The 252,305-nt window shown below is 39.0% G+C and overlaps 1 protein-coding gene and 1 long non-coding RNA gene across 2 annotated transcripts; both read left to right on the top strand.

Annotated features, from left to right (window-relative positions):
- Positions 1 to 9,201: 9,201 nt before the first annotated feature.
- Mctp1 (multiple C2 and transmembrane domain containing 1) lies at positions 9,202 to 246,732 on the top strand (the record flags this gene model as incomplete). Its single annotated transcript, XM_028891575.1, has 19 exons — positions 9,202 to 9,209; positions 20,000 to 20,111; positions 30,913 to 30,951; positions 39,680 to 39,739; positions 50,731 to 50,901; positions 53,856 to 53,986; positions 68,437 to 68,623; positions 73,189 to 73,282; positions 88,374 to 88,476; positions 90,201 to 90,303; positions 90,661 to 90,762; positions 91,143 to 91,217; positions 93,081 to 93,200; positions 156,159 to 156,278; positions 177,259 to 177,312; positions 238,566 to 238,675; positions 241,370 to 241,479; positions 243,735 to 243,832; positions 244,776 to 246,732. Coding segments are annotated over 19 exons (1,869 nt in total), but the record flags the coding sequence as incomplete, so codon positions are not given.
- Positions 43,218 to 47,399, top strand: LOC114708343. The gene is made up of 2 exons (XR_003736782.1): positions 43,218 to 47,156; positions 47,284 to 47,399. It is a non-coding gene; the product is annotated as an uncharacterized LOC114708343 (long non-coding RNA).
- Positions 246,733 to 252,305: the final 5,573 nt, after the last annotated feature.

The following is a 252,305-nucleotide window of genomic DNA, read 5'->3' as shown; positions in this document are numbered from 1 at the left end:
CCTGGTGTGAAGTCAGGAAAGGGATGTATGGGCCAGATGGTGAAAAATCATTGATGCTGTTCTGACTGGTGCCTCCAATGCTATGGAGACCTGGGTAGGGATTGGTCCCTGTAATTTATAGGATTGGAAGCTTCTTGGTCTGCACTCAGATATAGTTTATCCTTCTCAGATTTCTGATAGTACTGGTGGCTAGGCTAGCTCTAACTTTGTCAGCATGGTAGCATCAACCAGATCCTTCTGCAAGGCCATAGCTAGCTTGTTAGCTCACTTTTAGGTCAGATTACTCTCCTGTTCTATGGCTCAGAGCTTAACATTTAGAAGCCCTGATGAGCTGGTAGAGCAATGACTACTTACCGTTCAACCGCAAGCTCAACATTTTAGATGTCATCTAAATATATCTAAATGTCAACCTTAAAAGTGTTTCTCATCAGGTCAAAAAAAAAATCTCTGTCCAATTTATACCTGGCTTTCTGGATAGAAGAAAAATGCACAAGCTTTTAACCCAAATCTGTAGTTCTTGTTGGGACTCAAAGGTATGAGTCTACTTCTTCTGTTTTACAAGATACCCATTACCTGCTTTGTCTACAATATGGATTTCAGTACAGATTGGTAATACTAATATATCTAAAACTTTTATGTAATTTTGTAAGTAGGCCTCAAAGGATCAAAAGAGTAATAAAAACCTAGACCCACTTCACAGAGGTCGAAAGAACTCCAGATAAGTATTCCCTAAAGATGGTATTTTTTCAGCTCTCCTGGTCTTGGGACTACTGATTTTCCCATTACTAAGGGTATGGACCTAAGGGTTCCAAATAAGTTCATAAATTTTAACTTCTGTTCCTAGTTTAAATTTTTCTCAACAGATTTCCACTTGGCTGGCAGTCATCTCCAAGTTTCAGTCGCTGACTCCACTGCTCCAGACAACTGTGAGCTCCGGACTCGCTAAAGGCTAATGTGGACCAGCCCAGCTAACATGATTCTTCCCTGTCCCTATGGGATGAGGCAGCTACATGCTTCTGACAAATGCCCCCTTGCCCAGTTTTTGACTAGCTTTTCAGCCTTTTGGGGGCCATGACAACGGCGCCCCAATGCCAGCTTGAAGCAGTTCCAGAAGAGAATACGTCGTCCCATGTTCCCTGTTCAGAAAAGGTTGAAATGCTGGGTCAAAAGGAAACTTCCTAGCATAGAGACAAGATGGCTAACTATACATGACCATTATTAAAGAGGGATACTTACGAGCTAACTGCCCAAAACCCATGATTGGGTTCCATTAGGCACATGAGAAGGGGGAAATGTGAGACCAAAATGAGACATCTTAAAAATAAGACCAAGGGTAGACAGGCCCGGCGGCGGAGACAAGCAGACGCAGGTAGACCTGCGGCGGCGGCCCGCAGAGGTAGACGGGCCCAGCAGCAGCCCGCCGAGGTAGACGTGCCCAGCGGCGGCAGCCAACAGGGATATTCAGACCCGGCGGCAGCCGGCAGAGACATTCAGTCCCAGCGGCGGCCCACAGAGGTAGACGTGCCCAGCGGCGGCAGCCAACAGGGACATTCAGGCCCGGCGGCAGCCGACAGAGACATACAGACCCAGCGGCAGCCGACAGGGACATACAGGCTCAGCGGCGGACTGCAGAGGTAGACAGGCCCAGGGATGGAGACAAGCAGACGCAGCTTGGAACAGGGACGCCCCTAACCCCAACATCTGGGGAAGAAGCTATCTCCGTGGGTTCAGAACCAGAACAAATCTGAACACTCCTTCTGAGGATAACCCAGGGCACAGCTGCTGATCGTGTGAAACCCAACAATTTGGAGGTGTTGGTGAGACTACCCTGCTCAGCTGAAACCCATCTGGGAGAGGATTCAGATGCCTACAGTTTAAAGTCTGAAGAAACAAGATCAGCTGAGGAGTTGACAAATGAACAAAATGTGACCTGGGAACACAGAAGAAGGCGCTACCCAGACACCAAACCAGATCACCAGAATCATAAGTATATAATTCACCGATCGAAATCAGCTGCCCCTGAAGAAATAGCCCAATAGCACCAATTTAACCAAGAACCACTACTAAACCAAGACTAAAAATTAGAACAAGAGAGGCACTCTCAGACACAGACACCACCTGCACCGCACAGAGGAAGAGATGAGTAGACGCCAGCGCAAAAATACAGGCAACAACATAAAGACCTATATGGCAACATCAGAACCTAGTGATTCTACACCTGCAAAACCTAAACATACCATGACAGAAGAAACAGAAGAAATCAACCCTAAAAATGACTTTAAGAAGATGATAGAGGCCCTTAAAGAAGAAATAAAACATTCCCTCAATGAGGAAATAAAAACTTTCCTTAAAAAGGAAATGAAAAAACTCCCTTAAAGAGGAAATAAAAACTTCCCTTAAAGAGGAAATAAAAACTTCCCTTAAAGAGGAAATAAAAACTTCCCTTAAAGAGGAAATGAAAAACTCCATTAAAGAGGAAATAAAAAACTCCCTTAAAGAAATGGAAGAAAAAACGAACAAAAAAATGGGAAGAAATCAAATCAAGCCAAGAAAAAGCAATTAAACAGATGAAAGAAACATTCCAAGATCTGAAAAATGAATTTGAGACAATAAAGAAAACACATGCTGAGGGAATGCTGGAAATAGAAATCCTGACTAAACGAACAGGAACTACAGAAACAAGCATAACCAACCGATTGCAAGAGATGGAACAGAGAATCTCTGACGCTGAAGACACGATAGAGAAAATAGATTCGTCAGTCAAAGAAAACAAAGACAAAAAAGTCATAACACAAAACGTCCAGGAAATTTGGGACACCATGAAAAGACCAAACCTAAGAATAATAGGGATAGAAGAAGGAGAAGAATACCAACTCAAAGGCACAGAAAATATATTCAACAAAATCATAGAAGAAAACTTTCCTAACCTAAAGAAAGAAATTCCTATGAAGATACAAGAAGCTTACAGAACACCGAATAGGCTGGATCCAAAAAAAAGTCCCCTCGCCACATAATAATCAAAACACTAAACACACAGAATAAAGAAAAAATATTAAGAGCTGCAAAGGAAAAGGACCAAGTAACATATAAAGGCAAACCCATCAGAATAACACCAGATTACTCAATAGAGACTATGAAAGCTAGAAGATCATGGACAAACTCATGCAGACACTAAGAGACCACGGATGCCAACCCAGACTCTTATACCCAGCAAAACTCTCAATCACCATAGGCAGAGTAAACAAAATATTCCAGGATAAAACCAGATTTAATCAATACCTGTCCACAAACCCAGTCCTACAGAAAGCACTAGTAGGGAAAATTCAACCCAAAGAAGTTAAACACATCCATGAAAAATCAAACAATAGATAATCCTACACCAACATACACCACAGAAGGACAACACAACACAACCAAAAAAATAACAGGAATTAACAATCACTGGTCATTAATATCCATCAATATCAATGGTCTCAACTCACCTATAAAAAGACACAGGCTAACAGAATGGATAAGAAAACAGGACCCATACATATGCTGCATACAAGAAACACACCTTAACTTCAAAGACAGACACTACCTCAGAGTAAAGGGCTGGGAAAAGGCTTTCCAAGCAAATGGTCCTAAGAATCAAGCTGGTATAGCTATCCTAATATCTAATAAAATAGACTTCAAACTAAAATCAATCAAAAGAGACCAGGATGGACATTACATATTCATCACGGGAAAAATCCACCAAGATGAAGTCTCGATTCTAAACATTTATGCTCCAAATACAAAAGCACCCACATTCATAAAAGAAACACTACTAAAGTTTAAAACGCACATCAAACCCCACACATTAGTAGTGGGAGATTTTAACACACCACTCTCACCAAAAGATAGATCTACCAGACTGAAACTTAACAAAGAAATAAAGGACCTAACATATGTTATGACTCAAATGGACCTAATAGATATCTACAGAATATTCCATCCTAACACAAAAGAATATACCTTCTTCTCAGCACCCCATGGAACCTTCTAAAAATTGACCACATGCTTGGACACAAAACAAATCTCAACAGATACAAAAAAATTGGAATAACCTCCTGTATCTTATCAGACCACCATGCCTTAAAGTTATACCTCAATAACAACAAAAATTATAGAAAACCCACAAGCTCATGGAAACTGAATAATGCCCACATCAATGAAACATCAATGGGTCAAGGAAGAAATAAAGAAAGAAATTAAAGATTTCCTAGAATTCAATGAAAATGAAAGTACAACATACCCAAACTTATGGGACACTATGAAAGCAGTGCTAAGAGGAAAATTCATAGCTCTAAATGCACACATAAAAAAGATGGAGCAATCCCATACCAATGAATTAACAGTACAACTGAAAGCTCTAGAACAAAAAGAAACAAACTCACCCAAGAGAAATAGATGCCAGGAAATAATCAAATTGAGGGCTGAAATCAACGAAATAGAAAACAAGAGAACAATACAAAAAATCAATGAAACAAAGAGTTGGTTCTTTGAAAAAATCAACAAGATAGACAAACCACTAGCCAAATTAACCAAAAGCAAAGAGAGAACACCCAAATTCACAAAATCAGAAATGAAAAGGGAGACATAACAACAGACAATGAGGAAATCCAGAGAATCATCAGATCATACTTCAAAAACCTGTACTCCACAAAAATGGAAAACCAGGAAGAAATGGACAATTTTCTGGATAAATACCACATACAAAATTAAATCAAGACCAGATAAACCATTTAAATAGACCAATAACCCTAAAGAAATAGAAACAGTCATCAAAAGTCTCCCAACCAAAAAAAGCCCAGGACCAGATGGTTTCAGTGCAGAATTCTACCAGACTTTCAAAGAAGAACTAATACCAATCCTCTTCCATGTGTTCCACACTATAGAAACAGAAGGAACACTACCAAACTCTTTTTATGAGGCTACAATTACCCTGATACCCAAACCACACAAAGATGCAACAAAGAAAAAGAACTATAGACCAATCTCCCTCATGAACATTGATGCAAAAATACTCAACAAAATATTGGCAAACCGAATCCAAGAATACATCAAAACAATCATCCATCACGACCAAGTAGGATTCATCCCAGGGATGCAAGGATGGTTCAACATACGGAAATCACTCAATGTAATACACCATATAAACAAACTGAAAGAAAAAAACCACATGATCATCTCCCTAGATGCTGAAAAAGCCTTTGACAAAATCCAACACCCCTTCATGATAAAGGTCTTAGAAAGATTAGGAATACAAGGAACATTTCTAAACATAATAAAGCAATTTATAGCAAGCCAACAGCAAACATCAAATTAAATGGAGAGAAACTCAAAGCGATACCACTAAATTCAGGAACAAGACAAGGCTGTCCACTCTCCCCATATTTATTCAATATAGTACTAGAAGTTCTAGCTAGAGCAATAAGACAACAAAAGGAGATCAAAGGGATACAAATTGGCAAGGAAGAAGTCAAACTTTCACTATTTGCAGATGATATGATAGTATACATAAGTGACCCCAAAAACTCTACCAGGGAACTTCTACAGCTCATAAACTCCTTCAGTAAAGTGGCAGGATATAAGATCAACTCAAAAAAATCAGTAGCCCTCCTATACACAAATGATAAAAGGGCTGAGAAAGAAGTCAGAGAAACATCACCCTTTACAATAGCCACAAATAATATAAAATACCTTGGGATAACACTAACTAAACAAGTGAAGGACCTTTTTGATAAGAACTTTAAATCTCTAAAGAAAGAAATTGAAGAAGATATCAGAAAATGGAAGGATCTCCCATGCTCATGGATAGGTAGGATTAACATAGTAAAAATGGCAATCTTACCAAAAGCAATCTACAGATTCAATGCAATCCCCATCAAAATCCCAACACAATTCTTCACAGACTTGGAAAGAAAAATACTCAACTTTATATGGAAAAACAAAAGACCCAGGATAGCTAAAAGAATCCTATACGATAAAGCAACCCTTGGAGGCATCACCATCCCGGACCTCAAACTCTACTATAGAGCTATAGTAATAAAAACAGCTTGGTACTGGTATAAAAACCGACATACGGACCAATGGAATCGAATTGAAAACCCTGACATTAATCCATGCACATATGAACACCTGGTTTTTGACAAAGGAGCCAAAACTATACAATGGAACAAAGAAAGTATCTTCAACAAATGGTGCTGGCATAACTGGATGTCAATATGTAAAAGATTACAAATAGATCCATATCTGTCACCATGCACAAAACTCAAGTCCAAGTGGATCAAAGACCTAAACATAAATCCAGTTACACTAAACTTAATAGAAAAGAAAATAGGAAGCACTCTTGAACGCATTGGCACCAGAGACCATTTCTTAAATAAAACACCAACAGCACAGACCCTGAGCACAACCATTAATAAATGGACCTGTCGAAACTGAGAAGCTTTTGCAGGGCAAAAGACACAGTCAATAAGACAAAAAGACAGCCAACAGATTGGGAAAAGATCTTCACCAACCCCACATCTGACAGAGGATTGATCTCCACAATATATAAAGAACTCAAGAAACTAGACATCAAAACACTGAACAGTCCAATTAAAAAATGGGCTAAAGAGCTAAACAGAGAATTCACAAAACAAGAACTACAAATGGCTGAAAGACATTTAAAGAAATGCTCAACATCCTTAATCATCAGAGAAATGCAAATCAAAACGACTCTGAGATGCCACCTTACACCTGTTAGAATGGATACGATCAAAAACACAATGACAACCAATGTTGGAGAGGATGTGGAGCAAAGGAACACTCCTCCACTGTTGGTGGGAATGTAAACTTGTACAACCACTGTGGAAATCAGTATGGCGGTTTCTCAGAAAATTAGGAATCGAACTACCTCAAGACCCAGCCATCCCACTCTTGGGCATCTACCCAAGGAATGCTGATTTATACCATAAAGATACATGCTCAGCTATGTTCATAGCAGCACTATTTGTAATAGCCAGAACCTGGAAACAACCTAGATGCCCATCAACGGAAGAATGGATGAAAAAAATGTGGTACATATACACAATGGAGTACTACTCAGCAGAGAAAAACAATGAAAGCATGAAATTTGCAGGCAAATGGATGGAACTAGAAAAAATCATCCTGAGTGAGGTAACCCAAACCCAGAAAGACAGTTATGGTATGTACTCACTCATTGGTGGATTCCAGATATAAAATAAAGAACAATCAGACCACAACCCATAGAACCATAGAGGCTATATATATAGCATGGAGGTCCCTAGGACGACTGTGGCATATAATAAATTTCAGTTTTACTCAATTATTGAAAAAAAAAATAGCCAAATGAATGGAAACACATGAACTATGAACCAAAGGCTGAGGGGCTCCCAGCTGGATCAGGCCCTCTGAATAGGTGAGACAGTTGACTGGCTTGATCAGTTTGGGAGGCATCTAGGCAGTCGGACCAAGTCCTGTGCTCATTGCATGAGTTGGCTGTCTGAAACCTGGAACTTATGCAGGGACACTTGGCTCAGTCTGGGAGGAAGGGACTGGACCTGCCTGGACTGAGTCTACCAAGTCGATCACAGTCCTTGGGGGAGGACTTGTCCTGGAGGAGGTGGGAATGGAGGGTGGGCTGGGGGTAAGGGGAGGGCGTGGGAGGGGGGAGAATAGAGGAACCCATGGCTGATATGTAGAACTGAATGATATTATAAAATAAAAAATATATATCACACAAAAAAAAAATAAGACCAAAATGCTTTTACCCTAAAATTAAGGCCTAAGATTTCTCCTTTTGGGAATAGGCCATTAGTTACAGAAACCAGTCAGTTCAGATTCCAGTGTTGTGCCCAGATCGTCACCCCCAGAGAGACCACCAAAGACGAGCATGCCGGAATGCAAAAGCAAGGTTTAATTCTGGATATCCAAAAGCAATACAAGCCTAGGCAGGGACTTCGTCCAATACATCCAATGCAGTGGAGGCTGGAGGAAGCACCCACCTGTCTGCAAGCTCAGTTTTTAAAGGGAAAAGTCACAAGGTTACATCATTTAGGGGTGCTAGTACAGGTACAATTCTGATTGGCTCGCTTCTAGGGATTCCAGAAATCACAATTCAGTTTTCCTTCTAAGGAAGTAGTTGCCCACCACCATTTTTCATTGGCTGCCCCCAGATGGGGCATCTGGTGATTACACAGTCACTATGGAAACTAGGGTTGGGACATTCTATGGTCAAGCAGTTGCCTAGGGGGCCAGGGAGAGGACATTCCATAGTCTGGCAGCCATTACCTCCTGACTACCTTGTGACTCTGTACTTTTACACTTCCTGGTTTCTGGAATCTGAACTGACTGGTCTCAGTAACTTCTGGCCTGTTCTCAAAAGGAGAAATCTTAGGCCTTAATTTTAGGGTGAAAGCATTTTGGTCTTATTTCTAAGATGGCTCATTTTGGTCTCACACCAGAAACCAGGAAGTGTAGAAGTTCAGAGTCACAAGATAGTCACGAGGTAATGCCTGCCGGACTACGGAATGTCCTCTCCCTGGTTTCCAGGGTAACTGACCATAAAAATGACCCCACCTGAGGGCAGCCAATGAGAAATGGTGGCAGGTAACCACTCCCTTAGAAGTAATATTAAGCCATGATTTCTAGAAAGCCCCTAGAAGCGAGCCAATCAGAATTGTATCTGTACTAGCACCCCTAAATGATGTAACCTTGTGATTTTTCCCTTTAAAAACTGAGCTTGCAGACAGGCGGGCACTTCCTCCAGCCTCCACTGCTTTGGATGTATTGGACGAAGTCCCTGCCTAGGCTTCTATATCCAGAATTAAACCTTGCTTTTGCATTCCAGTATGCTCATCTTTGGTGGTCTCTCTGGGGGGTCATGATCTGGACACAACACTCCCTTCTCTCTCACCATGCTGTTCTGTCCTAGTCTACAGAAAAATGCCTGCTCTTTCTTTCCCTGGACACACTCCTCTTTACAAATGTTGTTCAAACTCCCACTTTGATATGTAAAAACCTCTTTGGTTCTCAGTCAGTTGCTCTGGAGAACTGCTAGACCTCGGGGGCAGGGAGATGGTCTGAGCTTCATTTGCATAAGAAGCAAAGCTATGTGGCTCCTGTGGGCTTGTCTCCTAGGCTCAGTGTGGGGCAGAGTTAGTAACTTAGAAGTTAAACAGGTCTGGGAAGCTCAACTGTTTACCAATTGATCTGGGCATGCAAGAATTTCATAGCAGAAGACAGCTGAAATATTAAAGGCTGGCTATCACCAACTATTCATAATAAATGGCTTGCCTCTATATAGACCCTTGGCTGGTCAAGATTCAGCTTTAATACACAGCTGAATCTCTATGATATATTCTTGCCGCCCACAAGAGATGTTCTGTTGTCACCATCTGAGAGTCTTCCAACACATCACCCTTTCCTACTTACCCACAGGCTTCCAACATCTTCCCTGACTTTCTCATTCAATAGCAACTAATTTCTTAAAAAGTATTACTGGTTAACTTCCCTGTCCCTAGCACCACGCTAAGAGAGATGATGATGCATTCCTTAATCTCACATGGTTTGGTTGGGATTGGGCATAAAGACTATAATTATTACTTAAGAAGCAAGTTGCTACATACTTCACCTTAAAAACAGTAAATCTCTCACCACTTAAAGCATGACAGAACTGACTTTAGCATCACAGTTTACCATCACCAGACCACTAGATATAGTGGACCAAGTATTAGAAACAGGTTGATTATATTTGCTTAGTTTCATTATCAGTGCTTGAGTAGCTGCAAAGTTGTATTGTCATTACTAACATTACTCAATGCAGAGCCCCTGACAATGGCATGGAGTTTTCAAAATGCATTTTGTCTTAGGAACTGACTAGAACATAGAAGGAAAAAGTAGGCTTCCAAATGAAATCTTTGATAGCTGTAAATGGAATTCCTTTCTTGAATGATTATGTTACATCAGGTGACAGGAAAGAAGTGTAATGGGCCAGACCCATGTTTCCTTTTTGTATGAGTACGGATGAATAGATGAATATACATGGGAGAGCCTCTTTGTATGCTATAGTAAGCTAACTTTGAGCATATGAGCAGCTTATTGGTCTTCGAAAGACTAACTGATTGATGATTCACTGATTGCTTTTGCAATGGCTGGAACAAAAGAGCAGCTGTTGATGCCTTATTACAGTTAATAGATCCTAACATTGGCTTCACCTGAGTGAGGATAGAGCTTAGGTGACTGATGGTTCTCCCCCTTTTGAGGAAGTGTTCCGAGCGGTGGTGTCTGTGGTCTGTTATCATGAGCACTGACACAAACTAAAGAACTCTGCTGTTCTTTTCAAAGGCCACAATTACATTTTCTGTAAACCTCTGCATTAAGTACATGCAAATTATAAGACTTAAAGCATAAATTTCTTTTCTTCCCTATTAAAAATAAATCACTAGGGAATAATAATTTTCAATGAAGAATTATGGAATTAAAGAAACTTAAAGAGATTATAAGCAAACATTTCAAGTATACTTTGGTATGTTGCTTGTTTTGTGTAATTAGTTAGCCATCATCACCATAGGGCCATGTACACATCAGATTACCACATTGTGACTTCACAAGCTTTAGTAAGCCATTTTAGCTTGTGTACAATTCAAGGATATCAAAAGATGGATATTAGTAATAGTCATATAAATGAATGCTGCTATAAATGTATTGGGGTATCACCTTAGAAGAAAATAATAATGATCAAGTTTTATTCTTCTACATGTAGCTATCCAGTTTGACCAGCCAAACAAAAACCCTGTATAGAAGGGGAGGCAGATGAGAAAATCTAACAGTAGATGAGAAACTTGGTACTTGATAACTTCTGGGAAAGGAAAATTTGTTAATGTTATGAAATGGCTCTTGAGAGGTCTTGGCAGGTTTGGACCAAGGTGCCCCATAGTGGGTGAGACATGCCATGTAGGCATGGCAGAAGACAGCTTGGCATGGTGGAAAGTAACTCACACGGCAGACGTGACAACCATGTGGAAAGTTTATTTTGGGGGGAGGGGCGAGGGAATGGAGAGAAGGAGAAAGGATATTATATATGTATGTATGTGTGTGTATATATATATAACATATATATATGTATGTATATGTATATGAGGGGGTGGGTGGGGAGAGTGAAAGGGAGGAGTTTTTTTCTTAAATGGGATAATGTCAGGATGGTGGGTGGGTCCCCAAGGGGCAGGTCAGAATACAAACATTCCTCCATTTTGATTATTATAAAAAGGTGAGTTACAGATAGCAAGTGGGGGTGGGTGGAAATGAGGGCACCAAATTCTCGAGACTGCTTCCTGTTGACAAGGGGCAAAGTGGGGAGTTATGAGCGGTGGGAGGTGTGAGTGAAGAAGCATTCAGTTAGCTGTCATCATCGAGCTCTCAAGCATGGAGAGCTCAGGCATCTGTTCCTTGGGGGAGCTGAGAAGACAGGTTGCAGCAGTGATGTTCCAGGAGCTTTGGGGAATGGTACACCAAATCAGGAGTACAGGAGCCATCGCATCTGCTGTTTCTCTGGAGGAGGAAATGCTTCTATTCATCCTGTAATAATTGTCAGCGAATTGGGAGATAACAGAGTCTTTATGAGTAGGCAAGTGGGTGAAGTTAACCTGTCAGTATTCACCTGGTTGGCATCCTTACTGGTGGTGCAGGGCCTGGCGTTTCTGGAGGACCCTCTGTGGGTTGGCCTTGGCATGAGTCTGGCAGGAGGAGTGAATCTGCAAAATATGCTCGAAAATGGGCTCTGGAGACTGATAGTTTTCATCAGACCAGATTTCTTGATACAGTAGCAGAACTTTTCCCAGGAACCTGCAGGTATCTGTAAGACAGCTGGAACAGATTAACAGTTTTATGTCATAGCTAAAGGCTGTGGCTTTGGGTTTAAAGGTATAAACATTTCCTGGCTTCAGCCCAATGAAACATGTCTTTAAATCTCTAACCAGAGGAAATTTACTGAATGGAAGTGGTTGAATGAGTGAAGGAGGAGGGAGACTTCCCTAAACATCATCAGATCTGAGAAGGATATGTAAGTGAACAGAAGTGAGACAGCTTTCCTATCTTCATATAAACAAACCTTAAAGCTGTTTCTTTTATCTAATTCTCCAGGAGATACTGAGAGCAGTCAGTAGTAAAAAGTTACATTGAAATCTGTTCTGTGAGTTTATCTGATCTGGTAACAAGGTAAATTGTGTCTAGACCTAGTAGTAGCCCTAGGAAAGGGAGACCTGTCAATTTTATATAGAGAACTGAGAAGGCAGCTGCAGCAAAGCCTGGTCGTCAAATGGAATCAGAGATCTTAGAAGGATAAATTATATCTGAGTGCAGGCCAAGCAGCTTTCAAATCTATTAAAAATGACAGGGACCAGCCCACACCCAGCTAGCTATACCCAAGTCTCCACATCATTGGAGGCAGAAGCATCAGAACAATACCAATTTTAAGCTGCTAGGCCCATAGGGTGGGAATTTCTCCCATGGAAGAGGGACATGAGGAAAACTGATCTTACATTGTCTAGGCAAAAGGGGTGAGATCAATTCTCCGATGTCCTGCTGTTTGTCCACAGTCTGCCCCAGGTCCTGGTGGCAGGTGTCACATTGGGGCATCTTGCCCAGAGGTCAGTGTTACCATAATCCAGGTGGAGACAGCGTGGTGCCTTACAATCTTCTTCAAAGACCTTGGGTCACTGCTAAGATCTGGGAGTCTCTGTCTGATATAATAAGCTTTTTAATTAACATTTTAAATGCCATATTCTGTAGTTCTCTGAGCATTTGAGGACTGTATGTCCATTAGGCCCGACTGACTATCAACAAGTATTCCCTAAGTCTCCAATATATTGGCAGCTTTTGTAAGACTAGGACTTGCTGTCTCCTGAAAAGGCAAAGAAGAGTAACAGGGAAAGATCCCAGGGCCAAATGGGAACAAGAAAAGAGGGGCTTGTGAGTCAGGGTGTGGCCCAACTCTGAGAAAAGGGCCCCCTTGGGAGACCAGAAACTCCATCATAGGATATATATCTTGTTTACTAGATACCCTATTTATCAAACATATGATATCATTTTTTAAAATTTTCTAGAAGAAATAGATGTAAATCTCTAAGTTAGCTTTTGTTAATCTAAATATATCTTTATAAATTTAAATTTCTATTATCATATAGAGTGTACTATAAACCAGTGTTGAATCAAATATAGCTTTACATCTCTATCATCATACAAACAGGTAAATAGGTAAATCTAAGTAAGTCATAAGGAAGGGAGAAGGAAGAAAGTGGGAAATTTTTTCTTGGTTCCCCAACTGTCTCACCCAAGAAATACTGAGGCCAGTCTCACACCCAGGGGGATGGCCAGAGGCAGGGAGCTCCCCTAGAGACCCGAGTGGAGGTACTGAATGAAAGGCAAACCCTCCTGTGAATGAGAAAGCAGACTTGTTACAGGCAAGAGGGAGCAGATCTGTCATGGGTGGAGGAGGCAAATAAGTGGTATCTTTTGGCAGGCCCTGCCAAGGTATGCCACCAACCAAACATGGCACACACAGCAGAATTAGTGGAAGAGGTTTGAGAAGAGAGTGAAAAACCACATCAGAGTGGGGGCAGGCCCTGATCACTCACAGAAGTCTTCCCCCCAAAAAAATCACTGTTCCCATGGACAGCCCCAGGGCTAGAGGGAGTGCAGAACAAGGACCGAGCCATCAAAGGCGGCTGTAGTCACACTCAGGGGAGGTCAGGCTTAGCCTGGCCAGAGGAGCCCCAACACCTAGTACTAGGAGTTTGTTTTGTTTTGTTTCTGTTTTTTGTTTTTTGAGACAGTACTAGGATTTTTGAGGATGCCACCTAGAACAAAAACTGAGCTGAGAGAGAGAGAGAGAGAGAGAGAGAGAGAGAGAGAGAGAGAGAGAGAGAAGAGAGAGAGAGAGAGAGAGAGAGAGAGAGGAAGAGAGAGAAAGAGAAGAGAGAGAGAAGAGAGAGAGAGAGAGAAGAGAGAGAGAGAGAGAGAGAGAGAGAGAGAGAGAGAAGAGAGAGAGAGAGAGAGAAGAGAGAGAGAGAGAGAGAGAGAGAGAGAGAGAGAGAGAGAGAGAGAGAGAGATCTCATCCATAGGAGAAGGTCAGGAATCCTATTGCAAAAGCCAGGCGGGCCTAAAGGAGCTGCAGGCAGATCCGGAGGGGGTGGACAACCCAATTGAAACTTACAGGATTGCTGCTGGAGAGTGGGGTGGTGAGTGGTCAGGTGAGCTGGAGCCTGTTTTGGGTAGACTGGGCCCAGGATCTTGGCATTGAGGGGGTATCAGGAGGGCCTATCTGAGTCACAGAACCAATGTTAATGCTGGGCTTTGGCGGGTTTGGACCAAGGTGCCCTGTAGTGGGTGAGACATGCCAAGTGAGCATGTGAGATTGCACCATAGTGTGGTGGAAAGTTAGTCACACAGCAGACCCAGCATCCACGTGGAGAGCTTTCATTATGAATAGGAGAGAGGGAGAGAGAGAAAGAGAGAGAGAAGTGCATGCTACCTTTGGCGAGGGGGGGGGAAGAGGAAGGGGAGGAGAGGATTTTTCCTCTTAAGGGGGCTCTAACGTAGGATGATATCAGGACACTGGGCGGGTCTCCAAGAAGTGGGTCAGAATACTAACAAAATCATTTTTCTTTAATGATAAAATATACCTAAATACATGGTTAATTTCATATGTCACAGGTGGTTTCCATCAGCTGTATGAGCATTTATTGGTTAGTAACTTGATATCAATTAATGTATTAAATAATATATTCCTTATTCATTTGGATCTTAATGTTTATTTTACTGTAGATATTTTCCTGTTTAGGAGTATTATTCAAACTAAATGACATAAATATTTTATTTTATTTTGGTTTTTCAAGACAGGGTTTCTCTATGTAACAGTTCTGGCTGTCCTGGAACTAGCTCTGTACACCAGGCTGGCCTCCAACTCACAGAGATCCGCCTGCCTCTGCCTCCTGAATGCTGAGATTAAAGCCATGCATCACCATGCTGGGCTTGACATAAATATTTCTGAAATGAAAGAAAATAATAAGAATCTCATAAAGCAGCTATAAATGTTCTGAAATCTCTTTAAAGTGATTCTAAAAACATGGGTTTTTTTAAATTTTTTGAGATTATAATTTAAACATTTCTCCCTTCCTTTTCCTTCCGCTAAGCCCTTACATACCTCTTCCACTTTCCTTCATATCCATGACTTCTATTTTATTAATTGTTAGTGTGTGCACGTATATACTAGTATGTATACATATATGTTCCATGTGTGCAGTCTGTATAATGCTACCTGAATGCATGTTTTCAGTGCTGACTATTTGACACTGGACAACCAATTGGTGTGTTCTTTCTTGGAGCAGGCCACATCTGCTGCTTCCAGCTTTCCTTGTTTGCACCTATAGTTCTTTGTGTAGGGTTGAGGCCTTGTAGGCTTTCTCTGTCCAGCTTGGCATGTTACTGGTGTCATCCTTGTTCAGAGCACATTTGGGTAATCATGTTGGTGAGAAGTTACAGGTATAGCTTCTGATATTGCTAAGAGACTCAATCTCACAACCAGCTCTCTGATAATCAGGCTGTTAAAATTTTTCCATTTCCTTCCACAATGTTTCTTGAGCCTTAGGTGTAGGAGTATTTTGTGCATGTATCCATTGAGACTGGGCTCTAGACTGTATTTTTATTGGTTGTGGTTCTGCAGATGGAGATCTGTTCCAAAGGGAGTTTTTCTTAATGAGGGTGGAGACTACAATTATCTGTGGGTATAAGAGCAAGTGTTTAAAGATTATTGGGGATTACGCTGGTTTAGTAAATTAGGGGTTGTAGATGCCTTCTGATAACAAGGACTCACTAGCACTGAGTGGTTAGCTAGGTGTTCAGTACCAGGCATAGTCTTCCTGTTGTTGAATGAATCTTAGTTCCAGTCAGAGAGTGGTTGGTCCACCAAGGTATGCCTGCCACTGCAGCACACTTGGGCACATCGTAGCTGCTGATGTGGCTCATGGGTAGATGTAGGTGGGACTGTTGGTTTTCACCACTTCATGGTGTCTTCAGCAGTAAGGACTCAGCCTTCCACCTCTTGGGGGAAACCAAGGGCAAAGCTACAGGCTGTATGTTTGTGTAGTCTCTTGTGCAGCCCTGGCCAACAACTCAAAAGAGGGCTCTGGTGTCTGGTGTTGTGCTTTGTTAGGTGGCATTTGGTTCTTGGAGGAATCACCATCAGTCCAAGTGAGAAAAATTGATTAAAACAATAAATACAAGAAAGTATACATATTATAGAATTTTTTGAGAATAGTTAGCAGTATAATTCCTGGTGGCTTTTTCAGAATCCTTCTTGTATTTTTACCCACTACCCTCTTTTTTTCTGTCTTTACTTCCCTAAAGAGTCCTCACTTTTCCCATTTTCCCTTTCAGAACATTTGTATCATGTCATTCCCTTTATCCACTTCCTACCTTCTTCTGTATTTACCTCCCTCCCTCTTCCCTAAGGAGCTTCTCCCTTCCCATTTTCCTGATCAGATCAATTGTACTCTGCTTTTTCTCTCCCTATTGATCCCCAGCCACACACCTATCCTGGCAATGATTCTGTTTTAATTTCATAGTTTCTGTAGTTACTATAGGCTGTGTACTCACATTAGAAGATTTGGAGATGAGGCCTCCAAAGAAGTGTACTCACATTAGAAGATTTGGAGATGAGGCCTCCAATACAAAAAAAACCCATACCCTCTTTCTGGGTATGGGTTACCTCACTCAATGTGATCTTTTCCAGTTTTCCCCATTTACCTGTGACATTCATGATTTCATATTTGTTTACAGCTGAATAGCATTTAATAGTGTTTTATACTGCATTTTCATTATCCATTTGTTGATTGTAGGGCATTTAGGTTGTTTCCATTTTCTGGCTATAGTGAATTGAACAATGAATATGGCTGAGCAAGAGTCTTTATAGTAGAATGTCAAGTGCTTTGGACATATGCCAAGGAGTCGTATAGCTGGGTTGTGTGGTAGATTTATTTCTTAGCTTTTTGAGAACTGTCACCACTGATTTTCATAGTGGCTGCATCAACTTACAGCCTCATCAACAATGAATGTGCCTCCCTTTCCCCAAATCCCAGTAGCATTTTTTATTGGTTGTTCCATTGATTTTTGCCATTCTGAGTGGGATAAAATGAAATTTCAAAGTTGTTTGGATGTGCATTTCCCTAATTGCTGGGGATGATGAACATTTGGGAGATATTTCTTAGCCATTTATTTACTTCTTCTTTTGAAAATTCTATTCAGGTCCCAGATCTATTTTTCTAATGTGTCATTTTTGACTCTTGGCTTTTGAGTTCTTTGTATATGCTGAATATTAGTCTGCTATCAGATGTATAACTGGCAAAGGCTCTCCCATTTTTGTGAGCTTTCTATTCATTTGATATATTGATGTTTTTAACCATGAAGAAATTTTTTAGTTTCATGAGGTTCCACTTGTCACTTGTTGACCCTAATTCTTGGCACACGGAGTTTTATTCACAAAGTCTTTACCTACACCTACATCATGTAGGGTTCTGTCCATGCATTCTTCTAGCCATTTCAGTGTTTCAGGCTCCACGTTTAGGTCTTTGGTGCATTTGGAGTTAGTTATTGTGCAAGGTGATAGATATAGATCTAGTTTCATTCTTCTGCACGTGGACATCCAATTTCCCAGCACCATTTCTTGAAGAAACTTTCTTTTCTCCAGTGTATGCATTTGGCATCTTTGTCATTATGAAGTGACTAAATTTATATGTGCTCATGTTTAGGTCTTCAATTTTGTTCCATTGATCTACATATCTATTTGGGTGGCAGTACCATATCTTATTTATATTATGGCTCTGTAATGTATCTTAAGATCTGGAATTGCGATCACTCCAGCATTAAGGAAAAAATTTAATTAATTTTATATGTATTCCCTATATGAAAAGGGACCCAATCAAATTGTAACCACAAATGTATATATTGCATACTTACACTACAATGCCAAATACACATTTGTTTAGAAAGATAAGTTGATATTGGGATATAGCTTAGGCAGTAAAATGCTTGTACTAGCTTAAATACATGAGTTTTGACCTCTATAATCCATGAAACAAGTTTGGCACAGTGATACACAACTATAATCCCAGCACTGGAAAGCCAGAAACAGGTAGATTCCTGGAGCCCATTGGCAGGCCAGCCTAAACAAATTGGTGAAAAGTCTCACTGGTGGTCCAATTAGAGACCTTGGCTCAAAAATTTAAGGTGGAAGTGATTGAGGACAATACCTAACATCAACCCCTGGCCTCTACTACATTCACAATTGTATTCCAGCACCAGCTCTACCATGCTGATACACACGCGAACAACCACATATATGTACATACCTGTACATATATACATAAATAAACAATAAAGACCACTTCTTGCTATCAAATTATAATGATTACTGATAGCTAAATTAATGTTGAAAACAATTTGCAGACAGATTGCATATGATTCAATTAAACCTCTGACATCACAAAATAGTTCACATTTTCACATATCACACCTTAACTTAATGTATTAAACATCATGTGGTAAAATTCCTGGTATCATAATGTTAACATTAAAAATTGTCTGTTCTTTAATCCTGGGTGTGTGAGAAAATCATTTGGCAGGGCACTTTAGAAATATATAGACTTCTAATACCCTCCCCTTACTCAGTTCTAACCCCTATCCCTCATCCACAGATTCTTCAGAGGTGAATTTCAAGAATAAACTCACATACACCCACACAAAACAGAACAGTGAAAACTGATAGGCATATAGGACTGAATTTTTTACTTGGGACATTTTTAACCTAAATGTCTATTCACCATACCAGAACTAAACTGTACAAAAATTAAAGTTCTGTGGACACAGGGATCCCCTTGGTTTTGTTCTCTAGCTTTTACCAGAAACCAGAACACTGTGAGATATTCAATGTGTACTCACTGCTCTCTTTGTGAATGCAACAAACAACTGGATGAATGAGAAAGATGTTTTATTGCCAAGCATCCTATAATTCTTTTGTTTGGTGTTCCATGTTCTACAGAAACTGGTTTATGGTAGTTCATGAGCCCTGTCTGTTCAATATTAATTAAAATAGTAAACAAGATGTTACCTATGCAGTCTCAGTTAAATGTCTATTTTCTTTCTTTCTTATATTTTTGGTTGTGAGCCTAACCTTTAACGGCTGAGCTATCCCTCCAGCCCTATTTTCTTTATTTCTTAAAAGTGATTGTGTATAATACTAAATTATTCATCCTGTCTTCCTCGGGAATGCTTACCCAAATCCAAATCTAAGTATAAATTCTCCGTTGTCCAACTATAAGTAATATTTCTATGTTATTTTGAATTGAGAAATTGTTTTGGGTATAAGTTTGCACATCTCCAAACTACAAGCATTATTTTAAATATCTGCTGTTCTTTTAAATAATTATATGTTGCCTTAAAATATATGTATAAAATATGTGAATCAAGTTATATTTTATAAGCTTCCTCTCCTCACACCTTTCTGTTTATTTTAAATAATTACCCCTGCTTAAATAAAAAGCTACACAAGTAAAAGTTGTGGCTGACAAATGACCTCCATCCAGTTGCTGGGCTTAAATGTATAGAAAAGAACTGGACTTCTCCCTGTGAGCTTATAGATCATAGAAAGGGGGTTCATAGATTTTTGAATAGTTTGCTGCTTTCATCAACCTTCTAGAACCTCAGAAAGTGAAGAAATTTACCCAATGAATTCAAACACCTCCACGGACATGCAGCTTCTTGGATGATTTAATACAATGGTGGTATTTTGATAACAACAAAAAATGTACTAAGAAATCAAAAGAGTAAAAAACATTTAAAATAATGAATTATTAATTAAGATACTTTTAGGGTTATGTACTCAGTGACTGTTACCAATCTAAATATTTTATATCACAGGAGCACAGATGTGACCTTGACTCTGAAAGATCCCCATTATCCCGACCATGACCTTGGAATCATTTTGATGTCAGTCACCCTGACCCCCAAGGAAGGCGACCCCAGGGATGTGGTAAGTCTTCTGGAGCTCTTCTTGTCCCCACTTTTTCACATGCTGAGAGCCTCCTCAGGCCATAGAGGGAGCAGCAGATGCAGTAGAACTCTGGCCTGTTCTTGGTCACTGTAAGTATCCTGGGTAGCACTCACCCATACTCATTTTGTCTTTTCAACTCAAATTTCCTGTGCCATATTCCAGATCAGAACCTCTTGTTGTAAATGAGTAGATTTACACCGTCTCATAATTTTATTAATTGATTTCAGACATGTTATATTGTAGGTAAATATCAGTATTATTTCAGGGAATATATTGATTAGTGAATCGAATATTTGGAATTCCACATGGAGAGATCCAAGACTCTACTATTTTGACTATATTGCCAAATGTGTCATGACAAGGACAATGAGGTGAAATTATAACAGAGTTTCTGCTTTCTGGTGGTTGTTTACTGGTTAAGTGTGTACTCTTCGTGTTCTTGATGGACTTCCATAACGACACTTCCTGTATCTCAGCACTGCCTATTTGTACTTCCTTGCATACCATGCTGCTATGAGAAATGAACAAGGGCTACAGAGGAAGCGGTGACTCCCACACTACTGAAGTAACCTGGAAAAGTATCAGGTGTGATCCACACCATCAGTGTGCTTGCTGGCGCCCCTCTGTGATCCACACCACCGGTGTGCTTGCTGGTGCCCCTCTGTGATCCACACCACCGGTGTGCTTGCTGGCGCCCCTCTGTGATCCACACCATCGGTGTGCTTGCTGGCGCCCCTCTGTGATCCACACCATCGGTGTGCTTGCTGGTGTAGTCCTGCCATGATCTGCCAGAGATATTTGTTAGGCTCAATATTCATATATGCCTAGGAACTACTATAGCTCTGATGCAATTTTGTACTAGCTATAATTGTTAGAGGTTCCCAAAAAACTCTTTCAGCAATACCTATATTCTTGTTTTAAAATTATGTGCCATTCAAGTTGGTATATGTAGCTAGAGTTTTCCTGCCTTGCCCACAGTCAGGACAAATCTTTGTCACTCTCTAGTCCCACAGCCACTCAGACCCAACCAAGTAAACACAGAGACTTATATTGCTTACAAACTGTATGGCCATGGCAGGCTTCTTGCTAACTGTTCTTATAGCTTAAATTAATCCATTTCTATAAATCTATACCTTGCCACATGGCTCGTGGCTTACTGGCGTCTTCACATGCTGTTTGTCATGGTGGCGGCTGGCAGTGACTCTTTCTGCCTTACTGTTCTTTCTTTTCTCCTCTCTGTTAGTCCCGCCTATACTTCCTGCCTAGCCACTGGCCAATCAGTGTTTTATTTATTGACCAATCAGAGCAATTTGACATACAGACCATCCCACAACAGTTATATATTATCTATTAAAAAATATTGTTGACATTTTAATCAAGATTGTGGCTAAATTTGAAGATTTTTAAAACTCACCAAAGAAAACTCACCCCTTTAGGAAGAATTTCTTTCTATCCATAAAAAATAAACAATAGGCATATAAGGTCATATGTTTTATTTTAAAACTTCATTTAATGGGGAAATCCACTTTTAACAAATCTTGCTATATAGCACCTGCTGTGAGAACATGGCATGGTGTGACTGAATATACATGTGTGCCAATGGAGGCTGCTGAGGAAGAACATGGCCTAGTGTGGCTGACTACACATATCCCTGCTGTGAGAACGTGGTGTGAATGAGTACACATAGCCCTGCTGTGAGAACATGGTGTGAATGAGTATACACATTGCTGCTGTGAGAACGTGGTGTGAATGAGTACACATATCCCTGCTGTGAGAATGTGGTATGAATGAGTACATATAGCCCTGCTGTGAGAATGTGGTGTGAATGAGTACACATAGCCCTGCTGTGAGAACATGGTGTGAATGAGTACACATAGCCCTGCTGTGAGAACATGGTGTGAATGAGTACACATAGCCCTGCTGTGAGAACGTGGTGTGAATGAGTACACATAGCCCTGCTGTGAGAACATGGTGTGAATGAGTACACATAGCCCTGCTGTGAGAACATGGTGTGAATGAGTACATATAGCCCTGCTGTGAGAACGTGGTGTGAATGAGTACACATAGCCCTGCTGTGAGAACATGTGTGAATGAGTACACATAGCCTGCTGTGAAACATGGTGTAAATGAGTACACATAGCCCTGCTGTGAGAACATGGTGTGAATGAGTACACATAGCCTGCTGTGAGACGTGGTGTGAATGAGTACACATAGCCCTGCTGTGAGAACGTGGTGTGAATGAGTACACATAGCCCTGCTGTGAGAACATGGTGTGAATGAGTACACATAGCCCTGCTGTGAGAACGTGGTGTGAATGAGTACACATAGCCCTGCTGTGAGAACATGGCATAGCTGAGTGAGTACTCATGTGTGCATACAGAGGGACAGCTGAGGAAAAGCTTGCTCAAGGAATACCGTCATTTATAGAGAAAGATCATCAGTTAAAAGTCACCAGTAACACAAACCAGGAAATAAATTTTAGATGCCTAGTTCATAATTGGGAGTATATTCTAAATGTTCATTTTATACTTTATTTAAGTAATTCAGACGACCACCAGAAACCTACTGAAAGGCAGCTCCTATGCTGGCCTTTAGGACACATTAGAACTTGTGTTTAGCGATTTACTAAGAGAAAAAAGGTGACAGCTAGTGTTATGAAAGAAAGGCACATTTCTGAAAAACAAAAACAGGAAATTTGTTCTGATCAGTGTGGGCCTAGGATTCTCTAAGGAAGTCATGTGGAGACTGAGGTAGGAAATATCTATAGGAATTAAAAAGAAACAAAACTCAAGAAGAGAAGTGCTTGAGGTGGAGGAAGGAGCACATACAAAGACACTGTGGCTAGAGAAGCACACTACATCTCAAGAACCAAAGAGACAGTGGAGCTTACCGGAGACAGAAGGAAAGAGTGTGGCAGCCATGCTCCCGGTCCAGAGTAGGAGAGAGGTGCCTAGACTGTGAAGGGTCTGTTGTCCATGGGAAGATTTGTGACCTTTATCCAAATAGCAATGAAAAATTATGGCAAGGTCTGCAAAAGGGAAATGACCTGATTGCATTTGCCTGTAAAAAAATCTTGTCTCTGTTCATACATTATAGAAAATGCATTAAGGGAGGAAGATGGAGGTGTGGAGACTGATTAGGAAGCCATTGCACAAAGCCTAAGTGAAGGAAGATAAGGTTCTAAATAGAGCCCTAGGAGGGGATTGGCAGGTTTGCCTGTAAGAGGTTAAAAACAAGTTAAGGAAATTTGGTGATAGAATATGCCCGTGTTGGTTCTTTGCTATTTTAATTCAGGGCAGCACTTCATAAATGAAGATAACTAGTGTGCAGAGTCCCATGTATCCCCAGACATGTGAAGTATTACTAGAGATTTAGAGGGTGTGGCTGTTGTTCTGGTCATTTGGGTGATAGATAATTAGGAGAATTTGTCCTTCAAAAGAACCATTTTAAATATCTTAGCATCAACCTGAGGGTTCAAGAGATTGAATTACCAAAATATCAACAAAGAAGTTACTGAGTTACTCTGACAAAATCAAATGTGAGCATTGACAAAGATTCTTCTCACATTATTTATTTTCAATGGTCCTTGAAAAACCCTACCCTGCCTTGGTGACTGCCCAAACTTACATCACAGACATCATGTATTTCTAGTTAGAAAAAATTATAGCAACTAAGAGCTGACCATCAGTGACACATGAACATGAAGGAAATCAATGAGTAATAGAAAAGTTATTCATCAAAATCCCATTTAATTTATCTTTGTTTCCTCCCTCTTCATTGTTTATCTCTAGCCACATTCACCTTTGACATGGAGATTTTCTCCTAAAACTATTATGCTCTTTCCATAACTCAAATTACTTTGACTATTTGTGTTTGAGGAATTTCTTTGATGCCTTCATTCACTGCTTTACTCCATGCCTTCTGCTTTCAGAGTCTTTGTTTGTGCTGGATTATTCTGCTGCCCACTTGGGAAATGGTGCATTCTTCCATCCTGTTACTAATTCCCCTGGTGCCTCTTCTTTTCAGAGAAACAAATGTCTCAGGCAGAACTAAGCCAGGGCTGCAGAGCAGCACCAAGATCAACCTCTGGCTGGGGCACCCAGGAGGGAGAGAGGAGTGAGCCCAGGCTAGCCTTGCTGTCCTCATGGTTGTGATGAACAGTCAGGCATGTGCTTGGAAGTGGGGGAGCAAGATAGGGGTGGACAAAAGCTAAAATAGAGAGAAGAGGAAAGTCTGCTGGGGTCTGGTGTTCCAGGTATTCTAAAAGCCTTTATTATGTGGAAATGTGAGTTTCTAAGTGTATGCCTATAAATATATAATATTTCTGAGATTTTGTTTTTTATTTGGCCCAAAGAATTGTTCTACTGATGCCTTTGCAAGCTCTGTATATCCAGTTATATTTACCAACAGTACTTTCTAAGTTTTAAATTTCTGAACAAAACCATGAGTAACCATCTATTTTCTAAATTTTTATTTTAATTAACATTTTTCATTTATTTTACATACTGACCACTTTCCCCTCCCTCTTCTCCTCCTCTTCCATCCCCTGACTCCCATCTACCCCCCTTCCCTTCTACTACTCCTCATTTTCCATTCAGAAAGGGGCAGGCCTCCCATGGGAGTCAATAAAGCATGGCACATCAAGTTGAGGTAGGACCAAGCTCCTCCCCCTGCATTAAGGCTAAGTGAGGTAATCCAGCACGGGGAACAGGTTCCCAAAGCCAGCTAAATGCCAGGTCCTGATCTCACTGCTAGGAGCCTTACAAACACACCAAGCTACACAACTGTCACAAACATGCAGAGGGCCTAGGTCAGTCCCACTGGAGGCTCCCTAACTGTTGGTCCAGAGCCCTTGAGCTCCCAGGAGCTCAGATCAGCTGTTTCTGTGGGTTCCCCTGTCATGACCTCGACCCCTGTGGCTTGTACAATCCCTCCTCCCTTTCTTCAGGTGGACTCCCAGAGCTTGGCCAAGTGCTTGGCTGTGGATCTCTGCATCTGCTTCCTTCAGTTACTGAATAAAGGCTCTCTGATGACAATTACGGTAGTCACCAATCTGATTACAGATACCCAGTTCAGACACCCTCTCCACTATTGCTAGGAGTCTTAGCTGGGGTCATCTTATGGATTCCTGGGAATTTCCTTGGCACCAGGTTTCTCCCTAACCCTGAAATGCCCCACTCTATCAAGATGTCTTTCTTTACTCTCCCCTCCATCCTGCCCCCAACCTGCCTCCCACATTTAGCCTGTCCAACCTGCTCCCTCAAGTTCCCATCTCCCCATCCGCCCACCCCATTTACCCAGGAGATCTCTTCTATTTCTCCTTCCCAGGGAAATCGATGCATCCCTCTTTGGGCCCTCCTTATTATCTAGCCTCTCTGAGGCTGTGAATTGTAGGTTAGTTATCCTGTACTTGACTCCTAATATCCACTTGTGAGTCAGTATATAACGTGTTTGTCTTTCTGGGACTGGGTTACCTCACTCAATGATTTTTTTCTAGTTCCATCCATTAGCCTGCAAATTTCATGAGGTCATTGTTGTTTACAGCTAAGTAAGACTCCATTGTGTAAATGTACCATATTTTCTTTATCCATTCTTTGGTTGAAGAGCATCTAGGTTGTTTCCAGGTTCTGGCTATTACAAATAAGTAAGCATCTATTTTTTAAAAAATCACAGTGGAATAGTTAGTAGTCAACTCCAAAGAGGATGAAGTCCAGTCTTTTCCAGTAATGTAGATGGAACTGGACAATAATGAAGATAAGGAACACATACTAATCCCACTCATGTTTAGAAGCAACAAAGTTTGTTTCATAGAACTGGAGAGCAGAACGGCGATTCCAACGAGACTGGGACCAGTTTGTGGGAGAGAAGGATGGGAAAGATTAGCCAATGAGAAAGTGACAGTTTGATCCAAGTGCCTCTGATGTCCTGGGGCACAGTGGGGGTGACTTTAGCAACCAATAATGTACTGCCTATTTTAGAGGGCTAAGAAAGGATTTTAAATATTTCTACCAAATGATAAATGCTTGTAGAGATAGATATGCTGATTTGAACAACAATGTGTACATGTTGTATAAATATCCCAGAGTTTATAAATATGTGTAGTTTGTATATGAATTTAAAAAATATTATTGCCTATCTACCAAAGTTCTTTAAGTCGTTTATCTTTTTAACTGTTGAAGTAGCTATTTTGACAATAAGGAAACTCTCAACAGCTTTGCAAAAAGCAGCATATGTTTTTTCACTTGTAGCATCTAGTCACATAAACTCCTTGTTTACTTCTCAAGTCCAATGTGTCATTGTGTCATCTGTTTGGCCAAAATTTCACCTCACCTCCATCTTATATGCGTTCCTCCTGAGAAGTGGTGTATGTAAAGGCACATTATTGCATATGTATTATATATAACAGCACATCTGTAAGTAAAATGTTTTTGTAATGGCATCTCTTAAAATCTAGTCTAGGATCCTATACCTAGTGGTTGTTTAATGTCTTAGAGATGTGTCTGTGATAATTTGAAGGGATGCTTCAAAGAACAGGGGGAGGTATTTTCATGTTATTTTTATTCTAACTTTAATAGTCAAATTATTGTGGTTGCTACAAATTCATTATGTCATGATTAGATAATGATCTAACTTTCTTTGGTAAATTCTTAAATTTAGTGTTTTAATGCTTAACTGTATTGTTCTTCTTGTATTAACAAAGTGTATTCTGGGACACATTTGACATTTCTTGTTTAAGAACAATCAGAGATCTAATATATTTTCAATTTCAATTTCTTTCCTATACTTTGAATATAGAACACACTACTTCAGTGAAATTGGCATGCTGAACTTATCCAAATTACACAGGAAGGGCTCTCACTCAGGAAGAAAGTCAAACTCAAATCCTATAACTACCAGTGGTGGACACTTCAGTCTTTGTCACAGTGGATGATGTGTGTAGCAGGTGAATGGAGGATGATTGTTCTCCTCCACACACCAACAACACAAGAAGAAGGTTTCTGTTCTCTGCACTTAATAGCTCAGAAATAATTTATTTTAAGCTTTTGGGACAAAGACTTTAGTTCAACAACCAGACTTTTTTTTATCTCTATGGTTATAAAGCTTTGCTAAATATTTTACATGTACTAAAACAAAGGATGAGATGTGTTTCAAAAGCCTTAACAAATATGTCCTAACAATCAAGTAGGAAATAGAAAATGTACAGTAAGGAAGAACTGGAAATGCAGGGGACTTAGTATCATCGAGCCCTAAGACTTCTAAACCAGCTGTTTTCTGAGTTCAGTACACACCATTAAATGCTGACAGTGCACTCTGTGAATAATGCAGCTAACATGATTCCTTCTTGTGTGAATTGCCACTTCTGGAAATCAGTCAAACCAAAGAATAAGTTGAGTAACCATCAACCCACGTAGTAAAACTTTGACAACACATAACATATAATTACATCCATTTAAGATGTGTGGAAAGACCACAAGCAAGTGTATTTCATCATTGCCAATATAAAAATCTGCACTGAGTACATGACTGAGTGTATTTTTAAAATTTCCAGATGTGAACAGGTATGTGTACATCTATTTTTGAGTCCCCAGCATTATGTGTACAAAAAGCCAAAGCCTTCATGGGCAGCATGCAGCTGGCTGCATGGCACACCTATCATTGACTGCATGTCCTGTTTTGAACCTAAAAACATATGTCATACATACATGTGTGTCCTATATGTGGTATTTTCGTTTGACAGTGTGTTTGAGTTCTTTCTGGCTCTTTTTCTAGCAGAGTTCAATCCACAGCTTTCTTCATTGGAGACTTTGTGACATAAAAGTGAGTTAATTTGTGTTACACACTCTCTTAGATAACGTAGACTTACGCATTGTTTGGCTTAGGTTGAAAATTAGAAAATCCCTAGAAACATATTAATTGATACTAGGTGGCCTTTGATGAGTTAAACAAACAATTTTTATACCTTAGTTTAACTTTGATGTCATAACTTTTATACAATGTTTAAAGACATAGCTCCTTATGAAGTGTTGAATGTATATGTTTTATGTGTATACTATCTGTTCTGTATGTTTTTTGTATGCATATTAGCAAATAATATACTAAAAATCATAACAAAAGGAAGTTAAAATGAGATTTTAAATCTTTTTAAAGTAGTTGCTTTTACAAACCTATCATTGGCCATATTTTTATGTCACTTACTCCTTATTTTGACTTCAAGGGAGACTGAGTTGCTAATGAAGAACCTAATGTACAGTAGTAACAGACACCGACTCCTTGAAAATCTAAATCATATGTTTCTCTGCCAAACTCACAATCATGGAGCAAAATTTAAATCTTATATTTCCAGAATTTATTTTGTCTTTTATCTTTAACATTCCCCAAATAACCTTTCTTCTTTAATAGATCTCATAGTTAGTAAAGATAGCAATATTAATTATCTATTGAATTTTTAAAACTTTTCTACTGAATTGCTATAATTGAGCCTTCTTTAACCCAAGTACCTAAAAAAGGAAAAAGAACTTTTGTGGGGGCGTTTAGCCAATTGATAAGCTAGCAGTTTTTGGCTAACAAGGCAGAATTTTTGTTATGAAATTTGAGACCATTTTGACAGTCACTTGATCCACAGCAGAACTTTTGACACTGACTCAAGAGAAGGAACTGGCCCTGAAGCTGCCAAATTATGGCTGTTTCCTTATATCCGATTCCCAGTTTGAAAAATACAACCAAAATTTGAGAGACATGAAAAAGCCAGAGCTATATTTTGTTTTGTTTTCTGTGTCAGAAGTTAATCACGTACACTGCTTCCTTTCCTCTCTCAGAAGCACGTGTCCCTAAATGTTGTCAAGTGTTGCCACGACAGTCCACCCTTCCTCATCGTTTCACCCTGCTTTCATAGCCTAATACTTCTTATGGAATCAATCTTATAGGATCCTTAGATGCTTAATGATGTTGATAAATGACCACTAGTTAAAGTATTTTAATCTTTACTTCTTTAGTTGTTTTGACTCAAAATGCTGTCTCTAGAAACTGCCATGATCAAATGCATTGAGACAAAGTCAAACATTTATTGTTGGACTCTTGATTGGGGAGCTCTTATGGATATGGCTAACCACTGAAGAATCTGGTTGCACATGACCTTTGGTGATATGGAGGAGGTGATCATGTTATTATTGTTGATGATGATCAGGTTGTAATGGCAATCACTCACCTAACATCAATCGTCTATTAGGTGTGCACCCTGTCTGTGTCTCCAAACTAGTGGTTGGATGTGTTGCTTCAAAATGAATTGGACCTTAGTAGTTAGAAAATATAAACTATTTTTTGTAGTATTTGATAACAATGCTTTGCTGTTTCCTGGTTCTGCTTGAAAACCAGGGGGGTGGATTTTTATAACATTTGAAAATCTGTTACTCTTTCATGTTTGGGTCAATAGAGAAAACAAAAGTAATGTAGTACTGTCTTTGGGAATGTTACCATTCTCCTATTTCCTACTCTGAAGTTGCTCCGTTATTCCATTCTCCCCTTTTAGGTCAAAGAATGGCGTAGTCTTTTTTTTTTTTTTTTTTTTTTTGGTTTGGTTTTTCGAGACAGGGTTTCTCTATGTAGCTTTGCGCCTTTCCTGGAACTCACTTGGTAGCCAGGCTGGCCTCGAACTCACAGAGATCCACCTGCCTCTGCCTCCCAAGTGCTAGGATTAAAGGCATGCGCCACCACCGCCCGGCAAGAATGGCGTAGTTTTATGTGAAAGTTCTTTCTGTCCTGTATTTTCATGAGGCATGAGTGCTTTCTAGAATGGATCTTCTTCATAGTGAGTTCTGATAAAAGAGATGGAGCTCTTGACATTGATCTAGTTCCCCAACACAGCTATGGCAAGCTTTCTAGAAGCCACAGTCTTCCCTCCAAACACTCTCCACTTTCCTCTTCACCTGCCTTAAAGGCAACCATAGGACATGGTATGGCAAAGAGGAAGGTTTACATCTAGATGCTTAAGGGAAATGTTTAATAGTAAATAGGAGAATTATTTAAATTTAGGGGGAGCTTTATGTTTTACTTATGCAAATACAAAAGACCAGTAACCTTAAGCACTGATACCAAATCTCCAGAAACTTAATTAAAACATGTAGCCAAGCCAACCTCTCACTGTGACATAAACAGAATATCATAAAGGAAACATTTTAGTTAAAAAAAAATAAGCAGCCTTTTCTGAGTTGGAAACATTGTAGACAATGATGCAGTTAAAAAAATAACTAAATGTAGAAATGTTTCTACAATGTGGCCAAAGCAACATGCTTTAGATGTAGGTTGAAGAAAAAATGCTATATATCTAATTAAGTCAAGTGACCCTCAACTCTCACCTCCAAAAGGGACAATTATAAATCATGAAACTCAATTTGTATTTTTAATTTAGAATTAACTAATCCCAATTCTATATTTAAAATACACTGTCTTACCTCTTCATACAAAGAATAATGCAAGTGATCTCTCAGCAGAAAAAGGCATCGTGAAAGTTAAAGGTTATCTCTCTCCCTGTCTTCCTCCCTCTCTCCCTCCCTCCCTCTCTCTCCCCTCCCCCCACCTTCCCCCACCCTGCATATGTGTGTGAGTGTGTGTGTGTGTGTGTGTGTGTGTGTGTGTGTGTTGTTGTTGTTGTTGTTGTTGTTGTTGTTGCTGGAAACATTTTGCTATTTAAAGGACTAATAAGTGTTACATATCCCCTAAAAAACAATGGCTGTCCTGCTCTGTACTGGGTGAAAGATAATGAAGTGCTTTATTTCATTTACAGACAATGCTAATGAGGAAGAGTTGGAAAAGATCCAGTAAGGTAATTCTTAGCATGTGATCTTCAGCTTTCCTTGTTGAGAAGACTCTTAGCCGCTTTACCAAATTCCTCTCATCTTCTGAGCTGTACCACAAAGTTTCATCACTGCCAGTTGCTCTTTCCCCCCATAATCTTTAAGCCCATCCTAGGACGCTTTCTAAGTAGAACCTCACTGTTGCAGAGCACTCAGACCGCTGTCTCGCTGCTCTCCAGTCACTCCTCAGCCTCATTCTCAGCATCCGGTCTCCACTATGTGCACAACAGGGTCTACAAAATCACTCTGCTCCAGGACGAAGTGATGATACCCGGGCGGGGAAAACTCCAGACAGAAGTAGCCATGAAACTTCCTGGGTTTGTTCACAGAAAATTGCGTATTGGGCCTTCTAACCTCGAAAGTCCCTGTGTCATTACAACCTGAGGACAGTTCCCCCTTGTCTCACTTCCAGAGTGAGAGGAGTGGTGACTTCAGAAATGCACGGAGCTTTCTGTATGTACCCATGTAAGACACATAGTATCTTTGGTGATATTAGTATCCTCGATGATGGCACCAATCCTGAGCATAAATAACTATCATGAAACTGAACTTTTACTTGACTGTACTTTGAAACAAATTAAACAGATTTCCTTGGTGAAAATGACATTTATTCAAATTTCTACTTAAAAGGTCAATATTGCTTTTAATAGTTCTGATTTTTTTAGACCCTGGAACACTGGCAGTTTTTCTTTTTCCATTCTGATCAAATCATGCTGTTATTTAAGTTTTTTCAATTTCATCATTTTCCTTTCCTTTTACTGGGAATTAAGAAAATATGCATACTAAGTATTGTTTTATGGCTGCTGTGATGTCTTACTTCTCATATTCAGTGAGTTACCCCCCAGTTCTTTCATACTGACAACCAAGACATAACTCACCGAAAGAACGGCTCTCAAAAAGCACATACTGGAGAAGGCGCATGTCCACTGTGGTTTCACTAAACACAATCAGTGACTTTTAAAAGAAAAGATTGAATTGTTTATCTTTGTAACTGTGCTTTAATATTATGTTAAGTGTGTTGATTTTAAAATGTACATAAGACTTTCCCCATCCTGTGACTCTATGATATTTTTGTGTAAAAACCTACTAAGCCGTGGATAGTCAGCAGTATTCATCTTCCAAATGAGTTTAACTAGAACTGGATATTACATTGTATTTGGCATTAATTAATATGAGTAATCTATTTCATTGAAATACAAAAGAGGGAATAGAAGTATCTTTTTTGACTGTGTATATCGAGAGGCACTTAATCCCTGAAATACCAGCATTTCAGGGACTGAGGGGAGAGAATTAAAGGCCAGACCTGGCTGCAGAAAAAGAATCATTTTAGCATATATTCAAATAGATCAATAGATGGTAGATAGATTTTTATAAGCCTTTTAATTTGTTTAAATTAATCTTAATGATAAAGTAAAAATAAATCCACATAATTTCTTTGAATCTATAAAAAATTTAAAGGAATAACAAATATATTATTTCCATAATGTTTACATATATAATTCTTGGTGTTTTATAATTAACTATCAATTTAAACACTGAAAGTTTGCCAGTATAGATGCAAAATGCCTGTATCTAATTTAGCCCTCACTTGAATAATTGACAGATTATATTTAGTACAGGTATTAATATTAGACTAAGGGATTTTTCAATTTGGTACATTTTCATAGTGATTCTAAATGCTGAGTGAGTTAAAAATCAGTTCACTCATTTTGTTTTTTCTATGAGAGCATAATGAGCACTTGTTAATTCGTTCAGATTTTTACTATGCCTTAAAACACTGTCCATATTCACCAGATAGTGTTATAAATATACAGTGTTATATTAAAAAATCCATGGAAAATTTCACATTTCTAATTATTACCTACTTTGTAGGTCTTTACACCCTCCCCTGAGTTGGCGCTGTTTCTGAATCTTTCCTCCAGGCAGTGGCATCTAAGAAGTAAGGGAGAGGCTAGCAGGCTGCGTGTGCGTGTGTGCGGGGTGTGTTCCTGTTTCACTGAAATGTTCTTCCCTTCTAACTGCTGCACTCTTCACCCTTGAAATCTATGTCTTAATAAGGAGAATCTAGAGAGAAGATGCTTGAATCACACTTAAATACAATCACTTGTATTTTTAGTAGTCATTTTTATACTATACAATTGTGCTCACCGTTGGATTTTCCTATAGACACAAATTTTCTTCTCTGAAGTCGCAGCATACAGGAATGAAATCTCCTGTCATTGTCAGGGCAGGACTTGAATATGAAACTTGTCTTTGAGCACCAAGCGTGAAAAGATCCGAGAATCAAAACCTTCCTAATAAAGACTTACAGATAGTCAAACATTGTTTTCCAAGACTGTCTGTGGCTGGGGCTTTCCTTCCTTGTCTTGATCTCTTTAAGAAGTAATCTAACTACACAGGAGAGTCACTACATTGATGGTCCTTTTGTAACATGGACATCTCCCTTGTACATAAGGTGAAATAGCTCATAGAATTTCCTGTCGTCCAAATACCTGTTTCTCACTTCACTATCTTCACTTTATGTGATAAGGTTTTTTATTCATATTTTATTTAGGCTATTCGCTACACTTCTGCCAATAGATTCTCTCATCGAATTAGTTGTGGTACTCACATGCTCTGAAACAGTATATACTATTGAAACAATCAAACCGTGCACCAGAAGACAGGGGCATCATGAATGTTACTCAAGACAAGCTCTTTATTATTAGAAATCCAACTGTTATCACTTTATAAGAAGTAGGAAACATGTATCAGTGAAGAGCAAGATATAGAAATATGGGCTAGATTTCAACTGCATAAGATCAATAAACAGCAAATTCCACAATGTCTCCTCTTCTAGGTGTAGGAGCATCCAGGAACAATCATTATGGTTACCAACTAACTACACTTTCCGTCATGTACACTTGAAATTCTCTTTCACACTTATCTGTAATAAAAGAATGTTATTGTGGAAGAAAAGAAAATCAACACCTACCCAAACTCAGACAACTAGGTAGTTATCTAGGTCAAAGAGTTACACTTATGTGATAAAATACATTTTGGCAGAGAAATTGTGATGTTTTGAGAAACCTATCATTGATAATTCATTTGAGGTTAAATTATTCATCAAGAAAATTCCATGAGCTCAAAAGAGAAGATTTATATATATTTTGTAAATAAATTTTGTGGGATCAAAACAAAAATGGAAATGAAATAATGAAATAATTGTCTCTGTTGGCTGGCTCGGAGTTTATAAAGTGCTGCATATGCCTGTGCTTGACCCAGAGGAGAGTTTATTTCTGGTTAGGATGAGTAATAATTAACAAGTTACTGTTGAGCATGTTGGTGGATGAGGCAGAATCATGATTTCAAATCAACCTGTAGTACATAGTGAGAGCTTATTTTAAATAAAAAAAAAATGTATGTTTTCAATAAATTACCTCAATTATCTTAAAAATACTGTTTTAGGGGGCCTCACCTTTAGCTGAAGTGCTACTGGCAGTTGACAACTTCTGAGTGACAGCCATTTTTCTTTGTGGGTGTGGCTTCTGATAGGTTGCCCATACTTGAGCGGATGGCCACGCCCATGCATCTAGGCCAATGTTAATTGGAGTCTGTGAGATAGTAATTTAAAAAAAAAAGAAGAGGAGGACACGAAGTTGGGAGGGAGATGTGTTTGGGGAGTCTCTAGGGGCAGCGGGAGGTAGGTAGATAGTGAAGGGGTGATAAGGATTAAAATATGTTATATGCATGTGTAAAATTTAAAAAGAGCAAATCAAAATATTTTGAAAAAGAAAATAACATTGTAACCATACAGAGATACGATACACTTGTCAAAATCCTAACTATACCAATTTTTAATTGTTTTCTTTAAAATTCTGTCCTTCAAATAATACAATGTAGATTATTGTAGTGGTATCTCATTACTAGACCTTCTGTTATTTGACAATCTACATCACTTTTAGCAACAGATCTTCTTATAAAGATTTTTATAATAATCACTTAGCATGATTTTAATGAAATGTGAAAAACTTTACCCATTGGTTGAATGAAGCAATTTTAATAAGACTTCTGGCAAAAATATCATTAATTTAAACTGGGGACATTGAGCTCTGTGAGACTGCAGGGCATAGTTAAACTGGCACCTTGCAGGACACATTAAAAATGCATCATGACTTGTAAATGCTTTAAGTAAGGGGACAGAAACAGATGAACACGTTTTTAAGTATCACACACAGTCAGGCATGATGAAAAGGATATTAGTTAACAGTTATGGGGTCTTTCTACTAAGACGTCACTTGCTGATGAACAGGTGACTATAAAGAAAAGAAAAAGGTTGTAAAAAATGAAAGTTTTTGTAGGAGATTTTCTCAGCTGTGAGTGATCACAGTGCTTTTACTTTAGTATAACACTTATAATTATATGCACATGTCTTTGAACATGGGAAATGTTTACGTGTTTTTAAGGAAACAAACTTTTATTTATAATTCCTTACTTTGGCTGTATTTTTGTTACCAATCCTTTAAAAATGCTATAAAATAATATCTTATATTATATCAGAATTAATTGTTCTGGGATTCTAAAATGCCAACAAAACAATGGTGAACAGCAATGAGGTGTCCAAATACAGCAGGTATTTGGACCACAGTTATTACATTTGTAATAAGTTTATTTATTTTATAAATATTATATATTAGCATGATATTTGATTATCCCACAAAGTACAAGAAGGCATAGCTAGATCTTACATTGAAATGATTTTTCCTAGATGTTTTGACAATATTTCCCTGTAGACATAAAATTATATTTTATATATTTTAATTCCTAATGACAGAGATTTGCTATAACCGTGACATTACATTTATTTGACTGCTTTTGATGAACTTATAAATGTTGTTGCTCTTTCTAGAGTAAATATAGATGATCTGGTTTAAATTCAAGGGATAAAATGGACCCCTAAGCACAAGATGGAACCCACCAAGCTTGTGCCCCACATCTAAGATATTCATTGCATGATTGACAATTGACCTTTGCTTCTGAGACGTGTTAACAAATACCAACCAATTTCCCCATGATCCTTCTTGAGCTGATTAGAAGGGGGACTAATGTATCAGACTCCAGTTTAATAGAGCAGAAGGCAGACACAGAGGTGTGTACGGCATCATGATGGTAGGTAGGTAGACGGTGGATGGATGAATAGACAGACAGACAGACAGATAGATGATAGATAAATAGATGATAGATAATTTATTCATTTGAATTACTTTAAATACTCAAATGAAAATAATGCATAATTTTGCAAAGACTTTACTACCAAAATCCTAGTTGACATGATTATTCAAAAGTCAATATTCTTAGTCATTGTTTTTTGACAGGATGGAGGCATCCCGTGACCTTGACCTTCATGAACAATAATTATCTGACCAGGAAATTTTATGTAACTGTTTTGCATAAGAACTTACAAATATTTCCAATCTCTTAAATGTCCAAAATAGCACCAATGAAAAGAAATTTGTCATGTACATATAAAAACAGGTTCATATAATCTAGATTGCTGACTTGATTCTGACACATGAGTTTTAGGGTCACAGGTTCATCTTTTATCTTGTGACTATTTTTACTCTTGAAGAATTCCCACATTATAATAACGTGAATTATGTTTCAGGATCTATATACTGATCTAGTTGTAAAATATCACTTTAAAGATTGATAGTTAATCCTCATCCCAACTGATTACAAAATCTTAAAAGATTTTTTGATTTATTTTATGTACAATTTAAAAATTATTATCATATTCAATTTTTAGGTAAAACTGCACTTTTTTGAAGAAAAAATTATCTTTTAGATTTTTGCTTTTAAAACTATGATTAAATTTTAGACTTACAGTTTGATTTTTCATCTTTGAGAAGAAATTTATTTATAGTGCAAAAATACTGTGAAGGAAAACTAGTCCTAAATAGCACAGAAGAATGGCTCTTGGAAGTGTGATAGATTGAAAAACACAAGAGTCAGTTCAGGCATTCGTTATTTAGGGCAATTTTGCCGATTGTCTTTTATCAAGCTGATGTCTGTGTTTGTGTTCAATTTTCTTTAACAGTTGATTTATAATTTAAGCACCCTCATACTGCTGCTTTTCCTCACTGTGAAGTCTCTTTTCTTGTTGCACACGAAAGTGTTACTTAATATGTACATGATGATTGGACTCAAGGCTTCTCCCGAATCACAATTGGTTTGTGTTTTCCAGATTAACATCAGTACTATTGTTCAGGACTCATCATAATGCCAGCACTGTGTTGTTGTTGCTGGTGCTATTGTTATTGTGGTGGTTATTATACTTATCACTGTAGTTATTGTTTATTGTTGCATTTATTGCCTTAATTGTTGTTGTTATTGGTGTTACTTTTGTTGTTAATGGTGTTGTGATGATTATTTTCTTTGCTATTAATGTTGCTATTGTTATTATTTTTTCTTACTGTTTTTGTTGTTACCAATAATAACTACGCCTGGCTTGTTCTATTGCAAATTTCATATTAATTCAGAGCAATAAATGGCACTAGAAGCCACATGAAAATTAAACTGTTTCACTTGAAATAAAGGCCTTAATTTACACAACAATGTGGGTTGTAAAATGAACTAAAAATTGTAGCTGATAAGTGATAAAAATAATTAAACATGGCATAAAAAGTACAACCTAGGGACTAGGGTAGATCTAAATGTATCTAATAGTTATGTTTTTCAATCTTAAATCTTTATAATTAAAAACTCCCAACCCCCAATTCATGAATAGCTTTTTTCTTTGTAGACTAAGCCAACAATAGGGTAAATACCCTCTGCTTTTACCTGAGGAAGACTAGAAAGTAATATTAGTACAGCTTCAGAGTCAGTCAACATAAGATTACCTAAAGCTTTAAATGAGCTAATATTACCTTTAAATGTTTGCTTTATGCTGGATTTAGAAGTAAAACTTAAAACTTTCATCTGCATTTAATTAACACATTATGCCTTACGATTTAAACTCACTTGGATGTAAGGTTTTTGATACTGCCTCAACTCATAGAGTGAAACCTCTTATACAGCTAGAATCTCATACTTAATTGTTCAAATGTGATATTGGAATGTGATGTTTATACTTTTGTCTCATGTGCTACTAAACGTGTGGATCAGTTACTTAACTATTTATAAATCAAAGTGAAGAAAAATGATAATTAAAAAGAAAGCATGAAACTTCTCTAAAATCCAGAAGATTCTTTAATTTAAATAATACAATAGTGAACCAGAGAGATGCCTCAATGTGTAAAGGTTACAGTCCCACAGGTCTTATGACCTGTAATCAATTCCCAGGTCCCACAAGATAATGGAAAAGTACTGAGTACACACACACACACACACACACACACACACACACACACACACACACATGCACACCATTAATAAAAACATGAATAAATTGAAATTGATTTGTAATTTAAAATTTAGAATAATCTTTTAAAAATATGGTATCAAGAAAGACAACAGTTAAAATGTAAGTGTAATTTTAAAAGGATTTTTTTGCTGCTTAGATTCTTCTCTGATAGTGTGTGACTTGAAAACTATAAAATGTAAAATAAACAAATCATAACCCTTTGTTACTGATCAAATGATATTTTAGAGGAAAAACCTTTTCTTGATGATTTATGCCATAAGTATTGCTACCTGACCAAACTCTAAGCAAGGAACTTGGGAAATCATAATATGTTGCATTAAGAAATGTATTTGGTTAAATTACATCGTCATCTGTGAAGCATTTCTGTCTAATTTTAAATTATGCAAATTGAAAAATACTCCAGAACATTAAATATTATTTTCTACTTTATTTTTTCATGTTTGGTAAAAACATATGATTTTAATCAAATACTACTTGGTTGGTTAACAAAATTTATTGAGTACTTACTATGCCTTGGACATGATGGACATGATACTGGACCATTATAATCCTAGTTGTTATCACAAAATAATAGAAAAGACGGCATAGTAAGATTGCGTCCTTTTCATGATAGTGTCAAAACTGAACTGTCCCCAAGCTCTTATCAGCATCCCATAACTTCATTGTAACTGATACGAAAGGACAGACTAGAACACTGTACAGTCCAAAAAAAGTAATTTAAACTTAAAATGTAGTTGATTAGGGCTGAGGATGTAGTTTAGAACTCAAGTTAGTGAAGACATTTGCTTTGTATTTATTGTACATATTGTATCATACCAGCAAATTTAAGAAATCTTGTAAAGAATTTAACTAGGTACATGTTTTATTAATAAGATTTCTACTTCTGTATTTTTAAACAATCTCATAGTCTATGATTAGCACAACTGTTTTACTAAAAGAAACAATGTTGTCTACTTTATTTTAAAATTGTGTGATGTGCTTTAGTACTCATATGCTCTGTCATGAAACATCAGACTCAGAGGTACATTCATGAGCATTAAGAACAAAAAGGTAAGTGAACTCTTAAAAATATAGAAAACACCCTCACTCTTTGTCCTCGGGGATGTAAGGGATGAAGACGACAAAGACAATCATCTACTCAAGAGGAGAAACTCTACTTTCTCTAAATCCAAAGGGTCTGGATGGGATGTATAGTTTTCAACTTTCAGTTTGCTTTGATTTTGTTTTGATTTTGATAGTAATTAAGTACTCTCAAAAACATCTCAAAATTTAGCTAAATATTTGTTTGGTTATAGGAACTCTCAGAAAATGAAGTGTTTGGATCTCACTTCTCTGTGCAGTCTTTCTTTTGGAGGGTAATGTTGAAATACTTTAATATTAATATTCTTGAGTTTCTGTCTCTGGATAGTTATTGTGAATTAAGAAGTTTGGCATAAGAACCAGGCTCACAGATAGATATATTCCTTTTCCTTCTTCATTGACTTAATTCTAAGCCATACCAAAAATTTTTTTGTGTCTTCACTTAAAAAATACTCAGAATTTTATACTTTTGAAAGCATGTCTTTGAAGCTGTTCTTTGCAGGGACAAGTTTATTCAAGTTTGAAGCACTACAGTTCCAGAGACCTTTTGGGGGGAAGGTGGTTCTCTAAAGGAAGTGCACAGAAACTCTTTGTCTCGCTCTGGAAGATGGGCTTGTTAGTGCTCCATTTTTGTTCATGAAATGTTTACTCATATCAAAGTGATCATAAGCAATACATCTAGGAGATATACAGGAAATAGGTATTGCTATTCTTCGAAAAACATGGGCTAGTAAACACTAACTCTGTTTTTTATTTAAATGAAAATGATATGTGATACCCACAGAATTTGTTTTAAGTGTCATTAGAATTTAATTTAATCATTACTAACTTCATCATGAGATCTGTCATCTGTTTTTCCCCCTCTTAGGTAACTGCATTATGCACAGCACTTATTTACTAATTTATTACTAGTACCCTCTGATGCATAACATAATGATGTCCCTGAATTCCCTGAAGCATCAACATAAACTTCCGGAGGTTCTTCTCCCTGACCTAAGAACATCTTTGAGCCCTCACTGAGGTCTATGTCTAATCTCGGGAGATACTTGGTCTCCCTCTCCTGTCATTCCCCAAATCTCTGGGTTGCATTTTCTCCATCTTCTGAAACAGCCACCATCCACTGTGTCTTCTTTTCTTCATACTCAATTCTACTTTCATTAGTTATGCCTTTCCCATTTATGTGGGCCATTAAAAAACCACAAAACAAATTCCATTCTCACTCTTTATATTAACTCTCCAAGATTCTTGTAACTGAGACAGGAAACTGTAGCTTATAAGCAGAATGTATGGTCTCACTGTTCTGGAAGCAAAGATCCAAATCAGTGTTTGAGTAGGGCCAGCCTTCTTTGGGGGCTGTTTCCCCAGCTCTCTGTAGTTTCTCACTGTGCTACATTATTACAGGGGCCACGTGACATTCTCCCTGTGTGTATGGCACTGTGTCTAAATTTCTCATTCATCAAAACAAAAGGAAAAAGAAAAAAAAAAACATTCAGGCCATGTTTTTGTAGCAGCAGACACTGCAGGGAAATTGTTACATTTTTAAGTCTCTGCTATTTTCCTTTCTTGCTTTTAAAGCACTTATATTTTAAAAGTATGTTTTCCCTTTAGAATTTTGAGATCTGTTGCAGTGTCTCTTCAGCACATTGTCGGGTTCCATGGTGAAGTCAGGCACTGGCCAGTGAGCCAGTATAAGCCACAGCTGCTTAACCTGCCTGCTTCGACACACACATCTTTGTTGTAGCCTTTTATTGTCACGAGCCTGTTGAATGGCTATCGTGTGCTGTTTCCTTTCTACTGTCTTTACAGAAGCTTCACTAAAGTTACTCTGTACATCTGCCAAAATAATCATTGCTCCTCTTACGTGTGTTGTCCATGAATACAGAGGCTGGCCTCTTCTGAATCCTTAAACAGAAGAGGACTTTTCGCTTATTTGAAAGCAGAATTTGGGACGCTCACTCTGTGTTGAATTTGTTCTCTGTGCTGCAAACATTTAAAAATTTTAAGTCAAGAGCTACTGCTAGGACCACCTCTGTAATTACTGCCTTTTCCACGCTCCCTTCTCGGGGCTCTTTCAACTTCCTTCTGCTTTGTTCTCAAATTGGTGTTCCACTTAGCGGTGCTTCCTGCTTGGCTCTCTTCCTCCTTCTCTCAGTATTCCTCAATAACCTTTCTCCATTTCTTGAAGCTTCTGATTTTAGAACAAATGTGTAGGTTTAAATTATAGCTTTTGGTGCCCAAGATACAGTGGTGAGATCTCTTCTGGGCACACAACACTAAATGATGACAGATTACTTGAACAAAAGGCAAACTCTTTAAGGGACGTGTATTCCACCAATGAGGACACCTAGGCCCAGAGCAGTGATGTCTTCTCTCTGAAGAACCCTGAGGATGTGACCTGGAGTAACATTCTTCTCTCTCTGAATGCATAGAAAGCAATACTCGGAAGAATAAGCAGCAGCAGGGCTTCCGTTTGGGTCTCTCCTTCATTAAAGAGGTGCTTGCTTGACAACCATTCACAAACCCAATAATCAATGATCAAATCTAGTTAGGATGAGAACTATCTCACATATTCACATCAAAAGTCACCCTGATAACTGGCCCCATAGCTCTCTGCCCATGAAATATCGATATTTTCATGAACATTTTAGAGACACATTTGCAAAGACATTTTCGCTGGACATGTTCAAATATGCAAGAAGACTCTAAACAGCTCATCTAAAATCTTAACATGGAGTGTGCAGTATGAAAATGCTATAATAAAACTTATTTTTTTTGCAAGGTAACTATTAAAGTTAATAAAAGACATCTCCGGGGCATAGCCAGATAAGCAGAGTCCTCCCTTAGAAGGAAAACTTCTCTTTGTAACAGATGGAGACCATCAACGAAAACCACAACCAATAGGAATGCAGAGTTGTGGAGCCTAGTTCAAAACGGTACCTATCACACACAACTCCAACACCTAAGGCTCAGGGATCGGAGCAGAAGAAGGGGTGGGGAGATTGTAAGGACCAGAGGTTGGGGAGTTTTCTGTGAGGTTGTGTCCTAGAAATGTCAGAAGCCACACCCATGAAGTCTCAGCAGTATAGCTGCCTAAACAGGACCTGAACAAGAATGGAACCAATAGACAACCAAAATGGACAGGGGAAGCTCATGAGGCTTCAACCCTAGACAAAGAACTACAGGCAACTAAGGAATGCTGAGAGCAGGAGAGTCTTCCTCAGAGAAGCCCTTCCAAGTGGTTACCCAGCACCAAATGGTCAGCCTTGAAAACATACACAGAAGTTAAAATTATAGAGACTGAGAGGTTATAATTATATATTTAGGAAATTTTATATGCATGAAATCACACACACACACACACACACACACACACACACATACACATCAATAAGAAAAAGAGGCCATGAATCTGAGAGAGAATGGGGGCACATGGGAGGTTATGAGGGAAGGGGAAGGAAGGGGAAAATAGTCTAGTTATATCATAATCTCAAAAAGTAAAACTTATCTTTAAAAAGTTAATGGTATAGGGGCTGAAGGGAAGGCTCTGCAGTTAAAAGCATGTCTCCTTGTGTAGAGAATCCATTAGTTCCCAGCACCCAAGTCCCACAGCTCACAGGCACCATTAGCAACAGCTCTCGAAGACCAAACCCTCTTCACTCCTTCACAGAGACTGTTCTCACATGCTCACACGCGCACACACACGCACGCACGCACGCACGCACGCACGCACACGCACACGCGCACACACACACACACACACACACGCATGCATACACATAATTTAAAATGACTTTTAAGAGAGATTAGTAAAAGAAAGAAAAATGAGTGTACATGTGTTTTCTGAGGAAATAAACTTATCATTTGTGTTTTAAGGATCAATATGTGTCTTTCAGAGGTGACAAGTTATATCGAGTCAATCTAAATCCCAGAGAGAGCTTGCTCAGCTGGAATATCAGTCTTTCTTATATCTTACTTTTCTTGAAAGCAAAATAATGGAAATAAAAGACAAAAGTGACATAGAGGTATTCTAATTACCCAAAAGCATAATATTTAGAATTCATCAGGACAATGTATCTCAGGGCAGAGCGTTACACAGTGGAAATAGCAATTACCATGTTTCTCCTGAAAACAATAAAAATTACAGAAATTCAAATTAGATGACTCTAATTAAGTCAGATTTTTATTATACACAGTTAGCTTCCGACAAAATAAGGGTCATTTCAAACATCTTTCACATGTTTAGCATGCTTCTATTTCCTCATTTCTTTCACGTGGTTTGAATGCTTCCATTTCTTCCCAGTGATTCCACCGAGCAGACATCAAGATTCTGATCAGAGTTAACCAAAGAAACTGTCTTACTAAAGCACTATAGTGGATTAAATATTTTTTAATGGAAAGAACAGGGATATGCCAAGACAGACATAAAAATGGAGGAGAGATGTATGACAGACAAAGACGAGTGTGTAGAAAACCAGAAGAGTGCAGAATGACCTCAGTGCGTGCCTTACGGTCAGGTCAAGCAGAAGTGTGTCAGGTGCAAGGCTGCAGCAGAGGGGAGGAGCCATTGACTGTGTAGAACGAGAGTGACCATACACTCCAGCGCTTACATCATGAGCAACTCAAGTATATATTATACCCACCCCTAGAAAAGGTCACAGATCATTTCCATTTTAGATATGAAAATTAGGCGCTTGAAATATTTATAAATTCTCATTTAAGATTTTTAAAGAAAAGTCTTGTAAGTCAAAACAAGGACTATTATTTTTCTTTCTTGCATTATTGGTAAATATGCATAGATGTTTTAATATGGAGATACCATTAAAATATATATGATGGTTTTCAATTGGGATGTATATTGAACATCACAATAAGGGTTTGAGATCTATTTGGCTACAAATTTAGAGCGGATAGTTAAAACACCTTAAACATAATTAACTTCCTGGCAGCATACGTTGTATCAAGAAGCAATGAAAGAAATATTAAGGATAAAATCCAGGAGTTTCTCTGAGGTTCTCAGTGAATCATCAAGAAAAGGGCCTGGAGTTTTATTATCAGGAAGACACTCGGCACCAGGCTACACAAAGCACGATCATGCTTTGCGAGGGAGGATGACTGCAGAACAAACCTGCTTGTTGGGCCTGATCACCCAGCTGCAATTCACTGGAATAAACTCTGGGAAGGAAAGGCTAGTGCATGCCCGTGTCTTGATTGAGTTGATACTTGTTCCACTTCTGACTTCTATAGCACAAACAGTCATCTCAGACTGGTGTTATCTTTTCTTTGTTGTGGCCTGTGAACCACTTGATTAAAGAAAGCAGTGTCTCACCTCTGTGCTGGAAACACAGAAAGGAGCTGACTCTGCACACAAACCATGCCTTTCTTTTCAGTCTTGCAGGGTCTGGGTCTCATTTGGAAGGATTAGGATTTACACAAATAACGCAATCAGGGTGACAAAACCCAAGGTTCTTTGTCCATATCAGAGAGTAGATCGGACTGTTTCCTCAGTCATATGCTTCATCTATAGAGATTGGTTTTGCTTTGAGTTTTTTAGTCTGGATATAGACGGAGGGGATCTATCCTGATACTATTTAGAATTGTAAGGAATGTAATTAGTAACTCTTATTCACTATGGTGAGAATATAGATGCATCTGCAGTCTATATGTCAGAGTACATTCCTGGTGGATATTAGAGGACAATATACAAACAGCGTGCATCTGCTTTACTGAATCACATTCACTTAAGTCGGTGCCAGCTGACTTCCTTCCTTCAATCCTCTAGTTAGCCATTCTCAATAATCTATAACCAGAGTATGTTCCATCTACATGAAAACCTAGAACAATAAATCTCTTTGTGTCATAAACATTTTAGACTCCATATTTAAAGAAGGGGTATGGATAACAGATAAGCAATTCCAAATTAAAATCTCAGTCTTGGCAAGATGCTTGTGGTGAAAAACAGGGTGTGAGACTCCAGTTTGAGTAGCTGTTTGCCAAGCTTGCCTTCCGATGTGGCCTAACCCAGGCTCCAGACCGTCCTAGTTCAGTCCCCCTCAGGGTGATGTGCCTAAGACTGAGGCTCTCCTCTCATACCCTGTTGCTCAGAAACAAGTGTCTAACTCTTAAATATAACCCCTCTGCCCCACCCTGGTAATTTCCCTCCAGAGTTCCTCGTTCAGCTGTCCTGCCTCGCCTCCCACTGCCTGCCAGTGTCACGAGGGGAGGGATCTCTGCTACTTTTTTGGTTCCTTTGGTTGCTCTCGTGAATGGCAAAGGTACAAAAATAAGTGGAACAAATCTCTGTTAATTTAGATATTTTTTAAAATTTCATAAGATTCACTGCTGATATAAAAGAGGAACACAATCAATTATTGTTGTCCTTGTAACATTTATTTTTCTTGAGCCTGTCTCTGTTTTCACGCTGGAAAAAAAAAATGTCTCCAAAAATTTATGGCATCAAATTTGTGGGAAAAAATTCTTTCTGATTTTTATTAACATCTATTAATGAACAGAGCAGAGCTTCTGGGTCCTTATTGCCAAGATTTACAAAGGGATTCCACCAATTATTTCACTGGCTTGCTCTGTCTTAAATGAACTGTTTATTCTGACTCTGATGTCAATTCTGAAAACTACTTCCTAGCCAAATGTTTTAGACACATGAACGGATTTCATATTCTTGGATTTTCCCCCAAAAATAATAAAAGTATACTAACATTCTCTTTAAAGTGCCCTAATTAGTCCTAAAATCTTACTAAAGCTATATATTATTGACTAATTGTGTCAGACTTCATGGTGTTAGATGATATGTTGATGTTCTATATTAGTTCTAAAATTGGATGAATGTTTCTGATGTGAGTGGTCCTCAAATACTGATAGGAGAATCACACAGTGTGCATGTGATAAAGACCCAGTTCTTCAAACCCCAGACTGAACCATATCCAATTAGGATCAGGCCCAAGATTTAACAAGTACTTATCTGAGAGCAATATTTTAAATAGCCAACTACTAGGTGTAGCCTGTGGAGGGAAACCATGGATCTCTTCATTACTCCTTCCTGTTAGTTGCCCAATAAGTAGTTTTTGTTAATGATTATTAGCACTTCAATAAATGTGAATTGTTTAGACTCATTCTATGAGAAAATATTAATAAAGGGTGGTAACAAATAATTTTCATAATTGTTCAGTAGGCATTTACTGCACACTAAATTGTACAAATAGAATAAGATGCTTTCTTGAGCAGTATATTTAAAAGCACTACTAAATACTTCAAAAAGTATAAATAATATCCATGCTAGAGTGAATAGTGAATAATATTTAGATTAGATAAATTAATAATAGAACACAGGTGAGGGCCAGTGTGCATATGAACGATGTAATGCTTAAAATAGTGTCTCTCATATTTGAGGAACATCAGAATCACCTAGTGGGGTGATTAAGCCAAAGCTGAGCCCAACCCTCAGGGTGCCTGATGCCACTGCCAATGAAAGGACCAAAGACCTTAAATTTCTAATAAGTTCCCAGGTACACTGATGCCCTGTTCAGAGGACCACACATTTATAGATGTGCTGTATAGAGGCTGCAAACTACTGATGCAGAGCAAGTGACCAGAGGTACCATGGGCCATCAGGGTTAGTAGAGAGCAAGTGACCAGAGGTACCGTGGGCCATCAGTGTTAGTAGGGAGCAAGTGACCAGAGGTACCGTGGGCCATCAGTGTTAGTAGGGAGCAAGTGACCAGAGGTACGTGGGCATCAGTGTTAGTAGGGAGCAAGTGACCAGAGGTACCGTGGGACATCAGTGTTAGTAGGGAGCAAGTGACCAGAGGTACCGTGGGACATCAGTAGATTTCAGGATGCTATTAGCTGTGGAGTTCTGCTCATCATCACCCCTTTGATAAGATCCCCAGAACCCTAGTCTTTAAAAACAGATAGGAAGGATGACTACTCATGGAAAGGGAGGCGGCTATGGTTTATGGAACATAGTTTTATACATGTTCCTTCTACATGTACACTGAAGGGTATTCTTCACCTACACAGTACCATAGACAACTGTTTTGAAAACCAAGAAAAATAAATCCAAGGAAGGGGCCAACATGCCAAAATTACACAGAAATTTCTCGAAAGATGTAATTATAGTCTTCTCTTAGTATGTGATGGTTGAGTGAGGAAACCATTTTTAACTACTCACTACGAATACAAAGAAAGTCCAGAAATCAAACTGACATAGTGTTTAGAGCCCACACTTTAAATCTTTCTAGATTGTTTACAATAACTAATACAGCACAAGTGCCAAAAAACTAGCTATCACACCACATTGTGTAGAGACTGACGACAAGAAAAGTTCTGTAAATGTTCGGTACAAAAGTGTTTTTGAATACTTTCAGTCAGTCATTAATTACATGTATGGATTGAACAGTTGTGAAGGACCAATTGTGCTTGGTGCCTTTATTTTGCTAGTTTTGACTGTCTAACTTTATATTTCCTCCTTTACCTTGTACTGTTATTAACTTTCCATATTTCATGGCCAAAACTAAATCTGTATCTGTTTAATGACTATGCTGTTGATTCAAATTATGAACTTACCCAATTAAATCTGTGGTGAATTACTGAGTTTCTTGTGAGAAATGTGCCATTTAGAACAACAGTTATTGAAGACAAAAAAAAAATCCCTTAAAAATCTCTGGTCAGTTCATCTTCAGAACCTTTGCGTTCTTGTTAGCCCATTACAGAGGCCCTCTGAATTCCCACCGTGGTCAACCGTGTTTGCTGTTGGTTCCTCCTCATCTTCTGTTTCCTGTGATGCTTAGGAACTTGGCTTCTAGGTTCTAAGAAAGCATTTCTTTGTAAAGAAGGCATTTGGTAGATCCTCCATGGAGAGGATGCTCTTCCCTTCTCATTTATTTATGTTCTCCTGTGAAAAAAAGAGAGAAAGTTATAACAGGAAGAATAACAACAGGCGTATGTTTCAGGTGTCCTGCTGGGGAAGAAGCCATCTCAGCTGGTCATGTGCGGCCCAGATGGTGCCCCACATCGGCACTGTTAGCTGGTCATGTGCGGCCCAGATGGTGCCCCATACCACTTTTGCTGTGACCAGGACTTCACTTGCTTCTAGAGAGTAGGTAGAAGAAAGCACACTTCAGAACACTGTCTGTCAGGAATATACATGCACTCATGGGATAAAGCACATGATCTGATTTCCTGAATTCACCATGGAGGAAATCCTCCACTGGAAAGTTACCTCTTTATCAACAATCAATTTAACTGAGTTTTGTGTTTTTATGTTTAATCATTATTATCTTTAAGCACGTAAGACAGTGTCTCACCTAACACTTATTTTGGGAAGGCATTAAAATTAAAACCCAGAAATCCAGGGTTCTAGTCACACATCCACCATTTAGTAGCTCAACACTCTGTTCCTCAATTGCACGTCAGTAAACAGGGACTCAGGCCTTGCTTTTCTACATAGAGTTTCAGTTGAAGCCAAATGCTACAGTGTACATATGCACACTTTTAAATTGTGAAGCTCCGTATGAATTGACAGCCATTAGTTCCTGTTCTTTAATAACAAAATTGCCTTTTTACTGTTGTAACATGTATTTGCCTCCTTTGCCAATCATACTTCTTAACAAAGCTTCCATAGCCAAAGTCTAGAACTCTCTCTAAGTGCTGCTGCTAGGGGAAATCTCAACATCAGCTGTTCAGTCAATCAATCAATCAGTAGAATCTGATGACGGGGTAGTTCAGTGGTAGAGTGCTTGCCTACATGCAAGGGGTTCGATCCCCAACACTACCAAAAATAATCAACCGACATGACAATACAACCCTGAAACAATCCTTAGTCATTGTTTGGTACAATGAATTCTAAACAATTATTTTGAGAAATGCTTTGTTCACACAAAATCCAGTGTAGAAACCCAGTGTGTGGTACAGATGGAGACAAAGCACCTCATGAAGGAGGCAGGGTTTTGTGGAACTTGCATCCACCTTCCAAGACTTCTCTTGTCCTTCGGGGCTCATTGGAACACTGCTCTTGAGGCCCACAGGTGAGGGGTCTGTTCATGTTAATAAGACAGCATCAATGTCCAAAATTTGCTGCTGAGCAAGTGCTGTTTGCAAACGAAGATTTCTGTTGAAATGTTGCCAACAGTAGGACTGTTGTCCTTTGAAGCAAGTGGTTTCTGTTTTCCTGATCAAAGCACCTTGAAAACTTAACTTTCGACGAGCACATGTACAATTGGCCACGGCATTACGATGGTGTAGAGAAGCTCTGGGGGTCAAAATGGGAGGGCGAGTGGACAAGACAGTCTGTAAGTTCATGAGGCTGAGGTAGAAGGGATTCAGTGTCAAATACGGCTAATGTATAATTTACAGGTGGAGAACTGAATCTCTTCATGAAACAACTGTAAATGCGTCAAACACACTTATCAACAGAAACAGTAATTCTCTAGCCATTCTTGACACTGAATCCAGATGGAGCATGTGTTGCTCTTTCTGTCATTTGCTTTAAGTGTCATTCAGTTTTTCAAATGATGTGGCTATTTTAGCAGATTCACTAATTTAAAATAAATTTTCATTTTGTTCACTGGACTGAATATTGTGATTTATAATTGAGCATATTAGAAATTATTTTAAAAAAAAGTATTCATACACCAGAATGAGGGAAAAATCTAGAAGCATACCAATCAATGTAAGTCACATTTTAACTTAAAAATAATTGTAAATATTCATGACACAAGTTTCAGAAAAAGGCAAGGTTTCTGAGTGAGCATATTGTTTAGTTTTGTATCTGCTGGTCCCAAAAGTAGTTCTCTAGAAAGTCACTGACTCCCCTAAGAAAGTAAGACAGGTTAACATTTTCTGAGTCTAACTTGCAACTAATCTCTCAGCTAAAGCCATCTGCAAAATCCATTAACATAGAAAAATGACTCTTAAAACTTAAAAAAAAATTAAATAGGGCAGTATAGCTGTGGTCTCTGATATTTATTTTAGACATATTTTGATGCAGGCATATCTATATCTCTTAACTTTAGGAACCAAGAAGCTGTAATGCTTTGAGTATTCCTCAAATATAACAAATACATCCTGAGATGATAATTTCATAATCTGTTAATAATTTTATAATTAATACATAATACTCCATAAATTATATTTTCTTCAAACAATAGTTGACTAACTTTTGTCCTTTGAGAAACTATACCAGGAAAAAGAGCAAGGTCACCTGAGAGCTTGCAGCTTAAAGCACAGCGAGCTAACTTATTTTTCTTTGCCAAAGTTTCAGACCCAAAGCTTACGTCTGTCAGACCAGCACAGGAAATCGCACCTGTGGAGAGGAATCGTCAGCATCACCCTGATTGAGGGCCGAGACCTCAAAGCAATGGATTCCAATGGCTTGAGTGATCCCTATGTGAAGTTCCGGCTAGGTCATCAGAAGTACAAGAGCAAGGTAGGTCTCTGTCGTCCGCGCTGTCACTGCTGGGAGGGCACGGACTGGCTGGTAGCCGGGCTTCAGGACAGGTGAGCAGTGCATGCCTTTGAAATGAGAACTCTGGAATATCATGTCGGAAGTGGAGCTGCTGGTCTGTGCCCGAGTGGCCTTGAGTGAGGAGGCACTCTGCTGTTCAGTCTCAGTGCTTCACCTATTACACAGGAACCAGCTCTCTGCACATTTGCGAAATCTAAGAGAAAAAGGCAACACTATCCCAGAACGAGTAGAGCATGTCTCCACACAGAAGTGCTGAGGGCATGGACCACACCAGCACTGCTGGCATTAGTGATACAGACATTATTTTGCATTCAGTGAAAGTCTTTCAAATTACTCTGTGTCATGTTATCCAATCCTACTTTGATCAATACAACACCAAAGGCATTTTAAAATTGTTTTTCCATTTTTGTTTAATCATATAACTTTTTAGTTTTATATTCTACTTCAATAAAATGTACAATTACATTCACATCTGTTCTTCCTCCCCTCCCAGTTCTGCCAATCATTTTCTTCTTCAAATTGATTCCCCAACTTGTTCCTCTCTTCCCTCCTTCCTCCTCCTTCCCCCCCCCCCCCCCCCCCCCCCCCCCCCCCCCCCCCCCCCCCCCCCCCCCCCCCCCCCCCCCCCCCCCCCCCCCCCCCCCCCCCCCCCCCCCCCCCCCCCCCCCCCCCCCCCCCCCCCCCCCCCCCCCTCCCTCCTTCCCTCCCTCCTTCTCTCTCTCCTTCCTTCCCCTCCCTCCCTCCCTCCTTCCTTCCTCTCTCTCCCTCCCTCCTCCTCCCTCTCCTCTCCCTCCTCCCTCTCCCTCTTCTCTCCCTCCCTCTCTCTTCTCTCCCTCCCTCTCTCCCTCCTTCCCTCTCTTTCTCCCTCCCTCCCTCCCTCCTTCCTTTTTTACTTGCTTTTCTCCTTTCTTTTCTTTTTATCAGGCCTCAGGCAGGCAGTATCAACTGCTGTGTGTCCATGATTGCCATGCCATATGTAGGACTCTTAGAACGTATTTGGGGAAACAAAGGGTCAAACCCTTGCTGTTGCTGTGAGTCATGTGCAATGGTACAGGTTACTTAATTTCTTTGTGTGTCAATTTCCCCTTCTGCAGAAATAGAACTAAACTAATGCCTACCTAAGCAGGTTATTGGAGAGAGTAAATGAAGGTATGGTAGATACACAAAGGGTTAAAAATACTTCTCTGATCATAAGTACCCAGAAATGATGAAAGCAGAGGGAAGAAGATTAGTGGCAGGATAATATTTTTAGAGCAACAATCTTATTCTTAGTGGTAATACATTAAGTAACATCAGTAACATGCTATTTATGAAACTAATTATAATGACAAAGACTCACTGACCATAGCTACATCTTGTTATGTCCAATTATAACTGCTTTCAGTTTTTAACAGCTAGCATTCATAGACAGCTTGGGCTGAGTACTCCCATCCACCCTGAATTACATAAAGGTCACACTCCATTTTTGTGAAAATTCCTGCCTTTAATGTACTTGTTTTCATAGATTTTTGGGTCAACACCCTGCCTGGTTCCCTTCTAGCCCAGAAAGTCTTCATCAGTACTTAAGGTAACTCAAAATATCACGAAACTGGTTCATTAACAGGCAGTGCATGTTGCTATCAGGCTGTTTGGTAATCTTATGGAGGCCCACATTGAAGATTTAGGCATCATTTTAGCTGGAAGAAAGTTATATGGGAAAGACAGTCCTAATATCCAACACTAAAAAGTTAGTCTGTTGATGACATGATAGAAAAGATGGACTGTATTCCCAAAGGCCAGAGGAGTTCATCTAAGCTGAAGAGGACATTGGAATTATCATAGCACCCATCTAGTACCATGCATATTTTCTACCAGGAGCTTAAGAACAAATTTTAAAACAGCTACTATTTCAAAAACTAGATATCTATGACCACTTCTGTCTTCTCTCAGTTAACACAATTTGCATGTTCTATTGGGCTTAATTTTATAGTTCTGCTCTTTAGATGTGAAATATGAAGCCCACTATGGACAGGTGTCTCTTTTGATCTTTCTGTCCATGATCTATGGCAGATTAATTTCAGATTGTGAACTTTAAAGTTGTCATTCATTTGCATTACCTGTGCACATCATATATATCATTGCTTTCGAACTCTTTGCATCTAAGGGCCCGTCTGTCCTACATTAAAAAGAGAAAAGGTCTACATACTACCTTATAACACGAATGGCAAGAGAAACAAATATGAGTGTGGCCTAGCCAAACGCTACACAGAATTTTATAGCACATCAGTATTGGTAACTGTGTTTATTGATTTACTGGGTATCTTCTCTGAATATTCAAAAGCACAAGATTGCAGTCTAGACATCTTTGTTGTTCATACAACACAAAGGACACACCTGTGTGCAGTCTCCCTGTACGGGGAGTGGAAGAGCACAGTGTTGCTAAATACGAACGGCAAAGTGAGCGAAACCATCCCAAATCTCCTTGTTTATCCTCCCGCTTCCACACAACTCGTCATCGGTTTCTCATGTGCTTTAAACACCAATGTGCACAGAGCGGAACTCTGGGAATTGTCATCTTCCTTTATTACAGGGTAACTGACTCTGTTCTTTCTTCAATCAGTAACTGTGATGGAAAAATGTTAGTGTCTGAATGAGTTGTTTCACTGACAGGCTGCCTTTTCTATGTATTTCATATTTCTAATCTGTTGTGTAAGATAGTCAAGGGTTTACTTCTGATTTTCTGATTTCTCTAGACACATCCGTAAGTCTACACAGCAGCAGAGATCCTGGAGGTTTAGTGACTAGTATTATGCATATACCACGGACGCCCTGGAATCTTGACTGAACTACTGCTCTTAGCAAGATTTTCTGCATAATGTCTCAAGTTGATTTTTAAGCGGTACTATTGGTAATGCAATAACTTTTTGCCTTTGCAGATTATGCCCAAAACTTTGAATCCTCAGTGGAGGGAGCAGTTTGATTTTCATCTCTATGAAGAAAGAGGGGGTATCATCGACATCACTGCCTGGGACAAAGATGCTGGGAAAAGGGATGATTTTATTGGAAGGTTTGTGCAAATCGGTATTGTATTTGCCTGAGAGATGGCAGGTTTTTTTTTTTCTGAAAGAATATATTCTTTAAATCTAGTTGTCAACAGTTTTGAAAGAAGGAAACATTCCATTACAATGCCACTTAGCACTGAAAACAGATTCAAAGAATGGCCAGTAGGTGGCAGCTTTGCCTAGTTGATAGACAGGCTATTCCAATGTACTATCCAGAATTTTCTCCAGATGTCAGAGTTATTGTGCACAGAAGTTATGGGAGTTGAAAAAGAGGAATTTAATCTGATATGGGACGCTTAGAGAACAAAGAACACGTTCAAGGATGGAAAGTGATCTCCAATAATGTTTGTTTTCACAATGCATATTGTAACCATAAAATGCATTATTTCCTACAACTCCCTACAAGCTTCCTCATAATCTCTTAGGAGTTCATAAATCTGGAAAGAGTTCCAGAATTTTAGAAAAGGAAGAACATAAGTGAGGCAGATCCATGTTAATCTGATAACACAGCAAAATGTGTTCAAAGGCTCGAAGGACTTTTCTCTACAAAGTTAAGGCTATTTGGGTCTACTACTTGAATGATCGGAATTGTGTTTTGATTAAAAAGCCTATTTTTATATTTTTGACAGTTACATATGTGCATTGTATCAAAATGTGTGAAAACTTGCCAACACAGAAAAAAATCACAGTGTATAGAAGAGTTTGTTATTTAAAAAAAAAAAAATCTTTCTTCGATGTAGTTCACAGGAATTCCAAGTCATTGAATTTACAATCCAAAGAGAATTCATACATTCCCAGAGTAAAAGGAATTTTAGTCTAAAAGTAAAAACAGGAATCCAAACCGACATTCAAGGCTCTTCATTTTTATTTAAATGATTCTGACACATCTATTTAAGCAATAGCTTTCACCATATGCATGTAATATGGGAGATAAAGCTAAGTTTCAGTTAACCAATAATATCTGGCTTTGTAAATGAAGTTGGGGGAACACCACTGTTATCTAGGAATTGCATTATACTTTAATTTTTTTGAAAACAGGGGTCTCTGTTGGACTTTGCCCCTCAGAAAAAATACTATTGTCAGAGTTCTCTGGAAGTCATTTTGTTTTTTGGTATCTACCAGTAACTTAAGTCACAGCATGCATCTGCCAGTCTGAGAAGCAGTCCACCATGGCTGTGTATTCGACTACATCTCCCTCCTTAGGCTGTGATCTCTCTCAGGGAGTTAGACTCTAGCTCTTCTGAGGACACTTACTTATTATTCATAGTTTAAGCAACAGTTCCTGTCTGGGTAATCAGATAACCCAAGTGGAGCCTGCTCCTTCCTTACTTTAAATTCAAACTATCTGGAATGAAGGGGCTATGCTCTAAAACCTGCCGGCCTCTGCTCTGGCTACTGTCAACGGAAAGGGTCAACATGACTTGTCCATTTTCTGTTTTACTGCATAATGACAAATATCATTTAAGCATTGCTTCCTGAGGGAAACGATTTCCAACTTTGGATATTGTAAAATGTCACCGCCCATTTTGTACAGGCTTTTCCCTCTTCCCCAACAGAAAACATGTTGGGCAGAGGAGGGCACATCTGCCTTACTCCACCTGGCTTCTGGGCTTGTTATGGTTTGTTCAATGTTTATTTTCAACATTGGGCTACATATTCTTTTGAATGTATGTTTTGCGAATGTAAACTCAATAGTAAGGCTAGTCTGTTCATGATAAAAGCAAGGCTGACTATCAGTTAAAGAAACATGTTCAAATCTGGAATGATGAAGCATGAATATTTTAGCAGTGAAGAAATGCCTTCCTCTATCCTCACTCAAACTCATGAAGTCAGGCTTCTGCCTCAGCTGTTTCCATCAGGCCACGGCAAATCCCAAGTCATGTGACCCGCTGGCCACCTTGCCTCACTCAGCAGCACAGAGGGAACTGGCTGATGGCTTCCTTACTTTGAAACAAGGTTTTCACTTGGCTTCCAAGATGCCATCGTCCCTCCTATCCTGTGGTCTCCTGTGAACGTTTCCTCCCTCACGCTCTCACAGAACAGTTCTAGAGCCAACGCTTCGGACCTGAAACCTTCCCTCCTTCTCTGCCAGCACCTCCCCCCCCCCCCCCCCGTGAGTTTACCCTTCCTGTACCACTCAGGACTGCCAACTGCCAGTGTTCTGGTCATTCTGATAACCCCCCTTTCAACCTCCATCCCCATATCCAACTTACTACTTTACTACTGGAATAATTAACATGCTTCTTCTATTTAGACACTCCAGAGTTAAACTTCAGCCTCCTGATCCCCAAAAGCTGGGTTTTCCCAGGTCTTTTGCTAACACTGAAAGTACCAGAGCCTCCTTCTTATTCTTTCTTTTTTCTCACTTTCATCAAATACACCAGCAGCCCACTCTTTCATCAAGGCTGCAGCCTAGATGACATGAAGATCTTCCATGAGACTTGCCTCTTAAAGAATCTACATACAGCAATAGCATCAGCAATGGGAGGAGCCTTCAATGCATGGACCTTTGGAGGCTCCACATCACCTCTATGGCTGTAACACCAGCCTGGCTAACCACCTGCTTCCCTGCAGACCATGGCCACAGCCAGTTCCTTCCACCTTTCTCTTCTTCTGACAGTCTATTCCCAATACAGTCACCAACACCATTTTTTTTTAATTTAATAAAGTTTTTTCCCCCAAATGTGCAGTCATTTAAGCCTGTTCCAGCCTCTTTCTCAGCAGCTGGGGGACTCCACCCTTAGCATTTCCAATGTAAATCACTTGAACCCTGTGGTCTTTACTAAGGGGCTGCTGAAGGGCTGCCTTGGCTAACTGAACCTTCAGGATCTTGGAATCTGTAACTGAGACCACAGTCAGAAGCTCCCTGGAAGTCTGTCAAGGGAATAATAGCTCGATGAGCCAGGGCACGGTTGCTGGGTTGGCCTCTGCATCCTGACCACTTTTTTTTCCTTTTTCTTTTTCTTTTTTTTTTTTTTTTTTTTTTTTTTTTTTTTTTTTTTTTTTTGCTCCTGGACATCTGGGTCTTTTTCTTTCTCACCTGGCTTTTTGATATCTTTACTTTACCCTAGTTGTTCTTAGCTGTTTTTTCAAGGCTCAGAGAGTGGCAGGGACCCGACAACTTCACTAAGACACAGGTTGTAAAGATCATTTAAAACTTTTCATTTAATCTTTTAATCATTTAATCTTTATGTGATAGGTGTCTATGTTTGTGCATGTGCCACGGCACACGTGAAGGTCAAAGGCCAGCACTGTGGAGTCTGTTCTCTCCTTCCTTCTTTGCATGCACTCCGGGGATCGAACTAAGTCCCCAGGGACACAGCAAGCACCTTTATTTATCGAACCATCTCTGCAGTCCCAAGAGAAAAAAGCAAAGACATAAATAAAATAATTTAACTCCTCCACTCAAAACCCTCCACTTGTTTCCCATTAATGGTCTGGTAGAAGCAAAGTCCTTGCTGGAGACTACTGTGCTCTGCATGGCCCCAAACCTCTGTGCTGAAACGCTGTTGTGTTTCCTCCTCTGCCTTCTGCACAGAAGCTGTTCCCCGTCACACTGGACCCTGCACCATCTGTGGCTCCTTTCTTTAAATCGTTTGCCTGCCTTGATTTTGTTCTTTTGTCGGCCTGCCTGGTAAAACGCTGTTTCCTTAGCATTCCCTTCCTCCCACCCCGCTGATATTTTACAGACACAGCCACCATTGGTCCTCCTTACTGTGTTTGATTATCCACTTCACTGTCCTAGAACACAAATTCCATGACTGCAGGGACATTTGAATGTCTGTTTACTGTAGCATCCTCAGAAAGTATGTGACACACACACACACACACACACACACACACACACACACACATATATATATATGCTCAATAAATATTCTTTAATTTGAAAGCAAACATTTGAAGCTTGATTTAATACTGGTAATTATGATTATTCATTTTTTTAAATAAAGAAGGATCTGATACCAGATGCTTATATATTATCAATATGACCATGATCTGGTGGAAGGCACAAACTTCAAATATAATTATGGAAAAATGTATGGATATTATACAAAGGAGAAAAACTAGTGAGTTAGAGTATAAAGGTGTCTCCATAATGCCTATGCTTAAAATGCTAAACTAATATATTTAGGAGAAAAATTATTCTATATATTATTAAGATTATTTTACCACAACATTTTAATTGACATATAAAAGTGTACCTATTTTTAGGGTGTCATGTATATAAAGATATATCTTGTGTTATGTTGAAATCAAGGCAAGCATATATAAATCCTTAGGAGCTTACTGCTGGTGGGAACATTTACAATCCTTTCATGTAGATTATGCACGTAGACAGAATATTGTTACCTAAAGCCACACTCTTGGAACACAGTACACCAGAACTGCATCTCATCCTGACCAGTCAGTATTTCCTGATCCTCTATCACTCTGTTCTTCCAAGACTTTTGATCCTCTAATCTACTTTTAACTTTTGTGAAATCTGCCTTTTTAGACTCCATGTCAGTTAGATCAGGGCACTAATTATTTTTCTGTGCATGGATTATTTCACTAGGTGAAATGATCTCCTGTTCTGTCTGTGTAGCCATAAATAAGTACATTCCATGCTTCTTTATATTTTGGAAAGTCCTAGTATCAAAAACAGAATTTCATTATTTAATCAACAAATAATATTCTCCTGTGAATATGAATTACATATCTTTTACCCATCAGTTGATGGATAGTAATGTTGTGTCCACTTCATGGATACTGTGAGCATTTCTGCATTAAAAAGAAAAGTAAAGAGTCTGAAGTATTTTTGTATTTTTTTCCTCAATTGTTTCATGGTTTTAGATCTGCTATTAAAGTCTTTCATCTATTTTGAATTGGTTTGTACACCTGAGGAGAGATCATGGTCTGGTTTCTGCATGTGGATATCCAGTTTTCTTAAGACCATTCCTTGAAGAGTCTGCCTATGCTCTGCTCCATGTTTCTAGTGCATTTGTTGAACGTCCTTAGTTGTGGATATTTCGCTTTACCTCTAGGCTCTGAACTCCACTCCTTTTGTCTAAATGTCTTCATTAGCTCTGCGATATATTTTGAAGTTGGGTAGTATAATGAGTTCAGCTGTTTGTTTGCTTGAGAATGCAGGCTCTTTGTGAAATGTTGTTCATACCCTGATAGAAACTACATTGTGTCTGGAAGTCATTTTGTGTAGAATGGACATTTTTAAAAATTAATTTATTTATTAAAAATTTCATTTATTTTACCAACCATAGTTTTCCTTCCCTCTTCTCCTCCCATTCCTCCCCCCGCCCCGACCTCCCACTCCCACATCCACTCACCCCCCATCCTCACTCAGAGAGGGTCAAGTCTCCCATGGGAGTCAACAAAGCATGACATCAAATTGAAGCAGCACCAAGCTCTCCCCCTGTAGCATGGACATTTCAACAAAATGGATTATTCGGTTTATGAACCTACCTTTCCGTGCTTTTGTTCTAAATTGGTTCATTCTCAAATATTTTTACTTTTATAGCTATTGTAAATTTAGTTTGTTTTCTTTATAATTTTTCAATTAATTTGCTATTGGTAGATTGCAATATTACTGATATTTTTCTATTGATTTTGGATCCTACAATTTTGAGAAAAGTTATCTGTAATCTTTAATTGGCTCTAACAGTTTTCAGTGGGTCTTTGGGTCTTTGGGATATTGCATAAGTAAGATCATATCACATGTAAATAGCAACAGTTTGCCTCCATTTCTTCCTTTTGCCTGATTGTTTTGCTGGGACATTCAGTACTATGGTTGAATTAAAAACTTGAAAGTTAGAATGTACAGATTCTATAGAGATATCTCCTAGCATAATCCCACTCAGTATGACACTAACTATATGCTATTACCATAACATATGTTATATAACTCTATGGTTTCATTGTGCTGTGGTATGCTTCTTCTAGTACTGTGTTCAGAGTTTTCATCATCATGATATAGGGGAGTTTATACATTCTATTGTTTTATTTTACATAAAATATATCCACCAAGAACAGAGATCAGCCATGACATACAGATCAACATAGGAGGGCATAGAAGGAAAGCATGTACTGTGCCGATTCTGCTGATACAAAAAACAAAGGCAAAGTTGGTTAAGAGGCTGCTTTTGGCTACACAAGTGGGGTGACTGATCTACGGCACAAACCCAAGTTTCCTGACCTGAAAGTTCCTCCTCTGCCTACCACAGTCTGCATTCAGCATGGCTTCTGGACACCTTTGCCTCCTCAATAAAATAATCGGTCACTAAACCAATTTAGATGAAAGGTGGAATAATGTTAATCTACATGTCATTATTTAACTTTCTGGTCTTCTGCATTTTGGCAGACAAGAAAGACTGCCGCCTTTACGATAGTCAGCTAATAAATCCTCATGATGGTTACACTTTTATGCAGAGCAGTAATCTGAACAAATTGGTTGCTGACAGCTGAGGTAAATTGCCAAGAATGAGGGTTGTGAGAAGCAAGTTGCTTTTATGAATGTACAGAATAAGTAAATCCTATAGCATGCAAGTTTATTCAGTTGGAGTTATCCGTAATCCAATATGGCAAGATTTATGGTATAACTTATTAGGGTGCAAAGTGTCTTTATCTTTAAAGTGGTATTGATTTGGGGATATATGTATTTTAGGTTGGTGAATTGCTAGTGATGTTATTCATTGTATGTTATCAGGACCTTGGTGTTGGTACTGCCTAGTACATCAAAGTGTTGCCAATGTAGGCCTGAGTAGAGAGTTTAAGAAAAGTTTTATTAAATGATATATGATAAGAAAACTTACTATAAATTGGCTAGCTCTAGGCAAAGAACATGTTCCCCATTCTATATCACAAAACAACCCTATGACTCTGGAAAGGGTGAAAATGGAATAGGAGGTGAGCTCACGTGTTCAGGCTTAGCGTGGTGGAGGTGAACACTTGGGTTCAGGGTTAGCGTGGAGGTGAACATGCTTGTTCAGGGTTATCGTGGAGGTGAACACATGGATTCAGGTGTAGTGCGGAGGTGAGCACACATGTCCAGATGTAGTGCGGAGGTGAGTACTGTGTCCAGGTTTAGCGTAGGGAAGGAGGAAACCAGTCTTTGGCTTTGACTTTCCACTAAATTCATATTCTTTCAAAGTCTAAGATCAGTGTGTTTGCGTAGTCAACTCTATGACTCTGATTTGGGGCATTTGTTTGCAACACCAAAACTATAATGACTCTTGGTTCCTATATAAATGAGGAAGTAAAATCACATGCATTGTTAACTGCAAAGCACAGAGATTTGAAAAATAATGAGTTTTTTATTAAGTCATTTCATTTTTACTGATTTCCTAACTGAAGATTTGTGGAATGGGATATTTCTTAAGGATGATAAACATAATTTAAATTAATTTTAATCTTTTGTTCATAAGTTATTATTTCCTCCCAAAAGTTTTAAATTTGTGCTTATTTCAATATTTCATAACTAATGGGCAAAGTTTCCATTATAATTTCTGAGTACTACTACATGTAGTTTCAGTAGTTTACCTTCAAGGCCATGAACAGGGAATTTTACAAGTTTATGGATGTATGCTCTGATAGAAAAATCTTCCCCACACAACTGAACCATGGTAATTTTGGACAACAGGTATTCAGCTTTGTTTCTTCTCATTTAATATTTGAGGTGGAGATAAGCTTCTGAACAATCGTGAACTTGGAAACAAGTCAGTGGCTCCATGCTGAGTTCTCTTCATTGCAAATATTCCAAAGTATGAGCCATACTGATTCATAATATAAGAATCGGTAGTATTTTACAGACTATGGATTAGAGTAATATAAAGCAGTTCTCATACATTAAAACATTTTTAAAGCTTCAAATAACTTACTGAATACTTGATTTTTTAAAAAGTCTGTAAAACTGTTGTTTTTCAAATACCTTCCCCCAAAAGAAACCCTAGAGATTGGTCCTCTTCTTTGGAAGGTTTATTTTTAAATATCTTGCGAATTATGATGGCTTCAAAGTATCTTTAGATAGTACTTCAGGATATAAACTATACTTTGAAATTCAATGTTAAAGAAAATTGATATAAACTTGTGTTGCAAATGTTCTGCTTGATAATTTGGACTGTTTGGGCTGAATTCTCGGGAGGTCTGGTTATCCCCAGTGATTTGTGACTCCTGGTGTCTGACACACACCGTGGGTAGGACTAGAGGTGTCAACACTCCAGACTTTTAGCATAGATGTTCTCTTGTGCATGCTCACTTAGCATTGCCTTCAACCCACAGTTATTTAATAGAGATATTTTTAACTTAATTGTGCATTTTGTGAGACTTAGCTTAGTTAAACTAGATTTATATAATTATATAATTCTTGAATCCACAGGCTCAGACCTGTATAAGTTGGAGTTCAGAGCACACTAGTGCCACTGTCCATTAGTGGTGCTTCCATGTCTTCCCCATTATACATTTGGTGTAGGTCGATGTGTATACCCACCATGGGGGTGGGAAATGACTTCAAATAGTTCCATCTCCCACTTGTGCCCTGGAGACTCATTCCGACATACCAAGGGTGCTAACCACAAGGTTGTTTTACCTGGGAAGAGACATTGACCATCATCAATTCAAGAGTAGCAGAGGCAAGGCATGGGGAAGAAAAAGTGAGATGAACCCTGTTTTCTCCTCCAGTTCTCAGGGAAAAGGTCATTGAAGATGTATAATCCTTCTTTCATCAGGTTAAAGAATCCAAATATGCATAATGTATGGTATATATTCGAGTTCTGATACAGAAGTTAGGAAATATGATTCAAGCTCTTTGATCTCTGAACTCAGATTTTTTCATCTTTTGGAATGCATCAAAATGTCTCTGAAATCCCCTTCAGTGTTAATTCTGTTTTGACTGTTATATTAATTGATTGACTGATTAATTGGTGAGTTGGGTTTGGGTATAGATAGTTCAAAGTTCAAATGAAAGTGAAGGTGATAGTGTAACTAGACAGCACTTGTAACTTTCAATCTACCTTTTATTTTTGTGCTCTTACAGCTCTAGCTAAGAGAGGGCATTTTGCTCTTGAATTTCTGTTTGATAAGCAAGTAAGGCTGAGAGGAAGTGATGATGCTCACCTTTAGCCCCAGCATTCACTCGGAAGGCAAAGGCAGGAAGGTGTCTGTGAGTTTGAGCCAGCCTGGTCTATATAACAAGTTCCAAGGCAACCAGAACTACATATAGAGACCATGTCTCAAAATAAAATAAATCTCAAGCACAAAGAGCTTAAGTGATTTGCTTAACATCATAATACAAATGAGGTTTTCAGGTCAGCATTCTGAATCCCTGAGCATGTACTCTGACATCAAATAACCTTGTTCACATCAACACCAAGTTGGTGTGCACTTAGTGTTCTAGAAATAAAGATAGGAGAACCTAGATTTTAAACAGGTGACTCCTAGAAATCTGAGAGGATCTGATACATGAGTGAGTGAGTGAGTGAGTGAGTGAGTGAGTGAGTGAGTGAGTGAGATAAGTGTCATAAATAGGTCAAACAAAATGAAAGAGAGAGAGAGAGAGAAAAAGAGAAGAAGGGAAGGAAGGAGGGAAGGAGGGAGGGAGGGGAGGAGGGAGGGAAGGAAGGAGGGAACGAGGGAGGGAACGAGGGAGGGAAGAAATCAGATCACTTTCTAGGTAGATGAGACAGAAGTTCAGAATGAGCATTAGGCATTAATTTTTGCCTTACCATGATGATGCCCTGTTGCCACACGTCACTCTTTGGCCTCTCTGAAGTAACATTTCTTTGTAAAGAGTTTAATATTCTCAAAGCACTAAATAGAGTCTACATGCTATAGAGGACAAGATGTTACCCCTCTCCTACAGATGCTTCAGGACATGAAGAACGACAACTGAAAGGTTTTTCAATAGGGTTATTAAAAGTTAGCCAAGCAAAGGTAGGTAGACTGTTATCTCATCCAGACCTCCAGAACCTGGTGAAAAATATGGGTAGACTGGAGTGGCACAATGTGGCATGGACAAGTCACACACAGGCTGATAACAGCTTCCTGAGGGCACTGTCAGATTGCTGGGGATATTTCTTAGGAAAGGGAAGCAGGAATAGGGATATAGTCAAGTTTTTAGCATCCAAAATTGGGAGTGTGTGTAAACTGTATCAGCACATTTCACCTTAGCCTGGGTTCTCTAGAAACAAACTCTGAGTCAACAGTTTGGTGCTGCTGATTTACTGGGAGGTGTGTTCCCAGAAAGTAAGGTATGAGATGATGAAGAAGAAGGAGCCTTGGCAAACAACACAAGGTAATATGCTGCCAAGCTGTTCACTGTCTTCTGTGCATCAGGGAAAGGCTGCTTAGGATGTATATGTACATAGCCATCTGCAGTCAAGCAATGTCAGATCATATTTTGAAGTAGTCTGTCAGAATGAAAGAGGTATCAGAAGTTATCTTCCCACTTCCTGTTCTACTGATAAAAGTTCACTCCACAGGAAACCAACCTCTTCATGTTTCATTGGGGCTCCATTGACAGGTTCTGAGAGCAATATTGCACTCTACAGTGTGGCTTTGCATCCAAATGCAGACGTGGCCTTAGAAGCCAGAAAGTCCAGGTATGTAGAAGCTAGATCTGGATTGGCAGTCACCACTGCCAAGGAGAGGACCCAGTCCACTTGGGCAAGGGAAAGATTACAACTTGTAGGAAGAAGAGCTGTGAGGACTTGGGTACAGTCACTAGTGGGGGTAGTGGTGTGAAGAGCAGCCTTTTGGGGACACAAAATCAAAGTCACATCTTAGTCACAGCAAGTAACTGAGCCCCAGGAGATCAAGTCTCCTGGAGAATCTAGGGAAGTAATTATGATATTTTAAATATGTCTTCAAACCAAATGTGTATCTCCCTGCTAGAAAGCACATGTGAAGTGTTTATCTTTGAGCCAAAGGGAAGGGTTTATAGCACCTTCCTTTGTCATTCTCCTCCATGCTGACATTAGAGGCACCCAGTGCTATTGCTTCAATACGGGATGAAATTAAATTATATAGATTTCTTCCTACACAGCCTTTCGAGGGTCTTTTGCTTTGTTTTGCTTTATAAGATGGATAAGGAATAATATTTCATTACCTATAAGATAAACTTGTTCTTTCAGGATTTTAGTTTGTAGAATTGTGAAGAAAGCAAGACACAAGTGTAAACATGGATAGAGTTATCACAGATTGTGAGACTGGGGATTCTCAGAGTTCATCTAGTTCAAGGAGCTCATAAGTGCTGATGAGAAAAGTGAAATTCAAGAGGGAACGTTGTCTTGGAAAAGGTCATACAACTAATTAGTGGGAACAGAGTCCTGGAACTAAGGAAATGACTCTGGGCTCTTCATCCCTGTCAAGTATTTTTGGAGTTCATGAATTTACATTACTGCTTTTAAAAAACTAATTTCATGTTTTCATTTTTGAAAAGCATTCCTTACATGCCTAGGTCCCCTGGATAGTCGCTTACTTCTGTAGTTCATCTGTGATGAATCCTTTCCTTGTGAGGGATTTATCAGCACAGGTGAACCACATACAAGCCCTTCAGCCCACACCAATTAGTGCTATATTCACAGGGTAGGTAGTAGACTATGCCACAAGGGTTCTGTCTTTGTACATATTTGTTCAAAAGCTGAAAGAGAATGGAATTTTTTTCTACATCTGATCCCAGAAGTCATTTGATTTAATACTCAGCAATGAAGTTGTGATACAAACTTTATCTTCAAGTTAACAAGACAGTTTGGCTAAGTTATAGCAAAAAAAAAAAAAAAATTGACATTTAAAGCAGCATCGTATTCCTGAGCAGAATTTTAGATAAATAAGATGTCTGAGGGACCACAGTGAAAACCTCCCATGTTTTAACATTGAACTCTCATGTCTAGCATATTATTGTTCTCTATATTAAAATCAGGACAGTCAAAATGCTCAAACAATGCACATGGTCCTTCCTGTGAGCATATTCAATACTGAAGTTTCAGTTGGTGAACGGAAAACATTCCTATAAATTTATCTTGTTTACATTTTACTAGTGCCATACCTTTGAAATTTTCGTTTGTGGAATGCTCTTATAAGAACAAACGGCTTTCTTCCCTAATTTGTACATAGTTTAAAACATTGAAATAAAAACAACACAATTCTATACTTGGAATGGAGATGTTTCCTGTAATGGAAATATCTGGTCATCTCTGAGAACCATTGGTAACTGCAGGCCTTCCTCCAAGAATGCAGTTCCTCAGCAACAGTCTTGGAGCTGAGAATGTTTAGGTCTTCCATTTCAGAGGCCCAGGGACTGGCTCTGACTCTGGTTGTTACTGTGTGTGTCCATTTAGGTCATGTGACCTTCCTGTTCCTCAGTTTTTCACTGGCATGTTGGAGATTGCAGGACTCACAAATCCTTAATACCCGTTGGAGCAGGGAGAGTAATTAAGTGAAATAGGCCAGCTACAGGCAGAGATGGTGAGAGTCGCTCATTCAGGGAATATGGGTCCTGTATTCAAAATTAATGTATTTAGAATTGAACTTTTATTTGGCACAATGCACACACAATCATATGCACATGCACAAACACACACACACACACACACACACACACACACACACACACACACACACACACTAGATCTATGGGTGTGATTCCATCTAAAAGTTGCCAGTTTGCAATTTCTAGAGGAAGTAACCTTGAGAGCCTTTGAAGCTCTCCTGTGGCGACTCTGAAAGGAAACTGGATCGTCTACACAGTCTGTGCAAAGTGGTCATGAGCTTGAAAGGGAAACGGCCAGAGGCTTGTGTGTATCCAGCGCTTTTCTGTGTATGACAGCACACATCCTATACAAGACGAAGGAAGGAAGGAGGGGCCTACGAGTGTGCGAGCAAACTGAGCTGGGGGTGGGGCGGAACAAAAGCAAGGTGGATGTAAGACTCCTGTTGGTCCCCACTGTACCCAGCCAACATTCTGTCTGGATCACAACCCCGTTCGGTCATCTAGTTCCCCTCACTCCTGACCCATTCAGTAAGGCCAGGCACTGCGCCAGAGCTGCAGAGGTCTCTAAAATCATTTCCATGTTCCTCCTTTCATGAGAGACTGCTTTTGACTGATTGTTTTTCATTGATGTGTTTTAACTTTCAGTTTACTGCGGGTGTTATTGAGAACTTGATTCTAATTACAATTAGAATGTTAGATAAAGCATTTGACATTGTGTGGGCTTTTTATTTTTAACTTTTTTTTTTAACCACTGAAGAGAATTAATGATAGTATTTTGAGTTGAATGTTGTATTAACAGAGTCAGTGAGGTTACTGGTATCCTAGCATTTTGGAAAGTGTATTCCAGAATTGTACAGACTAATTTCTAACTCTCTTAATAATAGAATTTAGCACATATCCTGTGTCTAGTCATAGTCATTGTTAATGCTGTGCACAAAATAAAAGTAAATGTCAGATTCCCATTCATTTTGTGAAATCTCATAAGAGAGATATTTGAATTCAGGTACAATCTTTGAAGACTTTAGATACTGTTATTATTCTACTATTATTTAAAGACAATTTTAAAACAAAGCAATAAATGGTAGAATGAGGAATGAAAAGGATTAAGCATTTAATCTTTCCCTTATAGGTGTCCTTCTCATTTATGATATATTGAGAATATTTACTTTGGTAATTGGCCATTTCTTAATTTTCACCGTATTTTTTGGTGTGTGTCACAGCACATGAGTGGGTGTTAGAAGACAGTTTGTGGGAATCGGTTCTCTCCTTCCACCACGTGGGGGCCAGAGCTGGAACTCAGACGTCCAAGCTTAGCAGCCAGCATCTGCACCCACCCAGGAGTCTCATCAGCCCCCTTTTCCTGTTTAAAGTTTTTTTTTTCCTTTATCCCTGTCTTCTCCCTTTCTCTCCCCCTCTCGGGTTATTAGCCTGATAGTCACTATATTATCTGCATCCTCACAATCAGTTGACATTTTTATGAAAAGACTGCAAGGTGTTTTAACTGTAAGAGTGGCACACGCGGCGTGGCTTGCCGCATTGTGCAGCCCTGAGAAGACACATTTAGATTTAGTGAGTGTACCGTAAGTACAATTTCAAAGGTGTAAAACTTAAGCTCCCCACAGTGAAAGTTCTATTTGCTATTCAATGACATTTATGAATTGGAAGGAGGGATCACAAAATGGCAGCAGTGGCTAGTTTGCCTCCTCCTGAATAGGTCCGAGAAACCCCACCAATTCATGAAAACAGTATCAGAGGATATACTAATTCAACTTCACCTGAGTTTGTATCTTACAGGAAACAAGCAATTAAAAGTTCTACGATAGCCAGGGTCTGAATTTTGTGAAGAAAGGCAGTTGATCTTCCACTGTCCCAGATGGTATTTCTATTGCTTTGTCTTTCACGGGGCTCCAACAAACCCATGTCTGTTTGATGTGGTGAGAACGCCACTTGCTAATTCAAAACATTTGTTTCTAGGTGCCAGGTTGACCTGTCGTCCCTCAGTAGGGAGCAAACGCACAAGCTGGAGTTACAGCTGGAAGAGGGTGAGGGCCACCTGGTTCTGCTTGTCACTCTGACAGCCTCAGCCACAGTCAGCATCTCCGACCTCTCCGTCCACTCCCTGGAGGACCAGAAGGAGCGGGGAGAGATATTAAAGAGATACGTACGTATGCAATGAGCTTCCTTACAGAACCCATGTGTAGACTAGATGAGGTTGTACACAGTGTGCCCAGAAAGACAAGTGGATTTTGATTTGAGGAGCAGAGGGCGGGCCCACATAGGTACATGCAACCCTGCAGGAGCCTTGGCATCGCCTGCCGATGTCTATAGCTTAGTCATCTCCAGGATTTCACAGCACATTCTGGATTCTAAGGTTCTACCTTGTGATTTTTATCATATAGAGAAACTCTCCATAAAGGAACTCAAATTTATCCATCCCTTTAATATTAATCCGTGGCTCTGTTAGATTTCAAGTACAACTTGAAATCTAAAATGAGTTTATTGGCATACTGGGAAGTTGGGAACTACAGAGTGATGTTTACTGCTCAGAAAAACCTAACTGCATCCGGTCAGTATGCAAGTGAAATGCAATCAAAATGTAGCCCCCATCATTCTGACTGAATGTGAGGTGTGAGGGTGGAATGGAGTGCCAATAATCACCCTCCTCAAATGTTATGTCCTTTAAATAGTCAAATCTTCCTATATCCCAGCGACTTTGTGGGTGCATTTCTCACCATGTAGTTGTTGGGAATCACCAGAGGGGGGAGCCCTTGCTCCACCATTGTCTTAATGGAGGCTTGGAAAAGTAAATGCCTTGGTACCCATGAAGCTAGGGGAAGGCTTTTCCACTTCAAATCACAAAGCTTGTATTGTACAGTGCTGCCAGGTGTTTAGACGGCTCCTCTAGACACTCAGTCATGAAACCAAGCTCTGACTAACAAAGAATGGCTTTTTAAAAAACTATTCCTATTTGCTGACTGACATCCTTTCAATAACTGAATTTAATAAAGACGTACCTTATCAGGGTGTGCAGCTAACATGAAGTGCCCGTACGAATGCTCTACAATATTCTTCAAACAGATTAGCAGGATGTACGCCTCAGCAAATTTATTCTGGCTATCTCCACTGAATCAGCTGTCTGCTAATGCTTGTACAACTCATCCACCAATGGTATTATCATAAACAGTTTAATAGAGGTGACTTAGCAAGGCTAAATCGTGTATATTTTAAACCACCTAAGAGCCTAAGTTATTGTGTAGTATCTTCTAATATATAATTGCAATTATGAAAATTATTTCACATTTTGCTACTCCACCAAAAGTATATTCTCTAGTTACTAGAAATGAGCTTTCTGAATTAAAACTACCGTAAAGGAATTAATTGGTATATTAACATGAAAATTCATCTGGGCATTAACATTCTGTAGTTACTGGATCACTATTTTAATATTATCTCATGTATGAAGATGATACTGCTGTCTACATAATTAGAAGTAATCCACCTATTATTGATTGATTTTTTGTTGCTGTTGAATAGGCTTCCTTTAATCAGCTGTCTCTGTTCTGAATGTGAATACTTTGTTTTTTCATCTTTTCCAAAATGCTAGTTATTTCAATGAAATGTAAAATGTTATGTTTGGCATCTCAGCTAATTCTCAGGTTATATTCTGCCCAATGCATTAAAAGGTGAATTATGTTTAAATATGCTTTTTTTGTAACCTCAAATTTCAGGCACTGGTCTCCCTCTCCCTCTCGAGACACACTTGCTAAGAAGTGGTAATGCAGAACATTGAATGTGCTATATTAGTGTTAGCTCACAACAGTACAAGGACAAAGAGCAACCTCTTGGTGGCTTTAATGTATTTTATACTTTGTGTATTATGAAATGAATGAATTTTGCATGATGTCTAATATATACCTTGTTTTGATGAAACAGGTAAAGGGGATCACTGTTCAGCAAATTATTTCTGTGTTTTTTTCTTTAAAAATGCACATGGTGTGTGTGTGTGTGTGTGTGTGTGTGTGTGTGTATGTTTAAAGTGAAGGTTAAACTTGAGAATTTGATTTGGTTTGTATTTGGTGCTGGTCAGGGTAGGGAAAGTAATGAATTGCCCTACTCTGATATGAAACAGCCTTAGAGAATCTCGTCACTGCTCAGCACTGAAACCCCACAAATTAACCAGACATTCCTGAGTGAGCTACTATTTGATCACCACATTCTGAAAAGGTGGTTAATTCCATTTTCCTGTTCTTTTCTTCTTTGGAGGGGGGAGGAGGGAAGGTCAGTAGGGTCGGGTAGTAATGGGTAGGAGTCCAAGGGCTGCTGTTTGACCTTTTCAGAACGGGTTTGCTGAACCCATGCTCCTCCTTGTCACCGTTTAAAAACCAGAGGAGCTGGTTTAGAGAAGAAGTTGTTAGCATTCCATTTTTATTATGACATTTCACAGTCATCTGATTTAATGTCCCTTGACCGGATTGTCCACCGTGAGACGATGGGCTTGAAATGTTATTTAGAGCATTGATAAAAGGTGAGCGGCTCTACGATGACAGCAAGTCATAAGGCTGGTGGTGTGACATTAATTTTCTCCATAACAGAGATGGAATAAGACGTCATGGTGACAAGCTGTCAATCAGCTCTGGCCCCTCAGAGCATCTCTGTACCATAGGATGGGGTATTGCCTCTCCCGTAATAGAGCTGAACCGCGATGCTCTCTCTGACAGCTGCTGCAGCCATAGAGAAAATATATTATACAGCCTTTCATTAAAAAAATAAAGAGGACTCCTCTCCAGAGCATTTCAATCTCTTCCCATCTATTGAGGGCTTAGGATTCACAGCAGATCATGGGTTCCTCTGCTATGGAAATTTCTGGCTTCAAAAGCCATCCAGGTATTGAGGCCTTCTAAAATAACCATAAATAACAACACGGGAACACCCCTTGATAAAACGTTTCAAAAAATTACAGTTTTAAACTGGTATTTATTTGCTTTTTCTTTGAGTTCTTATTATAATCTATATGCCACTGGCCTATACAGTAGAAATTTGCAATAAATTGTCAAGTGTCAGATGATTGGAGAATGAAACCTTCAAACTATAATCACCCCTCCAAATGCAAAGCAGAGCCCCAGAATGGAAGTCCCAAAGATGGTGTGGCTGTGGCTGTTCCCTCAGCTTCCCAGAGCACAATGTTCTAACTGATGATATTTGCTTTAGTCACAAGAAACTTGTTTTAAATTGCTCCTGAAAAATTAAAGTGCTAACCCTTGTGATGAAACTATTCCCCATCATTAAGGAAGAATTCCTAGCTGGTTTAATGTATCAAGTGAGCTCTGAGATAAGTCCCTTCCCCAACTTTATTTGTGATGTAAGACACAGCGTACCTGGAAGCCTCAGAACCCTATCACTGCTGCTAATGATAAACTTTTGTTTTGTAAGAATTTAAAAAGAGAGACAGGTGCATTTTTACTAAATCTAATCAAATGAGCCTTAAAATAAATTTTTGGTGAAAAATAGTTGTTTATGATTAGAGATTAAGAGGTGGCCTTCCATACCGAGCACTGTTTTTACAAAGTCATGCTGTGAGATTACACATTTGCCTGTCTTTCTTCCCTTCACTGTACCAAGGTTAGAGCATCAGTGTAAATAATGACAGGCCATCAGGACTGATAAAGTTTGTACCGCAGAAGCCTCGCTTTGTGCGTACCCTCACACTAGTAATACACTGACGGGGTTGCTTGTATTCTAGCAATTTCTGATAGATAACTTTTTATGCAGAAGCATATTAAACTATCTTGTCATGAAACATTTTAAAGGTGGTGAGAAATTGTCTTTGATTTACTCATTAGAAGCACTGACATTGCCATAAGAAAAAAATATGAAATGTAAACAAAATGCATATCAATGCTCTGGAGTTTTATTTACCCACTCATTAGATTTCTAGTTCATTGTGTTGGCTTTCCTTCTTACCTACTTCAACTACTCTGCTTAGTAAGACATCACAATCAGTTTTTGATTTTTATCACCAGACTCTTCTATCAAAAACTCAATGGTTCTATACATTATAGCAAATACAAATATAAACTGAAGAAAAAATTCTCACCACCTTTGATTTGATTTGATTTATTGATTTGATTTGCTTTTAAAAATTGTCTCTCAAAATTTTTATAAAACTATGTATGTCTTTGAATGAACTATTAGCAAAGTCTTTAGAAAATTTCCCCCTTATCTAAGCACTAAGAATGAAATGACAGGAAAATAATTTGTTAGTGTTAACTTCTTGATAACTCCCTGTCTGAGCAGTGCTATGCAAGCACTTATATGAGTTAATATTGTTCATTATCATCTTCAAACTATCATATTTACAAATGAAGATTTGTGAGGTCCTTTAATAGAAGACATCAAGAGAAGCTATGGAGACATCTGCTTTGTGGCTTATTGCTCACCATCTACTGAGTGTTACTTGTAGGTAGTAACTGTGGTATTTTTATTTCAGAAAATTATTTATCACTAATTATACCATTGTGTGTATGCATGCGCACACATGCATGGATGTGCTCATGTACACATGCATTTGTATGCATTCCTGACATAGGAAGTATAATTTGTATTGAAAAAGCGCAAATGACCCTTTGACCCCTAAGAAAACATCCTGAGAAAATTTAGTATTTTATAAGCGTATTTTTGAGGTTTCTTTAGATTTCTTTTCCTAATGTCCATGTTTGGGTTTTCCAGAGCCCACTGAGGATATTTAACAACCTAAAAGATGTGGGATTTCTCCAGGTGAAAGTCATCAGAGCTGAAGGTTTGATGGCTGCTGACGTCACAGGTAGGAGCTGATGCAATTCCCCTACTGTATATACCAAAGGCGCGCCAAGTCTGCACAATGGAATAATCCAGCCCTGCATTTTATCTCAGTGGATCATTGAAGTCATGGGTGGAAATAGAAAGATGCAGAGTTGATCTCACATAACATTTGATAATCCCAGATGCCTACACAGTTCTATATTTTAAACAGTGTGATACACTAAAAATAAATTATAAAAATAAAAATAACTTCTGAATTATTGCCCTCCCAAAGTTTAATCAATGTAGTAGGAGTGATGTGTCCAGGCGTTTTCATTGTGGAATGCTGAACCAACAGAGAGCCATTTTCTGTCAGTCATCACCTGCTTTGCTCCCAGCATAAATACTGTAAAGTCAAACACTCGTGGAATACGTTATCTCACTCACTGAGAAGTTCAGCAATGTAATATTCCATCATGTGAATGCTTCATATTGCGGTTGCTACTGTAATTCCCTAGTTACACAAATTCTTCAGTATACTATAAAAGAAATTATGTATCTAAACTAAGTATATACATTACTTTTCACCCAGAACATAGGAGTATGAAAACAGCAAAATGAGTCATGTGTCTTCCCTAGTTTAGTATCATTGTTTATTCAATATATTAACAAATGAGATGATGGTGTTTATATCATCAAGATGCAGAGTTAATTATTTTGTTCAGAACTGTGACCATTCATTTGTCATTTAATTCCATAAGGATTTGAGGGAGGTTCATACCACCCATTGAATTATCTAAAATTGGATGGCAAGACTGTACTGACTTACCAGTTCCATGGAAATCTCACCATGCTATGAAACATTGGCTTATTATTTGTGGAAATAAGCATATCATTCTAAATGTTAAGCAAGATGGCCCTGATAAAGTTACAGACTTATTTGAATAAAATACTATCCTTTTCTTACAGTTCAGTGGTCTACAGATCAGTGTATTCTTCTTTAATTCATCCAGCAGAATTGAAAACAGATTAAAAGATAATTCCCTTCAAAATTAAATAGCAGATGTATGCTCCAAAATGGCAATATTTAAAATTTTCATATTAATATATTATCACTTGAGTATAATATGTGACAGATATAAAATGTTAGGGATTTATAGTTTCTTTGAAAAGATAATTGTCAACTCATTTGTAAACTGAAGACAATAACACTTTAAGATATATATATATATAGATAAATAGATAGATAGATAGATAGATATATATATCTGAGAATAATGCGTATAATAAAGCTATAATCTTTGAGTGTGAGCTATCTTAGCATTTGGTAGTAAAAAAAAAATGGTGAATGGTGAGTTTACACATTTTCTTTCTTAAGAACTTGGTTTCTTGTATAGTTATCAGTGAATTAATCTGTGCACAATAATTTCTTATGGAAAAAATCACATAACTATTATTTCAAACGCTTAGCTACCTGCCATTATTCAAGCTGAATGCAATTGTGTAAGTTTGTCTCCTCTTGGAAAGAAGCTGTCATTGATTTTAAAACTTCATGAATATGCAAACTAGGTTACCCTACTTGGCCTGTCTGCCACTATGGAAGTTAAAGGACATGTTCTTTCAAAGTTGGAAAAAATAGAGATATTTCTTTCCTAATGGGTCTATGTAAATCAATGTGAATAACAATGGTCTTTCTGCTGGAGATTCAGTGTGATATAATTTTATTTGATAAAGTGAACATTAATTTGAGGAATCCTGAATAACTGAATCTCAATTTTTTCCTTCAGTTTTACGGATATAAATCTAATGATTCCTCATTCCATGTTGACCTTATAATCTAATGGGCTCAGGACAGAACAAGAGAGATGTTGAACTATTCAGGGGCCAAGTGGATAATTTTGTCTTTGACCTTGTTCACCCTTGGACCTTCTGTGGCTTTTATGACATTTCTGATGGTGGCAAAAATTATGGACCATGTGTTTAAGTCAGAAATGTCTAAATATATTATTAATTTAAAAAGAAATATTACTTATGAAAATATGAACAATTTAGTGCACAAATAAGCTCTTTGTGTGCTTGCCTTTTCTTCATAGAACTTTGAAAAGTTGATGTCCCTCTTAATGGCTGATGACAGTCAAGCTCTGCCTAATGAAAAGATGGGGTTGAATAGCTCGTTCTGTCTTCCAGACTTCAAACAAGCACACATCTAGAGCTATGGTTCTCAACCTTCCTAATGCTGCAACCCTATAGGACACATAGTTAAGTTGCTATGGTGACCCCCAACCATAAAACTTTTTGTTGCTACTTCATAACTATAATTTTGCCACTGTTATCAGTTGTGATGTAAATATTTTTGGAGATAGAAGACTGCCGGAGGGGTCGTGATCCACAAGTTGAGAACTACTGATCTAGAAACTAGAAATGGATAAAGAGAATTTTAAAATCATGAGTAATTCTTTATGCTAAGCCACGAATATTTTCTGACTGGAACAAATGAAGCTATAGTTAGAAGATATTTGGCTTCAGAATACTTCTTTTCTACAGTAATCTAACAAGACAAACTTACACTTGACCAACTTTTATATATTTTTAAAATACTTTTAATCATTACAACATAAAGCCACATAAGCACAATTTTCAATTAATATTCCAACATTAAATGGGCACAGGGGAGAAAGACTCTGTAATCTTTTAAGTAGCCATCAATCTTACCGCTGTTACAAAGAATTTTTTCCTTTCAAAATGTAAAATTTTTCTTTTGTTACAACACATTCATTGAGAAACATTGTGATACTGTATTAACTCTGTGTGAATAAAGAGCAATTGAGACTCTTTGAATGAGTGAGTATAAAGCACAAATTACTTTTTAATGAAACCCTCAATTCTTTCCCTTTCCACAAAAAGCCTCTAGCCTTGTTCGGCTGAACACTACTACTACAGTAGGTCACTTCAGTTAAGCCCCTAATAAACTATTGATAGTCAAGGGTAGTTTTCTCTTCGGTCTCAATAGCCCAGTGTTGGACAGTGCACTTCAAATCATTAAGGTTAATACAGATTTTTAAAAGAGATTAACTCTGGTGGTTAAGGCCTCAATTTACAGCTCCCACACATATGCACACGTTGAGCACAGCACAAGAGTGGATGGAAATTTCAGTCAAGTTGTGGACAGCCTTTCACAGCCTGAGAAAGTGGCACTGGGATTTGAAGACTTGGTGCACTAGATTCTTCCAAGGGAAAAAGTTTGAGTAACTGAAAAATACTTCTAAGTGTAGCTTACTCACCTGCAGCTACCCAGCGAGAGGTTACTGCTTCTCTGTACTGTCAAAGCAAAAGCTGGAGGTCTGGTCCTGCTTTCGGGGCAGAATTCTTTCTGACATGAAATCACATGTTCCCTAAAACTGGCCAACTGGGGAGTGTGTGTGTGTGTGTGTGTGTGTGTGTGTGTGTGTGTGTGTGTGTGTGTGTGTGTGTCTTACAGGAAATGAAATGGTTTGGGTTTTGTCTTTTTCTTGCTCCTGGTTGTTCTTTGTCCTTAAGTAGGGCCTAATTTTTGCATGTGACAAGCATTTCAAGTCTTCTGTATTAAGTGAGACTGTCTCAGCAGAGTATTTAAACCTGGGAGATGAGTTCTTTCAAGTTCCAAAAGGAAGAAGAGACTTCTCCTCTTCCTCGGCCCTCCTCCCACTCTCCTCCAGTTTGAGTCCTCCTCAGTCCTTTCCTCAACCTCCCAGGTGGCTCCTCAGGACCTCCTCCTCATTTCCCCAGGGCTGTGGAGTTTGTTTGTTTCTTGTTTTCCTCTGAGGAGGAGGTCATACTGTCTCCAGGGAGACCAGTCCCTCAGAAACAGTGATAGGAAGAACTGGGAGACCTTGCCACTATGTTAAAAGGTCCTCTCCCAGGTGAACTGGTTTTGAAATGAATGTGCCATCTCTTTCAGGAAGCAATGGGGGGGGGGAGAGAAGGGGAATTATGATTAATAGTCACTGAAATTGTCCCATTAAATGAACATTTTCCCCCAGACTAAACTATGAACAAAGACTTGTAGCATGTCAGCCCTGTAGTCTAGAAAGCAACTAGTTATTAAAGAGAAATGTTTAGTGCCCCCTTTATTTGCATAGACTTTTCCATGTTTTCCTTTTGGAAAACTGTCTTCATTGTTGGAAAATATTTAAGTAACAAAACAGCAGAAAAAGACATGCTACAGTTTTTCTTTTTTTTTTTTTATCAGCTTCTGTGATGAGAGTCTTATTATCTTACAAAATAACAGTGAGCTGCTCAGATTCATTAGCAGAGCTAAATTTAAGCCCCATTTGACAGGCTGCCTAGAAAACATTTTGTTTTGCTGTCTGTGGGCTTTAATTAAGATGTGTTCAAGTTCATTCCTCTTCAGTCTCGCCCCCACCCCGCTTGCCGTGTCACAGACCGGCGATCAGACACTTTGAGATGGTCCGGCCCATGACTTTGACCTTCTGCGCAGTCCGGCGTTCCCTGGGGAACCGTTCAACTCATGAGGTCTGATTTCACACTTCCAGGATGCCTCCGCGCTCTTAACAATGACAGGGAGACAAAGCCCTTTAGAGCAGGCCGCATGGGGACTTGTTTAAATTGGAAACCAGAGAGGAGTCAAGGAACAAGGTTAGGGCTACAGAATAGTGCTTTTAATAAAGAGCTCACAGCGCTGGCTCGGCTCAAAGAGGTCTACCTCTGTACAATTAATTGAGCCATTTATCTGGAGCATCTTAGGCCTCTACTTTCTCACAGAATTGCGTGGTAAATATCAGCTAAGAAGCAAATGAGATATGCATGAAATGAATTTTAACACTTTGATTACTGTGCCTCCAGTCTTCATTAAAAGTAAATTTATTTGTATTTCTGACCTCATTATCAGTAGGCTGCCTGCATTTTTATTGGTTCCTGTGATTTCCAGCTTGAGTGTGTCATGAAGGTATATTTTATACAGAGATTGGGATTTATTATTCTTGATATTTTCCCTGAACATTATGGGTCTATTCAGAAAAAGAAAGTGAAAAGGCAGCTATAGAGAAGAAAGCAAGTCAGTTCCTGGAAAGTATCATAGAAAGTTGGAGAAATAGTATCATGCATATATTTATTCTAGACTATCCTTAAATAATATACTGTCTTTACAAAATTACTTGTGGGTTTTTTCTAGCAAATCGTACAAAATGTATGTCGTTACTGCATCAAATGTCTTTCACACTCTTGTTGTTGTGTAGAAGGGTGTGGCGATGCTGTTCCTTCTGTGGGATGGTAGCAGTTTAAACTGTAGTAGCATGTACCTGAAGTTGCTGTTATCGTATGTAATAATACTGAGAGTGTCAGCAAGCATAGACTTACATTTTATGATCATTGGTTAAAATCTACAATGGTAGAATAGAAAGTATACAGCCTTTAATATGTACATCATTCCACTGAATGGACCAGATAAAAGAAGAGAGTAAAATAATTTACAGCTAAAGGAGATACTGAAGGTATTCCCAATGTAAACAAAAATAAATATTAACAAAAATTAAACCTTTATTTCTATGCTTTATTCCCATGATATAAGTTATACTACAGAAGACCATTTTTAGCAGTATACTTTGATAAAACATTTTATCCAATTCATAAAGCATCAAAGCTTGGCATTTTTGTCATGATAATATGCCTGGTTTAGAAAACATTCTTACATACAAACTCACACATGATAAATGCATTGATGCTCTTCTAATCTTTGCTGCACCCAAGATTAAGCAGCAAAGAGCACCACAAACCAGCAGCAGCTTGTCCTTCCTGTGTCAGTGTATAATCTAGACATAAAACTTCCTTCCTTTAGTATTACATTTAAAAAATCGTGCTGTAATTGCAGAAATGGAAAGGTATTCTTTTTTAAAACCAAGCCATTCTTATCAATATATGTTAAAACATAAATGAAAGTCATAATTTAGTACAAATGCTGGTGTAGTTTGAGTCTGAACCAGTGTTTCAAATGGAATTACAGAAATCGTGTGTGATTCATATGCAGGTCACATGGTTAGGAGATTCTGCTCTGGAAGAATAGGTAGGATGACAAAGAGACTAATAATTGGGTTTGATATGCTCTAGAGGTGAAGGACTATGGGCTGAGAAAGTGGTTGCCCCCCTATCAATAGGAAATGAGGGACAGAGAAATACTATAAAATAATTAATCAGGTTCTGTGGATCCAAGATTACAAAATGATCCTTTGGGTAAAGAAATAGAAAACTGCCGGTGTGGCTTGTAAAACCAGCCTTAGGGTTCCCTCTGTGCTGAAGGGGTTTTAAGGTGTTGCAATCATTTTAAATTAAACTATCTTTTATATTTTGTTAGACTAAGATGTAGTTATATAAATAAGACAGTCACTTCTTAGAACAATGGATCTAAGAAATGCTGCTGAGAAGATCTGATTTTATGTAGGTTTCTGAGGGGGGAAAAGAGAAAACCATTTACTATAGAAATATTTGGGCTGTATAATCCTATAGTTAGAATCCTAAATCACTAAGCAGTCAAGCCCAAGAGTGATTTAAAGATTGTTGTCAATGGAGATACCTAATAAGGGATCCATGGCTCTGTCTTTGGTCCATACTGTTTATTTACTAACAGCTTTGACAATATAATTGACTGCTTGCTTATCAAACAAGAGGGTAAGTTGATTAATTTATACAAGACTAAAATATGGATGCAAAAATATCATAAACATTTTATATGTCTCTTTCTGTGTGTATATATGTGTGTGTGTATGTGTGTGTTTACAGACTGAAGTAATAGTTTATTCAATAAAATAAATATCAAAATATAAATCTAAGGCCTTACATGGGTTAAAAATAGGGATGTTTTGCTCTAATGGTAAAAAACACAGAAAATACTTTAGGTTTAGAGATGAGTTTAAGCATTATGAAAGTGAATTATACATACATTAGCCTTGTTATCATGAATGAAAGTCAAATGTTGAGAATTATGTTTTCCTGTCAAAGCTGTTCACCAAGAACATTGATAGGCTGGCTATAATGCATTTTCAACTGAAATATATTTTAATCTTGAATAAGAATAGGAATAGGAATAATATAGATAAAAACAAGCAAACCTGAATAGGACAAAGCAAAAACAAACAGAAAAAAAAAAAAAAAGAAAAAGCACAAGAAACACTTACAGACACTGAGGTAAACACATTCACACACACAGGAAACCCATAAAAATAAAATAGCAATTTATAATATAAGCAAAATTTAATCAGAAAGTGATTTAATTTAGAACATTAAGAGAGTTATAGAATCTTTGTGGGCAGAAGGGATCTAAGAACATGGATTCTGTTTCCATTCTTCAGAGATTAGCATTAATGTCCATGGAAGAGTGAAAAGTGTTTTCTCCTACCACACCAGCAACTTAAGAAGAAACCAATAAAAACAGTTTGTATGGCTCATTCATAACTGTCATCTTCAACAACAAAATGACGTGCTCACAGTTAACCTAATTCTGGTAGCAAATCGTAGGCATGTACACCTGATTCACACAACATAAATCTCACACACACACACACACCCCTCCCTAGCTGCAAGAGAGCCTGGAAATATCATTCTGGGCTTCGTGGCCTCAGTGCAGTACAGGGAGAGAATCTGCAGGATGGGTAGAATGGACGCCCAACCATGGTACCCCATGCAGGAGGCCGGACTGTGCACCTTTAGCACATACTGGCTGACAGAGGCTGTGTCTTTATTTTCTGCCTATCACTTTAAATGGATTTTAAAATTGCTACAGAAGGAAAATTAAAAATGAGTCAAAGATATATAATTTTATATATACTAAAACATTTTCAATATAAATAAACATTTTCCAAAAATTACAATTCTAAAAATGAATCAGAAATTCCAGTGAGAAAAAAAATTTCCCTACCATTGGAACTATTGAGGCAGAGTCTGAATGACCCCCTGGTTACCTGGATGAGATTTGTGACTGTTCCTTAAGGTGTCTTTCAAAACCATCAGATTCTGAGGTAGTAGTAACAAGGTGAATAACAATCCCAAATGAGATATTAAGCAGAAAAATAGAAAACATCGTTCTAACTCAGAGACTTGACAGTGGCAGTTTTCATGGTTCCCTTGATGGAGTTTCTTTAACCCCCTAATACTATATAAATTTGTTAAGTCTAAAAGGTTTTCCTTCATTATAAAGGTCTCTTTAGCTAAGTAATTTACTATAGGAAGCTAATTTGAAATGCTTTTCTGCAAGAGGGTCTAAATAAGTACGAGAGGTCCTGAAATATTTAAGAAGGTTGCCACAAACAAAGAGTTTAATGTATTTTATGCTTATTATAGATGAAGTAACTTATTTGAATCTATGCTTGTAAAATAAACATCATGCATATAATGTTATCAAAATGAATTTAAAATGAAGATTTCCATGTAATGTAAGCTTGTAAGTATTCATGAATGATTTTCTGTGGGCTTTCCTCTTTTTATAAATCCATAGTCTTCCTTTTCTTTGTGTTCCCATCTCTCAATTGTCATGTTCCACTTGCTATTCTTTGATTATAAATTCCAACTTCTAGAGTCTATCAAAATGCTTCAGTTTCAGATTCAATAATACATCAAGTTACATGAAGTCCTATGATATTCTTATGCATCTAGTTCTCAATTACAAGGGAGAATAAAAAAAAAGTTAAGAGCTGCACAGTATAGGTGTCCACTGCTCTGAGTTTTGTCTCAAGTGTAGCCCAGGAATCTCTTGAAATTCCCAACATGCTTTCAGAAAAGTATGAAGTCAAAACTATTTCTCTAATAAAGCTAATATGTCACTTAGCTTTATCCTATTTTCTCCCATAAGCACACAATACAAGTTTCTAAAGTCTATATTAATGTTCAATCACTCTCATCTTTATATCACATAGGTTTATCGTTGTCACTAACATTGAATTAATAATCCTTCATGGTCTCTTTCTATATTTCTAAAATGGTAATTTTAGTGGTTATGCCATACAGTAAAAACTTTTGAGATCTTCAATAATTTTGAAAAATTCTTATGACCAAAATATATAAGTAATGTTACTGAAGGACCATTATTCTCAAATGATACAAAAGGTATATTGTCCCTTGATTATTCAGGTTATATTTAAGGAAATTTTATTTTAAACAAATTTGGGGCAATACTTTTAATGTTTGGTAGCTTGGAGCTGAAAATGCTAAATACCCTACAAAGGATTAGACAAGCTTATATGATGGAGATTGTGTCATGTCTTAAATCATGTTTACTTAGGTTGCATCTTGAAACACACAATTTAATCAAGCTTTGCAATGGCCTCCATTTACATAAGTGCACTCTGAAGATCGGTGATGGGCAGGCTCTTCATGGCTGCTGTCCTTACTTCTTTGATATCTTGTATTAACCATGACAGAGACTCAGAGTTCACCATGCTTTTGTTCTAGCCACTTCAACTTTCAAGGCCACTTTTCTCACATACTCACTTGGCTAGGCTCCATTTCTTTCCATTCTTCAGCCAAACCTCATCTACAACACCAAATTGAGTCTGTGAACTGTGTCTTCTTCACTAACTTGTGTCACTCTTTAGCACATCATACATCCTACTTATGTTCAATATTTATCCTCCTTGCCACACCCCTTAGACAATTAAATTAAGAAGACAAAGAACATCTTCTTCCTTGTCATATGTGCTGGAACACAGTAGACATTCAATAAATATTTGTTTAGTAATTCCAGGTACAGTTTTATTGTGAACAAAATTGTATTTATTCCTCTTTTATAATAGTTAAGTTTCTATACTTTTATTTTATTTGAGGATAGGAAAAAGAGCATTATAAAATTATCAGTAGGAATGAAAAGTATATTAGGTCTAATAGGTTGATAGCATGACTCTAGAATGTCAATTTCTTTACCACAATGAAGCATAACTTAGAGAGAAAAGAGAAACTATTATTATTATTACTCAGTTCTGGACTAAAACCCAGTAGGGACCTACTAAAGAATGTCAGTTAATGTAATTCTACCAATCTGATGCTTAAAATATGTTTAGGCCAGTTGATGAGAAAGCCTACAGCCAAAGCTCCATTTCCATTGGTAAGAAAAAGATTGGAAGAAATCTCAACACACATTGCTTTTTGTTCTAATGACCCTATGGAATTCCCTCAGCTATGACATTGTTATATGTCATGATTGAAATTCAAGTTTGCGGAAAGGACAGATGGCAACCTTGATTATAATTTTTTAAAGATTAAAATATAGTCATTGCAAACTGTGGCAACTGAGGAAATTAAACCAAAGTGCTTAATAAATGCAAGGTAGGCTTGAAATAAAAGTTCCCTCCCCATGGGCATGAATTGCTTTCTATGCTACTAAAAGCCTTCTGCTTTTTCAAAGACATGACAACAAAGAGGTGGTCACTAGGTCCTCCCCACCCTCACATTTTTCGTGACACACAACATCTAGCAAACTATGCCTCTTGTCAGCAGTAAAATGACCCTGGACAAAGCCCACCACTGATGGATCAGGATTAATGCTGTGCTCTGGGAGCAAGAATATCTTTCAGTATCATTCAGTGACTTTAATACTCAAACTACTAGTTTCAACAAACTGAAGTCACAATTTGCCACAAAACAGAGAGCAGTTGAAGAGTGCATGGTGCAAACTTTCCCACAGTTCTTCAGCAGTATGTCAAGTCGTGACCCTGGAGGGTAAGGGCAAGGGTGAAAATTAGCCATTGAACTCACTCTGTCAATTCATGGTGTAGTGTTGAAGATTCCCAGAAAAGATGCCTAGTGGAGTCAATCCTGATATCTCTTTTTTATTGTAAAATGGATTTATGAAAAGAAAAATGAAGTGATGGAATATATGCTTTGAAGTCTGTTGCCAATTTAGCTTTATGATAAGGGTTAAAAGAGTCTCTAGTTTTAATCCACTTGGGAGATTCTTTTTCTTATTAAAACTCTGTAGGAAAAGAAATGGCTTTTGGTATTTAACTAGATTATAGACAACTAGCCAAGCATACTGGTTTAAAGTGTCTGCTTTATGAGTTACATTATTCATTTGTAGGTTTTTATTTCAGAGACTTATCAAAGATATATGTGAATCGATTTAAATGAGATATTCCTGATTACAAATTGTTATAAAGTTCACTTTTTGTGATGGTTCTTCATTTTTAAGAAAGCTGGTGACAAGGATGTCCAATCATCACAGATCACAAGGGTCCACTCCACTGGGAAAAACTCGGCTTCCTCTTCCTGTTCCTGTCTCAGGATTATGAAATCATGTGCTTTCTTCTCCCTGCTCCCTTCGCACTCTTCGCTTCCCTTTATTACAGTACTGCAGTCCTGCATAATAATTATGTATTTACATGTCTATCATGTCTACTAAATTGTGCATGCCTTGAGAGCTTGACTACGTCTTAATCATACTTATAATTCTGGGGTGAGCAGAGGAGGCACTCAATAAGTAATGAATGCTTCAGAAGGCATTCCCATTTCTCTTTAGAAAATTGTCAACATTGGAAATTGCCATGTTCTCAAGGAAAGCAGGATTCTCTTCTAGCTGTCACTGCAGTTAAAGCAATCAACACCACATCTACCCCACAGCACGACTACAATTTCTGTCTTCCATCAATTCCAAATTCTTCAGTTTGTTACATTTCTAAGGAGAGAGATAGGTATTTTGTTACCAAAATAGTAGAAGTTAAAGAAGAGACTATTGGTATCCCACAGGTCTGCCTTGGGCTCAGAACAAAAGTAAAAAGTATATAATCTGTACATTAAGATCTTTGGTTAGTAAAAAATTACAAGAAGTAAAAATGCACTTCAACATTGGCTACTACCTTCATTTCTCACACTTCTAGCCATGTGGTATTGAGGAAAAACATGCACTTTGCAGAATATTGTCTGCCTACTGAGCATCAGTACTCCATCCCAGAGGCCACCCACTCTGGTGCTCTCTGAAAGCAGAAAAACATATTACAGAGTCAAAATGGAATGATAAAAAGAGGAAAGCAGTGAATAATTAATAGATGACTAATGATTTGGTTTACCTCTAAGTGTTTCTACTTGCCCATGTGGCAAATAATCAAGCCTGAAAAAGGAAGGAATGGAAAAGCCAGTGTTTTCAAGCAATGAGGCATCAAGCCAGCACTCAGCTTACAGCTACTTCTTTAACAGTAAAACTCTAATATATGCTCTATTCTGAACTGATAGAATTTGATATGGAATGTTGCTGTTGCTGCTGATGGTAGTTTGTGATTGCCCTTGATCACCGCATCAGAGGGGTGCTTTTTAAGTTAGTGAAAACTAATAGTGTTCAAAGACTTGGAATTGCATCAATTTCTTATACTACAAAAAGATACCATTTTAGGAAAAAATGAATAATAATTCAATAAGCTTTGTTTTTATCTATTTTTATTACTTCATTCTTTGAGGTTATAATATAATTACATCATTTTTCCCTTTCCTTTCTCCCAACCCTCTGGTATACCCATCAGCTCTCTTTCAAATTCACGGCCTCTTTTTTCATTAATTATTATTACATGTGTATATTCCTACATACAACCTACTCAGTCTGTATAATATCCCTCAGCTGTATGTCTTTAGGGCTGATCATTTGGTTTTGGACATGCAGTTGGTGTGCTCTTCCTTGGGGAAGACTATTCCTCCCACACAGTGCTCCTCAGTGCCTGGAGTTACTTAAACAAACTTGGTTCTCTCATCTTTGCCAGATTCTAAAGATAAAGAGACTAGAAATAAGGCTCGCTGCTGACTGCTTTTTCTACCCATAATCCCACCTAAAATGTGGCTGAGCTAAGTTCAGTTAACTGCTTTCCAGCTGCTGGTAATGGGAGACATATTCGAGTGTTCAGTATTGGCACTGGTGAAATTATGGTGCTTCTGCTGTCAAAAGCGTCACAGAGTCCAGTCACCTACTCCTCTCTGGATTACTCGGCTGGCTATCGCTGGTCTCCCCAGTATTCCCAGTGCCCTCTCCACCTTGTTCTTCAGATAGCCATCAGGTCAAAGCGTGCTGTCCTGCAAGGTGGGAGCCCCGTTTTTTCAGAGGCCCGCTGCTTTCCTTATCCCCCTACAACCGAGTACACATGTTCCCAGTCCATTTCCTCAGTCATCCAGGATTCCTGGATATTGCTAGCAAACAAGACACAGCCACATCTCTGGCCTTTTCAGGGTCTGTTCCAGGAAAACTACAGCTCACTCTGTTATCTCTTTTATTACTTTGTCTCTATGTCATTTTCCCCCCAGCAAGACATGTTCTTCAGTCTCTTGAAGATTCTGTGCACACAAGCACTGCACATCGCATTTCTCATCATTAAATTACATCATCACATTTATAACTTGAAAGACACTGGAATGTAGTCATCTTCTTCATCTAAAGTCTATGAGCACAGGGATCATTTTAATTGTTTTGTACATTGCTATTTTTCTAGCATATACAATATTTGTTGTGATAAAGCAATGAGGATTTTTCAAAATTATGAAACTTTTCCTTGTCTGTAACATGCTTATGACTGAGATGTGGCATTATTATTGGAGAAAATCTTGCCTAGAGGTTTGCATATAAATATTTTCCAAAAGCTATTTGTGCCTGCCTTTGTATGCTGGTATCAAAATTCTATGAAAGAAAATTAAGTTATTAAAGTCCCAAGTGAAACCAATTACACTGTGTTTTAATGAGCAAGATATTGTCAACACTTTCTTTTGTAGTGTGCAGGAGTTGGAAATGAGAGTGAAGGTAGGAATCAGAATCTTTAAAAGTGGACAGGGAGGGCAAAGCATGTGGTCAACTTATAACCAGACATTAGAAATGGTCAGCTCTCTAGTCTTTGCTGAGAAGATTCCTCAAGACACAAAATTGAGGAAGCTACCATAATGTTTTAAATTGTGCAATTATGTTGGGTTATGTGAGACTACTGAATTAACACATGCACACTAAATCTTTTTCAATATAAAACTAATAAATTAAAGGTGGGTTAAAGCTTGTACTGCTCATTTAAGTATCATCCAATGACAAATAAATATACTCCTGTGTGGGAATACAGAGCTTCTCTGTTACTGATAGCTACTAAATTCCTTCCCATTAAAATGTAATTGAAAATCTCAGATGATATTTAAGTTTCACACAAGTGTAAACTACTGTAGCTACAATTCACAATGCATTTAAAACAACTGTTCTTTATCATTAAAGTTAATAATATGCACATTAACCTCTTATGTAGTCTAAATCAATATTGTAGTTTAAAAGATATGACCTCTGGCCAGCTTTGTCTAAATATTGATCCCATTGTCATTTGTATAAGGTATCAAACAAATTACACACTGCACCAATACCATTCATGCTGTTCTCACAGAGCCCCTGACTTTGTGAGTTCTTATAAAATGAGACATGACATGACAAAGAAACCGAGACATCCCAAAATGTAACTATGGAATGGATGGTTTGCATATGACAGAGTGGAGTCCCTATGGACAGACAACTTCCAGGTCCTTTCTTTCCAGTGAACATTAAGAAGCAGAGGTGCCACTCTTTAGCGGGCAGACTTTGCCTGTTGATCTTAAGTTCCCAACAGCAGACTTGTTCAAACTCATAGGCTCTAACTTACTTTATCTGTTTGTGAATCCCATAGATATCTCAGGGGAAAGTAACTCAACTTTAGTCAGATTGTAGTGGTGTTATTCCTCAGTATAGCCATTTTCTCACAATAAACTTATTTGGAAGTCCCTGTGATGAGTTACTAGTGGATTAGGTAAATTGAAAAGTCTATCTATAAGATTAAAGTGATTGAATAGTTCAAACAGTCATAAGAGAACCAATGAACACACAGAGGGTGGGCACACTGCACTTTCTCCTCACAGCTGTAGTATTATTTTTGTTAAAAATTACAGCAGATCCTAAGTCAAGCTATATACTTTGGTCTCAAGTTCTAAATTGTCACAAATTGTAGCAATTGCTAATATCCAGTTACATCTGTTTTGATGAGTTTGTTTTTAATTTGTAAGCTTTTTCACTTGTTTATTATAAAATTGTTTAGGGGAAGATTGTGATCACAAAGGATATGATCATGATACCATCACTACAGGTGCTATATATGTTAAAAACATTCTCCTCAAATCTCCCATAGGTAAAAGTGATCCATTTTGTGTAGTGGAACTGAACAACGATAGGCTGCTAACACACACTGTCTACAAAAACCTCAATCCTGAGTGGAACAAAGTATTCACATTGTAAGTAGAAAAATCACTTTGTGCTTATTGTGGATCTGGTGTGAAAATATAGTTCACCCTGGGAGTGTGTGTGTGTGTGTGTGCGCGCGCACACGCGCTTGTGTACTCCGGTTCACAGTGCAATGCATCTGCTCTGCCTTAGCTAACTTTGGATTTCCAAACCCCCCTACCTTCTCAGGACTGAAACTTGGGAAAGGGGTATGTTCTTTTTCTGTGTATTCACTGGACTTTTTTTCACTGTGCTTTTTTATCTGGCCTGATGAAGGGTTTGCTCCCTGTCACTGAATCTGCATCCTGCTTCTTCCTTTTGTACTTTCTATTGAAATTCTTCCCAATCACACAGACACCCAGAAGGACAAAGCGCTGTTTGTTCCGTCACTGAAATCAGCAAACAGTCCAGTCGAGTTTGGCAGATGCTGATTTTGGCTTGTTTCATTTTACCACAATAAGGACATTAAGCATTGTCCTAGGTCTCAAAACAACCTTTGAGTTAATTTTCCTTTTGTTTTAAAAAGTTTGTAAATCTTTTCCACTGTGCACTGTAAAAGCTGTGCATGCCACACTCTAGTAGCCTACAAGTCCCCTTTTAAAAACTGGGCTGTAGAGAATGGACTCCACAAAGGAAAACTCTCAAAACAGAAGTACTTAACAGTTTTCTAACATGGTTTTATTTCTTGTACATAAAAAACTGCTAAATTCCTCATTAATTCCTTATAATGCCTCTGCTTAAGAGCCAGTAACTAATCAGCTTTAATTATCTGACCAATTTATTTTTAAGGAATTCCACATTTTTATAAGAGATGAAAGCCTAGTCAGGAGGCTTGCACTCCTAAGAGGGCCATGGAGAGTGTTTTCTCTAGAATGCATAATTGAATGAATAGGTTTGATTATTATCAAAGCGATTAATTGATTGTACCCTGGTAAAGCCTCTGTTCACGTGCAGTTATGTTGTGTCAGTAGTGAATATATTCTTTTTTGTTTTCTCTTAATTCATATTTTCTTGGTAAACAATTTGATCAAAAAATAAATGCTGTCAACAATTGAGACTTATTTTTCTTGAAATAAAAATATGAAAAACTCACACAGTCTTTTATTATCATGTGTTGTTTTTGGAACTTACTGGAATATAACATTTTTTCTAAATCCAAGGATAGTACTATACTTATAAATGCTATATTTTTTCTATTCTGTTTTCTCTGTTTGCTACGAACCTAACAGAAACAGTAAGTGCATTAGTAAGACTTTAAGAAAGAGACATGTCATACTGAAGAGTATGAGTTCAAAAATCTGTTGTGACTCCTGTGCATAGCAAACCTGTGATGTTTTACGTAGGAGTTATGTGATTGTATAACTTATTGTTATAACGAGAAGAGGCAGAGAAACCTAAAGACTACCAACAGTACTTAGTGATTTTTCCAGTAATTTATTCTTTGCATATCCAAAGAATAAATTACTGGAAAAATGATATGTCATTAAAAAATGTAACTGAAAGTCATAGTAGTCTTCAAAGTTCCATATGATATGACCCTTGCTGTTGTCATTTTAGATATATTATGAGAAATTGTCAGCTTCCGCTCTACCCATCCGTGTATGTCTGCCTGAAAATAATACATGTAAAAATAAAGATACAGAAAACCAGCTAGTACTATGTAAGATTTCAGAACCAATCTAGCTTTGCTCCATACTGATGGAGTCTTTTTTCCTTGGGTATGTTTATTACACAGCAACATTAAAGACATCCATTCAGTCTTGGAAGTGACAGTTTATGATGAAGACCGTGACCGGAGCGCCGACTTTCTGGGCAGAGTCGCTATACCGTTGCTGTCTGTAAGTTTTATTCACCTGGCACACTGTTCTGTGTTGCTTTTGCTCAAGGTAAAAAAAAAAAGAAAGAGAAAGAAAAAAAAGAAAAAAAAACTCAGCTCTATGTCTGTCATTTCTCAACCCGGCTCTGTAATAAGAACACTAAAAATTTTAACATACTCAATGCACGGCCATGTTGAATCCCATGATAGTTAATTTTTCTTGACAGACTTGATCCTGGTAATGAACAGGTACTTGTCAGAATTGCCACAGTTGTTTTGGGTTCTCTGTCAGTTTCAGCAGCTGGGGGTCAAAGGTCACTGGGGGAGTGTATTCAGTGGAGACCGCAAGACAGACGGCTGTCATGTCCTTTTCCCGCAGATTCAAAATGGTGAACAGAAAGCCTACGTCTTGAAAAACAAGCAGCTGACAGGGCCCACAAAGGGGGTCATCTGTCTTGAAATAGATGTGATTTTTAATGCCGTAAGTCTTAACTTTGGCTTTTTTGTACTGCTAAAGAGTTCAGTTTCATGAAAGCTTTTGTTCCTGATTTGTAGAGAATTTCTGTCATTCCTCATTTTCTCTAAACCTTGATGTATCCTGGAGAATATGCTTCTGGCACACCCACACTTTCTCCTACAGTGGGGCTGCCGCCGCCGTGTGCTTGGCTGCCGCCCGCCTGCCTGCCTGCCTGCCTGCGAGAGGGACGCGCATGCATATGCAACTGTATACATTTATATTTTATGAGCACAGCAGCCAGGACTTTGAAACTTTAGAAATTATATTGCAAATTGAACTGCATGCAAAACTTGTAAACAGTTTTAATATATGAACCCATAACAGACACATATGTTGATGTATAGGTGAAAGCCAGCTTACGAACATTAATCCCCAAAGAACAGAAGTACATTGAAGAGGAGAACAAGCTCTCCAAACAGGTAAAAAACAAAGAAAGATTAATCCCTCTGGGAAGAACTGATTGGCTCTGTAAAACATCGGGGTAAATTCAAATAAACCTTGGAGGTCTGGAGGGGGGACGTCCTTGCAAATTTTGATCACCTACATATTGAAAATGGCTCTTTTTTCTCCTTCTTTTCCTCTCTCCCTTTCTTAAAAAGATCAAGCAAAGGCAAAACCAAAATAACAAATTAAATGGGGGTGGTAAGAAGGGAGAAGGGATGCTGTAAGCCCAGCATCCGATGGACATGTGGTTATGCACCAGCCAGGGAATGGTCATTTGGAATGTAAACTACAATTAGACTGTCATGGAGTGTGTGAGTGAGACCGCCAAGCCCATCAGATGTGTGCACAGACCACCCACAGGTATGATGCAGGTGTGCAGAGGGAATGACAAAGCACTCCCTCTAATCCAGTGAGGGGGGAATCTTTTAATTAGATTTTAACAACAATCAGTAAGAAGTGAAGTTTCCTGACATTTTCTACTAAAACAAACAAATAAACAAAAAACAGAAATTCTGATCTTCCTTTTCTGAGTCTGCATTAAAGCTTGGCATTTATCAATAATAAGTTAAAATTTACTTTAATATCAAGTTAAAAGGGCTACCTACCCTTTTCAAATGTTTAATACAGTTTACAAAGCTAAAATACAATGTGTTTATTATGGCTATAAAATCACTGAGCTTACTTTTACTATAAAATATTTGATAATTTTCTATGCCATGAGAAACCTTAAAATATTTTTATTTTAATATAATAAACTCACCACAAAATGAGACGTTTTGGCATTTAAACAATGTGCATTACAAATGAAATACTTATCTAAGTAGAAAACCATATTATATTTCTCTGTAATTATAGATAAGAATAATAAAATTTGTTCTTTAAAAAAAAAAGTGCTAGGAATCAAGAAGGGGATATGCAGGGAGACTCTGGCTGAACAAAATTCCAGCTTTAAAATGTGTTATAACTGCCTTGCACATGCATGCATATATTTTACACATGTACTTTGTCATCTGAACTCAGTCAGTTTTACATGTTTTTTTAAAATACCAGATTAATACTGAAATATACTTAGAATGGTAACATATTGACCTGTAGACATATGATTGCTTTAGTTATCCATTTCTGTGTGTGACTTTTTAAACCATTATCAGTTCGTTCGTGGACATCCTTTTTACTGTTGAAGTCCTGCTATAGTTTTTCAATTTCAATTGAAATTGCATCAGTTTAATAAATACTGTTTCTAATAAGAGATTTCACAACATACTTGGTTACTATCAAAGTTTCCTAACTCTTGAATCATAGGAAAATAATGAGAAAATAGAGAGTGGATTTAATGTGCATTAAGGAATGATTAAGAGAGAGGAGCAGTCCTACTAGGTGGAAAAAGTACTTGAAATCATACTGCTTCTGTAATAAGCTACTTTAGACAGGCTCTTTGCAGGACTATAAATCAAAACATTCCAAGGTACGCAATTCACTTTGAAGCATCTTGAAATTAAAACATTTAACTCATCTTAAAAAGAAGGGAGTTCAAAATTAATAGGGATCCATGTTTTGTAAGCAGATGTTTTTCTTATGAACAAACATACAAGCTTACATGAAAACATTATTTTAAAATATACATTGAGCTAAAAAAAAATTGTTCATCCCACCTAGTTCTTTCCAGTCTTTTCCCGAATGCTTCCTTTCCTTTTCCTAGGAAGCCAAATCACTTGGTGAGTTTTTGTGACCATATTGCCTTTCTGGGCCCTTTCTAAGTCACCACCACCTTGAAGAATCATACAGTAAATTTGTTTTCAGGCTTATAAATTCTAACACTGTTTTCATTTTCCTTACAGCTGCTTCTGAGAAACTTCGTCAGAACGAAGCGTTGCGTCATGGTGCTGGTAAACGCTGCATACTACGTTAATAGCTGCTTTGATTGGGATTCACCCCCAAGGAGTCTTGCAGCTTTTGTGGTATGATCACACTGTATTACTCGTCCATTGTTATTCATCAGATTCAGCAATCTTAACTCCAAGTCTCTGTGGCTATAGTAACAGCTATGTTGATAGAGCCATTTTAAAACTCCTATTTTGAGACTTGACTGGACAGATTTGCTGTGGGCAGGAACCTGATGGATTGTTCAGGGTCTGAATCCAAGAATATATTCCTCAGATTTCCGGAACGCAAGACATCTTAGCCAAAGTATAATTTTCTCTGACACTTAAAAAGTAAAATTTTTGCATATTGTACAATTCCAGATCCCAATAGGAGATCCAAAAAAAAAAAAAAAAATCTCTGTGGGAAAAAGAAATGACAATGGTAACAGCCTTGGCCATTGCACTTTGCTTTTACTTAGTTTGTAAGTATTTTGTCAGAATAGGACCATCACTGACCGCAGACGCTGGTTGGTAAGGCTTTACTACGTGAAGCAAGCAGAAAGGGATGTGACCTATTTAAGAGATGTTTCTGTGGTTTCCAGTTTTTAAAAAGTCACAAGTAAGAATGTGATCGACCCAAATATTCTCCTCACCAGGCTCATCCTGTACCCTTTACACTGATTATTTAAGAACTGATATGGAGACCAGCTGGCAGTGGCAGAAAAAGGACTTCCTCTGGACCGAGCCAGGATGCTCTACGCTCATGCTATTTCTGCTGGTTCGATGTTTTACTTGAAGTGTCTGTGGAGTCCGTCTTTTGAAAGTCTTTATTTTATTTTGTGATTTTTAGGAAATAAGCACCTTATGCTTCCTTGAAGTTGCCAGTTTTGCAAAATATGACATTATTGTGAGGGCTTATAGAAAGGCCTTAATTAGAGTGACAATCACTTTTAGTGTTACTGTTCAAATGAATGTCTGCTTTTAGTTCTTGGAGCTCTGTCCTCCCCACAGACCCATGTGGGACTTTCACTAATGTCCAAGCACATGAACAAAGACTGTGTCTGCCCCTTTGTGTTGTAACTTAGAGAAAGTTAGCAGCCTGCTTCCCATAGACATGTTGTTGTCTCCTTAAAGATGATGACTGCTACCATGATTGTTTAAAAAAAAAATTCTCTCTATACTCTTCTAATACCTCTCACATAATAGATACATTGGGGTATTCTGATTTTTCATTAGCATAGAGATATTATGATAGTAAGCAAAATGATTCATAATTTCTACATATACTTTATATCATTACTTTCAGGTTCATTATTTGCCATTTCTGACTGACTTTTTTTAAAGCCAACTCCACAGCTGCTTGTGAAATTTGAAAACATAAAAATGTATATAGTTCTATCATTTATTCAGGGACATTCATTGTGGGTTGTGTGGCGTTACAGCATGTTGTGTGAGTCTTCATAAACCACTTCCAGCTCCCTAAGGTTATTTGTAAAATTAATTCAAGATGGCAGCCCCTCTTCACAATCTCCTTTTGCTTCTTAAAAAAGGAAAAAAGTCACTGAAATGCTGAGAAACAGAGACACCTGCATGTGACCTCCTTACAGTGCTATCACTTGAAGGGGGCCATGCACTGCAGGAAATGCAGCATCCACTGTAGCCAATGGCCAGTTTATAACAGACTCAGTCCTAGGAATCACAAGCAGAACGCAAGGGGTTTGCCCAGAGAGGAACGTGGGATAATAAAGGTAGGAAACAGGCCATAAAAATGATAGAACAGGAAAGCGCATGACAAAATGTGCAGAAACTGTTAACTATTTTGTTGGAAAAAGAAAAATAATTGCACTTTATTGAATGTGATTGAAGTAATGAATCACAAGCGTCCTCTGCTTAGACTCCACGTGGGAGTCCGTGGGGATGTGAACTGCTTTCCTCATGCCCTTCTCCCATCACTTGAAGAGTACCTCGCAGTTAGTTAGCTTCCAGCATAAATTCCAACGAAGTCTTTGGAGGCTGCCAATCTGAAAATTTTTCTTATATGGAGAAACTCCAAGTAAATAAGAGTCTGCTATAATAAACCTGGTTATTACATCATGATAAGAATATGTTAATAGCATCAAAGCCATTTTCCCTATAATTTCTATATGAACCTAAAATTATGTTATAATCTCGTATCAATAATCTACTTAGTCATGGATTAAATTCTGATATAAAAAGATTCATACAAACAAGAATTAATTTTGTCAGTTGCTCCCTATGTGCCAAGGAGCTATTGTTCATATATAAATACATGAAAATGCCACTTGCACTAAGAATTTAATATTTTCAACAACCTCATGATGTAGACTTTATTATTTTCCTAGTATATAGATGAAGAAACTGAGGCTACACAGTAGATATTCTTTTCTATAGAAGCCTTATAATTGTAATATAATTCAGAAAAAAACTTTGTGAAAGATTTTAGTCATCTTATAGAGAGTAAATGAGGTATTTAAAAATGAAATGGTCCAGAGTTGCCATTGTAGACTCAGAGCCATAGTAGGGAAATTTGGTGAAAAGAACTGATTTCCATTAGACGAACATAAGCAGTGCCCATTGATGTGGACATATTGTTCCCATCATGCCCTCTTGACAGATCATGGGTCTATTATTATAATATTGGTTCCATTTGGCCCATGTTTTCCTAACTGCAGCTGCTGCATGGAGGACATGCATCTGTACCATTATGTGGCTTAGTTTTAGGCCTAGATCAGTATGCTTTTTAATGTTTAAATGAATGTGAATTTTTTTCTATTACATTTTGGTTTTCTCTACTAATTCAATTCTCTGAAAACCGAATGCAAACCCGTGAGGTCGAAATGGGAGAGAACAGACCTATTTTGTATCTCAGGGTCAATGAACGAGCAAATGCAGACAGCAGCCACCGCCTCCCAGCGCTACCTGTGCTGCAGGCAGCAGAGGCGAAATCGGTGGGGAAGTCAAAGCAGAGCAAGCAGGCTTCTGGAAGATCCTTGTTGCCAACTGCTAGGAGTTAGGATTTTAAGTTTTCTGATGAATGTTGTTTTTCCAGGAAGCTCTGTTGTGTGTGGTGTAGAAGGTACTGCTTGTCCCCAGGAATCAGCTACTGCAGACCTGGAAATACCTTACAAATTGGACCAATTTTCATCAGGCTCTTGACCAGACATTTGTGTTCTTGTGGAAGTCAGTGGGTGCAAAATGGAAAAGGAAAGGGGAATGAGCAAGCACACGTTCTTTCTTTCCAACACTGTCATTTCTCACTGTAATGAGCACAAAAATAATTGGAAAACTGAGCTATCAGCAAAAGGACACACTTCAGTGTGCGTCAGAGAATTATTTTACAGGACAAACTTTAATCTTTGAATGTGATTGTAGATAATTTGTGGTACCATCTGTCCATTTGGAATTGTTTTAGCCTTTTCTGTCGTTATACAGTAAGTGCTGCTGTGTTTAACATTAACATTTGATATTTTACACATTTAATTTCTGTTCTGCTGTGTGGTCCTTGGGGAATGAAACCCTAGTGCTACATGAGAGAGACAAAGTATTGATCAGTTAACATTTCAGCTACATTTATGTATGTCGCAAAATTAATGAAAATGCCAGACAAAAAATGTCAGAGTGCACAAAGAGGTAGAATTTAAATTTGATACTTTAATGAAAAGTCTTAAGATGTGCATTATCAAAAATGTCCTCTTGCCTTTAAAGTACAATTCTGCACCGAATAACTAGCAGGAAACACATATTTTACTTAGAGGAACAATGAACATGAATTATGACAAGATAGCGGCCCCTCGTAGCACCCTGTATAGCAGAAATGGCATGTGTGAATGCATAACTGGTAGCCATAAAATACACTTGTTTCCCTCCGTGTCTGAGGAGGCATTGGCTTCAACTCTCTGTGCTGAACAACCCAGGCAGGCTTTGTAGTAAGATTCTGGCCTAGTTTTGCTTCTCTGTCTCTGTCTCTCTGTGTCTCTCTATCTGTGTCTGTCTCCCTATGTTTCTGTCTGTCTGTCCACATCTGTCTGTCTGTATCTCTCCGTGTGTGTGTGTGTGTGTGTGTGTGTGTGTGTGTGTGTGTGTGTACAGAATTCTATCTATAGAAATTCATTGAAGACACTGTTCTTCCCTTATTCATCCCTTTCTGGGCATTTTCAATTGCCTGGTTTCCTTTGCTTCTGGACAATTTGTGTTCCCTCTTCTTAACAAAATGTCCCCATTTTTGAAAAGGATCACACTGGGACCACAGGGGGTTTTGTTGTTGTTGTTTTGTTTTCAGAAAATCTGGACCATTGTGGAGGTAGAGAGAATGAACAGGGATGATACATGCATAGAGTGGCATGTGGGAGGTGTGTGTAGGCAAATGTTCAAAATTAAAAGTAAAAAATGAAGAAACCAGGGGCAAAAAGGAGGACCCGACCTTGGGAGGCGATGGGAATAAAGAGCAGTGAACTGAAGACCAGAGGCAGTCGACATGCTTTACTATGTGCTTCCTGTATAGAAAGTCTGCTGCTATTAAACAACTTCAAGATTTCTCTAACAAGTATTACAAGCTATAAAGGCATTGTAAGTGGCTTTCATGATTAAGGACTGAAAGGCCATGTTACTCAAGGAGAAATACCAATGTGAAAACAAAGGCATCTCTGCATTGCTTGTGGTCTAATCTTAGCATACATAGTGGATGTAGGATACAAAGGCTTCTCTGCATCGCTGTGGTCCAGTCTTAGAATACATAGTGGATGTAGGATGGAGGGTTATTGTACTGGATCTAGCGAAAAGCACTTCACATTTACAGCAGAAATTTCCATTTGGGGAATTTAACAGATACCAGTAATACCACACCAATGAAATTATGGCAATTTTCAAATTATTTTTATAGGAGCATTTTTGTTGCTACAATTATTTTCTTAGAGCTAGCAAAAAAACAAAAATGGAAATGTTCCAGGCATACATTCTGATGCTTTCCCCACAGCGACAAAAATGCAAGAGGCTTGAAAATCAAAGAAATGAGCACCAATGAAACATGATCTACTACTAGCCATGTTTGTGTGCTCATGAATTTTTCTTAAATTGTACATCTAAATTTCCAAGCCCTTTCACCCACCATTCTTAGCACATGCTTTCCCCATCAGTAAACATATAATTTAGGAAACAATACTACAATTTGTATAAATTCTAAGCTACATTAAACTTCCCTCCACTAATGTAAGGAAGAAAAACACTTGCCTAGAATTTCATGGATTTAGGAAATTATATACCTCTAATGTTGCTTAAAATTCTTTGTGCAGAGTCAAAAATGTTGACATTAAGGAATTTCTAACAATAGGCTGAAAGCACACTTCATATGGAAAATTGATAATCAAAATACATATTCCCATCACTCCTAAATTTATCTCAATTCCTAGCAAGAATTCTTCAAATATTGTCCTTGGTCATACAAAAAGTTATAGTTGGGTTTTCTTTCACCAATATTGCATATAAATTCTTACAATTGCAGGAACATTCTGACAAAAGGATTATTTAGAATATGTAGAGTTTCAGGATTGATCACCATTAGCTAAAGTCAACTCGACGTCCTAAGAAGCACAGGAAGTAAGGGAGCAGGCATGTCCTCTGGTCCTGTTCGAGGGAGGCTGTGTAGGTCTATGTGCAGACCCACCCACATGTACAATCATCATCCCTTTGTTCTGGTATGTTCTGTGCCACACAGTAGTAACCCAGCACTTGGTCAAATCCACGCTCTCTTTCTTGTTGAATAATGCTGATGCTCTTTTTTGTTTACTTTAATGGATGTCTGCAAAGGGACTTTCTGGACTTTGAGGGAGTTGATCACATGAGCCTCAGATCTGTTATGCTTTGAAAAGTATGGTGCTCCTATGTTTTGTTTTATATTTACAGTAGCAGGAATTGAATCCTGAAGGCAGGTCACACTCGGGCTTTCTATGATTTCGGCTCTTTATCCTCTAATGTGAATGGTGCTATACTATCATCTAGGAAAGTTTTATTTTGTGGGTAGAAATAATAAAACCATTTCATTTTTGCCAAGGTATGTGTTGCTATTCTGTATGTAAGGAAGCATTAACTATGAACATTAGTAGCAGAAGTCCAAGAGTTCACCTTCCCATGAGCTTTAGAGTTCATACCCTAAAGTTCACTCTCTCTGTATGCTTATTTTTTTCCTGCTTGGGTGATGTCCCATTTCACCTTGTATTAATTATGAAGATCCTTCAAAATCACTACGTTTACAACTGAACTATCAATCAAAAATATTTTAAATAATGAGTAAGAAATGTCTGTCTCCAGATTCTTAAATCAATGTTCTTTCCCTCTATGAATTTCTACCTGCCTTGAAACTTAAAATTAAATTGAGGGACATACTTGTTGAGAAAAGCAGCAATCCATTTGCATTGCCATCCATTATTATTCAAAGTATTTTCCAAAGAAAAATATTTAAAAGAATGAGCTAATTATATGATTGATTCTAGTTGATAAAACAACTTCTTCTGATGGTGGTGACTTATAAGTGGCAGTCATTAATTCACTTTAGTCAGTAAGCTAACTCTCCCTGTGAGGTCACCCTACATCAGGCAAATCACCTTCTTTACTCTGACCAGCTGTGAGGATACACCTAAGAACCATGAACAAGTGGCTTGCTAAGTGAGAAACCCTAACTTAAGATATCGCTAATGAATTTGTTCCTGTTTTTCTTGTCCCATCTCTATCATTTAACCACAATTGAATATACTAATAAGAGCTGGGCAGCCTTTACCACAGAGGGAGCTGTGAGTTAACACTGCCTGGCATCAACAGCTTCTGTTTTGATGACAGAGGTCCGACACTCAGCAAGTGGTAACATTTACAGATCAATAAGAGAGTAAAGGTTCACACCAGCCATCAGCAAGCATCTCTAAGAGAAATGCAGAGAAAATCAGGCAAGAGTGAAGAGGAAGCAGATCAAATTGTAAATAGGTGTGTGGCTAAAAATCAAAGTCAATCCTTATTTTAAGGGAGAAAATTAAAAAAAATGGTGACACGTGACTCTTATTTATTTGGTCTTAGGGTTTTTACTCTTTTCTTATTATTTTAAAGATATTTAATAAGAAAAATTAAATTTAAAGAACAATTGTCAGAGAGTACTGACCTTCAGAAACAATTGTAAACATCTCCGATTGTTTTCTGGCCCCAGCAAAAACAAATTTGTGCTCTCACAAGAGACGGTATCCCCTTGCGTAGGTAGGCTTTAAATGTGGCTTAGCATACGTTTAGCTGTGGTTACATTTTGGTGTTGGTGATGAAGCCTAGCTTGGCATTTCTATAGTTTTCATATGGTGCAAACTAGCCTCGAGAAGCCATTCATAACATTTATTCAAAATTATTGACTAAATTAGAGTTTGCTTCACAGAAAGATTTGTTTTGAAAAATGTGTTCTTACTCCTATACAAACTCACATAGATCTTCATGTGTGTTCCATCTCACTGTGTTTTCCTGAGCTCCATCAACATGGAGAAGTATGTGAACATTTTCTGTACTAAGTAGCATGGACTCTTTCATGATGAGGAATGCAGTGGGTTTTATCCATATGTTGCATTGTATTAATTAGTAATAGCCAATCTTTGTATTTCATTATGTGTGTTATATGTGTTTGCACTGTGCATGAAAGTGCATGCACATGTGTGTGGAACATGGGGTTAATACTGATGGTCTTCATTAGTTACTCTCTACCTTATTTTTGGAGACAAGATCTCTCATTGAACCGGAAGTGTCCCTATTGGCTAGACAGATAGGTCAGAGAGCTCCAGAGATTGCCTATCTCCAGCCAGCTCAGCACTGGAATTATAGACGTACTCTACATCCAGATCTCTATATGAACTCAGGTCCTCAAGCTTGTGCAGCAAGTTTACTGACTGAGCCCTTTATGTCCTTCATTAAGTTCTTCTTTGGAGAGGTGAGGAGGAAAGATGAAGGAAAAAGACAGTCATATAAAAATAGATTAATGTGTTCACCATTAAAACAGAAGCTCATTATATATATATATACACACAATGATATTATGTATCATTATACTATATAAACAAAATATGCATATTTGATTTCTTTATCTCATGTCACTAAACACAAACAATACTATATTTTATATAGTGAGTGTTCTATATAGCTCCTGCAAGGGAACTTCAGCAGCACTTAAGTGTTTGAAGTAGGGATATTTCATCCAGTTGTACCATAAACTGCTGGCAAATTTAACAATTTCCTTTAGTCAGTGAAGAGAGCTTTTGAATATAGGTTGCAAGGATAAATGTAATCCACCTAATTATCCACAAATTAGTGCAGCAAAATTTTTCAGAGAATGATTTATTTTGAAGTTATGCTAGGAAAGTGAGAGCTGATTCTCAGGGAAAACTGTGTCCAATTCCAATGGCCACACTTACATTTTCTAGGTAGGCAGCAATATTGAAAATGTTGAATCAGAATGTGGCTTACTTAAATCTTTTAAATAGAATTAGTTCTTGCATTACCAATGCCTACTGTGTGCCTCAGCCAGGGTGTTGATTTATTAGAGTACTCTTTTCTGCTAACTGAGTTTGTGCTATTTCAATCTTTCAAACAGACATTGTGAGCTATAAGCCTAATTCCTAGTGGTTTCATTCCTAACCCCTAAATCTTAGCTGATATGTAGTTAAATCTAACAGTTTTCATGTAGGCTCCCTAATTCCAAACAGAAAAGTCTGTTCTGTGAGATGGGCCCTTGGACCTTAGAGCATGTTTCCATCATGGAAATGCTATAGATAATGGCATACCACTAAACAAACTCACTGACCCCTTCAAACAATGTAAACACCACATGGAGAAACTAGAGCAAATGGACTCATGACTTGGTGCAGAAGATACCAGGAACATATCCACTCCAATCCGATCCTTAGAACCATGTGTTGTGGATATCGCTCTATATGCTGCGAATGTGTTGCTCTGATTGGTTAATAAATAAAATGCTGATTGGCCAGTAGACAGGCAGGAAGTATAGATGGGACAAGCAGAAAAGAGAATGCTGGGAAGAGTCAGGAGTCACCAGCCAGACACAGAGGAAGCAAGATGTAAAAGTACCGGTAAGCCACAAGCCACGTGGCAACTTATAGATTAATAGAAATGGGTTAACTTAAGATATAAGAACTAGATAATAAGAAACCTGACACGGCCATATAGTTTATATGTATTATAAGTTTCTGTGTGTTTACTTGGGTCTGAGTGGCTGCAGGAGGCAGGTGGGCACAGGAAAACTCCAGTTACACATGTGCCTCATGATGGCAAGGGCAAGGGGCTTTAAAAAGTAAAGAGTACATGAGCTCTCAACAATGTAATGAAGCCATAGAATGTTAACATAAGAAGGGGACTTGGAGATGATTGCACAGTGCAGAAGCTGAAAGTACAAAGAGGTGAACGTTCCCTAAATCATTAGTGTTGATTCTCCCCAGCTGTGTAGTTGTGGCCATTTCAAAGACAGCAGCAATGAAAAAATAAAACAGTGACGTTTATGAGTTTAAATTGTTCTCAAGGAAAAGCAGGTCTTGGACTTGTCCTCTGGAAGTCCTAGGTAAAAAACTGGACTTCTGACTGTTGGCTTTTCCTGTTAAGGAGTGTGCTAAGGAGGGAATTCCTGACTTGATGTAGTAATGGGTGCTCAGTGTAAGTTACATGTGTACTGCATGCTTTGGTGAACTTTTTAATTAACTGAGCTTGCATCACATTAGAGCCCTCACAACTTCTGTGTGGGGGCATAAATACGGTAACAAAGAACCCCAGGAGTTCACTTTGTGTTTCAGGCATGCCAGAGACAAGAGGTATTATTATGTCTATAAGTATTCGTTTTAAAAAATGAATGCTAAGAATTTATTCCCGGTGTTTCAAGTTTGAACCGTCATTGAGTTGACTAAGCAGCTCCAAGTACCTTTATTGACACGCATTGACATAACGGTGGTTAATTCAACCTTTGCACAGCCTAGCTTTCCCCTAGACTAAATAAATGCTAGGAAAGAGGTGTATCTATTTTAATCACTTGAAATAATCGATTGCTCTGGCATTCACTCATTAGTACGTGTTCACCCAGCATGTACGAGGCCCTGGTACTAAATAAGCAACAAAAGTGGACACCTCTTATATTACTGTCTTCTTAAGTTTCCTTCAAATTATATTGGTCCAAATTGTTCAGCATAAAATTAAATGGTATAATGTAATATTATATCCCCTTATGAATTAATGGCAGAACCAAAATCGTAGGGTGTTGCCCACTTCTTGCTGTAGATTATATAAAGTAGTATTGGTTATAAACTTGGTGCACCAAGTTATTGGAGTTACTGGAGTGAATACAGCTAAATTAAATTGCCTTTATGAATTGCTTTGAAGTTCTTAAGTAGAGGGACCTGTGGATAACTTAGACTCCAATAACGTCATGGGCACAACACAGGTTTTTGTCTCTGATGCCTATAGTATTACAGAATTTGTATGAGTATAGAAAGGTAATTAAAAAAGATATATGGGAAATTTTTCTACACTGGACCTAAAAGTAGGAATGCTTCTCATCCTTGCTTGTCAGAAGGCTTTGTTTTTCCTACAAAAATGGTGTCAGTGACATATTTAAGAACACCTGAGATCTATTTCTAATTGCCAAGAGAGTTCAACCTAAATTTAAGCAATGAGGAAAAAAAATAGTTTGTAAACTGAAAAATGTCATTTGTCGCTGTTTTAATCCATTACCAGAGGTGGGAACGAGGAATAAATCCAGTCTGTTCTGCATTTTAGTCACCATTAACAGGGCTTCCCATTTCAGGCACACACCAACAAAGCTGTGCGGGATGCAGCCCTAATGATTTTAGTGATAAAACTGAAGTTAAAGCTGCATTGGAGGCCTCAGGATAGGATCAGATGGACCTGAGGATACTGCTCTGTAGCAAGCATCCTATGTGGGTGAGGGTGCTCCATGCTCCTCCCTGCAGTGAGAAGCAGTGTAAGATTCACACTCATTGTATCACCCAATGAGATCAGGATGGGAACATCTCTCTCCTCTGTCTTACTATCAAAAAGGGAACACTCCAATATTTCCTCTTTTTGGTTTCTCCATGTTTTTTTAGAGGGCAGAGATGTTACTGGAGTGCAGATAGCTCAGGAGTAATTCCTTAAAAGGTTAAAGAGCTCTGGTGAGGACAATAACATCTCTCTCGCCCCATCTCTTCCTTTTTCTCTCCCTCCCTTCATCTGTCCCTCCCTCCTGTCCCCTCTGTCTCTCTGTTCTTCTGCTTCAGTCTCACTCCTCCCTCTTCACTCATTTCTTCTCTCTTTCCTCTCTCTTACCTGTCCTTTCATCTTTTCTCAGACTTTCATCATCTCCCCCATTTACCAGGGTGGGGGAGGGGTCCCTGGAGAGGAAAAGAGAAAACAGTTTCTTCTGGGGAAGCAAAATGTCCATACCTGAGTGTGACCACAGAATATCACCTTCCTCCTTGTTGAATCTGTTGCCTCAGCTAGCTTTGCACACAGCTTCCTTAAGTCTGGATCGTTCCGTGTGTCCAGGCTAAGCACATGTTCAGCCTTCAACTAAAAGAGCTAAAGTGAGCGAGGGGTGATTTCTGGTGCCTCTTGTCTGCAAATGCATTTTCAAATCTGTCAAGACACAGTCTCTATTTCTAATTAAATTTGCTAAGAGGTATTTTTACAATGTTTTTAGATTATAAACTCCCTTAATCTTAAACAGAAACTGTGGATGTTTCTGAGTAGATCTGATGATCTTGCGAGGCAGGCAGCCTGTTTTGGCTACTGTTTTTATTCACAGACACTTGGGCGTTCCTTTTAACATGATTGAAGAATTTTAAAGTAGGCATTTTTAATATTTTCTGCCTTCTTAATTATTACTTGTTTAGTACAGCACTGTTAGCATAGGGATTATGAGTTAATAAAAATGTCACAGTATTAGTGTATAAAACACTATGTAATTTTCCCCAGGTAATGATTAATGGCATAAGGCTATATTAACAATACTCTTAGTGAATTGCTCCTAAATGTATTTGATTCCTGTGTTCAGTAATTTATACTGAAATTCAATAAGGAAATATAAACAATTTAATCCAACCACCGATATTTTCCAATGGTTTATATTATGTTGATAGACCAAATATTCTACCTAAAAATCAATGTGAAAGTTTTAAACAGTCTCCATATTTGCCAGAGTGACCTTACTGAGATTCATATTTCATCACACAGCTGAAAAATAAAATTAATAAGCCATTAAGTCTTTACTACATAATAGTTTTTGTTCACATAGATAAATGGGTTTCTTTTTCTTTCTTTTTAAATGATGTCTCTCTGGCTTTGTTCCGTGGCTACGGCAGGCTGTTAGTATGTATCTTTATACCATCAGAATGAATGAGAGATATCTGTATAAATTATTGATTCACTTGAGCCTACCCCAGTAATTCAGAGCTGAAAACTCTGGCAGCTTATCTGATAAAATGCTATAACCAGCAGACTGAAGTTACCTACCACAGCAACAATCGCCAGCCGGGAGGTCAAACGCCCTTTTACCTTTAGACCTGAACACCTGCAAATTGAGCTGTATCCCATTCAGAATTTTAAGAACAGGTCCATTGTCACAGGAAGTAGAGTTTGTTTCTTGGAGAAAATTATGCCAGTTCTGGTTCTGAATGAAAGACAAGGCTTTTATTACTCAAGGGATATTAGGGCTGACTGCTTTTTTGAGAAAACAAATTTGCTGTAACTTTATCTGTAATTTAGTCCTGAATGGGTGCAAATAGACAACACATTGTATGGAGCAGAAAGAAGAAAATAGGGGTTTGTTAAAGCTCTACAGGGCCTGTGTAACCATTATATTTCCGAGGGAAGTCTTATCAGGATATTTTGGTTACAGCTTTAGCACCAAACACCTGTTTCAAATTTTAGCTTCTAATAACATTGGAAAGTGAGGGGGTGACTAAAATTTTAGATTATAAAACACAAATCTTTTTTTAAAAAAATATTGTATAGAATTTAGACTGTCCCTATTCAAAAACTATAGAAATAGGCATTCCTCATGAGACTGAGCCCAGACACAGACCCACTTGGAGTGTACAGGTTTCTTTACTTATGTAAGAAAATCAAGTTCATAGCTTTATATTCTTCTCAGTTGAAGAGTAAATTGTACACACTGTTCACAAGAGTCTGGTTTGGTCTTGTCAGGGTTAAGATCATACATTACTGGGTGACACTCATTCCTCAAGTTGGTGACCCAGTCCTTAGTCAATAAACTCAATAGCTGTCATAAAGACACCGAATTTTATACATTTACAGTTGACTGTGGACATCAGATGAAACTAGGTAATCAAACATTTTGAGCTTGTTCTAAGCGCTAATCTAGTCAATTAGCACATTTTCTGTTAAAAACGTAGCTTGTAGTTTCTATAATTGAATAGTTACTCAGTTTTTTCATTCATCAACCTTATTTTCAGTTCTTTTTAGTGTCCACACAGGAATATATCAAAACACATTCATAAGCCTTCCCTCAAACAAAGTTCATGACTCCTTCTCCCAAAACAAATTTGGAAAAGCATTATGAATTCATTACTTAATTGTTCTTATTACGTTTATAAGTAGCTCTCTGGCTACTCTTTTCTGTTTGTTATACAGTGTTTATATGAGGTGGTAGGAAGTAAAATCCTGTGCAGTCCATGAAATTTGTCTCTAGCGTGCACCTGCCTCTCTGCTGTTCAGCATACTCCCATTCTTCCAGCTCCCCACTGGATGCCCATCATATTGGTCTATTGTCTGCATTGTCCTCTCTACCTCTAATTGTATCTGCCACATGTCACTGAAACTTACTTGTGTCCAATATCAACACCTTAGACTTTTCCTTTATAATGCTCAAGGTGTCATCAAGATAACCTGATTCTCAAATCTGTTGTTTAAGGGCAGGAGTGTGATCATCCTTAAGTACACAACCAACGTTTATCATTAACCTTGTGGATAATGTATGTCTGATTTTCTCAGACTCTGAGTCATTTTTATAAAGGTGTAAAAATCTATAATGAAATATTAGAGAGCAGACAAAGTCATGGAGTAGCCTTCAGACAACACCAGGTAGGACCTTTCTGATCCTAGATACTCTCAGCATTATCCATCTTGGTGGGAATTATACCTCTCCTTTCATTTAGAAAATGATTAATATGAAGAAATGATTAACATGAAATAACGGGAAATGAATTCATCATAAAGATGAAAGGCCGTGTTGTGCTGTTCTCTGTGTAATGCAAACAAAGCCAACAGAGCCACCCTACAGCAGTGGCAGAATCCATACTTAGATGCCAGCACTGGGCCTTCTCTGCATAGGAAGGCCCACAGCAGCAAACTTCAGCCATCAGAATAATACATGAAGAGAGAAGGAAGCATCTCACCCATGCTAACCTGCCCGCTGTGCTTTTTGCTCTGGAACGCAGTAGAGTGCTTTCTCAATGCACCAACCTTGCAGACCAAGTCTTTACAATTTAGATTTGTAGGTCTGGATTTGATGTAAACATAACAATTATTTCAAGGATGACTGATTACATATGGTTTTTCCATCCCAACTCCGCATGTTCACCTTTATAACATTTTTTTTTCAAAAAGTAATATGGTTTAAAAATCATTTTAAGTTGCCTAATATAAATGATAAAAATCAAATATTGGATTCACAAACAATAGCTTTTTGTGACAAGTGATCTATCTTTTTATATTAGTGAAGCTTTCTGAACCAGATTGTTTTTCATAATTGATAATTTGTGAGTCATATATTTATTATCTGTCCTTTTATGGCTTTGAAAATAGTGAATGAAAGCCAAAGATCACTGCGCTTTTCTAACGGAGTGACTGTAGTACAGTTTATTGGCTGCATTTTCTAAGAGCATGTTGCTGCTAAGCTTTGCAGACAATACAAGAGAAAGATAAAACTAGTGCATGCTGCAGAGAGCTGTGACAGACCCACAATTCATGATGCTAACAAGAATTTAGTTTTAGAAGTTATTTTTTGTAGCATGAAAAATCAGAATACAACAAATAAAACAGTATCAAGTAGACTTCTGTGAGCTGAGAAAAATAGTTTTGTTACATATACAGGCAATTTTCCCAGACACAGTCCACATTTGAACAACACACGGCATAGTAGGCTACCTTGCTATCAGCATTACAATATTAACAGAATAATGTTCAGTGATCAAAAATTTTACTTGATTTTGATAGCCTTTGGTTACAACCTATCAATTATAATATAATTTTTTATTCAGGCTTATATCTTGTTGCTAAAGCCTCCTAAATTGTGATAGGAATATCAATGCCTTTTACTTGTGTTATGGGAGAAGTAAAGCTCCACACATTCATTTATAAGAGCCAGGTAAATAATAAGAGGGTCTTAAAAATCTAGCTTGCCTAAGAGAGCAATATTAAAAAACTTTAAAAACTTTTAATTAATAATTCTTTCACATATCCTGAATAATCTCAGCAGTCTACTCTCAGAGTACAGGCTGAACACAGTATGAATCGGTTGCAGAAGTAACAATCTAATTTAGAGATCTATTTAAGAAGAAAAGTATTTTTAGATGCATTAAATATTCATTTCCTAGAAAACTTGTTATGAATCTGCTTTTGAAAATTATGACTCTGTCCTAGGTTTTATAAAATTTCTCTTGAACAATGTAATTATAGAGACCCATTTCTAATAAAAAGATTGGCTATTTAATTAAAATAAAATTGAGATCATTTAATCATTTCATAATTATATTATACGTTATGATTACATACAATTAAACACTATATATGCAACATTTGCTCTTTAGGAAGTCTGATAGGCGGTAGGCTGCTGCAGATTAACCCCTTCATTACTTGTACTTTTGTTGATTCTATCACATAAATTCCTCCATCTAACTCTTGAAATTCGTGCTTCAGAAAAGGAAATGCAGACTACCACACAGCTGTCTGCAAACCAGGACAAACCAGTACTTACTTTCTAGTAAATTATTTTATTTGTTTGAGCCCTTACGATGATTACTTGTGAATGTTCCAAAGGTGTGTTATACTTAGCATTGAATCATTCAAAACAAGATCAAGTGTTCACTTTGTACTTTTCTTTTTTATGCAACCTGCACGTGCTCTAAATTGTGTTTAAAGTTAAGGTTATGTGGAGCTTCCTCACAGACAAATAGCAGCACTACAGATCCTTGCACACGTCTTAGCTGTATTGTCAATGTTATTTGGCATCTTTAGCATGAAGCAGGAGGGTTCACTCTACCTTTCGGAGGTTTCATTGGCCTTATTTATAAAACGTGAGTGACATCAGAGTATGTTTATTTGTACATATGGAATGACAGATTGTTGATGTGTTTTTACCATAATATATTATTCAGATTTGAAATAGACTCGAAATTCTTTAAAATTGAAAGGAAATACATTTCTAATAATCTGATGAATAGATCTGTATTTCAAAAAATGTGGCATGTCATACAAATTACTGAAAATGCAGTGTTAATTTGATACATTTCCAGATATCAGATTTTTATTGTAAAACAAATGACCATCTGAGCTTCATAACCGAAGTATTTGGCAGTTTCCTAAAGAAGAAATTCAGCTTAGAAATAAAAACTGAATTATTCTAAATATTGTGTATGACATATTGCACATGTTTGAGTGAGTCTATTTGAAAATCTTTACAGCATCAGGCATTGTTTGATATGAACTGTCCTTTCTCCTTAGTACTGCTACCTCACAAGGTTGCCTCAGACCATGGGAACATTGTGAACATTCCACTGAAAATGATATTCTTACTATGGATTCACTATGGAATCCATGTAAGTAATAAATATAGATTGAGAGTGTTAGAGTACATTATTGAGAGAGAATATTTTCTCTATTAGAAAAGCAATTTACATTTTTCTGAAGATAAACCTTCATAAGAAATGGGAGCCATGTAAAACCCTAAGACTCTGTTGTAGTTTTAAGTCAAAAAGTACCTTACAAACCCCGTGTGGGTTATGAAACCTTTACACACCCCTGAGCTTTTCTTCTGCCAGCAAATAATTTTGATACTGTTATACTAAATTGTTCCCCCCACCTCAACCTCTAGATTGTCTTAGATGCCATTCTACAGTATGGCCTGTAGGGAGCAGTCTTGCACCACAAAAAGCTCTCCAGTGACTAGTTCAACAGGAAAAACTCGCTCCATTACAGATCAGTTAAACACAGGCAGAGCTATTTCCATAAATTCCAGACTTTGCCGATGATCTGTAGTCTTAAAACTGTGGCCTAGAGATTTGGTGTACAGTTGTTTGGCCTTGAAGTTCAGAACCTTTCTAAAAAATCTTACAAGTTTTATTTTGCATCATGCCCAGAGGGTGTTTGGAGACAGCAGAGTGCCTGGCAACATAACCTGGGATCTTGTGAATCAAGATGCCCTTCAGATGAAAAGAAATCAACAGGTCTTTCAAGGAAGAATAAACGACAGGAGTGGTCCTGAGGCCAGGCACTCCTTCCCATCCAGGGAACGGATGCTGCATCCTCTCACTGCCATGGATGGTTAGATCTGTTTAACCTCAGTTCTCTAAAGAATAATTGAAAGATAAAAGGACTTGCAGTAGTATCATTCTAGTTATTTTAAAATAACTACTACAAAGTACAATTACATATGCCATATAAGGTACATACATTTGTAAGGATATGTAATTAAGTACATATGTGTAAGAATATATGTAAGATATATATGCAATGAAGGTAATTTCCTTCTCTTTGAAGCAGTATTTGGAAATAATTGAAAGCAGTATATTAATTCAAGCAATGCAGAGCATGTGTTCTGTATCAAATTGTACCTCTATTCCTAATTCATGAGTTGAAAACAGTACATGTTTTTAGAATTGTAGCTTTTGATTTATTTCAGAATAATAACCTTTCAGAGAGGGCTATGTGCCAATACTGGAAATACTTTTGCTCTTTCTTGCTGTATTGGCTATGTGTCCACTACGTTAACAGTTTCTGTTCTAAATTGGGATTCCAAATTGACATGATCTGACCATGTGGAGCAGAGATGGAGGTAGGCTTCAGAGAACAAGAGACATGCGAGCCGAGTCTGACAGTATAAGTAGGAGTTTGGTGCTTAATGAGGGCAAGGAAGAGCACTTCAGGAGGAAAGGCTAGCAGTGTGTGTCTATTAACAACACCAGAAAATATTTTCTTAGCTCTCAAAGGTGTAATTATCACTTCCAGAATATTTTTGTTCCATTTTACTGCTACTAAGCTGTTTATTAAGAAAGTGCTAATAAGAGTTTTATATTTCATGTCTTTTGAGGGGGAATTGATTTTCTGTGCACAAAATTCTTATCAAACAAGTCTGCTTCATACCCATCAATGTCTAGTTCCATGAATTTTTAAAAATCAAATTTCAAAAGCATAAACATCCATTTCTGTTTTGCTCCCAAAGGTACCTGTTGATTCCAGGGAGTGAAGCTTTGTTGCATTTTTCAATGACTGTATTTTTGAATAGGGAAATTGTTGTTAAGTGGAGAGGAACAGACCTTTGCTTATGAACTGTGTGGTAAGGTTTTCAGTTTCAGCTGTTAGGCAGCAGAGCAGTCTGTGGTTCTGATTTCCTAGAACTTATCCTGTATTTCTAGAAGCTGTATTGCATTAGTTGCCATCTTAGCTGATAAAACTACCACCTCTTTTCTGAAGCGTGAAACTTATGCAGGCACAACAAATACTTCATGATGCTGAGACTGCATCCAAACCCTTCATGTTCCTGTTGGAACATACCTGCCAAAGTCACAGAGTGCAGCTTCAGGAGCAAAAGAACTTCTTATCTGTGATGGGGACCTCTGAACTCACGGGTCAGTGCTACCTGTCTGTGAAGGGGACCTCTGAACTCACGGGTCAGTGCTACCTGTCTGTGATGGGAACCTCTAAACCTATGGGTCAGTGCTACCTGTCTGTGATGGGGACCTCTGAATCCATGGTCAGTGCTACCTATTTGTGATGGGGACTTCTGAACCCATGGGTCAGTGCTACCTGTCTGTGATGGAGACCTCTGAACCCATGGGTTAGTACTACCTGTCTGTGATGGGGACCTCTGAATCCATGGGTTAGTGCTACCTGTCTGTGATGGGGACCTCTGAACCCATGGTCAGTGCTACCTGTCTGTGATGGGGACCTCTGAACCCATGGTCAATGCTACCTGTCTGTGATGAGAACTGCAGCTGATTGAAGGAAACAGTCACCTCCTCGGTGGTTAATAAAGATGGCATTTCTCACACAGAGAATCCCAGGGCTGTGGAGAGGGGAAGACTTGAACAGAAGGTAGACAAGCTTCTTTTCTTGAATATACACTTTAGATATTACAAGTTTATTTTCCCTGGGTTTCTGGCTGGGAGATTTGCTGACCTACTTTTTTTTTTTTTTTTTTTTAAGTATAGTTGATTTTCATATTGGTTAAAAGTGGATTCAAGCATAGTTGTAAATATTTTTTTAGTGTGCTCTTTTCAACTATGAAGGGTCTTCCTACTTGCTGCAAATATAGACAGACCCCTAACATGTCTTCGCTCCACCCAACATGTCTTCGCTCCACCCTCCCCTCCCCAAACCAAGGCTTGTAATAAGACACCACAGTGAATGGCCATGGTTTCCAGAGCCCAGTCATATCTGAGGCAAACAAAGCTGAAGATGCAGATGTATTGAAGAGCGAGAAGCAGGTGCGTGAAGAGGTGCTTGCAGTCTTCTGTCAGTGGCTTGGTTCTCATGGTACTAGATGATTACAGGAACCTCAGAACTTCCTCTGTCACAGCCACATCTGGGGCATCAACACACCAGGGACAGACCCAGAGGGATGATGAACTTGACCTCCTGGGCATGATAATTCCCCCCTCTCTAGTTTACCCCAGACCAACATATATGCACAAATACACATATTGCTACCTCTTAATGGTGGTCAATAAAGTTTTTTTTTTCTTTACCTCTAAAAATCCCTTCATGTGTGTCAAACATGGCAAAAAGCAGAGAATCTATCTTTGTTTTCTATCCAGTCCTGATATCCTGTATCCAGAGGAATACCAAGGAGTTATCTCTGGAACTGAGGAGAACGTTAAGAGTTTGGCCTTTATTTCTTCATTGTCTCTGGATATGGGAAATTATTAAAATAGAAATTAAAGTACAGAAAAAGTTCTAGAGCTCGCACCTCATAGGAAAATTAACTTTATCTTATAAAAGCTAAAATAAAAGGTGGAGTTGGCTTTAGAAAAATGGGCAATGCTTTGCTGATTATTAAGATCATCAAAGGCCAGCTAATTGGCCAGTGCACAGAACTTTGGATAAGTTTGCAGAGCAGTGCTCATCAGCCTTTGCTGTGTACCACTCAAGCCAGGCTGACTCAGTAGCTAAAGTGCCTTTACCAGGTGAGGTTGATGCCCCAGGGAAAGACACAGAGTACTGAGATGGTGATCTAACATATGTTCTCAAACTCCAGTGTATTTTGCAATTGTGTGGAAGGTTCTTAAAATCCAGAAATCTGGGCTTTGCTGCTCAGTTTTTTTGTGGTATTGAAAAGACCAGAACTTATGTATTTGCACATCAAGCCATTTTCACAAGTTGTATAACTTGTGCTTGTCTAGGGGCCACACTTTGAAAACTACTGGTCTCTTGTCATTTATTCTACTACATATGAGTTAGACTTACCAAAGTTGCATTAGAAGAACACACACACACACACACACACACACACACACACGCACGCACGCACACGCGCACGCGCACACACGCACGCATACACACACACACACACACACACGCACACGCACACGCACGCGCACGCGCACGCACACGCACACATGGGAGCACTGGTTCTGCACCTCAACAATTCCTTCATGGGTCTTGGATAGGGCATTGGCATGGAGAACAAAACCCCACACCCTTTTTTTTTTTATGTTCATGTGCATTGAGTCTAACAAGCCCAACTGGATTCCTTCCACAAAAAGACATTTAAAAAGGAGAAGGAGCTAGGACTTCAAAAGATGGAAAGAGAACAGCAGTCGGTGTGGGGGAAGGGAGGAAAGGGAAGAATCCTTGGTTTTGCTCATCATTATAAAATGAAACCTGTGAGTGACGGTGGTTCAGAAAGTGTTCTTACGACTGGCAGGTGGGGAGATGCCAGGACTTCAGTGCAGCTGACATCCTGACACCCTTCAATTCATCTTTTTCCAGTGTCTCCTGCGTGCTTTTCTGCTACCTTAGACCCAGAAGGAAGAGCAGGCTATTGGTGCCCAGGTTTGTAAGGCTCTCAGGGAAGATAAAGGTAGCTGTAGACATTAATCAATAAAAGGATAAACATGAAGTGTCACGTTCATTTTTGAAAATTTGTTGAAAATTTCAAGCTTTTTCTTATCTTTCCAATGCCTTCTTTAAGAATAGAAGCTAGCTCATCCAAGCCCTTACTAATGGCACTTGACAGAGAGCCGTCAAGACACAGAGTGAAGCTGAGTATCAGAAGAGGATGATCTTGATTGTTCATAGTTCATCTTGGAATTTACTCTCTGGTCTATTTACAATAGACAGATCAGCTGCTCCCAGACAACCTTTCACATCTAATATTAGGCTCCAATTTTGCAAGAAAACAACTTTTGTCTCCTTCTAATAAGTCAGTTGACTTGCTGTGTGCAGATGCTAAGGTCATACTGCCAATCCTCAGAACCCACACTCTCTTCTCTCCCAGTGTATAAAGTTCATGCCAATCTCTTGCTTGCACCAACTGGCACTTCTAAACTTCTGGTATGTTACATTTTAATGTTGAGTATTTTGCTGGAGTTCTTATTTTCTGTACAATCCAATGTAAAAATTACTTGAAGACGTACAAGTGGCTTCTAACCTTTTAATGATATCTAAAATAAAACTTATCTAATTGGGATCAATCTCGGGAGAAAGTCCAAAGCCCATTATCTAACCCAAACCCTCCATCTGGACCTTACTTCTCTACATGGAGTCCTTCCTTCACCCACCATTTATCTCACTTTCTAGACTAGAACTGGCAAATAAATGCCTACATCCCAACATCTCTGATGCCCTTTCTCATGGCATTATAGATAGATTCCAGTATTGTGTTTGTGTATATATACCATGGTTCTTCTCAGCAAAGCAAATATCCGCAACCCATCACTGAGAGATGAATCTGTTTACCGTCCCCTTATTCTTTATGACTGTCTTCCTTCATGAGTTTGAATCTGAAAAGATTCAGAACAGCTTTCACTTGCGATTTGACTCAGGATGTGGTAGACAGCTTTTGTACACAGCAAGTGCTCAATGTCAATGCCTTTTGTAACTTTTATTTTGTAGGGTAATATAAACATAAAATATAATTCATATATTTTGCATATGGGATTATTAATTTGGTACTAGGATTGAAGCCAGGGCCTTGTGCATGCGAAACAAGCTCTGTAGAATTGAACTTATCCCTAGCAAACTTTCCAAACCTTCTTATTTTTAGATCATCTCCCACCAAGTTGCCCAGTCTCACCTAGAACTTGCAACCCTTTTGTTTCAGTCTTGCAAGAATCTGGGATTACAGGCGCTTGCCATTATGCCTCGCTTACTTATATATAAATAAACACCACGTCTAGTAAAAGAAGTCCCTTCGATATTTTTTTGTTATAATTTACTAAACTCAAGGAAAATAATTCCAACTCAAGATTTTCACAAAGTCTACCTTAAAGGACTTTTTACTAATGATTTTTTTTTCTGGTGCTTCTACCATGATCAAGTAATGAAAATACAAGTTTACTAAAAGCATTATTTAACTAGTTTGACCTTCTATTATCTACTATTATGAATAGTTCTCATTCATAAAACAGCCTCCATAATGTTTACTTTTCCTGAACAGACTTATTCTGCCTTCATTCTTTGCAAAGCTATATTAAAAGGAATTATATACAGTCCTTTCTTCATTGGTGACCTCCCCTTAATGTTATTAATCAGAAAGATGAAATCAAATGAGGCATGGACATGAAGACATGGTTGTTGTTTTTAGATGGTATGATCCATACACTAGCATTTCATAGAGAATTTGTTGTTTATGAAATAAAATATGCCCTTCTCTGTACCACAGTTTATAGATCTTGTATGAGTGTATGAATTCTTGTGATATAAAAGGAAACAATTAAGACACTTTAGCAGAATACTGGTGCTTTCTCAGTAAGTTTCCCTAATGTTTTCGGGGGTGGGGCTTGGCACCTTTTGATTTTGTAGCTATTTTTGCTCTTTTATTTTTTCTTCATTCCCTCACACACTCAGCACCAAACCCTGCCCTGATGCTTTTCAAGCACTGCAGCAACTAAATCAACCCTGAGTGGCACCACTTCTAACCGCGTTGCGTTTGACTGTGTTAATTAGCTCCAGTAGATTATCCTCGGGGGTATGGTGGGGTGTTGGTGGGAACTCTTCGATGTGCAGAAGTCTGAGGATTTCATGTTTATTTTCATGTATTGAGGCAAATTCTCAGTATGTCTTCAAATTATCTCCTTGGGGGTGTTTTTCCTGAGCTAATCCTGACAGAATCTTCCTGTCAGATATGCCCATCATCAAGAACAGTAGAACGGTGCACATGCAGGAACCTCTGTGCTTGGGGCTGTATGCAAATTTAATGGCCAGCGCATTTCTGCTTCTCTTACATGGATGACAGACATTTTAACAATGTGTTCCACATTTCCCTCTGGGAATCCAGTTGGATTCCTATATGAATACGAGTGCATATATACGCCATTTGGAATTTATCTTTGAATATAGTACAGGGAACATATATGCATAAAAATGTGTTTATATATATACATATAAGCACATTTATTATAAGAAATGTGTATATTGGGATGCATGTGTGAAGACAGGAAAGAGCCAAGCAGCTCTTGATAGGAGATGTGTCTACATCCCAGGGAGACTAATCAGCTGCTGAAAAATAGATGGGGAGAAGAACTGATAAACAAATCTATACTGCATATAATTCCACAGCATTTTGTGGTGGGGGTTATGCCACTGTGAGATGATGAGTAGCAATGGCATAGAAAATAAGCATTGTTTTTCAGCTATTTCTAATGGGAAAAATACATCTCCTAAGAGCTTTCCGATCTAAGTGCCAATCTCTATGATTGACCGTCAATTTGTGACTGACATTATCATTTGCCATTATATATCTGAGGCTGCTAACACATTAAGTATTTTCTTTGCGATGCTGGGTTTTTTTTCCAGTGTCATTTTTCCATTTTGGGGTTGTGTCTTTGAACCCCCAAGTCCTACTGAACTTGGCTGCCAATCTTAAAAGGACACAGACAGGCAGGGCCTGTCTACTATTTGCCATTAAGTCTAGGATACAGGCCGGGCAGCCAGCTCTGAGCATTACTGTCCCTAATGGTTCTCCCATGTCAAAGATACTTCTTATTGTGAGCACCTACTTGATTCCAAATATTTAGCTGTTTTATATGAAATGGCCCAAACTAAGGGTGGCACCCTCCATCAATAATTCATCCCTATCCCTTGAGAAATGCACAGAAAAAGAATCCAACTAAAATAAGCATAGATGTTCTGTTAAAATATCTTGCTTAATATTCAAATGCAACGTGGGCCCTTGGAGGGCCACCATTGGTAGCAATACCAGTTTTGTAGACTTTCGTAGCTATTAGAGTAGAGTAGCCTGGTAGAGCGTACATCAACTGTCAGAGTGTTTTGTTCTTTCCTCCACAGGAAAGGAATCCAAGTCCTGGGAGTTGAAATCACTTGCTAGCTCTCAAAAGCCACTATCAATCCAGTTGTTAGAACAAAATGTGATGCTATTTTTCTCTCATAGTGCAAAAGAAAAATGAGGAGAGGGCAAAGATGTTCCATAGAAAGGATGATGGCCTTAAGACACGGAGATCAGTGGGGGAGGCTAAATGTCCCACCCAGGGGTCACAGGAGGGGCGTGAAATCTCTGTCTCATCGTAAGCTTTTCTCTAGACAGAGCCATCTTCTCCTGACCGCCCCCCCAAGGCCCCAGTGTTGTAGCATAGGGAGAAAATCAAGACAAGAATGCTACCTGTCTCCTCTTTCTTCTCTGCATGTTTCAGTCTTCTTGACTTTGTCCTCCTTCTATAAATACAGCTTTTTAAATTTTTAATAGTTGTCTCCTCTTTTTTTTTTTCCATTGTCGGTCTTAGAAGGGTTCATGAATTCTTCTCTCCACTGAGACTTGGAGAAAGCAGGATTTTCCCAGCAACACTGTCTGAGATTCACATGGGTGTCACTTTGAACCTAACCTGGTTGAAGCATATGGGATTTCAGGCTTCAGAGCCTTGGGCTTTGTGTCCCTGTGGCATCACAAGCAGCCATAATTCCAGTGCTTGCCTGAGGTCATTGCTCTAGATCTCTAATTGCTACCAGAGGACATAATTAGATAGTGAATTGGGGATATGAAAAATCCTACAATTTTATTTGTGAATTCATTTCTTTCAATTAATGGGAATGAATATTTATTGAGCATATATTATATACTAGACAGTTGCAAATGTCACCATGTGGTCTTTGTCATCGTCTTTTAGAAGGTGCTATTATTTTAGCATTTTTAGAAGCACGAATCAAAGGTCTGAAAGAGATCATAAAGTTAAGAGGCACCAGGCCCAGGCTCAAATCCATTGGTTGGCATTGCTTTCCAGTATTTCCTGGATACTCCATCTTCAGCAGGGAGGCCTCCTTTGGGTTAGGGAAGCTCGTCCTGAAAGGAGCTATGGTCGGCAAGAAATGCATTTTACATCTTCTTGTATTATTTTAGAGTATCTATGATTTAGCCATTGTGTGTGCTCTGAAACTTTTTTATGCATCTCTTACAATCTCTTCAACACCTCTACAAAAGCAATATTCCCAGTGTCATCTAGCTTCATCTCTGCATGGCCCCAGCAGACTGCTGTTTCAACCCTGTGTAGTGTTAGTCTTCCAGTGTGAAAACTTAGCTCCTAGAAGAGACTTAGTCATGGCTAAATGTCCCTTGTTCTCTGGGTTAACACCAAAACCACATTTGAAGGTAATGTCTATCTTCCTCAGGATGTGGCTATAGGTGCTTACAAATTTACTGGATTTCCAACTGTGATAGCTTTAACTAGAGAGAGTGATTGTAAAAGATAATAACTAGAAAAAGTTTCAGGAGGTTGCATTTTGAGCCTCTGCTGTTAAATTTCTTTTGTTTTTTACATTTATTTATACATTAATTTTCTGTCCATGTGTGTCCATGTGTGTTCCATGGTACATGTAGAGGTCACACAACAGATTGTTTCTCTTCTTCCAACATGTGGGTCCCAGAGATCAAACTCAGGCCATCAAGCTTACAAGCAAGTACCCTATCCCACTGAGCCACCTGCCTCACCCCTGGGGTTTTGCATTTGGCTAGAAGTTCACTGATTGCAGGAATGGAATCTAAAGGAACCATCTATCTCCATGCCGTAGCACTTAGCACTTGGCCTGGTTGATCCAATAATTCACTGGTCTGTTGATTTGTGAGTAAGAAAGCATACATCTACACATTCTAGCCTAGGTAATTAAGAGTGGGTAACATTTAAATGGAGGTTTATCTGGAACTACCCTTTGCTACTTAGAGAATTTAACATCAACACCTCCCAGGATTGTTTCCGACCAGTGTCTGTATCTGCCCCTGGGGCTCACCAGCCTCCCTGACCTGCCTTATCTCACTTTCCTACTACGTTAAGCTCATCACATGTGCTCCACACATCTATATTGCAGAACCCAGCTTGGCAAAAGATAATCGTGCACTTAATACATTTACTGAGAACTCCCTAGATGTGTGACATGGTACTAATACTGAGAGAAAGATATGGTGAATTGATAGGGAACATTGAGTTTGGATGTGTGACGGCTGCAGGGAGGACACAGAAATGTCCTCATAGCATAAGCATCTTGCATTTTATGGAGTTTTCAGGAAATGACATCTCAGCCATTTTCCTCTGTCTTTAGAGCAGTGAGCCTAATAATTAAAGAGAGCCCACCTGCCTTAACAGTTTGGACACTGTCAGCTTTAAGTATAACACTGTGAGGCTGTAATGGCCTTTCAGGATCTCTTCTGCAGCACTTCTTCTTCATAGTGAAGGGAACTAAACCAAAACACAACGTTATGACCACCACTTTGGAATTAGAGTTAACATCTCTGCTGTAATGAAACTTTTATGACTTACATAACATTCTGGCAGGAGAGATGCTGGGTAAGTGTAAAGTCTGATGATGGCTGCTGCTGTTGCTTCTGTGGCATTTGGACAACTTAAACCATATGGCCTAAATGTAACTCTAGATAAGCGTATAATTTTAGGTTGATTTTGTTTCTGAGCTCTTGGAGGTCTGTTTGAATTAGGAGCCAAATCAAATCCCAGAAACAGGTGTATTTCCAAAAAAAGGAAGGGATGTGTGTTGCAGATGACCCAGTTACCAAATCACTGACTTACAGAAAGTGGTGGTGTGGGAAGGAATGTTTAAATATCATGCCAGATATTTGTCCAAGTGCTCAGCCTCAGGGCGTCTGCTTTTCTGACTTCTTGCAAGCAGAAGGTGTTATATATATATAACCTTTATATATATAAAATACTCACCCTTCCTTGAGCCTGACAAGGAATCTGATTTGGGCACCCTCATGAAGAAGGCTCATTCTGCTCCAAGAATGAGCAAGTGCCCCAGTCATTTGTCCACCCTTCAACCCAAGGTCTTTAGATTTCAGATATTTCCTTTTTCCTCCTTCTGACATGAGAAATGCTTGAAGAAAGTCAGCTCCGGAGATCTGCAGGGAGGCACCTCTCTTTTGATCCCTTTGTTCCACACTTGAATAATTGCTCAACCTATGCCAGGCTTGGTGCTACAGACTGCCAATAGTTAGTAATTTCAGCCCCATGACAACTTTCACATAGTAGTTACTTTATTTCTTCACCCTACAGATAAAGAGAACAAAGGACAGAGAGGTGAAATCATTTGCCAAGGACCTGTAACACCTAGATGGTAGATCAGGGGTTCCTATCCAAGTATGCTATGCAAGCTCTCTGTGTTTCTAAATTCTGCGCCTGCCTTCTGCCCAACCCCTCCCCAAATGGATCAGTTACTTCTGTAAACTGGTAGAAAGTGGGGATTCAATAACAAAATTTTGTACCAGGGAAGAGATTGGCAGCCTAATGATCCTAGGTGCAGCAGAATATGTTCTTAATCATTCTTCTTTTCCATCTGGGATTCAAATGGCCCTGTAATTTTTAAGTCTGTGGTTTTTGAAACTGCAGAGCAGAATCCAGTAATTACCTTCCTTATCTTACTCTTTTGTCTAAGAAAAGCAAAGATGTTATAAATGGGAAATTGCAAATTTTATCAGCTCCAGTTTCTATATGAACTAATGTTGCTGCTTAGGACAAAACCATGAGCAGTCTAGTGGTTTTTTAAATCTGTTCCAAAGACAAAGGCTCAGACTGTGAAATCATAAAATTACTAGGGAAGGTATAAACCTTCCTGCATTAACTCTCAATCCAGACTGTCTTTATAAAGGGTCTGAGCTGGTTTCAGCCTCCATGGTAACAAGAAATGCTCAAGATAGAGGATGAACCCCTCAATTCCTAAAGCGCTTTCTGTCTTTACCAGTTAGTCTGCAGCGCTTCGACACAGTATTGTATTTTATGTATTCAACTGGTCCTATGTGTGTGTTTTCCCAGCTAGTAAGTAAACCCTTGAGGATCAGTTAGCATTCTGCATACTTTTGGTGGATCTCACTGACAAAATGCAGACATACACTGGCCTTCAGTGACCTCCTTTGGAACAGGGAAGTTAATACCTACCCACCTCCCATGATTTGTAAAGAATAAATAAATAAATAACTGTCAGAGGAGAGTGGGTTGGGAAGTGCAGCTGGGGAGAGTTTGGCTTGCCTGGCACAGCCTGGAATGCAGTCCTTAGCATCACAAAGCAAGCATAAAAGGAGACCGCTACTAAGCTCAGCTGGTCACCAATGACACTTTCCATCCACTTAGCTTCTACCTCAGAATTTCAGTCTGTGTAAATGCCTAGATAAGCTAGTTAAATCAACTCCCACTCTGCCCAAATCCAGGTCTTAGATCTATCAACTATATTTTATCTTGAGATAAATTAGATGTTTCTGAATAAACTGAAAGAAAAAAAAAAACAACACTAAGAAAGTACAAAGTATAGGTTTCCTGACCTACAGAACTGCCCAGCCAGTATATATGTATTGCTACCTAGTGAGGCCATGTTAATAACACAGGAAGAGGTCCTGTTTGCTGGTTCCATGCCACCGCCCCCCACACACACACACACACACTGTCCCCACCTCAGTTCTTAGCTGCCTCTGGAATGCCATGCAGTCTTCTTGTCCTCACAATGACCAAGTGCTGCCTAATGTTCCTGGTTATTGCCTCCTCATCTGCAAATGAATCCCCTGCAGCTTGCAGATTTCCTACCCAGATTCCTAAAAAGCCTTAGTATGCTGAAGCTGTTAGAAACCTCATAAGTGTGTTTACAGTAACACCAACAGTTCATCTTACCTTGGGACTCAGATCCAACAGTTTAATATCTGTCTGAATATTATTGAAAAAATAGTACTGGGTACATATTGAAACTCTAGAATACACTCCATCATTCAAAAAGGACATCTTAGTTACAGGGAATGTTATTAGGATAATAGGAAATGTCCTCAGTCTCACAAATACAGTTACCTGTGTGCTTTCTTCAGTGAGCACCTAACAGGCAGAAGAATCCACACGGCAGGAAGCTTGCCAGGTGAGACACTGCTGCTATAGGCCTGCATTTCTTACTCTTACAAACTCGCCACTAACTTTTGCCATGATGTCCAAGTCCTCCCCACTGAAGATGGTGCAAACAGAAAAATCAAAATCCTTGCACAGCTTTAATGATGACATCAGTGGTGAGAAAAAGATTATGCACGCACAAACACAAATCCAGCTGGCGTATGAGCACAAATAACAGTTTGGTGACAGCAGAGAAGTATTGATGCCTTTCAAATTTGATGTCTTTCCCTGAAGAAATTTGCTGATTTGCTGTGTTGAATGTAGGAGAGTTCTCTCTTTTCTTGATAAATCTATTTTTTTTCTCACTTTCTTAAGTTATTATGCATTCGGAAACTGCATCTTGAAAGAGCATGCTTGTCATCACCTACCCCGGTTCTCTTCTGTGGATAATCTGGGGAACCTCGAAACCTCTATTTTGGCGCTTGATGAGCAGCAGAGATATTAATACACAACACAAATGGGAAAAGTAACTTTGTAGAGAGGAAAGTTTTGATAGCATAAAATGGAGTAATAATACCAGTAATAATTTAGGAGCATGCATATATTAGTATGCCTCTAATTGAATAGCTAATTATCTTTATTTTCATTCTTAAAAACAATTTTTTCCCATTAAAAATAAAAATAGTTCTACCTTCTAGCAACCCCTTCATTAAAACTATACAAATAATTAAAACAAAGAAATTAACACATAATTGGGTCATATTACACATAATTATTATACCTTTTCAAGTCTTTCAATGATACCCTTTATTTATATAAATAATTTTCATAGTATTTTGTTGCTGTATAAGGAAGACACAGTGTTTGAGATGAAAGAAACAGTGTGACTACTTGATGAGGTGTTGACATTGCCTTTATTATTATAGCTACACAGGTTGATTAGCATCATAATATTAGAATAAATCTACATACAATTAAAGTAAAACATATTGGGAAAAAAACTGCAAAGAACAATTGGCCTGATTCAACTTCTAGATGAAATTTTGCTTCTAAAAAAACTGTTTGCAGCTCTTTTTTTGCTCATATTTTTGGGATTTGTTCTCTTTGGCTGCTCTCTTTACCTTTCTGAAAGGTGTTTCTATCTCTCTGGGTGCAGCATCCTGCTGAGATAACTGTTCTTAGACTCTTGAAGACAAAGACGAACAACTCACTTGTGGTATGTGGGTATCTCATTATCCTACCCACCCTGTTGCAGGGTGCTGCTTGAGCTGCAATGAACTGTTCGCCCTGCTGGCAAACAAGCCCCTTGCAGCCCATGACATACGTTTTAACTGTTGTTTAGGCTGTTCTTCTCAGTGAGCCTGCATGTGCCCTTAGGCTCCCAATGAAAAGGGAGCTTAATGGTGTGTCAAAAACTGCACCAGGAGGGCCTGCAATAAATTCAGACTTAGTAAGTACAGGGACCAAGAGGACAGCTCAGATTTAAGGTGATGTTCAGAACAAGACCAGTTATCATGAAGTCATTCTGAAGGAAAAAGAGGAGAGGAGAGGAGAAGAGAGGAAATAAGAGGAGAGGGAGAGGGAGAGAGGGAGGGAGGGAGGGAGGGAGGGAGGGAGGGAGGGAGGGAGGGAGAGAGAGAGCTCACATAGCCCAAAGCAAAAGGAAAGAGCCAGTGATGAGTCACAGAAGAACGGAGCAGAAGATAAATTGTGAACATGAGTCAAAGAAGCCCAACACACTTTCATAAAGCAGTTCATGGAGGGAGAATTAAATGTTTAACTTGTCAGTCAAAGCAATTGCAGACATATTTCCCCAGCAAAAGCAACCTTAGGTAGACATGAAGCTATGAAAGTCAGGGAGGAAGGATTTAGCTCTGTCTTCTTGCAGAGAAAGTGGCAATGACATGCAGACCTGCCTTTCTTTTCTTTTTCTTTCTTTCTTATTTTAAGAATCTAACCTTTTATTTTTTATAACAAAACATAATATAATAAGGTTTAGTGGATAATTTTATAATAACGTGATACAAGCTAAAGTCGTCTAAGAGAAGGAAACATCAATTAAAAAATGCCTCCATAAGATGGGGTTAGAGGCAGACCTGCAAGGCATTTTCTTAATTAGTGATTGTTCAGGGAGGGCCCAGCCCATTGTGGGTGGTTCCATTCCTGGTCTATCAGTCTTGGACTCTGTAAGAAAGCAGACTGAATCTTCTTACTTGCTTGCTTACTTCCTGTATTTTATTTTCCTTAGGGGGGAGCACAGTGATGAGGAGAGGATATGGGATGACCAGGAGGTGAGCAGAATTAGGGTACATGATGTGAAATTCTCAAAGAATCAATAAAGAAGTTAAATTTAAGAAAAGAAAGAAAGAAAGCAGACTGAGCAAGCCATGAGGAGCCAGCCAGTAAGCAGCACTCCTTCTGCATCCTCTGTATCAGCTCCTGCCTCCAGGTTCCTGCCCTGTTTGAGTTCCTGTCCTGAATTCCTTCAGTGATGACCTGTACTGTGGAAGGGTGAGCCAAATAGACCCTTTCCTCCCCTCCTTGCTTTTTGTCATGGTGCTTTCACCACAGCAATAGAAACCCCGACTCAGAACACAAAGATAAACAACAGCTAACACATTGGAATTGGACAAAACAAACAAAAGCAATGAACAGAGCCCAAGAGAAGGAATAATTTAGAAATGGCGGCCCACTCATTCACACACTCAGGAATCCTGTAGAAACCCTAAACTGGAAGCCATGACATATATATATATATATATATATATATATATATATATATATATATATATATATATATATACACCAAGGACCTGATGCAGACCCAGGCAGGCCCTGAACATGCTGCCTCAGTCTCTCAGTTCCTGGGAGCTTTGTTTTCTAGGTGTCCTCCATCCTCTCTGGCTCTTCTACCTCCTTTCCACCTCCTCTTTCATGAGGGTTCCCTGAGCCCTAAGGGGAGGGATCTAATGGAGACATCCCATTTAGGGCTGAGTGTTTCAAGGTCTCCCACTCTGCATAATATCTGACAGTGGATCTCTATATTTATTCTCATCTGCTTCAGGAGGAGCTTCTCTGATAATGGCTGAACAAAGCACTGATCTATGAATACAGCAGAATGACATTTAGAATTATTTTATTGCTATATTTTGTTTAGAACAGTAGTATTTGGTTTTACACTAGGTCCTTGGACTTTCTAGTCTCAGGTTCTTGGTCACTCAAGCAACAGGTATGTATTGTATCTCACGGTATTGGCCTTAAGGCAAATCAGATGTTGGATAATGGTTGTGGTTACTCCCACAAGATTTATGCTAACATTGAGTAGCACATCTTGCAGGCAGGACACCATTGTCAATCCAAGGGTTTGTGGCTGGGTGCATGTTTATGTTTCTCTTTTTGTAGAATGCAGAATACCTTTCTGTACGAAAGATGCTAGCAAGTAGAGGTGAAGGCTCTGTGTAGGCACCAGCTTGATTTACCCATGTTCAATGAGTTGTTTAGATGTTGTCTTCAGCAATGGGGCCTTGCTATAAATTTGTGGATAACAAACTATAGTCTTGGCAACACCCTGGGCTGTTCGGGGTTCCCATGGGACTAGAAGAACTAGAAGCTTTATTTGGTGATGAGATGGCCAGGTGGGGCTCTACCTCCCCCATTATTTGGTGATTTCATTTAGATTGTCTTTGTAGATGTATATATTTTAGGAAGTTTCTACTGTATTAGATTTACACACTATCCCTCAAATGGCCCTTAATTTATCTGTCTCGCCCTGCAGTTCCTCCCTAATCCCCTTTCCCTCCCCCATCCCCACTTGATCCTCCCATTCTAGTTCCTCCATTAATTCATAACTGTCTATTCTTTTTCCCTTTTCTACCAAGGTCTATCTGTTCTCTCTGGTTCTTTATTCTATACCTAACTATCTCTATATAGTTCTATAGATTGTAGCTTAGGTATCATTGACTTAACAGCTAATATCCACATATAAGCAAATACATACCATATTTCTCTTTCTGGGTCTGGGATACCTCCATCAGGAAGATTTTTTTCTCATTCAATCCATTTACCTGCAAACTTCATGATTCACTTTTTTAAATGGATGATTAATACTCCATTGTGCAAATGTACCACATTTTCTTTTTTCATTCTTTTGTTGATAGACATCTAGGTTGTTTCCAATTTTTGGTTATTATGAATAGAGAAGCAGTGAACATGATTGAGCAAGTGTCCCGGTGGTAGGATGAAGCATCCTTTGGGTATATGCCCAAGGATGGTATAGCTGGATCTTGAGGTAGATGGATTCCCATCTTTCTGAGGAACCACCATACTAATTTCCATAATGACTGTACAAGTTTACACTCCCACCACCAGTGGAGGAGTGTTCCCCTTACTCCACATCCTCAAAAGTGTGAGCTGTCACTTGTTTTATTGATCTTAACTATTCTAACAGGTGTGAGATGGAATCTCAAAGTAGTTTTGATTTGCATTTCCCTGATGGCTAAGGATGTGTAACAGAAGTGTCTCCTCTTTTGAGAATTCTGTTTAAATCTGTACTCCATTTTTAAATTGTACTTTTTTTCTTATTACCTAGTTTTTTGAGTTCTTTGTATATTTGGATATTAGCCCTCTATTAGATGTACAGTTAGTAAAAATCTTTTCCCACCTATAAGCTGCTGCTTTGTCTAAATGATGATGTCCTTTGCCTTACAGAAGCTTTTTAGTTTTATGAGGTCCTTTTTGTTAATTATTGATCTCAGTGGCTGCTCTATTGGTGTTGTGTTCAGAAAGTTGTCTCCTGTACCAGTGAGTTCTAGGTTATTCCCACTTTCTCTTCTATTAAGTTCAGTGTATCTAGTTTAATATTGAGGTGTTTGATCCATTGGAGTTGAGTTTTGTGCAAGGTGGTAAGTATGAATTTATTTGGATTTTTCTATGTATGTCCATCCAGTTTTATCAGCATCATTTGTTGAAGATGTGATCTTTTTTCCAGTGTGTATTTTGGCTTCTTTACCAAAAATACTACTTTTAAACAAAGGTAAACTGGAGAATTTTTCAAACTCCTTTGACAATGGAATTAGCTCTCAATGTATTTTCTCTTAATCCAGTTTAGAGATGATAGCTTGTGTGAAGAGAGACTGCAGTTTAAAATAGCTCTCAAACATTTGTGTAGAGAGATGCAGGTCTTTTATTTTTACAAAACAGCTGTTGAATAATGAACTCAAAGTGGAATTAATTAGGGACACCACAGAATCTGCAGAACCCTTGGGACTGCCCCATTTCTTCAGAAATCTCTAATACTCTAATCACGCATCAGCTGGTTCATTAAAGATGCTTATCCTATGATCACTAAAGAGCTCCATAGAAGTAGAAATATTTCTTCTTCAACACTTACCTTTTCCTTTCTTTCTAGCCTGAATATCATTGGCATTAAGAAGTTTCTCCTCATATTTTATTAATATTTGAAAAAACTGAATTCAAAAAAACATAGTTCTACTAAAAAATGCATGAGTCAAGACTTAACAATCCTCAAGATTTATTTATTTTTGTTTTATGTATATATATGAGTGTTTTGCTGTGTGTATGTATGTGTACCACATGCATGCCTGATGCCTATGAAAGCCAGAAAGTATATCAGATCCCCTGAAACTGGAGTTACAGATAGTTGTGATCCACTATGTGTGGTAAGAACCTAACCTGGGATCTGTGAAAGAGCAGAAAGTGCTCTTAAACACTCAGTTATCTCTCCCCTCAAGACTTAATAAGTTTTTAAAAATAAGAACCTAAAATTATACACTTGCCTCAGAAATATATAAATATTGTATTCCCATAAAAACCACTGTAGACTTATATATTCTTTCTCATGTTAATTTGAGTTTAATTTTAAATATCACTGCATGTAAAATTTGTTATTATTTAAGCACTTCAAGGAAAAAAAACTGGATGCTATAGACATGATGGTGCACCATGCTTAGTGACTAAGATGCCAGGTGTCTGTCAGCTAGGAGAAGAAAATTTTGAGTGTATCCTTAAAGGAATTTCAAAGATTATTTCTGGCATTTACATATTTTAGTTTAAAACCTACAAATAGATCATATAAAAATTCTTTGTAAACATTTCTGTTTGTGTATGACTAAAAAAGGCAAAACAAATGTCTTATGGTTTATTTTCGTTAGAAACACATACCAGTGGACTGTAAGTTCCTGTCGGACACTTAGTGATAGATACTTGGAGAAACCTAAAGAATAATATGTTGGTCCATTTTTTTTTCCTTTTGAAGAATAGCTTTGACTTGATATCATCAGTTCTGAACTGCACTGGCTGCTAATCATTCAGTGGTCTGAGCAGCTGTAACTGTTCATGTTACTCCTGTAAACCTCAGTCTCCAATCTGCTGCAAAGCTAGTGTTTGATATTGCTGTTAAGTTCTTGATGTGACCACATCAGCTGCTGATATGATGGCACCCTTTGTTTTAATGCAGTCCTCAGTTGAGTGTTTTCTAATTTCTGTGAGTAGAAGGACAACTCAAAGTCTTTTATTTGTAGAGACCTGTAGACCTGGATCTGAACTTAATTGTCTTTAAATCACTAATACTATATCATTTATAGAGGATGTTCATGTGAATTACCTTCAGACTCTCTTGATGATTGATTGAGCTGTAGTTCCTTCAAAGTGGCCAATCATGGTAGTAGAATCTATGCTGAACCAGAGAGAAAGTCCTGTTTATTTCACCATTCTAGTTCTTCCAGCGTGTTAGGGAGATGTCCCTCAGAGGCTTCTACTATTATGATAAGCACCATGATTCAAAGCAACTTGTAGAGGAAGGGGTTGATTTTAACTTACAGATTACAGTCCATCACTGAGGGAACTTAGGGCAGTAATTCAAGGCAAAAAGCTGGAGGCAGAAAGAGAAGCAGAGATCAGAGAGGAACCCTGCGGACTGGCTTCTTGTCCATGCCTTGCTCAGACTGCTTTCTTTTGCAACCCAGGACCACTTGCCCAAGAGTGGTACCACCCACAGTTGAATGGCCTGGCCCTCCCACATCAATCATTAATCAAGACAATGCCCCACAGAAATGCCTACAGGCCAATTTTATGGAGGCATTTTCTCAATTGAGGTTCCCTCTTCCCAGGTGACCCTAGCTTATGTGAAGTTGACAAAAAAATTAATCAGCACAGCACAGAAACAGATTAAGTTTAGCCAATAACTGGCAACTCCTCTGTGTTTAGCAATCTCTCACATGGATAGAGAAATGAGTAAAGCAAGAAGCCTATGAACCATAAAGCAGCATCCACAAATAGAACCAAAAAACCATGTACCCCTAAATAATGTTTCCATGTGAGGAAGGAAGTTGATAAAAGTATTTATTTGCTCTAAGAAATAAAAATCTCAAAGGAAGTTCTTCTACTTGGGTTGTTGTGTTTAAAAGGACTCAGAGAAATAGGGAATTCCCTCAACCACTATTGGTATGATACATGTAAATTCTAAAACTATTTCTAGTTTGTAAATTGGTCAATGCTGTCAGTAGTTTCAAGGTGAACTTTAAATTTCAAACTATCTCTTACATAATAGTAAATCCTTGATGTGCTGATGGGCAAAGAAACCTTTATTGTTAAAATAAATAGTAAATTTGCGAATTAAAGTTTTTGGAAGGTAATTATAAATTCTAAGTTCAAGGACAACTCACTCTATAATAGACATGACCCTGTGATATTTTTTTTTACATTGGCCTTTTTCCCTAGACAGTGAGGATAGCCCTAGAAGGTTTTGGTCTGGTGTCAGCAAAGGAAATATTTTAAGTTGTGTTGTTTGAATCTTCCTTACTCCTACTGAAATAGGCAACAGATTTTTATTTAATTAAAAATAATAACAATGTCTTTCCTGTAAGTCCTCAGGAAGCACAATGAATACAATCTGCATTAATAAAGTTTTAAAGAATAGCCATATTTTTCACTCAGCAGTAGAAGCTACCAGGTCCTAGATCACAAATACAAAATAGGACAAACAGCCCACAGAGCATCATGGAGCTGTACAAAGGAATGGGTCAGACATGAAGGAATCTAAAAGCTTAGTGTAATGAGTTGACATTTAAGTATGGATAATACTACTCAGAAACTTTAAAAAAAAAAAAAACCTTATTCTAGAAAATGGAGGCAAGTGTGCACTTGTGAGGCAAAGTTGAATGCACTTTCTCTGTTGTCTTTCTTTATCTTTCCTTGTGTCTGTTCTTGCTTCCTCCCTTCCATCCCACTAGGGTATCTTCTTTCTGTGTGGCACCCACATCTACATTAGTTCCATCCTACCATGTCTATCTGTTCTGTTAAATAACACAACACAGAGCTGAAGAGAGACATTCACAGTAGTTAAGGGCTCAGGTTCTAGAGCTAGCCAGAAAGCCAGTTCTGCTGTATGAATTTTATCTAATGCCCAAGTTTCTCTGAACCCCACTTTCAGTTATTATAAACTATAAATATTTTTTAAAAGAAAATTTAATATTTGCCTTTAGGCACAGTTTCTCTAACACATTACATGTTTAATATGTATAAAGTTCTTATTTGGCTTTTTTTAAATAGAAAAACCATGAGAATAATAGGAATGATTACAAAAACATGTCAAGTTAAGTGTCTGAGTGTCTAAGTGAAGAAATCCCGCTGATGGTGAGAGAATGGGAGGTAGATAATCGTGAAACACTGGATGTAAAGTTGAATTTTGACCTCTGGGCTCCCTGAAGAGTAAATGAAGAGAGAAGCTATCAGTATCATGACTTAAATCTTCCTAATGTTTTTATACAAAGCCCACTAGTTACCCTATGTAAACTCAACTGTTTCCTGTGGTAAAAGTACAAGAACTCTTCTTCAAGCACTTTCACAGCTTGATGCTGTAGAAAATGTCTGTATCCAGAGTTTGGTGAGTCCAGAATCCACAGAAGTCTTCCTTCTCATTCCCCAGTGCAGGCTGCTGCCACACCACCAAAAGCAGCTCACTGAGGGAATGAAAAGTCACTTAGGCTACTCCACACATGGAATTTAGATCCAGACCAATTCTAATCTGAACCATGTAAAATGATATCATCTTTCTTTGTGGCCTTAAGCAAATGATATGATGTTTGTGGAAGTGTTCTGCTCTGAAGAACAGAGATATTAACCCTTCATGTGCTTAGCATTGTTAACATTGTCACTAATGTTATGAACAGAATGTATTTCACTGCTCAGTACATGACCATAAGCAACTGTTTATTCTAAGGGGACAAAGTCATGGATCTAAGCATGTTTCTCTCAAATGGTTTTCCAACTCCCCCCAAAAATTTAGAAGATCTAAAAAAGAATGTATTTCCTTAAGGCAATCTTCCACAAATATCATTCCCCAAAGTGATTTTTGATAGGTGATGGGCAGCAAGCAGCCAGTGGTACCCTCTTTTGGCAAGCACTTGGAATGCAGATAGTCTGTTGCCAGTTAGGGACAGACCCTGCCGTAAGCCTCAGCTGAGGTGGGAATACAGTTGACAAGTCTTTTAAAAGATGAGAAGCCTAACCCAAACAGAAGTCTGTAAAATGCCACCTCGCCTCCACATGGATATCGGCTGAGCAAACGGGACCTTGCCTCCACATGGGCATGGACTGAGCAAATGGGACCAAGATTTTCCCCACAAACCTTCAAATTCCATAGCCAAAGACCACTAGTGTGATTATTTTGGGCTGCAAAAATCTTGAGGAGGAGGATGTCATGAAACTCTCACTGTGACGAGAGTGGTGAAGCTCTCCTTAGAGCAAACAAGGAACGAGCAACATTATGCTTCCCAGGACATCCTGGACCAGCAAGTGCCACTGCCCCATATACTTGCTGCTCTGCATGGTTGGCTGTAACAGGAGGGGATCGGCACTGCCAAAGCTCATTATTTGGGTTTTAGAATTATTAATCTTAATCTTTATTTTCCAATATGTGTTAAGAAGTAAAATACTAGTTTTTTTTAAATCACACCTATTTTGTGAGAATCAAGCCTCTATGCCAACTCACAAAGGAAGGCTTTCTTATGCTCTCTTCTTCAAGCTTCCAGCTCAGTCAAAAGCGACAAACCATTAAGGTACAAGTTAAAATGAAGAAATGTGGGATGGTGTGAAGTCAGTGGGAATTCTTATCCATCAAAACAATTTTCCCACATACCCAAACTCAAGATGACAAAACACGCAGGTACTATGTGAGCTTTAACTAATAAACACCAGAGAACTGTGTGTGTTCCAGACCTGTGCCCTTTGAAAAGACCCAGAATGAACTGTCTTGAAGCATGCTGTTTGTAAATTATTTCTCTTAAAGGCACAGTAATTAGTGGTAAAATACTATGCCTCCATTCTATCAGCCTGATACATAGAATTTTGACTTGAAAAGGTTTACTTGCTATTAGGGAAAACAAATCTAGATTGCCTAATGATATAAAATGATTGGTAACTTCAGAAAGTAAACTGCCACCTCTGATAAATGGGATGAAAATTCTGGACTTCCTGTATAGTCTTAGAGTCTTCAACAGGGGTCCAGCTTGATGGTTCAGTGAGTAAGTGCACTTGCTACCAAACTGGTTAACCTAAGTTCAATCCCGAAACCACCAGACCTACATCAGACATATGTGGTGTAAAGAAAGAAATAATTTATGCAAATTGTCCTACACACACACACACACACACACACACACACACACACACACACACACACACACACACACACTACAATTTAAAAAATTAAACAATTTACTTAGATAAGCATCCTATCAGGACTAAAACATACCTTTATGTAGACCTGATAGCAGGGCATCTTTCTGAAGTTTTTTGTTATTACAAAAATTTAATCTGAATAATTGTCTCTTTGTGAGAAGCATCCTGGGAGCCAGCCACAAGCATAGGATAGTGAACTTGAAGTAGATTCTCACACTTCATAAAACTATAGAAAGATGCCTACATAACAGATTGAGGTTTGGAAGTCTGACCTCACTCAGTGTTCCCAGTGATCAGCTCCAACCGGAGACCATTGTGAGCACTCAGCCGAGGTTGTCACTCTTTCCAGCACCATCAGCAGGTCTGTAGTTCACACACAGCCCCAGCGGCTTCCTAGGGCAGAGTCTAGCAAGGCAACCTTAAGGTATCGTCGCTACCCATTTTTTAATCAAGGAAAGAAGTCAGACATGGTGTCTGAAAGATAGCTGCTTTCCCCAAATTCTAATGTGTAACATGTAAACTCAGTTACAGCAGTGTGCTTTATGTGAGTGCTCTAAGATAATGAGAAGATTGAATTTGGGAAAAAGAACTTGAATGTTCCTTCAAAAATTCAATTTTATCTAGTCATTATACTGACTGGTCCTACATCAGACAGGTACTAGGAAAGGCATCCAGATGCTTTCTAGAATGCACATGCAATTAGAGGCAGTCTTAGTGTGCCAGGAGTTATTCAAAAAGGGAGGAAGGAGACTTCAAGTATTGAAGCCTTCCATACATAGTTGAAGTATCCCCTCCCACTCTCACTTTTTTTTAAATTGTGGTTCTGGGGATTGAACCCAGGGCTTACAGATTCAGGGCAAATGTCTATCACAGAGCTACAGCTCCAGTCCTTTTGTATTTTTGTTGAGACAAGAGCTTTCCAATTTGCACAGGCTGGCCACACACTTGCAATCCTCCTGCATCAGCCTCTCAAGTAGGTGGAATCACAGGCATGTATCACTGTGTCTGCCATCTTTCCTTTCTTAAACAAGGGGTAAGGGTGATGCCATTAGTACTGCTTTGACAGTCTCCTGTAGGAAGCCTACAGTACGAGCTATACCAGCCCTGATGACAATGTTGGACAGAGTGAACACGTTTGGTGCATGCTTACAATGGTCCCACATATGAGTTGATCACTGGAAACAATGGCAGAAAGAGTAAACATTCAGATTCCAGGACTCCTCTGTCAGAGATTCTCAGTATGTTTGGTCTAGGACAAAGGTGGCTGGTAAACTTTTTATTTTTCAAGAGCTCTAAGAATTACATTGAAGTGTTTAAATTGCCTTTTTACTATCTATAATATAAGTACCTATTGTTGGCTGTTTTTTTACTTTAGCCCCATGTTGGGCACCAAAATGTTGTTGGTTGTTTTATTACTCTTTTGAGGATCCCGCTACCCAGCTCCCAAATAAATACCACATGATGACTTATTCTTACTTAAAACTGTCCAGCCTTAACTTTGTTTGTTTCTTGCCAACTTTTCTTAACCTTAATTATCTCATCTACCTTTTGCCTTTGGGCTTTTCCTGTTCTCTTACTTCTATAAATCTTACTCTTACTCCATGGCTTGCTGTGTAGCTAGATGGCTGGTCCCTGGAAAGAGCAATAAAACAACCAACATTTTGGTGCCCAACGTGGGGTGAGAGTAAACAAAAACAACCAACAAACAGCAGGTCCCTGTGGAAGGCCAAAGTACGTTTCATAACTATCTGGTTCTGAAGGTCCAATGATTCCACCAGAACTTCATTTATTGGGCTGATTTTTCTTCATAAAAGCTTTGGCTTTAGACAGGATTTCCATAAATGACATTGAACACCCATTAGGCTTCTATTCTTCTTGCTGTTAGTGAGATACAGAGATTCTCATAGTTGAGTCTGGTTTGCTCTGACTTGCCCTTCTTTGAACCAATACTCTTGTTAACCAGGCCTAGGTCCATGGTCTACCTAGCAGGAGACAGAGGTGAGACTAGCTGAACCAGGTACAGTCACTGGAGGGGCAGCAGGATTTCACCAGGGAAATCAGAAAGAGGCCTGTCAACTCCAGAAACTTGGCTGACGACGGTTCTTAAGAAGGGTGGTAGCTAGCATGCACTTTTGGTTGAATAATTAATTATATAAGAAGAAATACCATACAAGAGTCATGATGTGATTAACAGATCTTTCTGCTATGTGATGCCAGTCACTGCACTGCTGGTAACTTTCTTGTGCTGCAAGTCATATCAGACACATATGACCAAAATTTGCTAAGAAATAAAGTTTAAGCCTTTAAAAATTGAACTGGACATTGTACCTGTAATCCCATGACATTGGAGAGAGGTTTAGGCAGGAAGATCCTAAGACTGAGGCCAACCTGGAAAACTTAGTGAGCTTCTGTATAAAATAAAAGTTAAAAAGACTTGGGGTCAGAGACAGTTGTGTAAGAGACTGGCTTCAGTCTCCAACAGTGTAAAGAAGACTGAAAAGGACAAAGAAACAAAGCAAGAACTAAAAATACCCCCAGAGTTAGCCTTATACCAGTGGAGCATCTGGGGCTAAGGAGTTTGTAACTGTCAAAAGACAAGAGAGTTGACAAGTTATGATGTCACAAGTTTCCACCACTTCGGTGGAGTAGTCCAGAAACATTTTGGTTATGCCAACACACTGAGTCCTGAGGATGTGGGAAGATAAAAAGCTTTTAGTAAGATGCAGGATTTCTCTCTTGCAGGTTTTCAGACAAATTATCAATAACTCATATTTTTGTAATAGCATTTTATGATTAGAGAACTTTATATATATATATATTGAAATATGACCTTACCCACCTTCATTTTGCCCTGCAACCCACCTTGTATGCCTCCCAGTATGATCCTCCCAACTTCACATCTTTTTCTCATTTTGATAACCCACTAAATCCAATTTGTGCATGGGCATGGAGGCATCCCCTGGAGCATGGGCAATCTACTAGTGCTCACACGTTCAAAGAACAATGAATCTCCTTCTCACAAGACCATGTCTTAACTTTGACACCTTTTATCTTTAACAAGGGCTTTGAATGAAGAAAGAGAAATTCTTAGAGCCAATTAATAAAATGATACCCTTAAATCACATAATAATGTTCTTTTAAATTTAACAACCTTTATAATATATACTTAGTATCTTCCCACATAATCTGGAAGAAAAGTACAAATGTTGTTTAAAATGGTGTCTCTTTTAAACCACCTTATTTTTGGAACTAAAACTTAGAAGTAGGGAATTAGAATTATTGCTATTGTAACATTATCTTAAATTCATTTTCCCATATGCAATATGAGAATAAAAGTATACCTATATTGATAAGTGGAACAAAGTTGAATTGTCCATTCAAGCATAGAAGTAGATATAATTAGTTCTCCATAATAATAATTTTAATTAAGCTTTAAATTGGGGTGAAGAGGTGAAGAAAGGCTCAGTGGTTAAGAGCACACACTGCTCCTGTAGAGGACCTGAGTTTGGTTCCCAGCACCCACCTCAGACAGCTCATAACTGCTTTTAACACTAGCTCTAGGACAGCCAATACCTCTGGAAGACTTGGCCCCCTGCACACACTCACATAGACACATACAAACATTAACTAAAAAATAAAAATCTTTAAGAAAATATAAACATTAAGATTATTCAAATTTAACTTCCTATTCAAACCTTATTTGGATTTAACATTAATAAAATTATTTAACTATATTAATAAGATCTGCACTAATCCTTTATAAATTATTTCCCTGGAAGTGAGACAAACTATCATCAGTAATATTTTATGAAGATTTTATCATAATTGAATTGATATTTCCTTTCTACAATTGAGGGAAAGTGTCCCATGGATAATTATTTAATATTTATGGATATGTACATCCTATAGAACAACTAAATAAAGGTCTATACAGATATAGTATAAATTTACATTCATACAATTCATATTCATATAGACTATTATATTTAGGTGCACACCTTGTAAACATATTTTACATACCTATATAGCCTGAAGTGGGTCTTTGATTACTGGTGAAATTTTCTATATGAAAATAAAAATAAAGTGTCCTTGCTTTATGAGGTGAATCTAGAAAACATCGCTCATCCTCATTCATAGTGTGTCTTTCTCCAGTGTCTTCTTTAGGCTTTTCCTTCTTGTTTCTGTCAGCTGCCTTTTTCTAAAACAAATTAGATAAAATTTATTTTCTTTTCTCTAATTTCAGTGAATGCCAAGGTCAAGACAAGGTTTCAAGTCAGCATTCTTGTGATACTTAAAAGCTTTCATTTGCAATATGTTTGTGAGAATCCTTGAGATTAAAGTTTTGATTACAAATTGTGGTTTAACATGACACCTGTTGTTTTTCCTTGCACACTCAAATCTGTGAGCTTGGTATCATTCCTATTGGAAGCCATACTTACACTTTCCTGTAAAGTGCTCTTAGATTAATAAAATACTAACAGAATTGTAAAATAAAAAGCCAGACATCTCTCTGTGCCTCCCCCAACTGAGCTGAATTGGAGGACAAACATATCACCACTTCACACTGGCAGCCACAGAATCTGGTTGCCCCTGAGTCCTTGTCTTTGTTAGAGTGGGAAACGTGATGAACGCTGGTCAGAAGGACAGATTTTTCTGAGAGGCATAGACATGAATGCAAGTCGTGAAGGGTTCCCACAACAAGAAGCCTGTTCAAGGGGCGCAGGATTCTCATTGGAGGACAAAGACACACCTGTCTCCCCGGGAGACAGAATAGCTCCATGTAAGCTGATGGTAGAACCCAGAGACACGCTGGATTGCAGCAATTGATAGAGAAAATGGCTGTAGAAACAATGGGAAATCCACCAGGCTCACCTGCTTTTCTATGCTTGATGTAATTTAGTTAACTCACAAAGATGTGTATTAAGCTTTAGTGTGTATGTATGTGGTGGGGAGACCCACGAGCAATGCTTTGTAGCTGTTATTGGAAAATGCAGGATTATCCTAGAGTTTTAGAAGTACTCACATAAAAACGGGTGGAAGTCATTCTCAGATTTATTTCACTCTCCCTGCTGTGTTCAGCCGTTTTCATTTCTATTTTCTTGATGCAATAGACTGAGAAAAACAAAGCCAACCAACCAAAGGGAGTTGCTGGCTGTTGCTGACCAGAAAAAATAAAACAAATCCCCTCGAACATGTTTTTCCACTCTATTTGTGGGTGGAGATAGGGGGCCAGTTTTATTTCTTGATAGGTGGTATTCCAGGTGACTTGGTAATAGAGATCATAGGATTGCAATGAAATCCAAACTCTAGACTCAAATTAAATGGTCCCCAGCATGATTACCATGTAAGAAGACATCAAAACACCACCGTATTCACTGGAGTGCTGTCTTCTGGCCAGGCGACCATGCAGGCTTGCTGCCCACTCCATGGTGCCAAGATTTGCTTTTGTTTTGTTTTATTTGACCTGTTTTCTTTCCGGATGTTCATCTAAGTGATCTTTCTTTCTTTTTCTGATTCTCTTCACATTTCAAGGCGGGTTGTTCCATGTCGGTTTTTGTGGTAGTAGTGTTTCAAATTTCCAGCCATCACTTTTCAGGGAGAGAGAAAACTCTGTTTTGTTTTTTCAAAGTTGATCAAATTTTGCATGGGAATGTAGACACAGTCATGCAACTGTCTCCATGGAAGGAGGAAGCTTTGTCTTGCTACATTTCCATATCTGCCTATAGAGTCTGCTTTTCTGGTTATACTCAGTGGCTGGTATTGATACTTGCTTTAGCTGTTGGTTAGTAATCACTTGGATACTCCTCTGAACTCAAATGAAGAGCATCGTCCCAGAGCATCATGAGGGAATAGTGTCATCACTAGCATTTTAGATGTTTTGAGAATGTGACCATTTGTTACTTCAGCCTACTTTCCCTTAATTACTTGTACTGTGATTTAGCTTGATGAAAAGTTGTCATTTCACTGGACTGAAGAGATGGTTTGTCAGTTAAGAGCATTTGCTTCACTTTTGGAAAACCTAGGTTCAGTTCCCAGTTCCCATAGCTAGCTCACAACTCTCTACAACAGTCCCAGGAAACCAATGGGCACCAGTCACACATGCAGTATAAATATATATATACACACACACATATACATATACATATACACACAGACAAAACACTCATATATGTAAAATAAAAATATATGATTAAACTTATCACATCAAAAGGCTGCCCTGTGCCTGATTATAGTTACCGTCTGCTCCCAATGCCTAGTAACCACTCTTCTGTTGTTATCTCTAGCAATTTGCCTTTTCTGCACATTTTGAACAAATGGATCATATGGGTTTTTTTTTTATCTGACTTCTTTTACTTAACATATATTTCTGGGTCTATGACATTTAAGGTGCTAGTACATATTCTCTGCTGTAATCATGGATATGGTGTATTGTGTGTAGTCTGCACATTTTTGACTACCCATTCACCATGATAATCATTTTCACTGTTTCTGTTTGGAGAATCATGAATCATGCTCCTTTGAACATTTATGGGCAAGTCCAAGGCCTGGTGTATTCAGGTTTGGGGGACAGATACACAGGAGTGGAATTTTTGGTTAATCTGGTCATTTACATTTGCTTTTTAAAGAAATTATCATTGAGGGCTCACAGGGGCTCACAGAGACTGAACCGACAACCGGGGAAGCTGCATGGAACTGACCTAGCCGCTCTGCACAGATGTCCCAGTTGGGGAGCTTGGTCTCATGGGGTTCCAAACAGCAGGAACAGCAGCTGACTCCAACTCTTTTACTGGCCTTTGGGACCCTGCTCCTCATACTGGGTCGCCTTGCCCAGCTTAATACATGGGGAGGTGCTTAGTCTTACTGAAACTTGATATGCCATGCTTTGTGATGGGACACCTGCACTTTCCTGAGCAGAAACAGAGGAGGAACAGAGGAGGTCGGGGCAGGGGAAGGACTGGGAGGAGAGGAGGGAGGGGAAACTTCAGCCAGGTGTAAAGTGAATAAATGTATTTTTTAAAAAGAAATTACCAAAATGTTTCTACAGCAGCTCACTATTATACATCTCTATCAACTAGATATGGGGGTTCTACTTTTCCCATAGCTTCAGCATGTATTGTGCAATTTTTGTTTGCTTAAAACCAAATTAATGGCTGGGAATAGTATCTCAGTGTGCTCCAGTTTGCATTTCTTTAGCAATTAATGATGCTGAACATGTTTTCATGTGCTTATGCATATACTCTTTCTGGTAATATGTTTAAATTATATATATGTGTGTATGTATGAGATATACACATACATATGAGAGAGAGAGAGAGAATAAGGAGAAGAAAGGAGAGGGAAGAGAGAACAAAGACAGAGAAATTGCTTCAGATGCTATATATCTAAGTTCTTCCCTGCCCCAAATCCAGTATGTTTTCTTCTAGAGGTTTTAATTCTATCATCCATTTTTATTAACTTTTGAATACAATAGTTTATGATTTTGAAATGTAGACTCGTTGATACCCCCTATTTATTCCTACAAGTAAACACTACCATATCTCCAGGTAGTCTAGGGGCACAGAGAAAGGGATAACATTTGGGCTATAACCTAACAGGTTCATGTTATACGACCTCCTGGTTAGTACTTAAACTCATGTTGTAAAATAGCCACCAATCTATTAATAGCCTCTATTTTTCCTTGATAGGATGCTGAGTTCCAGTGTGCTGGAACTCCTTATGATTAAAGACCAGTCAGAACTGTCTACTGGGTCACTGTTGAGATAGTGTATATCCAGAGTAAATCATCAGCAAGACACTAATGATCATCATACAATAGCTTGGTACTATGATGCCCCATATGAATAATATCACTCAATACCCTCTCTTTTAAAATACATTGTAATTTTAATTATTCAATAAAGTTCATCATAGTAATACACTTATTGTAAAAGCCTGAAAAATTTTGTACTGACAAAATAGTCAGAGAAGCATGAATGTTGGTTGATAATCATATATCTGCACTGTATGGCCCCAAAGAATATGTCCAATCCTGGCAGGTCATTTATAGGAATGAGATTTTACAGGCAATCTACTACAACAACAGAAATGCCTGAAAGATAATACATGTCTCATCCTAATGTCAGCGAAGCGAAACCTTTTCCAAGAATGCAGTGGCCTTCTTTTAGAACTGTGGAACGCTAAGCTATAAGCCATTACAGGAACTATCTTGGCTGAAAATGATAGGAATGATTTTTCTTCTTTATAAGTTTTATTACACTGGAAATCATTTTTGTATTTCTAACAGTTTGACAAGAGCTAATTACAATGTGCTCATCTGTTTGGCGGACTAATTTGAGCCGTCGGGCATCAACACCATAGCCATGCAGAGGCGCTGCAATGATACGTATGCTTCCTTTGCTCCAAGAATTTGTACTTGCTATAAAAGAAAACAGTTTTGGACAGCCCTGGAAAAGTCGGGTTCGGTTTGAAGAAAACATTTCAGAATTACATTAGAGCTGGCCTACAAGTGAACTAAAAATACCTGCTCATCTCAGTGGTCTTGGCCGTGGGCCTTTCCTTTTACTGTAAAAGTCAGGCTGTTTGAACAGTTGGAGTTCAGCTTGCTTGCTGTCTAAACTAGTGTTCTCTGATAACTTCTGTTACCACTGAAACACAAGCACCATTGCATTTAAGAGAATGTCTGGAGGTGTGGAAAATGGCCAAGAGAGATGTGTTCAGAGTGTTCACACCTTTAGGCTTCCCATGCAGTAACAAGACCACTAAGACCTGTTAAGCGATGGGAGAAAGATGCATCAGTAAACATTACGCAGCAAGGGGAAAAGATGGAATGGAGTAAAGAAGCCTGTTAAAGTCAGCCGAAGATGATTATTTGAATTGCAAAGAGATATGTTCAGACATAGCTAGAGCTGCTAAACATAACTCTTGAAGTTTTTCCAGAACAGAGGGATTGGGGGAATGAGACCACTGAAGGAGAAAATTAGAAAATTAGAAGACAGGATGGGAGATGAAGCTTTAGAAGCTGGTGGGATAGCTGGAGTATATGATATTATTAGGTCTTAAATCTATTTAAGAGTTTGAGAATTTAAAAACATTTTTTTCTGACTTTGGCTGCACCATTTTAAGAGTGAAATGAAGACATTAAGTATGGACAATGAATAACCAACAATAACTGCAAGTTATATCATGAAGGATTAAAAAGAGAGATCAGAAATAAGCCTAGGAAAGATAGTCATGATAAGATGAATAAATCTGAGTGAAATAATTTGAGTGGAAATGAGTCAGAATGGTACTGAGCATCACAGAACTTGGCAGGGTGCTCCCCTTTGCAAGCGGCTCCTGGAAGGCGGCCCCACAGTGATCGTCTGCTATTGTGGAGGCATTCCTGCTCAGTGAGTTAGAAATGAGGACATGAAGAGTGCAGGTCTGATTTTTAAAGTAAAGTGCATCGCAGACTTCGGGAACACGCATTTGGCTCGTTAGAGAGCGCAGCACCCTATTTCTTGGCATCATCTATAGAACAGAGGGAGTTTCCTCCCGTGAGCAACTGAAGTGCCAGCTGTTGCCTTCAATATTGTACCTGTTCATGACGGAGATAGGTTTAGAGCCAAATTCTGGGCTTAGGATAGATTGAACATTTTGTACATCAGCAAACATTGGTGTAGAATGTACGTACCTAGACACAGCATTTACATACACAAGAAGGGGAATTGACCAACAACCTGCTTCACAAATGGTGATGCTAACAGATTTGATTCTTTCAAACCTTAAAAGATAATCGTGTGTAATTGAGTCCTGTGAATCTTCCTAGCACTGCCGAAACCCTGGAAACAGAGAGCAGGTAAAGTAGTTCGAGATGATGCTTAAATCCATGCTCACATTTAAGACAATCACTTCATTTGCTAGTAGGTTAAGAACTTACCAGGTAAGACGTGCCCTAGGAACGTGATTTAATCACTTGAATACCATGAAGATGAAAATGACAGTTCCCTGGCATTGGAGGTATAAAGAACAACTAAAAAAATACTCATTACAGCAAATGCAGAGTTAGGAAACACTTAAGGAAACTAGCCTCCCCACTGTGCGTCTATCTGCGATTCGCCATATCTTTTGGATCCATGAGTGTCTCAAAAACATGGCTAAAGAACATTCTAGATGTACCAGATGTAACTATTCTTAAACAAGCCAAAAGTTGTTTAACATTGATTCTCAATTTGTTTTAGTGTTTGGAGTGACTGTGACTTGATGCCATAACCCCTGAAGGGTGAAATAAGTGCACACCTTCTTAGTTATCCACGTTTGGTCATTTTAAACAATGTGCATGTGTTATCTGGGATACCAAAGAATAATTTTCCTGTGGCCTGGTTTTGAGTGCCAAATTTCTATGCCTAACAAAGATGAAAACGACTGTGTTTGATGCTGTGGCAAACCTTAAAACCAGTACTGAGGGGTTAGTTCTCTTGAAAGGCACCTCCAAGAACCAACATTCCCCAGGCAACTGTTTTCACCTTCATCACTACAGCCACACTGTGGTTAGCATTAAGCTCCCACCCCTATCAGTTATGGATGTACTTGGGCTTTCCTTTTGGAGTTGTTGGCATTCTCAAAAGAAATCCAGAGCTTTTTATCTCTGACTTTTCTTTTTCTTTTTTTTTGGTTTTTCGAGACAGGGTTTCTCTGTGTAGCTTTGCGCCTTTCCTGGAACTCACTTGGTAGCCCAGGCTGGCCTCGAACTCACAGAGATCTGCCTGGCTCTGCTTCCCAAGTGCTGGGATTAAAGGCGTGCGCCACCACTGCCCGGCCTCTGACTTTTCTTAAAATGACACAAAATATCAGTCTAACTTGCAAGCTGAAAAGAAAAAAAATCTAAATAATAACCCCCTAAATCTTGTGCAGGCAGCTTCTATTGGTATAGCGTCTCCATCTGGAAAGCCATGTGGCTAGGCTCCCATTAGCTGATGGCCCTGTCTCTGAGATTGCCTTGGTCCCTTTGCAGTGGAAAGTCCTTAGATGCTGTTTCTATGGTTTATATGTTCTGGTCTTCAGATGAGTTCTACACAACTGTCACGCTGGCCTCTTTAATAGACGTAGTCAGGCTACACTTTTGAAAAAGCATGAATATGTCAAGAGTGTAGACTTAAAGTTTTAGGTAGCAGTGTCACAGGCTCAGTGCTCAATTTCACAAAACCAGGAACTGCAGCTTTCTGATATGTGTATCTAAATATTAAAAGTAAATCTAAACAACCATTGTTTTTCTGTCACTATTCAGAAAAACAAATCGAATTACAGTAAGCACATTTTAATCTGAGCTTACCAGCAAGTCAATTTCCCCCTTTTGTGTCCACTCATAATCATATACTCAGTTTCATCAATAGAGCTGACACAGTTGGCCTAGTATTAGGAATCATATTGTAAATGGTGCACTTCAGAGTTTTTCTCCAAATGCATAAAATATCCATGCCATCCAAAACAACAGAAGCCTCTTAGTCTAATGTCAGGTGAAACTAGTAGAAAATTAATCAGTTCTCTTTCTAATGGTGAGAATAAGGATGCACTTCAACATGGGGTTCTTTTCAGCAATGGAGGTCCCCTATGTTCACAGGAAGCAGCAAAGCACAGTGGAGAGGATTCTATAGGTCTGCTGTAATCACCCTTCTCTAGTTACTACCCAAGTCAATGCAAAGCTTCTCTTCAAAAGAGCAGTGTGTCATGCCTTCAGGCCACCCCAGAAAGGCTGTGGTTCTGACAGTGGTCATCAGGCTGTCTTTGCCTGTGTTGTTTCCTTGGTAAATGGAGGCAGCAGGGCAGGAAGCTCCGGTGGAGCAGACAGGGAATAAAACCTGAACAAGTGTGTCTCAATCTGGCCACTTAAGACAAAACTACCCTTTTCCTAGAAGAGTGATAGAAGCCTCTGGTGAAGCGGTGGGGCTGACTTAACTCAACAGAGAGAAAATGAGCAGTGGGGCTTCCCTCTTGTTCTTCTCTGAGCACTTTCATAACTAAACACTGTAGGTATTCTTTGTGCAGATGCTCATGAGCAGGCACAGTTTTCCTCCACCACTACTGACTTTAATCTGAAGTCATAGTCATATCATCATCTTGGAACTGAATCAGTATGAAGAAAGACATTACTACACATGGTCACCACAAATTAAAAATAAAAAATGGTGCCCATTATAGTTTCACATAACTCTTACTCTTGCAGCCATCATTAACTATGAGTTCCAGGATATATCTCTCTCTCTCTCTCTCTCTCTCTCTCTCTCTCTCTCTCTCTCTCTCTCTCTCTCTCTCACACACACACACACACACACACACACACACACACACACACTCTAACACACACACACACAATATATATATATTTTCTATGTTAATTATAAACTATACTTTGCCCACAATGACTGTCAATGTTTCTCTATCAGCATTTTAGGCAGGAAAATTCTTCAGTGGGAGGGAATTTCCCACCATTTTCCCAATGATCCACAGGACTGCCCCATTCACTAAACACTGGTATACAGTTCCCTTTCCTACACGACTCATTTGCAACCAAAAATCACTCCACATGTTTTTAAAGATGCCCTGGCCAAAGAAAGCATTGTCCAGAGACCTAAACTGTTTTTTTAAAGCTTTTATTATGCTCTTTATTAAAAGCAGAAGTTAGCAACATAAGTGGCCAAAAGAAACTGTTTACATAGTTTTACCTCTGCTTTCACAAATTCAGTTATTGCTCATTTTACCTCTTTTCTTTTTTGACAGTCTTTTGTAAAGTTCTTTTATTTATTTTTTATTAAAAAAATTTTGTCATTCATTTTACACACCAATCAAAGATCCCCCTCTCCCCTCCTCCCTCCCCCTCCCAACCCAACCAAACCCCCACCCCCCACCCCCACAAGAAGGCAAGGCCTCCCATGGGGAGACACATTTAGTAGAGGCAAGTCCAAGCCCTTGCCCCTGCCTCAAGGCTGCAAGAGGTGTCCCATCAGAGGTAGTGGGCTCCAAAAAGCCTGCTCATGTACCACAGATGAATTCGGATCCTACCGCCAGGAGGCCTCCCAAGCAGATCAAGCTACACAACTGTCTCACCATGCAGAGGGCCTAGTCCAGTCCCATGCAGGCTCCACAGCCATTGATCCAACTTCCATGAGTTCCCACTAGTTTGGTTTGGTCATCCCTTCAGGTTTCCCCATCATGATCCTGACACACTTGCTCATGGAATCCCTCCTCTCTCTCTCTCTCTGATTGGACTCCTGGAGCTCTGCCTTGAGTGAACTAGGGGTGAGGGGTGGGCAATGGAGGGTAGGGGATGGGGGATGAGAACATAAGGAAACGGGATGGTCGAGCTGGAACAGGCATAGAATGGGAAAGCAATGAAAGAGATACCATAATAGAGGGAAATATAATGGGGATAGAGAGAAACCCAGTGCTAGGGAAGTTGCCAGGAATCCCCAAGGATGACCCCAGCCTGGACTACTAGCAATAGTGGAGTGGGTGCCTGAACTGAACTAGCTTACCCCAGTGATCAGATCAGTGAATACCCTAACTGTCATCACAGAGCTTTTCTCCAATGACTGATGGAGGCAGATGCAGAGATCCACAGTCAAACAGGAGACCTAAGTTTTGAAAGGTGGATCTCCTTCCTTCCTTTCCTCTTTTCTTGTTGCAAGAGCTGAAGAAAGCAACTGATGTGCCAACTCACAAACAGTGCCGCTTTCCAGCTTCTGGCTACACCCTGCAAGCTAGCTTCTAAACCAGGAATTTTACCACCTTGCACATCTGTTAAAAATTATTTCGAGAATAAAAGTGAAGTATTTTAGGACTTTACATCCATGCTGAAAACGTCCATGTTTAAGTCCAGTTCTGCTGGTAGAGGCGAAAGCTTCCCTTTAATAGTTCATTCTCATGATCAGTTTTAAAAGTCTGTTTAAATATATGGCTAAGAAAATTGAAATTTTTTATTTAATCATTGCCTAAAAAGTACAGTCTAATATTCATCTTTTCTGAGGATTCTCTCACGTTAGGGAATATTCTCATGCCAACAGTTCTCTCTTAAAACCAAAAGAGTTGTCCCAGGTTAACTCTCACAGGCATGTAGGCATTTTGCAAATTTCATATTCTGCCCTCTGTTTTACCTGAAATAGACAGTTTTGAGTGATAAGGCAAACAGGAAAACATTATAAGATGAAGATGGGGTGAAAATGGGTTAATACTGTAAAACTAGACTGGAAATGAGTGTTAAGTTCAGGGGGAAATGAATTGAAATTAGAGAAGGAAAGGATATTCTAGAAGGAACCTGAAATAATTAATTGTTTTGTAGGAGATGGCCTTTCCATATAGGCAGAATTATTTTCCTCACTTTTTCTGAAGAGATAGTCAAATAGAGAATCTCATCTCCTAATTAGAAAGAAAAATACTCATCAAACACATCTCATCACTGGAGAGCTAATGATCCACAGCTGTCAGGCTGAAAGGGCAGGCTTTCTTCCTGAACAGTAAGAAGTGTTAATCATTTTGGATGAGATTTCTTTTTAAAACATACTGTAGTTTGCAAAAGAATAGGATATTCAATATTCCAACTTAAATGATCTTTTTGAAGTGGGCTCTCTCAGGGGTGCTGTCATGTGGCACTGAGTGATCACTGAAGGCACACACATCTTCCACTGCACTTCAATGCAGGACTCAATTGGTAGCATGGTGTGAATGGCTGGGTCCTGTCTGGGCCTCTCAAACTCTCAAGCTCAAAGAAATAAAAATCAGGCCCATCAGGCCCTCTGTAGAAATGGTGTTGCTATAAAATCTTAATATTCTGAATCATTCACTTGACTTGATATAATTTGCCTTGTTTAACATAAGGGTGACGTTTTATCATGCCTTCAGCTGGGGTTTCAGGAGAACAGAACTTTTCTGTTTGTTTAATCTTCACGTGGAAAAATGGGTCTTTTTTTTTTGTCTGTAAAATGTAATTGGCTCATTCATTCAGTTTCCAGTCTGCCACTGCAGCCACCTTGCTAACCTCCTCTAAACATTTTGGACAGATGAAAACCCATTGAATAGAAACATTGTGAATAGCCAACTTTTGATTATTCAGAGCCATAGGAGAAAGGAAGGAAAGCAGGGAGTGAATCCTGCCTCGGAAACCTCCTTTTCACTATTAGTTCTTGACCTGTTTGCTTCCCCAAACCTTTGCCACAGCACCTAAGAAATGCCATTTTCTTTCTTCATGCTGATGCGGAAAACAATTATCCCACAACCAAGTTGGGAGAAGGGATGGTGCCGGGGCGTCTCCACACTGAATGACTGATGTCTTCAAAGCCCAGGCATGCCACAGAACTCTTTGTGGGAAGAGTGCTGGATCGGGAGTCAGAGTGCCTTTTGTGAGACCTCAAAGGCCTAAGCTGTGCTTTCTGTTTGTGTAAAAGTTTTTCTGATTTGTAGTCTTTGCAACCTTCAAAACTCATGGCAACTCTCCTAAGATTCATTCTGCACAGCATCATACGGCATACCTGTTAGGACAAATTACATTGTTTTCCTTCAATAAATTAAGAATTAAAAGTCCATTCTGAATATTTATGATTAAGGCTTAGAATGCTTCTGGAATCTGGCCCAAATCGGAAACTGGAGGGAGTACTTTGTGATGGTCATGCTAATACTGTAGGCTGGAAACCATGATTCAGGTAAATGATACTTGAATTTACAAATGGAAATGCTTTATGGACATAAGTTGATATCCATAAAACTGTTAGATCAAACCAAGGTCTCTCTTGTAAGAGAATCATGAAATTGTTTAAAAAAAAAAAAAAGTGTTAAAATTTTGGGCTAGCAAGATAGGGCTCATCAGGAAAAGGAGCTTGCTGCCAGGCCTGACGTCCCCAGACGTCATTTTCATCCCCAGAATCCTCATGGTAGGAGACAACCATTTCCTCCCAGTTGTCCTCTAGCCTCCACACATTCATGTACACACACACACACACACACACACACACACACACACACACACACACACATTGAGAAAGAGAGAGAGAGAGAGAGAGAGAGAGAGAGAGAGAGAGAGAGAGAGAGAGAGAGAGAATAGAGATCAATTTCCTTTCTAACAATTCAAGTCCTGAATGTATTGACTGATACTTATCCACATTGGTGAGGGTGGCTTTTCCTTATTTAGTCTGGTTCCCAGGAATGAGTTAAGGTAAGCACTAAGCAGATTCAGCCGATAGCGCTTACCTTCATACAGTGCTTAGTCATAAGGCTCCTGTACACACTGTACTAAGTGATTTTCTTGTTGTGATTAAAATACCGGACAAAAAGCAACTCTGCAGTAAGAATTTGCTTTCGCTTACAGTCTGAAGGGACAGCTTTTCATTTGTAATGAGGCGTGTCTGGCAGCGGGTGGCCACACTGCGTCTGCCATCAGGATGCAGAGAAATGATGCTGGCGCTCTGTGCGCTTTCTCCTGATTCAGGGCAGGGGCCCAGCACATGGGAGAGTGCTGTGGGATGTCTTTCTGTGGGCTGAGACTATATGGTATTCTGATTGGTTGATAAAGAAAGCTGTTTGGTCAATGTTGAGGAAGAATAATGTTAGGCGGTACATTCAAACTGAAGAGACAGAAGAAGAGAAAGGTCAGGAGCTGCCACCAGGAGAGGCAAGAAGTGAAAGTACCAGTAAGCCATGAAGCCACATGGCAAGATAGAATAATAGGAATTAGTTGAATTGAGTTATAAGAGCTAGTTAATAATGTATCAGAGCCATATGCCAAACAATTTGTAATTAATATTAAGCCTCTGAGTGATTATTTTATAAGCAGCTGTGGAACTGTGGGGCCAGGTGGGACCAAAGAAACTTCTGTCTACAGGAGAGTATTCCCCACATTCAGGGTGAGTCTCCTTACCTTTTAGAAACCTCTGAAATTCCCTCACAGCCACACCCATAAGCTTATCTTCTGGAAGATTCTGAATCATGTCAAGTTGACAATCAAGGTCAACCATCTAACAATACACAGATATTGCCTCATTTGCTCCCCACAGCTATCTTATGAAATAGGTCAATATGAACTGAGAGACAGTAACTGACTTGTTCAAGATCCTATAATGCCAAAATGTCAGAAAAGGAACTAAAGCCACTTCTTTGGGCTTCTGTTGAATGTCCCATTCTGCCATAATACATTGTCTTCTTGGAGAGGGATGACTTACATATCAGTTTGCTTTTGCTGTTCATACATGTGCCAGAATTCCAAACTTGAAGCAACTACAAGTCATCAAGGCAACATCTGGAGGCCAACGCAGGTACAGTTAGGCATTTCTTCAGTACTCAACTACATACACTCAGGCATCTTCAGTTAGCTTCTCTTCCGTGAGTAGTTTTGCTTCTCCAGGCTGTCTGATTTTTCAGCTGAGGTGATGAAGGTGATGATAATGTGATCTTTTAGGCTTCTATTTTGATACTATATTCTGAATCATAAGAAATAATATGCTGCATCCAAGTCTTAGTGTGAAAGGGTATTGCAGAAGTCATGGGTACAAGGAACAAATTAGCAACATTACTGCACGTGATCACCACAAATTAAATGTAAAAGCACTAAAAATGTTACCCATAATGTCACTTCCATGGCTTCTTCATAGCTCTTACTCTTGAAGCCATAATTAACTATGGGAGGTATAGGAAAGATGGCAAGCTGTAAGGAGGACCAAAAATTGATGTGTAATAAGAGCCAATATGTTCTGCTTGCTGAGCACCTTTAGGTGCCAAGCCTTAGACTATTTCCTTTTCAAATCTGTAAAGTAAATAGTATAATTTCTACTTTTCAGATGAGAAAACTTAGAGAAATCCAATACCTGTCCAAGGCCATAGATCTAGGTAGAGACTAGGGATCTTGAATGCCTTTGAGTCCGATGTGAACATCTATGCTCTTTCCATTCTATCTTACTACAACAGCTCCTTGAGGAATATGCTAATCATAGCTAACAATACATGGCCAGTTAGAAGAGAGCTTCTAGGACACTTTTAACATACAGAGTGATACACAGAATTCTCAATTTGTTGGTTTGTTAATTTTTTTAAGATAGGTTCTCATGTAATTCAGGCCAGTCTGAAACTTGCTATGTACCTTGAGGATGACCTTCAATTCCTGACCCTCCTGCCTCAACCTACCAAATGCTAGGATTATAGGCATGGCCCACAATGCCAGGATTTATTGTTCTTTCTACCAGTGGAGAGCATAAGTGCTGGTACCATTTTAACTAGCATCTCATTTAGACTTTCTACTGCAGAATTCTAGTTATAAATCACAACATCTATCTTTGAGTTTAAAAAGAAAGTCAAATACCTGAAGCATTTTTAGTCTCTAATGAGAAAGGACAGCTAATGTAGGGTTAGTTGTTTTGTGTGTAAATGAAGGTGTGGATTCTATGAAAGGGAAATGCTAAAAGCCCAAATTAAAAAGTAGATACTAGGAATAGGATCCGGGCATGAAAAGGAAAAGCTACAGACTGAGTGATGGAGGAAGAGAATAGGAAAAGTATTCCAGGGTGATGCAATTGAATAAAATTAAATACTGCATAAATTCCTTTTAGCCTAATGTAATATTGAAACATTCTAGGATTTTTTTTTTTTTTTTTTTTTTTTTTGTTCTCTTTCTGTACAGGAAAAGGCAGTTCTAGAGTGAGGTCAGGACACATCCAACACCTTATGGTTTATATTTGTGGGGTGTGTGTGTGTGTGTGTGTGTGTGTGTGTGTGTGTGTGTGTGTGTTAGGGATGTATTTTTATTCTTTCATCTCATTACTGTATGGCTTTTGTCTACTCCCAAATCCATGAAAAAGTGTAGTCAGGACCAAGGACAGATCCGGGGTTTCCCTTGGCTTTGCATTTTCCCAGGATCCTTCTTTCTACTACCTCGCTGGGACATCTAAAGCCTGGCCTTCTGTATAATCTCAGGCTTTTTTAGAAAGGAAAAGTGACTCAGCCTGTACAGTTTGCCAAGGGAGGATGGAGGGAGGTCTAATGTAGAAAGAATGAGCTAAAAAGAATTCTATCACCCTGGGCCCTTTTCCTAGATCTTCAACTAGCAAGAGCTGGAATCACCTGTAACACTCTAGTGAGCAACTGCTTTTTCTTAGTGATTCTTAGCAACCTGAGTCCATAAAACATTTTTCCCTACTTTTGAACACGTGGTAAAAAAATTAAAACTGTTTTTATTGTTAAGCTATGTTAAATACCTTTTTATATATGATTTGAGTGTTGAAAAAGAAAAACTTAATGTTTTTCATTTGGAGTTCATCCAAAGTTCTATCATTTTCTTCCTTTTAAAGATGCTTTCTTTAAAAACATGGAAGCTGCTTCCACAGGAGCTTCCTAATGCACAGACAGTAAGAAAGGAGATCATCCTTCCATTGTAAGCATCGCTAAAGCAAATATAATTTCTTCCTTGATTTCTCTTTACTCTGTCTTCCCCTGATCCATGCTCTGGTAACTGTACATGGGGCACTTTGAACACCATAGAAATGCATGGGAAATGCTGTGTTGTTTTTGAGTGCTGTATTTCAAGAGTGCCAGTAATGAGTTAATTGGGGTATGAGAAGAGAATGATGTTTACTTTTGAAAAATACGCACAAAGTGCATCTTATTACCAATGCTTGAAGCAATTGGTGATGTTGAAAGACTACCATGGTGTTGAAAGATGCTTGAAGCAATACAGTCACTCTAGCATCAATGATCAGACATTACAAAACAGAATATCTCTCCTCAGCAGGTTGACATTATCCCACTGGATCATATTTAGCAATGAAATCATCTGAATCTCTTCCACATGAGCAGAACCCACTGAAGGCAGTGAATGCTCTCTGAGTGCTGGGGCATGTGCCACCAATGCTGCTCATGAATGCTCTCTGAAAACACAGGCACATGAGAAGGTCCAGAGGGAAAGAGTGGGTTCCCGTGACAGCACACAGTACAGCAGAAGGAGGGAAAGTCCTCTCTGGGGAAGCACTAAAGGGCATATTTACCAAACAGAAAATTCTAGAAGCATCCCACTTCATAATTCTGGGAGTATTTTCTCAAGTCAGCTAGTTTCTGGCAATGGTTCTATAGTGCTTTTATTAACACAAATAATTACACTGATGAATAATTTGGCATGGTCTTGAGTCCATTTACTTTGATTGGAAGTAAATGTTTAGCTACTGAGTCCTTACCCTGCCGAAGTCATGTTCTAAGCCCCAGGTGTAAAGCAGTGAACTGAAAAGAATCATCCATTCTCCAGGAGTTTGCATTATAGTGACTACCCAAAAATTGCAATAATTGTATCAAGAATTTATATGGGCTCTAATCAAAAGTAATTCCCCCCTTTACAAGTAGTGGTTGACTATCAAGTTTATCTCAGTTCATTTCCTGAAAGAGTTATCTTCACAAAAGCACATTTAATAATCCTAAACATCCATTATATGTCGCATGATCTTTGTACACATTATATAAATTTCAGAAATTGAATGGGAAGATTTTTTTTCTAGAAATCTTCCTACATTTTTGTTGGAAATAATGCATTGAAGTACATGGAATGGTTCTTATTCTGGAAGATGGGCCTATCGTTGTCATGTGGAATACTAAATAATTATATATATGTATATTGGTATCCATTTGAGTCATACATATCAGAAATCTAGTAAAATACATACTCTCAAACATTTTTTTAGATTTTTGATAGTTTTCTGAGGATATCACACAGTGTGTTTTGATCATATTTACCCTCCCTCCCCCAACTCTTCCCAGATGCATATGGACATTCACCCAACTTCATATTCTGAAAAAAAGCAAACCTTTCAAAACTAGTTTCTGCTTCCCAGTGTGTTCTTCCCCTGGAGAGGGGCTGACTTGCCAGGCGCTGAACTCCTAGAGCAAACCAGCTCTCCCTCTCCCAGCAGCCAACAGTTGCCAATACTCCACAGCCAGGAGTGGGATTTCACACCCAACTCCCCTTTCCTCTCTGAGATTTGGTCTAGCCTGTGCTTATACACGTTTTGTGAATGCTGTTGCAACCACCATGAATTCATACATGCAGTGGAACACACTGTTTCCAGAACACACTATTTCCATGTGGTCATCCACTGAAGTGGTACAGTAATCCCATAAAATCATCTCACATTTTAGAACAGCGATGTTAGAGGTGATTGCATTTATAGGACTCTTTTTACATATGAAAACAGAGAAGCGAAGTCACCAGACCCAAAGCCCAAGTTCTGTGCTCACAGGTAGTGTTCTCTCTGCCTCTTGAATAGGCCCAGGCCCTGGACTGATATTTACTAGGAAGGCCTTGGGTAGCACTGCTGTTTACATTAGTGTCCTTATGACCCTTCCCCTAACTCTCCGGGTCTATGAAATGCTTCTCTGAGCAGATGACTGAAATTCCCACTTATGCTACTGTTCAACTAAATCTTAGTAGGCAGATGGTGCTATGATTTCCAGTCAATAATTAGTAAACTTTCTGAGTATCACTAGTGTGGACAGAGCAGTATGTGTTTGCCCACATCCTGAGCACTGTGTTAGTTTTGCAGTTCTCAAAACTTATTATCCCCATTTTACAGAGGAAGAAATTAAGATACATGATATGGAAGCTATAGAAAGATTACACAGCTCCTTAACATTGAGGTCAGGTAGGAATTCTGCTCTTAATCCCACCTGATTTAAGGTGGCTATAGTCAGACAGCAGGAGCTGCAGACCCAGAGACCAAGGATGATCTGCCCAGGAGTGCCCTGGTGAAGAGGTGGGTGACTCACAACTTATGTCTCAAATCCTATTGTTTCCAATGGAAGTATGCATAGAATGGCTTCCTCAGTCACTCCAAGGTCTTACTCTGACACTTGTCTTACAATTAAAAATAGTTTATTCAAATAGGTAGGTAGTGTTAAAAGTCATGCACAAAACTTCCTTTGACAAAATTGGTCTTCACCTTCATTTGCAAACACTTGACTTTCTCAACAATAGCAAACGGTAAGCCAATTTCTTTTAACACTTGTTGGAAGCAGCGTTTTTTTTCATCATATGGAATCTTTGGGGTTCTGTGGTACAGATATGTTTTCACCTGCCTGTTATGCTTGTTCTGTTGTAGCATCAAGTGAGATTTGTGAAAAGAATGTCCCTGATGATAAATGGTGATTCACTCTTTGTGATTAAAACAGACAGACAGACCAAGCTATTCTGACAACACAGTGAAGCTCATTTTACTGAAAGACGAACAAACAAAACAACAACAAAAAACCCAAAGCTTTATTTTGTCTAATTTAACTGTAATTTCACAGAGGGAGAAAAACTAAAATTGTCCTCGACAGTGTACTGATACCAAGTTTTCCTTTACAGAATTAAACAAAGAGAAAATCTTGGCAGTGATTGTTGAGGGGTCAGTTGTGCTTCCAACAAGACGCTCACCAAGTTCTTCGGGCTGTTTTCCAGCTAACCTCCCTGCTCTGAAGCATGTAGACGTGGGTTCGGAGGGGGCTGGTGCGTGACAGTCCACCTAAGGAAATTCAGAATTGACTCCTGTCTTTGTCTCTTTTTTCTCCCCTGCAGCTCTTCCTCTTTGTCGTCTGGAACTTTGAGCTCTACATGATACCACTGTTGTTATTGCTACTACTGACCTGGAACTACTTCCTAATAGTATCAGGGAAAGATAACAGGCAACATGATACGGTAAGTCTCTGCATTCTTTGTGTGTTTTTGTTATTTCTCATCCTGCTGATGAGATAACATTGAATTCAGTTTTATAAACCAGAAACTCTGCCTACAAATATTCATGTTTGGAGGAAGGTTTTGTAAGCTCAGACCTAACAACTTCGGTTCTTAACACAATACAAAGTATCCGCCTGTTTCTGGAATGATTCAGTTTGATAGAAACTAAAGTGGGGAGTGTACAAACCGAGCTGCGGTTTAAAATCATTCATAGCTGTTATCCAGACCCTTATTCCTTTCAGTCTCCTGGTTGTTTTATGTCACAATGGATCCTGAACTAATAGATAATGTTACAGACTTGTTAATGATCAGACCAAATTAATGTATTCCACTTAAGACGGTTCCCTGTGTAAACTGTCATTGAAAGAAGAGTTGATGGTTCTTAGTCTGGAAAGTGTACTAAAGTACCTTCATTCAGTGAATCGTCACTAACAACAAGTTTATGAGTCAGGTATATTATGATACTGACTTGAGGATGAAGACCTCTCATTTAATCCAGGGAATGTTCAGCTAAATCTGTACTCCCCTTTGACATTTCTGAAAGTTCTTAGAATGTGTAAGGCAAGGAGCTGCAGGTCAGCTGACAAGAGGCTTGTGCTTTGCCCGGGAGTCAGGTCTGCCCCTCCTGGGTTGTATCAGTCACTGTCGTCCTAGCAAACATACTGGAGACTAGTCCACACGTGACTGAAGGGATACAGCATCTCCTCCAAGCTCAATGTTTGTAACTGTGTAACCTGTTGGGCAACTGTTGAAAAGAATTTAAAAGTAGATGAGGATATACTCTGTAGTTATATGCCACTATATTATCAAAGTTTTGAGTATTTCATAGACTCATTTGATTTATAATCAGGAAGTTTTTAGTTATTCTTGATACAGGATCTAATAATCAGGAATATTTGCCATTATTATGTTTGCCTATAACAAATAACACAATTATTTGGTTATCAGTTCAAAATACTAAAGTATTACACAACACTTTATTGTAATAATGCATATCAAATGAACTCACTGTCTTACTTGTGGCAAAACAAGCAAACAAAAAACAGTTCCTTTGAAACAAATGTGCATTTCAAATGGCAACATAAACAAATTATACTTCTTCTAAATAATTTTCCGTATCTTTAAGATAAATGATAAATACTAATATACAACCACCAAGTACATGATGGAGTTGTTTACTTTCTAATGTGTTGCTGTCTCTTTTACTAAATTAGACTAAGGTTGAAGAAACAAGTTCTTGGCTGGTCTTTGCATTTGTGAAAGTTTTTCACATATACTTTATAGATTAGATGTGTTCCAAGTGTTTGTGTATTGTATCCGTGTTGACTGTGCAAATGTATACTCTATGCCTGTGTATCTGGGGACCAGAGGAGACTGTCAGATGTCTTGCTCTATTGTTCTTGCCTATTGCCTTGAGACATGGTCTATCATTATTTCTGCTAGAGTTTCTGGAAGGGAGGGGTCCTTAGTATCCACACGCCACCACCCCACCCCCACCCCCCCCCCCGCCCCGCCGCCAGTCCTGTGGTTCCAGGCACATACAGCCATGCCCTGACATTGTGTAGGTGCTGGAGATTCAGAATCAGATCCCCATGCTTAAAGAGCAAATGTTCTTCCCATCTGAGCCATTTCCCTGGGCCCTAAAACATTTTATTTTGTAAACTCTATCAAGCCAAATACAAGATTGCTGATAAAGGCTTTAATGGTTAAGCAGTATCAATAGACAAGAAGTTATTTTTATTGCTAAGGATATATATTTTAAATTGCATGCTAAGAGACAGGCCCAAAGTGCTATAAGAATTGATGTCTTGGGGACTAATAGGTAATTTCTTCTTCAATTAATTCAGGATTTTTTCTCTAAGAAAATAGGGCTGTCTCAGACAATTACATTTTTGTCCTGGTTATCTCAGGGAGATGGTTGAAAGAGAAGACTATCTACTTTTCATTCAGCTGTCTTGAGGCATATTTGCAAACAAGATTATTTGCAAATAAGAAAAGTAGTAATTTAGTTTAGTTTCTAAGTCCTATGGGATTCATTTTGAAAAGTTAGGCATTGATTTGAGAATTCTCAGTTAAAAAAATTCTTAAATTGTAAACTCCATTATTTTTCCTAGAACATACCTGCCTTGTGTAGAAAGTCCACTGTTAGAAGGAAATTTGTAATATACAATTTATCTTTGGTACTTAAAATTCTCTGAAACTTTAAGCGTATAGAACAATTACATAATATATAACTTAAATTGCATAATATACTTTTTAAACTGCCCTTTATCTTTTACAACATACAACACTAAAACAGAACTTTCCAGATCTTCCTTTCAAGCACATCTATTCTTACAGTTTCTCTCTTTTAGCCCTGGACAACATTTTATCCCCCAGCACAGCCCCCCCCCCTCAGACATTCTATAGCTTAACCCATTTGAAATGTCAGCTACACTCCATAATGCCCAGTAATTGCCTTTTATTTGCCCAACGCACACATATCCACATATTCTTTTCTTCCCAGGGACTGGAGCAGCAATCACAACGTTTCTTTCAACTTCTCATTCACTGGCTCAGTTGAGACCTTACGTAACTCTTAAATCCAATTTGTCTAATTATGTGTTTTCTGGCATACCCAGCTGTGCATTTTAACTGCTTTCTCCTTTTGAAAGAAGACCTTGATTATACTTTGCTGGTTACAGATTTTCTGTCAGTGTGTCTGTGTGTGTCCATGTGTGTCCTTGTGTGAGTGAGTGTGTGTGTGTGCGCGCGCGCGCGCGCGCGCGTGCGCACGTGCACAAGAGTGCACATGAGCATGCATGTGCATGTGTGTACATGTATGGGTGTGCATGTGTGTCTGAGTATCTACAAAACTTTGTTGAAGCTTTTAGCATGTATAAAAAGTACACAAGACCTCTGGGGTGAATTAATTACACTGTTGACTGACCTCAAACCAGGAAACTTCCTGAAGAGGGGGTGGGGGGAGAGAGAGAAAGCTGGGGGCTGTTTCTGCTATGAAGGGGAAATCTTAGAAAATTTAATTAGGGTGAAGACCAAAAAAAAAAAAAAAAATCAAAATGACTTTTAGATCTACATAGAAAAGAGACAAAAGTCAGTAATAATGTCACAACACATGAAGTACATAGATGGCTGAAAATTCTCTCTTTAACATATTGACTGATAGTTGAGATTAATACCCAGCAGGAAAGGGCTTCCTCATGTATTGATTATTTATTAAGCCCCTCAGCCCGTGGATCACCAGCACTAAGCCCCTCCCTCTTTTCCATCTAGTGCTTCTAGTTTCAACAGAAAAGGGAGACCTGATACATTTAGCAAGCAGGCCCTGTTAAGGACTGGATGAGCAGACAGCTATTTCTGGGGTGAATCTGTAGCCCCGAGGGAACCCACAGGAAGAGGTGTGTTAGAAACGCCGTTCTTCCTGGCTATTTCCTACTCAGAATTGTGAAAAGTAAGAAACGCTGGGTCTCAGTCCAGCCAGTCTGGGACCATGGTGTGAAAATTTGCAGTACAAGAGTTGTTTGGCTTTTCCAGAGGAGCCTGTTTAATACATATACCATTCAGAAATGTCCCTGGCATGAAAGGGATATAAAGACAGAAATGCCACCCTTTCTCAGTTTGAGCTGTCACTCCAAAAGCTGAGGAAAATTCCTCCCGCACTGCCTATTGTACCACCTGTCCAAATACAGGCCCAGCCGGCACAAGTGTCATCAGTGGAAGAGCAGACACCAGGAACACCCTTTAGTGGGGCTTTAAAATTACCGGACTCGCGTTGCGTCTCAAGTCCGGCGCGGAGCACTGAGTAGGCCTGTCTTACTAGCTGTCTCTCTGGAGACCAAGCTGATTGGGTGGAGCCCCCTAGAGCCCCCATCCTGTATTTCCATCTGTAGCAATTAAGAGAGAACACTCCGGCGGAATAAGCATAGTTGTGGAACCTTCCTTAAGAAAAGGGACCAGGCCTCAGAAAGTGAAGTTTGTAGATTTTTTGTTTGTTTGTTTGTTTTTATTAAGAAAAAATTTTTATTTATTTTACACACCAAAGACCCCTTCTTCCTTCCTCTCACCCCTCCAGCCTCCCCATTTCAACACCTTCCCACCCCCCGCCATTCCCTCCTACAAGAAGGTAAGGCCTCCGATGAGGAGGAACATTTAGTAGAGGCAGGTCCCAGCCCCTCCCCCTGCCTCAGAGCTGTTCGGACATTGAGAGCAACAATTAATAAATGAGACCTCCTGAAACTGAGAAGCTTCTGTAAGGCAAAGGACACAGTGAATAAGACAAAATGACAGCCTACAGAATGGGAAAAGATCTTCACCAACCCCACATCTGACAGAGGACTAATCTCCAAAATATATAAAGAACTCAAGAAACTAGACATCAAAATAACAAATAATCCAATTTAAAAATGGGCTACAGTGCTAAACAGAGAGTTCTCAACCGTTTGTGTTCTTAACCACAGTCATGCTTTTTTCCTTGGCTCTATTTTGGTACATCCCACTTCCCCCTGAGCAAAGACAGCAGCACTGACTCCACCCTCAAGCACATGCCTTGATGGACATTCGTTAGCTTCCTCCCACTTTTTACTGTTAACTCGGAGAAATGGAGCAGATATTTATTAAACAGTTTCTATACGTCAGGTATACTGCTAAGCCTTTTGGAGACATCACTCTTTTCATTCTTTACAATAATTATATCAAGTGAACTATTCTAAATGCTTTTACCCCTAATTTATAAAATTGGAAATTGAAATGCAAGATAAACAAGGAACTCCACCACACAGTCAGTGTGAAGTGAGAACAAGTCTGCTACTTTCTGAAGCCTGGGGCTGCTTTTGTAGTGCCCGCTGGAGCCTATCTCTTTATGAGTTAGACTCACTTCTGCACCATTCCACAGACTCAAGTATTCCACCAAGGGCTGCTTTCCAGACAAGAGCACTGGCAGAAAACATAATAATCTCCGTGGGTGCCCAGGGCACTCCACAGAACCCCAGATGCCCCAGATTCTTTCTCATAAGCTTCTCAGTGACTTCTTAAGGAACGATGCAGACATCTGCTCCAGTCCAGGCGCTGCCTTCATTTGGGAAGTGTTGGTGGCCCGTGGAGTGACTCTCTACTCACCCAGGTGAGCATGGGAGGAGTAAGTCAGAGCTGAGCATCCTGCACAGTTGTGAAGAAAGTCTTGGAATTTTTTGGCATACAGACATTCTTCAAGCAGGATTTTTTAATTACACTTTAAAAGAACATTCATCTCCGCTGTCATGATATGCCTCCTACACAGCAGTCTCGGTTACTAATCAATGGTAGCATGAAAAAGACAGAGTGGGGCAGATCAATGAAATCACTCTGACTCATGGTATGACTGTGACATAAATGGAGACAGAGTCTGCCTTGTTAAAACACGAGTAAACACTGGAATGTTCCGTTAGTTCTTCCAATGAGAAGGCATTTGCTTCTTCTCCCTTCTCTAGTGGTACTCAATTTGTTTTCTCATCGGCTCTGAGCCATTTAAGCCCAGATGCTTACCACTAGAAACAAAGCTTGGAAGGAAGGAAACGCTGTTGGAAAATTGGGATTGGTCACCACAGGAACATTTGGTGTCTGTCCTGAGTCCCTTCAGTCAAACACATTTATTATGTTTTCTGCCAGTGCTCTTGTCTAGAAAGCAGCCCTTGGTGGAATACTTGAGTCTGGGGAATGGTGCAGAAGTGAGTCTAACTCATAAAGAGCCCCAACCGGGCTGGCCAAAGCCAAGTTGAGAGAGGAGAGGACTGTTCGCAAAAGCGCTTTGTATACACCATTGGTTCAACTTCAGTGGGATTTTATCATCCACTGAAAGTAACATAGAGCACAAGTCTTCTGTGTTTTTCTCTCAGTACCAAAAAAGACCACATCTTCAGTGCTCTTAACAGAAGCAGCTCTGAGTCATCCAGCCTCTGAACACATCTAAAAATGGATGATCGCTCTTTTCTCCTTTGTGCTTTCTCAACTTTTCAGAGGTTACCAGCTTGCAAATATCTGAGGAGGACCATGAAAAGAATCAGACCTTTAGTTCCCCAAGAATCCTGAGCATAAGGCAGTTGAAAGTTAGAGCTGATTAGATGCCATAGGAAAGTGCACCCCACAACCTTCCAGAGACGCTCATTACCCACTTAATCCCGCTGACTGGTCACAGTGTAGAGTGATACTGGAACACGTGGATGCCGATCACTGCATCAAGACTTGCACGTGGCCCTTTGTCTCTCATCCCAGCCTCCACCTTTACCATCACCACCATGGTATCATTTCCCTCTCTCAGAAAATGACTAGACCTTCCCTTGTGCACACTCCAGCCCTGCAGCCCGAAAGATTCAACCAGAGTTGTGAAGGACACATTTAGCAAATAAAAACACCGGTGACCTGGGCTAGAGAGGTGGTTCAGTGAATAAGAGCACTTGCTGTTCATGCAGGGTACCAGGGTTCAGTCACAACTGCTGGTAACTTCAATTCCACAGGGAGCAGCACCCCTTTCTAGCCTCTTTGGGCTCCTGCAAGAACACAGTGAACATACACTTATATAGGCATACACATACATAAAAAAGTCTTTAAAAAGACCACAGATGACTGATCAAATCAGAATTTCAGGTAGCAATAAAGCTTCTAATAAAATTCTAATTTATCAGAATGCCCTGTAAGCATCTGGTAATTTTAGTTATATTTTTATTTGAAGACTAGGAGGAGGGTCATCATCCTGAAATAAAAATCTGATTGGGACAATTGTGCTGTATTGGTTGTTCCCTGGGGTCTTCAAGGATGGCTGGGAAGTCTCCTATAAGAAGGATCCATGCAAACCACAGCTTTGGGCTTTTCTTCTGTTTATTCTGGCATGGTTGCTTGTGTTCTGTTGTTATTGCCTGTGCAACTCCTTGGTTCCCACCACACAGATGAAAGGCGGGAAGAAGGGCTGAGGCGATTGTTTGGGGAGTGAAGTACTTACTGTGCAGCCACGAGTCCCTGCCTGAATCCTCAGAATCTGTGTAAAATCCAGTGAGCATCTGTGATTGCAAGGGCCTTACCGTGACAGGGGCCCTGGGACTAGAGAGTCCCCAGGCCTAATGAAGAGTAAAGAGCCCTGCCTCAAAGAGGATGGAACGCAAGGTCCAATACCTGAGGTTGTCCTTTGACCTTTACACATGTGCCCTGGAACGTGCACCCCGACACACACACTCTCTCTCTCTCTTTTAAAGAAACAAAGAAAGGCAGGAAGTTGAGACTGATGTGTCTTCCTTTGGGTGAGTGAGGAAACTGAACCAAAACAAGATGGTGACTTCAGCAGAGCTGGTTCACTGGGGTGGGCGCTCTGTGTGGAACAGAGGTGCAATGCAGGCCGCACACAAACATGGTGCCAGCCCCATGGAGTCCCGGGAGCCATGTAGACCCTGTGCACTGACATGCAGCCTGGTCGGAACACCGACTCATTACCACAAAGGTCCAAGAGAATACACTACGGCTCTGCAGCCGAAGGGCATGACACAGACATGGAGCGCTGGGGCCAACTGGCAGCTTGTCACAAGCCAGGTGCTCTGCTCTGAGGCGTCTCCTCAGCTGTGTGTGCAGCAGCCCAACAAGGCTGAGCTGCTGACACCAAGAGGTGTTTGAGGAGTTGAAGAGCTTGGAGAGGCGATGGGTCAATGGTCTGTGGACAGCAACGCCAAGAGCACGGGAAGGACAACATGTCTGTGGCTTCCCGAATTTCCACTCACTCTCTCTGCTTTCTAGTCGCTTCTTGAAAAGGCATTTATTTACTTGTGTAGATTTTTATTGTTCATTCTGCTTATTTTGAAATGTATCATATCAAGTCCATCATTAGCTCACTCACATTTATCTTCTACAGCATAGCTAGAATGATCCTTTATATTGCAGAAAACCTTCTAACAAACATATTTTTTAATGTCTGCATTATGTTTTCATTATGAAAATACTATATTTTTTTCTTATTAAACATCGTTTTTATAAAGTATTTGCTTCAGTTTTTTGTTGTTGTTGTTTGTTTGTTTTCATTTCAATGCTGGAAGGAAAACTCGAAGTGAATATTTGGGCAATTCCTTCTCAGTAAAGTCCTCAAAGGACCTCTGGATCAAAATACATTCATTTTGAAGATTTTTTTTTGTATGTAATATGATCGGTCACCTTCTAAAAGGTTCACATTTTATTATGTGTCTGGGTGATCAGCTCCTACCCTTCCTCCAGGAGAGCCATTGATGACTCCTCACTGGTTCTCTTACCACCAGTCCACATTATCACCCGCTCCCAAGAGTGTGAGCGAGACAACTCCTCGGAGTTCTCTTATCTCTCTGGCATAAATTCATTTGATATATTTGCTGCCAAATTGCCTGCTTTTAGATCTAAACCATGTTATTTGAAACTCAGTAGTTTCAGGTCATCTTTGACTAGTCAAAATGTACCTTCTGTCTTAGGATTTTTATTGCTATGAAAAGATACCATGAATATGGCAACTCTTAATAAGGAAAACATTTAATTGAAGGCACTCACTCACAGTTTCAGAGGTGCAGATCATTATCATCATGATGGGGAGCATGGCAGCATGTAGGCAGACATGGTGCTGGAGGAGTAGCTGAGAATCTTATATCTTGCAGGCAACAGGAAGTCGACTGAGACACTGGGTGGTATCCTACGCATAGAAAACCTCAAAGCCTGTCCCCACAGTGACACACTTCCTCCAACAAGGCCACACCTCCTAATTGTGCCACTCCCTCTGAGATTATGGGGGCAATTACATTCAGATTACCACACTTCCCATGGCTGTTTGCAATATATCCCACTTGTACCTCATCTAGCTGACCCTGAGCCCAACACATCCCACAGCTGCTGACTATTATAAAACAAATTAGTTAACATGAGAATCAAATAAACAAGTTCCAGCTTTTGCCTATAGTTTCTTTAAATTAACCCAGGAATAAATTAACCCTAATAAACACATAGTCACACATGTCCTATCTTCATTCCATATGTTCCACCTTCTGACTGAATGCCCCGCTGGCTCTGGCTGTCCCTCCATCTCCCCATGGTCCTCCTAATGTCCCTGAAAACTTTGCTAGAAATTTCTTTTGTTTTATGAATTTTATTTCACCCCATCATTGTGTCTACCTGCTGACACATCTGAGCCTTCTGAGCACCTAGTCAGGCATGTGTCTACTTGTCTTCCCCCAGGAGAGCTCATCTAGTAAGTATGTATCATGGCTCGTAACTACTCCTGGAGACCTCAAGACCAAATTAGAAAGCAAAATACAGAGGGAAAACAACTGCTCACTATTTGTAATCATTGGTTCATTACAAGTCTCTCTCACCACCCTGGGATGGTTGCATTTAATTCGAGCACAGAGGAATATCTCTCAGACATAGCAGCAGAATAGTTGCTCAAAAGACAGTTGCTGACTCCAGACACTGTGGCTCATTCTGTAATTCTAGCACTCATGAGGCTGAGGTGGATTGCTGTGAGTTCTGGGCCAGCCTGAAGTACATAGTAAAACCTTGTCCCAAAATAAAAATGTTTGATAAATAAACAAATACTTTACCTTTCTTTTCCAGTCAAAAGTTGTATAAATTTACACGAAAATTCTTTAAAATTTGGACGTTAACAATCAAAGATGACTAAATTGTGCCCATTTCCTGGGCAGTCTGTGACACACTGGATGAGCAACCAACTAAATCAAACACCTGACTATATTAGGTGTGTTTGTGATAAGTAGAGTATTAAAAGATGCCCCATAATGACTACGTGTGCATTGCACACGTAAAGAAATCTGGCCTGGCTATCTGTGGCTCTGCAGTTTCTGCCCAGCTCCTGAGTCTGTCCTTTTTTCCCTTACTGACTCTGTGTTTACCTTTAATACTTCCTCTTCTTGTGGCCTGCCCTTTTACTCCATTCTCAGACTATAGCTGAACTTAAAATTGGAAAGATAAAACTGTAGAATGATGGGAGATGAGTGTTACCAGTACGTGACATGTACGTTCACACAGAAAATGATGCTAGGGAAATACTTCTATTTTTAAAAGGCAATCTTCTAAAGATCTCCTTGCCGGAAGCACAGTCCTCGCTTTAAATCTATCAGATTCAGAAGAGATTTGAGAGTTTAAAGTTAGTGGCAGTTGTCTGAGAAGACATAGTTAGTCTCATACTTTAGCCCCTCCCACCTGCCTGAACTCTTCCTGGCCGCTCTGCTTCTAGTGGAAGTAATGAGGCAGAGGTGCTTAGTTCTTAACAGAGAGTGAGTTCTTCCCTGAAACCCAGCTGTTTCCACCAAATAAAGTGTCTTGGCCACTGGAGGAAATTTGAAAGCATTGCTTTATGATTTGTGCTTTATAAAAGCACACCCTTTCTGGAAAGGGCTGGAGCCCTAGACAGATACCGGAGTACCAAGTCCCTTAACTCCCCTCAAAACCTCCTGTGGGTTCTTCAGATTGTCTCACTCAAGTGCTTTTTCTCATATAAGTCAGCTTTTATAAAGTATCTGTGCTTCAAAAGGCCTATTTCTCTAGTCTTGTCTTCTTTAATTGAGGGATGAGATACCAGAGAAATGAACAAAAGGGACTGACCAGTTTCTCAGGGCTCAGGATGGATTCCCTACTTCTAGTGACCTTTCTCATACTTTCCAGATGATTTTGCCTCGTTCTTTTCCTGACACCAAACTATTAGAAATACTCTGATGAAGGAGGTGAGATGGAGGCCGCCTGCTCACACATGACCTGTAGCTCGTTCACACTTCTATCACAGTCTGCATGGATGGTCAGGTGGAAGGGTTCACGTATATGGGTGGGCACTTTTTATTGGTATTTTATGTGTGAGGCTGACTATGGTGTATGTAATGCTAGTATAATTATGTGTGCATGTGCTTGTGTATATGTGGGCCACAGCTGACATAGGTTGCTCTCCACCTTTATTTTTGGAGGCATGGTCTCTCACAGAACTTGAAGTTCATTGATTCAGTGAGCATGGCTTTGTCTCTGCTCCCCATGCCCCACTCCAGCACTGGGGCTACTGGTGTGCACCACCATGCTCAGCTTTTACATGCGGGGGCGGGGGGGGCTGAACTCAGGTCCTCATGCTTGTACAGTGGATGCCTTAGCAACTGGGCCACGTCTTGATAGATGTTTATTACCTCTGACTCAGGAAGTTATCAAGATCTTGAATATCCACATTAAAAAAGTAAAAGTGAATAATAAATGACATGTCTATCAGTTGATAGAAGACGCTTATGAATCAGCAACATTACTAGGGATCTAATTGCCCTGGATCTTGTATTTGTCAAGTAGTGTGAGGTATATTTGTCAATAACACAACTTTTAAGCTTTTCTACCCTTTCATATATGGAACTGGAATAGTATGGTAGTAGACAAACTGAAATTTACACTTTTGCGGGCATTATCAATCAGTTGTTATTGAATATATTTAATCATGTAAGAAAAAGAAGATAACAATTACACATCATCATTTCAAAAATAACTGAGACTTCAGCTACTGTTGCTTTTTTGAGAAGGCAGATTATTATACAGCATTCCCAAATAATTGTCATTTCTACTATCAATGGCCAAACAAATAACAAATCCAAGGATTAAATTCCAAGCTTTCTATTTGTTAGCTACACAAATTTATTCATCGTCCTACACCTTAATTCTCTCTGCAGAGCAATGAGGACAATAGCTACATTGTTGGAGTTTTCCAGGGATTTATGAGCCAACACAATGTGCCAAGCACATAGAAATGACCACTAGTTACCTTACCTTGTAATAACAGAGTAAGCCATTGTGAGTATCAAGGGTGGCTTACATGTTGCATTAGTCAACAATGATCGTGAAATATTGCCTTCTAAGTTTTTACCAAGAATGATGATTTTCACTGGGCATGGAAGTCCTGCAATCAAAACCATCTTGGAGTACATAGTGAATTCCAGGCCAGTCAGGGATACATAATAAGACTTCCTTTAAAAATTGTGGTTTTTTTTCCCATAGCCATTAGTCATTTTAAGTATCAAATGTGTAGGTAATGTCATAGTAAGACTTCTTGTGTGCCCAATCAGCCTGCTGTGTATAGGCGAGTGATTCAAAAACAAAAAATGTATATACTAATATCAATAAAAAGTATCAAATGGTAAAAATTAAAGTATATGATAAAATTTGATTAAAGAAAATCTTTAGCAGATTAAAACCTCTTAGAAATGCATTTCCATGGAGTACTATAGATGTATGTTACTTTTCAGGTTATATTCAGAAATATCAGAAAGAACTTTTTCTTGATTATTGTACTGTACCTCTGCACTGTTCCCAGACAAAGGCAGGCCACACCACAGCTGACATGGGACATCTCACTGAAAGCACTGTTAGGTCCACCAAAATCCCCTCTCCTAAAAGCCTCATAAAAGACAAGTCGGGAAAAAGAAGGGGAAAGGTATCCCTCTACCAGCACGCCATGCCTGGAGACGGGCAATTTTAATAAATCAGAATGGAACATGAAAATGTCAACTTAATCAAGCATTTAAATTTTATTAATCAAGCCTAATTTTTATGAGTGCAAATAATCACTGAAGCTGGACAAATTTGTTCTCGATTGCATCAGAAACATAATTTTAATATTTAATGGACTGATGAATTTAAATGGAGAATTATCTTTATGAAACATGCTCTTCATAATTTGCCATTAAATGAGAAATAAAAAATCAACATAAATCTTACATAAAGGTTATTTAACTAAATGTTGGTACTATAAATATTATAAATGCATTGTGCACTAATTTAGCAATCACATAGTACACTACATAAAGCAGAAATGATAAGTGCACCAGGCAGGCTTCAGCGAGACTAGGGAGCGAGCGCTGACTTATTTCGGGAAGCTCATGAGCTATACCAGGTAGTGTGAGGTTCCTGGCCATTCTTTTCACTCAGGCTTTTAAGCTAAAATTTATCATTCACTGCACATGTTCTTTTCAATCCAAATGTAGGTCCAAGCATATTAGGGCTTTCTTTTGTGAAGATGATTCTTTTTATGCAAAAAAAAGATTAAAAATATTTTATCATTACTTGTAGAAAAATACATAAGCTAAGGACTGAAGTCTTGGGACTGTGATTTTGCATCAACGCACTTCATTTTTAAAGCTGAATATTCTGACATAATGTTCTCAGTTTTTAGAACATTCTAGGTGAAAATTATCAAAAGAAAAAACTTAATATCTAAGTCTTTTCCCTGAACACACAACCCATTCCACCTGCTCCCTCCGTGACTCAACATACTGCTTAAAATAGATAATATGAATTTTCTTAAGTGTTCAGAAGATCTAAAATTTTGGCGATATTAGGCTCTAAGAGAAATGCTTATTTGCAAATGTTTTTCTTATAGAGCCCAAATGTTTCAGATGTGCAGTGTTTATCTGTGATACAATGTGCTAAATTATGCATTTGCTTACAACAGAAAGGGCTGGTGCAGCCTTCGTGTTCTCAGCACACCTGATGGAGTTAGAGTGGGACAGCGTGTGCAGGTGTCAGGGCGTGCGCCATAGCAGAGGCCATGCAAACCTCTCTTCTTGCACTACGGAACTGTTAAATCAATAGCATGGAGCTTGCATGAGGCAGCTCAAAGGCACAAAAACTACCAAGGCTGCTTCAAAGTCTGAGACATTTCAGGTTATGTCTTTCTTGTTAAAATGGTGTGTGAGGAACGAAACTTGGGTTTTTAACATAAAAATTTAAGAAATTTACTTTTTTAATATGAACTCTTTATTATTTATGAACAGAATATTTTACTTCAAAAATACTGTCTTTTTAAATAGATTAATAGTAAGTCCTCTTTTAATTTTACTTGAAAACCACATTAAACCATTCAAAATGTTTGCACTTTTATACACCTTAACTGTAATTTGGCAAATAACACTTTCAAGAAAACATAATTTTTAGTAGTGTGTTACAGGTTAATGGTCACCCTATGATCCTGTTCAGCTGAATTAACACACAATATTATAAAGACACCAAAAATTCTTGGCATGCAAAAATACAATACATTGTGAAGCCTTTAGATGGAGACATAGTTCAAATAAACACTAGAATTCTCACAGTGCTTTGTGTAAGAATTAACATTTAAGAAACTAGAAGGAAATATGAAGAGAAATTCATCTAAGATGCTTATGTTGGATATAGAATTTGTATTAGTTATTGTTTAGCCCTTCTTAGTGGAACGGTTTCTCTGCATATTAAGTTAAACTGACACTTAAGAAAATGAAAGGTTATATCCTTTTGGACACTCAAGTAAATTTACTGTCTGTATGCCTTCCAGCAAAGCATATTATACTGCAAATGAGAATGCTGTTGATGATGCAGAATACAGGCTGTACATGATCAGTGGCATGAATCAAGAGTCACCCGGTAGCCATATTAAAGCCATACTCTTATTAAGAACCAGACTAAATTACAACATGACACTTCCCAAAAGGAGCCACGGAAATGCATTCTCCATGAAATAATTGTCTTTGAGTCTCTGTAAAAATCAGGAAGTCTTTTAGCAGTGAGTGTTAATGCTTTTCTTTCTAGTCTGCCTTCTTTTGTCTTGCAATACATTCAGCTTCACTGGCAAGCTACTACACTAATTATTATTACATCCAGTGTTCCAGTTATCTTGATGACTACTGTAGCTGAAATACTTCAAGGTCAAATTCTTAATAGTGTGAATCAAACTAGGAAGTCATCATACATTTGTTTGCTTTGAGAAGTACTTGGATGAAAATGAATTTTAGAGCTGCTTATGCATCATTACTTTTACAAGCAATTAATAAATTACATATGTAGTTTTCTTGTTACATTCATTCTGTAAAAGTTTCTTCTTAAACATTTTAGAGGTAACAGAGGTCCAAGCACATCTACAATGATCTTATTGACAACAGAAGTTTTCAGCCAGAACTCTGGTACTCTCAAACCCAAAATCATTTAAATTGTTCTGTACATTTTCTCAGTCCCTACACATCCATACTTTCCTATTGTATGTATACCTGTAATAAATCCATTGGCACAGAAATGCATGCTCTGCTGGGCTTGTGCATTTCTTTGATCTAAACAAAATCCAGGCTAGGATGAAACAGTCTTCTCTCCCCTAGTGTGTCGCTCCCTGCAATGGGCATGGTCACATGTCCTGTGATGCAACCTAATACAAGCATCTGTACCCATTGGGAATTTTAAATATGTAATTAAACACAAAACTTCTGACAAGTTTCTTACTTTAATATTTAACATTGCTATTGTGCATCTGGCCAGCAGTGATTTCTTTAAATGTGTTGGGTTTTTTTTTTTTTATAGACTATTGAAGTCAAAACATTTGAATTGTGCAACTATTGTTTCTGAGCCTAGCAAACCATGCATTTATTCAAAGATTGTCTTCAAGGAGAAGTGAACTGTTGTCTGTCAGCGTTGACTTTGGGTCAATTTAGGGCTCTATGTGTCTAATGGTAATAGGTTAATATCACCCAGTTACTTTCACTTTTTTTTAATGTAAAGAGTTTTAAATAATGAGAAGACATTATTCATAAGGAAAATAATACTGGCATGTTTTCATAATTTTCAAGGACCTTTAAATGTCCTCTTACCACCCTAGATGTGTGCACACACCCTAAGTTGGTATTACAATGTATTGTTGATAACTGCGGTGATTTTAATAATGGAGTTAACTAAATCCACTTATTTCTAGCCTTTCTCTGTGTTCTTCAGAACCATATCAGTCACCTCTCATGATCAATGGTAGAATAATTCTACATGCACTTTATTCATATTACCAGTATCCTTAACAATTCTGCCAAATAAAATTTTAAATTTTTTGCAATTTATAAAATGTCCCACTGCATTGGGTACAACAAAAAAAACTCAAACTATTTAAAGAATGCCCTTTCACCTGCTTTGGACATATAGACTCTATAGATGCAACTTGGTTTCACTTTGAAAAGAGAGTTTTGTAACTGCTCCATATTAAATTTTATATGCTAATGGCAAATGCTCAGCAGATACTGAATATGGAAGAAGAGATACAACCCTCTGAAAATAATGGTATCTGCTTGTTCTTTGACTGTAATGTGACTGGCACACCATGTTTGGGGCTGCCTGTGTGGTTTTTAAAATGTCATCTTTATTAGTATTACAATCAAGGAATAGTACTTAGAATCAGTTTTCTTGCAGACCTTCCTCCAGTGTGTGGCATATAAGTCTGTGACCAACGACATTACAGAAGGTCGTGTCACTTTTAAGTGCTTGCATTACATCTTTCTGATTTCCCTAGTGCCCTTCCTTTGTTTGATTAATACTACTTGCTTTCAAGCAATGTATCAGAAAGCATAATCTGGAAAAAGAATTCTGGAGCCTATCTTAGAGAACTCTCTTTAAGAAAAGGGGGGAAATCCAACTTAGTAAATGTATCTTTTCTAACAAATGCATCTTTTTCTCAATCTTTTTCCTTTTCCCCCTGAAGGAGAAGGAAATATTCTCTCTCTCTCTCTCTCTCTCTCTCTCTCTCTCTCTCTCTCTCTCTCTCTCTCTCTCTCTCGTTTGTGTGCGTGTGCCCACCGTGTGTGGTGTGGTATGATTAAATTATTGCTTGCAAATTTTAAACTACTGGTTTTTTAATACTTAAAAGAACTATGTAGCACTTACTTGGTTTTATTTAAGGAGGAATGAGCTGAAATTTGAGGCAAGAACTCTTGTTTTGTATTTGTTTTACTTAGTTAAGTGTTAAAACTCCAGCACTCTTTTTGAATAGCAGGATTTTTCTTGAGTTCTCTTGGAAGGCTGCAGGTTTGTGCAGTCATTAAATGTACTACATAGCTTACTTTTTAACTCATCTTGCAGTTTCTGGACTCATTACATGACCTGGCCTGTGTGCCTAAAAGCACAGACAAATTTAGAAGCTACACATGCCCTCAGAGCTGTCCGTTCACTGAGTCACTGATGCCTGGAGATTAGTCATGAATCCATCATGACTTCAAGCTACAGTCTTCATCTATAACTATACTATGCCCAGATTTGTGTTTCTTAGGGTCAGTGAAAACATGAGACAGAATTTTATGTCATTCAGAATACAGAACAAAAAAGATATAATTTGATTTCTAAAAATGAATGTTAAAGATATAGTTGACATTTTGTTTTTATCATTAGCTGACATTTTTGAGAATTTTTTTGATACAAGAAGTATGCTAAGACTTCATATGTAGCCTCATTGAGTCCTTAATCAGCACTGTGGGAAAGAGCCTGTGACCACCACTATTTTCCAAGCATTTTATGCTTCCTCTGAACAACATGTTCGAGTGGGGTACATTCTGGAGTTACATGTAGATGTCAATAGGAACCCATCACCTGCTTTGCCGATCCTCATGTGTAAATGCCTATGACAGCCAAAGACAACAGAGGAGGGTGGTCCTCAGCAGAACACAGCACAACACTCTCTGCCAAATGTAGAAGCCAATGGCTGTGCTGGGGGCGCCTGGCAGCACATTTGCAGAGTAACTGCATGGAGCCAATTACCCACTTGGGCAGGGTAATAACAGTTTGGGTTTTGCAAAAGAGCCTGATTCTGTAGACCTCCTTGAGTCCCACTTGAACACAATTTCATTTGTAAAATGTGTAATTATCCTAGTGGTTTGTTTATTTTTCATATTTTGAAGTTTGGGAAATGAATTCAATATTGATGATCCCTGGATCTTAAAGATAGATGCAGATGGGTACCCGTCTCCAAGCCACACTTTGAAAATTTTTGATCATTTGCCTTTATTCATCTACATCATTGGTTATTTGTGAGCTAGGTCAAATGAACTGGGTTACCTCTGAGAAATAAAAAGTAGATGCTACACCATGGAGTTTGTGCAGTCGTTTGGAGGCCCAGCGCCAGGTGCAGTGATGCATGCCTCCAGTTCCAGTACTTGAGAGACTGAGGCAGGAGGGCTGACATCAGAAAAGCAAAAACAACCAGAAGGATATGACAGCCAGATGATGCACTTACCTAGTTATCCAACCAAAACCAGTTCTTGAGTAACTGCTATGTAGTTTGCAATATGCAAGACATAATCTGTCACATTCACCTTCTGGTAGTGAGGTGTGATGAGGAGTTAGAGATGAGGTATAGGATACTGTTGTGGAATATTATTTTAAGGTGTGTTACAATTGTTTATGCTGTGGAATATTTGTTTAATGATGCAAAAGTGTGTTGCATTCTTTTATGCTGCTTTTGTTTAGCTCTGTGAAGCTGTGTTACTGTGCCTGTCTAAAATACCTGATTGGTCTAATAGCGAGGGAGGAGAAGGGATAAGCAGGGCTGGCAGGTAGAGAGAATAAGCAGAAGGAAAAATCTGGAAAGAGAAGAAGAAACAAGAAAAGAAGGAGGAGGACATCAGGGGCCAGCCATCTAGCTATCCAGCAAGCCTTGGAGTAAGAATTAGTGAAAGGTAAAAGCCCAGAGGCAAAAGATATGATGGGATAATTTAAGAAAAGCTGGCCAGAAGCAAGCCAAGCTAAGGCCGGGCATTCATAAGAAAGAATAAGCCTCCATGTATGTTTATTTGGCAGCTGGGTGGCAGGGCCCCCGAAGAGTAAAGAGTGATAAAACAACCAACAGCAGGGCCCAGCTTGTTTCTGGTGCTGTGTATTGAATACAGGATTGTACATGTTAAGCGACCACTCTAGACCCTACAATAAGACATTTTAATCAAAACTAGCTTCAGTAGTGTTTGAGTTTATTTTCTTCTCATATTAGATATGACTTTTCATGACCAACTTTAGCCAAGCAGAAAGAAAGAAAAAAGAATGAAAGAAAAAGTCTTTTATTTAAATATACATTTTATAAGATAGTGTTATTTTTTATTTGTGACATAAAGTCATTTAAATATAATCTCATGAGGGCTCAGTGACTTCTTTTGATGAAATCTAATCTCCATCTCAAATGATCCAATCTGAATGTCCAATCATACATTGCCACAGTTATCACCATTTTCTCCATATTTATAATGTGAATGCTTTAAACAGGAGAAAACTAAGTCTACATGAAGGCTTGTCTGAGATCTCCTACTTAAGTTCTACTGGGTTGGTGTGAATATTGATGGAGTCTCAGTGTGTTTGCTCATCTTTCTGTTCACATCTAACCTATAGAGTACACTTTGGGCCAGAGCTGTTTGAACCAGGTTGAGAGTGTAATGTGTGCAGATTGTTTGTGGAGACTGAATTGCTTGCATGTCCCTGGGTGATGGACCTTCTGTCCAGCTGGGGTCCTTCTGAAGTGTTCCCTGTTCTGCAGGAAGGCCATAAGTCCTACTTTTTTAACAAAGATGTCAAGTATGAGATTAAATTAGGAACAGTTCTGGGGTTTCAGATGTCTTTGATTTTACACTGGCTCATGAGATCTGGAATTTGTGTTTGGGTTATTCATTAAAGTCACACAAGACTTTTAGAAAACTTGAGAGAAAATACCTGGGAATATAGCATTATATCTCAGTTTGTACAGTTCTGCAGCATTACACAGTCTTAGTTTCTCTTTGTATCCAAAAGTCACATGAAAGAAGGATTTGATGCTGTCATCATCAAAACTCTGGTGAGAAAGGTTTCAAAGCATTCGATAACTGTGTTTCAACTCATTCTATTTTGAGACATTCAAACTATATTAGAAAAAAGCAGCATATGAATTAGAAATTATATAGAATTTATATTCTATATAATTATAGTCCTCTGAGGCTTACCTGAAAAATACCTCCCAGGAGTTTTCTATTTTTGGTTTCTATAGAGCGCACACACATGTGCATGTTATTGTGGGGAAAACATTTATTTAAAGTGTAAATTCTAGTTGGTTTGTTTGTTAAGGCAGAGACTCAGGCTGTAACCCAGGCTGGCCAGGAAGTCACTATGTGACCTTACAGTCCTCACATTCCTTGTAAGCCATCTGCCTCTGGAAGTTACATTTATTATGCTCACAATTATATAGTGACCAAAGGAAATAAAAATTGTTTGTTAGATCCAAAATGATTTTCCCATTCAAAAAATAAGTATATTGGGGCTGGAGAGATGACTCAGGGCTCAAAGGCACTGGCTGCTCTTCCAGAGAATCCAGATTTGTTTCACAGCATCTGCGTGGTAGATCACAACCATCTGCAACCCCAGTTCCAGGGGATCTGAAGCCCTCTTCTGGCCTCCACAGGTACCAGACATGCAAGTGGTGGATACACATATATGCAGGCTAAACACTCCTACACATAAAATAAAATAAAACTGTTTTTAAAGTATGCATATTTACCAATGTAAATTATATTTTTTTATATTTAATTGTGGAATATATTTCTAATCTTAATATATATTCACAATTCTTACAAAAAATCATGAAGAATTAAAAGGAATATTTCAGGTAAGCCACAAAATCTGAAAATAGAATTCAGGACAAGTCAATCAAGAGTTGATTTTACACATAAGAATTAAAGTTTGAGCCATTATAAGACATTCATCACCAGTTTTATGCCACAGACCACCAGTGTGAATCAATTAGCAGAGATAGTTTTATCTTATAGTTGGGCAAAACATAAGTTAGAAATAGAAGGGCTCTTTCAGGCTTCGTTATCCAGTGCTATGTCTAAAACGCCCGATTGAAACGGGCGGCAGGAGAACTAGGAAGGAAACATCATGATTTCGAGCAGCCCACAGATGTATGTTAGTTTACCTTCAGCATACTTCAGATTCTCTGACACCGAACGTTTCACATGAGCAGGATTCTCCTGACTGAGGCTTTAATCAATTAAAGGCTGAGCACTTTCCTAATCTTCATCTCTAGATGAAGCGTCTGCTCTCAGAGCATGTGTTTCAAATGTTAATAAAGTTTTCATTTCCAAAGGGATCAGAATGACAGAACAAAATCCTCTCCTCTAAGAGCACAAACAGCCTGTGTTTCTGTCTGCAGGTGGTGGAGGACATGCTGGAGGACGAGGAGGAAGAAGATGAGAAGGATGACAAGGTAATTATCTCTCCCAGCCCTGGGTACCTGGGGGTGGCAGACGCAGACATGATACTGTTCTCACCGACAGTTGAAAAAGGAGTTGAAGTGTTTTGAGTCCAGAAAATTGGACAGTGCTGTTTATCATCCTAACAATGCCACTGCGTGTTGCAATGAGGAAGAAATGGCTATAAATCCTCTCTGCTTTTGTCCAGAGCTGGGTCAAATATTTTTCTGCCAGGAGAAAAAAAAAATCAGCTTGTCTTGAACTTGATAGCTGTTGTGAGGATAAGAGCACTGACAACCGTTTTTGAAGGGCAAAAATTTGTCCGATCCTGAATGTTACAAATCAGTCTATGCTTTGGGGGGACGGAGGCGGGTGTGAAAAAATAGTAGCCTGCATGAGTTGGACACGGATAATGTCATCTATAATTTTCAAAGAATTGTTCAGCAAAAGAATATGTGTATGACGTGCTTGGAAGGACATTTGAATGGCTTTGTGCTTACTGCCCTTGCCTAGGTCTATGATGTCCCCATGCCTCTTCCATCACAAAAGACTTAGGAGAGACTTGCATTTCGTTTTGCCACTTGACTTGGCGATGCTGACCACCGGGGTGATATTTTATTTGTGCTCTTACAAACAACGCTTGCCTGGGGATCAGAGAAAAAAGCCAGCCACTATATTAAACATAGAAGTCAGGCAGTGGTAGCACAAACCTTTAATCCTATCGTTTGGGAGGCAGAGATTCAGCCAGATCTCAGTGAGTTCAAGGCCACACTGGCACACACCTTTAATCCCAGCACTAGTTAACCATAGAGGTCTGGAGATCTGTACAGACAGACAGGAAGTGATAGAGCTGGGCAGAAAGAGGAAAGTGATATAGCCCAGCAGAGAGAGGAAGTAAGAGGGCAGGGCACAGAAAGGTATATAGGCATGAGTATACAGGAAGTAGCTCTCTCTTGGGCTGAGGATTTCCTAGCAGTAAGAACTTGTGGCTGGCTTGTTCTATTTCTCTGATCTCTCAGCTTTCACTCCAATATCTGTCTCCGGGTTTTTTTATTATTATTATTAATAAGACCATTTAGCAATTCGTGTTACAGACTACAGTGAACAGCAACTGATTTCTGGCTTGTTTGGGTTGGTGGTTCCTTGGGGAGAGGGAGGAATTAGCAGGACCTTGTACCACCACAGCAGTGGCTGGGGTTAGGACAACAGCTCTCTCCGGCAACAAGGCATTGTGATCTCTTGGCATTTGTAGATACAAAACTTATCTGAAGATAGACAAGGATCAAGGGAGAAAATATTAATTCCTTGCACATTATTTAGCATACAAAACGAGATTTTGATCTCCACCCAAAACTGACGACTGTTACAGAAAGGAATGATGTTTTTGAAGGAAGACAGAGCATCTTAATGTATACCCTTGATCTTTGACCCCAAAGGAGATGCACAGTTATACCCTAGTATGAGTCTGTGTTGGAAGCAAGCATTGGAAATGTCAAAGGGGGGAAGTGTCCCATGGAATGCTTCACCTCACAATCTTTGTTCCCCAACTAATATTTGACTTTGCAGTAGAATGGAAACACACGTGCTTACCTGACGCTTTCCTGCCATGCTGTTCAAATGCTTTTAAACTGATAGAGCTTTTATGTGAAATTTTTCTCCTGTACCTCATTCAGTCATTAGTACCATGATCAAAAATAACCTAACAAAATCTCCTGTCTGCAAACACACACACACACACACACACACACACACACACACACACACACACACACACACACACGTTTTTAAAGTCAAATAATATGAGCATACACCCCTGGCAATAAACCGTCTGATTTATTGTTAAGGTCGGTTGTGGAGCTGTGGAGAGCCTGTACTCTAACTCAACATGCCGGCTCTGAATCATCACTTCTCTGCTGCTAAAGACTGAGCTGCCATCCATTTATGGCTATTCTCCCTTGCTTGTTGCTACTTTATTATTAAAGCCACCATAAAAATCCATCCCAGCAGCAGGCGTTTCCCTAGAAATGTTAATAAATAGAAACCCCAGTGACGTCCACTACTTCCATGTCTCTCTGCTGGAAGTCAAGCCATACATTGTTAGCCAGTTGGTTAGTAGCTTGTGGCTCTTCATTTTCTTGTTCACTTTTTTTTTTAATAGAGAAGGTCTTAGGTGTAGGCAAAAAATAAACCTCCCTAGTTAACCACCTCACCAAAACACGGATTGGATTGAACACATCTGGGTGGCAACACCAACTCTCAGGAGCTGTATACATAGTGAGCTAGTGGTTGGCTGGCTGAAATTGACACCCTACTTCGAACACGTTTTCAGATCCAGTTACCAATGTAGACCGAAAGTGAGGGCTTCAGTGACTGTGTGAATTCCACTAAATTTGTCCGTAGCTGATATGGGCAAATAGTGTGTTTTCATTGTGAGCTGTTGTTCATAACCCAGCCTTTTGTTTGAATTATATATGAGGGTGAGTTCCCCCTCTTTTTTGACCATAGTGAAATTGATAGTATAAAAATGGTGTCTGAACCTAGAAGAAAATCTCAAGTGTCGTAATTTGCAAGACACTTTGAAGCTCTCTTAGGCAACAAAAGTGGAAATAAGGAAGGATTGCGCATGCATCTGTCACCAGCTTCTGTCCATCAGCATGGCTCCCACGGAGCACACATTGTAAGTCTTAGCTATCAGTGTGTCTGACTGGGAGAAGAGTCATTTCCTATTTTAAAATTTCATTGGTTCCTCCAGTTAAAGTTTGTATGTAGAGTCATGTGTAATGGAATTTCATGAAAAAACAAATGTGCTTTTCACCATACGAACAGGTACTGACCTTTAGTTCTCATTATTTCTCTGTTTTCTCATATGGTATAATAGTGGGGTCAGGTCAATGGGTCCTCTTATAGGATAAAAGTAAAGAAGATTAATAAATGTGCCAAAGCCTCACTTTAATTGAACCTGAAGCATATGTTGCAAGTATGTAAAATATGTCCCAGATGTTCCGCCGGGGCCAATGTCTTGCTTTCCCTGGTTGCCGCAAGGCAGCTATTAGTCCTGTAACCTTTGGACTTGGGGGTAAATGGGGTATTACATGGCACAGAATGCGAGCACCTGTTTCCCATTCAGTAGAGACCCCTGGCAGGCTGCACCTAAGCCAATGCACATGTTTTCACTTAGTGGATTGTTGGGTGATTATGAAAAGTGTCTTTCTTTAGAGCAGCATTGATATTAGTCACTCACAATGAAAGGCCAAGTCATTGGCTACTTGACAAGGTCCTGTGGGCATAAGTTGAAGTCCTTCATTTCATTTGAGCATGTAGTATTTTCCCTCAGCATAATTACACATATAGAAAAGATATTGCTCTAAGAAGTTGAAGCCCATAAAGATATACTTACTAATAGCTTTTTTACTGTTGGCTTTAGTACCTCGGAAGACATTGGTTAAAGTTGGTCAAAGCTCAATGATGGTTCACCTGGATTGCCACATTTTGAAGCTTTTAAGTTTTTCTTGTTGGTGCTGTCCTTGCTTTTTATTTAAAAGGCTTATTGTCCTTTTTCAGCTTAGGGTTGTGGTCATGGAGTTTCCCTTCATTCTAAAATCCTTCTCCACATTTGTTCAAGTCTAAATTTAAGTGGCCTATTTTTTAATCCAATTCCACCATTTTCCAAAAGGCAGAAAATATGCGTTTTAAATGGTGAGCTTTGCATGTGAATCATTACCTTCTAATATTTTCACTTACCTGCATTATATAAGAACACCGTTAAACTGTTCTGGGGACAGCATTCTTTTCTAAATTAACCATGAAACATCCTAGAGTTACATTTTCTATAGAACATTCTCTGCACCCTCAACTACAAAAGCTCTAGTCTAATATGTTTTTCTATCCAACACCAATTCCTTTCTCTACTAGATTATAAGCAAAGTAAGGTTTAACTAAATCCTGGGTGGTGCTATCAACAAGCATATAATAGTGTTCACACCACATGGTATAACCATACAGTGGCCATTCTGCATAACCTAGACATCAGTTAACAAAAGGCAGCCTCTTTTGTAGTTTGAAAAGTTTCAGCATGCTTCCCACAGTCCACCCTGCACTGGTAATAAGATCCAGCTGCAGGATCAGGAAGCAGAAGATAGAATGCTGTGTTCCAGCAAGAAAAATGTGAATTCAGATGCATTACATTCTAGTATTGTTTATTGATAGAAGATATGAACGCATTCAGGCATTTATGCTCACACAGCTCCTCTGCCTTCTTCAGCCATTATGTCAAGGTTACTTGTTTCCAGACAGCTAGATACAATGAATGGAACATATTTGAGTTACTTCAAAATATACAGTGTTTTCTTTAATTCTTGAAATCTGTATTTTTTGGTTTGCTTCTCCAACCCAAACATGTGTCTACTGTACCCAAGATCCATACATCTCTGCATCTCCAAAGGCAGTGAGGGAGGAAAGAAAGAGATAATTCTAAGTGATAAGAGAGAAGATTTTAATCTGACAAAATTGCATTTTCCAGTTACATTCGTGAAGTAACTTTATGGTTGGGAAGCCAATTGAAGCTTTAGAGAAAAGCCGAATGAAAGGTGACTAGGAAAATTCTCTTTTAAGAAACTCCAAATCACATTCAATGGGGATACCCTTATTCACTTTCTGTGTCCGTATAACAAAGTACCACAAACACAAAGGCATAAAACAAGTGGTTGTTGTTGTGTTCTTGTGTTCAATAGGTCAGAAATACAGGCATAGCCAACTGGTTCTCTCTCAGAGTCTGACTCCTAGGAGCCAGCCGGACTGAGTTATCATCTGCAGGATTTAGAAAAGAATCCATTTCAAAGCATGCTTCGGCCTGTTGGGAGAATCCAGGTCCTTATATCTGTAGAACTGAAATCCTTGTTTTCTTGTTTCCTCTTTCTGCTCCTCGTAGCCTAGCTGTCTTTAAATGCATCAATGGAGAATCTCCCTTGGGTTCCCCACACTTCAGCCCTATTTAAGGGCTCACATGGCTACATCAGGACCACCAAAGAAAATGTCCCTTTCTTAAAGAAGACTGTATCATGAAATGTGACTTAATCATGGTAATAGCTATCCCATCATACTCATAAGCCAGGGACTTAAACTTGATATATAGAAGAGAAGGAGAGAAGGCTTCAGGCTTAGAATTCTGAATCTGGCAGCTGGGAAGACCTGTCCATTGTCTATAGTGAACGTGGAGCAATCTTTGAGTCAATCTCATTGACTAGATCTACCGCTAGATGGGTAGCGGTAATAAACAAGGGCAACAATCAACCTAGACAGTCTAGGTCTGTATGTGCAAAGTTTACAGGAACTTAAAGTATTAGAGAATGTGTGTTCATTATAAAATAAAAGTGCAATGTGTCTAGCTTGCTGGTTATCAAATTCAGTTTGGAGCAAGGGGTGATTGGCCAGGCAGAGAGCTTCTTTCTTGTGGGCCACCTTTTCCCTCTTCTCCTTGCCTTCTAGGGAAAAGCAAAAATAAAAATACCAAAATGTAGGGAAGGCTCCTTTGGACTTTGAAGGGACTTTTGGAGCTATAACACCACTTAGGCTGATGACCTTAATTTCTTAAGAGTTTCTACTTCATCTAAAACCACAGTGACATTAAAGCTTGAGGGTAACTAAGAAACAATCTGCTTTAATCACCTTATTTTTACGATCATAATATCAGGACTGGAGCTACAGCTATGGTATAGTACTTGCCTGCTGTGCAAAAGGCCCTCGGCCTGAACCCAGTATTACGAACCAATTAAAACTAAAGGAAGAAAATGGGACTCGGCCAGACATAAGTGAGTGGCACAGGCGAATGCATGGAGGCAACGGTGGAGTAGGTACTAACGCTCTGATCGTTTTTTGTCATTCCAAATCCGGCGTCCTCATCCTGCTTTACAACCAGGCTTTCCTGGGGAAGAGACCAGATTAAAGTACAGTTGAAAATGAGTTCTGATTCCATCTTTCAGAACCTCCATAGACTAGGGAGGGCCATGCTGTTGGAGCTTGAGGCTGGATTTCCACTTCTGGATGCTGCATAGCCAGCTCTTTGCTGCTGCCCTGGGGGACAGATAAGGGAGGGTGGGTGAGCCAAGACAAACTATGTTTGGTTTGTACCACACAACAAAAGGAATGATGGTAGCCAATCAGAAGGTTGCTGGTCTCTTTACCTTAAAGCTGAGAGATTATCCTGGATTATTTGAGTGGACTCCATATAATCACAAGTGCCCTTAAAAGTAGAAGAGGCCATCCGAGAAAATGGCAGGTGGCAGCCACTTGTACAGCTGTGGCCAGGCAAGGCTCAGGACTGTCACAGAAAGAAGAAAGAGCTACTGAAACAACAGGAGAATCTGAAGGCGGAGGTCCCCCAGCTGTGGGATCCAAGCTCTTCTAAAGCCAAGCTGTCGGCCAGCCCTCTGTTCTCAGTGCCATCGGGCAGACTTGAGAGCTTCAGCATGTTTCACAGGGGCAAGAAATACAAGCTCTGGATCTGCAACCAAACACAGCATACTGCTGCGATGCAGGGTAGGCCAGCAGGAGGGGACTCTCTGGACCAACAAACAGCTGCGGAGAAGCGAGTGCTTCCCACTGGGAAATGAGTGGCCAGACCCTGAGCACTGAATATATAAAACCCATGCTGACTGTGGCGTAGTGGGGCACTTCTGTGGCTGCCTTGAGTGTGGAGAAGGGAACCACAAGCCAAGAAAATGTGGGCAGGCTGCAGAAGCTGCAGAAGTAAGCAGCTATGCCCCGAGCCTTTGCCCACATCTTAATTTTTGCCCCATGAGACCCACTTTGGACTTCTGCAATTCAGAATTGTAAGGAATGAATTTGTTTCAGCTATTAGGTTTATGATAATTCATTATGGCATCTGTTATAGCTGCCTCCAACTGTGCTCTCTACTCCAGTAAGAGTACTATATTGTAAAGCAGTAAATGTAAGTTTCTAGTTTTTCTTTATTGACTTGGTCAATGGGACTATTCAGTCTTCATTCAATATGGCCATGAGAAGCAATGTAAATGACACCATTTGTAACCAAATTGCCTTAAGTTTTATTTCAGGAAAAAAAAAAAACAAAAAAAAAACTTCCAAATGGCATTGAGTTATTTTCCATCTATGGAGCGCTGCATGTTCCTGCTTAAGACCTTAGATATGCACTGGTGAATGAGCAGCAGGTTTTAACTTTTTTCTTTATTTCTGAGAAGTTAATACATGTATACGATGATATCTGCCCCTTACTTCTTCCCCTCCAATTCCCTCCATGTGTTCCTCAACTCATCTCCTTCCCAACTTCATTTCTGGTTTTTGTAACTCGTTAAATCCAGTTAGTGCTGCTCATATGCATAGGTATGGGGCATCCACCAGTGGCTACATCCTCGGAAAAGGGCAATTATCCTTCCTCAGCAACCATCACAGCTGCTGACAGCTCCTTAGCCTGTAGAGGGGTAGAGATCATCTACCTGGGATTTTGTTTCCAACAGAAGGATTTCCTTCCCTGAAACAGTCATTCCATTCCTTAAAGTGATTTATCCTACAGACCACTAGGATACCCACATTTGGGTAACAAGTCCTTTGGGAATATTAAGAAAAATAGACTTATCCTCCAAAAAAAAAATGAGAAATACACACCTTTTCTAAACTGTAGAAATGGTATTATTTTTATTTTATAGAAACTATAAATTTTCATTATAAAGTCGTGTCTTCTATTCTCTTCAGCTTCCTGTTAACATTAATGTCTATTTCTTCAAATACTTAAAAGGAAACGCAAATTTTTAAGTGAAATTATATTTAATTATATTCATTTCAAGTTTGTTGCCATGGACATTCATTTTAACCATGGCTTTTTCTGGTTTGTGTCAGTAAGTTCTAGAAACACTAATTTGACAAAAGAAAATTATGACAAAATGGGAGTTTCAATGATTTAGTCTGTGAAGATTTGGAACAGATAGACTTCCTAGAATTTGCCAAAATCCAATGGAATTCATGCTGTGTTCAGTGAGGTCATTGTCTGAAAGCGTCATTACTGCTTTATTGTTCCTTAAAAGGATTGGGTGATTAAATCATGGGAGGTGGAACTGGACTCCCAGGAGTTACCTAGTGATTCTAATTGTCAGGATTCCATGGCTAAACACGTTGGCAATCCAGTCACCTCTTCTTCAGGTCGGCAGACGTGCCTCTGCCGACCTGAAGTATTTAGATAGTTATCTGCCTCTGATGTGCCTTCCTAGAATAGGAGGCAGGTTAGGAGAATTCAAGTGGGAAGTTTTGCCTAGAAAATTTGGTAAGAATACCTATCTGGTAATGTGTGAGTGGAAGTCTTTCTAGTCTGTGATAGTTAGATTTCTTTTGCCTCAGAAAAGCAGAACTTTCATATGAAGGCCAATCAAATACTTTAAGGCAGGTCCTCGGGAAAGCTAGTTAACTTTTGCATTGCAGCAGTGAACTTCCTTTTCCACTCCTATTTCTTGACAAAAAAAATTCTCAAAATAGCAGTGTGTCAGCCCTGGCTCTCAGGAGGTTGACAATGAACAGAGAAATAGACACGATTTTTTAGGATTGCTGGCAGAGTCGTTGACACCGGCTGACACCACTGCATCTTGAGATGAGAACGTCTCCTCACCAAAGCACAGAACCAGATGTGTTGCCAAGCATCACAGATGCTCCAACTAAGCCCACAGTGCCAAGGTTTTTATTCTGCCTCAAAGTTTGTTTGGCAAAGAAATTTTCTACCTCATAAAAGACATTGACTCTGCAAATTCTTAAAAGAGTTCACAAAGTAAGAATCCTTCCTCAATGGTAAGAACTTGCCCACAGGAGTTACCTATACAAACACCTACAAAAATGCAGATAGCCATTGTTATGTTATAGTGCCGAGGCTATTTGATGAAGACACAACTTTAGGAAACGAATGGCTGCATCAAAATCGTCAGTAGCTGTCATGGGATATTGTACACTGTGTGAAGGTGTATTGCTGTGACTGGGGTAATAGAAAGCTCAATGGCAAATAGCTAGGCAGGAGGTATAGGCAGAATTTCTGGGGAGAGAAAGCAAGAGGAGGAGGAATCTAGGCATGTAGGAGACACAGAGAAGAAACAGAAGATGCAAGATGGAAGAGAGGTAATGCCAAGTGACAGAACACAGATTAATATAAACGGGATAATTTAAGTTAAAAGAGCTAGTTAAGAACAAGCCTAAGCTATAGACCGAGCTTTCATAATTAATAAGAAGTCTCTGTGTCATTATTTGGGAGCTGGTTGGTGGGACAAAAAGAGACTTGCTACAAGTAACATATCAGTTATTTCTTTGGTAATAGAGTTAATACATATAAAGGGTTCATTCTTGGTCTTTTTTCCCAAGGCAAATTCAAAGCCAGGTAAAATCCCCGTCTCTAAAGATGAACATGCTCGGTACTGATGATATGTCTCAGTTGGTATAGTGCTTGCATAGCATGTAGAAAACTCTGGATTTGTTCCTCAGCACCACACACACAAATAATTAAAATTAAAAAGAAAACAGCATAGTGGCATGTGCCTGTAATCTCAGAGTGCTTCAGAAGTGGAGGCAGGAGGACTTGAGGATTAAAGTCATCCTCAACTCTATAGCGTGCTTGGAGGCAGACTGTGTGCACAAAACAGTAACATGCTTTTTATATGAAGATATTTACTGTTTAGCGAATTTTCAAAGTAGGCAATTGGAGCTACTCCAGCTAATTGATTCTGTGCTCTCATTGGCCAGAATTCTGCTACACAAGGACATACTACAAGCTCTGTAGTCTATGACTCCATAATTAATAGTAAGTCAATACATATGAAAATTCAATGATTCTGGGTTTTTTTCTCAGAAATTTTCCAACTTAAACTAGAGTTAGATTAAACAAAGATGCATGAGAATTTTCCTAAATTCTCATCAAGAAACTATTAGAGAGACCTTAGTGGTAGTGGTGGTGTCCCATGTATTCTTACATTCCGTAGCACTTTTGGCAGATTGCGTTATGTTTATGCTTTAAGTTCCAGCACACTGATGTCAGGCTTGGCTGCATATTATGACTAACACATGCCACTTCCAAGCAGAAGATAGAAGAGCCACACATGGCCCTGCTACCTTTCTTTTTATTCTGCAATAAAGCTGGAACTCACCAGATGGATGCTACTCTTTTTGTACCAGTCCAGGAATAAAGATATTAAGAAGCCAGTCCAGATGGAAGGTGATGGAAAGGTTATGTGAGTATAGCAAATAACCTGTGTTTCATAAGCCTCATAGTCTTACGGGGTTTTCGTTATAGCCACTTGGTCTACTCTGGCAGATCCAGCATCCTATCCCTTACCACTCTGTGACAATCTGTAATTTGATGCTACAGTTTGAAATAGAACATGAAATTTGTGGGAGGTGCATGTTCTAATGTGTGTGGGTACATGTGTGTATGTAGGTGTATAGATGGAGGCCCAAGGTTGATGTTAGGCATCTGCCTCAACCACTCTCCACTTTATTTACTGTGGTAGAGTCTCGTGGTGAACCTGGAGCTTACTGATTCTGCCTACTCTAGCTAGATAGCTTGACCCAAAGACCACCTGTGCTGGTTGCCAGCGGCCACCCTGGCGATCTGGCTTTTAGATGAGTTCTGTGGATCCAAACTCTGGGCCTCATGCTCACACCGCAAACAGTGCATCCACTGAGCCACTTCCCCAACCCCAGAGCATGGAATTTAAAAACATAGAAAGTCACAGAAAGGAAATGAATGTTTCCTCCTAAATACACAGACTAATATTTTCTCTTTACTAACCCCCTACATGCAACTTCAGAAAAAGATTGAATTTGGGGAAGGGGAGACCTTAAAAGTGATATTTCTAACTGACAAACAGAGATTGAGAGACACACGACTGGATATCTGGCACAATATGAGTCTTTTGGGAGCCACCATCTAAGGGATCTAAGCAAATATATATAATGTATGTGTCCATTTTTATATATTATATATTACAATAAGGAAAATGTCACAGTAAAATTGCAAGCAGTGTTGGTGAGAAACAAAAAGGGTAACCACCTTCTCATAACTGTTAGCAAATGCTCCACAAAGAGGTAATGTTTATTTATGTCTAAAAGAAGCATTCAAATGTACTAGAAGGTGTGGCACTGAAGATTTAAGGTCTATATAGTATAACAGAAAGAAAATTCAGAAGGTGGCAGAGGAGATGGCAAAAGAAAAGCAAATTTCAGGTTCTGTAAGCTTCAGTTATCTATGGAGTTTGGAAGCTTTAGTCATCTATGGAGTTTGAAGGCTTCAGTCATGTATAGAGTTTGGAAGCTATCTGTCCTCAAGGCAATTTGAAAGCTGGAATTTTGTGATTAAATTTGTACTTTAAATTTTAGATCTTAGTATCCACTAATCATTCTTCCCAACAAGGAGAAAGGAAGAGCTCTGGTGTTAACCCTCTTTAATAGCGCCGTATTAGTCAGAATAACTAGAAGTAAGAAAAGGATTTTGAACATTTTCATCAAATAAATGAAAAGTATTCAAGATGATATAAAGCCTAACTATTCCAAAGTCATCAATAAACAATGTCTAAAGGTACCATAACATCACCTTGTGCACCGTGAAGGTGTACAACAGACAGACATGTTGGCACAGACATGTAACTAAGTACTAACTAGGCTGAGACAGGAGAATTGCTTCAAGATTGGAACCAATTTTAGTCACATAGTGAGTTCAGGCCTGTTTGGGCTACAGAATAAGACCCTGTCTCACAACAAACAAAAGTCGTACATTTATATAATGCATTTTAGTTATATCTGTCTGCCACTATCTCCCCCCAGTTCCCCTGTTTCCCCCATGTCCTCTTCTTCCCAACTTCATGTCCTACTTTTTTCATTGTTATTAATAGCCTCCTGAGTTCAATTAGTGATGCCCTTGTGCACTTGGGTGTGATCAAGGCCAAGCCAGTAAAAATGCCAGCATGGATGGGGTAAGGGCCATTCAGCTTCTACTGCCCAGTATTAGCTATCAATAGCTGCTGAGGATGGGAGAGTTCTTATGCTTTAGAGACATGGCCACTGGTAGGCTGCCCAATTTGACCTCTTGGTAACAAATATGAAGGCCATATTGCATAAGAACCTATGAGATAAGAGAATATATAAGCATCTTCAGAAAATAGAAACAGCCATAATTTTCAAGTGGCGGAAGAGTCTAGTTGATATCCTGCAGCATTAAGAATGTGAGCCTGTTTCCTATTATCAAGAAGGAGTTAGGTTATCTCCAAAATGCAACAAACACCTTCAAATGGGTACATGTCCTCAAGTTTTATCATCCCACATATGTTTTGGTTTGGTCTGGGCCTATGAGAGGTGAAAAGGACTTGCTGAACTGTTGTTCCTTTGTTCACTGAAATGCTCAAGGGGGATCTGACCTATAGACAGGATCCCAGCCTGAAAGATCTCCTTCTGGTCAAGCTCTCTCTTGAAGTTAGTTGCTAGTTACGAGTTAGGAAAGAGTTACAAAGGATTCCTTACAGATCGTCTCTATAAATCTTTGAGTTACAAAGGATCCTTTGCAGATCATCTGTATAAATCTTTGAACAGTCACCATCCTCGACTGCTAAAGGGGGATTGCCAGTGTGCTGTGTTCTGGAAGCCAGGATCTACCTACCAGGGTTGGCTGCCAAAAAATAAAATGGCAAGTGAGGAAAGGAGGGCTGTAGAATAAAATACTTCCTTCTTTTAAAAAGTGTAGCATCTACTTTTTAGAAAATGTAATTTGGGGCTGGCGAGATGCTTCAAACGTAAAGGAGTGTATCACCAGGCCTGAAAAGCAGAGTTCAACCCTCAGACCCAGTGGTAGAAGGAGAGAGCTGATCTCATCAAGAGATTTTCTAGCCCCTGCCCAAGCACACACACACACAGTCATTATTTTAACTTCTTTTAAAAAGAAAGAAAATATAATTTGAAAATGACATTAATTTATATCTGACATTTTACTAATTTGTTCAAGAACTTTCCTCAGAGGACTTAAAAAATTACAATATCCCTGAAACATTTGTGGTCAGAACAATAACAGCTCTACCAAGACCCCTTTCAATGCCATTAACTGCCCTTTACCCTGGCAGGTAAGGCCTGCTGGAGTTCCTGGTTTTTTGCTGCAGTGAGGCAGCATCATGTTGAGATGTTACAGCAAACATTTTACATAAATGCCTAGATTGGCTCCGGTGTCTCAGTCGAGTATGATCAGCGGTGACTTGGGAATGGGGGCATAGCATCTGTACTCCTTTTGATTCCACAACTAAATATTTTGGAGACACACAAGGCAATATGATAAACAGATATACAGGTGGTGAGTATGACAATGTAAAATTGTATTCATTATCCACCAGAGAAACCACACTGGCATTAGGTTTGCTTTTCACACACAGCCTTCAGGGCCTGGGGTAGTTGAACAAGTCCTTTTTACATCTAGCTAACCTCAAAGTCAAATTATTTCTGAATCAAAGTCCTCAGGTTTTATACTTGGTGATTTCTTTCTATTCTAATGGAGTGTATTAGAGAGAATGTGTCAGCTTTTGCACCATGTAATACCAAATCAGATCAGAATTCATGCACAATTATGTCACTGGAAATCTAGTAGTACAGTCTGGCTTATCTCTAGATAACACATGGAAAATAAACTCCCACTACTGACAGATTTACTTGATTTCTTTTCAAGATAAGTTATTTGTAAGCAGTCTAGCTAAAGAATGTAACTGGATTATTTTTCATATCGCTTAAAAAAATCTTCAATAGTAAAATGCATTGTGTCTTTAACTTTTTCCTTCCTCCCATCCCCCTTACCAAAGTTTCTTGATAATAAATGCAAAAGAGGGTTTTTTTTTTTTGCACCAGCTATATTTATTAGAACTAAACCCTTCAAGGAAACAAAATTTACATAAAATGTTAAAATAGCGCTTACTGGTAGTTAATGGCATTTAAGTAGCATAGGTTATGTGGTAGTTTCCTGGGAATGATATTAGCCTAAAAAGCATTCATTTGTGTTTCCCTTTTATAATCAGAGAAGTCAAAGCTCGTCACTAATCCAAAGTCTTCTTGAGACCAATTAAAATAATTTCAGATAACTTTGTGCTGCAAATGTGCTTTTTAAGTGTTTTAGACTTAGGGTGTCTTAGTGATGTTGTAACCCCTTTTAATGCTACTATTTATATAACTACCATGCGTGTAGTATTAAACGTTTAATGTACTGTATTAGCTGTCATTGAAATTAAGTGCAGGCATGTTCTCTGTTGGCCTTCCGTTTCTCCTATATTAAGTGGTTAACTACTGACAGACAGTAAAAGGGTAGGTAACATTTCTACCCTTTTACTAACAAGTAGGACTAACTTCTGAGTCTGGTGGGATTGCATTTGGGTTTCTACGTGAAAGACATCACAAAATCAGAATCTTGAGAGTTTGCATACCTGCTATTGAGAACTCTACTGGATGTCTTTTCTCAAGGAATTCATGGAATCAAAGTTTCTGGTAGGCACATTTGAGAGATAGGCCTTGTCTGCAGAGATTTGATAATTCTACCAAAATTTCTGCCTAGTTTATGTGGCTTTCATATGTACCATCCCCACACAAACATTATAAATTTGTGTAGTCATAATTAAGTATTATAGTAAGTATGATGCATTATACTACACAAAATTATGAATTTGATCATCTTATAAATGCTTAAATAATAGTGATTTGGACTTCACAGTCTTGAGAAGATAATTCCAACTACCTTTTTTGTGTGCTGGCTCATACTCAGTCAGAGACACTATCTCTGAGGTGATATTCATTTTGTCATTATCTTTCTGTTCTTCTTTTCAACATTTATAACTCTCTTAAGTGTAATTGTACCCACCAGCGCTAGGAAGTAAAACTCGCAGCTCTATGTTCTCTGTATCATTCAATCCAGTCCGGCTTCACTAGACTTAGCCCCACTGAGGTCTATGTAATGTCATGGTTTTAAGAAGGACAGCAGTTCTGAGTAGGGAGTAGATGTTACAGGTGAAGAAAAGTACTTCTGTTGAGTTCAAAATGTCATACCCATCAAATTGGGTATGCTTGTAGATGTTAGAAATAGGAATCTGGAGTTTAAAGAACAGATTATACTCGGGTACTTAAATCTGAGAGATAACCTTTAAAAATAAAAGTAAATACTGAAGCAGAAGGAGAGCAAAAGGAAAAGAGCCCAGGGCACTTGTGTGGAAAACGCCTCTGTGAAGAAACAAAGGGGAGATAATGTAAGGCAGAAGAAAAATTTCAGCATGAAAGAATAAGAAAGATTCCCTGGTATGGAAATCAAGAGTTTTGAGAAATTTCACTAGAATTAAGCATGGTCATGGAAGATGAACCCTGAAAAAAATGGCATGATACTGGTAGTGAGGTTGTCTGTGGCCTCGGTGCTTGTTTCCTGGCACCGTGAGAGCTGAAGGGCAAACCCAGAGCAGCTGTTGGGCCCGAAAGAGGGAGAAAAGGAGCATAGAGAGCTGGCGAGAGCTTGGGGCTTGTTTTAGCAACAGAGTGCTCACACAATTTTAGCAGACACCAAGGAAGAAGGAGGAATTCAAAGTCAGGAGAGAAAGGGGTGAATGTCTCGGAAGAGGTGGGAGAGGATGGAAGGAAGAACATAAGGATGGTTCTGTGAGGGTGTCCTGGGTGAGGATGGTGGGTGTTGAGGAAGCACTACCTAGGAAAGTACAAAGAATAGTCACTGTGATGAATACGAATGTTTGGATGAGACACTCTTGAAAAAGGTGGAGAATGAAAAGGGAGAAATGATAGTACGAAATGAACATACAAATATTTAAGCAACGACGATGAGTCCCAGTAGGGCTAGTGGGGAGGCTGTAGTAGGCAAAGAGAGTTCAGTTCATGCACTCAACTGCCCTAGAGTGGAACACACAGAAACAGCATTGCAGAGGTGCTACAAAAGACAATGAAATGTTCTGTGCATGCCTCCTGGACCTATTGGTTTAGAGTAGTTTAAATAAAACATTTCTTTGTTGAGGTTTGGTCTCAATGATCTACCCATGATTGACAGTGGGTACCCAGTTCCTCAGATATTCCTGTGATGGTGTCTGTCTTCCCTTCATAGATAATGTTTGCTTTATGTATTTGGGAGATTTTGTATTGAGTACATACATATTTATAACTTTATGTGTTCTTGATGAATTGATCTCTTCAGGTCATAAAATTTCTATCTCTTTAAATTATTTGTACTTGTCCTTTGATAATTCCACACTTTTATACAATGTATCTTGATAATATCTATCTCCACCTCCCTCCCCCAGCTCCTCCTCTACGCCCCTACACGCCCCTCCCATTGTCCTCTGCTAGTAAAACCCACTGAGTGTAATTAGTGCTGGGTAGGCATTCTGCCAATGAAAATGATAGTCCCTCCCCTAGCAGCCATCCATCGCCAATACATCCTCAGCTGGAGGTGAAGCCTCATGAGACCCTTTCCTGTTCTTGATGAAATTACTGACTGGATTGACCCCATGGAGGTAATCCTAGCTGCTGTTAGTTCAGGAGTGCACTACCTTGTCAGGTCAAGACATACTTTCCTAAACTCTTCCCCATCCCCTGACTCTGACATCCTTTTCACCCTGTCTTCAGCGATGTTCTCGGAGCATTGTAGGAGTCAGTGAAAACATCTCATGTAGGGCTGAGCAGTCAACAGCCACTTTGAGCAGCTAGAAACCCTTGCAGTGACTGCTGTCCACTGCAAAAAGAAGCTTCTCTAACTAAGGATGGCAGCAGCATTGATCTATTGGCAAAAAAGAAAAGAAAGAAAGAAAGAAAGGAAGGAAGGAAGGAAGGAAGGAAGGAAGGAAGGAAGGAAGAAAGAAAGAAAGGAAGGAAGGAAGGAAGAAACCTTTTAGAAGGTTTGACATGTTTATCAGAACGTCAATAATAGATTTCCCCACCTAGAGCCTATAATTCCCATAGTCATGGGCTTTTGAATAGGTCTAAGTACCAGGTGTGAGCTCCTTCATGTGGGACAGGCATCAAATCCAAGCAGGAAACAGTCACTTCTCCCCATAACAGTCATCCACTGTTGACTCAGGGGCACATCATTCCTGGCAGGTTGGTAGTGTAGCATGTGGAGTCAGTCACCGAGGAAGTCAGTTGATGGTCTCCTCCAACAGCTTGAGTAGCACTTTTCACCACTGTGAGAGCTAAATATTGGGGAGAACATTTACAGTCAGTTTTAGCCTTTTCTGTTTGTGCGATGCAAGCAAAATGTGCTCTCTTCAGGAACAGAGTCTTACCATCTAGTTTATGATGGCACAGAGCAATAACAGTAACTTGTATTGTTTGGAAAACCCAGGAACGCTCTCTTACCAGTAGCTTGACAGAGATATTCATTTAATAATCCATGTCTTCTGGGGGAAGCATTATCTATGCAAGCAGGGTACCTCCGTTTAATTTTATTTTAAGAATTAAAACAAAATCTTACAAAGTAGTAGGCTTCCACAAGTCTTTTTCGTACAGTCTTAATTTGGTTAACCTATCTTCTACCCCATCAGCTATCCCTGTCTCATATCCCCACTAATCTTTAACTAATCTTTAACCCCAGTGATCCCTCTACCTTCAAATCACATGTGTTTAGCTAGCCCCTTCCCACTGAAGGATGTTCCCCTCACTCCGACCATAGGCTCTTCCTAGCTTCCTGATCACAATAGATGCTTCAAATTAAACATACACATCTCAGAATTCAAAGCTAGGATGTCTTTTTATGGATTTTTTTCTTAGTCTGTTATAACAGACTCAAATAGACACATAAATTCTTGCTTTATTATGTTTCCATTTACATGGAATGTTCTTTTCGTTCTGAGTCCATTTGTGTATGTGTGTATTTGAGACAGGGTCTCACTATGGAGCTCTCTACCAGACTGGCCTAGAACTCAGAGATCCACCTGCCTCTGCCTCCCAAGTGATAAGGATGTGTCATCATGCCTGGCTTCGTACATATAAAACCAGAGTGTGTAGATGACGTGAAAGCAAAGCTAAGTTAATGAGCTTGGAGAACAATGTGTTGGGAAGCTTCTCAGTCGGTACGATGAGGAAGAATTTAAACCAAACCACATAAATGACAGAGTGAGTAGTTAGGATACCACGACTTCAATTTTCTGTGTGGCTTTCTCACTTTTCTTGTTTGGCTATAGGATGAATATATTTCTTCCTATTATATGTATACTATGTACATATACTATATACATATAATAGGAAACTATATTTTTAAAGTTACTTTCGCTGATAGAATGTCTGAAAGCATCAATCGGTGGAGGCAAAGCTGGATTTTGCTTCTCCATCTTTTTTAATGTGTCACCTATGGCTTTAGGTGACATCTGCTTTCAAAAAACCTGGAAGGGAAAAAATGTCAAAGAGAGCTGTAAACTGCAGAGTGACATCTACCATGTGGCCCTTCTGACACTCTCACTAATATTGCTTAGCATTCTGAGTTTTAAAAATAACACAGTTACTGAGATTTAAAACTCTGTGGATGCAGAATACGTTTTTGAAAATAAGACTTTTACTATGCATAGCCAATTATAGTCCACTGAGAAAATGATGTATTTTTTCAATACATTTTTATTATGTGCTTAACTGACGGACCTTGCCAGCTCCTTCACAGGCATCCCACTCCATCAGCAGCTGTAGATAATATGCTGCTTAGGAATCTACTTAAATTTGTATTTACCTGTGAGGGTAGATTGGCTCCAGAGAACACAGTCCTTTTTTCCTTGAGTAAATTATACATATTTTAGGAAACTATCTAAAAACATATTTATCTCATATAGAATTCTGTCCTCTGGGGTAATTAAGACCAGTTTTTAAAAGCATAGCCAATACACCTTAACTCTCTCAGGTAAATAAGATATATTTTATAATCATCTAAGACTGATTTCTTTCCACTTTTCCTTCTCTTTCCCTTCCCTCTTTTTATACACATATTTAGTAATTATTTCAATGTTTCCATCGCTGATGCTCTTCTCTTGAGAGCCTGTGCACCAATTACACGTCCCTTCCATCCCAAGCCCAGGCATCTGTACACAGAAGAGGCAGGGCCTTCTCTGCATATGATTTCTATCAAAGAGGTTACTCTGTGAAGATATAGGTTTTTCTGCATGAATGTTATCATCTCTCTTTGCATTTTAAGAAGACCGTTCAAATGTTGGGGATCTTCCAGAGCTGAGAGCATTTTTATTTGTTAATCAAATGGTTAATCAGATGAACCCTGTGTTTGAGGTGGCGTGAAAATGGAAGCATACTGAGAGTGAATGCACAGAGTTCCACTGTAACTGTGCAACCGCACCGTTGTGCCCAGGCATCCTTTAAAGCAGAGCAACACGTGAAATTTCCGAGACGCACTTTCTTCCCACTTAGCTACTATACACTAGCACACTTTACATATTGATTTCTTTGCACACATTGAGTAGTGGAGATGTCCAATCTGTTCTCCTTTGCCCCACGAGGATGCTGCAGTCCGCTCACCCTCCAGAAGAAAGCAGTACAAAAGCATGGGTACCAATCACGAGCAGAGTGGAGACTGCAGAAGGATAGGACCAACAGCTTGTGGGAAAGGCATTTTCCAGGAACGGGAGTATAAGGACTAACTGCTCCTGGCCCCGGAGTACCAGTGTACCTGGGGCTCTGGAATTGCTGTGGGTTACCATCACTGCTGTGTGCTCCTGCACTGTGGAGTCTCTTCCAGTCAAGCGCTTGTGACTCAGAGTTCACCCTTCTCTATCCAGGCAGCGAGTCTCAACCAAATCCTCTGGGTTCAAGGCTCTTTCACCCTTCCTATGCTAAAATACTCACAACAACTACCAGACTTTGAGGTTGGATGGGTTTTCCTACTGGACTGGTGACTTAAATCCTAAGCACCTTTCCAGTCCATATTAGTTATAGGACTGGGTGAGCATGGTTCCCAGTTCATAGTACAAACCAAGGTTATGCTTATAGTGCTTGTAATTGTAATAGCACCCCACGTCAGTCTCTACCCCAGTTTGGATGATAAATGATGTTACAGCTCTACTTACGTGGACAGTTTTGCTTTCTTGGATGTTTTTGTGTTGCTGTTGTTTTTATGTTTGTGAAGGGCTATTTTATTTTTTGCTGACTCAGATAAGTTTCAGGGGGGAAAAAAGACAAAAAAAAAAAAAAAGGAAGGAAGCCTATATATAGTTTTCAGAGTAATCCAGGCACTGGGTTGAAACGCACACTCCTTTTCCCATCACCCCTGTGCAGTAGGAAGGGATGGGATGCAGACGTGGTTTTCACTGGGTGGGCCAGGCTTTGTCTCTGTGACCCTTTCCTTCAGAACTCACACTCACATGAAGACATGTCTATTCCAGAGTCTGAACACTTGATCAAGCTGTAGACTGACCGAGTGGGACTGATGGGCTGGAATAACTGTTTCCCAAGTCAAGGCAGAGTCTCAGCTTTAGAGCCATGTCGTCACCAAAACCTTGATACCATTTTACAATTAAAGTCTTCTGCCCACAGACACTGCTTCAGCGGAGTGGGTTAACTGCAGACGCTGCGGAAGCTATTTTGAATATAAAGGTGGTTGTGAGTGTGAGGGAAATGGTACTTTATTTTATCTGGAGAACGGATCCTAGGACAAAAGACACACGGTGAAGTAGTTCGAAGTAGTTCGGCTCCCCCATCTGCCGTCCTTAATGCAGCCTTGTCTGCAGTCAAGGCCGCGCGCCTTTCAGCAGCAGCTCGCTCTGCTAACACTATCGGTCAAGCCTCCTTCCGCAGCTGTAAGAGCTCTGCGCACGCACGGTATGCGTTCCTTCTGGGCACTTGATCCCCACATTCCACCAAGCAGGAGAGACAGGCACCTGAACAAAAAGGAAGCGAGGACTCTTGGCATCCTGGAGTTCAGGGCTGTGGCCCCTGCAGCATGTTAAGGAACTGTCATTTACACCCCCAGGTCGTTTCCATTAGTCTTTCAAGGGCACCTGCATTTGAGGTTCTTATTGGTTTTTCCTCACCCCCTCCATCCTGCCTTGCCCTTCTCCCAAACACTGTTGTACATGCCTGGGCTCTGTAGATAGAAATTAAACTGTGATTTGGTATGCTAAATTACCTGAACTAAAAACTATAATTTGCAACATTATTAAGTCATCACTGTCATGGACTTCAATTTCTTCCCGTTTAAGCCCCTAACACTCAGTATCATTCATTTTGAGTATTACTAAAAGGAGAAGGGTGGGGGAAATAAAAGCCCTTGGTTGTGCTGCTGACTTTTGTCATATCTGTCAGGAAATTAAAATATTATGTTCTGACAAGTGGCTTCAGTTTGACCAAAGTAGTCAAAATGTCCAAATTAGTTTGAAGGGATGTGGAGTCATGTCTAAGAGCATGTGGGAAGGACAGTGGATTCTCAGGTACTCCAAGTAATTTGGGTTGGTTGCAAGAATTAAGATCCCTCACTTGTACTTTCAGAGAGTCCTAACCAGGTTGGAGCCTTGAGTGATGGGACCTTTTCCTCTGTATACTCTCTCTAGTCCTTTTGAAAACACTTGGGTGTTTGCTGTTATCTGGCTGCCAAGAACCCTAATTCTCTTCTGCTGTATTTACAGGATAGTTCACACATTTGCCACACTAGTGCTCTGCAGTAGGCATGAAAATCTTGTGTACAGTGTATCAGTCAGGATAGTCTAGGTTTTGCTGCAAAAATAACTGCAGGTCCTGAGAGTTTGAAAGCAGAGTGTTTTCTCAGTTATACCATGTGTACCAGGGGATGGCGGGGCACTCAGTGTCACCTTCCCCAAGCCAGTCACAAAGGTGAAAGGAGCCCTGGCTCTTAAAACTTCTATCTGTAAAAATCTTTGTCCCCTTTTGTTCACCTCTTACCAGTCCAACAAAATTATTTGAAGTAGTAAGGAAGAACAGTACTACCTCAGGCCCAGAAAGGGAAAGCCAAAACAGCTGTACACGACCTACAAGTGTCTAGTAGGTCCTGAGTGTCTTGGTTACTATTTATTGCTGAGAAAAGACACTATGACCACAGCAACTTGTAGAAGAAAACCTTTACTTGGGGGCTTACATACACCTTCACATGGTTAGCCCTTGGCCATCATCGTAGGGAGTGGGGCAGCAGGCAGGGACGGAGCTGGAGCAGTAGCTGAGAACTACACCCTGACCCAAAGGCAGCAAACAGAGAGAGAGACAGAGAGAGAGAGAGAGAGAGAGAGAGAGAGAGAGAGAGAGAGAGAGAGAGAGAGAGACAGAGAGAGACAGAGACAGAGAGAGACAGAGACAGAGAGAGAGACAGAGAGAGAGAGAGAGAGAGAGAAGAGACTGGGTCTGGCTTGGGCTTTTGAAATCTCCTAACAAAACATCTCTTCCAACAAGAACACACACTCCGACAAGGACATACCTCTTAACCAAACATTAGTCAATTGAGGACTAAGAGCACATACGGGGGTGGGAGGTACATTTTCATTCAAACCACCACAATGAGTCTAAAATAAGGAAAGGAAGAATTGGTATAATCTGGAATTTCTTTTATCCCCTGATAACTGACTCAGGCCACTAAGAATTCAAAGCTGCTATACTCAAGTAGCATCACACAAGAACCAAGTAGACTGTTAACCCTTGAGAACATGGATGAGGTCTGGTGGTGGATAGCACTGATGGTGATGGTACTGTGGCTTGTACCTCCCCTATAGCTGCTCAGTTATGGACAGTAATGCCAGGTGGCAGATATTCTGCCCTAACAGAGGACTGGGAAATGTCATTTCTTCTGTCTTCCCTCTCATCTAGTTCATTTTCTACTATATAATATATAAATATTCTAAATATAGTGGGTTTTGTTTGTTTGTTTCATGAAGGTATTGCCCATGCTGGAATGACGCTCCATTCAGACAGTAGTTAGCTTCTTCAGCTTAAATTCTAACTTCATCATTACCTGGCTCAATGACCAGTTTCCTTAACTGTATACTGGATATACTACCGGTACTTCTTACACAGCATTGATACCATGCACTAGAGCTCTTGGCCCAAAGTTCCTCTGTGATTATGCCCAGCAATGGATCACCTGATGATTTTCTTATTCACTTTAGATAGATACTTAAAGATTCTCAACTCTGGAGAAACAAGTTCCTATCCCATTGTTTGAATAAAATATTTTTTAAACTTTTTCTTTACTAAGAAATTTTTTATTCATTTTACACATCAACCATGGTTCCCCCTCTCTTCCCTCCTCCTGCAACCCACCCCATTTCCTCCCCCAAAAAGATAAGGCTTTCCATGGGGAGTCAGCATATCCTGGTACATTCAGTTGAGGCAGGTCTTATTTTAATCCTGCAAGTTTCAGGGCACAGGGCTTCATGTATCTGAAATTCCAGTGGTATCAGCTATAAGATACTCATTCATCCTCAGCAAATCATACTCCTTCTCCTTGATGAAGATTAGACTAGCAAAAATGTGTAACACACATCACCTAACAAGACTTGGATGCTCAGATTCTAAACATAACCCTGGGTCAGAATGCAAGTCAAGGACAAGGATGCCCTGGGGCCACAGCTGCAGCCAAAATATGAAAGATAAGTGCGTTTCTTGACCTTTTGGCATTGACTCACTTCTCAGCTTCTGGTTGTGTAGAGCACTAACACACAGGTTGACCAGCCTTCTGAGGTGTGTCCACTGTGTACAATGAAGGTAGCATCTTCCTCTTACCTAGAAGATTAAAATACATTATATCTAATTTGCCCCTCGGATTTTCTTGTTCATTTTAGTAACTAAGGAGATCTGGGAATGTGCTGTAGTACATCCAGCTCAAATTAGTCTTGACATTAATCGTCTCCGCACATAGTCCAGATACATAGAAAGGTTTAGAGTGCTGAGAACAATGCTCAATGTAAATGTGTGTGGGAAGGTTGGCTACATTTCCCATGGCTCCCAGGGCTATTAATAGAAGGAACAAATGTCATTGAATAGCAGCTTGCCATGCAGAAATTTTATTCTATTCAAAAAATTAAATCAACAATGGAGAACTAATATTTTTTAGAGCACAAGCTAAAGAGGTCAAGTAATCACAAGTCTTTGTCCTATGGCCATAAAGGATATGTCATAGGTAAAGCAGGAGGCCACTTCAGAAACCTGGCAGCCATCCATGTATAGTCAGAACTACCATAAACAATCACGCCAAGGTTATAGTGCCCTGATAACATGTTGGTAGTCTTATCGCACAAAACCTCATTCCTTTAATAAGCACTGAATGCTCATTATATATATAGTCCTAGCATGTGTTTGTCTTGTCTGCAAAAATTCTCATTGGAAAGTAAATAAGGACACTACCTTCAAAAGTCCACCTACCTGAATTGAGCTGAAAAATAATACTATGGTGAGTGAGGCAACCCAGACCCACAAAGACAAACCATTTGTTTTCCCTTAGTTGTGGATCCTAACTACAAATTCTTAGATTTTAGTATATAACCTGGAATAACACAGAAGCCAGGAAAGAAGAAAGGGTCTGTTGCAGAAAGAGACAGAAGGTGCCCTGGAGAAAAGGATACTGCGAAGAGGAAAGGGAGAAAGTGGGCCAGAGGGGACCAACTAGAGTGAGGGAGGGTAATAAAGAGGGAAAGAAAGGAAGGAGAGTTAAATAACACTAAGGATGTTTGAAAAAGTCACAGGGAGCCAGGCGGTGGTGGCGCACGCCTTTAATCCCAGCACTCTGGAGACAGAGCCAGGTGGATCTCTGTGAGTTCGAGGCCAGCCTGGGCTACAGAGTGAGTTCCAGGACAGGCTCCAAAGCTACACAGAGAAACCCTGTCTCAAAAAACAAACAAACAAAAAAAAAAAAAAAAAAAAAAGAGAGAAAGAAAGTGCATCTCAGAGCTTTGCCGGGCGGTGGTGGCGCACGCCTTTAATCCCAGCACTCGGGAGGCAGAGACAGGCGGATCTCTGTGAGTTCGAGGCCAGCCTGGGCTACCAAGTGAGTTCCAGGAAAGGCGCAAAGCTACACAGAGAAACCCTGTCTCGAAAAACCCAAAAAAAAAAAAAAGAAAAAAAGAAAAAGTCACAGGGAGATATTACCTAATAAGTCAACTGTAATATATGTGTATATATATATATACACACATATGTAGTACATTTTAAAGCTCCATTTGCTTCAGATCAATGGAATAGAATAAAATTCCTCAGCAAATCATATAACTCCAGTCATCTGCTCTTGAAACATCTCAGAACTGCCTTTTAGTTGCAAAAGCTCAATAATTATAGAGAAATTATCTCAATTCAATAAGCAGTAAAAGACCATCCACACTGAATTTGAAGACCTGAATTTGAGATCTACCATGATTGCCATGGTTGGACTATGTGTCTTCCTTGGTTGCCATGATTGGACCTTGTGGTTTCCTTGGTTGCCATGGTTACACTATGTGGCTTCCTTGTTTGCCATGGTTGGATCATGTGGCTTTGCCTCTCATGAACAATCTATGAAATAGATTCTTTGGACTAGACCAAATGTCAGAAAACTACAGTTCAGTGATCAAGCTATATTTGTGTTTTGTATAAATCAAGTTTTAGAAGACAACCACATCTGATTTGTAGAGATTTTTATTATACTTTCTTTGTTCTCTCTCTCTCTCTCTCTCTCTCTCTCTCTCTCTCTCTCTCTCTCTCTCTCTCTCTCTCGTGTGTGTGTGTGTGTGTGTGTGTGTGTGTGTGTGTGTGTGTGTGTGTAAGAGAGAGAGAGATGCAAGCGTGGGGGACGTAAGAGTACAAATTGGCAGATCATTTCTTTCCTTCCACTTTGAGGATTTCAGAGATCAATCCCAGATCTTCGGGTGTGGCAGCTATCTTATCTATTGGGCCACCTCTCTAGCCCTGAACCCAGTTTTTTCACTTAGGATCTGTGACTGTCTTTGTGCTTTGTGTGGCAGAGATGAGAACTTGCAGAAACTGTATGGCCAACAAGCTTAAACCATAAAGTATGTACCTTTGGCCCCTACCCCAAAATTACTGATTCCTGATTAGAAACTTTCTAAGAAGATATCGTTCCTGTGTTCCCTACATGCAAAATAAGAACCAAATGTTACTCTAAAGGAGTACAAGGACCTGATTACATTCTGAATTCTTATCTAGTAAATGTTAGAAAATGCATAGATAGTGTTAACTAAATAGTGAGCGTGATCACTAATAGGATTCTAGCAGGCTTCCTCTTAGGAAAAATGGTTGCTATTGTAGTGCACCACTAGGTAAGACTGCATGGGATGGAAAGAGTGACCGTTCACTCAGATGACCCATGGAGCTGGAGTAATAATGCTGGCAGATAGTATGTCAAAGGCAAACTTTGGTCCCAACTAAATAATGCTGTACACCATGTAATCTGGTCAATAACCTAGCTAGCATCTGAAGCTTAAATCAGAAAATCAGATTCAAACAAGTCAACAAGACTTGGCAATGTGGGAGAGACATTGAAGGGACTGGGAGTAGAATTTTCCAGAGAAAATATTCTCACTTAAGAATTATGAGTGACTGTGTTAGAAAGCTTGGTACCATGATGCATGCCTGGAATCCCAGCACTCCAAAGACTGAAGCAGGAAGATTACAAGTTCCTGGACTGCCTAGACAACATGGGAATAATGTTTCTAAAAAAAGAGTTAGTTGAAACTAAATTGTGGAATTTTTCTGGCCTGGTACAAAGAAGATGGGAAGTTTTTCAGATACACTGAAATCCACTCAGATTTCCTAGCCTTGGAAGAATTGGTATTAGTAGGATAATTTACATACCTCTGATACAGAATGCATTAGAGGACAAAGAAACAGGAAATCAGCTTCATTTTATACATGTGAATTTCAGTTTTATCTGTGCTGTTATTACAATTATAAAAATGTTTTCAGTTTATTGTTTGTATTTGTTCTTATTCCCTACTGAAACTTCTCAAGTCTTCTTTAACGAGTGTCTATAAAATTGAGTCATAGCTAATGCACAAATGTAAAAGTGAACCAATGTTTTTTTTCTTTAACTACTTTAAAAGCATCATTTTACATGTACTTTTAAAATTATAGTATTGTCAAGATGTGCAATAACACCTATTGAGGGACTGTGTATAAAAGATAGGGGAAATGAGTAAAATGTGAGTTTTGCCTTTAATCTGGATGGGAGATAGGTAGCAAATGAATTAATACAAAGCAAAGGGTAATTTAAGCATGTAGAAGGAGTGAGGGGCAAAAAGGCCTCCAAACATGTGGCTGATGTTGTTAATTGTCTTCCCAGTTACCCATTTAAATTTTTTTTCTGCCTTGGTAATGGAAGACTGACTTTATACATTACAGCAAAGATTCTGACCTAAAAATTCATTTTTTTAAAAGTTTCATAGTGTATAAAGATGACCATCTAATGTAATTCTGACCAAATTGTTAAGAGAGTATTTTCCCAGGAGGAGTCTGCAAAAGCTCTTTACTGTCTGGTTAAAAGGAGAACAGATTTGGCTGTCTCCATTCTTCCTCTTTTTATCTTACTTTTTCCTTTTAAACATAATGCCTCCAGCTGTGGTAGGGACACAGCCATATCCCTACCACAAGGCAACAAACAAAAGCTTATGGAAATATAGAAGGTTTTAGAGCCCAAATGAGATCTTGAACATCTAAATCAATATTAGTAACCACCAACTTTTGAACTTACTGCTACATGGAGAAAAGAGACTTTGTTACCTAAATTTCTATGGGTGGAACTGTTGTTGCGAACAGCAAAATGCTAAAAGAAAAAAAAATCTAATAAATTTGATTCTGTGGTCCACCTGCACAAATAAGCATTTACTTTCCAACTGTTTACTTCTTCAGCAAGTGTCCGTGCTATGTGTCAGGCATTGAGCTAGATGCAAACAGTTTTACTATATGCATTTTAATATTTTAATGTATGCATACAATGTGTAATAATGAAATCAGGGCAACTGGATTATCAATCACTTTAAACATGATCATCTCTCTATGTTAAGAACACTCAAAGTCCTCCCTTAACTGTTTAGATATATGTTTCAGTCACAGTCACTGTTCCTAATGTTCAAAGTTAAAATTAACTGGTTAATTTAGGGTCTTCAGATGTAGAAAGAAAACAAAAGTGCTTCTTTTTCTCCACTTGCTGTTCCCGTCACCTGAACTACCCTTTTCTCTACATCGCTACTCTCTATAAGAAGATGAGGTGAATATGAGGTCAGGAGAACCCCACACCTCTCTCCTCCTCTCCCCGCTCACCATTCCCTCAGAAGAAATGCAAAAACAAACAGAAACCACAACTCTCTGTTAATAGTTCTGGCGCAACTCTTGATCCCATCCCACATCTTGTACCAGAGAGCACTCTCTGGACTATCAGACATCAATCTGGAACAGCGCTTCTCAGCCTCCCTGATGCTGTGACCCTTTAATACAGCTTCTCATGTGGCGACCCCCAACCATAAAATTGTTTTCGTTGCTACTTCATAACTGTAATTTTACTACTGTTATGAATCATGATGTAAGTACCTGATATGCCACCCCCGTGTGAATATGTCATTTGATCCCCAAAGAGGTTGCAACCCACAGATTGCAACCACTGGTCTAGTGCATTGTAATATATCCATTTTGAGTAGTCATTTGTGAATGTTTTTGCAGAACAGAAATGTGGCTATTGAGTCAAGCCTCCAAATTTAAACTCAAAGTTCCTCTCAGACAATACTGCGTTAAAGTTTGCATAATCATAAAATCATGGCATGAGACTTAACTGGAGACCATTTTTATTCCATGCAGTAGAAACAAAAAACTTCTCTGGAGTCTTTCTATTCATTCGCTGACATCTTAAAACAAATGGTTATCTAAGTAGAAATGCTATGTTCAGGCTTTGCCTTTGATATTTTGGTAAGTGAACACAATTTAATCTTAATATCTCTACATATAACAGGATAGTGAATTACCTCTGGATAATAAACCTAAATGCTTCAGAAACAGCTATTTTTGCCTAAGATGTTATAGTGATGGATCCATCAACAGGCCACTTGCACAAACCATAGCAGGATAAAGTTAACCTACTATAATCAACAAATGAGTATTTTTGCTAATGATGTTATACCTGCTCTGTCATTCCAGCCCAAGAGCTCGAGCTCTGCCAGTGTCCTGTGTGGCTTTTCTTTCCTACTGTCTAGCTGATGCATCTCTCGACTGTTCTGCTGTTGATCACCTCACTATCACTGTCTAAAATTAGACCCTCATGACTTCTTGCTGGAGACTAGCAATGCCTTGCCAATTCGTCTCTAGAATCCTGAAGTATTGTAGGCTAACCCAGATCTGTTTTAACATCTCTAGCTTGCATTCTCAATAAATTAACAACCTCGCTTGCCTTGTTTACAATTGCATCCAAAGGATATGATACAGTCCTTGGGACAGTAAACTTTCAATAAGTGTTAGTGAATGGCGACAAGAAAAACAACAGCCCTGACCCAGTGTTCTCTTGCTTAAGAACCTCCTTAGGATGGCACTCAAGAGCTCCAGACCCAGGTCACTGTCTGATAGTTGGTATAGTCAACTGCTGGTAGTTGGCTATACACACTTCTCCATGGCTGTGTTCCACCAAAACAAAGCAAGACAATTTTTTCCAGGATTAGATCTTTCTCTTTTTAGTGTCTGTGTCTTAGCTCTTGATATGTGCAATGTCACCAAGTCATCTGTACCAATCAAAATCCTACTCATACCTTAGAAACCAGTTCTCTAGGTGTAGCTTAGTGGTAGAGTACATGTGTAGCATGCACAAGGCCCTGGGTTCAATCCCCAGGTAATAACATGTGCGCATGAGCATGCATGCACACACACACACACACACACACACACACACACACACTTAGGGAAAACTAGCCTTCACATCCCCTTCCTTAATAAGGAGTTTCCAAAGAAGACAATAAATATAAGCAGCTTACTACATGGTGGTTCACATTTTCTTCCTGTAAAACCCCCAATAGGCATGTCTGTTAATCCCAGTTTAAAGATCATGAACCCAATGCTCAGAGCCTTTTTTCTTATTTTTGAGATTGTAATTTAATTATAACTTTCTTCCCTTTCCTCCTTCCAAACACTCCCATATACCTTTCTCTACTTTCCTTCACATTCATGGCCTCTTTTTCATTAACTGTTATTACATGCACATATGTATTTGTATATACATATAAATTCTTAAATATAACCTACATAAATACTATATATAAAACATATATAGTATTATATATATATGTGTGTGTGTGTGTAAAATAGTGATGTTTCTCTGGAAAAATAGGATGTTCTGCTACCACTGGTCTTGCCTTTTCATGGCCATGCCTAAGGAAATGGAGCTGTAGATGCTGCCTCTTTGTGGGACCAGCTTAGCCTGCATAGGCATTGGTACTTGTGTCCCTGGTAACCCCTTGTTGGCACGCTGTCATAAAACATTTTTCACATTCTTTTATCATATCTCACCTTACAGAGCCTGCACGTCTGTTCTCTGTTATTTCTGTCTGCTCTGCTGTGTTTTCTCTCTCCTTAGCATGAAATCCATGCTTGGCATATCACAGGATCTCCACTATAGTTTTATTGAGTTGGATATAATTAAATTTATAGGCTTTCTGATACGCTCAACAGTTAATACTTTACCAAAGTCAAATTTACAATTAGTTTTAGTGTAGCAAGTTTGGATTTAGTAGTGAGTGATCCCCCAGGTTTTCTTCTGATGTTGAAGGGCTTTGTTTCTATTTGTGGCTCCTATTTCAGTACATGGGAAAATCATTTTTTCTCTCCTGTGAAGACTTCCTTTTCCTCCCAGTTAGTCATCTCCATAACCCTCTCTGCTCTACTATAGAACTTACCAGATCGTGTCATAAGAATGTGTGGGCAGGCGCGTAGTTAACCTTTGTGCCTCTCCCATCTAGCACACGGGCTGAACCACAGGTGTTCAGTTTGGTTTCAGTGACTGGGTCATTGCCTAAAGTGGGCATGCTCTAACAAAGTGAAAGACGATCTGTGCTAAGTTCCTTTAATCTGACATGAAGTAACAGAAGCACAACCCCCTCAAGCTAATCCATGCTGCAGGGGCTTTAATATATTTTCTTTACATTTATTTTGGGTTAAAAACTGAATGTTAAATTTTAAACTGCTCAGTGAGAGATGATGGATCGTTGTCAATCGCAAGATTGCTGTCAATCACAAGAGGTTTTGGCAGTTGCTCGTGTTTGAGCTGAATTCACAGGCAGAAATGCTTCTTCTCTCTCTACCACCTTCATGGACAAGCTTTAAGATCCTGTAGAGAGAGTTCCTGGTTTGACCCAAGACCAAACCATCGAAGTTTCCAGCTCAGTTCCAACTTCTTAAGCAAAACAGGTGACAGGATTGGTAAGCTCCAGATGGGAACTAATCAGCAGAAACACTTCAAAGTGTTGCCAGGCACAGGACAGGCCTTCTCGTTTCTCCCATCTTTCCTATTATTGGCTGGAGTAGATTAATTTCTTCCCGTAGTTTTCCTCTTTGTGGAGAATTTGCTCTAATATTCCATTGCCTTAATGATAGCTGAGATGTGACCTTAAATTCCAAAGCTTTTGTGATGTCATTTGAACATTCCTGAAATAAGGGCCTCATTTATGAACTACTCTTCGGCCAAACACTGGGCTAGATGTTACAATGGAATCACCACATCTGAGCCTCCCAATACCCCTGGGAAGTAGAACTCACTACTAACCAAGATTTTGCTGAAGAATCAGATTTGGAAAGGATAAACTCATGCACATTCACATTAGGAAACCACATAGTGGAATTCAAATTCAAGACATGCAGGTGTTTACCACTCGGATGTCCTACAATACTGTTCATGCAGGTGGATTTTAGAAATTCCCAATTTTCCTTCTGACTTTGTGATACCACTCCTCAGCTATCATTAAAGCACCAAAAAGGAAGTTAGATACAAGATAATTTTGAAATATTGCACTAAGCAGTATCAGAGCCTCCTGAAGGTCTAAATTCTCTAGGCTGCTATTGGCATGTGTGGTTGGTGTCACGTAATGTACCTTCTTGAATTTACCATTGTAACTGTTTTTATAATAAGAAAGACAGAGTAATCCTACCTATCAAAAGCAGATATGGTTAAACACTTTAAACCAAAGTGTCTCACAGCAATTCATAAATCAGGTCCATCTTCACACTTGCACTGTGATGTATCATCATTACATTAACCTGAGAATTTGTTAGTCACTTTGTCCGGTGGTCTACGAAAGCCAGATGACATTTGTAGCATGTTTATTCAATTGTATGTTTTGACCTGGGTTGTAAGCGAGATCCTTAGTTGAGTTACTTCTTGAGGCTCTCTCATCTCACACATCCTGAAGACAAATAGCAAACAGTTCCTCTTCAAGGGGGAATCAATGGTACCTACACAGCTGGTCAGGTGCCCGGCATCATTAAAGCTTTTGGAAGCTTCCTTTCATCTGGATTCTCCTTGACATGGATTCTTGGCCTTAATTAATCACTTTGGGTTTCTCATCCCATGTAATAACTTGTGTGGTTCCACCTCCTGTGTTCTCAGCTTCTTCAGGAAATTTCTTTGATTAATATTGCCTCCCTGACTAATAATTCATTTGATCAAAGTCTCTTCTGTATTAACAGATTCAGGATTTGTAAATGTTGAGAGGTGTTTTCTTGTAGGGTATGTTAAGCAACTTTAGAGTACCAAAGTTCAACACCTTTTCCGGAACACTGTACACACAGTGAGGACACAGTCCAGCACCCCTTCCGGAACACTGTACACACAGTGAGGACACAGTCCAGCACCCCTTCCAGAACACTGTACACACAGTGAGGACACAGTCCAGCACCCCTTCCGGAACACTGTACACACAGTGAGGACACAGTCCAGCACCCCTTCTGGAACACTGTACACACAGTGAGGAGACAGTCCAGCACCCCTTCTGGAACACTGTACACACAGTGAGGACACAGTCCAGCACCTCTTCCGGAACACTGTACACACAGTGAGGACACAGTCCAGCACCCCTTCCGGAACACTGTACACACAGTGAGGACACAGTCCAGCACCCCTTCTGGAACACTGTACACACAGTGAGGACACAGTCCAGCACCTCTTCCAGAACATTGTATACAATCTATGTATTAACTGGCTAAATATACAGAGCCTCTCAGAATGAAGCCCTGTGTACCTCACATAAAATTGCCGTGCTGTGGAGAATAACATTTCCATTCATATTAAAATTATAAAATCTAACAGACAGAGTTCCTATTGCTTATAACCACGCCAGATTTATTCCCAAGGGGCAGCTTGTTCACTGGGAAAACCTGACTCAGCAGGTTTAAATTACTCCTTTTGAGCCACTTAACTTCTAAATTTCCTCATTCACTGGCTTAAACTTGACTTTAATATTGCCTGCACTCAAAACATTTGCATTTAATTGCAACAGTAGCATGCTTTCCTGTTGGCATCTGAAACATATTCATTATCAGTGTCAGGCTTACATTGAGAGAGTTTGGTTATTTGTATCCAAGAAATCAAATTCAACAAAGATAACTGAAGGCATGGAAGTAGGGTTTTTTTTTCACTTTTTATTGTAAGACTATGTAGCCTGTAGATACACAAATTTAAATCCTTGGCAAATCATATTTTCACTGGCTGTTTGTTTAGAGATAAATGGACATGTGTAGAGAAAGTTATTTTAAGAATGATAAGTCAACATGGATTTTATTTTTTGAAATGTATATATTTATATACTTTGAATATGTGTGAGTCAAGAAAATATTGTGTCTGGCAAAGTAGCTGCTGTAGCACTTTACATGATGAAGGGATTTGAACATTATAAAAAGTTATTTCAAACTATCTTAAACCTTAGTCCAAATTAAAGAACATTAAGATCTCATTATAGGCTTATAACTACAGGGTTACAGCAGAAGTCTGAGACACCAGCTTGCTAGGTGTGCATTTCTTGGGTTATCCATCTTATTAAGATCAAAATGTATTCCTATCAGCACGTCATACCATTGGGGACTGAAGTGGATAAATTAATACCTTTGCTCTTCCAGGTTATATTTGAACTAAGCACAGTATCTTCTGGGCCCACAAGTTATTGTTGCAGTAGCTTTAATCTGAAACAGAAAGATGATGGCTATGTGAACAAATGTTCATTTCATAAATCCTATGTCTTTGCTGATCAAACTACATTCTTGTCTAATGTGTTTGTGAAACAGTAAAAGTTTCTCTCTTCAAAGGTAGAAGGTTGCCAACTTAGGATTGATGTATTTTGAAGATGGATAGTGACCTTTGAAAGGCATTCATTAATCACTTACAACTGACCTGCAAAATTGAATTGAATAAATGAGACAAACCTTTGCTAAATTTAAACCCTGATTTTCACCTAAAATACTTAGACAATCAAAGAGGAACCGTTCTTTTGACCTAAATTATCAGAAAATACCATGCTGCTCCCCTCCTACTGATTATGCAGATATATGAACATGAAGCTGTTACTGCTGCTGAAAAGATCCCATTTGTTGTAACTTGGCAAAGACAAGGGTGATCAGAAGCCACATGCAAGCAGTCTGCAGACTAAACGGTCAGAGTGATGAAATGCTCCTAGAGACTGCTGGGTGCAGCCCTCAAGGATGCATGAAACTTTGTGCTCTTCACTGAGTAGGGAGCGGCGAGGAAAAGGTATTTTTAAACATCTAAGGACAATGTCTATCCTCAGAGGTTTTCCTACCATGCCCTTTTTCTCATCTGAGAAACCACCGGTTCAGCAGACATAATGGACCAGATAAGAGGATAACAAAATTTACCATGGAGGTATCTAGGGCTACAGTCAGGCTTGGAACTGGATACAAGGAGAAATGAATCAGTGGACAGTCGGGGGATTCTATGGATGGGCTTGAAGAATGGACAAGAATTATCCTCATGATGGAGAAGCAGGGGGACACCTCAGGTAGAGACCAGACCCACAGTGTGTACTCAGAGTGGTCACACTTGAATTTCATGTTAGCCTCTAGCATGTTCAACAAATTAGAGAGTCCAGGTGAGTCTGCTGGACATGTCAGAAGCAGACTTTTTTCTTATTTCTTAGATAGAGGAATGGCATAGATTTCAGTGTTATACAGATATTGGAGAATTCAGCCAGGGTAGTACCCCAATACCAAGACAAGGTGGAGGCTATCTAAGATAGAGGGTACAGTAGGAATTGAAATGGAATAACAGGAAATATGAAACCCTACAAATTATTTAGAAAATTGGAAATATGTATAAAGCTTCTGGTGTCACCAGTGAATTCAATTATCAGACTAGTCTGTAATAGAGCTGCAGTTTTCACAAGTGCCACTAGGTGGTGAACGTGCATTAGTAACGGCTTGCCACTGCCCGCTTCTTGATGTACCTAATTTTGAGACTTCAAATGTTCACGTTCTAATTAAATCAAGTTAGACTTTCTATTAGTGAAATATAACCTTATAAATTATAACTCTAGTTATTAAAGAAAGAAACTGAAATGTTAGTCATTGACAATTTCAACCATAAAAGGACCTGTGTGCAAAACCGGAGCTATCTAAATAAAGCTCCTACAGGACTCTCTATTATATTTTATTATTTTCTATTCAATACCCACCCTGGAGAAAACTTGTTGTTAAGTAGTGGAAAGTATCTGTGGTAATAAATGTCATCAAGTCGTTTGGAAGCTTAGTTTTGAAAATGATACTTTATTCTAATATCTGAGCGGATGTCTCTAGGTTAGAGCCCAATTCTTCTAGACAGCTGGCTCTCTCTCTGATACATAATATAGATAACAGAAATAATTAGATATTACCCTCATCTGGGAATGCTTCATTTGCTGCTAAGAATGCCGATGAATCTGTGTTATTTGCACTGTTGCCCTCAAAATGTTTTAACTGGCTCTACACATCACAGGAGCGAGGTCCATTATGCTACCCTGTGCCTTTTGGACTACCAAAGACAGAGTAGATGCACGGTGACCTAGTCAGCATTTTCTGCTGATCAAAACTAACTCGGTCTCCTTCACATGTGGTCTCAGCACATCACTCATGACTGCTCACTCCCCAAGCAACCTGAGTTTATCCCCATTACAACCTGAGACTGATTCAAAGGAAGCTGAAAGACTCACATGCGTTTTTTGGTAATCTTTCATTGAAAATATGTATGTATGCAAGCATGCTTCTGTGTTCAAGACGCATGGAAATTTGGCATTAATCTTTCTATATTCAACAAAAGATTATGATTTATATTATGCTGAATTCTAGAGATAACCTGTGTTTATATTGCTTGGACATATCTATATAAACATGATATGTATCCATCTTATAATTACACAGGTGATTTGAATTTGGAATAGTGCTGTCATGGTGATATTAGAAATGCTAATAGTAATTACTACATCCAGTTTACTCTTTCCAATGATTACATTCTGCTAATTATAATTTATAAATTAAGAAGCTTAAGTTCAGTGTGTGGGGTGAGACTCAGTGATGTACTATTTGCCTATAGCATGTGCAGGGCCCCAAGTTCAAACACCAGCCCTGGAAGGAGAAAAGGAAGCTGCAATTTAAATGGCATAAGCAAGGCAGGAGGGAACATACATGTAGCAGGATTCGGACTCGGGGCGTGGGCCAGAACTGGGGTCCACATGCCAGGCTCCTTGGCTGGAGCATCCGTGTGCTTTTCTGGAATGCCACACTGTCCTTTCTCATTTTTGAAAATTCTGTGCTTAAAAATACATTCAAAGCAGGAAAATAGAAACAGACCTACAGAGTTGGATCTTCAGTATAGCCGTTTTGCTGAAAATTGCCACTGAAAAAGGAAAATTCTAGACTATTAATTTGGAAATCACTCACAAACTCCCTGTATTGTACAATATTCACTGTTTTGTCCATTTTTATATGGCAAGAGTAAGACTATCTTCCTCCCTAAAATATGTACGTACTCATCAACACACATCAAAACATGGAGTAAATGTAGTCATAAGTATAAAAGCTGAAGTGTGTGGGCAACAAGAGGCACATCTATACTAATAGTCTGGCCAGGAGCTAGGTACCTCCCTGCCACCGGCAGGAGAGAAAACTGTACAGTCTGTCTTGGAAGGCAGCTTGGCAGTAGGTACACAAACTGCAAAAACACAAATCCTTTGGCCAAGCAATTCCATGCCCAGAGGTTTATCCCACGGAGACACTTGCCCAAACCCAGGGTGTTCTTAGTTTGTGCTTTTTGTAATCATGAAAATTATTATTATTAAAGAACTTAAGGACCCATTAAGGGAAAACTTGCTGGGTAAATCTTGGGATATCTGTATCACCAGCCATTATGCAACTAAAAGAATGAACAGATTTTAATATTAATGTGGGACGATAGATGTAGGGATGACACAATATGCTATTATCTGTGCCCTAAGAAACAAAAGGTAATAAAACAGCCTACATGTCTTTCTAAACATCTGTATCTGTGTGACTGTGTGCAGAACTGACTCTAAAACAGCTGAGTAACAGTCATTGTATCCAGGGAGGGAAACACTGTCTGGGAGCCAGGGAGTAACGGGAGGCTTTTCTAGTCTGATCTGAACACGTGTTATCTAAGTTTTTAAGCCCTATTTTTTACTTTTAAACTTTAAAAAACTTGTGAATGCTTTAAGCCCTCATTTCCAGTTCTGAATCTTTGGCTTATAGATACTATAAAATATATGTCAGGCACTTTGGTGCAGACATGTTCTTTGCAGTGTTTTTAATGATAAAGGAAAGAAGGAAGTAAATAAAAGATTCAGCATTTGGTAGTGAAATCTAGAAATGTGTGCATTTGTGTTTATATTTCTCTCCCCTTTGTAAATGTAGCCATTGTATGTTCAAAATCAATGAATCCAAGTACAGGCCCAGTTCCTCACTGAGTTCTCAGCTTCTAACATTGTCTTTGAATAATCATCACTCAACTAAAACTTCCACAAAAATTAACAAATAGAAGAGAGACTCGAGTGATAGAATCTGAAACATTAATGGTATTCGCCATTGACTTTTCACTCCTGTATTCTTTTTTTATATTCCACAATGGAGTTGCTGTTTTATGGTTGGGAAGCGGTATGATAAGTGCTAGAAGACTGCATCCTAAAAGATTCATAGTCTTCACACCAGGCTTATCTGTAGAGGAATGAATAGCTGTTTTAATGAGTACCAGGGAGTATTGCATCTGATCAGTATTGCTCACCGAAATTCTGGACGGATGATGCATGCTGGTATGCACGTGCTGACTGATATATCTAGTGCACGTTGGAGAGGTAGGTGGGGGATACTTCGGATGCTGATTACAATATCACCCTGCATATGGAAGAAATTGCAGAACTTGTCTTACAGTCATTTGAGCAAATAGTTATAGAATGATGGAGATATTTTCTGTAACATTTGACCTGATTTTTTTTTTTTTTTACTACAGATAGATACAAGCTTAGTTTTCTCACTCACTGAGCGGTCTCCGCGACCCTCTGTGGCTTTGCCTACAAAGTAAGGCTTATAGTACAGCCTTTGAAGTGTCGCTCGTGGGACGTGTCCCTGATACATGTAAAGAGTTTGAGCTCGGCGGCTGGCACGGCTGGCAGGGTGGCTTTAAGGACGGCTCTTTCCCTCTCGGCTTCTCCCACGTGTGTCACTGTACCCTTAGTAGGAAGGAAAATCGTGGTTTAGAAATTGGGAAAGGGCTTATTCTCTAATCAATATTTAACTTATTACTACTAATGCTTCCTTCTGTGTCGAGTATTTCCTCCATCTATGACCAGCCTGCCACCCAGTAATCAGCACCCACACTGCATGGATACAAAATATGCACTCAATACAGAATGTCCCCATATTATATTGCAAGTCAAGGAAAATCCCAATTCTATGCCTAAGAAAACTTAACACATTAGGATGGGTTTGAATTTTTGTGTAAAGCCATGGGCTTTTTCATATTCACTTTTTTTTTTTTTCTTTTGGCCTTTTAGACAGGGTCTCTGTGTAGCTTTGTGCCTGTCCTGGATCTCTCTCTGTAGTCCAGGCTGGCCTCAAATTCACAGCGATCCGCCTGGCTCTGCCTCCCGAGTGTTGGGATTAAAGACGTGCGCCACCACTGCCTAGCCAATATCTGGTTTTCTATCCCAAAGGAATTTCTCATCATTCCCAGCTCAGGTCCAGGAGCAAAAGCTGGACTTCTGACAGGATGATCTCTGTCTTTCCTTGTTCTCTAGTGTCAACTGCATTAGTATTTCAGATGCCAATTTTGCAAAATGATTTTATAATTTCCTTTGTGTAGACTAAACTGTCTAACAATTGGTTTCCAGGTGTAATAAAGTAGATGGGAATGCCCAAACTTATCCTATTTAGAATACAAAAAGAAGTAATTATGAAAATTCCAATTTTAAATAATTTATGCATAACATTTTACACATATAAGTACCTGTATAGTTGGGCACAGTAGCATGGTCCTGTAATCCTAGAATTTGGGAAGCTGGAACAGGAAGATTGTGAACTTGAGGCCAGTCTGGGTTACACAGATTTTGTCTAAAAAATTTCTTTTTCTGAACTATACTTTGAATTATTTAGCTAATTTTTGAAAAGGCTTGGTCCATTGAACTGTTCTATTTCTCACAGTCCTGGAAAACAGGAATTCCAAGATCACGATAGACACCTGAAGATTCAGTGTCTTATTCCCTGGCTTGTGATCTTTTGGTGTGCGATCACATGATGGGAAAGGGTGGGAGCTCTGCAGATCTTTTATGAAGAGACTAACCTCATTCAGGAGGGTAGAACTCTCCTGGGCCAATTATCTCCCACACACTGTTCCTGCAAATAGTGTGATTTGATTTCAGTGTGTATGTTCAGTGGGGGAACATGCACAGTTAGTCTATAGTAAGACATTTGAATGATTTGACTAAAGTCAGTTAAATTACAAAGCCAATGGAGCACTAAGAAGAAACCTTCAGATGGGTAAGACAACCATACCAATAAGCAACATTAAAGAATGTTGCCTGTTTCAAACACTCCCAACAATGAAACAATGGTGTTTTTTAATATTCCTTAGGAAGCTTCAAATGTGACAACACTTTCTTACAGGAGACCCATAGGAAAGCTTGCCAGTGGGTGATCTTCACAGAATGACCGTACATGATATTATATTTTTAATTGAATTTTGGCCATCATCTCTGCTAAGTTAAAAGAAATATGTCCAATTACCAATGAAAAACATTTAAATGACTCTCAGTAAGAGAAATAGAAAGTAAAATGCAAGGGCTGGAGATGATATGGTGGTTAAGAGCGCTTGCTGCTCTCTCAGAGGACCCGAGTTCAGTCCTCAGCACCCATGGCAAGTGGCTCAGAACTTCCTATAACTCCAGCTCCAGGGGATCTGGCACCCTCTTCTTGTCTCCTTAGCCATCTACATGCATGTGCACGTACACATACACACACAGAGGAACACACATACACAAAAAGAATAAAATATTGCAAAAATTAGAATAAAATCTTGATATTTGGCTTAATGGAATAAATAAAAATTGTCAATTTACAACACTGTTTTTGTTCCCCTAGCTATACCTCTGTCTAGAGAATACTACTTTTTTATTTGTTTGTTTTGCTTTTCAAGACAGGATTTTGTAACCAGAGGCTTTTCTCTGTCCTGCCCCATCCACAGCCACTTTTAAATAATCACTCAGAGCCTTATATTAATTAAATGCTTGGCCGATGGCTCAGGCTTATTACTAACTAGCTTTTACATTTAAATTAACTCATTCCTATTCATCTAAGTATTGCCACATAGCTGTGGCATTACCAGTCTGCTGGCATGTTGCTCCTTGGGCAGATGGGTGGTATTTCTCTTGACTCTTCCCCTCTTTCTCCCTGTGTTCAGTTTGGTTTTCCTGTCTAGCTATATTCTGCCCTGCCATAGGCCAAGGCAGCTTTATTCATCAACCAATAAAAACAACATGTGTTTGCAGCATACAGAAGAACGTCCCACATAATTTCCCCTTTTCTGTCTAATTAAAAAGGAAGGTTTACAATGTTACTTTAACATTGTAAAATTACATATAACAAAACAGGTATCGGGTAAGAAGTACAGTTATAATATTTAGTCTATTTATAGTTGGCAAAATTAAAGAAAATACTCTAATATGTTTGTGAGTCTAAAGTTTCATATCTAATTTACCTTTTATCACACTAAAGAAAACTATAATTATAACTATCTAGTCTTCAATTCCATCAAAGGCCCCAGAAGGATATAATATTATCTGAGTAAACAGAAAGTGCACTGCAAGCAACTTCCAAAATTCTAGAAATGACAGAGACATCTGGCTGCCTGGACAGTCACTCAGAGTTCTTCTGTAACGTTGGAGGGCATTCATCATAGCCTATAGGCCGAGAGTTTCTGACAGATTTCCCTGTGAAGCAGGAAATTTGAAGGACTGTCCTGCCTATTTTGGCAAAATTTGTCAGTTGCATTCTTCTGTGTCCTGTAAGATGCCTGGCAGATTCTTTCATGATGCAGGAACCCTGAGACTGTCCCATCTTGTTTTGGCAAGTTCAGCAGTCATTTTCCTGTGGGTCCTGTATGTTCAATTTATACAGCATATTGTCAAGCAGTCCAGGCAAGAGCAGTTTCTTGCCCAAATGACTAGCTTTGCTACAATGACAGCAAACTATAGTCTATAAGGATCTTCTTCGATGCCCATTATCCTCTTGAAGTAATTGGGGCAGCCAGGAGCAGACATGTCTCGTTGTCCAGAAAAGTCTAAGTTCTTAAAACATTTTAAATGCCATATTCTGTAGGTCTTTGAAGTGTTTTAAGATTACTTATCCATCTGAAACATATCTCTGTATATATAGATAATCTAACATGACTATAAATTTGACTATTATAGATGACTATTAATTTGTATTTCTTAACTATACATTACATTTTTAAATGATCTGCATAAACACAATACCTTAAACAAGAGTAAATATATACATATAGTATAACAAAATTGACCTTAAATTTGTATCAATAAACCACAATCCATAACAATGTATTTTGAGATTAACAGTCGTTTTTTTGGATTAAAGTAGATTCAACAATCTACCTTTTTTTCATCATTTCTATGTCACATCCCCCTGTTTTTCTTCAGAAAGAGATTGACTATGACCATTAACCATTTATAACCAATGCCCTTTAAATGAAAACAAACATTAATAAACAATATTTTGGGAATTTGGACAGTTTTCTATACTACTTCCTGCTGATTGGGGGTGCTTGTAATCTTATGGGGATCCTGAGAAAATTTAGAATTATGATCAAGTCCTGACTGGGGTATTTTGTGTGACTGGTCCATCTCAGCCAGTAGCTTTGAAGCCATTGTGTATGTTGGATCACCTGGGCCTTTGTTTCCATCGAAGACCTTTCAGGGAGTCTTTCTTGATTAAACCATATTAACCTGGAAACAATCCATATGTTCTCATATTCTGTGGAAACAAAAGCAGAACCTTTCCCAAAAACCATATCCTTAGACCCAAATTTCAAAGTCATGATACCTTTAAAATATACATGTTGGTTTAACTTAGCAGCCCCCACAATCAGATGTCTCTCTGTAGTTAGCACATTAACAGTCAAAAATTCAAAGAAAACATAATAACATACATAACCCAGACTCTCTGTGTATTTTCCATCCTTACATGGATTATTATAATTTTTTATTACTCAATTTTTTTCACAGACCTCATTTTATTCTCTTTAGATGGTTCTTTTAATTTATGACTATCTCTATCATTTTTCCTCTCCTTTTCTCAAGCCTATGTACATTTTTAAACATACTATGACCCATTTAGAGGTTTCTTTTTGTCTGAATCTGTCTTTATTGTATATCTGTAATCTTTTTCTGGTTGACTGCTGGCTCTGCCCTGTTTGGCTTCCCAACATGGTGGAGATACCCAGGAGAATCACGCTTACCCCCACCCCCAACTCTGGGGTCCATGCTGTCAGCAGGTAGCTGGCCACAAACCTTTCTTGTCTATATGAGTAAAAGCTGAATCTGACACACAGTACATTGTGCAACTTGGAGACGCCTCTGTGTATCACAGTGGGGTGGGAATCCACCATGCTGTGCTCAAGCCCAAATGCCATGGCATCTCTGTACCGAGGCCAGCACGAGAGACACAACTAAGAAGATACTTTTGGCTCCATTTATGTGTTCTAAACCTGCCCCCCCCTTTTAAGCTTTCTCAGGTTTTATGTGGAAATTTCTGCCCCATGTTGGTTGGGCACCAAATATAACCAGAGGCTTTTCTCTGTCCTGCCGGATCTGGCAGCCACTTTTAAATAATCATTTAGAGGCTTATATTAATTATAAATGCCCAGGCTTATTATAGACTAGCTTTTACATTTAAATTAACCCATATCTATTAATCTAAGTATTGTCACATGGTCGTGGTGTTACCAGTCTGCTGGCATGTTGCTCCTTGGGCAGATGGATGGCGTCTCTCTCACCTCCACCCTTTTTCCTCCCTGTATTCAGTTTGGCTTTCCCACCTAGCTATATTCTGCCCTGCCATAGGCCAAAGCAACTTTATTCATCAACCAATAAAAGCAACTCATATTCTAATTGTACAAAAGGACATACCACATTAGGATTTCTCTGTGTAGCCCTGGCTGTCCTGGAACTCACTCTATAACCAGGCTTGCCTCAGACTCATATGCCTGTCTCTGACTCCTATGTGCTGGGATTAAAGGCATGCACCACCACTGCCTGGCAAATTTTATTATTTTATTTTATTTTGGCCGACATCTCATGTATCCAGTCTGGCCTGTAACTAGATGTGTAGCAAGGGATGATCTTGGACTTTCATTCCCCTGCCTCTACCTACTGAGTGTTAGGATTACTGGCATGCCTGAATTACTTGATTCTGGTGACCAAACTCAAGGCCTCCTGCATTGGAGATAAGCACTCTTCTGACTAAATTGTGGTGGTATTGTGTTCCCCCAAAATATTGTGTACTCTAATAAATTTATCTGGGGTCAGAGAACAGACAGCCACTAAATACAAAGGCTAGAAAATGGTGGCACTCACACCTTTAATCCTAGCATTCCAGAGATAGAAATCCCTCTGGATCTCTGTGAGTTCAAGGCCACATTGGAAATAGCCAAGCATGGTGACACACACCTTTAATCCCAGAAAGCCAGCCTTTAATCTCAGGGAGTGGTGGTAGAAAGCAGAAAGATATATAAGGCGTGAGGACCAGAAACTAGAAGCATTTGGCTGGTTAAGCATGTGGCTGGTTAAGCATTCAGGCTTTTGAGCAGTAATTCAGCTGAGACCCATTCTGGATGAGGACTCAGAGGCCTCCAGTCTGAGGAGACAAAACCAGCTGAGGACCAGGCGAGGTGAGATAGCTGTGGCTTGTTCTGTCTCTCTGATCTACCAGCATGGACCCCAATAACTCGCCTCAGGTTTGATTTTATTAATAAGAACTTTTAAGATTCCTGCTACACTAAATCATATCCCTAGCCTGTCAAACAGCAAGTTACAAAACTAAACATCCTAACATTTATTATAATTCAGAGACATGCTAATTTGATGCTTACATGCTAAATAATGAGAGGAGGAAAATAATTTTTTTTATTCTTTTAGAGTTTTGTACAATGTATTTGGATCATACTTATCTCCTCTTCCCTATCCACCTGTACATTATGTCCTCTATACTGTCTTGAAGCAGATGTTCTGGTCCTCTGACTCTTTAATCTTTTCCCCTATTCTATGATGTTCCCTGAGCCTTAGGCATAGTGGTTGTGTTGTAAATGGATCCACTGAACCATTGGTCAGCCGTTCTCTGTGTTTTGAGCAGTTGTAGGTTTATGTAATGGCCTCTGTGTACTACAAAAGGAAGCTGTTTTGATGAGTGGTGAGAGATATTTCTCTGTGAATATGAAGCTTTAAAATTCAGTTAGAAATTATGCTGGCTTGGGAAAGTGGCGGTAGTAAAGTGCTTCTCTAGGTTCGGTGGCTTTTGCAGCCATAGGTAGTTGGCTAAGTGGCATTTTACAGTGCCAGATATGAATTCCCTCCCACTGAACAGGCTGGAAGTTCAATTAGGTGGCAGTTGGTTACCCCCAAGATGTAAGTGCCACAATTGCGCCTTTTAGAATATCTTGCCGTTCTGGTCATTGTTGTGGTTTGTAGGCATCACAGCTAGCTAGGACTGTTAACTGCTGGCCTCCCTTGACTTCCATTCTCCTTCCAATACCACGGGGGTGGGGTTCTGTGTTAATTCCAGCTGGATTCCTCCACGTCCTGCCTCCAAAGTGTGTGGTGTCTTCAGCAATCGGACCTTACCTTCAAGCTCTGGGAGGCATCCCAGGTCAATAGCAATAACCTATATTGCTTGGGATGCTCTTGGATTCCCAAGACAAATAATTTGGAAGGTTTCCCAGGTCCAAAACTGAGGTTTTCGATAGATAGTCAATGATTTTTCTGGAGGATCATTGTCACTCCAAATGGAGTAACTTCAATTAAATTAATTCACTGTTTCTGTCTCTCTTAGTTAACATAAAATCATGACCCCCTGTGGCTTTTTCAAACATCTTTAGTATGATTTATGCCTCCATTTTCCCTATCCCTCCGTGTTATTCTCTCCCTCCTTCTCCAGGAGGTGTGTCTCTGCTACCCATTTCCCCCACAGAACTAGAAAATACTGCTCTGAGAAGGGCCTTCTCTGTCACCCTGCCAGCCCCTCCAGAAGAAGTCCCTATTCTTTATGGAATGCTGGGATCTGATGCACAAGCAAGACTGGGGTCCAAGGCTCACAGTGCACATTGCTGAGAGATGTTTGTTGAAAGAGCTGAAGCAGGGAAATGTGCTCTACTAAGCCCAGGTAGTTGAGGTTAGACCACAGCCATCTGCCCCACCCTTTGTGACCATTGTTCCAGAAGTCTACAAAGCCCTTCACAGCAACAGCACCTTAATTCTCAGACCCAATATGAATCCATTGGGCTCTTCTCTTACATTAGAGACTGATTTCCACAGGCATCGTGAAGCAACTTAAAGTCACCTGTGCCAAAGCTCTAGATGATTTATTCAATTAGTTAGGAATAGCTTTGTTCTCCTTAGAAATTTAAAGAGCCAGGAATAAAGAGCAAACATTGTTAAGAAAGGGAAAACCACAGAGCTTGATTTTCTTGTTTTTATGTGACATCTGCTGGATATTTGGTGAGGATGCCTCTGGATGGCTGGGGCAGAGTAGGAGGAGATGGGAACTCTTCCTGGAGACGGGGCTTTGCCTTTCATGTGGTAGCAACTCCTTGTCTATTGAATCCAACACTGATTTAGAATTTTAGCAATAAAGCGTGTGATACTTTTTAAGCTTTATGAGAAACATTGTTTAAATGACACACTGGTGAGGTAGGATGAACAAAACTAATGTTATTGTGGCATCAGAGGACACTAAAATGTAAAATCAATAGTGACTAGGGCAATGCAGTGTTGATATAAATCACTTTCCTGACCCTATGAATACCCTGAGAAGGAATATGGAATTCCCCAGTGAACCGCCTCAGGCCACTGCTTTCTGCAGTGACTTCCAGGCCAGCTTATGTCCTCTTTCCCCCTCCCATATTACTGAGAGAAATAGAAGCAACTAGAATTTCCAAATCTGGGTATCTTCCTGTCATTAAAGCTAAGGCCTACTTATGAGCTCCGTTTCCTTCCCTTCCCACTGGTCACTAAGCAAAATGCAACCCTGCTTCTCCCTTTTCCCACCCCTTTGCAAACACATGGAAGTTCCAGGTTGTCTCTCTTCTGTTACACACTTTCTTCTCTATGCTAGATCATTCCAACCTCACATAAACGTGCTCTAGGTAGCCCTTTGCAAAACTTAATATGATATGAATCTCAAAGAGTTTGATTAAAATGGACATCATGACTATAATAGGCTCTAGCACCTTCCTCTATTTTAGACAGAGAGACAGACAGATCAGTGGATCCTAGGGTCTTCCACATGCTAGGTGAGTGCAGTTTATGTACTATATTCTCACCAAGTTTTACCACTTTTTATCTTAAAAAACAAAAAAGAAGAAAACCTATGTGTACTCCACATACATACTCTCGAACTCCTCATTTCTTGGCAACTCTTCACGGTGAGGCTTTCTGGGAGGTGTCTACAGTGAGTGTATCTGCTTTGCGCTCTCACACATTCGCTAATCCAAAGCTTCCATCCCTGCCACTGAACTGGAATTACTCTTGCTAAGATCACAGCATCTGCTTGCCAGATCTACTGGCACTTTTCGAAAGGCTACCCTTCCTTCTCTTGAGTTGCTCCCTTTCTTTTCACTCTCATGGTGTTTCCTAATTTTTCTCCCAATCCCTGGTCTCCTTTTCTGGTATCTTCCCTTAGACTTAACAGGATCAGTCCTGTTGGGCCCCAGGGTTCTGTGTCCTAGCCCTCTCCATGCATTCCTGTAATACTGGGGTTCGTAAATAGCAAGGACTCTCAGAACTATACCACCTGTTCTGACACATAGCCTTCAACATAGTATCAAATCCTGGCTGTCCAACCTTACAATTGTTTCATGATCCAAATACAACTCTTCATCTGTTCTTCTCCCAACTACAATCCTTCTCAGCTCTACCTTGACTTAATAAACTCTGGCTTTTTTTTTTTTTTTATCCAGTTGCCCAGGACAAAACAAAAACTAAAACAAAAAACCACAGAGGTAACTCTTAGATTTGTTTTCCTACCTTCCAGGTAGTAGCATGTATATTTCTAAATTTTGAATCTGTATACTCTGCTCGTAACTATCATCAATCTACAGACCCCTGAAAGGCTGGCTGGTTTCTCTTTTCTAATATATTCTGCCTAAGTGAATGTTTAAAAAATGGCAGCTCTTAGATTATGTAATTCTTCTGGTTGAAACACTAATATATCACAGCATATATAAAATCCCTGAAGAGTTCTGGCTTCCTAGGTCCTCTGTGTAGCATAGCTACTTCCATGACATCTTTCTAAGCTGACCACCATATCCACATTTCTTTGCAGCCCAGCCAGAGGAGCTGCTTTGCACCTTGTACATGTTACAGACACTGCTTCCTAATCCCCCACACACACCATGATCCCTGGCAATTTGGTTTTGTGGTGTGTGCTGTCTGCTTCCAGGATGACCCTTACAACTCTTCTACGAACTGCATTGTTTAGGTTTGGTAAATGGGAGCTACTGGGAGACTAGAAAGAAGGAATGAGAAGTGAGGGGCCCCTTCCACATATTTCTCATGCTGTTGCTCCATATCACACTTTTTTAATAGTGACCAGGTAGCTGGGTCTGCTGTTGTTCGGCTGTCCACTAGGCAGATCCCTCCATAATCTCAAATGCTGACATCACCTCTGTCTCACAGTATTTCCCTACACTAGTAAAATCCTCTGTATCCCATGATCCTCAGTTTCTCCTTCTCCTTTGTGGCCATTCCTCATTTAAATTCCCAGTGGAGAAGTGATGTGAATCAAGTGAACAATAAACAGGGCTCCCATACAAATTCCTAGAAAATGAGGAAAAGGATAAAGAAAATAGAGAAAGAAGTAGGAAAACATTACTGGTTGGGAAGGCAATTTAGAGGGTAGAAGGAAATCAACATTTATACAGTATCTACTAATGTACCAGTTACTTTATACCCAATTTAATAGTCAGCACCTAATATGATGGACATTTCTAATGATAAAGAAACAGTATCTGAGAGCATATGTAACTTACAGAAGTCTACACAGTAATAGGATTCAAGTTTACAACACCCATCTGCCTGGTAAGGACAGGCGCAGGAAAGTACATTATAGCTTCAATCTATATTCAAACCACTTTAATTTTAAAAACAGATACATAAACTACCATTTCTGTGCTATAGTTTGTATCACTGTGGTGAGCACCTGATCCAAAGGAGGAAAGATTTATCTTGGCTCATGGGTCAGTGGTTGTAGATATAACCAACTGCCTTATTAAATAAGAAACACAGAACCAATGTAAAAGAGAAAACCAAGAGGTCAAAGTTAAAATCTTACCCTTCCTCCTGCGGTGCTCCTAGCTCTCCAAAAGAGACCTACCTACTTCCTGTGTGTCTGTCTTTAAATAGTCTTTTTGTTCTGCCTTCTCATTGGTTGTAAACCCAAACACGTGACTGCCTCGTCACTGCCTGTAAGTACAGCCCTCCAGGTCTTAAAGGCGTATGTCTCCTATGCTGGCTGTATCCCTGAACACACAGAGATCTGTCTAGTTCTGTCTACCAAGTGCTGGGATTAAAGGCGTACGCCACCACCGCCACGCTCTTTCTATGGCTCTAATAGCTCTGACCCCCGGGCAACTTTATTTATTAACATACAATTAAAATTACATTTCAGTACAAATAAAATACCACCATATAAGACAGACTTCATGATGGAGTAACCTTTCAATGATTTGACCCATCAGCTGAGGATCAAGCCTTCAGCACATGAAATTGTTGGAGATACTTGATTTTAAGCCAGAATAATTCCTAAAGGATATACTATGTACTCTTTATTTCTTACTATATACTTTATACTCTTAAACCAATAGCTCTCCATGTGAGAGAAGTTGAAATACTTTTTCAAATTGAATCTCATGTTATTTTGTCTTTTCCCACTCACTCTATCCTTAACTAACTGAAAGCCACCCCCAAAATAACTAAAAGACCATTATTTACACAGGTGAGAAAACAAAAATGTTGCCACTAGGGGAACAAAGTGAGCCTTCATTGTTCTCGTGGATCCCAAGCTCAGAATGAGGCGGTTCTTATGATTTATTCTGCCGTAAGGGGAGGTTTGGGGAGGACGCCTGCCCACATTATGGCATTAATGCTGATTGTACAGAATTGAAGAAGAAAGGCCCTAAGCCCTCAACAGGTGGGGGGATCACTATTCTCTGATGTTAATGTCCCCTGTTTAGTGAATTCAGATGAGGCCACTAATACTTCTTCAACATTGCCTCTTTCCTGTTTTTTTCTAAAGATTTTCCCTACCCATAGACATCATATTCTCAGAACACTGAAAGAAATAAAAATCATGGAAATGAAACAGCAATAAAGCTGTTGTTGGCATCACATAAAAAATACTATGCAGTATTTAAATGACAATTATTTCCAGAAACTTGGCAATTGTAATCGAACAAATGATAAAATTGATTCCAGTCACAGCCCATCTTTGTTTGGAAAGGAAATACCAGTAGTGTTTGAAAAATGGCCTACTAAGGACCTTGGTTTGCTGAAGGAGGCTTATGTGTTCTATTTGCTAAAGCGACTTCTTGTTGGGGGAAAATAATAAGCGCAGCTTTTCTTTACCCCACATTATTTTTACTTTGGATCTTTGGTGCAGGAAATAAAAAGCAGCTAATAGTCCATGGAGCAGGTGGGATTGGTTTAGGCCAAGCCAAGCCCTGCTCCTGCACGCTGACCCACCCCCTTTCCTGGGCTGTTTTGTCTATGCTGGCCTTAGAACATGTCAACAAATATCTTTTAAGCTCAGGTGGGAATCAGGATAGTAACTCATTCTCTTTCTTTAAGGGAGTAATTTATAACAGATGTGCTTTTTCAAAAAGGTATATGTTTGTCTTGTAAAATATTTGTAAAAAAAAAAATAGCCTCCGGATTTTACAAAGTAATTCTGACTTATGCTTGGAGATGTCACAAAGAGCATTGTTTTTACAATACTAACATGATTCCCTTCTCACTTAATTTGATTATAACTTAAGATTAGTTTTAGGGAAGAGCCAAGTTTAAAGATGTCAAACAATGTAGTAAAAAATACCATATGTGATCATGGCTTTTTAACAGGGGCTGAAAGAATCCCAGTTTGAATCCTGAGACATTGCTAGAAGTTATTTTCAATAGTGACATCCTAGCTTCTCTCACTTCAATTTCCTTATCTATAAAATGGGACAGACACTTGCCCTTGCCATCTTAAGTGGGAAGATGAAATTCAAATGCTTTAAAAGTTATAAAGCCTTAAAAATATGATTATTTTCATTTACTTTTATCTATTGTAAAAAATGTCCAACATCTTGTGTCTATGTCTCTCTGTATGTATGTATGTATGTATATATATATATATACATATATATGTATCTGTGTACATGTGTATGTCTTTGTCTCTCTGTGTACATGTGTATGTATATGTTTCTCTGTGTATATGTGTATGTATATGTTTCTCTGTGTACATGTGTATGTATATGTATTTCTGTGTACATGTATATGTATATGTCTCTCTGTGTACATGTGTATGTATATGTTTCTGTGTATATGTGTATGCATATGTCTCTCTGTGTATATGTGTATGTCTTTGTCTCTCTGTGTATTTGTGTATGTATATGTTTCTCTGTGTATATGTGTATGTATATGTTCTCTGTGTATATGTGTATGTTGTTCTCTGTGTATATGTGTATGTTTTTTTCTGTGTATCTGTGTATGTATATGTCTCTCTGTGTACATGTGTATGTATATGTTTCTCTGTGTATATGTGTATGTATATGTATCTCTGTGTATATGTGTATGCATATGTCTCTCTGTGTATATGTGTATGTCTTTGTCTCTCTGTGTATTTGTGTATGTATATGTCTCTCTGTGTATATGTGTATGTATATGTATCTCCCTCTTTCCCTATTGAAAGGGAAATCCTTGCCAAAAACTGTGCTAAAGGGCTGGTGCTCTAGCCTGTGGGCGACTTCCTGCTGAACATGCATGAAGCCTTGGTTCCATTCTTAGCAGCACATAACTGAAACAAAACAAACAAAAATGATACGAAGTAGATTGGTAACAGAGCTTATACTGTGCAAGATGAAATAATTCTGTTCCTAATTCAGCCACTAGGCTTGTTGAACAAATTATTGGCTCTACTGCAATGTCTGACTTGCATTAGCACTGACAGATAAAATCATGTGATACCCATGATAAATGGTGTGTGCCTTGTGTGAGAACGGCCAGTGGCCTGTGGAGGGCATACAACTTTCAGCAGATGAGGAATATTGTAAACAGATGAGATTCCCATTCAGATGCCATTTTTCAACCCCCAAATCTCAGGTGAGAACAAATACAGCTGGAAGCACCCAAGACTGTGGTAAGACAGTGAGCAACACCTCCCCACCCTCTGTGAGCAGAGGATGGGACTGACTCTGTTGTTAGCCTTGAGTGCCTGTGGTGAGGACAGGAGGAGCCTGTAAGACACAAACGTAAGAGAAAACAGTGTTCTCTTTATGAAAACTTTATAAAAGCTTTAATGCTTAGTGTGTGTGTGTGTGTGTGTGTGTGTGTGTGTGTGTGTGTGTGTGTGTGTGTTGTATGCCAGAGCAGGACTTTTGTATCCTGCTCTGTCACTCACCACCTTATTCCCTCGAGACAGGCTCTCTCACTGAACCTGCAGCTAGGCTGGCAGTCAGCAAGCCCCCGCCCTGCCTGCCCCCCCCAAACACAGGTAGGGTAATAGGCATGTGCAGCCATGCCCAGCTTTTTCAGTGGGTCCTCCTCAAGCTTGTGGAGCAAGCGCTCTTACCCCGGGCCTTCTCTCCAGCTCCACGTGCAATTCTGTAGTATTCCCTTTGCAGTCTCTTCAAACTGTTGGTAATATTACTAATATTTGCTAAATACCGTGGCTGTGTTCCAGATGTTTAAGGTAAGTGCTTCAAATAAATTAACTAATTAGATTATAAAATAATAATCACAAATTATGTCCCATTATTATCTGAATCTTACAGATGAAGTCAGTGATTTTTTTTTTTTTGTAGATCCTATTGCTAAGATAATGATGGAGGTGGCATTTGAACCACACTTAGTAACAGCCAGTTACTCAGACTCTAGCTATCTTTTAATTAGATTATGGCCATCTAGATGATAAAGATGCAGTTGCCCTCTTAGTTCTAAATCCGAAATTCTACACACATTTGAAAAGGAGACGAAGAACTTCCCAGTGCTGGAAGGTGCTTTTCATGTACTGGGAGAAAGTAATTAACTGTCATACCCAAGTGAACCCTGTAAGTTAACAGCAGTAAGTGGCCCAGCAAGATACGCCCACTGGTGCAGTAGTCACATGAATGCTATGGGAGCAACTAACCACTGTCTGTGTTTAAGACCTGCTCCAAAAGATGAAGCTCACGCCTAGCACTGTTCATGGGGCAGGTTATAGGCCCTAGGGAAGAATCCACTGCTAGTATTCTGCTAAATAGATGTAGTACTTAACTGCTCCTGAAGTGTTTATCTTTATACACCTAATTGGTGCATCCCTTCACCATCCTTGGGGAAGCTTCTTTTGTAGTAGATGATGATTAACACAGAGACCCACAACCGGTCAATGTATAGACAATAAGAGGCTGTGGAGTGTTTATCCTTAAATGGGAGGACTATACCACACTCCCTACTCCCAAGGCTCCTCAGGGATCATTGCAGATAAGGGGTGAAGGGATCTTGACAGTCAGTGGAAGTGGATGACTATAGTGAAAGTATTTTCTGAACACACTCACATGGACTCACAATGGTTGTGATTGCATGCACAAGACCTGCCCATGGTCAAGCCAACCAAAATCTCAGCATGAATTCGGAAAAGACTCATGAAGCACCACCCCTAGTTGAGGAACTTTTGGCAACTGGTGGCTTCTGGTAGATGGCATGTCAGTTTTCTCCAAGAATGTGGCCCCTGAGACACTGGCCATGTCATACTGGCAGCAGTAAGTAGATCCAGTGCATTTTAAAGGAAAGAGATGCAACACATGAAGTTGGGTGGGAAAAGTGATGGGGAGATAGAAGAGGATTGCATGGGGAGGGAATTGAGGTGTAGTTGATTGAAATAGTACTTGAATTTATGAAATGCTCAAGCAATTTAAAAAAGGCTAAAGAAAAAATTATCTAGCCAGCATTTGCATTTAGATTCAGGTACAATTTGTCTTCATCACTGGACTATTAGAAAGAACAGGACAGTTTCTACCTCACAGCAAAGTTCTTAGAGTTTCGAATTACTGTAAATGGCAAAAGCTATTGGTACCTGTAGAACATTGCTATTGAAGGAGAATTCATTGTTCCCTAACTTTTGGGAAGCAGGTCCTGGGGATTGAACCTAGGGCCCAGGCATTGTAGGCAAGTGCTCTACCAATGTACTGTATCTCCCAGCCCCTTCTGTCTTGTCTTTAAAATGGCAATGTGCAAGCAAAAGTGCTTTGAGATGCACCTATTCCTCTGTCTCCCTGTCTGTCTATCTGCCGATTTCTCTCTGTCTTTCACTCCTTCCCCACCCCACCCCCTTTCTCTTTCAAAGAAGTTTGAAGACAGGCAGTACCTGGGTTTTAACATTATCAAAACCTTCCCTCAATCTGTTCATTTGGACTTTATAAAAAAACCCATGGGGCACACAGATTCTTATCTCAGCACTTAGGCGTAAAAGCAGCCTTTGTAACTTATTTCCCACTTGGTTATTTGGTGCCTGTCAAGGTTGGCCTGGAGACAGACCCTTTGCCTGGAGAGTTTTCATTCTAAGTCTTGAAGGGAGGACTTTGGGGACAGTTGAGATGGAAGGTCTCTATAGCAAGGTATGCATCCTGCCTGCTAACAAGAAGAATATCTGTTGATATGCAGTCCTTAAAGAACTTCCAAGTGTTTTCTTGCATCATTAGGGTAGGGATGTTTACATCTTCCTCGGGAGAAGTTTGGCTTCAGAAAGCTCCCTGACAACAGGTGTATTACACTGTTGTGTACTTTCTGTAAGTTTTATCCTCATTTATTAGATAAATATTTTATGTGCAGACTTTTACAAATATTTTAATTGGAAGTTTCATGATTAGAAAATGTTCTGCTTTGATGTCATTTTCTTTCTGATCCAAGGCATCTTTCTCCCAGTCTCACACAACACCCCAGACTTCTGAGGTCCTCACTCTCTCTCCTGTTCCTTCCCTCCTCCTGTCTTCCTTTCTCCCTTTCCCTTTTTTTTGTTCTATTGGCATCCTCTTTCCTTTTCTTTCTCTCCCTCCTTGCTTCCATCATAAAGCTCAGAGTGCTGCCTGAGATCTAAAAGTCTGTTCATACTTTCCAGCCCCAGTGATATTCTTGTCTGAATTATTGCTTCACAATCATCTTTAACAACACATGCAAACTCACAACAGTGTTATTACAAATTGTACTGAAAAATCTAAGGCTACTTTGCATCAGAGGCAACAATGGGAGCAAAGAGGAGAAATTTATTCTGGAAGGGTAAAGAAATAAGCCAAAAGCCAAAGAGAAGACAAAGGCTCTGAAAGTTAGAATGGGAGGAAAAGATCTCCATGTAACATTGCAAAGAATCACTTTCTCACATGGCATCTGACAGGCAGGCAATAAGTTACCTGGAGCAGAAAAAAAAAATGTACAGAAAAGGTCTCCTGAAGTCAGGAATTCACTTTAATAATTCAATTTTTTTTTAACAAAAGCCAAAAAGACTAAAAATAATTTTAATTAATTTTTAAATTCATAGTATTACTAACACTAGTATTTATAGATGGCTTATTTCTGCCAGGATTGTGCTAGGAGCTTTATGTATATTATCTCCAGTCACCTGCCTAACCTTAACTATGCCTGAGATCTCCTCAGTGTCTCAGTGGAGAGTGCCTGTGCTTTAAGACTAGTACCAGGGAAAGATTCAGGCCAAGTAACCTGCGTAAGATCTGATGTCATAGAAATCGTGGAAGACACTAACTAAGATTCATTCGCCAAGGGACTTCGAGTTGCCAAGCTGCTCTCTGTGAAAATTTCAGTATTCTAGATTTTGGGCTGAAATACAGTTTTCTATATCTGAAAAAGAAGGAAATGTTGGCAGAGGGAAAACATCGGATCCCTTCTTCGTGTGCCCCTAACCAATCTTTATGTCCTATCCAACATAGTTTCCATAGGTTAGAGGCACAGAACTGAACGCCATCTTATTGAGTTATCTGTGGAAAGTGGGGGACCAAATTGTCCTTAGCATAGAACATGGATCATAGAAAGCATAAACACATTCCAAATGCATGGATTCCATGCTCGTCCACAGAAGAGCTCTATAGTAAACTAGTTATATCTTGTCAACTGTCAACCTTTTCAATGGCCCTTTGCCATGGCAATACAGCAAAATTTAAAAGAGAAGCAAGAGTTGACTAAAACCTGGTTTTTGTGATGGTTTCTCAAATCTGTGTACTTTGCTCAGGGAACAGTGTGACCTGTGCCCTGGTTTGGGGGCCGGGTTTATGTTTTACAATTGCTATCCTGTCATAAGAGCCTCCTCTCTTCTGTCTCTTTGGTTTCTTTTTTTCTTTTCTTTACCCCAGCCTCTTTTTCCATTCACGACAGACACTTTCTCAAGTCTAGAAAGTGAAATACAATCAGTTTTGTAATAGTAATATTTGGAACAAACATTCCACATCTGCTGTGATCAGTGCAGCACAGGTGTTCAACAGATTTACGTTCTATGATGTCAGTGAGGTTGTCAATGACCGCTGTAGCAGACATTAATGCATTAATGACTGGAGCAAGATGTAGTTCAACATGAGTGAGACCTGGAGTTCACATCCCTGATGCCTATCATGCTGGTGTCTCGTTCTCATCCGGAACAAGACCAGAAGAAGGGGAAGAAGGGCAATCTGTCATTGTGCTTGCAAAGTCAATGAGCAGGATTCGCTCCATATGTAAGTGCGACTAGTCAGTCTTTGCCTGGCCTTTCAGTTTTTCTTAAATTCTCGAAGCTAAGAAGTAGCTACTCTTTTGGAAAGAATCTTGTGAATTTTTTTGTTATACCATGTGATAGTAAACTAGGCAAATATTAGAGAATCAAGATTCAATTTTCACAGTAATTGATGTTTTGTGTACAATTTGAACCTGATAAACAAACATTAAAAATTACATAGAATCTGAAGAAGTTATGTAATTTAAAACTCACATGCTCTCAAATTTAGAGTTATAACTGTTTTCCATGGGTAACATTTTTTACATGTTGAAAGGAATACTAATCATTTTTTAAAATCAATGTCACTAGTGAGCCTTTGGATGATTAACTACTCTGTGTATTTCTTTCATCCAAACTGGCTTATAAAAGAAAGAAAAAATGACAATAAAAGAAATGTTCCAATTTATTTCTACTAATAAAGTATTGAACATTAGAGGAAAAGTGTGAAATGTTGGAATGCAACATAGAGCAATTCCATTACCCATTGCAGTTTTGGGTCATATACTGTGTATATAGAGTAATCACTTCATTGGCTGGAGACCGCAGGAGAGGAGTATAGAATCTGATGGAAGCGATTTTGCAGTAAAGACTTTACCCTGTGCATTTGCTCCCCAAACTTTACCAACCTTACGGCAAGTCCACCTTACTCTCCGAAGGCTGGGGTGTGGGGGTGGCAGTGGCCTTAAAGTACTAGCAAAACAAAAACAACTGTGTCAGCTGAGCCACATTTTAGGAATCTATACACAAAATTATATATCAACATTTGAATTTTTAAAATATTCAAAGCTGCCCTTTTTAATGGCTTCAGTGACACATCCTGTTGCTGAAGATCTGTACTGCGGCATGTTGCTTACAGTAATCCTGGTGATTCCTAACATATCTTCACTTCCTACCCTTGAATGAAATTTCTGGACTTTATCTTCTCACTGAAGAATTTAGCTGCATGGTGAGACTCAAGGCTAGGCGATGGGTTATACAAATAAATATTTCCTTTTCCCCTTTTGCTACAGCAGCTTTGGAGAGAAGAGGCTGAAGTTCACCAGTTATAGCCCCAGTTCAAGCCTCACTTGTTCTCTCTGAGACTTCGTTTCTCATGGGCAATGGAGAAGAAATACTATAGGAAAGCTATGAGGATGGAATTAGGGATATGAGAAGCATTTTAAAGTACTCAGTGAACATGTATTTGCATCTTTTTTTTTCAAAATTACTTAAAGCTTATTAAAGTACGAAATATAGAAAAGCCAAAGTAAAACCATGTTCTGTAATTCATTTAACTTTCTTCAATGTTGGGGCAGGGGCTTCTAAACATAAAATGTTAATTTTATTGAAAAAATTAGAATTTATGTATCATATTCATTTTTCACTTATTTGAAATAGATTATGGTCATAAGCACTTCATCATTAAAAACTAAATGTTTTCTGATTTCCAGACTAGTTGTAGCTAATGCATTAATGATTTCTTTTTAATTTATAAAGAAAACTGCAACAGAAATATTTGCAGGTGCTTATTGGGTGAGCATATTGGGAAGATCATCCCATCACTTGCAATATTTGTTGCTATTTTTTCCTCAGCCTTTAAAAATTCTTTTTGGTAGTGTTGTAGCTCAAGGCCAGGCATTCACACATGCTTAGCACACACTATAGCACTGGCTGTAGCCCAGCCTAGAAGTTTTAAGTTTATGGTGACTTTTGATATAGTTTTTAATTTTATGAAATCACTGCTATCAAGTTTTTTTCTCTGTGGGTTACTTTTTTAGTGCTTGTTTTTAGAAAGTTATTTCCTATCAATGTAAGTAAACATCTATATTGTCTTTTAATAATTCATTCATAGCTTTCAGCTTTTAAAGATTAGTTTGGAATGTATTTAGAGCTATTTGACGTACATATTGATGTAGTCCTGTACTATTTAATAGAGTTGAGGGTTCATTTAAGGTAGGGTTTAGCATAATTTCCCCTAAGTATTATAGGCTCATTTACAAATCCCTTATATATGAAGAAACCCTACCCCACTTTTTTGAGACAGGATCTCAAGTAGCCAAGGCTGGTCTTGAACTCCTGGTCATCTGCCTCCACTTCTGGAGTTCAGGGATTGCAGGCACGCACCCAGCATGATGCCTTATTATACATCATTCTATCAATATCTGTGTCTCATTTTTTATTAAGAAGCTGATCTACAAAATGTTCTGCCATTTTCCCTTTTATAGAAATGTCTTGATATCAGTTACATATTTATCTTCCAAGCAAATTTAGAAACACTTTAATCAAATTCTCTCCATTTCTGTCTACTCCAAACACAAGGATTTGGTTGAAATGACAATAAATCTGTACATTCAACCCCCTTAATATTCTACATAATAATATAGACATGTTTTTATGTTTTCATAATTTTTTAGGTTATACCAAAGTACTTTACTGTTGTTGTGAACGAACACACCCCTGAGCAGGAACCTTGTTCTCAGTCGACTTTTTACTGTACAAACGGCACACTTGAACTTCCTTCTTTTTCTTTCTTTGGTGCTGGAGATAGAACTTAGGGATGTGTGTATCTTAAGCATGCAGTCTACCACTGACACATATCCCAGTCCTGCAGGGCTTTGTTTTTTCTTTTGCTACACACCGAATAAATAATTTATAAGGACACTTTGCTTCACAGACATAAAAGAATTTAGCTGGTACTTAGAAGAGAACACTAAGGGTCATCTCAACTTTACAGTTACAAAAACAATTGGAAAGAGCCACTGGATATTTGTTTTATCTATAAGGCACAATTACATAAGATTACATGGGTGAAATTAATACTTTGTTAGGTAAAATGAAGAGGGAGAAATCCTAAGAAATGATGCATCTCGATCTGCCATGGAAGCGGAGGATGACTTTTAAATACAATGGAGAATGATGGGTATCTAATTATTTCCCATATTTTGGGGTTTAGAGTATCCCTCATTTACCCCTCTTGACAATCATTTTTGACATTAGATGACTATTGTAAAAGATTTCTCTTATTGAAATTAAATTTAAAATAAAAACTGATTGGTATCCACAGTTGTGATCCAGTTATAAAATTGCCTGTATGGCGTTGATCCCAGAGTACTGTGCGGTCCTTGGAAGAAGCCTTGCACCTGTGATTCACTTGTCCTTGGTTTCTAGGTGGCAGAGTGGCAGGACGCCAGCCCTGGCCAAGTATTCACAGTGCAGTGTTTGGACTCTTCTGAAATGAAAGTCAGTATGTAAATGTGCAACATGACATTATTATCCTAGTTTCCTGGCTGCTTTCAGCAAGCTACTAACTGCCACATGAGGTCTCAAGTGTTCTGGCATAGTATGCAAGTGTTCAAAAGAAGTTAAAGTAATGAAATTGGATCTATATTTCCATAGACATTCAAGCTGGCATGGAGAAATGGAGTCATGGAATCAGGGTTGGATGGTCTCCACCAAACAACCTAGGCAAGTGTCTGTGATGCCAGGCTACTAAGCTGAATTCCATCGTGAAAGGCCACCACTATTTCTTCCTCTGGGTCTAAAATTACAAAATATACACATTTCCCTAGGTTCACACCATGCACAGGGTGCTTTATACTTAATCTCCTCCCACCCATTCCCGGGTATACAAGAATCACTTAAGATTCAAGTTGAAGTATGTACAAAAAAAAAGGAAGTGTTAAAACTGGCTACCAGCATATGTGACTGTAGACTATCTGAGCATTGTTTGTATCTGATCTAGGAGTGTCCAATTAATGCATCTCAGTACTGTAGTTGGAAGTTTTTGGTCCCGCCAGGCTGAGTCATTTTTTATAATCAGTTGTTACTTTTCCCAGATAGTCTTGTTTGTGCCCAGTATTTTCTGCCATTGAACAACTTGTTTGGTCAAGTCTAGGGATATACTTCAGTGGTAGGGTTCTTTACAAAGCCCTTGGTTCAATAGAAAACAGAAAACAACAACAACAAAAAAAATCCAAGAAAATATGCAGAGACCCAAATAAGGTGCTGGGATCAAGAAACTGAGTTTGAGGCTGGGCTGTAGCTCAGTTACTAGCATGCACAAAGCCCTGGCTTTGATCTCCAGTACCATATAAAACTGAGTGTGGTGTGATATAACATGCGTGTAGTCCTAGCACTTAGGAGGGCAGAAGAGGATCAAGGGTTCAAGGTCATGCTCAGTTACACAATAAGTTCCCACAAACCTGAACTGTATAATATCATGTCTCAAAGAGAGGGGGTTGGTGAAGAGGAGCGAGCCTGGGCTTGCCAAGAGGGTCTTGCATCAGGTTGGCAATTCTTCCTCTCATTTCTACACACCACCCATAGCTCTACCTCCGTGTTCCTGTTCATCAGCATAAGAGCAATAGATTTCACATTTCTTGAATTGCAGCCATCTTCTATATTCCTCCTGTCATTTTTCCTGAAAATTTCATGAGCTTCAAATATCCATTTGCATAAATATAGAGATGAAGTTTACTTAATGTTAAAAATGCAAGAGAGGGACAGTCCAAAGAATCAAGCAAGAACCAATATATACCTTTTACTCATCCAGAACTTCTTTTTTCTTATTGCATTTTAGGATGGTGAAAAAAAAGGATTTATAAATAAAATCTATGCCATCCAAGAAGTCTGTGTCAGTGTGCAGAACATCCTGGATGAAGTGGCTTCCTTCGGCGAAAGGATAAAGAAGTGAGTGGCACTGCCATGAGGCCTGGCCTTTTATGGGACAGACTGACTCAGAATGAGATGCTGACAGAACTCACATTCTGTCTGCACAAGTCACTCTTGGATGATCTACTGTTCAGTTTCCTCATAATTTGTTTTTGTGAGTCCTTGATTTTATGATGGTTCTGTCAATTTCCTGCCTTAAGTTTAGAACATATTGGTTGGAAAGAAGTCATAATTGTCACTTTGAAGAAATAACACTGTCCTGTGTTTTAGCATACCTTTTCATGCTTTCTTCTTAAAAAGAATATGAAGCCATGGTAGAAAGATAATCTAACCTAATACATTTTAGGTAATCAAGACACCTATACTGTATGGGTCTCTCTATATATCTATATATAGATATAGATATATACCTATATATATTATATACACATATATTATATATGTGTGTTTATATGTGTATGTATCAAATATATATATATATCAAGTTTAATATTAATCAAGAAATAAGCCATATTTCATCACTTATAAAAAAATCAGATTTTTTCAATTCTTTTATAGAATTCTCTTTAATTAAAAGTATTCTTTAGATTTATTTAAGTGTTGTGCCTTCATGTATGTATGTATACCACATGTGTGCCTGGTGCCCATGGATGTCCCAGGTGGTTGTGAGTTATCATGTGGGTGCTGAGAATTGAAATTGGCTTCCCTGCTAGAACAAATGAACTGTACTGCTGAGTAAATGGTCCAGCCCCATTTGTGTTGGTTTCTTTGGTTGGTTTTGTTTTGTGTGTGTATGTGTCTTTTGTGTTTGTTTTTATTTCTGAGACAGGTTCTCACTGTGTAGCTCTGGCTGGCCTCGAACTCACAGAGATCCACTTGCCTGTTTCCCCAGTGCTGGGGTTAAAGGCGTGGGCCGCTTTGCCCAGCTGGAATTCATATTCTTAATCTCACATGATTTTCTTTTAAATAATTTTATTTACTAATACATTTTGTTTGATTTCTTTCTTTGGGGACAGTGAGAGTCTCATGTATCCCAGGCTGGCCTTGATGTTACTATGTAGCCAAGGATGAGTTTGGACTCCTGATCCTCCTGCCTCTACCTCAAGAAAGTATGGGCTTGAGATTGTCCTGGCTACATACTGAGAACTGGTCTCAACAAAATCTGTTTTTTGAAAAGCCTGACTCCAAGGGTTACTGAAAAACAGGGCAACCAGGTTGATCGAAGGTTGGGTCTCCTATTAGATACAATAACTGTAGGACATAGCTGATCTAGAAAGACGGCACAGGAGTGCTGGCCCCAGTGATGTGCTACCATACTTGTTTACTAATTATAATAGTGTGCTGATAGTAACTGATGATCAGTTCAAGATACCCTGAGGCCTCCCACTAGCCAGCTATTTGATGACTGGCCTATAACAATTACCACTAACTAGTTAAGGCTGCTCTCCAGCTGGACAAGCCTGGACTTTCCGAGTTGCATATCTACTCTTTATTATTCATGACCAATAGTATTATGCAGACCTAGATCCTTGGACACACACAGAATTTAAAAAGAACAAATTATTTAAACCAAAAGTATGAGTCATCATATGGTACTGTTCATGTTGCAAGGGATAATGCATTTTATTTTGTATACATTTTTAATTTAATACATTTCCATGTATACATCAGTGCTGAGTTTCAACTTTTCTGTGTGCTTCACAAAACCACCCCCTTTCACCCCTAAATGTGTCTCTATGCAACTGTCTCACAACTCTAAAGACTAAGTCATAATCTTCTCTCTCCTTTCACCTCTGTTCTTGTAATAACCCTCCCTTGCCCTTTGCCTAGGACTAGAACACAGCATGAAACCCTAAATTTGGGGCCTGTCTTTACTGAGCATTGTTATACTGTATGCTGACACATGCAAATGCTTCATTTACACCAGAACCTGCTAGCTTCGAGCTCTCTTCACTAGTTTGGCAGACAACTAGTCAGTGTCCACTGCTGTCTTACAACCTTCTGTGACCCGGCCTTCCTGTTACTAGTCAGTAGCTGTGCAGTAACCGGAAGACCCACCAGCTCTCCTGCTCCTGTCTACTGCCTCCATTTGGACTCTTTTCCTAGCTTATCCCAGATGCACGACAGAGTGTGCTCTTCTGTGCTCAGAGTACGTGGAGCACAGGCAGCACAGACTATTTCTTAACTGCTCAGGCATTCCTAAACAAGGGCAATGACAGCAAGTGACATTTCATAAAGATAACTGTCCTGTCCTCCTTCCCTAATTTCTAGTTCCATTTAAAACAAAGCTGAACAAAGAGCAAGTCTTCCTAAAAGGAATTCTAAACTTCCAGGCTCATACAGTGCTCCAAGATTTGCACTTACAATCACTGTACATGTCTATTCCCAGTGTGGGAATATGGAGGTTTTTAGGAGAATTATACCCTATTGTATAAAATTTAAAAATAAGCAAGGATGGGTACTAGTTTTAGTATCAGAAAATAACAAAAAATATTTTTACTATATAGGGAGGTACCCAAGTTGTGCAATGACTTTAGACCACGAAATCCCTGGGACAACCTGGTGGGGCTGGGTCTGTGTTCATGAATGAAACAGATTATGACTAACCTATGTCCTCTGACAATCAACTGTTAGTCAAAGCCACATTTACTTTAACGATTGTTTAGAGCAGTGTTAAGTGCTCACTTTACTGATTGTTACTTTTCCATTCAGTACTTTCAACTGGACTGTCCCATTCTTAAGCTGGCTGGCCATTGTAGCCCTCTGTGTGTTCACAGTTATTCTGTACTTCATCCCACTGAGATACATTGTTCTTGTCTGGGGTAAGTAAAGCTTTTTAAAGAACAACAAAACCCCCCATTTTCAGCAGCTAAGAACAAACTGTTTTAAGAGGTGAGTTATATCATCAGTAGTTCTCGATATTTATGGTCATGTAGGTACTCCTTGATGAAAAGGGACAGGTCAGTTAAACAATCACAACAGCATAAAGATTTAGGTCTAACTGTAAAATGCATTTTTCTTAGCTGGCACCACTTCCTCCATCATACCATAAACATGTACTGGTACAGATTCTTCATATATCAAAGTGTAACTTGGTCTAGATATCACTGATTTATTTTCACCACTTAAATGCCAACAGAGGCACTTTAAGCCATGCGGTACGTTTAGGACAATATACCTTTTGCTGTGGTATTTTATCTTGTGGATGTGTCTGTAAACATGGTACTAGCTGCCCATTGAAAAGGTCACTTTTAGGACTCAGGAAAAGTCTTACTAGCATTTACAGGCTCCTTAGGAACAACCAAAAAGCCCCCTCAGTAAGAATGCTGTCAGAAAAGTCTGCTTTAAAGGCAATTCCCCTGATATCCATGCATTTTGCCACATGCATCCAACAGTCCCTCTGACCCTAGAACCCACTGAGGAGGTTTCAGCAACGTGAAGAACTAAAACTGAATTTTTCTTCTGTTTCTTCTTTCTTGGTGAAATTTTTGGTTTAGAAAAACCCAATCTTCAGTCCTTATAATCCACCACCATATAGAGATATTTTCTATTTGCCTCTCACCAATGTACATGTACATCAAAAATTGCTAAACTAAAAAAAAAAAATGCAAGAATGAAAAATGGGCCTTGACTTAAGAAAACATGCTTATATCGTAAATAAGTCACCCCCCCCAATTGTTTAAAGAAATATACTAGAAGAAAGTGAATTAAGAACAACCATCTCCATCCAAACTCGTTTTAAGATTCATGTTTTGGGGGCTGGAGAGAGCTTGGCAGTTAAGAGTACTTACCAATCTTGCAGAAGACCCAGTTTTGGTTCCCAGTACCCACACAGTGGCTCACAACCACCTATGACCCCAGTCCCAGGGACTCACTGCTCTAGTCTGACCTCTAGAGACCTGAGGTGTGTTCACCTTGATGGAGGGCAGAGGAAGTAGTGGTTATATTTTTCTTTCCCAAGTTCCACCATTTATAGAGATTCGATTAAGTCATCACTTTTCCTATACAAAGGATAGGACCTTTTAATTTTCTTTCTTTCTTTTTAACCATATTCTAATCTATTAAGCCCTAATGTTTTATTTCTTTCTCTGACATTCAATACGGATACTGTTTCACTGAAGAGTTTAGGGCAGAGAATTATCATACCTCTCTAGAGTCAGACTTGCAGAACCTCTGTTGCCATGCGGTGAAGAGCCCTCCCCCCACTGACCTTCCTCACTCAGCTTTTCTGAAACTGGAGCCTAAGGCAGACATCTGGTTATGGAGGTTTTAGGGTCACCTGGATGGCCTCAGTGGCTAGCTGTCTTAAAAATAATTTTACAGGATGTGTTTGAGCCTTGCTTATCAAATGAAAAAAGTTCAAAAACTATTACTTTAGTGGTAGGTGATTGCTGAAATGTTAAGAAACCCAACCTGTAGGTTTCCCCTGATCAGAAAGAGACCAAGCCCAGGCGTCAAAAGTTCACTCTGCAGGAATGTCTTTGCGAGCGAAGTTCCCCAGTCTTTTCCTCAGTTTGCACCAGTGTGTTGATTTAATGCAAAGCTGAATACTTTTCCCCAAAAATTTATGGCAATATTTTTCATTTCAACTTAAACAACCAACCAACCATCAAATTCATGTGACTTCTAAACATTTAGCTCACTTTGTAACAGAAGTACCTCCACCCCCTAAAACATATCTTTGGAAAAGAGGAAAATAATAGATTACCTAACAATCTCAACCTAGAAATGTAGGCAGACAAGACTCATCATGACTAAAACACGAAAACAAATCGTCTTGGACGGCAACACTGAAAATTTAGTAAGGCAAGACACTCTTCATCTCTTTTAGGTATCCCCTTTTGTTTTCCCAAAGCCTCACCTACTGGAAAGAAGCTAGTAAATTATAAAGAAAAAAAGTAAGCAGCAGGTTAGCTGGGAAAGTTGAAAGGAGGTGGTGTACTAGGCCATCTGGTCAAGGTTAGGGGTTAGCACAGAGTTATGTTCAAATCGCCATAATACTTTCTCCAGAAATGTGCTTTGCCTAACTCCACACTCAATAATGAACTCAATAATGTTTGAAATGTCACTTTTTTAGGAATTAATAAATTTACAAAAAAGCTTCGGAGTCCATATGCAATTGATAACAATGAACTACTTGACTTCCTTTCCAGAGTCCCTTCAGATGTACAAGTGGTATGTACATTTCATTATTATTGTGCTTACTTGGGTATAGTTTGACACTGGGGTTTAAGTTTTAAACTCTTTAATGTCAAAGGTCATAGAAGAGTCTGGTAAAGTTAATAAAGCCCATTGCAGATTTTGGCAGGACTTTAGTCAACTAGACATTAATCTAGAAAAACCTATAAAGAATGGAGAAGAGGAGATTGAAAGTCAGTCATCATGTGGTTTTTAGGGAGAATGTACTCCAAGTTCAGCTGAGTTTTCAAAGAGACATCATCAAGCTGTGAGCAGAGAAAAATTAGTTTAAATATAGATGAAAGCAAAATCGGTGGATACAAACTATTTGTGCATATTGCATAAATTTAATGAATTTTAAAGATGCATGTGAATGTATATTTTAGATTAGGGAGAAAAAGTTTACATTTGAAATACTGTAGCATACCTCACAAATCCTTTTGGCTAAACACAAATTAGTAGACTGATTTCAAAGTGTTATAAGAAAGGTTTTTAATCACAATATTGAGGGTAGCTTTTAGTGATCGCAATTGACATTAGAGTCAATTGAGTTTTTCATTTCGTATATACAACAATGGGTTGGGGGAAGATTAAGACTGTATTTAACAAACAATAAACTGCAAAGAACCATTATCCAGCTCTTCAAAAATAGAGACAGATTTTCTTTCTTTGCATTGTGTTCCGGTCAGTAACAGTCACAGTCCATTAGCAAAGTTCACATGGGGCTTCAGGCAATTTCTGGCAGGACCCCCCCACACACACCCCGACTCTGGCTCTAGCCCCCTGCTGTTTTCTGCACCAGCTGGAGCTCCCACTTGGTTTCTAGAGCAGCACAGCCCACCCCACCCACCCAATGCGGTCTCGCATTCCTAAGCTTTTCCTTCTTTTGCCAGGAAGGGCCACCTGACCAGTTTTGTTTTTTTCTGAACTGTTTAAACAGGTGCAATACCAAGAACTGAAAGCAGACCATTCTCATAGCCCATATAAAAGGAAGAAAAACAACCTTGGCTAGCCAGCTCCAGCACTGAGGAGACAAGCATGCTTGGGAAGAGAAAAGCCCTTCAGCCTCGCAGCATTTCCTTTCTTTCTGCTTTTTATTTATTTTCCCTTTTTATCATGATGGAGAAAATTGTAAATAGTGTACAAAAGGAATATGTCTTTGAAAATATACTTCCATTGTACAGTCTGAACTTGATAAAAGATTTTAACTAGTGGAGTGTGGAAGCCTTGTTAGATATAGATAATATAGCCAACCGAAAGAATAAAAATAATGGTTATAAAACTGGAAGAAACATATTTCTTGAATTACAAGTGAAAGAACCAGAATATCGGATTAAATGCTCAATTGTACTCTGATTAACCCTATATAAAATATAAATACTGATTTGATCTTTAGGTTTCTTGTTATGTGACTATTTCTTATCTGAAAAGTAATTCATTAGTTTTTTTTATGGTTATGCAGTTCAAAAGGGGGGAACCCCAAAGTCTGAATAATGGAAATGTTTCAATTTACCATCCATCCTGACTTTCCCTCCTGTGTAAATAAGTTACTTCTGTATGGCTAAGGCTGATTTCAAGTTCATGAGTACAGGCACATTCATATATTTTGCTGTCTCCTTACACACACAACCCCTTAGGAGAATCTGAGATTCTATGAATAAAACTTTTAAGCCTTCTATCATTCCATCTAAAACCTTAAAATCTCTCCAGAACTATACTAAATAAATACTGCCAGGTTTATAAATGATTGAATACCAGGATTTTTTTATATACCACTACTTAATTTATACTGAGTTAGCAAATTAGCAAGCCAATTCAGTTGTCAAAAATACTAGCAAACTAAATCCATACTGCATTTGGTGTCAAATTACACCCTTGCACATCTTACAAAACCAAACCAAACCAAACCAAACCAAACCAAACCAAACTGAAGTGTCCTCACGGGAAAAACAAAAACCAGTATCTGCATTCTCACTAACTGCTCACACGCTTTAATGCGCACTCTGAATTTTGTTATATTGAGTTTTAATGTAGAGAATGCAGTGGACGAAGTGAAAGGCCAGTTACATCATTTATGAAGAAAGGTCACTGAACGTGCATGAAAACCTGTTTTGTAAAATAAACTGCTTTTAAAGTGGTTATCATTAAAAATACTTCACTAACCACACTCTATACTTAAACAGTGCATTCTTAAAGCTAACTCCAGGGTCTATCAAGGGAACATACCTCTGCAGAGATAACCTGGTCAGTGAGAATGTCTTCACTGACTTGTTAAAGGAATTAAACTCAATGGAAATTGCTGCAGACAATGTTTTGCACTACTTTATTAATTGCTATTCATAAACAACTGGGGTGGGATGAAGAATGTAGAAAAGCAGAAATATATATTTCACTCTAAAGAAATTCTTTAAATCTCATCAAAGCTGATTTTTAAAGTATTTTTATTTTAGAAATAAGTTGTTAAATACTATTTCTTACAATAGAACTATTTTGATGTTTATACACTATGCTTGCAAGAATGCTGACTAAATTACCTTTCTACAGAAAGGCTTTGACTTCACCTCAATATGCTCCATTTAGTGTATTATGTTTAAAATGACATGCTTACATCTGCATTCTATCACTGTTTGTTGCAAAAAACATACTACTTTATGAAGTTGACCTATTACAAAGTTTATTGATGAGATCATTTGTTTGGTTAAGTTCTGATTATACCTGTGAGATTTATGTTCTGTGCTGACAGTGTCTACTCAAATGTCTATAAGCCTGACATTCTATAACCTCAGATGTACCTAGTGGATGTAACCATTAAGAGATGACTAAGTTTTGTTTGTTCCATTGTGTAAGATTTCACATGTTGACTACATATTCACTGCATTAAATACAAAAGAAAATAATCTTTTCTATGTAAAATTACTATTTTTTCTGAGTTAAGAGATGCATGGTGAGTTATTGGGTGCATGTACGCTCATTAATATTTCACTTGGCGAAACACATTTGATTTGAGCAGGGCTATTCTTAAAACCGCGACTATGGTATAAGTTCAGTACCTTTGGCATGGTTAAGCATCCAATGAAGCAGAGAAAACTAGCTGGAGTCATAAAGTCATCTTCAAGCTAGTTCTCAATGCTTTCAGATATCAATATATTTATAGGCTCAAACAGATAATACCAAGTAGTATTTTAACTTTCTTGTATAGGTGCATTTTAAATTTAAGACGTATGTCTTGGTTTTCAGGGTTTTGTTTTTGTTTTTTTCCCCTAGAGCTGAGGACTGAATCCAGGGCCTTGCCCTTGCTAGGCAAGTGCTCTAAATCCCCAACCACAGATTAGATCCCGCCCCCCCTCCCCAACAAGGTTTTTCTGTGTAGCCCTGGCTGTCCTGGAACCCACTCTGTAGACCAGGCTGGCCTTGAACTCAGAGATCCACTTGTTTTCAGAGATATCTGAAGCAAATATTCTAAGTTATATGAAGAGACTGAATGTGGCTCAACATCTATTTGCATTGCTAAATTTAACATTGTAAACTGCTCAACAGTCTCTATTGACATTACAAATTACAGCCACGTTGTAGAATGCTGTCCTCTGGGCAAAACAACTGCCATCTTCCTTAGATCAACTGTGTCTGCTTATAAAAGACCATCACAGTCATGCCTGCAGCTGACCCCTCATAAAAGGAGCGGGTATAAAGGGCCAGTGGGCCTGAGATTCCAGCCGGGTGGATGCATTTCTGTCCTAATTACATGTGGCCTGGAAGAGGCACTGCAGTGCACAGGTGGGGTGCGTTACTTGAAAGGGGCTACATCTATGCAGCAACGGGGAGGCCATAATTCACACTGGTCAAGACTTCCCAGTGATTGCTTTGGGGTCATCCATACCCTATAGATGACCCCTCACTCATCTTCTGAAAGTTACCCTGATAAACTCATTGGTTCACCAGGCTGAACTTTGGGGGGACGCTTGGGTTTGTCATTGAGATCATTTAACAAGGGGTAGATGTTTATAATTCTCTACAGAGAAGAATTCTACCACCATTAATTGGGATAATTCAGACATCTCACTATTTTGTAACTTTTAACACACTTTAACATGCTGTTACCTAACAGTTCATTTTGCTAATGTTTCAGACTCAAACTGAGAGGTTCTTGAGAGGTAGGGGTTCAATGCACTAGGATAATTTAAGTTTACATGACTTGTGATACATTTATTGTGTACCTACTGTATAACCCTGAGAAGGGCAATTATAGTGTATGTGTGTATTGACAGTATAATCAAACCAAATTTGGAGTTTGTAAACAGATAAATTTAAATGGTATGTTTATGGAAGTAACTTTTTATAAGTTTCCTTAAGTTTTCACAAGGCTGGCCTCTACTTGCAATCAGCCTCCAAGTGCTGGGAAGAGCAGGTTAGTGATGAACTTAAGCAATTAAATTCTAAGGGCCACAGGAAGTTTTCACTTTGATGTCAAAATCCAAAAATGTTCAATATTGAAACCAAAAAATAGCAAGCCTTATTCCAAGGCTATAATTTATTTAGAAACTTAAGCAAGCCTGACTGCTTACAATGCTTTTGAGTAGTAGTGCTTTATACAAAAGTATAAAGCACTCGGTGAATTCAAATACAAGCCAGCCAGTATTACACTTGTAACAAAAAGGCTCAGCTCTCACTAAATGAAAGCATGCTTAAGTTTGGGGGTTTGAAATGGTGTGTGTGTACAGATGTTTAGTCACTGGTCTGACTAGAGGATGTGGAGTCAGTCTTCTCTAACTGCTCAGTTGAATTAAAACCACCTAAGTATAATAAAAAAGTCTAATTCCCTTTCCAAGGAGGACTGCTGTAACTCACTGAAACAGCACAGCAGAAAGTACATTTTCCACATTCGTCCACTGGCAACTGGTGTAATGGTCGTCACATGAGAAGTTACTCTAGCTGAATGTGAGGCTTCAAACACACCGAGATAACCTCTATGTTGGAACCCATTTATTAATGCCCAAAGTAAACAGGTTTGCTGGAATCCATTTGCATTTTTTTCAGGGGTTCTGGTTTAAAAAGGGGAAAAGAAAAACATCTATAAACAAAAAACACAAAATGAGGCAACTAAATATATTTCTACTTGTTCAACTTTTCATTCTAAGCTGAAAACAATATAAAAGCTAAACAAATCTATAAAAATCCCCAAAGTGTTGTACTACACAAACAGTATTTTTGTTAAAACAATTTAAAAAGATAGTTCTATATATCTTTGAATGCAGTGGAAGAGGGGGTATTTAAAACAAGATTTTATTTTATATGTACAAGTGTTTGTTTGCATGTATGAAAAGTGTACTATGCATACAATGCACACAGAGGCCAAAGAGAGCACCGGATCCCCTGGAAATGGAGTTTCAGATTATGAGCTGCTGAGAACCAACTTAGGTCCTCTCCAAGAACAGTAGGTGCTTTTAACTGCTGAGTCTTCAGTCCCAGGACTATATTTTTAAAAAGGCAACAGAATGGTACTGAATGTTCTGCGCTCATCAATAAATAGGCTTATTGTTTTGGACAGAGAGCTTTAGTTGAATAGCTACGCCAATGTGTTCTCAATATGTATCAACATAAGGGCAATGATGGTCTTCCCTGCTCTGTATTTTTCAGCGTTCCCTCAAAGAGAGAAGAATGATCAAACTGAGCCAGTAACAAACCACCCTACTTCTCAGGAAAACTGATTTGAGGAAGTCTGAGCTCTGGCTGGAGGGAGCTGTGACTACTAGTGAGGAAAGTTAATACAGGCTCAATCTTGAGGTCACAGGCTAGCTTCAGATTGGCTTCAATCAAGTTAAAGGACTTTATTGTGCCTGGGTTCAAGTGGTGACAGACATGGAAGAAATGCTAAATTTGCACAGAAAGGAGCACACGTCCTTCCAACAATTTTTAATTGTGTTCTGCATAGGAAGCACCTAAGTTTTCACAAAAACAGCTGGATCACAGAAGTAAGGCAGGGGAAGGAAATGCCATTTTTTTCTCATGATCCCTTTTTACAGCTACCAGAGAAACGAAATCCATAACTAAATTCCCCATAAAATATTCTTCCTTATACACTAGTGATTCCAACAATTATAAACCAAAAATGTATGTGTAGCCCACCTTAGATAAATTTTGCAAAATACAACTTTCTGTTTTCTGTTACACAAAGGGACATGCTTGTGATTTTGTCATTACTATTGTACACAGGAGTAGGTAATCCCAATTTCTAACCAAATTTGCAGGGTAATATGCTTTTATAATTGTCCTAGAATTCTGAGGCACACAGAACCTATCTGGAAATGTCAAATGCCCAAACTCATTTGAAGAAGCACTCTCTGCCTCCCCCCCCCAATTTCATTTCCACTTTAATTTGTTTGATGTTCCTTGATATTTCAAATGTCCCTATTGGATGTTTCAAGGGGGAGGTGGCTTGGAGGTCGAGACTACTACTCTAGGGTAGATGGCCTGCCTCCTCAGTGTCAGGCTGAGCTTTAATCCTTGTATTGAAAAAAAAAAGTATTTTTAAAATAATAGGAAAAAAACAATCACCAGTACTTTTTTGTTTTGTTTTTTGGTGAAGTAAGCACAAACCAGTTTGTATTTATTCACATAACCAAGGGCCAGACACACCAATTCATAATCAAGTAGGTATCATTTATTCTAGTACATTATGATGGTAATTCAAGAATACTTTTATTTGGCAGCCAAGAAACTCGTCCACCAAAACAGATTTATCAATACTTCCGGCTGTTCTAGTTGCCTTTTGTTACTTAAAAAAAAAAAAAAAAAAAAAAAAAAAAAAAAAAGCTGTGCTTTTTCTTTGCATTTGGAGATTAACTAATGCATCACATTGCAAGTTTCATTTGCAGGTGCACCTAACTGCGTGCCCTAGAAAGCAATGGCAAGTAGCCCTTGAATCCTCTCAGTAGACAGCTAGGTCTATCTGCCTTCCAGCTGTAAATAAGTTACATGGTTGGTTTTCCATTTTATAGACCAATTAAGACAATTACCACTCAAACTCACAACTTCCTCAGTGTTAAATATGAAAAGACTTCAAAAAGCACATAAATAACTAGTTTCATCAACACATATATAAAATAAAAAAAAATGGGTTATATGTTGAGTACCCCTCCCAAAGTTGGATATTTAGCAAGCTAAGGCTACCTCTGAAGAGCACTGAGTAATCTTCAGCTGAACATTAGTGAGGTCTAAGCAGCAGGAGACTAAAGGTAACATGAGGTGAGCTGTCGGACTCATTCTCAAGGAAATCCATTGGACAACTGAGCTACTTAAGATCTGCATTGGATGATAGCAATTAGAGCCTACTTTGAAGAAAAATGGCAAATTTTAAAGCTCTAGCTATTTCTTAAAAATGGAGGACATGCAAGTTTAAAATTAGCCTACTGTAAAAGCATTTCAAGATCAATTCTTGGGCTAGCAAGATGGCTCAGTGGGTAGAGACAACCACTACCAAACCTGCTGCCCTAAGTCCAGTCCCCAGGACCCATGTACTGAAATGAGATAACTGATTCCCAAGGGTTGTCCTCTAACATCCATGTGCCTGCCATGGCATGTATACCCCCCACACAAACACTCAAATACACACAAAGTATACAAATGTAAAAAGACTCAATTAGAAGCATCACTTTAAAATAAGTAGGCTAGTTAGGGTACTCTCCGATCTGATTACTGGAGTAAGCCAGTTCAGGCACCCTTCTCCACTATTTTTTTTATTTTATAATTTAATTTAATTTTACATATCAGCCACAGATTCCCCTGTCCTCCCCCTTCTCCACTACTAATAACAGTCTAAGCTATGATGTCATCCTTGGGGATTCCTGGGAACTTCCCTAGCCCCATGATGTCTTCCTCTATCATGGTATCTCTTTCATTGCTCTCCCACTCTATCCCTGTTCCAGCACAAACCTCCAGTTCCCTTGTTTTCATCCCCCATCTGTACCCTCCACTGCCCATGAATACCCTAACTGTCATCATAGAGACTTTCTCCAGTAACTGATGGAAGCAGATGCAGAGAAACACAGCCAAGCATCCAGGAGTCCAGTCGAAGGGAGAGAAGAGGGATTCTATGAGCAAGGAGCATCAAGATCATGACGGGGGAAACCTACAGAGACAACCAAACCAAACTAGTGGGAACTCATGAAATTTAGAACAACTGTGGAGCCTGCATGGGACTAGACCAGGATCTCTGTGTAGCAAGACAGCTGTGTAAGCTGGGGGGCGGGAAGTGGGGGGCGCGTGGGCTGGCAGTAGGATCAGAATTCATCCCTAGTGTAGGCAGGCTTTTTGGAGCCCACTACCTATGATGGAATACTTCACATAGCCTTGAGGCAAGGAGAGGGTCTTGGAACTGCCTCTACTAAATGTATCTCTACCTTCTTATCGGAGGGAATGGCGGGGTGGGTTGAGAGGGGGAGGCTGGAGGGGTGGAAGAAGGGAAGAGGGGGAA

This window comes from Peromyscus leucopus, chromosome 15 (assembly GCF_004664715.2).
Source record: "Peromyscus leucopus breed LL Stock chromosome 15, UCI_PerLeu_2.1, whole genome shotgun sequence".
Classification (NCBI taxonomy): Eukaryota; Metazoa; Chordata; class Mammalia; order Rodentia; family Cricetidae; genus Peromyscus; species Peromyscus leucopus.
This window is presented reverse-complemented; position numbering and strand designations above follow the sequence as displayed.